The sequence below is a fragment of the Anabrus simplex genome, chromosome X (genome assembly GCF_040414725.1).
Source record: "Anabrus simplex isolate iqAnaSimp1 chromosome X, ASM4041472v1, whole genome shotgun sequence".
Lineage (NCBI taxonomy): Eukaryota > Metazoa > Arthropoda > Insecta > Orthoptera > Tettigoniidae > Anabrus > Anabrus simplex.
The window spans coordinates 128809643-129098000 of record NC_090279.1 but is presented as its reverse complement, the minus strand read 5'-3'; positions in this window follow the sequence as shown (position 1 = coordinate 129098000).

Here is a 288358-nt window from a genome sequence, read left to right as displayed (position 1 = left end):
TACCTGGCTCGGCGTTTACGGTATAGGTTTAATAGTGTTCAGTGTAGATGTAATTTCATTTACGTCCGTGTGTTGGTTAGTATATTGTTTGTCTGTGTACTGTACCTGAGTATAGTTCATCAAAGACAAGTGAGAAGAATGTGACTCCGCAAAAATTGGCACCATGGTCTCAATCAGCCAAAACATCCTTCCTATGCCAGTCGTTAGCTGCAAATAATTTATTTCTTTTATTTGTAATAATAATGTACGTATTCTTATTTTAGTGTGGGATATTGTTAGGAAGTGCATACTATGTTAGTGATAGTGAAGTAGATACTCTTTTCAAGCTGTTACAGTTTGGGATTTTTTTGCCTCTGTTTTTCCATTCCACATATTTGTCAACATTAGGTAGGTTATCTATATCACGTTCAGTGACTTTCAAATTTTCAAGCCATCTTATAGCACAGTATTTCAAAGGAAGTACGTTTGAACCTGAATAATGTCTTGCAGGAACGTATGAAAACAAGAAGTGAAGTGCACTAAGAAACTCAGCAATAATCTACTGGGTTCCTTTTACTGGCATTTTATATGAATTGTGCACAGTATGCAAGCCACAAGGTCCAATGTTCACTATAATAGGAGCATCTGGATCATCATTTAATAAATCACCGATATCCTGAAGGAACTTTTTATTAACATTTGGACCACCCATTGAAATTTGTTAGAGTTCTTTAAATGAGTCCTCGCAGTGCTTGCAAAAAACATGTAACAAATTCTCGGAGGTAGAGTGACCAAGAAACATGGAATCAAAATAAGAAGTGCATACCTCATTAGTATTAGAATTGAAACAGCAAACTACAAGATCCATTTGGCCCATCTAAGAAACTTTATTCAGTTACTCGTCAAAACCAATAGTGAAACGTATGCACTTACTACACATCTCAAGAACTTGTTTATGAAAATAGGGAGCCAAACCATGAGTGATTGTATATGCAACTTTCGTTCTGTGCAGTTGAACTTTCGAAGCAATTTCAGAGTCTGGAAACATTACAGGGAACATACGTACACTAGCTTCACTGGCTCGTAAATAATGGTGTTGCATGACACTTTTCATGCCCCATATAATGTCAGCTTTGGTTACTTGCTCTCTTGAAAGGTAGTTCTGTAGACATCTCTCCTCTGGTGAACCTCTGTAATTGAAGTAGAAGAAGAAGAACTGGAGTCATAAGTGATAGAGTTCATTTTGGTAGCTGTAGTAGGCAGAGGACAATTTGTGTTTGCAGCCAGGGTATTATGGCCACTTTGTTGCTGAAAGAATTACAAGAACAGAAGCTCAACAGTCTTTGGTGTCTATAGACAAAGGAATTTGTTCGCTGCAGCAGTAATGGTAATCAGTTCTTTTAAAATCTTAAATTGAATTTAATTACAATAAATTCAACTTCCAAGTTTCTAAATTTAATTTGCACATTAATTGCTCATTCATTTTTTGGATGTTAAGCTTTAAAAATGTATTTTAATATTGCTGTCATAGCTGGAAACTCCCTTTATAATTTTATTTTATGTTTTTGTGTGTCAGGGAAAAACTGGTTTTTATGTCTGGAAAACAGGGAAATGTCAGGGAATTTCAAAATCTGATTTTTATTCTTTAGGCATGAGATCACGGGTGATGATGCCCATGCAATTAGTAAGACAAGATGTAAATCTTAATTATAAGAACGCTTTGTGTACTGAATAGGTGGATCTCCAATAAACTTTTGTACCATTGTTGAATTAATGTGAGATAATTCGCAAACAATATGCAGCTACTCTCTATACCTTGTTTAATCTTACAACTTTTATTATGAATAGATTACCATGCATGACTGTAAGAAGCATTAGTGGCATTTTTGAATTGGGTGATTAATTTGAACATTACATTTTCATTTTGGGATAGTCCAGGGATCTTCATTCAACCATCCAGGACCATGGCAACAAACTGTATTGTTGATGATTATGTTCATTTGTAGTTGTCTTGTCACTAAGTCAGCGTGTTTCCCCTATCCTTTTTACTTGTTTCAATTTTTATGTGATAGGTAGCGTTCTTCAGTGCGCTTCATTTAAATGCACGGGGTTGAGGTGTACCTCCCGGTACAATTATCATTATCAGTGTGTATGTGTTTTGGCACTTAATAGTTTAATTGCCTAGCTGAGTAGCTCAGGCGGTTAAAGTGCTGGCCTTATATTTCTTATTGTGCATGAATGTTGAGTATTCAGTACGTCAGCAGCTTGGTTCTTGAAACTTATTATTTCAAACTTTTCAAACGTTCGAGTGTAGTTATTAAGACGTAAAGCGAATTTTGTTGTTGTCGACCACCCCGTGAAAGGAAGTCGAACTTGATGTGTTTCAATTAAACACACAAGCTTTTAATGTACAGTCATTTAGTTAGCATGCTCGTTTCATGCACGTGTGAAGAAGCCACTGGTGCAATTCCTAGTCTGGTCGGTGATTTTTTAATCTGTTCTGGCTCGAAGGTTTATTTGTTTATTATTTTTATTTATTGTCTTGTTTTATATGGCGGAAATCAGGCTATGAAGCCTGCTATCCTGTCCGACCATACATACACCTATATGAAGAGTTAAATATCCACTAAATTATCTACAGTTTAATATCTTAAGGTATCAATTACATGTTTTAATTAATCTAATACTTAGCTATGATCTAATCCTACTATGTTATAAGAAATTATTATTATTAATTACCAGGTTTGACAGAGTTTCTTCAAGTGGAGGTGGTTTGACACGCTCCTAATTTCAGCAGGTAGGGAATTCCAAATTCGGCTGGCGGCGACTATAAATGATCTGCTGTAGCCAGTTGAGCGGTGAATGGGAGTGCGTAGTACTGCTGTTGATGATGATCTGGTAGGAATACTAGAAGGTGATGCTAGGTAATGGAATTGTGTGCCAAGCCTATCAAATGCGGGAGAAATATGGCTAAACCTTGGTATATCTGAAATAAATCGAACGCATGCGTTATGTACCTTTTGGAACTTGATGGAAAGCGAGGCGTTCAGGTTACTGTATACTACGTCACAGTAGTCGAATATTGGCATTACTTTGGATAAGCAGTTTTCATACATTTTGGGGGAGTAAATCTCTGAGGTTTTTAAGGGAATGTGAGGAATAAAACACTCGCTGACATATACCTGTTATATGATCGTTCCAACTGAGGTTTTTATCCATTGTCATCCCTAAGTTTTTAACTGTGTCTTTGAATTGTAACTGAGTGCCTCTTAATGTTACTGAGTGGGTATGGATGTCTGTAAGTCGTGCATGGATTTTTGGGTAGCTAAAAGAATACACTGCGATTTTTGGGCATTGACTTTAGTGCATGGTCATCGGTCCACCTACATATTCTTCCTAGGTCGTGTATTGCAGTCACGATGATGTGCATGTGTATATATCTGTATGTCGTCTGCGTACTGTAACCTGTCCTGGCATCGTAGCCCTAATTCTTATCAAGTTCCACATTGGACCGACAACAATATATGTATAACCATCGCGCTGTACTTCCTCTCAATTTGCTTCATGTTGTAATACTAATTTAATATGTTGTTGTCTGTGCTATCTTTCCTCTTAAATGCTACTAATTAACTATATGAAATCGGGGACGAATATACAGATCAAGCGCGGTGGTTGCATGTCAATATTTAGTCAGCATCTCAGGGTAAAACATCCATATATATCCGATAATACTATCTACCTTCGTAAGTTCCGTTGAAGAGGGTGAATTTGTTCAATAAGTTACTCATTTTCCCCCAAAATCCTATCGTAAAATCAATATGAGCCTCTAAATATATCGTAACTCCGAAATACCAAGTAGAGGGGGAGGGATTGCTATATACATTAAAGAACCCTATAAAGCTAAAGTATTATTTTCGATTAACACTCCTGGTACTCCGTACAATTTTTTATTGGTTAAAGTCAGCGGTCTGGAGAAGGATATTCTTATTTTGGGATGTTATAATCCCCATTTGAAATTTTCCAAATAGTTTCTTAATGTACTTGAGGATATATGGAATAAATATAGTAATTATATGTGTTTTACTGTAGGAGATTTCAATATTGACAAACTTCAACCGAGTCTACTAGCGTCTGAACTTAAGAGGCTATGTGAATGCTATAACCAAAATCCATGTAACAGCAGATTTCCCACCAGGATTACTAACAGTACAGCTAGTCTGTTAGATCATGTTTATGTCAGTAAGCTGTTCAGGTGCAAACTGTATAATATAATTAATGATTATAGTGATCATAATTTATTAGTCTGCGATATAAATTTGTTATCGAAAGTGAGAACAGAAATTTCATACATGAAACCAAAAACATGTAATGTGAAGAACATGAATGCTTATATGTCTACCAATCCTCTGATCATCAGTGAAGGTGATAGTTGTGATGTGATAGTAAATAAACTTAACAATTATCTGCAGGAAGCCAATAGTAGCAGTAGGCCTATAAATCAGAAGTATAAAGCAAATAATAAGACATTCAAAGGTAGGCAATATTGCCCATGGATGAATGATACACTTTCCAGCCTCATTGATCAAAAGAATAAACTTTACGGTAAAATAAAAAGACATCAACTTAGAGTAAAAATGGGCTGTGATTATGCATCACAGCAATTAATAAATGACTATAAACTATTATGTAATCAGGTAACTAAGCTTAAAAGACAGCTGGAAAATGCATATTTCATAAATAGATTAAGTAATGCCAAAAACAATCCTTGGAAAATTGTCAATGAAATCTTAACATCAAATTTTAACAAAAACAGGAATTTCCAACTCAAAGTTCAAGATAATATTGTGACTTGTCCAGTAGAAATATCAAAATTATTTAATGACCACTTTATTAATATAGGAAAAAAGTTAGCTACCAATACTCATGCCCACAAATCACCTAATATTGGAAATGGGCCAAGTAATTCATTGTTTTTGAAACCTACTAATGACCTTGAAGTTGCGGAAATAATAAGAAAATTAAAAAATAGCAGCTGTAGTGATGTGTATGGTATTAGTAATAACCTACTTAAGAGTCTAGCTGTGCATTTAATTCCATGCATTACAAAGTTAATCAACAAATCGTTAAGTGAAGGTATTGTTCCACGTGAATTAAAAATTGCCAAGGTCATTCCTGTGTATAAAGGGTCTGATAAATTCGATCTTAATAACTACAGACCTATATCAGTCCTTGCCATTGTGTCAAAAATCCTAGAGATAGTGGTCAAAGATAGGCTATTAAAATACCTACCATGTAATGACTATTTTTATCCATACCAGTACGGATTTTTGCCTAACTCTAGTACCTACAATGCTGTGGAAGACGTTATTATTAAGTTACAGGAGTCCTTAGACTCATGTATGGTAGCATCAGGCCTTTTTATAGATCTTCAGAAAGCATTTGACACAGTTGACCATAACATTTTGTTACTGAAGTTGGAAGCAGCAGGGGTTAGAGGTTTAGCACTTAACTGGTTTACAGATTATCTCAGAGACAGGGTACAGTTCGTTAGTTGTATGGGAGCAGAAAGCACGTTGGAGACTATAACAACTGGTGTGCCTCAAGGTTCTGTTCTAGCACCAATATTATTTCTTGTATTTGTCAATGATATTGGTAACTTGCCGCTGTTCGGCAAATTGTCATTATTTGCTGATGACACAAATATTTTCTACACAGGGAATTGTATATATAATCTTGAAGAAAAGATGCAACATGACATATCTTTAATTGAGACCTGGCTTACTACCAACCGACTAAGAATTAATCATAATAAAACTAACTATATCATTTTTCACAAACCATTATGTGCATTTCCACTGGACATCAATTTAAGTTTCTATGACCAAGTGGTACCTCGTGTTCAATCAACCAAATTTCTAGGACTTAGCATAGATGAGTCGCTAACTTGGGAGAATCACATCACAATGCTGTGTGATAGAATAACTCCTGCTATTTTTCTTTTGCTAGGGGCTTTACGTCGCACCGACACAGATAGGTCTTATGGCGACGATGGGATGGGAAAGGCCTAGGAGTTGGAAGGAAGCGGCCGTGGCCTTGGTTAAGGTACAGCCCCAGCATTTGCCTGGTGTGAAAATGGGAAACCACGGAAAACCATCTTCAGGGCTGCCGATAGTGGGATTCGAACCTACTATCTCCCGGATGCAAGCTCACAGCCGCGCGCCTCTACGTTCACGGCCAACTCGCCCGGTACTCCTGCTATTGGTGTACTCAGCCGATTAAAATACAAAGTTTCTTGTGGACTGTTGAAGAGTATTTATCATGCATTAATTGAAAGCCACCTGAATTATATGATTCATATCTGGGCATGTTGCAGTAAAGAGCAATTTGAAAAGATCAGTATCTTACAGAAAAGAGCACTGAAAATACTCTTCAACTTACCCACCTTAACACCAACCATACAGGTCTACCAGTATTGTTATGTGCTGTCACTAGATGGTCTTCGCAAAAAAGCTTCAGCTATTATGTTGTATAAATTGAAAAATGGACAAACTCATTCGAACGCATTTTGCAACTTGAATTCTGACATACATTCATACAGTACAAGAGGATCTACTAAAATTCACTGTAAATTATCAAAGCCTACTAAGTATGGCACTAATTCTTTATGGCATTTCTCTGTAAAGTTTTTCAATAGCCTTCCTGAGCATATTCGAGAAGCTGCTAACTTACCCATCTTTAAAACCAAGCTTGTTAATTTTCTAAAAGTAAAAATGCCAAGCCTATAGAGTACTGATTTAGTATACTATATCACTGCTGTTCATATTTTGTTTCTATCACTAGGATACCTTAATATTATTATTATTCTTCATTGTACAGTATATTATACTTTTGTCCTAGAAGCTGATGTTCTAAAATCTCATCTTTGTTGCCAAATGTAATTAATATTATAATTTTTCATTGTACAGTATGTTATATTTTTTGTCCTAGAAGCTGATGTTCTCAAATCTCATCTTTGTTGCCAAATGTAATTATTTGTACTGCACCATTATGAGCCTTGGCTCAGGTGCCTCTTTTGAAATAAATAAATAATAATAATAATAATAATAATAATAATAATAATAATAATATATTATCTTATAACTAATCTTCCTATCTCTACCTTGGATCATAAACGCTTAAATAATCTTAAAACTAATTTATTAGCATGCTAATACTACAAATAATAAAATAATATCAATCTCTGGTAATAGAGGAAAATAAACTCAAATGTAACACATTATCATTCTTGACAAATCAAATTCTTGAATTAATACAAATAAAATTGGGTGGGTTTCATTAATTCATTTGGGCATTAATTATTATTTTGTTGTGTGACCACATTTCATGATTTTATTTCATCATGGGGATAAATAAGGTTTATTCTTTATTAAAGGAGGGAGTGGTCTTTCTTTCCTTTAGGTCTCTTTGCAGTCTTCTTTAGGATTGGTTTGGAAATACGTATTGACTTGTTTGTGGCATGAGATAAGTAACTTCTTTCCAACTATGGCTTCAAAATGCCATCTTCAGTAATTAAAAGAAATTAATCCAAACCATATTAATATCAATTCCAACATCCTTATATTTTAAAAAATATGTGTCAAAATAAAATCAAAAATTTTCATTTACGAGTGCCATATCCATGTTCATCAATCATCATAACCTGCTAGAGTCGTACAGATCAATTAAATACTATGTGCATATTAAATTAAAATGAATCCTTTTACTGCCTACCGATGTGCCATGTTTAGGTTAAAACGTACTCCAATATTATATATTCACTATGTGAGACAAATATATTGCTAGGCGACTATATCTCTTTCCCATATGTGCTTCAAAACACATGTAAATTACGATCAACCTATCTCAATATTTTATTTAAGTTCAACCAATCGACCATCTAACCTCTATGCTATACTTAATATTCACGTATCTAGGCCTTAATTCCATTGCTTGCCTCATTTTCAATCATAACATAACCGTAGCTAGGCCATAAATTCGCGCCTATGTCATTCAATCATTCTTTACACAATAACTATTCAACATTTCAAAAACACCAACAACATACTATTATTCACGCATCTAATTACTACGTCGCAGTAAAACACTTCTTTTACCTTATTATCTATTCATAACACTGCAAGCTGCTACTTTATTCCAATTCTTCGGAAATATGAACGATATTGGCATTGTTAGTCGATCTGGTCGTTGGGTAACCTAGGCTTCTTACTATACACTTCACTTTCTTATCTTAGCCTCGCCTAGTTTGATATACGACGTTCTCTTAAGCATATAGGTTCAAAAACATCATCATTCACTTCCCGATACTGCTCACATTAACCTAAGATCAACTTATGAGCACGGCAGTATATTACTATACATGCATAACACATATCTGTGGTTATTTTCTCCGGCATATGCCTTAGAATTCACATATTGGCACAAACAAGTTATATTTTGGCACTTTAGCACTTCTACAATTATACTACACTAAATGAAGTAATTTGATAGTTAAATTTCTTGAAAATGTTACTTATCTCAAGCCATTTTTATGTCCGATGTTGGTTTCTTCTTCCTCCTCATGGCATCTCAGAACATCTAGCCTCGTGCTGGATTACGCCATACTGGATCTCTCTAAGTCGCCGGGCCTGAGCTTACGATGATCTGGTCAGCCTTCCTCCATCGATTTACTCTAGCTCCATTTCGAGTCCAAATTCCATGTAACGAAAAGACATTGTTAATTTCACAGAATACATCTTAGTTTTTCGTATACAAAGCTCTACCAAGTACATTGACTAATTGTATTCATGCTTCTTATTCTTTAAGTATAATGCTCAGAGTTAATTATATCTTTATAAATTGGTTCTTTCTTGGTGAAATAAATTGCCTAAACAATGTTATTTGAATCTTGTAGATGGATTATTCGTATCGTTTGAGAAAATCTGGCCGCTTATTAAGTTACTATTGGCCTTATTTATGAATGCCTTAATCCGACACCTCTTCTTCAGCACAGTACTTGGAGTGTATTATACGTGCTTCCCTGCCGTTTTTTTAGTAGTTTTCAATAGTTTGTTATTGGATTCTTCCCGCGTACGGATTCTAGTACGGTTCTCTCGATTATAATAGTTGTCCTTCTGATTAGGTGATCAGAATTTTATAGCTCGTTTCTGGTGTAATCTTTCTGTTTTCTTGCCAAAGTAGATAAGAATAGGACGTTTTCAATTTTTTTTACGTACAATTGTTCATTTTTCATAGAGTTTCCTTCCCTTCTCGCCGGGCAATGCCCCTTAATTGCGATCAACTTGTCATAAAAGGTTACTCCGTGCATTCTTGACGCTTGAAGCTGACCTGCGCCATTTTTCATCCGATCTATCTTCATGTCAATTGACGTCAATTGTAACGTAATGGTACAGTACACATATTATTGACAATGTTTAATTACTTGTGTTATTCCTGAAGGTTGTGGGTTTTGATTCCTTTAGCTGTTATGTTAGTTTGTTTCCCAGGCGGCCTGGTGATTTTTTTTATTTGCTCGCTTCTCTAATGTTAGTTACCAAGTGATGTAAACCAGCAGGCAATTGCACGTCTCCAGGGTTCAAATCTGTAGCCTAGAGCTCAATGCGCGAACAATAAACTTTGTACTCCCTGTCTTACTAAATAAGTTACTTCGGAGTCTAGTCAACTTGCTCGTACCGCCAATGTTCTTTTGCTGAGATGTGCATACTAGGCTAATTGCAAAAACAATGAATTTTGTATTTCATATCACAGCAAATATTTCGAAGTCTAATCAGAATGTTCTTGGAATCAATCTTTTTTTTTTTTTTTTTTTTTTTTTTTTTTGCTAAGACGCACATATGTCACGACCTCACTTAGTACAGAATTTGTTGCATTCTCTTTCCACATTCAATTGACATAGTTTGTGCTAATCGTTCACACCTAGTCTTTAGTGAAAGAAAAGCCCGTCATCGATTCTGGGTCGGGTTGAGAACTTTTAACATTTTTTTTCTTCTTGTGAACTTAAGACTTTAAGTTCTGATTCGAAGTTAGCTCCAGGTTTGAGAACCCATTTCAGCGATTGTTTTCTTTGTTCAGAATTAAAAGTTTTAATTTTTGGTGTTAGATATTTGAATAGCACTTCAGCTTTGGGTCCAAGCGAACTCCATGTTCAAATCCTAGTTCTGTAGGTGGTTTTTTCCTCTGAATCTTGTAAGGCTAAAGCTAGGTGTTTTAGTGAAACACATAAGCTGTTAATGTACAGTCATTTAGTTAGCACGCTTGTTTCTTTCCCAAGTAAATGATTCCCGGGTTCGAATCCTAGTCGGGTCAGCGAATTTTTCATTCCTTGTAGCTGAAAGGTTCGGTGTTTTAGATTCAACACACAATCATTTAGTTACTATGGTGGTCAGCAATCCAAGGGAAAGACTGCCGAGTTATATCCCCAGTCGGTGTGGGGATTTTTAATTTCTCTCAGCTCAAACGTTAGGTGTTTTGAATTAAATGGACACTTTCAGTGTGCAGTCATTTACTTAGCAGGATACTCAGCAGTCCAAAGGGATGAGCTCTGTGTTCAGTTCCCGGTCACATATAGTGCGAACATATTTTTCCAGTTCTGAACACTTAAATTTTAATCCCTTGAGTGATATCAACAGTATTATAAGCTACTATAAGCCTCCAGAATTCAAATCTCTGAGCTCGGAATTGTTACAATAAGAAAATTGGGGTTCCAAGCACTAAATACCAACAGCACATTACGCATCAGCCTACATGCTAGCATATTTGACTCTGCAGTCGCTCAGTTTAAGGAGCTTGAGGTAGCTATATAAAGGTATGTCCCTAAGAATAATGCATATGCATTAAACCTTTTACCATCTCCGTAGTCCCGTACCACCATCTTGTTCCACGTTCAGCTCTTGAGCCCTAGACCGTAGCTCATTCCCTTTCGCCCTTTAGTTTTAGCCCTATTGCCATTTTGTTCTTTAGCCATTTAACACTTTTGCACATTTGTCCTTTGCCATGTTGATCTGTATCATTTTTGCGCTTTTGGCCTTTTGCAGTCACTCAGTTCCATGATCTGATGTCACCTTTGAGCGTTATGCCCCTATGAATATAGCACACCTATTAAGCTTTACACCATCTCCCTTGTCCTATTAAAATAATGTGAATGGCCGCCATCCATTTCCAACCTCAGCTCCTAACATCCATGGACCATATCTCATCTTGTCTAGCTAGGTTAAGCCTGGGATCGAATCTTAAACTCGAGTCTATAACGCCCTTGCAAGGTTAAACCGGGCAACAAATCCATGCCTGATAGATTCAGCCAGTACTCTTGGACATTAAACTTGTCTGTAAAGCTAATGACCTTGTAAGGTTAAGCCTAGGGTTGAATCCAGGGCCTGCGATGTTAGGCCCCGAGTCGAACCCGTGCTCGTTAGGTTAAGCTTGCACTCTTGGCCAAGTCCTACTTTCAAATCCCCCCCAATTTATGGTCATGTGAGGTTAATCATTTTATTTAGACATAATTTTGACATTACGTATCTTCATCATTTATTGAAAACTTTAACTTCATGAACATTCGAGAAATTATGTCACGATCACTTTAGGGCAGAGCGAAGATTTGTTAATCTATCTTCACTGATTATAGAAGACAGACTAATAATGGTTTAAAATTTGCATTAATTAGATACTTTTTTAATTAGACAAGCTTGGGGTTGTTGAGTGAGCACAGAGAGTGATTATTATTTTAAACTGCGGTTGTCGATTCACGTGCTCTGCAATATACTCTCCATAATGCAATATTCGTTGCTACTTCCTCACAGAGCTCGATAGCTGCAGTCGCTGAAGTGCGACCAGTATCCAGTATTCGGGAGATAGTTGGTTCGAATCCCACTGTCGGCAGCCCTGATAATAGTTTTCCCTGGTTTCCCATTTTCACATCCGGCAAATTCTGGGGCTGTACCTCAATTAAGGCCACGGCCGCTTCCTTCCCACTCCTAGCCCTTTCCTGTCCCATCGTCGCCATAAGACCTATCTGTGTCGGTGCGACGTAAGGTAACTAGCAAAAAAAAAAAGTAATAAAAGCTATTTCCTCAGTGATCATAAATATGTACTATGGTACCATTCTGTCACTTGACAAGGCTAGGCTATTTGCATTTAGCACTATCTGCCTTCATAAATAGAGCATCCAATGTCATTAAGGCCTATTATTAACACTCAATCATTTACATCCACTTTCATTACTTTCAACATAACTTATTTTTATATCATACGTTTAGTCCTTAATATACATGAATAACATTTAGGTGACAATTTATACTTCATTGATGAAATTATGTAAGATGAGTTGTCATATTCTATAAACATTCGGAAATAAAAACATCATATCCATCCCAATTCGTCTTTTAGGTTCTAAGTTTAACAAATTGGTCTATGATTTTTAACACTTGATTGCTAGTGCAGTACACTGTTAATGAAATTCAAATAATTGAAGACTTACAATATCAACGCATTTTATCTGATAGAACTACATTCATGTTCATAAAAAACAGAACACCATGAAAGACTAGAACAGGAAGTTCTTATTCACAAGACGTGTTCATTAGTATGTTCTGCTGAAACGAGTAGCGTTTCAGTCACCCAGAGTGGGCATGTGTCCCGTTGCCTAGTAGGCACTGGGTCCTCCAAGGGCACTGATAATTTATTCCATGTGTGATGAGATCGACATGTATAAGGCGCGAATGGCGTCCTGGGGTATAGCCATCCATGCTTTATTCACCTCGTTCCACAGTTCATCTTTGGTGGCTGGCATTGTGTCACAGCGAAGCACCCGTCCTTTCACCATACCCCACACATTTTCAATTGGCGACAAGTCCAATGATCAGGTGGGCCAGGGCAACAATCTGACCTTCTGTGACAAGAAGAAAGCACGTGTTCGTGCAGCGATATGTGGTGTCTGGGGCGTCGTGCAGAAAGGGTATGTCATTCACGTAGGTCAAACTGGTAACAGTGACCTGGACACGCACCAACTGTTATTTGTAGTTGTACCCAATAGCACCCCACACATAATGCCTTGAGTTGGCACTGTATGTCTTGTGTGAATGCAGTCAGTGTGATGTCTCTCCACCAGTCTGCGGCGAACGAAATTGCGGCCAACGTTTTCAAACAGACAGAACCTGGATTCGTCTGAAAATACTGTCTGCTGCCATTCCCGTCCCCAGAGACGTCACTCCATACACCATTGCAGTCTGGCATGTTTATGCACATTAGTCAAAGGTAGGGGGAGGAGTGGACAATGCGCCGTTAACCCAGATCGTAATAAACTTGGACGGACTCTCACTCCTGAAAGTACAATATGTTACACTGTTCCACTGTTTCGCCAGAACCGAGGAGGATGAATATCTGTGATCTGTGCTGCAGTGCTATTCCGATTAGGTTTCGATCTTCTTGGGGTTGGGGGAGGGTTGTGGGCGGTGCGACCAGACCCATCTGGTCGTGTTCTATAGCCTTCTGTGAACGTTCTGTACACACCCTTTGCACAGCCGACGCACTTTTTGGTACGCGAGCTACAATTTCCCAGATAGATGTATATCACATTCTCTCATGCTTCTTTCAAAATCACTCATCTGACAGTACTTTTCTTGCATACGTCTGCGAGGCATCCTGCACATTTGCTCAAGTCACACTGATCCAGTACCTTCGGTTTACAGCGACAATGAGATCCGCAGGTACAGTTTACCAGCCAATGGTGGTGCACAGATGTATCGATGACTACCTTACCTGATATTCGACATGGTTCAAATGCTAATCATTTCTTCAGAACATACTAGTCCACATGTCCTGTGAATATGAACTTCCTATCTCTTAGTGTTTCAAGCTGTTCTGTATTTTAAGGACATGAGTGTATTTCAGTCACTCACAAAATTTACCAACACCAATAAGTAGATGAGAAGCGGTAAGTATCTGTAACAACACAAAATGATCCATAATATTATTACAAGAATGAAGTCCTTCTGAAAAGGAAATTAATATTTAAAAAAGGTATTTAAATTTTTATGATGGAAGTTGATTCAGTTGGTTCTTGTTTGTGGGTTACTGTAGTCACGTCCTAGTTCGTGAACCATGGGCAACGGCTGAGTGGCCTAGTAAGTGGTCCTGAGAGTCGGGATACCAGTTGCTATGGAATGGGAGTGGGCATCTCGGACATATTCTGAGTCGTGGCCCTCCTTGTGCTCAGGCGGCTAGGACTATACAATTCACCGGTGGTCCATAACCCGTTAGAGGAGAGATCATCACTTGGACTATGTGCAAGTAGGGCAGCATCCTGCTTCATGAATTTACCGAGCTCTGAACACTTTAAGCAAGCCTCGGACCTATGGGAGTAATGGAGTCCCACTCCCATTTGACAGGCGAGGGACTCCTTGGAAACAACTTGGCGAACGAAATGGAATTCGATGGGGAGCTATCAATATTAATGGGGCTTATGGAAGAAAGAAGGTAGAACTGGCTGAGTTAGCAAAGAGGATGCATCTGGATGTGCCAGGAGTAAGTGATATTCGGGTAAGGGGAGATAAGGAGGAAGAGATAGGAGATTATAAAGTGTACTTGACGGGTGTTAGAAAGGGAAGGGCAGAGTCTGGGGTAGGGTTCTTTATCAGGAATACCATTGCACGCAACATAGTTTCGGTTAGACACGTAAATGAGCGAATGATGTGGGTAGATTTGTCAGTGGGAGGAATTAGGACAAGAATTGTGTCCTTGTATTCACCATGTGAGGGTGCAGATGAGAATGAAGTTGACAAGTTTTATGAAGCATTGTGACGTTGGTGACGAGTATTAGCTCTCCCCAACCATATTTCGAAAACTGCATTTGTGTTTCTTTAAAATTGTGTCATACAGAATTATTTCTGTCTTGTATTCTACAAGTACCTTCTACGTGGCCGTGCCCACTTTATTTAATTGATACCATCTTCGTCATTGTCACCGCGAGATTATGTTGCTGTAATGTTTCTCTTGCAAGCCTTAATTTTGGTCTGGTAAAATTACGCGCCCTAAGTTGGTGGGCGAGTCTATGACTTTCGCTTTCCGTTCTGTGGGGCCATGCTCATTATCGGGGTGGTCCGCCATGAGTCTTGCCTTGAGTATGATGGAGGAAGGACGTGTGTTTACTCCGCTCCGGCATTTGGTTTCTGAAAACGACATGAAGCCTGGATAGATGGCTTGGTATTGAGGGCTTGCCCTCAAAAATCTTCTCAACTACCTTTCTACTGAACGTCCTCTGAGCTATTTAGTTTTCTAATAATGTGTAATGTACTTGAACCTCTATGTAAGTAACGTGTTTCTGCAGCCTCAACCAACATGTAAGTTTCTTCATAAATTCTTTTCCTTTGGCCTCTGGATTCTATCGAAGGTGGTGTACAAACTGTGTGTCTCAAGATTCCTGGTGTGTGAAGCTTTCTTCTTTGATTTTAGTTAGGGCATTCTTTAATTTGGGTTCCCTATTGTATTTTGGTAATATCGCCTATCTGTTTCTGAAAGGCGTGGGTAGTGAAATTTAAGGTTACTTCCAAAAAAGAATTATGTTTTCGTATTTCTTCTAATTTGTAAAGGCAAATTGGTTTATATTTATCTAACGTTTTCGGAAGGTTATGTGTAATTGGAAAGGGTAACTACGCTGTTTATAAACTATAGAGCACGAGAGGTTTCACCTGAATTTCAGTGAAATGTTTTTCTGCCACATTCTATTCTGGTTAATTTTATTTATTCTCCTGGCTTCTTTTTAATTATGTTTTTGGGGTTTCTTTCCCTCCTGTATTTGTACCATTGTTGCTCTTGTTTGTTTTTGTGGTTGCTATGGACGCATTGGATGTTTACGTTTCCATAGTAACCGGTTGGGTTGTTCTCTGCTGCTGTTTTATTATTATTTTCATGGGTGGGTTTCTGTCCTTACGTCGTTTTCTAATTACATGTCTTGGGTTGACTCTACATCCTGGTGGGGTATTTTCTTGTTTTACTTGCCTTTTCCTTCTTTATTTCCCTTCTTATTTTTCTCTGGGAATTGTTTTATTCTATGCTCTCCCTGGGTGGTATGATTTATTACCTTTTCTGGCAGTGAGATATGTACTGAATTCTGGTGGAATCTCTGGATTGTAGTTGGTACTGTTCAAATTGATAATAATTATAATAATGAAAGAAAATTAAATTATTGGAAACTATTAAGAGTATAATTTAGGCACAGAAATGGTCTCTGTTGAAGTGTAAACAGGTTACTAAGTCCTCAATTTCTGGGAGGTTTTTATGGAATATTGAAGGTATATTATTTTCTTTTCGTTCGGCCGAACATTTTATATTTTAACTTCACCCTTGCGTTTTATGTAGATTATCGTTTCTTTTCGAGGGCGTTCATCTATTTATTTTATACTAATTATGACTACTTTTACCCTTATTTATTAAATAAAATATTTGGTATCTTGTTCTCAAAGAACATCTTGTTTTCTTTAGTAGTGTTGAAACAACTTATTGCCATACCAAGGGTAATTTCAGGTTCATGGTCTCTGGGTAACTGTTGGGTAAACCTATGTGACGGTAAGTGTTTAACTTAATGATTTTGGTGTCTATTGACTTAATTTTCTTGTCTATGTTAAACTTGGACAAGAAAATAAAATCAAAGACCCAAAATCATTAATGTTAAACACTTACCGTTACATAGGTTTACCCAACAGTTACCCAGAGACCAAGAACCGAAAATTACCCTTGGTATGGCAATAAGTTGTTTCAACACTACTAAAGAAAACAAGATGTTCTTTGAGAACAAGATACCAAAAATTTTATTTAATAAATAAGGGTAAAAGTAGTCATAATTAGTATAAAATGAATAGATGAACGCCCTCGAAAAGAAACTATAATCTACATAAAACGTAAGGGTGAAGTTAAAATATAAAATGTTCGGCCGAACGAAAAGAAAATAATATACTTTCAATATTCCATAAAAACCTCCCAGAAATTGAGGACTTAGTAACCAGTTCACACTTCAACAGAGACCATTTCTTTGCCTAAATTTTCCTCTTAATAGTTTCCAATAATTTAATTTTCTTTCATTATTATAATTATTATCAATTTGAACAGCACCAACTACAATCCAGAGATTCCACCAGAATTCAGTACACATCTCACTGCCAGAAAAGGTAATAAATCATACCACCCAGGGAGAGCGTAGAATAAAACAATTCCCAGAGAAAAAAAATAAGAAGGGAAATAAAAAAGGAAAAGGCAAGTAAAACAAGATAATACCCCACCAGGATGTAGAGTCAACCCAAGACATATAATTAGAAAACGACGTAAGGACAGAAACCCACCCATGAAAATAATAATAAAACAGCAGCAGAGAACAACCCAACCGGTTACTATGGAAACGTAAACATCCCATGCGTCCATAGCAACCACAAAAACAAACAAGAGCAACAATGGTACAAATACAGGAGGGAAAGAAACCCCAAAAACATAATTAAAAAGAAGCCAGGAGAATAAATAAAATTAACCAGAATAGAATGTGGCAGAAAAACATTTCACTGAAATTCAGGTGAAACCTCTCGTGCTCTATAGTTTATAAACAGCGTAGTTACCTTTCCAATTACACATAACTTTCCGAAAACGTTAGATAAATATAAATCAATTTGCCTTTACAAATTAGAAGAAATATGAAAACATAATTCTTTTGGAAGTAACCTTAAATTTCACTACCCACGCCTTTCAGAAACAGATAGGCGATATAACCAAAATACAATAGGGAACCCGAATTAAAGAATGCCCTAACTAAAATCAAAGAAGATGAGGATGGACGGTTTTAGAAGTTTCACACGCCAGAAATCTTGAGACACACAGTTTGTACACCACCTTCGATAGAATCCAGAGGCCAAAGGAAAAGAATTTATGAAGAGACTTACATGTTGGTTGAAGCTGCAGAAACACGTTACTTACATAGAGGTTCAAGTACATTACACATTATTAGAAAACTAAATAGTTCAGAGGACGTTCAGTAGAAAAGTAGTTGAGAAGATTTTTGAGGGCAAGCCCTCAATACCAAGCCATCTATCCAGGCTTCATGTCGTTTTCAGAAACCAAATGCCGGAGCGGAGTAAACACACGTCCTTCCTCCATCATACTCAAGGCAAGACTCATGGCGGACCACCCCGATAATGAGCATGGCCCCACAGAACGGAAAGCGAAGGTCATAGACTCGCCCACCAACTTAGGGCGCGTAATTTTACCAGACCAAAATTAAGGCTTGCAAGAGAAAACATTACAGCAACATAATCTCGCGGTGACAATGACGAAGATGGTATCAATTAAATAAAGTGGGCACGGCCACGTAGAAGGTACTTGTAGAATACAAGACAGAAATAATTCTGTATGACACAATTTTAAAGAAACACAAATGCAGTTTTCGAAATATGGTTGGGGAGAGCTAATACTCGTCACCAACGTCACAGCCTCCCCCCCAAAAACCACACATAATGCTCTTACCATACAGTGATCAAACGAACAAGAAATTTTTTGTAGTACCAAACACACAAGAGAAAGATCACTGAACCAATTTTTTTGTACCACACTTGCAACATGCATAATATACCACCATTCTCATATTACTTAGACAGTTTACAATGTAAAATAAGGTCAAATGTTCAGCATACTTGTAGCCAAAATATAAATTCATAATTTATATTAGCCCTCCTTTTTTTTTTTTTACTTTTCACCATCAATATCTTTTTTCTTTTGAACAGAGTTCCTTTAAGAAAGTTCTTCAATACACATCCTTGTAGTTCCAGATATTTGTTATACCAAATGAAAGTTAATTTTCATATTAAAGTTCAGTAGATTTGAATTACTTAATTACACTAAATTGTTAACCATAGGCAACCAAAAGAGTATAATCACCAGTTAGGCATTCAAAAGTTCTCACATTTTGTTAGAAGGATCACGCCTCTTTAATTTAGCATCACACGGGTCCAGCACGTACCATGAAAATCATTACCAATAGTTTATATCTTCATTCCTTTATCATAAAGTTCCTATCCACATGCGTCCATCTTTAGGCTTCAAGATTATCATCATAATATTAATCCTATCTATCGGGTTTCCATGGTAAAAGAGCGCAATATCTCGTTTCATGGCAGAACAATTAGGATTTAAAAAGATAAAGGAAACGCAAAGGCGCAAGGGAGGGCAAAGGAGACGCAATTGGTGAATGAAAACTACAGAATAACCAAATTCAAAATTTAGATGAACACAGATTATTACACTTGATTGAGTCAGGGCCCAAGTGTACCACTCAAAACACAGAGATCACCAGAAAGCCCACTTCAGGGGGAAATCAATAGCGTAAGTACAAGTAGCACAAGGGGTACCCATAATACAGCAGTGGAACAAGCAACGTTACATATCATCAATTCAAACGGGGCTCATTAATTCATCACTCGGTTCGGTAGCAACCCAATACCCAGGTTTATAATCACCACTAAACAATAACTCGTAATCAAGAGCATCAATCACAACTTAAGTTACCACAAACACAGTACCAAAATGACAACATCCCACGGTAGGCCTAACCAGATACTCAGAATGCAACGACCAAGATTATAGGCACCATAAAAACAGTACAGCATTTTACAACAACAGGATAAACGTAAGTTAATATGACATAGATCAAGGGAAATATTTCCCGGAGAAGAAGTAATTACACAGCTAAAATCCAAGGAAGCAGGGTCAAATTCAAAGCTTAGAACTTAGCAGATACCGGATTATGATACGGAGAGGAAACAATCGTTAACAATTTCCAAAATACACTTGCAAGAGGATCAAGAAAATTTTTCACGAACACAGGTTCAACTTCCCACATCAGAATACATCACCTAGTTGAATAAGAATAAGGACAAGCTACCAATACGCAATTAATAAATTATACTTCAAGGTACCAGGGATAGGGTATTAAATATGAAAAATCCAAGGCTTAAAAGATAAACAAATTCATAGCAAGGGAAGAGTAGGCACAATCGGTTGGAGACCACTAGTACTATTAGGTGTAGGGGGCGCAATCAGGTTAGTCATCAACAACAGATACACCAACTAACACCAAGCGAACAGACACATCATTAGACACTAATAAGCAACATGGAATTAACAGGACAGAAATAGGGACAGAAGAATCACAGGAGGGGACACAATCTGGAATCAGGTAACTAACCTACTGCATGGAAACATAATCACAATTCATTCCAAAAAGGGACACCCAATCAAATTAAAAGGAAATTTAAAACCTCAGATCAGAAGACCCCAAAAGGAAAATAACGAGCACTGACCAACACAGCGTACACTACCGGTTACCCAATAGGGTCTCAGCATTACCTGGTCTATAAATACGTGACTTTCCGATCACACTGTCGCTCTACAGCCAACAGGTGCCTCCCCCTATCTCCCAGGGGAGCAGGCAAATAAAACATAAGTGGCGGAATACGAGGCAAGTCCATGGAAAATGCTCACAGAAGCATGAAGAAGGCAGTTCTCAACTAATAGACCCCATAATCTATTAGCAGGAAAAATCCAGTACCGACTAAGGGAACACTACTCCGTCCCATACCAGAGTAGCAAACCCAGAGCACGGTAAGATGACAAACACCAATGTCAACAGACAGTAAGAGATCCACTGAGAAAAATAAAACACCATAGAGTGGCAGGTAAAATTAAAATGAGCTTTACCGTAGAAGAAATTACAGACACGGTGACATCAGATCAACAGGCAATACATGGAGACAGAAAAGAAAAACCCGAGCATACCAAACAGACACATTACTGAAAATCCACAAGCTAATTCCGAGAGTAGTAGTTTCGTGTATGAAGAAATGGCCATATCCACAAAACACGGAGGTAAATCAAAGACAGACACGAACACTGCCCATACCAAGGTGCCAACATCACCAAATGATACAACACCAAAGAATAACCCAACCATGACAAACCACACCGGTCATGCGTCAGCTCCACAAAGGGATTAAAGGAACACAAACATCCTCAACAACATGCCGTGAAGTTCTCATGCCACCCCAGAATAATTCCCCAAAAATAATCCACGGTACCGTCACAACACAACCACCTTACATATGTCCAAAGCCATCCCAATGAAGGTTCAAAGGGGCATATACCACCCCTCAGGCAGAGGATCAACAACAACACAACACAAGACCCGACAAGTAGATATGGTAAGGAATACTTGAACCCACAACTCAAAGGAATTAGATAAATACCAATAGGTTAACAAAATTTTGACAACACATATTCTAGGCCTATAATTACCACGGTAGTGCACGATACCAAAATGGAGTGAATAATCGGGCATAAGAAACACTAAACCACCAAGTAATGTTTACAGCAGGATGAAATCCAAAGCGGTAGTTCAGAAAAGGTCAGTCAGATTAATTAATACACAGCAAGACAAGTTACGAGTAAGAAACTAGAAGTGGCCATGACACCAGACAAATGTACTTCAACTAGTTGATAGGTTACACGAGGAAGATGGTTCACGACACACCAGAAATAGCTAAACACGTCCGACCAATAACCAGGAAGGGAAAAACCAGTTAAAACTATAATAGCTCAGGCACAAGGCCATCCAGTTATCCCAACCTAATACCGGCCAACATGGCCCAACCATAACTGATGACTGCCTCACGAGCAGTTGACAAAAAGGATAACTCCAATCACAAACCAAGATCAAGCATACATACATATTCACGGATGGGATGATGAAATGAAGACACTCATACCGACAACACACAGCACTCAGCCAAAGCACAAACACACCAAAGCTCGGTAATGATTGAGGCACATCATATAGGCAGATTCCAATATATCAAATTCCACACAAGGATGGGAACATGTCTCTAAGAACAGGTCAAATAAACCAGACATGATCTCACAAGGGTGCATATTTAACGGCACACTAAAAGCCAACTACACTTCAGATAACAGAAACTTAAACCAAATATAAAGAAATAATAAAAGGACAAGTGAGGATAATAAATTTCCAAATTAAAAGCCAACCAAAGAGAACAGAAACATTACAGGCTTGATAAGTTTCAAAATACCATGATGTTGCCCACTAGATTATCAGATACTAACAGCCAAGAACGGTTACTGGCATGGAAACAACAGAGGTTAGCCATAAGTTAGTAGGGGCAAATAACTTTACCCACACAGCCCCAATTAAATGAAAAGCACATACAACCATCAATGCCATAACACCAGGTCACATTTCAAAACCATGAAAGGGCATAACACATCACCGTACACTACAGCACATAACCGTTTACACATATAAGTAGGCATATTTGGACATGCTTAGTGGCCAGGTCAAATTATAATCAGAATCACACACCAGAGTTAACGCAGTAAGAAGGTATTAAATTTAGAAGACCAATAAACGGTTAGCATGTACACCACCGAGGTACCATACAGGAAATATACTAGAAATGATAGTAACATCATTAAGTCTCGGAGCCCAAAGCAAGGTCAGAACAGATAACGCAATAAAATGATCCCAGGACACCCTATGTCACTCTCCAAAAGCAACCGAGCAACCTTCACATAACATAATGATCAGAAAAGCTCTCCACGATTAAACCAGATTAATTCCCACCGAGATCGCAACCACAGTATGCAGGTAGGCAGCAAAAATACAAGGTTGACAGCCAGTACACATATTACAGGACATGTACTAAGCGGTAGTACACCAGTAGCCCTAAGTCAACCAAGTCATACTCCATTACAAGTTGTTCAATTATTACAACTTCCACCAACCCAGAATAAATAATTAAATGCAATCACTCACCAAATCCGCCGAAAATAAGGAAGAAAATTTACAGGTCACCTCAAAACATCCAAGCAGAGAGGCTGCGAGCACCACACAGTTACCAGAAGGGTTTCAAAATCATAATCAGCACATTGGATAATCATACAGCTCCGTAAAAATACAGATGAAGTGAAACAGGGGACACCAAATGGCAGATACATGAAACAAACAAATAAGATATTAGACAAGATCACTGCACTCTTTTTTACAATTTTATATCACAATATTTGTTTTGTTTTGCCTCAGATAGTCTTTCAACAACTTAATACCGTACCATTAAAATAAAACCCAGGAAGGGTGCAATCAACCTACAATAGATAAGAGCAGTCGGCACTCAAAATAATAAACTATCAGCACAGACACTAGGAGCTGTTTGGGGGTAACAGACCAGATAACAAAGGTGAGGATGCAACAAACCTACATTAATCCCACAACACCAAAGTAAAGTAACCACAGAGCTGCTACCAATTAACTCTACCGCCTTACTGACTATCAGCAGTAGAAGTTAAACATAGACAAGAAAATTAAGTCAATAGACACCAAAATCATTAAGTTAAACACTTACCGTCACATAGGTTTACCCAACAGTTACCCAGAGACCATGAACCTGAAATTACCCTTGGTATGGCAATAAGTTGTTTCAACACTACTAAAGAAAACAAGATGTTCTTTGAGAACAAGATACCAAATATTTTATTTAATAAATAAGGGTAAAAGTAGTCATAATTAGTATAAAATAAATAGATGAACGCCCTCGAAAAGAAACGATAATCTACATAAAACGCAAGGGTGAAGTTAAAATATAAAATGTTCGGCCGAACGAAAAGAAAATAATATACCTTCAATATTCCATAAAAACCTCCCAGAAATTGAGGACTTAGTAACCTGTTTACACTTCAACAGAGACCATTTCTGTGCCTAAATTATACTCTTAATAGTTTCCAATAATTTAATTTTCTTTCATTATTATAATTATTATCAATTTGAACAGTACCAACTACAATCCAGAGATTCCACCAGAATTCAGTACATATCTCACTGCCAGAAAAGGTAATAAATCATACCACCCAGGGAGAGCATAGAATAAAACAATTCCCAGAGAAAAATAAGAAGGGAAATAAAGAAGGAAAAGGCAAGTAAAACAAGAAAATACCCCACCAGGATGTAGAGTCAACCCAAGACATGTAATTAGAAAACGACGTAAGGACAGAAACCCACCCATGAAAATAATAATAAAACAGCAGCAGAGAACAACCCAACCGGTTACTATGGAAACGTAAACATCCAATGCGTCCATAGCAACCACAAAAACAAACAAGAGCAACAATGGTACAAATACAGGAGGGAAAGAAACCCCAAAAACATAATTAAAAAGAAGCCAGGAGAATAAATAAAATTAACCAGAATAGAATGTGGCAGAAAAACATTTCACTGAAATTCAGGTGAAACCTCTCGTGCTCTATAGTTTATAAACAGCGTAGTTACCCTTTCCAATTACACATAACCTTCCGAAAACGTTAGATAAATATAAACCAATTTGCCTTTACAAATTAGAAGAAATACGAAAACATAATTCTTTTTTGGAAGTAACCTTAAATTTCACTACCCACGCCTTTCAGAAACAGATAGGCGATATTACCAAAATACAATAGGGAACCCAAATTAAAGAATGCCCTAACTAAAATCAAAGAAGAAAGCTTCACACACCAGGAATCTTGAGACACACAGTTTGTACACCACCTTCGATAGAATCCAGAGGCCAAAGGAAAAGAATTTATGAAGAAACTTACATGTTGGTTGAGGCTGCAGAAACACGTTACTTACATAGAGGTTCAAGTACATTACACATTATTAGAAAACTAAATAGCTCAGAGGACGTTCAGTAGAAAAGTAGTTGAGAAGATTTTTGAGGGCAAGCCCTCAATACCAAGCCATCTATCCAGGCTTCATGTCGTTTTCAGAAACCAAATGCCGGAGCGGAGTAAACACACGTCCTTCCTCCATCATACTCAAGGCAAGACTGATGGCGGACCACCCCGATAATGAGCATGGCCCCACAGAACGGAAAGCGAAGGTCATAGACTCGCCCACCAACTTAGGGCGCGTAATTTTACCAGACCAAAATTAAGGCTTGCAAGAGAAACATTACAGCAACATAATCTCGCGGTGACAATGACGAAGATGGTATCAATTAAATAAAGTGGGCACGGCCACGTAGAAGGTACTTGTAGAATACAAGACAGAAATAATTCTGTATGACACAATTTTAAAGAAACACAAATGCAGTTTTCGAAATATGGTTGGGGAGAGCTAATACTCGTCACCAACGTCACAGCATTGAGTGACATCGTGGTCAGGGTCAACAGCAAGGATAGAATATTGCTAATGGGCGATTTCAATGCGAGAGTTGGGAATAGAACTGAAGGATACGAAAGGGTGATTGGTAAATGTGGGGAACATATGAAAGTTAATGGGAATGGGAAGCGTTTGCTGGACTTCTGTGCTAGTATGGGTTTAGCTGTAACGAATACATTCTTCAAGCATAAGGCTATTCACCGCTACACATGGGAGGCTAGGGGTACCAGATCTATAATGGACTATATCTTAACAGACTTCAAATTCAGGAAATCTTTTAGAAATCTACGAGTTTTTCGGGGATTTTTCGATTATACAGACCACTATCTCATCTGTAGTGAACTAAGTATCTCTAGGCCTAGGGTAGAGAAAGTGAAATCTGTCTGCGAACGAATAAGGGTAGAAAATCTCCACGACGAGGAAATTAGACAGAAGTACATGGATATGATTAGTGAGATGCTGTAGTAGAAACAGCAAGGGAATGCCTAGGAACAACTGTGTGTAAAGAAGGGAAAAGGCGAACATCTTGGTGGAATGATGAAGTGAGAGCAGCCTGTAAACGTAAAAAGAAGGCTTATCAGAAATGGCTCCAAACAAGGGCCGAGGCAGACAGGGATGGGTACGTAGATGAAAGAAACAGAGCAAAACAAATAGTTGTTGAATCCAAAAAGAAGTCATGGGAAGATTTTGGTAATAACCTGGAAAGGCTAGGTCAAGCAGCAGAGAAACCTTTCTGGACAGTAATAAAGAATCTTAGGAAGGGAGGGAAAAAGGAAATGAACAGTGTTTTGGGTAATTCAGGTGAACTCATAATAGATCCCAGGGAATCACTGGAGAGGTGGAGGGAATATTTTGAACATCTTCTCAATGTAAAAGGAAATCATCATGGTGGTGTTGCAAACAGCCAAGCTCATGGGGAGGAGGAAAATGGTGTTGGTGAAATTATGCTTGAGGAAGTGGAAAGGATAGTAAATAAACTCCATTGTCATAAGGCAGCAGGAATAGATGAAATTAGACCTGAAATGGTGAAGTATAGTGGGAAGGCAGGGATGAAATGGCTTCATAGAGTAGTAAAATTAGCGTGGAGTGTTAGTAAGGTACCTTCACATTGGACAAAAGCAGTAATTGCACCTACCTATAAGCAAGGGAACAGGAAGGATTGCAATATCTATCGAGGTATCTCATTGATTAGTATACCAGGCAAAGTATTCACTGGCATCTTGGAAGGGAGGGTGCGATCAGTCGTTGAGAGGAAGTTGGATGAAAACCAGTGTGGTTTAAGACCACAGAGAGGCTGTCAGGATCAGATTTTCAGTATGCGCCAGGTAATTGAAAAATGCTACGAGAGGAATAGGCAGTTGTGTTTATGTTTCGTAGATCTAGTGAAAACATATGACATGGTACCGAGGGAAAAGATGTTCGCTATACTGGGGGACTATGGAATTAAAGGTAGATTATTAAAATCAATCAAAGGCATTTATGTTGACAATATTGGGCTTCAGTGAGAATTGATGGTAGAATGAGTTCTTGGATCAGGGCACTTACAGGAGTTAGACAAGGCTGTAATCTTTCACCTTTGCTGTTTGTAGTTTACATGGATCATATGCGGAAAGGTATAAAATGGCAGGGAGGGATTCAGTTAGGTTTGGCCTATGCTGACGACTTGGTCTTCATGGCAGACTGTGCCGAAAGCCTGCAGTCTAACATCTTGGAACTTGAAAATAGGTGCAATGAATATGGTATGAAGATTAGCCTCTCGAAAACTAAATTGATGTCAGTAGGTAAGAAATTCAACTGAATTGAATGTCAGATTGGTGATACAAAGCTAGAACAGGTCGATAATTTCTAGGTTGTGTGTTTTCCCAGGATGGTAATATAGTACGTGAGATTGAATCAAGGTGTAGTAAAGCTAATGCAGTGAGTTCGCAGTTGCAATCAGCAGTATTCTGTAAGAAGGAAGTCAGCTCCTAGACGAAACTATCTTTACATCGGTCTGTTTTCAGACCAACTTTGCTTTACGGGAGCGAAAGCTGGGTGGAATCAGGATATCTTATTCATAAGTTAGAACTAACAGACATGAAAGTAGCAAGAGTGATTGCTGGTACAAACAGGTGGGAACAATCGCAGGAGGGAACTCGGAATGAGGAGATAAAGGCTAATTTAGGAATGAACTCGATGGATGAAGCTGTACGCATAAACCGGCTTCAGTGGTGGGGTCATGTGAGGCGAATGGAGGAGGATAGGTTACCTAGGGGAATAATGGACTCTGTTATGGAGGGTAAGAGAAGTAGAGCGAGACCAAGACGACAATGGTTAGACTCTGTTTCTAACGATTTAAATATAAGAGGTATAGAACTAAATAAGGCCACAGCACTAGTTGCAAATCGAGGATTGTGGCGACGTTTAGTAAATTCTTAGAGGCTTGCAGACTGAAGGCTGAAAGGCATAACAGTCTATAATGATAATGTATGTAATGTATATATGTTGATTCAGTCCTTGCTGGCAACGTCTCATGATTGGTCCCTTACCACCCTTTAGGTTGTGGTGGCATCACCCCTTTTAGTAGCACATTCTGGAAGGAATATCCTTTGCAAGGTGCACCGTGATGGATGTAGAGATTTCTGTTGCAAACAACACGATGATTCCCCTTGTTCTTTGCCTTGCAGGCTTCCTTTTAGGCTTGCTCTCTCTCTCTCTCTCTCTCTCTCTCTCTCTCTCTCTCTCTCTCTCACACACACACTGAAACTAAAACAGCACATTAATATGTGCTCCAACCCTGCCTATTTAAATGTCAGTCGACACTAAACTTGCGGGTTCAGATGATTTATGCATACCACACGTGTTCTGGAATTAATATTGTAGTGGTTATGTCTTGCAGAAGACGCAATAAAGTGTTCTCTTTGCAAGACATAACAGCTAATAAACGTCTATTGGCGTAGAATAACTTGTAGGATTGTAGTGGGAAAGCGAAGCGAAGTTGTGCTCTAAAGTAGAGCTGTATGAAAGCAGTAGAGTAAGAGCTGAGTAAGTTGAGGGTCGATTACACACTGCCTTTATCAGTTCTCAACCTAGAACGTGTGATGAGTTGGAAAACAATCATTAAATTTCTTCACGTCTTCTTTAAAAATCATGGTTCGAAACTGGTCTTCTGAAGAGTTCTGAAAACTTGCTGGGCAGTGCTAGCCTTGAAAATGTTAGCTATTCATATCTGTCGCATGCAAAGCTCCTGACCAGTACGAGAAAAGGAACGGATCGCCACGCGGTCATGCAGCTATGAGCTTAAAGGCAACTTGCTCTAAGGTTTTTGCGGCAGTCTCAATGTTAACTGTAATTATGCCATATTCGGATACAATATGTTGTAGACGAAGAATTCCTTTCCACAGTATATACTACTGTATAAATTATATAGAAGTATTAAAAGTGTATTATTTTGATATTTTGATGCGTTGATATTTTGTTGAAATCCTATGTGTGATGTGATAATTGCATTTTTGGAATCAATTGTTGTGTAGAACTTTAAAGTGAAACTATCTGTAGATTTGTACAGTGCTTACTCAGTGTCATTCTACATTATTAACAGTTTTCTAACATGCCCAGCGATCTTTTAGCTGTTAATTTTAATACTGCAACTGGTTTTACAGTAAAATAGTGATAATCATTTCATTTACTATTTGTTAATTGATAATTTACCCAAGTGTCGTTGAAATGTTTTTGATCCAATCCAATCTCTTCCCTTTGGAGATAAATTGACCCATGACCGTTTCTCTGTGCCTAGATACCTTTGAACCATGATTCCCGTTTACAGCATATACCCTGCAGTTTACTAGTGTTTTCTTACACTTCTCTCAGTGTTAGCTTCCAAATATTCCATGGAATAATTACGACGGTTTATCTTCAAACAAGTGCATACATTGTTTCTTAATATGGATAGATCTGTGGTGATTTAGGACAGTCAAAGTTCATAGAACTATTGTGATAAACCTATTTCTTGATTGTTGTCACTTTTTTCTGTACATCGGAGGGGGAATTTGTTTGTTGTATCGTGTGGTACTGAATGTTCACATTGTCAACCAATGTTAGTTGAAGTGAATTGTTTTTGAGTGTTTCACTCTAACTGAAGTTCTGTTAGGTTCAACTTGCGTTAGTTTGATCACGTCAAGAATAATGTCTTCGCAGTTTTTCTGAGTAGAGTTCTTTCGTGCAGTTTTCTTCGGACTGTGCTGCAAGAATATAAGCATAAACTTGGAAGCATGGTCTATCGTAATTACGATGCCGATATGCTTGATAAGTCTCGTAAAGGGGTTCTTGGTGAATGGCATACAGAGAAGCTGCGAAGTAAGAAGTAAGGGCTACCTCGATCCTAGAAACGAAGAACATAGGTAGCCAGCCCATCTTGACTTCAAGGGAGGAAAGCATGCTCTGTATAGAATTTTGAAAGATGTGCATTTGGGGTTCTACTTTACTCTTTAGTTTTCCAAAGTAACCCCATGTATCGTAAAATTTTGGACATGTATATGAAAACTTATGTCCAAATGTGCATGTAAATATGGGGAACTGCAAACACCGATTTTTTAAAAATAGACTTACTTTTAACATATTGTCTGAAACTACATATAAAGATACTCTCACAATAAGTATTGGAAGAGAAGGAATTCAAGCACTAAGCAAATGGCCATTTAGCTATCGGCCTGAATTTGGGAGATGCTGGGTTCGAACCCACTGTCGACAGCCCTGAAGTGCATGTTTTCCATGGTTTCACATTTTACAGCAAAGAAATGGTGCGACTGTACTTTAATTAAGGCCACAGTTGCTTCCTTCCCACTCCTAACCATTTTTAGCTCATCATCGCCATACGACCTATCTGTGTCGGTGTGAAAGGGAAATGGTAGAAACCATCAAATAACAATATGCCGTAGGTTATGTTCAATTAACTTTCATTAATGAGGCTTAAATTTATGATAATAACTGGCCACTGTTCTTTGACTGATAATTACATTCAAACTTTTCACCTTTTGTCTCTTTCATAAACCAAGGAAGCTAAATGTTATGAACGTAGTCAATGAAAAGTTATATTCTCATAAGTTCCATAGATTCAGAGTTTAGGAATATTTGTTGCTTCAGTTAAACTATTGTAATCAGGATACATCTAAATGTGGTTTAGAATTATTGTACAATATTTATTTTATTAGTAAATATCATTCTTCCTTTACTATTACTAAATTTTTCATTGTAGGGGAGATTTCTCCTTAGAAGTTTAGTTATCACTAGAATTCTATTGTTCCTGTTATATTCGTGTGTATCTCTGTGTTCGTAACCCTTTCGATACTCTAGCATTTAACAAATGGCAGGTTTCACTTCTGTTAGAGCACAGAAAGGTAAGGTAGTACTAATTTAATAATAATCTGTCTAGGCGTTTGACTTTGTTTGTAATCCTTGAGTAGTTCTTGCGAATTTTAAACTTCAGGCTTAATTGCAATTTTCATTTCTGTTTGTGCTTAGTAATAACCTATTGTAATTAGGATACGTCTGAACGTAGTTTAAAATGATTGTAGTGTATTGCAGTAACTTATTAGAAATTATATTGCTTATTCTATTATTTTGCGAATTTCAAACTTTAATTGTAACTTCCATTTCTGTTTGTGCTTAGTAATAACCTGTTGTCATTAGGATACGTCTGAACATATTTTAAAATTATTGCAGTGTATTGTAGTGTCTGAACGTAGTCTGAAATTTGTTTAAAATTATTGTAGTGTATTATAGTATCTTATTAGATATTAGTGTGTTTATTTTATTACTGTGAAATACGAGTATTTGTGTAGTATAGTGTCTGCAGTATCTGTGATAACTCTCTTACCAGAATTCTGTGGTAGTCATTATGGTAGACTTAACTGCAGTTTATAATTGTGTAATTCTTGTGTATTATTTTCTGTTTTCAATAATTAACAGCGATTTTCATCCTGTTAGGGTGTTGTAGGAAAACAAAATCGTACAACTAAATAGTGTTGTAGTGTAGTAGTAGCCTATATTCACTACCTTATAGTCGTGTGATCTTTGTGAACTATCCTAGACAATATTTCCTTCCTTTCATTTTTATCTTGCTCAGAATAAGTCATCTTACTTTTCCTTTTCTTTTCATTATTCAGTAAAGAATGGCTAAGGAGTGCAAGTGTAGGAACTGAAGATGTGGCCAGGCATTAAGGAGTATGAGAGAGGAGTTGGAGAGTTTGAGGGAGATAATTACGATTCTCTCAGAGGACAGGAATGAAAGTAGGCCTCCTTCAAACAATGTACAGGATACAGTAGGTGTAAATGAGGGAATGGAAGGGAAAGAAAAGGGGGAACTATAGAAGACAGGTGGTTTAATGTTTTAAGTGGAAGGAGATTGCAGGCTAAGGACTCCATTCAGGATCAGAATTCAGGACAGGTGTCTGTGAGAAATCGGTATGAGTCACTGCAGGTAGAATAACCGAGGGAAGATGAACAGGGAACTGTTGCTGAGAAGTGTGGAAGTAGGAGGAAGGGAAAATGTAAGAAAGGGAAATGTGGAGTAGTGGATAGGAAAAGACAGGTGGAACAGGGTCATGGGATGGATAAAAGGGCGGAGAAAGTAGCTTCTGCAGCTGTTAGGGTTGGTAGGCCTGACCATGAGGAGCGGAGATAGTTATCAGTGGAATACTGTGTAGGAGGGACACTGACTAGAAGGTGATTGGGGATTTAAATGAGACTATGGAGTGGGTATGTGGGAAACTGGGAGTGAGATTTCTAGATCTTAATGGTTGGGTAGGAGATATGGATGTGCGCTCAGATGGCTTCCACTTAAACCGCAGTGGTACATATATGTTAGGAATTTTTTTAGGAGGGTTATAGGGAGGTAAATTCAGGGAAATGGGGAGCGGTGATAAGGGAACAGGGTACTGGAAGTCAAGTAGGGGTGACATAAAATTGTTAGTGCTGAACTGTAGAAGTATTGTAAAGAAATGAATTGAATTAAGTAATTTAATATATATACTGACTTAGCAAATGTCATGGGATAGTCACGTAATAGCGTATGGAGCCTCCTGTGCCCCTGCGAACTGCAATGAGACGCCGTGGAAGTGAGTGGACAAGTCCCTGGTAGTCCTCTCGTCGCAACTGACACCAAATCGTTTGCAGAGCGGCCGCCAAAACTGGTCTGTTCGTGGGTGCAGGATCCATGGCACGGAGCCTGCGTTCCACGACATCCCAGATATGCTCGACAGGGTTCATATCGGGCCTCCTGGGTGGCCATGGTAGTCGTTGGACCTCCGCTGCATGTTCCTGGAACCATTCCCGGGCGACGTGGGAGCGATGGGGTGGCGCGTTATCATCTTGAAACACCGTAGAACCGTCTTGGCGCTGAAAGGTCAAGAATGGTTGGAGATGGTCTCCGAGCAGCTCAACATGTCGCGTACCATTCAAAGTCTCTTCCAGAACAACTAGGAGGCCCATTCCATACCAGCAAGTTGCACCCCACACCATAACAGAGACACCAGCGCCCTGGACCACACCTTATTGGCAGGCGCAATCCATCGCTTCATGTGTTCTGCGCCATACACGATGCCTTCCATCGGCATAGTGCAGTTGAAATCGTGATTCGTTCGACAATATCACGTTACGCCATTATTCCAGTATCCATCCCTGGTGACTGGCGACAAATGCGCGTCGTTGTGCCCAATGACGTTGGATTGACAGTGGCACCCGTGTGCGGCGCCGGCTCCCATACCCCATAGAACCCATGTTCCTACGGATTGTCCAGTGGGAGACATGTCTAGCATGGCTTGTGTAGAATTGAGCCGTGATAAGTTTCACGTTTGCCCTTCTGTCACAACTGACAATCCGTCTCAGATGCTGCCGGTCACGGTCATCGAAAGTGGCTGGACGGCCGGTCGTTCGTCTGTTGTGGACGGTGTCACCCGCATTCAACCATTCACGGTACACCCTGGACACGGTTTTTCGTGTGAAGCCGAATTCCCGCACCACTTCCGAAATCGCACTTCCCATCCGTCGTGCACCGACCACCATACCCCCTTCGAACGGTGGCATCTCACGACGACGTTCCATGTTACACCTTTCACATGCACAGCCACTGCTCACAAGGTCTCCTGTACAACTGCCGCTGGTACAGGGAGCTTGTGGTGCGCATACATCACACCTGCGCATCAGTGCTCCGCTATCCCATGAAATTTGCTCAGTCAGTGTATACTCACCAGATATTGTAATAGGAGTTGAATCATGGCTGAGAAACGAAATGAATGATGCAGATGTTTTCCCACGGAACTGGAGTGTGAATCGTGGAGACAGGATAGGAATGGTAGGAGGGGGGAGTATTCATCCTGGTGAAAGAAGAATTTGTAAGCTACAAAAAAGTCAAAGACGAGAAACATGAAATTCTAGGTGTAAGGCTCATCTCTAAAGATAATAGGCAACTTGATGTCTTTGGAGTGTACAGACCAGGAATATAGCGCAGATGTTGATTCAGAATAATTTGATAAGATAATCAGCTATGTGGGAGACGATAAGGAAAGGAGCGTGATTGTAGTGGGTGATCTCAATTTACCAAATGTCAATTGGGAAGGTAATGCGAACGACCGGAAGCGTGACCAGCAAATGGCAAATAAGTTAACATGGGAAGGGCATCTGATTCAGAAAGTGATTTAACCAACTAGAGGGAAGAATATTCTGGATGTGGTGCTGGTAACACCAGATGAGCTCTATATAGAAACCGAAGTAATAGATCGTATTAGTGATCACGAAGCTGTTTTTGTGGTAGTTAAACATGAATGCGAAAGAAAGGAAGGTACTAAAATTAGGACTATTAGGCAGTACCATATGGCTGATAAAACAGGCATGAGGGAGTTTTTGAAAAGTAACTATGATAGGTGGAAGACGGTAAATAAAAATGAAAACAGACTGTGGGATGGGTTTAAAGTGATTGTTGAGGAATGTGATTATAGGTTTGTACCTTAAAAGTTTTAAGGAATGGTAAAGATCCACTATATTATAACAGAGAAGGAAAGAGACTAAGAAGGCAGTACAGGTTGAAAAGAAATAGAGTTAGAAATGGCTGTGGAAGTAAGAAGAAATTGAAGGAACTTACATAAAATTGAATCTAGCAAAGAAGGCAGCTAGGGATAACAATATGGCAAGCATAATTGGTGGTCGTACAAATTTTAGTGAAAAATGGAAAACTATGTATAGGTACTTTAAGGCAGAAGCAGTTTCCAAAGAGGACATTCCTGGAATCATTAATGAAAAGGGGAGTGTGTATGCGAGGATCTTCAAAAGGCAGAAATATTCAGTCAACAGTATGTAAAGATTGTTGGTTACAAGGATGTCCAGATAGAGGAGGTGACTAATACTAAAGAAGTATTAAAATTTACCTATGACAACAATGTCATTTACAGTAAGATACAAAAGTTGAAAACTAGAAAAGCAGCAGGAATTGATAAGGTTTCGGGGGATATACTAAAGACAATGGGTTGGGATATAGTGCCATATCTGAAGTACTTATTTGATTGTTGTTTGCATGAAGGAGCTCTACCAGATGAATGGAGAGTTGCTATAGTAGCCCCTGTGTATAAAGGAAAGAGTGATAGACATAAAGCTGAAAATTACAGGCCAGTCAGTTTGACATGCATTGCATGTAAACTTTGGTAAAGCATTGTTTCTGTTTTTATTAGACATGTTAGTGAAATTAATAACTGGTTTGATAGAAGGCAGTTTGGGTTTAGGAAAGTTTATTCCACTGAAGCTCAACTTGTAGGTTTCCAGGATCATTGTAAGTATCTGGGTGTTATTATAAGTAAAGATCTTCATTGGGGTAATCACATAAATGGGATTGTAAATAAAGGATACAGATCTCTGCACATGGTCATGACGGTGTTTACGGGTTGTAGTAAGGGTCTAAAGGAGAGGGCATATACATCTCTGGTAATACCACAACTGGAATATGGTTCCAGTATATAGAACCCTCACCAATATTACTTGATTCAAGAACTGGAAAAAATCCAAAGAAAAGCAGCTCGATTTGTTCTGGGTGATTTCCGACAAAAGAGTAGCGTAACAAAAATATTGCAAAGTTTGGGCTGGGAAAACTTGGTAGAAACGAGACGAGTTGCTCGACTAAGTGGTATGTGCCGAGCTGTCAGTGTAGAGATGGCGTGGAATGACATCGGCAGACGAATAAGTTTGGATGGTGTCTTTAAGAGTAGGAAAGATCACAATATGAAGATAAAGTTGGAAATCAAGAGGACAGATTGGGGCAAATATTCGTTTATAGGAATTGGATTTAGGGAGTGGAATAACTTATCAAGGGAGATGTTCGATTAATTTCTAATTTCTTTGGAATCATATAAGAGAAGGCTAGGAAAAAAACAGATACGGAATCCGCCACCTGCGCGACAGCCCTAAATGCAGATCAGTAGTTATTGAGAGTTGTTTGATGACAGCCCGTGTTCCACACCGTGTGATCTGGTCTGCACTCATGACCATGGTGTACCAGAAATGTTTATAATTTAGATCAGGATGCTATACACGAATACCAGAGGTTGTGTATGTTGCGCTGTCAACGTCTCGGAGAGCTTCTCATTGAAAGTTTGTGTGTACACCAATCTTCCACTCTGTCCCCATTGCTCTTTGTCCTCAGCATGGACACCACCACATGGGACTTGCAAAGGGGTGTTTGTAGGACTCTGTTATATGCAGATGATGTTGCACTTGCTGATAGACCCGGAATGGGACTGCGGCATCAAGGTGAAGATTGAATACCTGTTTTTCACAATACAAACTTAGTATGAACAAAAGGACGAGTGAATACCTGGAGTCATCCGAACCATCTAATGGCTCCATCCAAGTTGATTCAGGTACCTAGGATATTGCCTACAGACTGTTAGTGGGGTAGATGTTGAAGTGCGGTTTATGATGCAGGCAGCGTGGATGAGATGAAGGGAATTCACAGGCACACACTGTGACTGAAGTATAACACTACGTCTGAAGTTCAGAATATAATGCATGTCAGTAAGTCTTGTTGCTGTGTACGGTGTTGAATGTCGACGTACTGAGAAAGGTATGGAGTAGCAATTACACAACATGGAAATGTGTATACCCCATTAGTAGATGGGCATTGCAGTCCTGCATCACGTAAGAAAAGAAAGACACCGTTCACCAGCAAATGAGCATAGAATATGTCACCAATGGTTTGGTCGGCGTCCTTTTGCTGTACCTGACGCAGTTGGCAATTTCATCCAATCTTTTGAAATTACTTTGCAATGTCCACATGGACCTACTATAAAAAGACATTGACAATATTATACAAAAATTTAAAACTAGAAATGCTGCTGGGATTGGTAACATTTCTGGGCATATACGAAAGTCAATTCTTTGAGATATTGATTAGTGTATGTGTGAATCAGCTATACAAGATGAATTAATAATTAGTGTAGTAGCACCCTGTGTATAAAGAACATGTGCTAAACATAAAGCCAGTAATTACACACTAGTCAACTTGACTGGTGTTGCATGCAAGCGCTTGGAATGCATTCTTTCTAATCATATTATACACATTCACGAAATTACAAACTGGTTCGATGGATGGTAGTTCAGGTTTCAGAAATATTATTCCACTGAAGCTCATCTTGTAGATTCCAGCAAGATATAGCAGATATATTAGATTCATGTGGTCTAATGTATCACGATTGACATATCTATAAGGATTTTCATACGGTAGATCTTGGGAAATTACTGACAAAAATTAGTGTGGTTGGGATAGATAAAATTGTGGCTAAATGGGTGACTATAAAGACGAGGCCAAATTATTAAACATTAAAAATTGAGAATTGAAAACATAAGATGTTACCAATTTTTAAGATGATGACTTTAGTACTTGGTAAGCACCCACTTAGCTTTCGTGTGTGACTTGATTAGTCTGAGCATACCCTCAAACAGTATTTTACACTGACTCTTTAAATCGTCATCATGACACCAGATCTGGACGAGCTTCTCAATGAAGCCAATTTCTGTCGTTATATTCGCTTTTCGTACTTTTCTTTGCTATCGCCTAAGGATGTTCTATGGGGTTCATGTCTGGACTGTTTCTAGACTTTGTGGCAAGGAGGCCCATCTTGCATAAAAATAAATTCACTTTGGCCAAACCACTCTTGCATCTGAGGTACCAAACGGGTTCTTAATTCTATATAGTTCACGCCCCATAGTTCCTTCTACAATATATAATTGTCCACAGCCGTACAAAGAATACACACTCCAGACCATCACTGAAGTTGGATGTTTCACTCTCTGCTTCACTCAATCTGGATGGAATGCTTCACCTTTTCTTCTGACACATGGACTTATCTCTTATTCTACAGGAAATACCGATTCGCCGCTAAAACAAACCTGAAATAAATGAAACAAATAAGCCTAGCATTAAATGCAATAAGCTGTACGGTTTGGAAGAAAAATTTCACACAGTTACTGTACTGTACAGTTACATCACTTAGATTGGGTTAAAATTGAATAATGAATGATAATTAAGGAATTACAGTAATTGTCATGGACTTGCCTGTTTCCAATCTTCACATAACCAATTCTGAAGAGTCGTGGCCCACTGAAACATATTTTCAGCCATAGCAGGAGTAATCTTCGCTTTTCTCAGAGGTCGTCTTGCTCTCAATCTAGCATTAAACAGCTCTCGTCTCAAAGTCCTGGCTGGTACCAATGACCCGTACTCTTATAATTTCATACGTAAATCCAAACTAGTAACTTTGCGGTTGTTTACTGACAAATTAAACAGTTTTGCTTCCTCCTTGCTGTTAGTTTCTTCTTTCGCCCACAGTTTCCAACACGTTGTTGACATTTTACCTTCCCCTTATCTTCACATTTTAAAATTCTACTTACAGATTGCTGTAATATTTGCAATCTAGAATCTTCCGCTTGCTGTGAATAACGTTTCTCAACAAGTAGCTCTCTGACAATGCCTTTCTTGGCGAAAGGTCATTTTGTCTCCCCATAACCTCAAAATTTGACAGTTCTCTAGTACCACTCTTAAGACATATCAACTGAACTCGTGAATAGTATCAATAACGCACGTAATTTACAGAATGCACAGTATTAACAATAGGTCGCATTATTTACTTCCATACAGCAACAGTATGCAGATATAGACGATAAACAACAGAATATGTTCACTAACAAAATATGACACAAAACCATGTGAATAATGAAATTACATTGCGGTTCTCACTGTAGCCACTATATGAAAAAATACAATAATGTGGGCAGGGATATCCCAAGTGGTAACTTTACCACCAAACAATGTTCAAGGATTAAACTATAAAGGTCGATAAATTACATAAAGATAGAAATATACCATTTACCATGAAAATTTGGCCACGTCTGGTGTATTTGTAGAAAATAGAACTCAGAGTATTAGAGTAGTTGAAGCTTTATTTGATCCTGTAACAATTATGTGATTGGGTCCCACAGGGCAGTACTGTGGGACCTCTATTTTCTGATATATATATATAAACAATATGAATAATGAACTGAAAAACTGATGAAGCTCTTTGTAATAACTAAGGATTAAGGCCACGGCCGCTTCCTTCCCACTCCTAGCCCTTTCCTGTCCCATCGTCGCCGTAAGACATATCTGTGTCGGTGCGACGTAAAGCCAATAGCAAAAAAAAAATAATTTCCCGTGAGAGTTTTTTCATAAATTTCCACAATCTTTTTCTACATAAACAACCAACATCCCTAAATGCTGTTGTTTGATTGTTTCATTGATTGATTTATTCATTGATTGGGACATTGACTGATTTATGTATTCTGGTCTTAATGTGTTGTACAGAGAGGGACGATGGATATTTCTATGCTTGTGATATAAACATTGTCCTCTTGCTGGAAAAGTGGTGGGAATAATGTGGGATTATTTGATATTACAGTGAAGTGTTTCAGAAAGAATATATATAGGAACATGGAAATGAACGAAGAAGTAATAAGTCAAGTCATGTATAGAAAAATGGGAACAGTGGAATGTGAATATAAGACAATGAAGATAATAGCTAGTCATTGTGGTATTAGGATCAATAGAAAGAGAAACATAAGCAAGGAATGGTATTGGGTTATGATTTGGAGAGTGTTTTTTATTATTATTTATTTTCCTTAAATTGTACATGTACACATACACAGAAGTGCCTCCATCCATACATGTACTGTATGTGTACATATACTCTGCTGATTATTCACAAATATGTAGATAATTTTAAATTTACATATTTACAAATGTTCCTCCTGTTTTGTGCTACCATGTCTACTGCTATCCAAACAGTGTTTTCTTTTTCATGTTCTTATCTATCTTATCAGTTGTTTGAAAAGCAGTGGCGAAAGGGCTCGGGTTAAAACGCAGCAGGTCATTATGCAAGTTAGGTCCCCAAAACAGTAAAAATAAAATAAATAAATGCAATGTAAATTTTAATCTAATAGAAATTGTATACTATTATTTGAAGTAGCTGCACAAGTTGTATATGTGTTGATTATGTTTGTAACACAGAAGATATTATGAGTAAAATTTTGTAAATTATATACATTTATTAAGGACGAGCTGTGTGCTTAATAGAAAAAATAGCATATATTGTAAAATATTGTATTTACAAAATTGTTTTCTTCTCTGTTCTTTCAAAATTTAGTGCTTGATAATAATGTATTTTTGTGTACCATTTGCCAACAAGGTAGACACCTCACTTGCATTTAAAGTGATTTTGATTTGATTGTTCCTTTCAATTATATAATTTTTAAATGGGATGTAAATTAATTATACTCTTATTGTGCCACTATGAAATTTATTATCTCAGCTGTTTCTTGTTTAGGACTATATATTTTTCCCTTCTTTATTCTATTTCTCTTATTTCTTACTTATAGCCTTCTGAATATACTAAGGAGGAAATATTCATAGAAGAACATACTGATGATCAGCTCTTGCCGTACATCAAAGAAGAAACAAAGTATGTACACTACAAATTCTATACAATATGGAATATGTTGTACCTATTCACAGCTGTGCTCAGTAGTGGTTGGTTTATCTCCAAAAACTGGCCGTTTTCATCAGTTTAATCCTTTCTTTACAAGATTACATTTAAACACTAATATCTTCAAATTCCACCTGTTAAAATTATCTAAAATATTCAGGTTATTTAAGATCATAATTAATGTTCCGTCATGTAGATTTATTGAATTTATATCTATAAAAAAATCCTTGGTAAAGCTTGATATTTTTGAAGTGTATTTGTTTACAATACCTTTAAACAACCACGAAAAATGTGTTCTTTTTTCACTTTCTCTGCATCATTTGTTCATCACATTCTTATCATCTGAAATGCCTTCTGAAACTATTGCTTCCAGATATTCTGTGTAAGGTTTTTTTTTACGTTCATACCAACAGTGACATACAGAAAAAGCGATGTTTGTAGATTATAAATTACATCTACAAATTCAAAATTGTTAAGTTTTATGTACATTTTAAACAACAATTACTTCAAACTAACATAATCAGTTTCATTAATCAATATAATTATGGCTGAGTTCAATAATGTGGTCACTCAGAGAATGTCATTTTAAAATTATTTGGTTAGATTCCTTTTTTCTGGTAATTTCTGTTCTCTTGTGTGTTAAGTCAGATTCCTCCATTTGTGGACGCCAAAACAGATAATGTGTTGTAGATATGAAATGTTGAGATCATTAATGCTACATCTTTGATATCATAGTTTGCAAATAAAACTTATGCATTGTTGCAAGTGTAAAAAAATTGTGGTATTGAATTCATGTTCATTCCAGTGATGTGGTCACACTTGCTGATTCATTTTAGTGTTCATTGTCAGTCAGGTGGTTCTAGTGTGTTGATTGTAAAACAATGCCTACACAATGAGTATAATCTAATAAAATAGACTGGTACAAGTGGAGTTTTAAATTTGTGCAGGTTGCTTAAAAAATTCAGAATTCTTTAAGTAAGTGAATTTATTATTTTGTAAAAGTAGATAAATAGGGGGTACATTATTGCTTCACGTCCGTAGGTTTAACCTCCAAGTGCCCTACACGTGACTCCCCGGGTGGTGCTAAGAAAGCAATAACTGTGGCTGCTGGACCTATCTTTTAAATATCTCCCAGCAATGACTAAAGTATTTCATGGAAATAGCTGTTCTCAGAGCTACCAGACAAGAAGGATTGGACCTTTCACCCGTGTCTTCCAGCTTAACATAGATGTGACTACCTATCCAAAGTTATCCTGGATAATAATATAGATGTTGTGTCTATACAGGAAGCCCATACAGCCAATGAAGAAGAGTTTCGGAAAAGGGGCCGCATTAATGGTTACGCAGCTCTTGGTGCAACATATCACAGTGCATATGTTACAGCTACTTATGTTCATAATAATATCCAAGATGCCTCACTGCTCTTTCAAAACGAAGACATCCATTGTGTTGCTGTGCGAGTGGCAGATGTTATTATTTTTAACATTTATAAACCCCCAAACGCAAAGTGGCCAAGTACCGTTCTACCTACTGCTCAACACCCTGCACTTTATATAGGCGACTTCAACAGCCATCACGAACTATGGAAGTAGTCGAATAACAGTGAATGTGGAACGAAACTCGTAGAATGGACAGAAATGAACGTTCTCCATCTGATTTTTGACACAAAAGATCTTGTTAGTTTCCAATCAGCTGCATGGAATAGGGATTCCAACCTTGACCTGTGTTTTGTTAGCTGCAATGAGGGAGAACAGTCCTTACACACCAGTCGTAAAGTGGTAATACATTTTCCCCACAGTCAACATCGCCCCATTATAGCGGACATTGGCATCAACATTCCTGTTGTACGGTCAATACCACGTGCTCGGAGGAACTTCAGAAAAGCAAATTTGTCAACATTCACCACTGAACTGGATAAATGTGTTCGGTGGATTGCTCCCAAGCACAATTACAAGCGTTTAGTAGATGCAGTTATGATGGCGGCTAAGAAGAGTATGCCATAGAAAAGAATACATCCCTGGTTGGAATGTAGAGACTGATGCACTCTATAACGAATATCGGCATACTGGTGATGAAGACATAGCTGATGAACTTCTTTCCAGCATGGATACTACCCGGAGAGAACAGTGGATTGAGACAGTGGAGAATATTGACCTAACTCATTCCAGTAGAAGATCTTGGGGGCACCGCAGAAAACTTGGAGGGAGGACACCTTTGGTGAAGCAACAGCCTGGAGTTACTCCGGATGAAGTAGCATCTCACATCGTCACAACTTCCCAAACTCCATCAGATAAGAAACATACCAAATACATACGGCGCCAGCTCCAAACTCTGGAATCAAGAACACCACGCACGTCAAGGTATTCACAACCGCTTACGGTGCAAGACATCAATGCTGCTCTCAAAGACGTTAAACCAAGTACAGCTCCAGATTTTGACGACATTCATCCAGAATTTCGCATTCATTTAGGGAAGAATGCAAGAAGTTGGCTGTTAAGGTTTTTTACCGACCTTCTACAGAACAGACAACTCCCGGCAGAATTCAAACGAACGAAAGTGATTTCCATCTTGAAACCAGGTAAGCCTGCCAATGACCCAAGCAGTTATAGATCAGTTGCCCTTCTTTTTGAGAGGCTATTCCACAACAGAATCAGCGCAACTATTTTTCAGCGTATTACAGTTGAGCAAGCTGGATTCAGGCCAAATCGCAGCTGCTGCGATCAAGTGCTTTCACTGACATTCAACATGGAAGCAGGTTTCCAGAAACAACTCAAAACCTCAGCTGTATTCATTGATCGTACAGCAGCATTTGACGCAGTCTGGAGGGAAGGATTATTTTACAAGCTTCTCCGAATTGCACCCCGTAGGACCATCGTGCAGGTTATAAGCAATATGCTCAATGACAGAAGATTTCGAGTGTGTATGGGAAATAGTATGAGTATATGAGTAGAGAAAGGAAGCTCAAAAATGGATTACCTCAAGGATCGGTACTGTCTCCCCTACTGTTCAATTTGTGAATCTCCGATCTCCCAGAAACATCATCGCAAACATTTTGTTATGCTGATATCATAACACTATCACTATCACTATCAGCCATATTCAATCGTTTTTACGATGTGGCCTCTTTATGTCCGAAGCAAGGTAGGTTTTCATGAGGTCTCTCCATCTGGGACGGTCTTTAGCGATGTTCTGCCAATTGATCCCAGTAGTCTTCCGGATGTCTTTATCCCATCTGTCCGGTGGTCTTCCCCTTGGTCTGAGATGATCTTTCGGACACCACTCAAGCACAAGCTTTGTCCACCTACCATCAGTTCTCCGAGCAACATGGCCTGCCCACTGCCATTTTAGGGTAAATACCCTTTCTAAAATGTCGCTGACCTTTGTGACTGACCTGATGTAATCTGCTCTCTTCCTGTCTTTCTTCGTCAAGCCTAGCATGAACCGTTCCATAGCTCTTTGGGTTGTTCTGAGTTTTTGCTTAACAAACTCACTCAATGTCCAGGTTTCACAACCGTAAGTCAGTACGGGGAGAACACTCTGGTCAAAGACTATCTGAAAATCGATACCTTAGTGTGACAGAAGAAGTGCTACAAAGAGACCTGATTTCACTTGAAACGTACTTCAAGAAATGGCAACTGTGTCCTAACTCTAACAAAACAGAAGTGTCATGTTTTCACCTGAATAATTGCCCCAAGCTGGCATTAAACTTCACATACGTTTTTGTCACCAAGAACTTCGGCATAGAAGCTATCCCAAATATTTGTGGATTACACTTGATCGCACACTATCTTACAAACAACATCTTATGAATCTGTCAAAAAAGCTCAAAACACGTAATATTATCCTTCAGAAATTGTATGGTTCAAGTTGGGGTTCATCAGCAAAGATTTTATGATCTGCTTTGGGACTGGTATTCTCGTGTGGTGAGTACTGTGCACCAGTTTGGCTGGATAGCCCATATACAAGAATAATTGGTACTCAACTGAATGTTAGCTTGCGGTTAATATCTGGTACTGACCAGTCCACATCCCTTTATTGGCTCCCAATTCTGTCAGGTATAATGCCACCTGTTTTAGAAAGATAAAATGCTCCCATCCGAGAGTTCAAGAAGATAGAAATGAAGCCTCAACTGCCTGTTTTGGATGGTATTCCTGTTCTCAAGGTAACGAGGTTGGAGTCACGGCATCCATCTTTGCATGATGCTGTCGCATTGGCTGATGGGAATTTTCACCCTTTAGAAGAATGGGGAAGTCGCTGGAAAGTTGCCACAGGCAGTTCCTTACACAACATCTTCCTGGTGAACATCATCTACCGCGTAAGATTTGGACCATTCTGAATTGGGTGAGAACAAATAATGGACGACGCAGGGATGCCCTTTATAAGTGGAAATATATCTCATCACCAGAGTGCGACTGTGGTGCATCTCGACAGATGATCCCCATATTGTAAGTGAATGTGCACGACGTTCCTACACAGGTAGCCCGAGTGACTTTTTGGAACCAACAGAGGAAGCCATACAGAGGCTCACTCAACTGGACATTCTGCTATAAAACATGTTTCTTGTCTGTGTATATTTGTAAATACTATATATTTGTATATATACTTGTTGCCCTATGCTAATAATAATAATAATAATAATAATAATAATAATAATAATAATAATAATAATAATAATAATAGGTAAATAACGTAGTGATATAATATTCTTTCAAAATTGTAATTATTGTCACTGACCTTACAAAGTACCGCAAGTGTATGCCCTGTTTTAAAACATTTAATGCAGTAGCGTTTTTGAACTGTAATTGTGACATTGCTAATTAATTTTTTGCTGTCACACCTTTGTTGGTTACTGTGTGAAATGATCTTTGATAATCCGTGGGAAATGATTGTATAGTCTCGGATTGGTGCTCTTAACCAAGCCCTTGTATCAGCAGGTCATGCGATGGCTAGTCATAGCCTAAGGTTTAACTTCAAACCAGATTTGTGATGGAAACTATGAATTCTGAATGGTTTATTTGATTTTGTGAGTGGTTAGAGTCTTCTCGGCTCTTATGTGATGCACTGACTTGTTCCTACTGTACTTTCACAACTAGTGGCAAGAAATATCCATGTCGGTCCTCAGAACTACCAAGTACCAGCTCACACTCTCTGTTTCTTTGTAATTCATGTGTAACGGGACACAATAGGCTACGTTAGAGAACAATCTTGTATTATGATCACCAGTAAAAATGTTGATTATGAATCCTTTTCACACACAAAATCATATTTCTATTTTTGATGGAGTCTAAATTAGCTTTCTACTTTCTAAACATATTTGGTGCAGAGACCAGCAAAGCGACATGCATTTTATGTGTCTTCTTTTTTCTTGGCATATATGTCAGAGGACAGTCCATTGTCTACATAGCTTAGTCCATTTTACATCATATATTTTAGATGCTTCTGAAGGATTCAGTCGACCGGATCTTATCTGCTACTTCCCACTTTGTTTTATATCTCACCTCAGGCGCTATTGTTTCCTCACTCTCATTTCAGCAGTCTACAAATATCATGCCGCAACTTAAATGACTTCCTTTAAAATGTCTAAAGTATTTGCCATGTCAGTTGGGTATTGAATTACGTAAGAAAAGATTTTAAGATTCATAAAATTTCCTAATTGCTGACTTATGGAAATAGACGTATTTCTGAGATTACCAATTAGTGATGAGATTACCTTCCATTTGTGGAGAGACACATCGTCCTGAGCTAAATAGTGATGAGGCTTACTTCCGTTTGTGTAGGACACATGGTCCTGAACTAACCATTTAGTTATGTGGCTTCCTTCCAGCTTTAGAGCGTTGAGTGTCACATGGCCCTGAGCTGACCACTTTGTGCCACTCCTCCATGGTCTTCATATTTATAGGCGTGTTCGGAGTGAAAATAACAAACTGATTAATATGATCGTCTGCTGTCTATGACGTATGTAAGCAGAAATATGAATTGCAAAATTCTATTCAGGCTAGAATACACTGACGGACTCCCCTCTTGCAGGTACTCGTAGAATTTCACCGGATATCTATCTTACAAACAACATCTTATGAATCTGTCAAAAAAGCTCAAAACACGTAATATTATCCTTCAGAAATTGTATGGCTCAAGTTGGGGTTCATCAGCAAAGCTTTTATTATCTGCTTTGGGACTGGTATTCTCGTGTGTTCTTTGTTCTTTGTAGAGCAATTATACCCTCTCAGCAAGGTGCTCTGGAATGCCATGTACTTGTAGGGCTGACTGATTAGGTCATGAAGTACCCGATAGAAGGGCTTCTAAGGGTCCAGAAATTTGTGATGAAGCCTCTTATTCTTTTCACAGTGTTTCTCAAATAATAGTCCGGCAGCATGGGTTTCCCCTATTGCGCCACAATTTTACACAAATCCAGCTTGGCTTGTTGTATGTTTATCTAAATCGCTAATCCTTTTGTCGAAGATTTGTTCTAAGTCTCTCATTGCGAGGCTCAGAAGTATGTTCGGGCCGTGATTAGAAAAATTGGCAGGGCTTCCCCTATTTCTGAATTGATAATCCGTCGCTAGTCTGTTTGTTTTTGACCTTCTTTGATGATATGGTTGAAAAGCTTGCTTTAGCCACACTGCTGCATCCCCCCATTGAGAGAAACAAAACTCTGCTGGAAGATAATCGGGACAGATGGCTTTCCCTTGTTTCATTTCCTTCAGCATAGTCTGGGCTTTAGTGACGTCATTTTCCTACGTTGGACCTTCAACAGCGGAGGTGATTAGGATTGGTAGATACGGAAATTCCATGATTGAAATGTTGTCAAAATAGTTCCACCAGTGTACTCGCGCTTCCCGCCTGTCCAGTAGCAAATCGTCTGTTTCCTCATTGATGCCGTAAAAACGTTGGACTTCGGACGTTTTGCGATGGCTCGATTGGACTAGCCGTTAAAAATTCCGCCCGAATTCGCGCATGTCATGTTTCACATATAGACCTGCCTACCGGTTTGATTTTGTTACGGCAAATACCTCCTTCATTTTACGAGTGGCTGCCTTGTAGGCATTCCAACGAGCAAGAAACTCGTGGTACAGCTGCTTCTTCAAGCGTACTTCATATTTAACATCTTCATTCCTTGGCCATATATCATGTTTAATCCTTCGTTGTCGTCGCCCTGACTTAATTGTTCCAGGAATAGAGCGAATGGCGTCTTTCAGTTTAGTCCGGCTCACTTCAACTATGGTGATTTGTGACTCTGTAACTTTTGCAACGACGATAGTCTCCTTCTTCAGGGGCAACCATTTGATCCCAATTTGTCAATTTCCTGTGAAGTATTGGGCTCTTGGTGACTTTATCCACAGCTTAGAAGACTGGTCGTTGTTGCATCGCAAGGATTTAATAAGGGACAACTGTTATCTCTAGAACATCTTCGAGATTACACCCTCTCACAAGGGTGTAGTCAATGCGAATTGGATGGGAGCCACTGTAGTACAGAGTAGATGAATATCCTCTTTTTGAACCGTGTGTTTGCGGTGATCAGTTTCTGCATAATCGCGAATTTGTTGGGCATCGTCGTTCTTTTCTCCATATCCATGAACGGCATGGACTGTTTGTTCTTCTTTCCTCGGTCTGACACGTCCATTCAGATCACCGGCAGCGATAAGATAGTCAGCGGTCTTCTTGTCAGGCAGTGCCCAGAACGCATGTTTGGTTTCCATGCGCACGTCAGTTTGTGGAGCGTTGCGCTGAATAATTGGAATTTCCTTCTCTCCCCAATGCGGACGAGTTACATCAAGCGATTGTCAAACTTTTGCACCTCGGAAACTGAACCGTCAAATTTAGCTGATATGACAATGTCAACACCATGAGCTGTTCTTCGGTTTCTGTTGTACACCAGTTAGTAACCACACCTCTTTTCACATGACTTTTCTCCATTCCATCTTTTCTTCCGCACCTCTCAGATGCCTACAAGCCTTCTCTCAGGTGCAGTGGCGTATTCGCTACTTCACCCAGGCATAATTCAATGATGGGATACAAAGTGGGGGTACTAGCATGGTTAGCCGTCACAGCCCGTGCGACGGTAACCCTAGCATAGTTTTCATGCTGACTGGGCACTGGCAATGCGCGTCCCTTCCAGGGGCTGCACTAACCTTAGCTCCGATACCATGAGACATATTTCTGTAATGATGTAACGGCATTATTTTACGGCCGGCATGTCTTGAAGCATTTACGTGCTCATGACGGAAGGTAGTAACGCAGCTGCAGACATGGAGAACAGATGCCTTTTGCAGCCACTCCTCTAGAGAAGAAACGCTACCCTCTTTTCTGCATTAACTTCCAGAAATTTAGTGTACCTCTTCCGCCATCTGGTCCCTAGTGAACGTCTCCATCTCCGCCAAAGTTGCCATTAAAGACTTTGTACATGTTTGGTACGCGAGAGCTTTTATATTTTGCTCAAGTTCATCGGCAGGCCAGCGGGGAACCCGTATCCGTCACCTGGGAAGCGCCACGTGTTACAGCAATATGGCTGGTTGGTGTAGAATATTTATCAATGCAAAATGAAACATTATTTTACTGAAAACTAATTGTGAACCTGATAAATTACTTGTCACAGGAATCAGGTATTCACCTTTGCTTGGTGTGATATGCCACAGAACGCATGACATACCATCCAGTGTCGTATTTTCTGCCCCCTGTTGTCTAGTGGTGTCAACATCAATATCTTGTTTGATGATCAAGAGGTTTAGTCTGTCATATCTGGAATCAATGTCCCCCATTCATTTGTCCACTTATTTTCTCCAAAGAGTGCAGTAACAATACATGGTCGAGCCTCCCATTACTTTGCTTGTGAGCCAGTCATGCATTCGACTGGGCCATGTGAATTCAGTTCATACAGCATGAATTGGAAAGTACCAGTCCTTGTTACGATATATTTTAGCCTGCGTGATCGATTTTCCCATGTCGCAGTTGTAAGCGGATCTCACCTTTAACCAAGAAATTTGCATTTCCCGCCCTTCTTCCGTAGAATATGTAGAACTACTCTGTGGTGGGGAGACAGGCTCAGAATTGGATGCTATCCAACTATGTTATGAATCCACTAAAAATAATCACGTTGCCCGTGATCTTTTGAAATAAATAGAATAATATTCCTTCTTTTACACAGCAGCAATATCCACTACGGTGCAATTCAACGTCTTGTCATATCGAATTTTGGCTCAAGCCTTGATTTTCATGCTCCTTCTATCCGTATTGTTAAAGTAATACTTGTAAGAATATTCAGGGGCATGATAGGTTGCGTTTGGTTTCAAATTTAGGATATTAGGACATTGTAATAAAACGCTACCACCAATGCCATATTCTGTGTTGCCTTCATAATGTCTTTAACAGCAGTGTCTTGAGGAGAAAAGACAGTATCAATGCTAGCGAGAGAGCCGTCGTATACTTGTTATATTTCAGCTTTGCCAGGATTCCATCAGGATTAGTGGCTACCGTGTTAAATACAGGAATTAAGACGTAGACTGATGTAGTACATGGTAGTAAGTATGAACGTCCTTGTATAAACCTGCCGTCCTATATATAGGTTGGGTATGTTTGATTCCACATCAAAGATACATATTTCGGATAAGCGACACAGTGACATAATAAAATGCTATAGTGATATAATAATGTACAAATACAAAATGTGTATTTGTGTGATAAAATAACATTCATAAAAGATTAGCCGTGGTTCAACAGATCTTGCTGAATGTCGGCAAACGTTCTCAACTTTATTAATATCTACAGCACAGACATTCTCTCAAACAACCTCAAGAACAAGGTCCTTTACAAAAATTATTACTTCCCTGCAACAAAGCGCAGAGTGCTTCAACAAGATCAAAACTCCAAAGCATATGCCGTCCTTTATGTAGGAGAACAGACTACGGATTTCGATAGAATAATATGTGCTGGATTAAAGAGCTTGTATGAGTATTTACCTTTTTTGGCTGGACCACTTCTCATCCTTTCTTCAAATGAGGTTGTCTATTAACTCGTACATTTCTAAACCGTGACAAGTTTCTTGCGCCTGATATCGTGATTAAGAAAAGAAGCAACATATTCTCGTAACAAGTGAGAGGTTTTGAAATTTAACCTCAGATGATGTTTACTCTCAGGAATGTAATGTTTATGAGTAACGAGCTCTCTGCACTGGATATCAGTGATTGGAATGTCCAGTAGCAAATCCCCTGTGTGAGAGTTGTAGTGGATTTGGCTGTTCAACTATTGGTCACATGGTTTTAATTTGTCACTGTAGATCGAGACCCGAGGTGAGCTATAGAGATCATCAACCTCCGGACGGCGGATCATCTAGTTTTAGGTGTAGTGTGTGCAGTGAAGTCCTGGCTAGGAAGTTGGACCTCTTGCAACATCTGAAGAGACACAAGGAAGATCGACCCTTCAATTGCGATCACTGCGGAAATGTGTTATGTAGCCGAAGCAGCTTGTCGGAACACCTCAGGATCCACCCGCTCCAAGTGTGCGGCTTTTCGGATAATTGCTTTACAAAGAGGAAAATGCTGACTGGGGACACGCGATTGCATAAAGGTGGAATTATAAACGAAGGCTCAGTATCTCATAAAAATTTCAGGAAAAGGCCGGACGTTATGTGGTCTCACACGGGCGAGAACCGATACTGTTGCAACGTTTGTGGAAAATCCTACAGCTCGAAAAAACTAGCAGGTCACATGGGAATTCATACAGGCAACAAGCCTCACTTTTGCACTGCATGTTGCAAATCATTTGTGAAGAAAAGCAATTTATCTTATCACAAGCTGACTCAAACAGGAGAGAAGCCAAACAGGTGCAATGTCTGTGGCAAATCATTCATACAGAGAGGTAAACTAACCGAACACATGCGGACCCATACAGGAGAGAAGCCTTACAGTTGCAATATCTGTGGCAAATCATTCGCAATGAAAGGCAGTCTGACCGGTCATATGCGTACCCATACAGGCGTGAAGCCTTAGAGGCTTAGAGGTGCAATATCTGTAGCAAATCATTCATAAAGAAAGGCAATCTGACGGATCATGTGCGGTCCCATACGGGCGAGAAGCCTTACAGCTGCAATGTCTGTGGCAAATCATTCAAAACGAAAGGCAGTCTGAACGTTCATATGTTTACCCATACAGGCGAGAAGGTATACAGCTGCAATGTCTGTGGGAAATCATTCATACGGAGAAGTAAATTTACCGAACATATGCGGACCCATACAGGCGAGAAACCTTACAGCTGCAATGTCTGTGGCAAATTATTCGCAACGAAACACAGTCTGACCGGTCATATGCCTACCCATAGAGACGTAAAGCCTTACAGTTGCATTGTCTGTGAGAAATCATTCATACAGAAAGGCACACTCAGCGATCATATGCGGACCCATACAGGCGAAAAGCCTTACAACTGCAATGTCTGTTACAAATCATTCGCAACGAAACGCACTCTGACCGATCATATGCGTACCCATACAGGCGTGAAGCCATACAGGTGCAATGTCTGTGACAAATCATTCGCTTTGTATGGCAGTCTGACCGATCATATTCGACCCATACAGGGGAGAAGCCTTACAGGTGCGATGTCTGTGACAAATCATTCGCAACGGGAGGCAATCTGACCGTTCATATACGGACTCATACAGGCGAGAGGCCATACAGTTGCAATGTCTGTGGCAAATCATTCACACAGAGAGGCAAACTAAGCGAACATATGCCGACACATACAGGCGAGAAGCCATACAGGTGCAATGTCTGTGGCAAATCATTCGTAAAGAGAGGCAAACTAACCGAACATTTGCGGACCCATACAGAGGAGAAGCCTTGAAGCTGCAATGTCTGTAGCAAATCTTTCACAACGAAACACAGTCTGACCGATCGATTACGTACCCATACAGGCGAGAAGCCATACTGCGACAATGTCTGTGTCAAATCATTTATAAAGAGAGGTAAACTAACCGAACATATGCGGAGCCATATAGGCGAGAAGTCTTACAATTGCAATGTCTGTGGCAAATCATTCACAATGAAAGGCAGTCCGACCTAACTGTTCATATGTGGACACACACAGACGAGAAGCCATACTATTACAAAGTTTATTCCACTGAAGCACAACTTGTAGGATTCCAGCAAGATATAGCAGATATCCTGGATTCAGGAGGTCAATTGGGCTGTATCGCGACTGACCTGTCTAAGGCATTTGATAGGGTAGATCATGGGAGACTACTGGCAAAAATGAGTGCAATAGGACTAGATAAAAGAGTGACTGAATGGGTGGCTCTGTTTTTAGAAAATAGTACTCAGAGAATTATAGTAGGTGAAGCTTTATCTGGCCCTGTAAAATTAAGAGGGGAATTCCTCAAGGCAGTATTATTGGACTTTTATGTTTTCTTATATATATCAATGATATGTGTAAAGAAGTGGAATCAGAGATAAGGCTTTTCGCAGATATTATTCTGTACAGAGTAATAAATAAGTTACAAGATTGTGAGCAACTGCAAAATGATCTCGATAATGTTGTCGGGTTTTGCCTTTTCAGATTAAAGCTCGCAAATGAGCTGTTTTCATTCAGTAATGGCTACTATACCCCACCCATATCCAATCCCTCCTTCAACGATAACGTCCCTTCCTCCCCAACATCAATAAGCGAACCACCGCCGTCTCGATATATATATGTAGGACTGAGACGGCAGTGAACCGTACTGCCGAACCTTACCCCCACAACTACCACGTGAAATGGTTTGACAGCGGCATAGGTCCTACCCTTCCTAGGGCCCGGCTCAGACTGAATACTTTTGCCCTACACTCGGGTGGGCGCGCTGTTGTACATCACGTCACTCACCCTAAGCCCACGTGACGAATACGGCAGCTCCTATTGGTAGAAACATCTCCCCATTGCTATACGTCGATTTGAGTTTGACAACTTGGACCACGTTGGACGACCACGTTTTTGACGTTTGTGACATTTTGCTTTACTTTGATTTCTATGCGTATATCTGTTATCTTCTTTTGCGTGTTTGAAGAAAATGTACAAGAGTGACTGAATGGGTGGCTCTGTTTTTAGAAAATAGTACTCAGAGAATTATAGTAGGTGAAGCTTTATCTGGCCCTGTAAAATTAAGAGGGGAATTCCTCAAGGCAGTATTATTGGTAAGCATTCTTAATGGTCTTGTTTTACTAATCTCCTGAGGCCAGAACATGAAAACACCACACCAAGGCAAATGAATTTCGGATAATTTGAAACATAAGTGCGGCCAGTATCCAGTATTCGGAAGATAGGTTCGAACCCCACTATCGGCAGCCCGGAAAATGGTTTTCTGTGGTTTCCCATTTTCTCACCAGGCAAATGCTGGGGCTGTGCTTTAATTAAGGCCACGGCTGCTTCCTTCTCGTTCCTAGGCCTTTCCTGTCCCATCATCGTCATAAGACCTATCTGTATCGGTGCAACGTAAAGCAACTAGCCTTATCATAGTTGTTCCCCTGTGGGTAGGGGCAGTAGAATAACAGCCATAGCATCCTCTGCCTGCTGTAAGAGACGACTAAAAGGGGTCCCATGTTGGCTCTGTACTTGGGAGCTTGGGTAGGCGATCACGGAGCCTTTAATTGAATATTGGCACTGCTTCCGCTTACTTGTGCCAGGCTCCCCACTTTCATCTATCCTGTCTGATCTACCTCGATCACGACCTGTTCTTTTCTGCCCCCGATTGTATTATGTATGGAGGCCTAGGGAGTCTTATTTTCCTCAAAGGGCATGGTCCTTCTTAGCTGATACCATCATTTTTCCTAGTGTCAGCCCCCTTCCATTTCTTCTCTCTGATTACTAATATATATAGTGGATGGTTGCCTAGTTGTACTTTCTCTTAAAACAATGAACTAGATTTTAGGCCCTTTTAAGCAACAGGCATTATCATCTTAAGCAAGGAGATTTGTGGTGAGGGCAAGATTTTTGGTGGCCATGACATATACTAGGAACTGTCCCATCATTCGCCTTACTGCAGGCGAAAGGAAAAACCAATCTCAGGACAGCCGGTGGTAGCGGAACAGCCCGTTGCTGTGTCCCAAATGCAGAGATGTGGAAACACGGTGGAACCATAGCCACCCCTCCTCTGCTTGGTTGGCGAGTTGGAGTGCATGCTGTCAGACCTCAGATCAGCCTACTATGCAACCACCAACATAGATTTCTGCCTTCGATATACAGTAGGTACAAATGGCACTGTCTGAAGTGAGTTTCCACTGTCTTCAACTGGCATTTCATCTAGGTCACAGCAAAGTCCCTTGCACACCGTAATGTTGTGGAAGTAGCAGCATATTGTTCATAATACTGTACTAAATTAGCAAGCAATTCCTTGGACATAGCTCTTAATAGGTGGAGCTAAGTTGTGACTTGGCATGGGAATGTTTTGTGCTGGATCAGCTGCCATATTAGTGTATGTAGATCCTGATGCTACATATTTCTGTAAATTTATTTGAACTCCTCTCCTGCGGATGGACTGAAAGGAAGCATTATTTGTACCTCCTGCATGTTGTAAGAGCGAGCAATCACAGAATCTGTAAGCTCTCTCTTGTCTTTTAAACCCTCAAATATATTCATGATTCCATCCTTTTCCGTGTAGCAGAAAGTTTTTGATATATCCTACTGTCACATAAAATAGAACATTTTTTATTGTAAATAGTGTAGATCAATGAATACAAGGGATGCATACAATTTTGTAGCTTGACATTGTTTATCATCTAAATGCAGATGACTGATTGAATGATATGTTGTGTTTTGGTGCAGTATGTAGGAACAGAGTATGTGCTATCATGTCTTGGTTTCTTCAAACACTACTCTGCCAGAGATTTGCCATCCTCTAGTAGATGCAAAAGAAGTACAAATCTCAATATTTTTCAGTGTGTGGCCCAAGGTGTCTCTTTTGACAGACTGAAAGATGTATCATATAGTAAGTTCCTTGGGAAAATACAAATGGTGTTGCTGAAACCTTTTGCAATGTCAGTGCAACGTTAAACTGCAATAAGAGAGAAAAGTATTATGTTGTACCTTGTCAGTTCCAGTCTTTCTTTCATAAATGAATGATCTTGTATTTGTGTTGTATTGAATAGTTTTCTGGCTGATGAATATTAATTGATGATTAACAATGCTGAATATAATTTCTACACAATTTTATACCTGTAACACTGTGGATAGTAGGTAGAATATAGCTCCATAAATCAAAAGATCATGTTTCATTACAATTTACCTTTGAATCCTACAAACTCCCTCCTTAGCATATGAGTTTCCTTTCATCATTTTGGTTCCTCTATATGGTTTTCTTTCTTACATTGTATTTATATTTTATTTCGTGCACAAGTGCCATATCTTGATACTATTGACTGTTACAGTTGCCTTAAGTAGTGTTAAAGAGGACTGATGTACGAGGGGATGTTAGTGTCTATTTCTGTCATAGGTCTTAATCTGAGATAAGGATTGCCAATCCCACTCACCTTCAGGTCACTTCCTTCCTGCCTTTGTGAGTTAGCTTCCTTTTTCCTCAGCAGAAACAAACAAAAGCAGCACAGGCAAGCCCAGTCACTCCGATCCTTCAAGGCTTTGTGAATTAATAAAAATAAAATATAGCTCCATAATTGAAATAATTATAATAAGCAGCACAAGCTGGTAAGATTCTTTTCTCCAGCAAAAATTTATTAATAATAATAATAAAGCACAGCCCAACCTCCAGGTGTATTGTTGTTCAGAATGCAGTATTTCAGAAAAAGGTAACAGAAAGAAGGAAAGAAAAGGAAATGAATGAGAAATAGAAGAGAAAGAAAAAATGAAAACATATATTTAATATAATATTTAAGAGTGGAGGGGGACGAGAACCTGTGAACCCTCCGCGCGCTAAACGATTTAAATCACCTGCCCGGTAATTTTTGTTCAGCCCTGTTTACACTAGAGGCGCTGGTGTGTAATTCCTGGCGATCTTTGCGCAGCCGTTGCGTTCAGAAGTGAAAAATAACGTTGAGAGTCATCTCTTACTCATTCTCTTTGTCCACGTATAAAGCCCACTAGAGCAGGACTGTATTGATAGTTGATAGAAATATAACGGGACATTGCACCCAGAGCTGTTTTCAAGAAGTGTCGTGTACTCTGGAGTTCTCACTGGTAATTCATCCTTTCCTAAATTCAGCCCGTTCTACTGACTGATACAAATCAAATCCGTTCTTTAAGTGTTTGTTTTAAGTGATTACACTGAATTAAAATATCAGGTTTTGTCTCTAGGTGTGAGGTATGTGATACATAAGACGCGTATTAGACATTTGTACAGCCTATTCCGTTAATTTATTGTGCTACAGATTTTCTTCATTGAGAAATTGTGATTTCTATCATTTACACTGTGTCCACAATCGCTATTGTCGGTAATTTTCAAGTTCTATAATTTACTTTTGCGAAAATTATAGATCTCAATTGGGAAGAGTAAGAAGTTAATACTAATCTTTCTCAGTTTCAGCATTCTACATATTTTTAACATTTAATATTTTTAATTTTCTTAAATTTTATTTCTACTTAAGCATTAAAACTGTATACACATATAACTGGCATTCTTTTTGAAAACTCCTGGCCTTTGTGTCACAAGTGCCGACAAATCTGTTCCTCGTGTGTTGTAGCAATATAACGTAACTTACCTTACCTATCAACATTTTTTGGAGTGAAGTATTTTTCTGAAGGGCTACGCAGGTGAAGAATTGCGGATATTAGTTTCAGAAAGAAATTACAATATGTAGTGCATAATTTTAATGATTGTGTTGCTGTGTTATTTACCTATGTTTGCAATTTAATAGTGACGCTGTGAATGTTGAGTTGTTCTTTACATTGTAGGCTGCGACATATGGTAGTAGGGTTCGAAATTTTCAGAAGTTTCCGTTTAGGATATCATATGTAGAATTCTTGTTTTGGTTATCAGTGTTGTTATGGAGATTGTTTTGCATAGTATCAGTCATAGAAAACTTGAGGTCCAATAGGTATGATCACAATATTAACAGTCATGTAAAATTTTGAGTCTTTTTGGCATGTTCATAATATTGACGGTCATGTAAAATTTCAAGCATAATGCTTAATCTGTTGACAGATAACCTAAGTAGCAATGACTGCAATAAGGTAATATATTTCTCTGGGCTATGTTTCAGTGTAAAATCATTGGAAGTAATCAAGAACTCCACTACCTTCTAACTACTTCAGTTGCAGTGTGAACTGGACCTGCAAGTAAAAATCAAAGAGGAACCAGCCTGGCTTGAAAGAATTTTTTTTTTTTTTTGCTAGGGGCTTTACGTCGCACCGACACAGATAGGTCTTATGGCAACGATGGGATAGGAAAGGCCTAGGAGTTGGAAGGAAGCGGCCGTGGCCTTAATTAAGGTACAGCCCCAGCATTTGCCTGGTGTGAAAATGGGAAACCACGGAAAACCATCTTCAGGGCTGCCGATAGTGGGATTCGAACCTACTATCTCCCGGATGCAAGCTCACAGCCGCGCGCCTCTACGCGCACGGCCAACTCGCCCGGTGGCTTGAAAGAATAACAAATGCTTCACTTGTGAGTCTCATGGCAAATAACTTTGTAGAGATCAGAATTTAACCCTTAGTAGCTGAATAAGTTTGGCAGGGGTATAATTTACTATGTGCTTCCCCAATATTAACCCCAGCAGTCGCCATTTGCTATATGGCCATCTAGGAAAAGTATGTCTCTCTTTTGTTTCTTTGTCTGGGAGTATGTGATAATGTGCTACGCATGGCAGCCAACTCTTAGGAAGTACAAACAACAGTATTTATATACAACTATAGGTCCAACTAGTGACAGAAACTTTGTTCATGGGGCAAGGAAAGGGGTTCTGGTGGCACATGCCCCCAGATTATGGTCGCCAAGTGGACAATTGGCCTCTAGCATTTACTAGGGAGATGGCAGTGCATGCTATGTTTGATAGTGGCAAAAAGCTGAATTAAAGTTGTGGACTTGATAGTGAAGGAACCTTGGTTAGGTCCAGCTACCAATGAAGTTGTGACAGGCAGCGTTTCAAGATCGAGGCATCAGGACATTTCATGAGCTAAGTACACATCAAATGACTGTTTATTGTTTATTGATTACCTCTGGCATTTATTGAAAAGGATTTCTGTAGGTTGTATGGTTATGTTTTTATTCTCCATGCTTTGGTACTGGTATCGTTGTGGGATTGACATCATCTCCTATCATACATTATCCAATTTTAGTGCTAGTAGCTGCTGAACTGAAGGACAATTGTGGGTGCTGGATTTAATTCGGTTACGGCCAGTAGGTCTTTGAATCTCATAGTGAACATGTTTTTCCTCCAAAAGAGTTTCCAGGTAAGATTTGCATCATTTAAACTTCCGTAGAATTTTACTAAGGTTGGGTGATCTCATAGTAAAACACTGCCTTGGCGGAGAAGCTGTGAAATAATTTTGGAGAAGAAGCGACTTATTGTCATCATCTTTCCTTGCTCTGTCTGTTGCTACTGTAAACACAGTAAATTGTAATCTTCTGAATGTGTGGCTTACAGTTCAGTCTCTCTTCATCTGATAGCTTACGTGGTGATGTGATAACATTCTACTTTCATGTTGGCGAGTGTAATTTGGGTCCATTCTACAGGTATTTGATGAAGATGAATATCCCAGCACACGTCTGTAGTTATACTGGCATAAAAGTGAATTCCTGCACATCATTCTTGCACCTCAGAGTCTTGGAAAACCTTGAGAGTTGGAAGAGGGATATTCAATGAATAATTGTGACTCGACAGCAAAAATCTACTCCCAAAACTGTTTACTGCTAATTTATAGATGTGATATTGTCCAGGAGTTGCTTAAAAGTGAAATTCTGCAGCTTATGCACACTGTTCTCTGAATAAATGTGTGCTGGTTGAGTTCTAAATTACAGACACTACAGAAGAGAATGGTGCCTGAACATATCTGAGATGCGAGTGCACTACTATTCAAGATCTATACTCTTGACACTTCTTGTTATGTTCTATTCTTCAGTATATAAAAAACAATAGCTGTCATCAACAACAACGGAATTCAAGAACTACAATGTGACCCTACAAATAAATTTCAAAACAAAATAAAACAAGCTATCCAGCAAACAGACTTCATTCTCACAGAACAAGAAAAAGAAAGCCTCACCATGAAAAAACTCGAACTCCCCACAGTAAGAGCCATCCCCAAAATACACAAAAGCTCATGTCCCATTAGACCAATAGTAAATTATGATGTGCCAAGTTACAATTTAAGCTAACAACTGAAAAAATCCTAAAAGAGAAAGTCTCACATAAAGAAGACAGATAAATTAAAACCAGCCTAGAACTAATCAACCCCTTCCCACCCGAAAGCGCCCGACTGTTCACTTTGCCTTACGGTCCTTATTGCCCGAAAACACCCAGTTGCATTATCTGCATACGTGTGCAATCTATGCAATAGTTTTGTATTTTTTGGTGGTGAATTGTTTATTAGGCATTGATGAACATGCAGTACAATATACTAGCCTTAGGAAATAAAAGAAGAGTGAGAATTTGTCTTGAAGTTGTCTAGGCAACTGTCTTGAACTTCCGCGAGTGTTGGTCAGCTGTTTAGTTCGTAAACATGACGGCATAAGAAATGACACAGAATCGTTGAGCAGGGGTGGAGGTAAATTTTTAGTGAGTAAATAACATATCAACAAAGATAATTTTACTGATAACTGTAATATAAGTGAAAACGGATATCTAGAAATCGGACCTGATGATTTTGCGACTGCAATTCAGATAACACAAACATTTTGTTTCATTATTCAATGATTATACGGATGATGTTGAACCTATCAATAATTTCAAAAGAGTATTATGAGAAATAGGTTATATTTTTACATATGTTAGGCGGAGACAATCTATTCATTGACATTACCGATTGCGTATATATTAATGCAGCAATCAAACAGGCGCATTTCAGTGAAATAGAAACAGAATGGGAAGACACTTGCTAGAGGAAATGAAAGTTGATATACAAGGTCACCATTACACTTCCAGAATCTCATCTTTATTGGCTTAGGGGGATTTAGACAACATGAGAATGTGACAAATACAGCCTACCTCAGTGTTGAGTATCTCCAGCACGGGTGGGGGTTTGAACCGACAAACTTATGACTCAATGAATAGAGAAATGGACATGATGGTATGTTAAATGTTGTAAATGATTGCATACTTTCTAATATTATTGAAAATGTGAATACATTGTGATCAATAATGTTTATAATATTTAACCTTTTCTGAAACGGTGTGCTCTGTTTGAATGTTTCCTAATTAATAGGTTGAAACCTGGGGATAGGCGGAGAAAAAATGTGGGTGGTAAAGGGTTAAAGATACCCTTTGACATCACTAACATGTACACCAACGTAACAACAGATGAATCCATTAAAATTATCGAAAATCTTCATAAAGAAAATACTTCACTGCAGGAAACCAAAGAAATAATTAGCCTTATTAGAACAATGCTACACCAAAATAGCTTTGCATTCACTGACAAGATGTTTTGCCACAAAGAAGGGTTAGCCATGGGCTCACCATTATAAGGTATAATAGCAAACATTATTTTGAATAACTTTGAAAACATCTTCTGAACGTATCAGCATTCAAAAGGAATATTATACTGGAGCAGGTATGTATTTGATATCATGTGCATATGATAATGACTTCACTAATGCATACCAGTTATTAAACACACTAAATTATTTATAAAATTCCACCAGCTTCACAATGGAGCAAGAATATAATAAGAAAATAACACCACAATCAGCAGGAATAATGGCAACCTGTCTTACAAAGTGTACAGCAAGCCCACTCAGGTGTTGCATGCTATTGACGAGTCGAACCATGCATACACACTAAAATAGCAGGATTAAATACAATGATACACAGAGCTGTTTCCATACCAATGAGCACAATGGATTTCAATGAAGAGGCACAAATTGTTAAATAAATCATGAAAGAAGACAACCACCCTCCAGGCACAGTAGATAAAATATTAAACAAACAAAAGAAAAGTCCCTGCAAAACCACCACACTTGGTTCTCAACTACATTAATAATAACACATAAAAAGTAGGTTATATCTTTAGGAAACAGGGTTTTAGTTAACCTTTAGGATGAACAACACACTGCAGAGACACATCAACAAGTGCACCTAAACAAAAAAGACCCTATCTCGAAGTCACGATTCTATGAACTCAAGTGCCAAGAACTTAACTGCAATGCCACCTATATAGGTCAGACAAAACAAAATTTCCACACAAGATTCAAAGAACACAATAAACGATCAGATATAATCAGCATTCAGCCTTTGGGGAGCACATGTACGACAGTTCACACTATTTCACAGATATCAACACAGATCTAAAAATTTTACACATTGAAAATAAAATCAAATCTTCGAATATGAGGGAAGCAATCGAGATCTACACCGCAAAAAGTGTTAACGTAACCAATTTAAATGACCATACACACTTAAAAAATTCCCCGCACATCACTCTACTCACATAATATCTGGACCATACTTATTCGTTAAATTGGCATTTATCACAATAATATCCTATAGATATTCTCTATTTCAATTCCATACATTATTCATCTAAAATCATTCAGTTGCATTCATCCATCTTACATAAAAGTACATTATAACATGAAGTAGGTTAATAACCTTCTCTCCCTTCTCCAGTGTGGAAAGAGTATTCCACAGTGCTCCACTCATTCCATCCTACTTCCCCCTCTCCTCTCTATGGTACAGTGTACTAGATTTTAACCTCCAGTAGGAGGGATCCACAATGTTCGGCACTCCCCTCTCATGCTTCCCTTCCCCTCTCCGAAAGTTTTGTGCTATACTCAAAACTTTCCATTTACCTCTCCATGACCACAGTCCTGAAATAGTATTTGGTGACAACAAAGTTGATATTGGCAGTCTAGATAAGCTCGGGAGTTTTCTCGATATATTAATACTTGTAAATTTTTTATTTGTCAGTACTGGCTCATATTATCACTGAACTCTCTATCGTTGACAAGTTTATGCAACGTAAACAATGCTGTACATATATGCATATTTTGTGTGATTTCATAGAATCTGAGGATGTTCTTGTAGAATGAAACATGTCATTCTTTGTATAATAGAGTGTTTATTTTTTACGGGTATGTTTATAGTGTAATAATATATGTTAAAATTGTATGTTTGACAAACTAGAAAGTTCTTTTTTTACATTTAACCAAGTCTACAATGGAAAGTATGGCTCATCTTTAACAAACTCTCCATTTTGTGCGTCATTTTTTCTTCCTTTCCTTAGTTCAGCTACTGTTCGATTTATTCTGTATTAAATGGGATAAGTGAGTATATTCTGGAATTTTATAACTTAATTCGCTTTTATTAGTAAATTAACTTGGAATAGAATGTAAGCTTTTAATCACAGTCCCTCCTGCATCCCTGTAGTGTCAAAATGTTTCATGAATCCAAGTGAAAAATTTAAAGGTCTCGTAGTATGAGGGCCATCCCATAAATAGGTTTCCCTATTTTATAAAAAATACAAGCAGGCTATTTACACTTGTGCTGGCCCTGCAGTGTGGGGGTAGCATGCCTGCCTCTTACCCAGAGGCCCCGGGTTCAATTCCTGGCCAGGTCAGGGATTTTTACCTGCATCTGAGGGCTGGTTGGAGGTCTACTCAGCCTATGTGATTAAAATTGAGGAGCTATCTGACAGTGAGATGGTGGCCCTGGTCTAGGAAGTCTAGAATAACGACGGAGAGGATTGTTCGTGCTCACCACATGACACCTCGTAATCTGTAGGCCTTTGGGCTGAGCAGTGGTCACTTGGTAAGCCATGGCCCTACGGGGGCTGTTGCCCCATGGTGCTTGGTTTTATTTACCTTTGAGAAATATTTAATTTTCATTCTACAACTCGTACACTACTTTTCCACATAGTCACTATTTCAGTCCAAACATTTTGTTATCTTGGCAGCAGTTTCTTGATGCCTTCATCATACCGGGTCGGGTCCCATTTCTGTAGACAGTGGTGCACTTCCTCTTCCACCTCTTCATCAGTTGCAAACCGCTTACCTACAAGGTGCAACTTGAGTTGTGGACAGAGATGGAAATCACTCGGGCCAGTTCCGCAGAATAAGGTGGATAGGGAAAAAGGTCCCTTTTGAAGTTCTGCAGCAAATCCTGCGTCCTTTGAGCTGAATGGGCAATATTTTCTGAGACAAGACCAGAACGTTTTCGTTGGATTTCAACTCTGAGCTTCGTGAGGACCGTGCAGGACCTCTCATGTGTGACCACAGTGCATTGGGGCAGCCAGTCAACCAATACAACATCATTACTGTCGCATAAGGCAGTAGCCAAAACTATGCCTACAGATGCTGAGGTCTAACCGAGCAAGTTGGCCATGCGGTTAAGGTCGCGCAGCTGTGAGCTTGCATCTGGGAGATAGTGCATTCGAACCCCACTGTCGGCAGCCCTGAATATGATTTTCCGTGGTTTCCCATTTTCATACCAGGTAAGTATTGGGGATGTACCTTAATTAACGCCACAGCTGCTTCCTTCCCACTCCTAGGCTCTTCCTCTCCAATTGTCAACATAAGACGTATTTGTGTCGGTGCGATGTAAAGTAAATAGTAAAAAAGAGTCTGAGGTCTTGGCCCTTTTTTATGAGCATGTTCGCCAAGTTTCTTCCATAGCATGCTTTGTGGTTTTGTTTCTAGAGTTGAATAATGCACCCTGCTTTCATCTCCAGTAACAATGCGGGAAAACATTTGATCTCCCTCTCTTTGAAGCATTTGCAGGAAAGCTCAGGCTACCTCGTTCTGTTATTGCTTGTGAGCATCAGTAAGAAAACTTGGGACCCACCTTGCACAGACTTTTCAATACTGCAAGACATTCAACAATATCATTGCAATAAAGGACTGCCCAGTTTCCGTGCCAGGAGGCAGTAGATTCATTATCTCATCAGTGCTGACGCATTATTCTTTGTCCACCACATTCTGACCAACAGTGGCTGTAATGGGCCTGGCGCTGCGCTTGTCATCATGTACATCTTGCTGCCATTCCAGGAACCATAAATGCCAGAATGCATCTTTCACTACAAACTCACACCAAATGGCAATGGATATTGGTAGCCATTTCATTTTTTGCCGTGGAAAAGCGAATAACAGAACAGAGTTCACAAGTGGAAATGCTTTCAAGTGGTAGCTCCATGGCAGGTAACGCCGTTCTGGTGAACACAGAGCAAGCACGTGCGGTTGAAGATCACCTTACCCCAGCCATATGCCAGTGGAAGTTCCTACAGTACCAACTTAATTCTAAAACATGTGGTTTGCAGAGAAAAAATAAGGAAACTTATTTATTGGATGACCTTCGTAGATCATGAAAGACCTTCTGTAACTGCAGATGTACACTCCAACACTGATGGTGTTCTCATCCCCACAGTTCTTGACAGAACACTGCATAACATCCTTGTAGTAGTAAAACATTTCATTTGTAGTTGCTTTATGTTTGACCTGCATCACATCTTTCCCTGGTCTATGACTGTGATAAGCCTGCTTCTTTCATGTTCGTTTTTTATTTTTACACTTGGATGAACAGAACTGTCTCAATGCAGTGTTTATCCCCTGTGAGCTTGGCAAAACCAGATTATAGAAAGTGATTAAAATGTTTCAAGGGATTTTGATCTGTCTGTCTAAACAAAATGTATGTTAAGAGCATAGTATTAATATTTCTCACTCTATGGCAAAAGATTTAGGACAGTTTTAATACTTGGATGTGATTCAAACAACCTCAATGATTTGATAGACGTAATTGGATACATAAAATCAATTAATATAGTTTAGTGTTTATGTCTGTGGCAGATTCCTTCCAAAATTTTGTGCGAGATGGTCCCAATTCCATCTCTGGTAGGATATCTTCTGATATGGCTAGAAAATGCTTCTCACTTTATATTTGGTTCTCAGTCTCATGCTTTCTCTGACATTAGGTTTGAGCAAGGATGATAACACCATTCTCAGTGCAGCCTTTGGTTTTGAAATCCTCTCCTGGTAGAAATCTCTCTTAAACAGTAGTAAAATTTTGAAAGTAACTGTAATACTTGGAAGTAGTAAATTATCATGCTCATTTGTTGGTGACAGTATTTGAAAATGTGTGTTACGTGCATAAATTATGTATCATATTTTCCACAGGAAAATATTGAAAATGTATCAAGAATTATACCACTGAAAAAAGAAGCCAAATCAGAGTTAACAGAGCCAAGGCCAATGCAGGAAAACTCACTTGAGGTAATGTACATAATTTGATAAGCCATTGTTAGGTACTGAAAATAGAAAATTTCTGAACAGATATCAGTGGTTAACCCTTCATTTCAATACATATGATTGGTACACTTTTTTATGAGATTGACTGTTTACTTACCTAATTTTCACGTTTCCTTCATGTTCCTTAAGATCTTGCATTATGTATCACGCAGCAGTTGGGATAGATCCAAAGAGCTCTACTGTATATCATTTGGGAGGTGGTATCATTGCTACTAATATTTTTGACGTAGTGAATATTTTCAAACACGGAGTTGCTATAAGGAGCACTTTTTTGTTACTGTTCCTGGGTATTATACTAGCTGTTCCAAATGAAACACCGTTGTAATCTTGTTGATTATATTGACTTGTAGATAATACAATTATTTGTAGATACAAGTTGCAGGTGATTGCTTGCTTACTGTCAGAATTCACTTACAAGTAGAAAACATTCTTATCCTTCCTAATGTGGTCTGTGATGATACTAGTCTATGGTGACTTATAATATTACTTAAACTTTCAATGAATAAATGAGCCCCCCAAGAGTGATCTTGCCTTTCTGTTTCATGTGTGGTAAAGGACAGGCTTTGTATGTTCCCCATTACTCACCTGAACATTAGGATCACTGCCATTGTCCACTGTGTTGTTATGGGCTATTTATTGGGATATTTAATTGACAATCTCTTTCAGGAATTCTGGGTTGGCTGCTCAATATACAGCCATCTGGATAATGAGAGAGGAAGTATAATCATGATCAGGGAGTGTAGTATTTTTCTCTCCTACAAAGGAAATTGGATGTAGTTAGGTAAGAAGTGTCAAAAGGGTCGTCATTTAACTTTAGTGAGGAGATGTGAGTATGTGTTGTAAGAGTGGTCCATTCTTTGTTGGTCAAGAAATAAGAATTCATTACTCTTCTAAGGTGATATATCAGACTGTTGTCAGCTGCTTCTCGTTTTCTATCAAAGTGTAGTGCTGCAGGAGGGATGGAATGCTGTATCAGTCCCATGCCTGCAGTTGCAGGGAAGAGCTGGTTTTTCTCAGGATTGTTTTTCAGAAAGGCCTTGATTTTCTTAGCTGCTCTGAAGAAGTTTGTGCCATTATCACTGTAAATGTTCAGGGGGTGACCTCTGTGAAAATAAGTGAACAAAGAGAGGCGAGCAATGTAGTTGTTGTGAGATCAGGTATCATGTCTATGTAGAGAGGCTTGGTAGCTAGGCAGTCTGGTCTTGTTCCATCTCACGCCAATGTTTATGAGAATTGAGCCAGCATAGCCTATTCTAGTGTTAAGAAATGGGTACACGCACACTTTGTGTATTTCGCGTTAATTGTTCAGAAGTATCTGCATTCAACTTACGACCCTTGAGACGTGCATAAATGGTGCTTCTTTACCGCCCCCCTTGCTGATGGGATCCGAAACTTGCCTCTCAGAGATGTGATTAAGGGTTGAGTGCCATGAAGAAGTAGTCGAAGTTGTTCCGCAATGATAATTAGATTAGTGAGATGATGATATATATACAGAATGATCTAATATTTCCTCCCCACTAGAATTAAGGTATTGTGCAGTCTTCTGCCAACAAGGAGATGGCTTCTTTATCTATGATTATGGTTATAATCAATATGATTTAATATTTTCTACAGAACATTAATGCAACATTTGAGTGGAAGGTTCAACTCCGATATGAACAGTGGACATGAATTTCACTCTTGTTTATAACAATCTGAGATAAATCAAAAAGAATATGCAGCTACTCTCCGTACCTTTTTTAATCTTGAAACTTTTAATCTTGAGTTTTTGAACTGGGAGATTAATTCGAACATCACGTTTTCATTTATTCCTACTCATAGGATCTTGATTCATCCATCCAGAACTATGCCAACAAACTGTATTCTTGACAATTGTTTTCATTTGTGGTCGTCTGGACACTAAGTCAGCGGTTTTCTCTTTGGACGGCACATGGTGCCACTCATTTGTATCTTTAGCTACTTCAAACTGGGAGCCTTTAAAGTTTTCTTTGAATAGTCAAGAGAAAGGCTCCGCAAATCTCAGACTTTGAAGGGAGAGTTATGAAAAACAATTTTTTTAAAGCTTTGCTGCCTTGCATTTTACACAGAGCAACATTTTATTGCTAAACAATCTGTCATACACACGTAAATGCTATTTGTTGAGCCCGCAGTCAGATTATTATGGAGAAGAGATGTTATTGAGTGGATGACCCTTAATGGTGTATGTAGTTGAGACTAATGCCATTGTCAGTCTTGACTGAAGCGTTGATATTAACAAGTGTTTTTGCTGTTTTACTTGAATGATTTATGACAGAGTAATGTGGAATTTAATAGTGTTTTCTTCCTGCATGTTTTCACATTCCTCTCATGTTATCAAGTGATTTGAATTCTAACATGAATTTAATATATTCCTGGCAAAACTTCTTATTTTTCAGACGTTTCTTTCCATTGACAGGACATGCTTAATTTCCATTTGTTTAGATCAACCAAGTTTTAAAGCATTTCTTCACAGGGAGTTATACAGTGTATCTAACTGACGTGTCTGTCATCATGTGTTGCTGGAAGTTTGCTTCATGCTGTTTTTCCATTGGTGTTGTTCTCTTATGTTATCCAAAATAGTGAATTTTGTTTTGTAGGTTGCATACGAGTAGAGATTGATGAGGCATAGGTTTTATCTTGTCAACTCACCTCTGCCGCATTCGTCATTTATCACTGCTTTCTTCCTGGCATTTGACATGTGCACACTGCTGCAGTCAGCCGATTACCTGCATCAAACATGGATGGCATCATCGGTTTTAGATTGTACACTCTACACTCTTCATGGATGTTTTCGGCGTTTCTAGTGCCATGTGTCATGACTTTTCCTCTACCTCCCCTCTTCATGTCGTCTTTACCTGTTACCTTGATGCACTCTTTGGCTGTTGGACAGAGGGCAAAATCTTAGTCTTATGCTGGTGTAAATTTTCACACTGGTATGGGACTTATTCTTGACCATAAGGTATTGTAAACTGCGCTTGATTCTCGAGTGAGCCGATGACCGTAGATGTTAGGCCCCTTTAAACAACAAGCATCGTCATCATCATCATCATCATCATCATCATCATCAAGACTCTTGAGTGGTAATAATTGATTATTTATTTATTTATTTATTTATTTATTTATTTATTTATTTATTTATTTATTTATTTATTGTGAACATAACAGGTCATTAGTCCCATATCCATAAATGTGCAGCTGCATGTGTAATTCCTTTGTTTGGAATGCTTTTGGAATGTATGTGAAAATGAACTTTCTGTGTGTCAATTCTCTCAAAAATCCTGGAATTAAAAATTTGTTTACATTCCTGAACTGCATAATAGTCTTATCTTGAACTTGCTTTGCTCATATTTTCTAGTCATTTCAATTCTTACTGTATGCCCAGATTTTGTAATTGAAAATGCTGATCTTTTATTCAGTCACCTGTTCTTATATTTTTTCTATAGAGACACTAAGTCAGCGGGTTTCTCTTTGGACGGCACGTGGCAATATATCTGAAGTAGCCAGTTCTTGTTCATGCACTAGTGTCCTTGTATTTTCCTGACTGCTTGTGCATTATTTATATCTTACCCCTGTGTACAATCCATAGTATAACCTTTCTTGGCCAACACGTGCATATGTCTCTTTGATGTTCACCTTTTATCTTTCGTAAGTAATTGTACTAACCTGTCCATCAGAGATTCATCTCAATTTTGAGTTTTGGAGAACTGGTTAGTTTTTATGAGTTTGCTGATACATTATTAAATGGTGTATGAAAATTTGAGTTCTTATGAATAGGTCCATTTGAGGAGTATGCAAAATGGGATCAGCAAGTGTTAAGTCTCTAGGAATGTTCCAGTAGGAAATTGGCATTGTTGAAATTGTGGTTCTTTTTCAGAAGCTCACTAGCCAGGGTAAAGTCGGTGATTAAATTGTCTGTAGTGACGTTTCTCCCTGTTCCCTCAATATCTTTGACAAGTCTCAATACCACATTCCTTCCATTGTTCACTTCTCTCTCTGTTTACTGATGTAGCATTGTCAACTGCAGAGGCGCACACATAAACCGTGTCCAAATCCGAGAGGAGGCATAATTTTGTTCCATATTTTCCTCTTGGTTTGGTAGATAAATACTGCTTAAAGGGGCATTTTCCCTAAAGGAAGCCAGATGTTCATCCACAGTATTATTTTCAACTGGAACAAACACTTTAGGTAGTTGTGAAACGAACATGTCATGAACATCTCTTCTTGCTGTTAACTTGCCATTACATCTATGGGCTGGTCTCTCTTCCTTATTATCGAAGCTCAAAACTGGGTTATCATTTGGGACCATTGAAGAGATGTTGTAGCTCGAAGGATAGGGTGACCGTCTGCTTCATTCCATACTTCTCGAAGTGATTTGCCCACTGATTTGTAGACTCCAGCAAAATCATGCCTGCAAATATAGATAACTGCATGTTATTGTTGATTGTGATTATTACCAGTTAACAAAAGACAGAAACTGCTATTGTTTCCAAATTGTGTAAACCGTACATATCTAGAAATGTTTCAAACTCTATCAAAGAAATGGGCTTGTAGCTTTCCTTTTATCTGCAAAAACCCTCTTCATTTCAAAATTTTTTTCCCATAAAGTGGTTTCCAGCATTTTATAAATGATGAATAACTTCATTGCCAACATCTGGGATCACCTGTCCTCTGAAGAGCATATCTCGTGGGTCCAGGTGAAATTCTCATTATGTTACTCAATTTGGAATACGCATAATTGAAATTTACGTTTCTCTGAAGTATTATTAATATAAACAACTAAAATATTGAAGAGCATATAGGCCTATAGTTATAGGTCCATGATGTAAATGAAGCAATAGCATTGTTCATATTACAGTGCAACCCCAGTTTTGTGTGACGTCGATTTAGCACCATATTCAATTTTACATAAATCAAAATTCAAAATACTGTAGGGCAAAACTCGCATTTAGCGTTAAGGAAATGTTAAAATTTTCCTATATTTTGGTTATGGGACATTAAGAACCACTGCAAAAGACGTCGTAAGCTTGCTAAGGATGATTCAAGGCAGAAGAGGAATTTGGAGCATGGGCACTTAGAGCTAAAGTGAGATGTCTGACTCTGATTGACATCTGTTCGCGGCCGATGTAGTAGAACAGAACCCCCGTTTTAAGGACAATGTTATTATAATGTATGAAAATTCCTGTATTAATCTGTGCAATATCCTTTAGTTACAATACAATGAGAATCTTTTTACCGTTTCATCCATTATCACAGGCAAATTCAGGCATGTTAGTTTTCATCCATTACCAGTATTCATACACTCTACTCCAGGGTTTATATTGAATGTGATCAATTGTCTTCTGTGTTGATTCATTGCTACGCATGAGTGAATTGATCTTGAGTGAGTCTGAGGTCTTCTCACAACACAGACTGGTGTATTAAACATCGGGATGACATATTTTTGCAATAAGTGCAATGACAGTACTTGTTAACTCTTAGAAATAAAAGCTGAAGTAAAAGATTCCTTAATTTACTATGTTCTGAAATTAAATAAGAATGTGATACTTCTCAATATACAGTGGTGTGCATAACTAATTTCAGAGGTTAGGTTATGTACTTGCGCATCTTGTTAAATTTCAGAATGGCTGTTCCCTTGTATGTTTATAGTAAAATTTTTATTATTCTACAGGGAGCTTGAAATTTATTTTTATAAAATGTGCACGGTAAACCTATGTTACAAAGAAACAATAACAGTAAAAATGTCCACCTATTTGATGTGTATATTTGCATTAAGCAAATCAATTAATCATACACAGTACATGTTTCATTCCATTTTGGAACATCTTCAGCTGTATTACATTGCTTAGGTGAAAACACTAAGTTTATCTTTTGAAGAATGTCTCAAACAGGTACCTTGTTTTTCTTAAAATCTACGTAAATTTAAAATTTGCAATAAATTAAAATGAATGTGGATGGTTGAATGGGGTCGAAGGCTGCATTAGCTGTGCTCCTCCAAGGACATAGTAGATTTTAGCAACAAGACTATTGGGAAGCTCTTTTATTAATAGTAAAACAGCAATCAGCTTCAGGGATTCTGAACTAACCAAATTCAATAGATATTTTTGTAAATTTAAAACAAATAGCAATCACCTTTGAAGGAGCAAACGAAGAGAACACCTTGTAATATTCAGGGCGGTGACAAAGGAAAGTTATATTTTCAAAAAAACTTTTTATTAGAAGACAAACAGAATATTTTGGTGATAAAAGTGCTGGAAACATTTTTTCCAACATCTGTTCAAGTGAATGGGTTTTTAAAATAGGCTAACCATAAGCAGATCCATTTCCCTCTCATTTCACCACCCCATTCAACCATCCACATTGATTTTAATTTATTTCAAATTTTAAATTTATGTAGATTTTAAGAAAAACAAGGTACTTGTTTGAGATGTTCTTAAACTGATAAATACTTAATGTTTTCACCTAAGCAATGTAATACAGCTCAAGATGTTCCAAAATGGAATGAAACATGTACTGTGTGTGATTAATTGATTTGCTTAATGCAAATATAAGTATCAAATAGGTGGACACTTTTACTGTTACTGTTTCTTTGTAGATAGGATTTGATACGGGAAATGAAGCTGATTTCTTGCAATTGAAACCTAGGTTAGGTGATGCCGCTTGAAATAGGAAACTGGCAATGTTTGCAACAATCCTCTGGACTGATGCTATTGCAGTTCTTAAGAAGGAAATGTAATATGGGTGTTCAGTCTATTGGAATTAGAAAATACATGCTAATGAGTCGGCTGCTGCTTGGAAAACGTCCGCAATAATGTTTAAACAAACTGATTGCTGTTCTGTAGTAATTTTAATGGGTTTGTGTGAGTTCAGTATCTTTCCTGCCTTTTATGAAAAATCATGCATAACCTTATAAGAAAAAACCTTAAACTGAAGAGATTTGCATTCACCAACAGAAAATTGTCAAAATGAAGCACAAACTGTAACTTCAGTACAGTGTATAATGTAGATATCTCCATCTTTTATTGCTGTCATTGTGTAAATAACATATGATGGCACAATATATGTTAACCCCCATTTAACAATAAAAATTCAGGTCCCTGTAAAAACGTTAAATAGGGTTCTGCTGAATGTGGAACGTACCTTACACCTGATTGTCAATATGGTTGTTTTCTCCATTCTGCCCCATTTCGAGATATGTACACTTCTTTTTGTACAGAGTCAGTCTCATCTTGTAGTTTATAACCAGATACTTGGAGCTCGTCATTTCCTTCTCCCTCCAGAGAAACGTGATCGTCATCAGTTTTTTGGAAAACACAAATTCAGGATCAGCCAATGCATCATCAGCTTCCTCTTCATGTATACTCTCACTAATTTCGTAAAATATATTTCATATAGATTTCTCATTAACCGCTGATGACCAGCCATATTTGATCACAGAAACAATGCAGCACTCCCTAGTCGTGGAGGTAGTCCAACATTGTTTGTGTAGTGACCAGCAGGTAGGGCAGCATTGATATTAATGGATATGTCCATTTGATCCATTCATCATATATGTAATTTTTTGAACTGGTAGAGTAGTCAGCAACTGAAAAATATTTTTAAATTATGTCAATACCTACTAAAGGAGATGAACAAATACACAAGTTTTTTGGCATATACAGTTCATATTTTGTCAGTTACAAGCAATTGAATATTAAATCTGGGTCGATGCAACCCATTCAGATTAGAAGGATTAAATGGGGTAGAGACGAGCCTTAATGAACATGTCAGGATGCTGATAATAATGTCTAACTTCATTATAATGCTACAAGTGGGCTAGAGCTTATTTATACATTCAAAGATGTGCTTCGCATACTCCAATGCAATCAGCTTAGGGCAGTGATAGTGGTTATGAATCAAGTTCTACAGTATGGTTATATTTGGTTCAATCATGGCAATGTTTTTCTAGGGTTTTCTTTGTCTAAACTTTCAGGGACAAGGTGATATTTTGAAACTTTTGATTCCAGTTAGGCCTTAATTTCTAGTGATCTTATCTCAAAAATTGCCCTTGAAGTATAGTCACAACATTATGTCTCTGTCTAAACTTGGTAATTTTTTTTTGGAAGGCAGACCTTTGTCTGTCTGACCAATTCTCTTGATTTAAATAAATCTTTGCTTCAGTTTCATTATTATTAGCTACTGGTTTTAGGGAGGTTATCATTTTTGATTCCAGTAAGTCGTAAAAGACTTTGAAATCTTTTTCATATATGTCATGTCCATGTCAGTGAAACACCCCCTCTTTTAGAGAATGGTAATATAGTTGTACTTAAATAGTGATTTTCTTGATACTGAAACGTTATTCGGGGTATATTCCAAGGAGCTCCCGCAAGGAAGGGTGGAATATTACGATCAATTTTCCAAGAATTAGTTTACCCCAAAATAATAATAATAACGTCCACGACACAGGGTAGGAAAATATGCCAACAGGGAGACAAAAATGCCAAAATTAAATAAAAGAAAAACAGGCTAAACAACTCACAATACTAAATTCATAACAGGGAAATCAATTCATTTCCACCAGCATCCAACAACAATCAGCATCACCATCAATTAACATAATATTCCCATGGCAACGAAAACACGCTAGGTAGTTAAGGAAAATGGCCAATCATAGGCCACCAAACAATAGGCATGTACATATTAAGAGACAAAAGAAAAACAGGACGTCGAAAAATCACGAAAATACCAAACAAATTAATTTAATAATATAACCCAGAAGTAGGAAAATTAAGATGGAAAACGAACGTTTGTTCCACATCCTTGCAGCAACTCGCTTGGTTAATAACCCTGCCAAAACATTGCATTAACCCCTACTTATTAGGGCTAGAAAGCCGCTACCAAACATTGAGTATTAAATTTACAATTTCCAAGAATGAGAATTAATATTAATTCACAGCAGGTGCAAGTCCCTGGTAAACAAAAGTAGTTTACATATAAGTTTTTTGACTCGAATAATGTTCAAACACCGCAGGGCTAAAACGTAGAGTTAAGTTGATGCAAAGTTACATCCTGTCGTGGTACGCACTTCACATTTTGAAATATTCAGTTCACCAGTTGGAACATATTAAAGATGAGTTGAAAAAACACTTACAGTGTATCTTGCCATAGTCGTGAGTTCGCTTCAGCGTCATATCCTTACTTACGTATGGTAAAGGTAATCCTTAGAGTGCACTCCAAAATTCCAAGCGAGGTACATTAAATGGTAATAAAATTTAAAATTAACTTTCACAGTTCAAGAGTGCATAAGCCGTATCAAGCGAACGTCACCCTGGGTCCATGATAATCGCTCTATCCATCCCGCCAAGCGGAGAAGCACGCCGTCCTTCCATCACAGCGCACTAGCAAATCCTTAATGGCGACTGGCCAGAAGCCTACATGTCAGACCACAGTCGCAATGTTTTCGTGCGCATACTCGCTCGGTGGAGGGGGAGAGTGGCGAGATGGTTCATACCGACGACACTAGAATGCAGGAGAATACTGGAAAAGTCACTGTCTGGCCATACACCACAGATGGGCACATTAATAACTTTAAAGCCGGTGTAAGTTAATGTTTATAAATATTGAAAACCATGATATCTGTGACCATGAATCACTTGATGAATAACGCAGCGGCAAACCACATTAAGGACACGAATTTCAATGGCCATGCAGCCAGCACTAAAGTATTCACAGAGAGGTATAAATTCTTAATCCGGTAATAGTCTCCCTCCCCGAAGCTCCACATATACAACATATAATGACTTTCATAAGGTAGTGGTCTGGATACAAGCTGAGTTTTTGATGGAATAGTCCGAATAAGAAAATGACCACCGATCACATGTCCCAGTTTATGCACCACCAGCAAGATGAATCCAATAGTCAATTAGGAACCAAAACATATATGAATTGAGTAAATAACAATTGAGTGCATTTAAATGACACTAGCTGTCCAGTTACTTTCAATCATTAAGAAGTCCCATGCATTAAAGGGGTGCTACACGCAAGTCGCAGGTAAATCTGTTAATGTTCTAGGTAAATGGGGACACTCATGCTCCAGATCATTTGCTAAGTATAATTCCAATAAACAAGTCTCGCAAGTTCATATGTATCAACTGTTCAAAGATTTCGTTACTTTGTAGTACACACACACACAACTGAACAATTTCCTAAATGTTCACTGGTAGAATAATAAACCTTCTTAGATTTAAATGCACGCGATTATACACCCAAATTGAGATTATCACATGTTAGACATTCATTTTAGTATTGTTTATCGGACTTGCGTAAGTTAAGAAACGCCTTCATTTGGTTTCAATTTTATTATTATTAAAATACTTGTGTGTAGTACCATAATGTGTGGAACACCGTGAGTCTACGCTATTTTTGATTAGCACAGCAAGATGACAAGTACTATGATTCTACTTTACTAGCCATAAGTGTACTTAATAGGGGTCGTTGACCAGATTATTAAACCCCTTTAGACAACAAGCATCCTCGATTCAGAATTGTACTTTAGAAGCAGTCCCTTGGTCAGTAATATTATCGTCTATAATAGTTTCTGGGTCGGATCCACCGATTGATTTAAATGCATATCCACCCATTTATTCTTCATCATCACGCTTTTTATTCTGGTCAGTGGATGATTTTGAACTTTTGAATTGTCATTACATTTCGTCTAATTTCATAACATTAGGGACTGATGACCTAGATATTAAGCCGCTTAAAACAAAAAGCATCATCAGGTTTATTATACCTGCACCAATCCGACTACAGACAAGGGAAGTATCTTTCATTACAGTACGATATGTTCTTACTTACATGTATAATTGAAGAACTGAAGATCCATATACAGGTATAAATGGTAATTTGGGAGAGAGTAAGCCCATGCGGTATTGCGCGTCACAAGAAACTGAGTGAATTGGCTCTGCAGTTCGAACACATTGATGTGAGATTGCTTTCGGCGGGTGGTTGATTCGAAACCCTCAGTCGGTAGATCTGAAGTTCTTTTTGTTTCTCTGTGGTTCCCCCGCTATCACTATTGGCAAATTCTGTGGCTGTACCTTTATTAAGGCAAAGACCGCTTTCTTTCATTTAAGTCCCAGCCCTCTTTCCTATGCCATTCTTGCCTTACAACCTGTCTTCAATCAGTGTGATTTAAGCCAATATATATAAAAATCTGGTAATTGTGATTGACTCATTAGTGCCCCTGTAGATTTTCTGGGCTTCCCTAATGTGGAAAACTTGAGATACACCAACTTGCAAGCTAAAAATATGTTTAAAATGATCCCCCGTCCCCTACTGCTTATTGAAGAAAGAAGAAGACTAAAGTAGCATCCAAGCAAACGGAAGGACAGATAAGTCCTACGTGGTATGCCCTTGAACTTACGGAAATTGCAATAAAATATACAAACTAGATCTCTCTCTCTTTCCCCTTCCTCCGCCCTCCTTTGAGAATACGGTTACACCAAAATAAAGGCATTTAAATTTAATTTAAGCTGGTGAAGGAGAGAATGTATGACTAGCTCGGGTTGGCGGGTTCGAGTCCGGCGGTTTTTGAGGGTGCTCAAATACGCCAGTCTCATGTCCGCAGACCTACCGGTACGTAAAAGAATTCTTGCGGGACGAAATTCTCGCTCCTCAGCGATTATGGAAGCCATAGAAGTAGTTAGTATAAATAATAACATTATTATTCTCAATTCAGCAGTGAGCTTGAAAGCGACCTCATTTCTGTTCACATAGCTGAGCACATTAGTTCTCCTCTATGTTTCCTGCATAAGCTTGAAGTTATAACCAGATATAATCAAACTGATAATATGTTCAATAATCTCTCTCCTTTACTTGTATTTGAAGGGAGAAAGAAACTGAAAATGTCGAAAGAAAAGCAGCTTGAATTGTTCTTCGTGATATCCGGCAAAAAAATAGCGTTACAAAAATGTTGCAAAGTTTGGGCTGGGAAGACTTGGGATAAAGGAGACGAGCTGCTCGACTAAGTGGTATGTTCCGAGCTGTCAGTGGGGAGATGGCGTGGAGTGACATCAATAGACAAATAAGTTTGAGTGGTGTCTCTAAAAGTAGGAAAGATTAAAATATGGAGATAAGGCTGGAATTCAAGAGGACAAATTGTAGTAAATTTTCGCTTATAGATAGGGGAGTCAGGGATTGGAATAACTTACCAAGGGAGATGTTCAATATATTTCCAATTGCTTAATAATCATTTAAGAAAAGCAAGGAGAACAACAGGTAGGGAATTTGCCACCTGGGCGACTGCCTTAACGCAGATCAGTAGTGATTGATTGATTGATTGATTGATTGATTGATTGATTGATTGATTAATTGATTGATTGATTGATTGATTGATTGATTGATTGATTGATTGATTGATTGATTGATTGATTGATTGATTGATTGATTGATTGATTGATTGATTGATTGACGTACGCGCAAAAGAAAGCAAAGATACTGAGTAATTTCTGGAACTTTCGAAAATCACACTGCAAAGACTTATTAAATCGTTTAAGACACCCCTCTTTTCAAGGATATGGTTATTGTAATGCATGTCTCAAATTAAAGGCAGAAATATGTAACATTAATTTGAGTGAGAAAGTGGGTTTATTTTCTTAATTCCTCATCGAGCATGGGAACGGGGTTAATTATTAATATCTTGATTTATTTCATCATAAATTGTATCATTTACTGCTGTAAGAGAACGTTCATTATGGATGTATATATTGAGGAGAGTTTGATATTGTTATGTCCGGTGATTTTAATATGTAACTAGTCATGTTGGCAGGAACGATGCGCCTTAAGAAAAGAGAACAGGGTTGTGATATATACCTTTTAGTGTAGGGCCTATATTGGCGATTACTATAACTAGTGTGCTTCGCTGCGTCCTCACCCATATCTGCATCTGAAGGCTCATTACCTGAGGGTACTACGTCACATAACCAAGAAGGAAGACCATCTTCGGCCTCAAAGGTACCTCCTATACTCCAGGCTTCGTGCCCTTCCTCAAAATTGAGATATCGCACTGGTCACGGCTCTTTTAGATTCAGGAAGTATTGTGTCCACCACTTCGGTAGAATGGTATTACAACCTGAAGTACTGATGTAAATATCCTGAATATGTTTCTTCTTCTATAAAATGTGTTTCGGCTAACTCTATGTCAGTCATTTCCCGGCGTGTTTTCGGAAAATCTAGGTGTGACTGACTTAACTGAATACAAAATTGAGGTTACGGATTCGAACCCCGTAATATTTCCCCCCCTACAGGTTATCTCCGCCGAGAATGAAGGCCCTCAATGACATCATCGACCGAATGCTGAGGGATGGTATCATTCGAGCCTCGAAGTCGGCGTATTCTTAACCCTTTTTTCTGGTGTCGAAACCTCAAGATGGCTTCAGGTCGGTAATTGATTCTCTCTTTCTCTCTTTCTTAGCATTAATCCCGACTTGCAGGGTCTGCTGCTTTGCTACATCTCCTCCATTTCTGTCTGTCGTTGACATCTTCTGGTGTTAAGCCAACACTGTGCATGTCTGCCCTGATGTTGTCAGTCCATCTCTTTGCCGGTCTTCCTCGTGGTCTTGTTCCCTCTGGGTTGATGTGGTGCGCTCTTTTGGCAACTGAGTCGTCCTGTTTTCTCATGACGTGGCCGTACCAGCGGAGATGGGCTTCCCTCACTTTGTCTATGATGGGCGCGACACCAAACCTTTGCCGGACGTCCGTGTTCCTTATGTGGTCACATCGGGTCAGCCCCATGGACCATCGAAGCATCTTCATCTCCATGGTTGTCAAAATTTGCTCCTGTTGCTTCGTCATGGGGCGACATTCAGTCCCATAGATCGCTGCTGGCCGTACCACACTCCTATAAACTTTTGCCTTTAGATATTGAGGCAGCTTTTTATCACAGAGGACTCCAGTGACCTGTCTCCACTTGAGCCAAGCTGCATTTACCCTCATCCGAGTATCAGGAGTGGTGTCACAGTTTGAGGTGACGACGGATCCTAAGTACTTAAATTGCATGGTCTTCTGCAGGTCTTCTTCACTGATACTTATGGTACCTCTGGTTTGGGGGCCACATTCCAGGTATTCTGTCTTCTGGATATTGAGATGCAGTCCATTTTCAGCCAGTCTGTCCTTCCACGTTTGAACCTGATGCTGGAGTTCAGGACGGGTTTCTTGTGCAAGTACCACATCATCGGCATAAAGAAGGGTCCAGGGATGTGAAGTCTGTATGTCAGCTGTTGCCGTATCCATGCAGAGGATGAATAGCAATGGTGAAAGAGAAGAACATTGATAAACACCCACAGTGATATCGAAAGGCGGAGAGATTCCAGCAGGATTATTGGGCGTTAAATCGTAAGATTATTCTACAACCAGTACCCCTTCCCGACTTGCATTCATGTTTCTCTTAGTTTCGGGAGTCTTTCTTCACCATCTTGGACCTCAACCAAGTCTGTAATGAGATACGTCTGGTGGAAGAATCAAAACATCGGACTACCTTGGCTACAGAATGGAATCTGTATGAATACAACCGCGTGCCTTTCGGCCTCGCCACGGGCACGGCTTTTCTTACTAGGCTGCTATATTAAATTTTAATATCTGTACCATTATCTAGATGATGTTGTTAATTTTATTGAAACCTTTGAAGAACACTTTGCTCATCTAGATGAAGCTCTAAAACGCCTTCGTAAAACTGGATTGACGGTCAAGTTGTAAAAGGTATCTTTTGATTAACCATCTATGTCCTACTTTGGCATATAGTTTCACCTGATGGAGTTTCAGTCGATCATTCCAGAACGCATGCAATCCGTAACTTCAGGCCTGGCAAGGATGCTAAGGGGGTTGCTAGATTTCTTTAGGAATAGCTCTGTGAAACGCCCCGGTCTTGGCTATGCCAGATTTCTCCAAGGAGTTAACTGTACACACAGACGCCTCTCCATCCGCGGTCACTGCGGTTCTTCTTCAGTAATCTGAACTGGAATTGCGGCCAATCGCCCATGTGTCCAGAACCTTGTCACCCCAAGATGCCAAGCGCTCTACGTACGATTTAGAAGAACTGGCCGTCCCATCCCCTTAGAAATATTCCGTCTTCACCTTGAGAATGTTCAACTTCAAAATGAGACTGACAATCATTCTCTGAGGTGGGTTCTTGCTAGGCCGCATCTTACCGGGAGAATCGGATATGAGAGTTTCAGTTTGACGTGCGAGACATTCGGTGATCTGAAGATATTGTCTCAGATGGATTAAGCCGAATGTTTCCCGGCGATTCTGATGTTGTTGACTCGAAGAAAAGCCCTTTGCGTTCTATTTCAACACCTCCTATTATAGGTGCCATTCTAACTGACACCCCTTTGATATTTCATGATATAGCGAAATACCAACCTGAAGACCAGTGCTGGCTCCTATTACGGAAACTCTTCTTTCTGGGGAAAATGTTGTCTATTATGTTTTGATGAATGGGGTTCTGTGTTGCCCTTCAAGGCAAGATCAGAAGATGCAAATTGTTGTTCCAGCTGTTCTAGTGCCTATGATTTTCAAGTATTACCATGAGGCCCCATTAGATGGACATCTAGGCGTCTTCAAAATTAGAGAAAAGATAAGGGATATGTTTATCTGGAGGAGTATGGATGGCGAGATTAGGGAACTGGTTAAAGGATGTAAGTCTTGTTTAATTGGCGATTGTACATCGATTACATCGGACCCTTCCGTCAGTCTAAAGGGAATGAGAATAAATTAATTCTTGTGTGCGTAGATGGTTTCAGAGGATTCTCATTGCTGTTTGCGACTAGGATTGACACTGATCAGTCCACTGTTCCTTGTCTAAACACTATTTTTCCATCTTTTGGACCCTGTCAATATATTGTTTCTGATAACGCTAATGAGTTCCCCTCAAATTTATTTCGTAAGTTCTGTTTCGATCTTTCTATTCACATGTCACGACGTCTGCGTAGCACCCACAGCCATCTCTAGTTCAGCGGGTTATTCATAATCCCCGAACTGTCGTTACTGATTTCCACCACGAATACCATTCTCGTTAGGACACTTCCTTACACTGGTTATCATAAGCCATTAACTGGGCCGTTCATGAGTCCCACGAGTTTTCTCCACTTTCTCTTATGTCAAGTTTGCCCCAAATATGCCTTTGTCAAATATTTAGTCCATCAATGAGCTATTACCAAAGTCAATAGATCCAGAGAATATCCGGGATTTATTGAGAAAAGCTAGAAATAACCTTAAGGCCTCTCATAAGAGAGTAAAAATTGGATATGACCGTGGACAAAGACCAACCAATTTAGAAAATTGGAGATCAGGTTATGGTTAAAAATGTAGATCCAGCGGTCAAACTCGCCCCAAGATTTCATGGAACTTGCATTATACTTGGTTTTCCTTACTCCTGTCACCCTTTTGGTGAGTAACTCGAGAAACAAAAGAATTGTAGGGGTCCACCTGTCTCAAGTAAAACCTGTGTGAAGGCCTTCGCTTTCTCATTAGAGTATATGCCTCCAAGTGATGATGTTACTGATTTAATTATATTTCTTCCCTTAGTATTAGTTTAAGTTTTATACAAACAAGTTAGAATTAGGAGGCCTTCTGCCCCTGAGGGTTGTAAAATAATCTATGTATTTAAGTTATATCCTAAGTTAACTTTTATTATGTTTAGTTTAAATACTTTTTTGAAAATCTTCCCTTCAATATTATTTCATTACCATTCTGCCCTTAAGGACCGTGCCTCCAAACGTGTGTCAGAAAATTCGTACACTCGTCGTCCAAAGTCGCCAACCTTACCTGCGCAACACCTTACAATGTCTGTGAGTTACTGTTGCCCCAAAGTTCAGTTTTACTGTGCCCAACAGTAGTATAATTGGATGGTTCTGCGGCCTCCTCCTCCTCCGGCTCTCGGGAGAGGCCTCCTCCTCCCGCGGGAAATTTGAATTTTGGCGGGAAATTTGAATTTTGGCGCGAGATTTGAATTTGTAAACAAAGCCACGTGCTTTTTGACAGCTGTCATCGACAACAACGCATCGCTAACCTCAGTACTGCCATCTTGACGGGCCTAAACCTCACTAGTGCCAACTTAACCTAACTAGCATGAGGTAAACAAACCCACGTGTTTTTTGACAGCCACGTGCTTTTTGACAGACAACAACGCATCGCTAACCTCAGTACTGCCATCTTGACGGGCCTAAACCTCACTAGTGCCAACTTAACCTAACTAGCATGAGGTAAACAAACCCACGTGTTTTTTGACAGCCACGTGCTTTTTGACAGACAACAACGCATCGCTAACCTCAGTACTGCCATCTTGACGGACCTAAACCTCAGTAGTGCCAACTTAACCTCACTAGCATGAGGTAAACAAAGCCACGTGTTTTTTGACAGCCACGTGCTTTTGACAGATTTGTAAACAAAGCCACGTGCTTTTTGACAGACAACAACGCATCGCAAACCTCAGTACTGCCATCTTGACGGGAATAAACCTTAGTGGTACCAACTTAACCTAACTAGCGAGAGGTAAACAAAGCCACGTGCTTTTTGACAGCCACATGCTTTTTGACAGCTGCCATCCGCCATCTTTGAGCACCGTGCTGCCCTCTTTCGTCACCTGTCATCGGCAGTGCTGCCATCTTGACTGGTCTAAACCTTAGTGCTACCAACTTAACCTAACTAGCGCGAGGTAAACAAAGCCACGTGTTTTTTGACAGCCGTCATCCGCCATCTTTAATCCATAGAGCACAGTGCTGCCCTCTTTAGCTACTTACCTTTGAAATGTGGTGGCGGATAATTTGAAAAATGCTTTTTGACAGCAGCTATATTGCATCGCAAACCTCAGTGCTGCCCTCTTTAGCTAGATACCTGTGGTAGCAGACAATTCCACGTGACAGCAGCCATCTTTGAGCACCGTGCTGCCCTCTATGTGGTGGCGGCAAATTCCACGTGCTCTTGTTTGGAAACAAACTCACGTGCTTTTTTGACAGCTACCATCCACCATCTTTAATCAACAGAGCACAGTGCTGTACTCTTTAGCTAGATACCTTTGAAATGTGGTGGCGACAATTTGAAAAATTCTATGTGCTCTTGTTGGGAAACAAAGCTACGTGCTTTTTTTTTTGACAGCTGTCATCCGCCATCTTTAATCAATAGAGCACTGTGCTGCGGGCAATTTCGTTAGCTGTCATCCGCCATCTTTAATCCAGAGAGAACAGTGCTGCACTCTATGTGGTGGCGGCAAATTGAAAAATTCCACGTGCTCTTGTTTGAAAACATACTCACGTGCTTTTTTGACAGCTGTCATCCGCCATCTTTAATCCAGAGAGAACAGTGCTGCACTCTATGTGGTGGCGGTAAATTCCATGTGCTTTACAAACCTATGTGCTTTTCTGTCATCCACCATCTTTAATCTAGAGAGAACAGTGCTGCACGCTATGTGGTGGCGGCAAATTCTACGTGCTCTTATTTGGAAACAAATTCTACTCGCTCTTCAGCTGTCATCTACCATCTTTAATCAAGAGAGCACCGTGCTGCCCTCTTTGTGGTGGCGGCAAATTGAAAAATTCCACGTGCTCTTGTTTGAAAACATACTCACGTGCTTTTTTGACAGCTGTCATCCGCCATCTTTAATCCAGAGAGAACAGTGCTGCCCTCTATGTGGTGACGGCAAATTCCACGTGGAAACAAAGCTATGCGCTTTTTTTTTGTCAGCTGTCATCCGCCATCTTTAATCACCGTGCTGCCCTGTGACGGCAAATTCCACGTAGAAACAAAGCCATGTGCTTTTTTTGACAGCTGTCATCCGCCATCTTTAATCACCGTGCTGCCCTGTGACGGCAAATTCCACGTAGAAACAAAGCCATGTGCTTTTTTGACAGCTGTCATCCGCCATCTTTAATCACCGTGCTACACTCTATGTGGTGGCGACAAATTCTAAATGCTTTACAAACCCATGTGCTTTTCTGACAGAGCTGTCATCCACCATCTTTAATCACCGTGCTGCCCCGGTGACGGCAAATTCCACGTGCTCTTGTTTGGAAACAAAGCTTTTAATCCAGAGAGAACAGTGCTACCCTGGTGGCGGTAAATTCCACATGCTCTTGTTTGGAAACAAAGCTTTTAATCCAGAGAGAACAGTGCTACCCTGGTGGCGGTAAATTCTACGTGCTCTTGTTAGTTCGTGATTTAAAATCTAAGCTAGCTGTAAATCCCCGATTCTCGACAGATTCTTAATCCGAGTTGTCAGGAAAGGCAACCAAGAGCTTAGATACTACTAGTTTTGCATCAGGGAGGGCGACTAGCCTTAAAACAAATTCTTGCGATTTAAAATCTTAGTCAGGAAGGGCATCCGGCCGTAAAACAATAGTTCGTGATTTAAAATCTAAGAATTGCATCTAGCTGTAAATCCCCGATTCCCCGTGTTAGACGTTGTAAAACAGATTCTTAATCTGAGTTGTCAGGAAGGGCAACCGGTCGTAAAACTATGGTGTATGAGGTTAGATACTTCTAGTTTTGCATCAGGAAGGACAACTCAACACATTCATGTGATTTAAACACATTTTTATCCCCAGGAGAATCGAACCCGAGACTACCGGGTGAGAGGCATGCATACTGTAGGCTATAGATTTGTCCTACAGTCCTCGAAGTATCGGCACAGTCATTCTGAGCGAGTTGTGTGGAATGCATGTGTTAGCTGAAATTGTATACGTATCTTCCGGCTCGACCTTGAACGAAGACACTGATAAGCGGCTTGTAACTCGCGAAGGTCTTCTTAGCTGAGTCACATGTAAGCTCTTAAAACACAGTACCAATTAAGGTTGTAAAATATTCTGAAATAGCCCTCCTCTGTAGTGTAGTAGTTAGCTGCTACCCTCGGGGGTCCGAGTTCGATTCCCGGCTCTGCCATAGAATGTGTAGCATTTAGCCTATGTAAGTTCCTAACGTAAACTATCATGATTGTACGGAGAGGTTAAAACACACACAGTGCCTACTCCTATCGAAAGAACCTGCACGGTACCGGCATGTAGGCTTCTCCTGGTGAAGGAGCTTGCACATGGTTTAACGCCTCCTATCAACAGCCCTTACTTAATGCTGGCTTTTTTTCGCACACCCCGCCTCACACCATACGACCGGCTGCCCTTCCTGACTAGGATTTTAAATCGCAGTATACGTGATAAATTTGTTGTAGCGGGTTTTATAACTAGATATCCCGGTACCGATACATAGCCTACTCGACTGAAGAAGCCTGCACAAGGCTTATTGCCTCCATCCGACAAATGAATCAGCATCAACACTCTTGTACTCAAAAAAATCATTTTCGAAGGAGTCTGCACAAGGTTTAACGTCCCCATCAACAGCCCTTACTTATTGCTAGCTTTTTTGCACACCCCGCCTCACACCATAGTTTTATACGACCGGCTGCCCTTCCTGACTAGGATTTTAAATCGCAGTATACGTGATAAATTTGTTGTAGCGGGTTTTATAACTAGATATCCCGGTACCGATACATAGCCTACTCGACTGAAGAAGCCTGCACAAGGCTTATTGCCTCCATCCGACAAATGAATCAGCATCAACACTCTTGTACTCAAAAAAATCATTTTCGAAGGAGTCTGCACAAGGTTTAACGTCCCCATCAACAGCCCTTACTTATTGCTAGCTTTTTTTGCACACCCCGCCTCACACCATAGTTTTATACGACCGGCTGCCCTTCCCGACTAGGATTTTAAATCGATATCCCGACATAGCCTACTCCTACCGAAGAAGGCAGCTTAACGCCTCCATCCAACAAATGAATCACACTCAAACACTCTTCAATCATTCTCGCTACTTCGGAAGATAGCGGGTTCGAACTGGAAGCCGTAAATGCTAGGCGAGGGGCCTGCGCGATCGTCATTACATGATCTAGCTTTAGCTCAATACCTACAGGTAAGGAATACCGCGTATGTACCCTCGAGAAGTCGAGGATCACACGCTAACTTTCCAAGGATCGAACTCTTAAATTCTGACACCTCGGTATCAACAGGAGGTTTGAATACGTCAGCCTGCAGGTAGGAGCTCTTGTTTGCATTCGTTCCGACTGTACCGCAGTTGTCAGCTCAGCGATTATCATATCCGCTTGGTAACAAGCAGAATATTTAGCCGCAGCAGTCTGCGCGAAGTGCTCACAGTTCTCTGTATGCGTTTATTACATGCACACATCTCCCGTCTGCAGTGAATATTATTCTTCAGCCTTTATCTTAAGGTAAGGTAGAACTGTTAATTACCTTTTTTTATTTGCAAAGCAACTTCTACGCTAGACATCTACATTCATATATGTTTGTTCTTTTTTTAGGTACCGTTCGAAAGTACGCAACAATTTTATTCATCCCAGTAACAGCCTGCAGCACGTGCATTTTTTTTAAAGGTATGTTTTCGAACTTTGAGTTGTAAAGATAATTAGGTTAGATGATGTACCCTACACTACATTCATATATGTTTCTTCTTTTTTTAGGTACGACCAGAATATTATCATTCGAGTTTCAGGCTTGAACGCACGCATTTTATACATCCGAGTAACAGTTTGCAGCGCGAAGATTTTAAGGTATGTCTGACCTCTATTCGTTGAAACTTGGTTTCTTCTAAAACATCGTAACTTTAGTCTATTGATAAATAGTTGTTCTCTTTAATCCTCACGCTATAGACGAGGTGCGTACATAGCTATGTCTGCCCTCAACAGGCTGAAACTTGGTTTCTTCCGTAACTTTAAGCTAATCATAAATAGTTGTTCTCTTTAATCAACATACTATAGACGTGGTATAATTTCAAACACGTACACATAGCTATGTCTGCCCTCAACGGGCTGAAACTTGGTTTCTTCCGAACATCGTAACTTTAGTCTATTGATAAATAGTTGTTCTCTTTAATCTACATACTATAGACGAGGTGCGTACATAGCTATGTCCGTCCTCAACAGGCTTAAACTTGGTTTCTTCCGAACATCGTAACTTTAAGCTAATCATAAATAGTTGTTCTCTTTAATCCTCACGCTATAGACGTGGTATAATTTCAAACACGCACACATAGCTATGTCTGACCTCAACGGGTTGAAACTTGGTTTCTTCCGAACATCGTAACTTTAGTCTATTGACAAATAGTTAATTTCTTTAATCTGCATGTCATAGAAGAGGTTAATCTTATAATTTCAAACACGCACGCATAGCTATGTCTGACCTCAGCAGGCTGAAACTTGCTTTCTTCCGAACATCGTAACTTTAAGCTAATCATAAATAGTTGTTCTCTTTAATCAACATACTATAGACGTGGTATAATTTCAAACACGTACACATAGCTATGTCTGCCCTCAACGGGTTGAAACTTGGTTTCTTCCGAACATCGTAACTTTAGTCTATTGATAAATAGTTGTTCTCTTTAATCTACATACTATAGACGAGGTGCGTACATAGCTATGTCCATCCTCAACAGGCTTAAACTTGGTTTCTTCCGAACATCGTAACTTTAGTCTATTAATAAATAGTTGTTCTCTTTAATCTACATACTATAGACGTAGTATAATTTCAAACACGCACACATAGCTATGTCTGCCCTCAACAGGTTGAAAGTTGGTTTCTTCCGAACATCGTAACTTTAAGCTAATCATAAATAGTTGTTCTCTTTAATCAACATACTATAGACGTGGTATAATGTCAAACACGCACACGTAGCTATGTCTGTCCTCAACAGGTTGAAACTTGGTTTCTTCCGAACATCGTAACTTTAGTCGTTCTCTTCAATCCTCATGCTATAGGCCTAACTCACAGCCATGTCCAGCCTCTATAGGTTGAACATCGCAACTTTAGGCTAATCTCTATTGGTTGTTCTCTTTTCAGAACTTGTTGCATACGCTGTTCACCTAAACACTTTATTCGAAGAAAGAGAAGACACTATGTTCCCATGCGAGCTGTGTAAGGCAATGTTCACAAGACGTGACAACCTTGCACGCCATGTAAAAACAAAACATCATCAGCTATCTGCTTGCGACTATAACCCAACTATGTTCCCCTGCGAACAGTGTAAGGCAACGTTCGTAAGACAGGATAACCTCGCACGTCATATAAAAGCAAAACACCCTAGCATAACATCTGCTTTATGTGATGTTTGCGGGCTGTACTTCGCTAATGTAGAGCAATACCAGGCTCACTTAGCAGAGGTACATCAAATATCTACTTGCCCTCAGGTAGTAGTAGGGAAAAAGCGTGCAGCTACTGATGTAGCTGTAGAAAGTACTAGTAGTAAAAAACCTAGGAAAAATGAACTTCAAACTATTCACTGCGAGCACTGTAACACTGATGTACCATCTTCGCATTTTCAGGGACACTTACGGAGTAATGCGCATAAAAATAATGCGTGTAGAAGTGGTAGTAACGCAAACATCGAGGAAATTAATACAGCATTTAAAAGTAGGATTGCTAGTTACCGAATTCGCACCAGTCAAAAGTTTCAGAGCACTTCAAACTTTTTAAATTGCGTTCAACCGGATGTACAACAGCTTCTTGCTAAATCTTTGCCCAATCATAGTTTATTTAAAGTTAATTTTGAACTTTTCGCCTTGTACATTAAAAGCACGGATGAATCCGAAATAACGGACATTAAATCATTTAATACGAAGAATTTTGTCATAAGTGAGTCGACTAATTTTGGTGATGTACTTAGGGATGTCTCTAACATTATTTCAACTAAGAGCGAGGAATTTCAGGAAAAGGAATCAGGGTGGGCTTTAGTTGAGATAATGTATCTAGAAGTTAACATCAATAAGTACAATCCCATGCGAGGTTCATCGTACATCGAGCTGCCGACATGGATTCAGCAAAGAAAAGCTGTTGTAAACATCCAAAACAATGACGAAGCATGTTTCGCATGGGCGGTGATGTCGGCTTTAAATCCTGCGAAATCAGACGTAGCTAAGAGAACATCATCCTATCCACACTATTCAACGCAGCTAAATTTCGATAGTATAGAATTTCCTATGCAGATAAAGGATATTAAGCGCTTTGAGGAACTAAATAACATTAGTATCAATGTGTATGGTGTAGAGAAAAAGTCTGTAGTAGGTCCTCTGTATTATACATGTCATAAGAAGAGTACTCACGTTAATTTACTCTATATTGAAAACAGTGAGAATAGCCACTTTTGCTGGATTAAAAATCTGAGTAGACTTGTTGGCAGTCAGTTGTCAAACAGGTGTAACAAAAAGTGGCTATGTGATGGATGCTTGCAGTATTTCAGAAATGAAGATCAGTTAACGAAGCATTCCAAGAATGACTGCAATCATGTACGTACAGAGATACCTACTACAGGTAATAATGTTTTAAAATTTACAAATTTTCACAAGCAGATGTGGGTACCGTTCGTGATTTATGCAGACTTTGAAGCCATCCTCACGCCATGCAACACATGCTCACCTAATCCTGACAACTCTTTCACTAATACTACGCACATGCATGTCCCGTATAGCTTCGCGTATTACATCAAGTGTAGTTACGATAGTACGCTTAACAAGTTAGAGCTGTATCGAGGACATGATGCTGCTAAAGTATTTTTAGAAAGACTTGAAAGTGATGCAGTTCGTCTCGGTCGTATTCTGAATAGTAATATTCCTATGAAGCCACTCACCGACATTCAGTTAAATGATCATGAACGTGCTACAAAGTGTAGCATTTGTGATGGGGAATTTTCCGAAAATGACCCTAAAGTTTTTGATCATGATCATTTAACTGGTTTCTACAGATGTGCCGCTCATTATAGCTGTAATCTTAAGTATAGAGTTCCTAAATTCATCCCTGTAATTTTTCATAACTTATCTGGTTACGACTCTCATTTCATCATTTCACAATTTGGAGCTTCGGATGAAAAAGTAGATATAATCCCTCAGAATAAAGAGCGGTACATTGCGTTTGCAAAGTCTGTAAAATTAGATGCTGAGCATTCTATAAAACTGAGATTCCTTGACTCGTTTCGCTTTATGGCGAGTAGCCTCGATAAACTTTCTAGTCATTTACAGCCTGACCAATTTACGGAAATTCGACGCGTTTTCCCCGAAGAAGCGCAGTTTAATTTACTTCGGCGTAAGGGTGTTTTTTGTGACGAATATCTCGACTGCTTAGACCGCCTCGAAGAACGTGCCTTACCATCGAAACAATCCTTTTACAGCTCGCTGAATTGAGCAGATATTAGTGATGATGACTATTTACATGCACAACATATCTGGGAGCAGTTCCACATTCAAACGCTGGGTGAATACTCCGATTTATATTTAAAGACAGATGTACTTTTGTTAGCTGATGTTTTTGAAAATTTTCGCTGTGTTTGCATGAACACCTACAGCCTTGACCCATGTCAGTATTTTACTGCACCTGGGTTAAGTTGGGACGCGATGTTAAAATACACGCGTGTGAATTTGGAGCTGCTAACGGATATCGATATGGTGCACTTTATAAAAGCATCCATTCGAGGCGGTCTGAGTCAGTGTAGCGGCCGGTATTCGAGTGCTAATAATAAGTACATGCCGAGTTTCGATACCAGTCAGGAATCTCAGTATATCGTTTATCTGGATGCTAATAATCAGTATGGGTGGGCGATGAGTCAGCATCTACCGGTGAGTGGTTTCCGCTGGCTGACGCAGTGCGAAATTGATGCTTTACAGCTACACGCCCTAGGCGATGAAGCTGATAAAGGTTATTTCCTCGAAGTTGACTTACAGTATCCTAAAGAGTTACACACTTCTCATAATGACCTACCGTTCTGCCCTGAAAATATGAAGTCCCCGTACATTGCATCAACGACGAAAATGCTCATTGCTAATTTATGCGATAAATCTAAGTATATCATTCATTACCGAAATTTAAAACAGTGTTTGCAGCATGGTTTGAAGTTATCCAAAATTCATCGCGTACTAGAATTTAATCAGTCACCGTGGCTAAAGCCATATATCGATCTGAACAATAATTTAAGAACGAATGCGGTTAACGAGTTTGAAAAAGATTTCTACAAGCTCATGAATAATAGTGTGTTTGGTAAGACTATGGAGAATGTTGACAAACGCGTTGATGTAAAATTGATTACAAACTGGGATAATATTAAGAAAAGGTATGGTGCTAACTATTTAATAAGTAAACCAAATTTCCACAGCTGCACCATCATACACGAGAATTTAGTTGTTATACAGATGAATCGTGTCAAGGTTAAGTATGACAAACCTACCTACGTCGGCTTCACAGTACTTGAATTGGCTAAAACACTCATGTATGAATTCCATTACGATTATATGATGAAGAAGTACGCGCATAATGCGCAATTGCTCTACACAGATACCGATTCGTTTATTTATCAAATCAAAACTGATGACTATTACAATGATATAAAGCCTGACTTGGGTAGGTTTGATACGAGTAACTATCCTGCAGATAATCAATATCATCTACCGCTAGTGAACAAAAAGGTTCTAGGTAAAATGAAAGATGAATGTGCTGGGAATATTATCGATTCATTTGTAGGTACTAAATCCAAGTCATATTGCATAAAACTCTTAAATGAATTACAAATAAAGAGATTGAAGGGGGTTAAAAAGAATGTCGTTCAGAATCAGCTAAGTTTTGAAAACTATAACAATTGCATTAAAAGTAATCCACCTGCTTTGCATAAGCAAATGTCTGTCATTAGAAGCAAGAAGCACCAGTTGTACACTCATTTAATTAGTAAGGTAGCCCTTAATAGCGATGATTGTAAACGGTTTGTCATTCCAAATGCTACCAACACGCTAGCCTGGGGGCATAGTAGTATTGATAAGTACTACTTTACATAAACATTATGCTAGAGGTGTGTGTACTTACGTTACGCTGTCTTACATCACAATTCGGGGAGGAACGCTGGTACGGCAAGTCTAAACTTGTACATTCAAGAATTGCATCGAGAAGTACGCTAGGGTGAAATGATTCGAGATAAAACTTGTACATACAAGATGTAAATAAATAATGTAGAATTGGCATATTCTTTTATTTTAGGTTAGGTATCACCTTCCTCCCGCTCCTTATTTGCAGGATAGAGTTTTTTGTTTATTACTCATAGAAGAAAGAAGGTGATGAGCAGTTTCGTGAGTATAGTTCGGTAAGTATCTCGAGAGCAGAATTTTTTTTGTCAAAAAAGCACATAGCTTTGTAAAGCACGTAGAATTTGCCACCACCGGGGGCAGCACTGTTCTCTCTGGATTAAAAGCTTTGTTTCCAAACAAGAGCACGTGGAATTTGCCGTCACCGGGGCAGCACGGTGATTAAAGATGGTGGATGACAGCTCTGTCAGAAAAGCACATGGGTTTGTAAAGCATTTAGAATTTGTCGCCACCACATAGAGTGTAGCACGGTGATTAAAGATGGTGGATGACAGCTGTCAAAAAAGCACATGGCTTTGTTTCTACGTGGAATTTGCCGTCACAGGGCAGCACGGTGATTAAAGATGGCGGATGACAGCTGTCAAAAAAAGCACATGCCTTTGTTTCTACGTGGAATTTGCCGTCACAGGGCAGCACGGTGATTAAAGATGGCGGATGACAGCTGACAAAAAAAAAGCGCATAGCTTTGTTTCCACGTGGAATTTGCCGTCACCACATAGAGGGCAGCACTGTTCTCTCTGGATTAAAGATGGCGGATGACAGCTGTCAAAAAAGCACGTGAGTATGTTTTCAAACAAGAGCACGTGGAATTTTTCAATTTGCCGCCACCACATAGAGGGCAGCACTGTTCTCTCTAGATTAAAGATGGCGGATGACAGCTGTCAGAAAAGCACATAGGTTTGTAAAGCACATGGAATTTACCGCCACCACATAGAGTGCAGCACTGTTCTCTCTGGATTAAAGATGGCGGATGACAGCTGTCAAAAAGCACGTGAGTATGTTTTCAAACAAGAGCACGTGGAATTTTTCAATTTGCCGCCACCACATAGAGTGCAGCACTGTTCTCTCTGGATTAAAGATGGCGGATGACAGCTAACGAAATTGCCCGCTGCACAGTGCTCTATTGATTAAAGATGGCGGATGACAGCTGTCAAAAAAAAAAGCACGTAGCTTTGTTTCCCAACAAGAGCACATAGAATTTTTCAAATTGCCGCCACCACATTTCAAAGGTATCTAGCTAAAGAGTACAGCACTGTGCTCTGTTGATTAAAGATGGTGGATGGTAGCTGTCAAAAAAGCACGTGAGTTTGTTTCCAAACAAGAGCACGTGGAATTTGCCGCCACCACATAGAGGGCAGCACGGTGCTCAAAGATGGCTGCTGTCACGTGGAATTGTCTGCTACCACAGGTATCTAGCTAAAGAGGGCAGCACTGAGGTTTGCGATGCAATATAGCTGCTGTCAAAAAGCATTTTTCAAATTATCCGCCACCACATTTCAAAGGTAAGTAGCTAAAGAGGGCAGCACTGTGCTCTATGGATTAAAGATGGCGGATGACGGCTGTCAAAAAACACGTGGCTTTGTTTACCTCGCGCTAGTTAGGTTAAGTTGGTAGCACTAAGGTTTAGACCCGTCAAGATGGCAGCACTGCCGATGACAGGTGACGAAAGAGGGCAGCACGGTGCTCAAAGATGGCGGATGGCAGCTGTCAAAAAGCATGTGGCTGTCAAAAAGCACGTGGCTTTGTTTACCTCTCGCTAGTTAGGTTAAGTTGGTAACACTAAGGTTTATTCCCGTCAAGATGGCAGTACTGAGGTTTGCGATGCGTTGTTGTCTGTCAAAAAGCACGTGGCTTTGTTTACAAATCTGTCAAAAGCACGTGGCTGTCAAAAAACACGTGGCTTTGTTTACCTCATGCTAGTGAGGTTAAGTTGGCACTACTGAGGTTTAGGTCCGTCAAGATGGCAGTACTGAGGTTAGCGATGCGTTGTTGTCTGTCAAAAAGCACGTGGCTGTCAAAAAACACGTGGGTTTGTTTACCTCATGCTAGTTAGGTTAAGTTGGCACTAGTGAGGTTTAGGCCCGTCAAGATGGCAGTACTGAGGTTAGCGATGCGTTGTTGTCTGTCAAAAAGCACGTGGCTGTCAAAAAACACGTGGGTTTGTTTACCTCATGCTAGTTAGGTTAAGTTGGCACTAGTGAGGTTTAGGCCCGTCAAGATGGCAGTACTGAGGTTAGCGATGCGTTGTTGTCGATGACAGCTGTCAAAAAGCACGTGGCTTTGTTTACAAATTCAAATCTCGCGCCAAAATTCAAATTTCCCGCCAAAATTCAAATTTCCCGCGGGAGGAGGAGGAGGCCTGTCACAGGGCAGCACGGTGATTAAAGATGGCGGATGACAGCTGACAAAAAAAAGCGCATAGCTTTGTTTCCACGTGGAATTTGCCGTCACCACATAGAGGGCAGCACTGTTCTCTCTGGATTAAAGATGGCGGATGACAGCTGTCAAAAAAGCACGTGAGTATGTTTTCAAACAAGAGCACGTGGAATTTTTCAATTTGCCGCCACCACAAAGAGGGTAGCACGGTGCTCTCTTGATTAAAGATGGTAGATGACAGCTGAAGAGCGAGTAGAATTTGTTTCCAAATAAGAGCACGTAGAATTTGCCGCCACCACATAGAGTGCAGCACTGTTCTCTCTAGATTAAAGATGGTGGATGACAGAAAAGCACATAGGTTTGTAAAGCACATGGAATTTACCGCCACCACATAGAGTGCAGCACTGTTCTCTCTGGATTAAAGATGGCGGATGACAGCTGTCAAAAAGCACGTGAGTATGTTTTCAAACAAGAGCACGTGGAGTTTTTCAATTTGCCGCCACCACATAGAGTGCAGCACTGTTCTCTCTGGATTAAAGATGGCGGATGACAGCTAACGAAATTGCCCGCAGCACAGTGCTCTATTGATTAAAGATGGCGGATGACAGCTGTCAAAAAAAAAAGCACGTAGCTTTGTTTCCCAACAAGAGCACATAGAATTTTTCAAATTGCCGCCACCACATTTCAAAGGTATCTAGCTAAAGAGTACAGCACTGTGCTCTGTTAATTAAAGATGGTGGATGGTAGCTGTCAAAAAAGCACGTGAGTTTGTTTCCAAACAAGAGCACGTGGAATTTGCCGCCACCACATAGAGGGCAGCACGGTGCTCAAAGATGGCTGCTGTCACGTGGAATTGTCTGCTACCACAGGTATCTAGCTAAAGAGGGCAGCACTGAGGTTTGCGATGCAATATAGCTGCTGTCAAAAAGCATTTTTCAAATTATCCGCCACCACATTTCAAAGGTAAGTAGCTAAAGAGGGCAGCACTGTGCTCTATGGATTAAAGATGGCGGATGACGGCTGTCAAAAAACACGTGGCTTTGTTTACCTCGCGCTAGTTAGGTTAAGTTGGTAGCACTAAGGTTTAGACCCGTCAAGATGGCAGCACTGCCGATGACAGGTGACGAAAGAGGGCAGCACGGTGCTCAAAGATGGCGGATGGCAGCTGTCAAAAAGCATGTGGCTGTCAAAAAGCACGTGGCTTTGTTTACCTCTCGCTAGTTAGGTTAAGTTGGTACCACTAAGGTTTATTCCCGTCAAGATGGCAGTACTGAGGTTTGCGATGCGTTGTTGTCTGTCAAAAAGCACGTGGCTTTGTTTACAAATCTGTCAAAAGCACGTGGCTGTCAAAAAACACGTGGCTTTGTTTACCTCATGCTAGTGAGGTTAAGTTGGCACTACTGAGGTTTAGGTCCGTCAAGATGGCAGTACTGAGGTTAGCGATGCGTTGTTGTCTGTCAAAAAGCACGTGGCTGTCAAAAAACACGTGGGTTTGTTTACCTCATGCTAGTTAGGTTAAGTTGGCACTAGTGAGGTTTAGGCCCGTCAAGATGGCAGTACTGAGGTTAGCGATGCGTTGTTGTCTGTCAAAAAGCACGTGGCTGTCAAAAAACACGTGGGTTTGTTTACCTCATGCTAGTTAGGTTAAGTTGGCACTAGTGAGGTTTAGGCCCGTCAAGATGGCAGTACTGAGGTTAGCGATGCGTTGTTGTCGATGACAGCTGTCAAAAAGCACGTGGCTTTGTTTACAAATTCAAATCTCGCGCCAAAATTCAAATTTCCCGCCAAAATTCAAATTTCCCGCGGGAGGAGGAGGAGGCCTGTCACAGGGCAGCACGGTGATTAAAGATGGCGGATGACAGCTGACAAAAAAAAGCGCATAGCTTTGTTTCCACGTGGAATTTGCCGTCACCACATAGAGGGCAGCACTGTTCTCTCTGGATTAAAGATGGCGGATGACAGCTGTCAAAAAAGCACGTGAGTATGTTTTCAAACAAGAGCACGTGGAATTTTTCAATTTGCCGCCACCACAAAGAGGGTAGCACGGTGCTCTCTTGATTAAAGATGGTAGATGACAGCTGAAGAGCGAGTAGAATTTGTTTCCAAATAAGAGCACGTAGAATTTGCCGCCACCACATAGAGTGCAGCACTGTTCTCTCTAGATTAAAGATGGTGGATGACAGAAAAGCACATAGGTTTGTAAAGCACATGGAATTTACCGCCACCACATAGAGTGCAGCACTGTTCTCTCTGGATTAAAGATGGCGGATGACAGCTGTCAAAAAGCACGTGAGTATGTTTTCAAACAAGAGCACGTGGAATTTTTCAATTTGCCGCCACCACATAGAGTGCAGCACTGTTCTCTCTGGATTAAAGATGGCGGATGACAGCTAACGAAATTGCCCGCAGCACAGTGCTCTATTGATTAAAGATGGCGGATGACAGCTGTCAAAAAAAAGCACGTAGCTTTGTTTCCCAACAAGTGCACATAGAATTTTTCAAATTGCCGCCACCACATTTCAAAGGTATCTAGCTAAAGAGTACAGCACTGTGCTCTGTTAATTAAAGATGGTGGATGGTAGCTGTCAAAAAAGCACGTGAGTTTGTTTCCAAACAAGAGCACGTGGAATTTGCCGCCACCACATAGAGGGCAGCACGGTGCTCAAAGATGGCTGCTGTCACGTGGAATTGTCTGCTACCACAGGTATCTAGCTAAAGAGGGCAGCACTGAGGTTTGCGATGCAATATAGCTGCTGTCAAAAAGCATTTTTCAAATTATCCGCCACCACATTTCAAAGGTAAGTAGCTAAAGAGGGCAGCACTGTGCTCTATGGATTAAAGATGGCGGATGACGGCTGTCAAAAAACACGTGGCTTTGTTTACCTCGCGCTAGTTAGGTTAAGTTGGTAGCACTAAGGTTTAGATCCGTCAAGATGGCAGCACTGCCGATGACAGGTGACGAAAGAGGGCAGCACGGTGCTCAAAGATGGCGGATGGCAGCTGTCAAAAAGCATGTGGCTGTCAAAAAGCACGTGGCTTTGTTTACCTCTCGCTAGTTAGGTTAAGTTGGTACCACTAAGGTTTATTCCCGTCAAGATGGCAGTACTGAGGTTTGCGATGCGTTGTTGTCTGTCAAAAAGCACGTGGCTTTGTTTACAAATCTGTCAAAAGCACGTGGCTGTCAAAAAACACGTGGCTTTGTTTACCTCATGCTAGTGAGGTTAAGTTGGCACTACTGATGTTTAGGTCCGTCAAGATGGCAGTACTGAGGTTAGCGATGCGTTGTTGTCTGTCAAAAAGCACGTGGCTGTCAAAAAACACGTGGGTTTGTTTACCTCATGCTAGTTAGGTTAAGTTGGCACTAGTGAGGTTTAGGCCCGTCAAGATGGCAGTACTGAGGTTAGCGATGCGTTGTTGTCTGTCAAAAAGCACGTGGCTGTCAAAAAACACGTGGGTTTGTTTACCTCATGCTAGTTAGGTTAAGTTGGCACTAGTGAGGTTTAGGCCCGTCAAGATGGCAGTACTGAGGTTAGCGATGCGTTGTTGTCGATGACAGCTGTCAAAAAGCACGTGGCTTTGTTTACAAATTCAAATCTCGCGCCAAAATTCAAATTTCCCGCCAAAATTCAAATTTCCCGCGGGAGGAGGAGGCCTCTCCCGAGAGCCGGAGGAGGAGGAGGCCGCAGAACCATCCAATTATACTACTCCCAACATTCACCTGAGGCCACATTGTGTCAACCTGCGAGAGATGCCGGCGCGGGGTATGGGCCCACCTTGTTCCGAGACCCCCGTCTAAACTGCCTTCTTTGGGACTATCATCCTTGGGAAATCTTTTTAAGCTGGATTCCAAAAGCCCACTCTATCCTTGGTCCCAACAATGCTATTTGGTACTTTGTGACCATCGCCTTGGTTGATCTCCACGGTATACGGGAAAATGTTACCTCAAGATACCTTGGGAGTCCGGGCGTCCCCATCCAGTCATCGTCAGTGGCAGCCGCTCTTGCCATAGACTCTGGGCGCAACAGTCCGAAGTTCTATTACCTCGCAAACACTATCTGAACTACCCTACTTAAACAAACATCCAAGAAAGGACTCTCTATCAAGTGATTTTTCTAAAAAATTATGCATGGCAAGATTCAAGATTTCAGGGCTGCTCATACCGTGGTAAGAGCTTAGGGGGTGGCGGTCTGTACTGAGGGTGCACCTCCCCCGTCCGGTCGAACAGGGTGCCTTCTATAAGGCCGTCTATGAAATTGTACTTGACATAATATTATGCAAGGCACTAGGATTTTCAACCGTCAGATGCCTCTACCATCGGCCAAATTTCCCCCTCTGGCGGGATTAAGGACAATTAATTCTTAAGAGAAAGCTAGATTTTAGAGGTGGCTTATTTTAGTTTTGAAAATTATTTTGTTCTTGTGGCAAGGTTGTCAACACATCTGCCTCCCCCCTCAATCTCTTGCATCTATCAAACAATTCGAAGTTTTGTGAATATTTTCTCCAGCCAAATAACATTTGCCGTGTGTACAAGCATCCAGCCTATCTGTAAAGAGTTCACTAACTTCCGCTTGGGATACTATAAAGGCTGGTATTGTCATTGTCATTGCTCCAGTTTATTGTGTGCGGCGCAAACTAAAGTGGCAGAGATCGCAGAAGGCCCAGCAACTCAAGGTAATGACACATATTTCTTAACATGTGATAGCTCTCGGAGATAGCATGAGGGGAATATTTCAAAACTCTTATTTCGTGTTCATTTCTAAACCCCGTGGTTTAAATGTAAAATTTTCTCCAGTCCAAGGGCTCTGTTTTATTCCCTATTCGGAAATATGTAATGTAAGGGGACAAGAATGATTACCCTCTGTTGACTACCATTCTACTCGGTACGGGATGACTAAAGTTTCTTAGCCTCCAAAATTATCAACAGTTTTTGGTATTTAATGTTTATCATTTAGTCGCTCTAGCGTGGAATACCTCAGCCTCTGTACCTTGGAGCCATGAGCCCACTTAATGTTTTAAGAGTTTTCTAGGTGTGCAGGATTTTCGCCTACCTGCGTTTGTTTTTAGCCGATGATTATCAAACTTTTCCATTTTACATTATGGCCATTTAATACGGGCACTCATTACCCCTCTTTATGTTTCAGGAAAGTAATATGAAAATAACTGACAAGAAGTGACTGTAAAATCCTCATTTTGAAGATTAGCATTTTATAACCTTCTGCGCTATAAGAAATTTATGACTCTGAGGAACTGGACTCTATTAAGTTTGGAGTTCAGACACCTAGGCTATGGAAGTTAATGGACCAAACCTGCTCTTATAAAATAGTATACTTGTTTCAGACCTAAAAATACTCATCCCTCGTATATTATCATGCTGATAACTCTCTCTACTTTTTACCTGATTTCGGACTTTATGTCGTTGTTGTTGGAGCTAACAAGCTCATTATTATATTGTTATTGTTTATTCTATTTACCAAATTTTTAATAAGAGAAACAAGGAGGAAGGAATATTATTTCAAAATTTAGTGCTCTTGTCAAATTTTTGTCCATCCATTCAGCCCAGCACCTTCTTACACCTCTGGGATACACGATATTTCCGGAATAATAATAATAATAATAATAATAATAATAATAATAATAATAATAATAATTGATGGTTCATGGTGTGTGTTAGTGTAGTCACGTTCTAGTTCGTGACCATGGGCAACGGCTGAGTGGCCTAGTAAGTGGTCCTGAGAGTCGGGATACCAATTGCTATGGAACGGGATTGGGTTCTCGGACATAATCTGTGCAATGACCCTTCTTGTGCTCAGGAGGCTAGGACTAAAATTCCACCGGTTGTCCCTAACCCGTTAAAGAAGAGATCCTCACTGTGACTATGTGTAAGTAGGATAGCATCCTGCTTCATGAATTTACCGAGTTCATAATGTTTTAAGGAAAGCTCGGACCTATGGGAGTAATGGAGTCCCACTCTCATTTGACAGGGGAAGGACTCCTTTGAAACAACTGTCGAACGAAATGGAATTCGATCGGGAACTATCAGTATTAATGGGGCTACTGGAAGAAAGAATGTAAAACTGGCTGATTCAGCAATCGAGACGAATCCGGATGTACTGGAGGTACCGTAAGTGGTATTCGGGTAAGAAGAGATAACGGCGAAGGGACAGGAGATGATAAAAGGTACTTGATGGGTGTTAGAAAGGGAAGGGCAGAGTATGTGGAATGACTCTTTATGTGGAAAACTACTGTACGCAGCATAGCTTCTTTTAGGCACGTACAAGAGTGAACGCAGTGGGTATATATGGCAGTTGGAGGAATTACGACGAAAATGGTCTATATATTCACCATGTGAGGGTTGCAGATGAGGATGAAGTTGACAAGTTTTATGAAACATCGAGTGACACCGTAGTCAGCGTCAACAGCAAGGATGAGGAGGGTGCTAATAGGCGATATCAATGCGAGAGTTGGAAATAGAACTGAAGTGATTGGTAAATGTGGGGTATACATGTAAGCTAAGGGGAATGGGACAAGTTTGTTGGACTTCTGTGCTAGTTTGTGTTTCGCAGTTACGAATACGTTCTATTCACATGGGGGGCTAGGGGTACCAGATCCATAAAATAGACTATGACTTAACCGACTTTAAATTCAGGAAGTCTGGTAGGAATGTATGAGTTTTTCGGGGATTTTTTCGGAGATCCAAACCACTATCTTATCTGTAGTGAACAAAGTATCTCTAGGACTAGGATAAGGAAAGTGAAATATGTCTGAAAACGAATAAGAGTAGAAAATATCCAGGACGATGAAATTAGACAGAAGTACATGGATCTGATTAGTGAGAAGTTTTGACAGTGGGCAGTAAGCAGGTTCAGGATATAGAAAGAGAATAGGTGGCATACAGGGATGCTGTAGTAGAAACAGCAAGAGAATGCCTAGGAACAGCTACGGTATGTGTAAAGGTGGGGAAAAGCGAACATCTTGGTGGAATGATTAAGTGGCAGCAGCTTGTTAACGTAAAAAGAAGGCTTATCAGAAATGGCTCTAAACGAGGGCCGATGCAGACAGGGAATTTTACGTAGTTGATGGAACAAACCATGGGAAGATTTTGGTAATAACCTAGAAAGGCTATGTCAAACAGCAGCCAAAACCTTTACGGAGAGTAAAAAAGAATCTTAGGAAGTAAAGGAAAAAGGAAATGGGCTGTCTTTAGGATATTTCAGGTGAACTCATAATAGATCCAAGGGTATCACTGGAGAGGTGCAGGGAATATTTTGAAAACCTTCTCACCGTAAAAGGAAATCTTCCTGGTGGTGTCGCGCACAACCAAGCTAATGGACAGGCAGAAAGTGATGTTGGTGAAATTACGCTGGAGGAAGTTGAAAGGATGGTAAATAAAGTCTATTGAAATAAAGCAGCAGGAATAGATGAAATTAGACCCGAAGTGGTGAAGTATAGTGGGAAGGCAGGGATGAAATGGCTTCATAGAGTATAGTAAGATTACAATGGCGTGTTGGTAATGCCCCTATTTTTCCCGAGCTAAGCCCAGCCATCGAGCGAGAGATCCCAAGGTGGAGCGTTCGATCGTTGGCTATCACTTTCTAGAGGCATTTAAGGGATGTTAAGGATTGATGACCAAGCAGGATAAAAAGAAATGTTAAAACAACACTCTGACATTTATTCACATAAGCAAACAACAAATAAAATACTCTTGCTGATGTGTTTTACAAAAATAGAACTTCCATAATATTGCATTTCTTCATTTATGGTAGCACGTGCTCTTAATCTCCAGCCTTACTGTGCTGTAATGAAAACCAAAGAAAAATTAGGCCTCTTGCCTTTCCAAATCAAAATATTTGATTGAAAGAATTAAATAAGTTAACATAGAAATCCATAAAATCATAAACAACTGTCTTGCTAACGAGGGTTTTACAATAAATGTGTTCAAAGCTTTACCAACTCAAAGTAGTCTCAACACGTGGTTTTAAGATGTACTCAACTGAATTTATCATTTACAGCATTTAACATTAGTCAATGACACCAACATGAACTTCAGTAGAAAATGAAAATTGATTTCAAAATTTTCAAAATTAATTAATTATTATTCTGATTATTATTATTATTATTATTATTATTATTATTATTATTATTATTATTAATCTCTCATCATTTAATTAACCTATGTTTCCTTGTCACACGATCGTGTTCTCATTAAATTTCCACTGCATCATTTACCTAATGATCGTCATTAGCATTTCAGAATAATTATTTTCATTTAATTATTAATGACTTGGTTTCACCATAACTCCAAGTAATCATGCGGCTAACGACTTCTACTTATGATCTTTGTATTTCATTTCCATTCAAATTAATCTTAAAGTATTTCAAAGTTCAACTATAAATGAGTCAGAAATGTACATTACCAACGTGTGAGATAGTTGAATTAATTTTATTTACAAATCGAGTGCCTTCATAAAATAACGAGATGATCTTTCCTTTTAAATCTCGACAACGAAAAAAATAAATACTTTTTCTAGTCTTCCTCGACTTAAGTTAACCAAACTTTCCCTTAAGGGCATGAAAATTACTTCTTAAGGCAACACACAACGATGAGTGCAATCTGCGTCGCAGCAAGTGCACGACCAGATCAAATTAAATGGGACCAACATGATACAAGAGAAATATACATATTCACATATACACACACATTCACACTAGGAAACACGTCTTTTATGTACATTATTTACATCGAATCCTGTTTTGGCAAATTTATTTATGATTTTTAGAGTTGGACAGGTCGCGTAATATCTAGTAGAAATAATCTGTGTACTGAAATTATCCTTCATTTATAGTGGCTAGTGATCGAAGTCATGGGTATCACTTGGTAGAAACACATTTCACATACCAACGTAAGTTCATCTAACTCATGAAATTATAATGGAAGATTCTAGTAAAATCCATAAGCACTACCATCGTTTGGGCTACAGGTTGAAACTATCGCGAGCGTGAGCCTCAATCATCTTATTTTTATTCCCTACTTGTGAAATACACTCGCAACACGTGCTCCAATAATTATAATCTATCTTGCGCTCCCAATACACAAGAATAAGTCAAATATCACCATTAATTCATCAATTGCACAATTATACAACAAGTATCCCTCAGGATTGGTCATATTCCAGACCCTTCATGAACAGAGCACATTCAATCTCACATATAAGGACTCTACAGTAATTTTATGGCTCACGAGCGTTTAATTCTGTTTTACCCGATCTTTAGTCAATATTATTATTATTTAAGTGATTATTACATCTACTGATCCTCGTGGAATATCGTAAAATTAGATGACTTCATCATAAATACAACAAATGATCTTGAAAGACACTAGGTTCGACCCTATTCACTCAAAATGTACACGTAAATTTCAATCCAGTAACTTTCAACATTACAAGGAAAGTAAATTTATCGCGTGGTCAGTGATTATTAAGTATAAAGCTCCTAAGCATGGGAAATCATTCAAAGACAACCTACATGTCTACTCTAATAGATTCCAAAATTTCATTCACACGTACCTAGTCTACCACGACACCTTAAGAAGTGGAAAAATGAAATATTTCTAACTACAACAAACTAATAGATCTACGACTTAAAGAAGAAAGACCTCTAGTTGTACAAAAGGTAAGACAGATAAATTAAATTAAAAAGGTACTCAAGTTTTGATGGAGTTCGATTCCCGTCGACAGTCAATTATTTCAGCATTTTCCTCCGGTCAGTCCCCTTCCAATTACCAGATACGCCTCACATTTTACAGCTCCATGGAGGCTCTGTAGCAGGTGTCCCTCGACGAAATCATGTAGTCGGTGGGTGCGGAATTGTCCATCTTGAGGTGTTCAACTTCGAAGACGACTTCGGTAGAACGCTGGTCACAAGCTGTAACTGAGATGACAAAATTAAGTATATTGCACAAGCGCACGTCGAATATAGTTAGCCCGTCTACACAGTCACACTTAACTTGGTTCTTAAAGAGTTTTTATTCCATAGGAATTCACTAATGGTTTCTCTAAACTCTAGCAGAACGGCGTCGACTTGAACTGAAATTACTCCTCCACGTGGTCCGATAACGTGGTGCAGCACAACACGACGAAAGATATTCAGAGTAAGAGCTTCAGAGTAAGAGTTTCAAGAGAGCGATTTACTCGAAACAAGGCCTTTTTATATTATCAGCCTGGGAGGTGTGATCTTCAACGAGAACGGTAATTGGCTGATGGTCTCATTTAATTGGCGCAGACTATTCCAGAAACAGACTGAGTTGCGCGCGTGCGGTAGTCACGTGATTTGCTCTGACCTTGGCACAGTCTTAGCCGGTGTGTCACCCCTCTGAACGACGAAAAAAACTCGTTCTTAGCTCGCCACTACTCCCCAGATGATATGCTGCAGTTCCAAGCAGACAATAACATTTTTACTTTCCACTCGTTAACAATATTCATAATATCGCCAATTTTAACGGGGACATCTCTCCCTTGGTTGGAGTATAATTTCGTTAGCAGATGAAATTATAACATAACAGTGTCCATTTTTATTGTTCCGGAAAATTGGCTGATAAATCACATGGTAGTAACGTAGTAGATCTCGCGACAGGTGTCCGTCCTCCTCGAGACTCAGAGTTCTTCGTTCCGCTCCTAGCATCCAGTAGCCTAGTCTCTCCATACAGGGTGTTCCACAAGTATAGTTTCCATCTTCAATAACTAATTTTCCCTTTTCATAGATGGTTACACGGTGTCAGTTAATGGTGTAGGTGTTCGGTAGAGTCTTAAATTAGCGGCATTGTGGACAGCTTCGTAAGATTTATCCAGACTTTGTATTTTATAAGAATTATTGCCAAATACTTTAATAATCTTATAGGGTCCCACAAACAAGGGTGCAAATTTTGCATAGAATTTGCTCGTAGGCTCGGACACAGCAGGTCTCCTCAATAATACATATTCGTTTAATCGGAGAGGCCGGTGAAATTTTCTCCCTTGAACCCTTCGGTTACGCCCCTCAGCGTGGCGTCTCAATGATTCCGTTGCCTTTTCAATGTTTTCCTGGGGAGTAGGTCTTACGGTTCCAGGACATTGAATGATGTGGTCCCAAGATCTCACAGGATAATTATTAAAATGAAGCACTGATGGAATTTGGGAGGTTGCTTCATGAACAGTGCCATTAGAACACTCCATAATAATTGGAAGTACATCTACCCATTTCCAGTGAGCATTCCCACAAAATATTCTACAGAACTTGGCCAGCTCTTGCATTACACGTTCCGCTGGATTACTGGACGGATGTCTCACGGAATTTAGGACATGTTTGATGCCTAGTTTGGTCATGGCTTGCTTGAATTCGGCCGAGGTGAATTGCGGTCCGTGATCTGTTAGTATGGCCTGAGGCTTTCCCATGTGAGGAATTATATTCCGGGTGATTCTCCACAGAACGGCTTTAGTAGTGGCCTTCTAGATTGGATACAACGTCACGTACTTGGAAAATACATCGATGGTTACAACCACATGACGATTTCCTCTTAGAAGTTGGAATTTGACCGAACAAGTCCATTGCGTAGAGTTCTTTCGGAGCAGATGGCAAAATAGGAATGGGACTTTGCTGTAATAAATGAGAGCTTGGTTTGACTCTCTGACAAGTGTCACACGTCCTGATGACATCATTTACAAAAGTTCTCAATCCTTCCCATGTGAATGATTCCAATATCGTGGCGACAGTCTTATCCACTCCACCATGACCTGTAATCCTAAGGACGTGCCAAGTAAGAAGTTCCTGTAGCTTCGGTGGAATAACAGCTCGTAATTTCGTCTTGGCGGGGTCGATAAACGTATACAGGATTCCATTGATATAGCGGAAATTTTTAGCTTGCCTCCTTATTTTCCTAAATCCTGGCTCGTCTGGAGTAAGTTTGTCTTCAAGACAGTCAATGATAGGTCGTAACTTAAGGTCCCGTTTCTGTGCCTGTCGAAGGTAACCAAGTTTGCGTAGGAACTCGTGGTCTTCCTGTATTAATGTTATCTGATGTATCTTTGCGACTTAAGCAGTCGGCTAACAAGTTGTTTTTCCCAGAGCAATGTTCTAACTGGAGATTAAATTGTTGTACGAAGAGTGTCCATCTGAAGACTCGTTCGGAAGCCATAGTTGTTTTTAACATGAAGGTTAATGCACGATGGTCAGTCCTGACAACGATGGGAAATACATAAATTAATTTCTGCCAATATTTAAGAGCGTAGACTATGGATAACATTTCCAGTTCAGTTGCGGAGTAATGTTTTTCGTGCTTTCTTATCTTTCTGCTGACGAAAGCCAAGTATGTCCTATTTTCAGGGTTCTCCTTATCTTGTTGGAAAAGAACAGCTCCTATCCCAATGTTTGAGGCATCTGTTTGTAGAATGAAGGGCCTAGTAAAATCAGGGTATCCCAATTTAACATTGTTTACGAGCATTTCTTTCGTTTTAGCGAAGGCTTGGTCACATTCGGCGCTCCACTTCCAACTGTTGCCCTTTTTTAAGAGATCCTGCAACGGAGCAACTGTCTGAGTGTAGTTTGGACAGTGGTTCGAAAAGAACTGGGCCATTCCCAAGAACTGTCTGACTTGTTTCACTCTCACAGGTTTAGGAAAATTGCTAATGGCTTCGATCTTGACTGGGTTGGGTTTCACGCCATCGCCGTCTATGTCATGTCCCAAAAATAAGATCTCGGACTTGCAAAAGTGGGATTTCTTCAGGTTCACGTGGAAGCCAGCGTCGGATAAATTCTTGAGGTGTTTCTCCAGTTTAACGAAGTGTTCCTCTAAGGTCTCGGTCGCTAGGAGGAGATCATCAATATACCTCGTTGTAAAGGCTTTTACCTCGTCGGTTAGGCATCTGTCGAGTGCTCGGATAAGCGCGGAGCCAGCGTTACGGATTCCGAATGGAAGCCTGCAGAAAACGTAGGTTTGTTGGTCGTATATGAACCCTGTCAATAGCCTGGATTTTTCTTCAAGCAGAATATGGAAGTAGGATGACGTAAAGTCAACAGAAGAGAAGTATCTCATGCCCCTAAATTTTCTAATGATGTCTTTAATCGTCGGAGGCTGATCATTCTCCGGGATTAGCTTTTCGTTCACAGAACGAGCGTCCAAACACACGCGCAGTGATCCGTCTGGCTTAGAAACGACTACTAAAGGGTTAATAAATGGACTGCTAGCTTTCATGACGATTCCACCCCTCTCCATCTCTTCAATAATCTTGCGGACTCTGGAATAAAATTTTTCCGGTATCGGATACGGCTTCTTCTTGAAGGGTAGCCAGTTTGTCACAAGAAGTGAGAATTGAAAGTTAGGAATAAGACCTGGTTTGGAATCGAACAAGTTCTTATATTTCAGTAGTAAATTCCGAAGCTGGATCTGTTCCTCTTCCGTACCCATGGCTTGCCTTGACTTCTCAGAGATAAGATCGAATGGGTGTACGCCGTTATCGCCTTCTTCTAATACTTTATCCATGGCCATTAAAATTTCCTCAGAAGCCTCATGGTCTTCGGTTTCCCTCGGAGATAAGGCGTTTGTCTCCCCGCAATAAGCATACGGATCGTTTACATTTGAAGGGTTTAACATAGCAGTCTCGGAAAAATCTGCCTTCCTGAATTGAATGGAGTTTGACTGCATGTCAATCATGGCTTGGTAAGACATTAAGAAGTCTGCACCTAGAATAATATTAAATTTAATATTGGACATGGCTAGGAATACTTGAGGAAATGTCGTCCGTCCAATCTCGACATCCAACAATGTCTGTTGTTTACACATGACAGACTTGTCCGGTATTATGCCCTTAATTTTCACATGAGATACCGGTATGACAGGTATATCATTTCTGTCCCTGAGATCTCTTAAAAATGCCGTCGAAATGACGCTAATCGTCGACCCAGTATCTATAAGACATTTGACGTGAACATTGCAGATCCGTGCTGAAATGATAGGTAAAGTTGATGGTATTTCGCTGTTACGCTGACCAACTTCGTCCAATAAATCTTCGGGCTTTGTAGTCCATGAGTCGACCTGTACCACGATCCATTCTTGATGTTTAGTGACCTTGCCTTCAGGATTCAGGCTATCTCCTTTCACTGGAGATGGAGTTTTTTTTATCGGCACCTTGGCTGTGCTCCTGACTCGAGTTATTCTGTTGGCTTCCCCGAGCCTTGGCCTCTTGATATTGAAGGCTTTCCGCCCCCACCATATCAGGATTAGTATCCTGGGTTTGGATTGCTCTTCGCCATCGTTCGCTTTCCTGTGTCGTGTTCTGCAGGTCCTTGAGGTACTTTTCCTTTTCTTCCTCTCGCCAGTCTCTCCTTCCTCTTGATGGGCGGAAGTCCTGGTTTCGTTTTCAGCTCTTTCGGTAGTCCGAGTATGGTCGCTTCCTCTCGTTACGTCTGGAATATTCCCAGTTTCTGGTGGGTCTATTTCTGCGTACGGGCGATCGATCACGAGGTGAATCTTGCCCTCCAGGGTTACGTTTCCACGTTCTCCCTTGGTTGACTGGTTTCGATTCCTCCTCCTTATTCGTTGTCACCTGATGGATCTGAGGTTCCGGGTTTCGTCCCTGACGAACTGGCTCCTTGGACGTCATGTCTAATTGTCTTAATAACGCCTCAGCCTGGATTGCAGATTGTGTATTCGAGGCTATCATGATCCTCTGCACATCTGGTGGTAACTGACGTGTGATCAATTTGACCTACTCAGGTTCTGATGGTGGTGAGTCTAGCTCTCTTAATTTCCTAATTGACTGGAAAGAAAATCCGCATATCTCGTGGGCGTAGAAGATGCATATTTCCTGGCATATAACTCCGTCCTAAGGTTGTATTGGACGTCGCTATTCCAGTACTTCTCCAGGAATGCTTTCTTGAAACTTTCGAAATCGTCAAACGAAAATCGAAATGCAACGAACCAGGTATGTACTGAATCTTCCAGGAACTTTTCGGTGACTCTTAACTGCCTTTCTGGTGGAATTTTCGCATCGCGAAAGTAATCTTGCAGTTCCCGAATGAAGCCTTTCGGAGTCACGTTTCCTCTGACGTTGTTAAATTTCTTTGGCTGGTCTTCGTGGAGACGAATTATATTGACTATCTGCGTCTGGCCGGTTGTATTCACTTGAGGCGCATTTACTGTCGGCTCTGAAGAAATGTCAATTGTATTCGCAGCGCATGTTCCTATAGCTGCAAGTGGAGTTGACGTCTGACCCGTGCCGGTTACACGTTGCTCCAGTAACGCCTGCTTTTCTAGCAATGTGTTAGTGACCTTGCTAGTGTTTTCATTCTGGACCTTCAGGAGGTGCATTTCATGTACAAGCTCCTTGATTCCATCCGTGTACTCCTTTCGAATCCCTTCTGTTTCAGTTTTTGACTCGGTCGTGACCTTGTGTATGGCATTCATCAGGGTGGTCTTGATTGTTTTTATTTCGCCCCAACTATCCTCAAGTGACTCGTGGATATAATCCATCCGCTCTGAGTTATCGACTTGGGATATCTCGATTTTGTCGAGGATGCCCTTTTCGACTTGTTGTAACTTTTCGTTTAATCCAAGGAATTTCTTTGCCCAAGCCGTTTTGGTAACCTTAAGGTCCTCTGCATTTGTGTCAATCTTTTCCTCAATATTCAGGAATGATTGTTCGACTTCGCCCTTATATTTGTCAATTCCAGTTAAGATGTCCTGCTGAACGTTCGCTAATCGTTCACTGACTTCATTGGACATGCCCGCCATAGACTTGGCAATATTTTCGTTTACTTCCTTCTTCATGGGAGCGAAATCATTTTTAACTATTACGAGCTCGCTCTGCATTGAGGCTAGCTTGCCGTTAAAAAGTTTAATGTCAGAACATATCTTCCCTAAACCTTCTTCAGTTTGATTTTAAATGTCCGTCAATTTTTCTTCAATGGCTTCCCCGAGAGATTTTTCGAGGTTTATTTGTGCGTCACTGAGATCACTGAGTCCTTTCTCTAAGTGTACCTGAGTGTCACTAAGTTTTCTCTCTAAGTTTTTCTCTAAGTTCACCTGACTATTGTTGAGTTCAAAGAGTCCTTTCTCTAAGTTCACCTGGCTATTGTTGAGTTCAAAGAGTCCTTTCTCTAAGTTTTTTTCTAAGTTCACCTGACTTTCACTCAGTCTTTCCTCTAAGTGTAACTGATTTTCACTAAGATCATTAAGTTTTTCTCTAAGTTTTTCTCTAGGTTAGTTTGACTAATATTCAAGTTGGCATTGATCCTCTCCCCCATAGCTAACAACATCTGCCTTAAGTCCTCCATAGTTACAATTATTCATTAAATGGCTATTCGGGTACCGGAAGGATTCTGATCGGAATACTGGAATGTTAGGGATCGAACTCCATCAAATTTACGAAGGCAACGATTTGTCGATATTATGAAAGTTCCGAATTTTCACCAATATCGGTCACAGTTATTAATTTAATTCTAATTAATTATCATCGCAGCAAATTCGAATTTCTAATTACCAGCAAGAATTTTTATCGTAAACAAGATTTATATAAGTTGCATTTAACATGTGCTTATGTTGGCCACAAGAATTTGGGCGAATAAATGTGTCAGAGTCAGCCTAATTTTAATTGGTTATCTGATCTTGTCAATGTCATAAACACTGGACAGCACAAGATCATTTTCGAGCTTGGATAAGCCAATTTCGAGCCCCACGCTTGGGTTAAGCCATCTTAAATGCCCCCATTTTTCCCGAGCTAAGCCCAGCCATCGAGCGAGAGATCCCAAGGTGGACCGTTCGATCGTTGGCTATCACTTTCTAGAGGCATTTAAGGGATGTTAAGGATTGATGACCAAGCAGGATAAAAAGAAATGTTAAAACAACACTCTGACATTTATTCACATAAGCAAACAACAAATAAAATACTCTTGCTGATGTGTTTTACAAAAATAGAACTTCCATAATATTGCCTTTCTTCATTTATGGTAACACGTGCTCTTAATCTCCAGCCTTACTGTGCTGTAATGAAAACCAAAGAAAAATTAGGCCTCTTGCCTTTCCAAATCAAAATATTTGATTGAAAGAATTAAATAAGTTAACATAGAAGTCCATAAAATCATAAACAACTGTCTTGCTAACGAGGGTTTTACAATAAATGTGTTCAAAGCTTTACCAACTCAAAGTAGTCTCAACACGTGGTTTTAAGATGTACTCAACTGAATTTATCATTTACAGCATTTAACATTAGTCAATGACACCAACATGAACTTCAGTAGAAAATGAAAATTGATTTCAAAATTTTCAAAATTAATTAATTATTATTCTGATTATTATTATTATTATTATTATTATTATTAATCTCTCATCATTTAATTAACCTATGTTTCATTGTCACACGATCGTGTTCTCATTAAATTTCCACTGCATCATTTACCTAATGATCGTCATTAGCATTTCAGAATAATTATTTTCATTTAATTATTAATGACTTGGTTTCACCATAACTCCAAGTAATCATGCGGCTAACGACTTCTACTTCTGATCTTGGTATTTCATTTCCATTCAAATTAATCTTAAAGTATTTCAAAGTTCAACTATAAATGAGTCAGAAATGTACATTACCAACGTGTGAGATAGTTGAATTAATTTTATTTACAAATCGAGTGCCTTCATAAAATAACGAGATGATCTTTCCTTTTAAATCTCGACAACGAAAAAAAAAGTACTTTTTCTAGTCTTCCTCGACTTAAGTTAACCAAACTTTCCCTTAAGGGCATGAAAATTACTTCTTAAGGCAACACACAACGATGAGTGCAATCTGCGTTGCAGCAAGTGCACGACCAGATCAAATTAAATGGGACCAACGTGATACAAGAGAAATATACATATTCACATATACACACACATTCACACTAGGAAACACGTCTTTTATGTACATTATTTACATCGAATCCTGTTTTGGCAAATTTATTTATGATTTTTAGAGTTGGACAGGTCGCGTAATATCTAGTAGAAATAATCTGTGTACTGAAATTATCCTTCATTTATAGTGGCTAGTGATCGAAGTCATGGGTATCACTTGGTAGAAACACATTTCACATACCAACGTAAGTTCATCTAACTCATGAAATTATAATGGAAGATTCTAGTAAAATCCATAAGCACTACCATCGTTTGGGCCACAGGTTGAAACTATCGCGAGCGTGAGCCTCAATCGTCTTATTTTTATTCCCTACTTGTGAAATACACTCGCAACACGTGCTCCAATAATTATAATCTATCTTGCGCTCCCAATACACAAGAATAAGTCAAATATCACCATTAATTCATCAATTGCACAATTATACAACAAGTATCCCTCAGGATTGGTCATATTCCAGACCCTTCATGAACAGAGCACATTCAATCTCACATATAAGTACTCTACAGTAATTTTATGGCTCACGAGCGTTTAATTCTGTTTTACCCGATCTTTAGTCAATATTATTATTATTTAAGTGATTATTACATCTACTGATCCTCGTGGAATATCGTAAAATTAGATGACTTCATCATAAATACAACAAGTGATCTTGAAAGACACTAGGTTGACCCTATTCACTCAAAATGTACACGTAAATTTCAATCCAGTAACTTTCAACATTACAAGGAAAGTAAATTTATCGCGTGGTCAGTGATTATTAAGTATAAAGCTCCTAAGCATGGGAAATCATTCAAAGACAACCTACATGTCTACTCTAATAGATTCCAAAATTTCATTCACACGTACCTAGTCTACCACGACACCTTAAGAAGTGGAAAAATGAAATATTTCTAACTACAACAAACTAATAGATCTACGACTTAAAGAAGAAAGACCTCTAGTTGTACAAAAGGTAAGACAGATAAATTAAATTAAAAAGGTACTCAAGTTTTGATGGAGTTCGATTCCCGTCGACAGTCAATTATTTCAGCATTTTCCTCCGGTCAGTCCCCTTCCAATTACCAGATACGCCTCACATTTTACAGCTCCATGGAGGTTCTGTAGCAGGTGTCCCTCGACGAAATCATGTAGTCGGTGGTTGCGGAATTGTCCATCTTGAGGTGTTCAACTTCGAAGACGACTCCGGTAGAACGCTGGTCACAAGCTGTAACTGAGATGACAAAATTAAGTATATTCCACAAGCGCACGTCGAATATAGTTAGCCCGTCTACACAGTCACACTTAACTTGGTTCTTAAAGAGTTTTTATTCCATAGGAATTCACTAATGGTTTCTCTAAACTCTAGCAGAACGGCGTCGACTTGAACTGAAATTACTCCTCCACGTGGTCCGATAACGTGGTGCAGCACAACACGACGAAAGATATTCAGAGTAAGAGCTTCAGAGTAAGAGTTTCAAGAGAGCGATTTACTCGAAACAAGGCCTTTTTATATTATCAGCCTTGGAGGTGTGATCTTCAACGAGAACGGTAATTGGCTGATGGTCTCATTTAATTGGCGCAGACTATTCCAGAAACAGACTGAGTTGCGCGCGTGCGGTAGTCACGTGATTTGCTCTGACCTTGGCACAGTCTTAGCCGGTGTGTCACCCCTCTGAACGACGAAAAAAACTCGTTCTTAGCTCGCCACTACTCCCCAGATGATATGCTGCAGTTCCAAGCAGACAATAACATTTTTACTTTCCACTTGTTAACAATATTCATAATATCGCCAATTTTAACGGGGACAGTAAGGTACCTTCAGAGTGAACAAAAGCAGTAATTGCACCTATCTATAAGCAAGGGAACAGGAAGGATTGCAACAACTATCGAGGTATCTCATTCACTAGCATAGCAAGCAAAATATTCACTGGCATCTTGGAAGGGAGGGTGCGATCAGTGGTTGAGAGGAAGTTGGGAAGTTAGATGAAAAACAGTGTGAATACAGAGCCCGGAGGGGCTGTCAAGATCCGATGTTCAGTACGCACCAGGTAAATATAAAATGCTACGATATGAATAGATAGTTGTGTTTATGTTTCGTAGATCTAGAGAAAGCATATGAGAGAGTACCGAGGGAAGTGATGTTCACCATACTGGGTTAGATTATTAAAATCAATCAAAGGCATTCATGATGACAATTTGGCTGCAGTGAGAATTGATGGTAGAATTAGTTCTTGGTTCAGGATACTTAAAATGGATTAGACAAGGCTGTAATCTTTCACCTATGCTCTTCGTCGTTTACGTGGATCATCTGATGAAAGGTATAATTTGGCAGGGAGTGATTCAGTGAGGTGCAAATGTAGTAAGCAGTCTGGCCTCTGCTGACGACTTCATCTTAATGGCAGATTGTGCCGAAAGCATGCAGTCTAATGTCTTGGAACTTGAAAATAGGTGCAATGAGTATGGAATAACAATTAGCCTATCCAAGATTAAATTGATGTCAGTATTTAAGAAAGTGAACAGAATTGAATGACAGATTAATGATACAAAGCTAGAACAGGTAGATAAGTTTAAGTATTTTTGTTATGTGTTCTCCCAGGATTACATGTCAATGTATATCAACAAAGACAAGACTTATTGTATTGATTAGGTGGTCAAATTAATAAATTAACTTATTGTTATTATTATTTCCCCAGGATGGTAATATAGTAAGTGAGATTGAATCAAGCAGTAGTCAAATACAGCAGAGGCAATATTCGACACTTCCGGATTTAGCCTTGTTTAAATGGGAGACTAGTAGCAAGTGGCGCTCCTAGTGGCGTGACCTGAAAATTCGCGCTAAATTCAAATATCAATGGAAATGTATATACGGAAATGGACAAACAAATTACGTCCTGAAAGAAAGTGTTACTAAGATATTAACTTCAAAGTTGCTAAAGCAATTCTGGATAAATGAATGAAGAATTATTTAATAAGTTATTATTCAAAGACTGAAATTAGACATATAAACAAGATGTGAAATGGACTGCTATGAAAGGGCTTGATCTTTCATTTATGCATTACTTTTTTAGCTTTAGCATTCTTGCCTGAAGGTTCACGGCTAGATTTGTCTTTTTTTCTCATTTAAAAGCATAGTATGTTCACATTAAAACGCTTGTCAACAAAAATATCGGCACATTCCTTACACATGATTCATTGAATTTACATTTCAGAGCTGGACAATTTTCCTTTTCACTTGAAGCCTTCTAACAGAAAGAAAATCTATAAATTTAGCCTCAAAACTTTCAAATTTTCCCTATAAGCAATACTTGGCACAATGCCATTTCATTAAGGTAAAGCAAATTCGCGTCATCATATTGTTTCAACAAAATATGTACATTTCTTAAATCACCCATATTTTCTTCAGTGCTTGACAACGCATTACGGCATCCAAATGGGGTAACTTGGAACACAACTAGCCACACACATAAGCATATATATTTTCCTGAATTAAATCAAACCCACAGATCACACCTACAACAACACATCGGTGTTGAAGGTTAACTGCTACACTATACAATTAAATAAGCTTATTATATTTTTTTTGCCAGTTCAAATGTGGGTCGCGCAGGTCACAAGTTTAGGAAGTACTATAAAAATATCTTTGTAACTGGAAGAATATATATATCCAAACACAATATTTATTACATTTTCTTGTTACGAGGGAAACGGAAGAAAGGCCGCGAATCCTTCTGCACTTCATAGTTATTGCAGCAAAACACTGCAGATACTGTATCTTTCCACTCATATTGAGAGGAGATATAAAGGAATGACACACGCTACTATTTACGTATCCCATATATGCCCACGGCCCCATTTTTGGGGCAGCTAGAATTTTATTTTTATATTTCAAGGAATTTCTTCTTGAGGTAAGTTTGATGTTATATTTCAAGAGGGTTGGCATTGGTGGATAAGACCTGGGTCCCTGCCAACACACAACTGCTTCAACAGAACAGTTATTCGTTGTTGACTATGGCTCATTGTGAACATGCAATATGACCTCTCAGAGCAAGTAAGTATTTTAATTATAATTGATAATTATTAATATGTTTGTGTGATTCCTTATGGTATATAACCTGCATAATGTTGCTGTAATAGAATATCGCTGGTTATTTGTAATTTGAGTACTGTTTTTAGACATTTCTTTCAATGCCCCAAAAATGGGGCAATGGCCATGGGCGGGTACACCATATTTTATGATACAATCTTTACGGCAGCATATGTTCTACTGACTAAAATACCTTGTGGTATGATATGTAGATATACACGAGTTACAGATTCCCTATCCTACGCCTTAACTGGTTATAAAACACAATGCATCGAGTAATCCAGCAAAAATGTTGTAAAAATAACGGAACAAATGATTGTAGGCTACCATCTGCATTATATCAGTATTGTTACCTACTGTAGATATATCGTTAAAATATTTTCACGTGTTTCTTCTAATATTTTAGGTCGACCATCGATGAAGTCTTGGTGATTTTTGAGAGTGACGACCAAAAATTTGCAAGTGCTACAAGACACTCTTGTCCCCCGTAAAATCATCTTCATAGTGATGAAGAAAGTGGTGACGAAGATGGAAACATCAATAATCTATCTGGGAACAAACTTTGAGCTGAGGGAAAGCTGCGGGCTACTCTCGTTACTGAAAATGGATTTGAAGAAGTGGTATTGGGAGTACCTGAGGTTCGGGATGATACAACTAGCCGTGCTGACCATGTAGCATCATCAGGTAGTCACAATGAACAGACTGCATCCTGAGCTATTTCTAGTGATAACTACATGTTATCACCTCCCCGAAAAAAGAAAACATTGCCACCAACACGTAGGTGGGAACATGTTGATATACCCACTAAACCTGAACACTAGAAACCTAGGAAAATACACCAATCGTCCTGCAATTGGTAGACCTCTGAAACCTGTGAAACGGCGCGTGCAGGATGAAGTGCGGTTGGATGGTGTTGGACATATAATAATATCAAACCCAACCCAGAATGCCATAAGAACACTACTAAGAAATGTAGAAAATGTGATGTGGGCTGCCATGTTAATTGCTTTGAGAAGTTCCATTGTAAAGTGACATAAAGCAAGTGACATCTATCAAACGTTCTTGTGTGTCTACGTTTATAATGGTGACAAATGGAAATAATTTAACAATCTCTCTAACTTGGAACACTATTGTTTGTTTATTTGACGAGTTTTATATTTTGTATTTGTATTTCTTGTGATATAATTGAATGTGTGAACGTAGTAAACTTCTAGTCGAAAGGGAAAGTAATTTGCTTTACATGTACCCTCCCATGTCCACCGCCCCATTTACGGGGCGGCACTTTCCTCACGACTGGAATAGGAAAAACTTATTTTTCATTTTTTACAACATCATTGCATCCATTTGACCATTTGATGTGAAGATGGAAGATATTCAAAACGGAAAAGAAAAAGGTGGGCATATATGGGTTGTCAACTTAATGCAAACGCATAAATAACGCCAAAAAACTTCGGAAACATATACACGTGCTCTAATGACAGAATCAGTAACGCCCAGGTCACCCTGGTAGAGGAAGCTCAAATCGCTATCCCTCGATATCTCGCAGAGTGTTGCGTATCGTCTCCACTGTATTTTGTGTATTAATGCTAATGCAGTGAGCTGGCAGTAGCGATAAAGAGTGTTCTGGAAGAAGGAAGTCAGCTCCCGGACGAAACTGCCTTTACATCGGTGTGTTTCCAGACCATATTTTCTTCACGAGAGCGGGAGCCGGGTGGACTCAGGATATCTTATTCATGAGTTAGAAGTAACAGACATGAAAATAGCGAGAAATGTTGCTTTTACAAATAGGTGGGAACAATGGCAGGAGAGTACTCGGAACAAGCAGATAAAGTCTAAGTTAAGAATGAACTCGATGGATGAAGCTGTACGCGTAAACCATCTTCGGTGGTGGGTACATACCGTATGCGACGAATGGAGGAGGATAGGTTACCTAGGAGAATAATAGTCTATATTATGGAGGGTAAGAGCAGTAGAAGGAGACCAAGATGACAGTGGGTTGACTGAGTTTCTAATGATTTAAAGATAAGAGGTATAGAACTAAATGAGGCCACGGCACTAGTTGCAAATAGAGGATTGTCGCGACGGGCCGTTTTGGTAAACTCACAGAGGCTTGCAGATTGAACGCTGAAAGGCATAGCGGACTATAATGATAATGCATATATATATGTATAAAAACCGTAAGGTTTTATTTCCGTTAGTGTACGAAGAATTGGATCGTAAAGTTCAAACAGTTGACCCCTCCTTCCATGGCTGTCCACGGTACGTTAAGACTTATGGACTTGCTTTCGAGTTTTTTTTCACCCGTGGAGACTCCTCTCTTATAGATCCTCTTCGAGCCAGACATAGCGTAACATTGCACCTAGTGTTGCCAGTGCTCTTTCCAGTAAGTGTCCCATCCTACAGTTGTAGACATTAGGGAATGTTAAACTGCAACTCTCCCCACAGTTGTGTATTCTAGTGTATATGCTTGTTACAGTGTGATTTATTACAATTATTGGAACTGGGTGATATAACAAGCCCATTCACATTTCAATAGAAGAAGTGTCGCATACTGTGCAGTTATCACTAGTAATACATCCTTTCCTAAATTCAGCCTGTTTTAATGACTGTTACAAATCAAATTTGTTCTTCAAGAGTCTGTTTTAAGTGATTAAACAACATTCAAATACCTGGTTTTGTTTCGAAGTGGCTGGTATGTCGTTATATAAGGCACGTATTAGCCAATTCTACAGCTTATTAAGTGAGTTACGGATTTTCTTCATTGAGGAATTGTGATTTCTATCATTTTACACTGTGTCCACAACCTCTAACATATACTGTCGGTAATGTTCAAATTCAGTAATTCAATTTTGCTAAATGTATAGATTTCAATTGGGAAAATTAGAAGTTAATACTAATCTTTCTCAGTTTCAGCATTCTACATATTTTAAATATTTAATGTTATCAATTTTCTTTAATTTTATTTCTAATTAAGTATGAAAAATGAATACGCATATAACTAGCTTGCTTTTTAGAAAACTCCCAGCCTTTGCGTTGCAAGTGCCTGCAAGTTGTGTGTAGGCTATTAGCCAGGGTGCGAAACCCCGGGGGGGGGGGGGGGGGGGGGTAGGATGTCTCCCCCACCGATGATTTTATCTTAGAGGTTCACCCCCCCCAGTAAAATTGTCCGGGGGTTCCTTTCATTATAAAATAAACAGGCAAATGTAGAACTGATAATTTATTACCAGTACTGAAATTAATGATTTTCACTGGGTATATATTCATGAAAACATCAGAAATAATTCAAATGACTGCCAGACCTTGAGCAATTATACAACGCAGCAGTGACAACTCCGCACCTGCAGCCTATTGTTGATGTTTCACGCTGGCAAGTCCATCCTCCCTTGTCATTGCTATAAGTAGCTCGAGTTTTCACCACTCCTGTACTTCTTGGATTGGGTGTGTTTCCTATAGGTATCAATAGGCCAATATTCACTTGAGCAGGGTACAAACTGACAAACTTGTTCAGTCAACACATAGCCCTGGTAGAGGAAAGTTCCATTAAAAAAGCAATAAACCATGGAAACTCGCACCTCGTCTGGCCTTTCCTAAGATAGCGACAGTCTCTCTTAAACTTCTCAGCTGATTGGAATAACGTTCTAATGTTTATCATTCCCGTTATAACAGCAAAATTCAAACAAAAAGATATCAAATTTACATTTTTCTGGGTGGAGAGGGTAATTTAAATACAGGTGAATTGTAACCCCCCTCCCCACCAGGTACTGCCTGAAAAAATTAGTAGTTAAGCCCTATGTTCCTTCTCCCCCCACACCACTTCTTTCAGATTTCGCACTCTGGTAGTGGCAATATATCGTACATCTAAATTTTGTGGAATGAGGAATTTTTTCTGGAGAGCAACGCAGATGAAGAAATGCAGATGGTAATTTCAGAAAGAAATTGCGATATGTAGGGTGTAATTTTAATTATTATTTTGCTCTGTTATTTACCTTTGTGTGCAATTTTATTGTGATGCTATGAATGTTGAGTTGTTCTTTACTTTGTATGTCACAACATATGGTGGTGGGGTTCAAAATCTTGAAAGGTTTCCATGTAGGTTATCTGTATCTTGTTATATCAGTGTTGTTATGGAGATTCTTCTGTATCACATCGTTACCCCACAGCAGCTGTATCCGGTATTTATTCGTGATGATTTAGGTAACAGTTGGCTTCCTCTCTGATTTATTGGTGTGCAAAGGATTTTCAGGGGTGAGTGACGGTGAGTTTGCATGGGGTCGAGTCCTAGGATCGGCAGTCGTGAAATACGTTTCCGTGGTTTCCCCATTTTATCATTAATTAACCTTAATTAACACTGCTGTATACCTAATCTTATCCCTTTCCCTTGGAGTTGTTAGTGCAACATGAGACTGCTAGCAGGAATGGAAGAACAATCTTCAGGAATAAATTCTGGCTGTGGAAACTGTAAAAGGTAGTTGCTTGAAAGTAAATTCAGTAACATATTATTAGAATAACCTGTGATGGCCAGAACAAGTAAACATGGCACTCTTCAGTATTGTCCCCTCCGGTGAAATATACAAAATACAATTGATCATAGTTTTGTGAATAGATATGTGTTTACATAGAAATCTGTTCCCTGGCAAAGCATAAGAATCAACTCAATTAGCTACAGGAACAAAGCTTGTATTACCTGTAGGAGAAATTTTAGTACTGTATTCATTGTTAGCGCAGTATGTTTACATTTACAGTAAAATATAACAAAGTGACTAGCGAACACTGCTATAGGCACTACTCGAGGTATTCAACATAGATAATTTTTGTGCCACCTGGGGAACAATAAAAACTGCTAAACATTTAAACCACTCATTTGACATGGAACTCCCTACAAGGGGCACTCTGGTAAACATCACTCGGTTGTGTCATTAGACAAGACATGCATAGAAAAATATAGAAAAGGCACATAAGTAAAGGTCGGTGGCATTGTTCAATGAAATGAGCTGGTAGCAGTATTGTATACATTTTTGTCTTTATTTCAAGATAATTTTCTTTGTTTTCCATTTCCAGTCTTCTGGGTAGAAATGTGAATCAAGAACCTCCTCAGTTTTACTCTCTCCACCACTCCTTTCCTTCCTCAATTTTTTTTTTTTTTTTTTTTTCTACCTTTACTCCACTCTTCTCTGTACTCTCCTTACTGTAGCCATTCACCCCTTTCTGGGCATTCCCCGATGTCTTTCTCCTATGACTTTCTCTGTAAATACTTACTGTGGAACTCTATCCTCTTCCATTCTCATCATTTGTCCATACCATTTCAGCTTATGTGTCTCTATCTTGCCTTTCAGTTCAGGGAATCAAATTCACTCCCTCATTTCTATGTTTCTGACTTTATCCCTTTATGCCCTCCCTATTATTTCTCTAAGGAATTTCATCTTGGCCTCTTGCATTCTGTGTTCATCATGCTTTTTTGTTGTCCATGTGCCTGGTTCATATGTCAAAATTGGTGTGTAATACATTGGTTGCAAAATTTTCTTGCATTCCGTTGGACATCCCTGTTACAGACTATACATCTCACACATTGTTAAAACTCATTGGCTTGTTCAAATCTCTATCCAATTTCTTATTTTATTTACCCATCTTCTTCAATTATTCTCCCCAAATACTTGAAGCTTTCCACAACTTCTAATGGTCTTCCATTTACTTCAATATTCCCACTTCCTTCTCTATTACCTATTGTCACCACTATTATCGTACCCTTTTCCACACGTATTTTCATTCCATGTTCCTCCATCTCCTGATTCCTTGCATTATCTTGTTCTTCTGCTTCCATTTCATCTTCTCCACATATTACTGTCTTATCTGCAAAGAGTGAGGCCTTTGCCTCCTTGGTTCCCATTTTTGTAGTATACTCTTATGGATTTCATCCACGATTGTAATGAAGATTGGAGGGGATAAAACACATCCTTTTTGAAGTCCTGTTTCTACTTTGAACCAGTTTGTTTGTCCTTTCATAGTATTCATACTACTTACTCACTATTCGTTCATGGCTTTTATAATTGGTTCTTCACCTCTCCCTGCCTTCTTTTTTATCAATGCATCTGAGACCACTTGCCATGGTACACTGACATATGCCTTCTCAATATCGATAAATATCATCACTGAATCCAGCTTAAATTCCCATCTGTTCTCCATCATGTTCTTTGGGTTCAACAGATTGAAAACTTTTAAAATTATTTACACTGAGTAAGGAGTATGACACCGTATGGAAGTGAAACACAGATAATAACTGGTGCCAAGAGAAACAGAGTTGAAGCTTTTGAAATGCCGTGTTATCAAAAGTTCTTGAAGATCAGATTGATAGAAAATGTCTTAAATAAAGAGATAGTGAATAAGCTTAATGAGAGAAGAATGATTTGAGAGAATTTGATCCTGGGAAGGAAAATTTTGATAGAACATATCTCAAAGAACTGTGAACTTGTTCAGTTAGTTTTGAAGCTGATTGCAAAGGATAAAAGTGGTAGGAAGATTCCGGTATATGGAACCGGGTGATCAGAGTGATATGCAAACCGTACAGTCACTGAAGTTTCAAGAAAAGTCATCTTGTGGTTTCAGTTCCATATAAAACTGTATAGCTAATAATATGGGATAAGGTGTCATGTAATACTAGGGGTCCTATGACTATGATCTTGATATCGACAGATAAGTTAAATTATATTATGGAAGTGATCACTGTTTTAGAAATCATGCAAAACTGTAGGTCCTTCGCTTTGATCGAATTATTAGTCATAGAAAACTTGATACCGGGCGAGTTGGCCGTGCGCGTAGAGGCGCGCGGCTGTGAGCTTGCATCCGGGAGATAGTAGGTTCGAATCCCACTATCGGCAGCCCTGAAGATGGTTTTCCGTGGTTTCCCATTTTCACACCAGGCAAATGCTGGGGCTGTACCTTAATTAAGGCCACGGCCGCTTCCTTCCAACTCCTAGGGCTTTCCTATCCCATCGTCGCCATAAGACCTATGAGTATCGGTGCGACGTAAAGCCCCTAGCAAAAAAAGAAAACTTGAGGTCCTATAGGTATGATCACAATATCAACAGTCGTGTAAAATTTTGGGTGTTTTGGTATTATCATAATATTGATGGTCATGTAAAATTACAAGCTTGTTGCTTAGTCTGTTAACAAAACCCATAAGTATCAATGACATAGGTAATATATTTTTCTGGCTTATGTTTCAGTGTAAGGTCATTGGAAGTAATCAACCTTCCCAGTACCTTCTAACTACTTCAGTTTGCAGTGCAAAATGGACCTAGAAGCAAAGATCAAAGAGGAACCAGCCTGGCTTGAAGGAAAAACAACTGCATCACTTGTAAGTCTCATTCCAGATAACTTTATAGAGGTCAGGAATTAACCCTTAATAGCTGAATAAGTTTGGCAGGGGCATAATTTTCTATGTGCTTCCTCAGTATTAACACCAGCAGTCACCAATTGCTGAATGAGCATCTATGCGTAGTACAGCTCTGTTTTGTTTATTTGTCTGGGAATACACCACTACACGCTACACAAAGCTGCCAACTCTTAGGAACTTAAGGTTATGCTTGGATTAGTCTGTACTTTTTGCTGTCAGTATTGTAATTACTTTGGTTTAGGTGTTGCACCTTCCTTATTTTTCCCCTTTGATTAGAATAGATGATGGTTGGCTGATCTTACCTTTTAAAAAACTTATATCCCCCTACTACTGCACCATCATTAGCACCACATGTTGAAAATTATTACTCCTACCATAATTAGTGTAGAAGTTAAAACACAAATTTTCATTACTGTTTTTGAGCCTGGATACACCAGTCTGCTAAACGAAATGTTAACACCGGTGTGTTTATTCTGGTTTACCCTCACATCCACAATGTGCTGGAAGATATTATGTGTTTTAAGGAATGAGCAGATTTGCCTATGACATACGAGGGATGAAATAGCTCAAAATCTGAATGTACGTTCTCCCAAAATGAGTAATATGCTCAGATGTTGAATTATTCTAGAAAGACAGAATAGTGATTAGCTCATTTTATTCCTCAAATACAGGTCAGATTCTATGATATATACAGTAGAGAACCATGTCTAAGGGCTCTAGAATGTATGAATTCTGAGAATAATTTCTTTTCTGTGCCCCTTCTTAGTGGGCTCTGACACTTTAAGGACTTAAGGCACATTAAACAGAATTTTTTCTTTCCTCTTACACATTAATTCCTTGTCCTTTTTGTGCATCCTTTTCATCCATTCCTTAGTTCAGCTACTGTTCTCTTCTGTATTGAATGTAAGAAGTTTGTATGTTCTAGAACTTGATACTTTAATTCACTTTTATTAGTTACTTAACTTACATTAGAATATAAGCTTTTAATCACAGTCCCTCCCCCCTTTAATGCTGACAAGGTTTTATGAATCCAAGAGTGAAATTTAAATGTCTCGTAGTAGATCATAAAAGATCTTCTGAAACTGCAGATATACACTCCAACACTGCTGATTCTCCACTGACGGTGTCCTCATCCCCTCAGCTCCTCACAGAACACTACATAACATGCTTATAGTAGTAAAATATTTCATTTCTAGCTGCTTTGACCTTTGGCTACATCACATCTTTCACTGTTATATGACTGTGATAAGTCTGCTTTCATGTATATGTTTTTTATTTTACACTTGGAAGCATTGAAATATGCTGTTTGAAACAGAACTGTATTAATGTTTTATGTAGCCCCTGTGATCTCAGCAAAACCATAGTAGAGAATGTGATTCCATTATTTCAAGTAATTTTGATCTGTCTATAAACAAACTCTATGCCGAGAACAAAAAATCATTTAGAAATGTAACGCTTCTAATTGGTTCAGACAACTTTTATGATTTGATTGATATGATTGAACATATGAAAACAGTTCATACAACTTAGTGTTTATGCCTATGTCTGCTTCCTTCGAAAATTCTGTGTGAGATAGCCCCAATTCCATCTCTGGTATTATATCTTCTGGTATGGCTAGATAATGTTTCGCATTTTATATTTTGTTCTCAGTCTCATCCTTCCTCTGACATAAGGAGTGAACAAGAATAGTAACACCATTCTCAGTACAGCCTTTGGTTATAACAGTCCTCTGCTGGTAGAAATCTTCCTTAAACATTAGTGAAATTCTGAAAGTAACTGTAATACTGGAAATTAATGAATTAACATGCTCATTTGTTAGTGACTGTATTTGTAGATGTGTGTTATGAGCATACCTAATATATCTTATTTTCCACAGGAAAATTTTGAACATGTATCAGAAGTGATAGCTCTGAAAGAAGAAGTTAAATCAGAGTTAACCGAGCGAGAGTCATCGCAGGAAAACTCTCTTGAGGTAATGTACATAATTTGATAAGCCATCATCTGATAATGGAAATGGGTAGAAAATGGCTCAACAGATACCGGGGTTTGATCCATCTTTTTAGTGCACATGATTGATAGTCCTACTGATAATATACTTTTTTATGAGATGACTGTTTACATACCTAGTTTTCACTTTTCTTTCAAGTTTTTCCACTATCTTGCATTATGAATTGTGCAGCAGTTAGGATTATTCCAAAGACCTCTACTCTATGTCATTTGGGACTCGGTATCTTTCCTACTAATACTTTTCAATTCGTTAATTAGTTTTGAACAAAAATAGCTGAAAGATACATTCTTTTGTTACTGTTACAGGATATTTTACTAGTTGTTTCCAAATGAAACACCTTTGTTATGTTATTGATTATATTAATTATTGTTTTCTAAATAATACAGTACTTTATTGATACAAGTTGCAGGTGACATGCTTGTTTACTGTGATTGTTCACTTGTATACTACACACATTGTAGCCATCTCTTGGCAAGTGAAAAATATTCCTTTTCTCCCTAATGTGGTCTGTGGTGGTACTAGTCCATTGTGACTTATAATATTTGTACTGGGAGGTGCACCTCAACCCGCGCATTGAAAAGAAGCGCCTTAGGGAACACTATCTGTCGAACAAAACTTGAAACAGCTAATGCATAAAGTTGGGACATTGATCAGAAGATGTCACTACTGAATAACTGAGTATGTTATTTTAACATTTCCTAAACTGACTGGATTTGTTTGTTTTGTTTTGGTGTACATCAAAAAGTTTGAATTTTTCTCCATAGATGTCCCCACAAAAAGCTACGGTCATGTATTCTGGCGCAAGGTGGAATAATTACTGATTTAAAGAAGTTTTGGGTTTATAAGTTTCCTCAACTAAATTTACTTTCATTTATTTTGATACTTCAATGTTTTGCAACACTTCCTTCTCATCTCGCCAGCTTTGAAGTCTGGCCAATCACAAATTTTCTGTATTTATTTTTCAGCCAATCATAAGCTTCTTGTAACTTTTTGAGTATCAAATAAAATGATAGGGTGTGGTCAGATTTTGCCCAGAGCCTTCTCGAACCCTCCCCTCGGGTATAAAAGCCGCGACTTTTTCTAGTTACCTTGTCTTATTCTCGTCAAATTTCTGAGTGTGTGTTAAGACTGGAGGCCTAATTCTTTGGCAGGCAGAATGTCAGCCCAGGTAATGGCCACCAGTTTTCTATATCTGTAACTATCTCCTTAAACTCACAGGAGAGGAAGCTTCTAATGTTTAACTATGTAATCATCTGTTTTCAAAAATGTAAGCTTTCATTCTGCTAATGTAAAATTTCATACAGACTTAAACTGTAAATTGGGGATAGAGAGTGTGTTACCCACTCGAATTCCCCTTCAGTTTATCTTGAGGTGACTACGATTTTGTAACCTTTTTCTTCTGTAAATCACTCATTAACTTCTCTTTCGAGTCACCTCAGTTGTGTAGAATTAGTCTCTGCATCATCGGGCCACAAGCCCAAGTAGGGTTTCAGAAGTTGGTTTTCAAGGAGTCCAAGTTTACGACTGCATACATTTTGAGTTTGGACCAGTAATATAACCTGTTGTTCTCTTCCATGAAGGTCCAGAAGTATGGGTACTAGATACCGCTGTGTAAAGGAATTGTAGGTTGTGCCTAGAGATGCCAGAAATTGTATTGTTTTGTGTAATGTTTCCTTGAGTAGGCTGTAATGAATTGGGAGCACAGCATCCTTGGTTGAATTTAAAGAGCATGTAAACTCTTGTCTGATATTGGTGCAATTTTCAGTCGGGCCTTTGGAAGGCCGTATGTGTAACGTTTCGAGCAAGGTGCTCTGGAACTGTGTCTTGGGAGATATCTCTCATTATCTAACCAAACGCAACATTAGTGACGTTGTAAACTTGTAAATTGGAGCTGGAAGCTCAAAACTTGTAATTTCCAACCTTGGATTTCTATTCTTGTTTGCTATTTTGTACCTGATATTTTGTTCCTTGACCTAGTGAAGAATTTTGTTAAATTTGAGATCTGAAAAGAAATATAACCTTTGTTTTAAAGTTTATCTTTGATATCGTAGATAGACCCATTAATGCTGACACCTTCTTTCACCTCTCTGCGTTCCACAGATAATCTCGGAACAATGTGACTTAAACATGCAATGAATAAATAAGCCATTGAAGAGTTATCTTGCCTTTCTGTTTCATACTTCGTAAGGGATAGTGTTTGTGAATAGACCTTGTAAGTTCACCATTACTCACCTGAACATTCGTTACATGAATAATTCATCATTACCAGGTTGCACATTTGATAACTGTCATCGTCCACTTCATAGCATGCGTGTCATCTTCTTTTACTATGACTATGTTGCTATGGGGTATTTCATTGCCCATTTATTAAGATATTCATTTCACCATCTCATCCAGGAGTTCTGGGTTAGCTGCTGAAAATATAGCCATGTGGGCAAGGTTGTGATGAGAGAGGAAGAATAATCATGACCAGAGAGTGTAGTAATTGGCTCTTCTATAAGGAAATGGGTTGTAGTTAGGTAAGAAGTGTCAAAAGGTTCATCATTTAGCTTTGGTGAGAGGATGTATGTGTTTCAAGAATGGTACATTCTTTGTTGATGAAGTGATAAGAATCCATCACTTGTCTGGGGCGTTAAATCAGACTCATGACAGCTACTTTCTAGATTCCACCAAAGTGTGGTGTTGCAGGAGGGATGAAATGCCACATCAGTCCCATGTCTGCAGTTGTGCAAAGAGTTGGTTTTCTGAGGGTTATTTTGCAGGAAGGCCTTGATTTCTGTAGCTGCTCCGTTGAAGTTTGTGCCATTATTGCTGTAAATGTTTAGGGGTTGACCTCTATGAGAACTAAGTTGATAAAGTGCGGAGAGAAATGTTGTTGTGGTGAGATCGGGTATCATGTCTAAGTAGAGAGCCTTATTAGCTAGCAGTCTGGTCTTGTTCGATTTCACACAATTTTTTTTTTAGATTTGGGCCAGCATAGTCTGTTCTAGTTTTAAGGAATGGGTGCGAACGATGTGACCTTGCCGCGGTGGGGAGGCTTGCGTGTCCCAATGAAGCAGATAGCCGAGCCGCAGGTGCAACCATATTGGATGGGTATCTGTTGAGAGACCAGACTAACGAATGGTTCATCGAAAGGGGGGTAGCAGCCTTTCGGTAGTTGCAAGGGCGGCAGTCTAGATGATTGACTGAAACGGCCTTGTAATAATACTCAACATGGCTTAGCTGTGTTGATACTGCTACACGGCTGAAAGCAACAGGAAACTACAGCCGTAACTACCTCCCGAGGACATGCAGCTCCCTCTGCATGAATGATGTACTAATGATGGCTTCCTCCCGGGTAAAATATTCCGGAGGTAAATTAGTCCCCCATTCGGATCTCCGGGTGGGGACTACACGAGAGGGGGCGATCATCAGGAAGATGGATACTGACATTCTGCGAGTCGGAGCGTGGAATCTTAGAAGTTTGAATCGTTGTGGTAGGTTAGAGAATCTGAAAAAGGAGATGGATAGGCTAAAGTTAGATGTAGTTGGTATAAGTGAAGTACGTTGGCAGGAAGAACAGGATTTTTGGTCAGGCGACTACCGAATTATCAACACGAAATCAAACAGGGGAAATGCAGGAGTTGGTTTAATAATGAATAAGGAAATAGGGCAGCAGATAAGCTACTACGACCAGCATAGTGAAAGAGTTATTGTCATCACGATAGACACCAAACCAATGCCAACCACAATAGTGCAGGTCTATATGCCTACTAGTTCAGCGGATGATGAAGAAATTGAAAGAATATATGAGGAGATAGAAGATTTAATACAATATGTAAAAGGTGACGAGAATCTAATTGTGATGGGAGACTGGAATTCAGTGGTAGGCCAAGGAAGAGAAGGTAGTACAGTAGGAGAATTTGGATTGGGACAAAGGAACGAAAGAGGAAGTCGGCTGGTTGAATTCTGCACTGATCATAATTTAGTCCTTGCCAATACTTGGTTCAAACACCACAAACGACGGCTGTATACGTGGACGAGACCTGGAGACACTGGAAGGTATCAAATAGACTTCATTATGATTAGGCAGAGATTCAGAAACCAGGTGTCGGATTGCAAAACATTCCAAGGAGCAGACGTGGACTCTGACCACAACTTGTTGGTCATGAAATGCCATCTGAAGTTGAAGAAATTGAAGAAAGGAAAGAATGCAAAAAGATGGGATCTAGACAAGTTGAAAGAAAAGAGTGTGAGGGATTGTTTCAAGGAACATGTTGCACAAGGACTAAATGAAAAGGTTGAAGGAAACACAATAGAGGAAGAGTGGAGAGTCATGAAAAATGAAGTCAGTAGGGCTGCTGAAGAAATATTAGGAAGGAAGAAAAGATCAACTAAGAATCAGTGGATAACTCAGGAGATACTTGACCTGATTGATGAACGATGAAAATACAAGAATGCTAGAAATGAAGAGGGCAGAAAAGAATACAGGCGATTAAAGAATGAAGTGGATAGAAAGTGCAAGGTAGCTAAGGAAGAATGGCTGAAGGAGAAGTGCAAGGATGTCGAAGGATGTATGGTCCTGGGAAAGGTAGATGCTGCATACAGGAAAATCAAGGAAACCTTTGGAGAAAGGAAATCTAGGTGCATGAATATTAAGAGCTCAGATGGAAAGCCACTTCTAGGAAAAGAAGACAAAGCAGAAAGATGGCAGGAGCATATCCAACAGTTGTATCAAGGTAACGATGTACATAATTTGGTTCTGGATCATGAAGAGGCTGTTGATGTTGATGAAATGGGAGACCCAATTTTGAGGTCAGAGTTTGACAGAGCTGTGAGTGATCTAAATAGGAACAAGGCACCTGGAATTGATGACATTCCCTCTGAATTACTGACTGCCTTAGGAGAAACCAGCATGGTAAGGTTATTTCATTTAGTGTGCAGGATGTATGAGACAGGAGAAGTCCCATCCGATTTTCGGCATAATGTTGTTATACCTATTCCCAAGAAAGCCGGTGCTGACAGGTGTGAAAACTACCGCACCATTAGTTTAGTATCTCATGCCTGCAAAATTTTAACACGTATTATTTACAGAAGAATGGAAAACAAGTTGAAGCTGAGTTGGGAGAAGATCAATTTGGCTTCAGAAGAAATGTAGGAACACGTGAAGCAATCCTGACTTTACGCCTGATCTTAGAGGATCGAATCAAGAAGGACAAGCCCACGTACATGGCATTCGTAGATCTAGAAAAGGCATTCGATAATGTTGATTGGAACAAGCTATTTATGATTCTGAAGATGATAGGGATCAGATACCAAGAACGAAGAATTATCTACAACCTGTATAAAAATCAGTCTGCAGTGATAAGAATCGAGGGCTTTGAAAAAGAAGCAGCAATCCAGAAAGGAGTGAGGCAAGGCTGCAGTTTGTCCCCTCTCCTTTTCATTGTTTACATAGAACAGGCAGTAAAGGAAATCAAAGAGAAATTTGGAAAGGGAATCACAGTCCAAGGAGAGGAAATCAAAACCTTGAGATTTGCCGATGATATTGTTATTTTATCTGAGACTGCAGAAGATCTCGATAAGTTGCTGAATGGTATGGATGAAGTCTTGGGTAAGGAGTACATGATGAAAATAAATAAGTCCAAAACAAAAGTAATGGAGTGCAGTCGAACGAAGGCAGGTGATGTCGGAAATATTAGATTAGGAAACGAAGTCTTAAAGGAAGTAGATGAATATTGTTACTTGGGTAGTAAAATAACTAACGATGGCAGAAGTAAGGAGGACATAAAATGCAGACTAGCACAAGCAAGGAAGAACTTTCTTAAGAAAAGAAATTTGCTCACTTCAAACATTGATATCGGAATTAGAAAGATGTTTTTGAAGACTTTCGTGTGGAGCGTGGCATTGTATGGAAGTGAAACGTGGACAATAACTAGCTCAGAAAGAAATAGAATAGAAGCTTTTGAAATGTGGTGTTACAGAAGAATGCTGAAGGTGAGATGGATAGTTCGAATCACGAATGAAGAGATACTGAATCGAATTGGTGAGAGGAGATCGATTTGGCTAAATTTGACGAGAAGAAGAGATAAAATGATAGGACACATCTTAAGACACCCAGGACTTGTTCAGTTGGTTTTTGAAGGAAGTGTAGGTGGTGAGAACGGTAGGGGTAGACGAAGGTATTGCCCCCATTTTTCCCGAGCTAAGCCCAGCCATCGAGCGAGGAATCCCAAGGTGGACCGTTCGATCGTTGGCTATCACTTTCTAGAGGCATTTAAGGGTTGTTAAGGATTGATGACCAAGCAGGATAAAAAGAAATATTAAAACAACACTCTGACATTTATTCACATAAGCAGACAAATAACAAAATATTCTTGATGATATTTTTCTTTAACATAACAGAGCTTTCATAATATCGGATTTCTTCCTCGATTTAGAGTGACACGTGTTCATATCTCCAGTTCTACTGTGCTGTAAATGAAACCAAAGAAGTAATTAGGCCACTTGCCTTTTTAAACCAAACATTTGACTGAAAGAATTAAATAAACATGTGTTCAAAGTTTCACCAATTTAAAGTAAACTCAACACGTGGTTTTTCTTACGACGTACACAACTGAATTAGTCATTTACAGTATTTAATGTTGATCAATGACACTAACATGAACTTCAGTAGCAAAGAAAAACTGTTTCCAAAATTCTCAAAACTAATTAATTATTATCTTGATTATTATTATTATTTTATCATTCAATTAACCTGTTTCATCGTCACACGATCGTGTTCTTATTAATTCTCCACCGCATCATTTACCTAATGTTCATCATTAGCATTTCAGAGTAATGATTTTTAATTAATTATTAATGACTTATTTTCACAATGTTTCAAAGCAATCATGCGGCTAACAAATTTCTACCTTTGATCTCTGCATTTCATTTCTATTCAAATTAATCTTAAAGTATTTCAGATTTTTAGAAATTTACATTACCAACGTGTGAGCTAGTTAAATAAATTCTGTTTACAAATCGAGTGCCTTCACAAAGTAACGAGATGATCTTTCCTTTTAAATCTCGCTAATTAAAAAAAAATTAAATTCCTTCCTAGTCTTCCTTGACTTAATTTAATTAAACTTTCCCTTAAGGGCATGAAATTATTTCTTAAGGCAACACACAACGATGAATGTGATCCGCGTCACAGCGAGTGCGCGACCAGATCAAAATTAAATGAAATTAACATGGCACAAGAGAAATATACACATTTACACACACACATTCACACTTAGGGAAACACGTTTTTATGTACACTATTTACATCGAATCCTGATTTGGCAATTTTATTTATGATTTTTATCGATGGTCGGGACGCGTAATGTCTCGCAGAAATAATTCGTGTACAGAAATTCTCTTACATTAATGGTGGCTAGTGATCGAAGTCATGAGTATCACTTGATAGAAATACATTTCACATATCAGCGCAAGTTCATCTAATTCATGAGATTATAATGGAAGATTCTAGTAAAATCCATAAGCACTACCATCATGTGGGCTACAGGTTGAATTTACCGCAAGCGTGAGCCTTACTCGCATTATTTTTACTTCCTACCTGTGAAATACACTCGCAAACACGTGCTCCACAAATTATAATCTATCTTGCGCTCCAGATACACAAGAATAAATCAATATCACCACTAATTCATCATTTACTCAATTATGCAACAAATATCCCTCAGGATAGGCCATATTCCAGACCCTTCATGAACAGAGCACATTCCATCTCACATTTAGGAACTCTACAGTAGTTTTATGGCTCACTAGCGTTTACATCTGTTTTACCCGATCTTTAATCAATATTATTATTATTTAAGTGATTATTACATCTACTGATTCTCCAGGAATATCGTAAAATTAGATGACTTCAACATAAAAACAACAAGTGATTTTAAAAGACACTAGGTTCGACCCTATTCACTCAAAATGTACACGCAAATTTTCCGTCCGGTAACTTTCAATATTACAAAGAAAGTAGATTTATCGTGTGGTCAGTGATTATTAAATTTAAGCTCCTTAAGCATGGGAAGTCATTCAAAGACAACCTACATGTCTACTCTAATAGATTCCAAAATTTCATTCACACGTACCTAGTCTACCACGACACCTTAAGAAGTAGGAAAATGAAACATTTCTAACTACAGCAAACTGATAGATCTACGACTTAAGAAGAAAGACCTCTAGTTGTACAAAAGATAAGACAGATAAATTAAATTAAAAGGGTACTCAAGTTTTTGTAGAGTTCGATTCCCGTCGACAGTCAGTTATTTCAGCATACTCCGGCCAGTCTCCTTCCCATTACCAGAGACGCCTTACATTTTTACAGCTCCATGGAGGCTCTGCGATGGATGTCCCTCGATGAAATGATGTTGGTAATTGCGGAATTCTTCATCTTGAGATGCTCAATTCCAAGACGTCTTCCGTTGATTGCTGGTCACAAGCTGTAACTGAGATGACAAAATTAAGTATTTTGCACAAGCACACGCAGAATATAAACAGCTCGTCTACACTGTCACACTTAACTTGGCTCCTAGGCGTTTTTATTCCACAGAATTCACTAATTATCAGACTAAATTCTGGTAGAACGGACGTCGACTTGACTTGAAAATTTTCTCTCCACGTGGTCCGGTAATGTGATGTCTCACGCAGCGAACAAGCATTAAGAAGAGCATAAAGAGCATTAAGCATTAAGAGAGCGATTCACCCGAAGCAAAGCCTTTTATCTAATTAGCCCAGGGAGGCGTGTTCTTCAGCGAGAACGGTAATTGGCTGATGATCTCCTTTAATTTGCGCAGACTATTCCAGAAACAAGCTGGGTCGCGCGTGCGAAGGCAGTCACGTGGTTTGCTATAACCTTGGCACAGTCTCGCCGATGACGTATCGCACCCCTCTGAACGACAAAAAAAAACTCGTTCTCGGCTCGCCACGACTTCCCAAGTGATGTGTTGCGGCTTCGAGCAGACAATAAAATTTTTGCTTTCCACTTGTTAAAATATTCGTAAGATCGCCAATTTTCACGGGGACATCTCTCCCTTGGTTGGAATATAATTTCGTTTGTAGATGAAATTATAACATAACAGTGTCCATTACTATTGTTCCGGAAAATTGGCTGATGAATCACCTAGTAGTAACTTAGTTGAGCTTGCGACAGGTGTGAAACTCGGAGTTCTTCGTTCCGCTCCTGGCATCCAGTAGCCTAGTCTCTCCATACAGGGTGTTCCACAAGTTTTATTTCCATCTTCAGTAACTTATTTTTCCCTTTTAACAAATGGTTACACGGTGTCAGCTAGTGGTGTAGGTGTTCGGTAGAGTCTTAAATTAGCGGCATTGTGGACAGCTTCGTAAGATTTATCCAGACTTTGTATTTTATAGGAGTTGTTGCCAAAGACTTTAATGATCTTGTAGGGTCCCACAAACAAGGGTGCAAATTTAGCATAAAATTTGCTCGTAAGCTCGGACACGGCTGGTCTCCTCAATAATACGTATTCGTTTAATCGGAGAGGTCGGTGAAATCTTCTCCCTTGAACCCTTCGGTTACGTCTCTCAGCGTGGCGTCTCAGTGATTCCGTTGCCTTATCAATGTTTTCCTGGGGAGTAGGTCTTATGGTTCCAGGGCACTGAATGATGTGATCCCAAGATCTCACAGGGTAATTATTAAAATGAAGCACTGATGGAATTTGGGAGGTTGCTTCATGAACAGTGCCATTAGAACATTCCATAATAATTGGAAGTACATCTACCCATTTCCAATGAGCATTCCCGCAGAATATTCTACAGAACATGGCCAGCTCTTGCATTACACGTTCCGCTGGATTACTAGACGGATGTCTCACGGAATTTAGTACATGTTTGATGCCCAGTTGGGTCATGGCTTGCTTGAATTCGGCCGAGGTGAATTGCGGTCCGTGGTCTGTTAGAATGGCCTTAGGCTTTCCCATGTGAGGAATTATATTCCGGGTGATTCTCCACAGAACGGCTTTAGTAGTGGCCTTCTGGATTGGATATAACGTCACGTACTTGGAAAACACATCGATGGTCACAACCACATGACGGTTCCCTCGCTTAGAAGTTGGAATCTGACCGAACAAGTCCATTGCGTAGAGTTCTTTCGGAGCAGATGGCAAAATAGGAATGGGACTTTGCTGTAATAAATGAGAACTTGGTTTGACTCTCTGACAAGTGTCACATGTCCTGATGACATCATTTACAAAGGTTCTCAATCCTTCCCATGTGAATGATTCTAATATCGTGGCAACAGTCTTATCTACTCCACCATGACCTGTAATTCTATGGACGTGCCAAGTAAGAAGTTCCCGTAGCTTCGGCGGTATAACAGCTCGTAGTTTCGTCCTAGCAGAGTCAATGAACTTATACAGGATTCCATTGATATAGCGGAAATTTCTAGCTTGTCTCCTTATTTTCCGAAATCCTGGCTCGTTTGGGGTAAGCTTGTCTTCGAGACAGTCAATGATGGGCCGTAGCTTAGGGTCCCGCTTCTGTGCCTGTCGGAGGTAACCCAGTTTACGTAGGAACTCGTGGTCTTCCTGTATTAACGTTATCTGATGTATCTCTGCGACTTCAGAATTAGGGTTTCGACTCAGGCAGTCGGCTAACAGGTTGTTCTTCCCGGAGCAATGTTCTAACTGGAGGTTAAATTGTTGTACAAAGAGTGTCCATCTGAAGACTCGTTCGGAAGCCATAGTTGTTTTTAACATGAAAGTTAATGCACGATGATCAGTCCTGACAATGATGGGAAATCCGTAAATTAATTTCTGCCAGTATTTGAGAGCGTAGACTATGGATAACATTTCCAGTTCAGTTACGGAGTAATGTTTTTCGCGCTTCCTTATCTTCCTGCTGACGAAAGCCAAGTATGTCCTGTTTCCAGGGTTCTCCTTATCTTCTTGGAAAAGAACGGCTCCTATCCCAATGTTTGAGGCATCAGTTTGTAGAATAAAGGGCCTAGTAAAGTCAGGGTATCCCAGCTTAACGTTGTTTACGAGCATTTCTTTCGTCTTAGCGAAGGCTTTGTCACATTCGGCGCTCCACTTCCATCTATTGCCCTTCTTTAGGAGATCCTGCAACGGAGCAACTGTCTGAGTGTAATTAGGACAGTGGTTCGAAAAGAACTGGGCCATTCCCAAGAATTGCCGGACCTGTTTCACTCTCACAGGCTTAGGAAAATTACTAATGGCTTCGATCTTGACTGGGTTTGGTTTCACGCCATCGCCGTCTATGATGTGTCCCAGAAATAGGATCTCGGACTTGCAAAAGTGAGACTTCTTCAGGTTCACGTGGAAGCCAGCGTCGGATAAATTCTTAAGGAGTTTCTCCAATTTAACGAGGTGTTCCTCTAAAGTCTCACTCGCTAGGAGGAGATCATCAATATACCTCGTTGTAAAGGCTTTAACCTCGTCGGTTAGACATCTTTCGAGTGCTCGGATAAGCGCGCAGCCAGCGTTGCGGATTCCGAAGGGTAGCCTGCAGAAAACATAGGTTTGTTGGTCATATATGAAACCTGTCAATAGCCTGGATTTTTCTTCAAGTAGAATATGGAAGTAGGATGACGTAAAATCGACAGAAGAGAAGTATCTCATACCCCTGAATTTTCTAATGACGTCTTTGATCGTCGGAGGCTGATCATTCTCCGGAATTAGCTTTTCGTTCACAGATCGAGCGTCTAAACACACGCGCAGCGATCCGTCTGGCTTAGACACGACTACTAAAGGGTTAATGAATGGACTGCTAGCTTTCATGACGATTCCATCCCTCTCCATTTCTTCAATAATCTTGCCGACTCTGGAGTAAAATTTTTCCGGTATCGGATACGGCTTCTTCTTGAAGGGTAACCAGTCTGTCACAAGAAGTGAGTATTGAAAGTTGGGAATAAGACCTGGTTTGGAATCGAACAAGTTCTTATATTTCAGTAGCAAATTCTGCAGCTGAATCTGTTCTTTTTCCGTACCCATGGCTTGCCTTGACTTCTCAGAAATGAGATCGAAGGGGTGTATGTCGCTATCGCCTTCTTCTAATACTTTATCCATGGCCATTAAAATTTCCTCAGAGGCCTCATGGTCTTCGGTTTCCCTCGGAGATAAGGCGTCCGTTTCCCCGCAATAAGCAGATGGATCGTTTACATCTGAAGGGTTTAGCATGGCAGTCTCGGAAAAATCCGCCTTCCTGAATTGAATGGAGTTTGACTGCATGTCAATCATGGCTTGGTAAGACATTAGGAAGTCTGCACCCAAAATAATATTAAATTTAATGTTGGACATGGCTAAGAATACTTGAGGAAATATCGTCCGTCCAATCTCGACATCCAACAATGTCTGTTGTTTGCACATGACAGACTTGTCCGGTATTATGCCCTTAATTTTTACGTGAGATACCGGTATGACAGGTATATCATTTCTGTCCCTCAGGTCTCTCAAAAATGCCGTCGAAATGACGCTAATCGTCGATCCAGTGTCTATGAGACATTTTACGTGAACATTGCAGATCCGTGCTGAAATGATGGGTAACGTCGATGGTATTTCGCTGTTACGCTGACCAGCTTCGTCTAACAAGTCTTCGGGCTTGGTAGTCCATGAGTCGACCTGTACCACAATCCATTCTTGAAGTTTAGTGATCTTGCCTTCAGGATTCAGGCTATCTCCTCTTACTGGAGATGGAGTTTTTTTTTTTTGTCGGCACCTTGGCTGTGCTCCTGACTCGAGTTGTTATGTTGGCTTCCCCGAGCCTTGGCCTCTTGGTATTGAAGGCTTTCCGCCCCCACGATATCAGGGTTGGTATCCTGGGTTTGGATTGCTCTTCGCCATCGTTCGTTTTCCTGTGTTGAGTTCTGCAGGTCCTTTAGATATTTTTCCTTTTCTTCTTCTCGCCAGTCTCTCCTTCCTCTTGAGTGGCGGAAGTCCTGGTTTCGTTTCCAGCTCCTTCGGTAATCTAAGTATGGACGCTTCCTCTCGTTATGTCTGGAATATTCCCAGTTTCTAATGGGTCTATTTCTGCGTACGGGCGATCGATCACGAGGTGAATCTTGCCCTCCAGGGTTACGTTTCCACGTTCTCCCTTGGTTAACTGATTTCGATTCTTCCTCCTTATTCGTTGTTACCTGATGGATCTGAGGTTCCGAGTTTCGTCCCTGACGAACTGGTTCCTTGGACGTCATGTCTAATTGTCTTAATAACGCCTCAGCCTGGATTGCAGATTGCGTATTTGAGGCTATCATGATCCTCTGCACATCTGGTGGTAACTGTCGTGTGATCAACTTAACCAACTCAGGTTCTGATGGTGGTGAGTCTAGTTCCCTTAATTTTCTTAATTGACTGGATAGGAAGTCCGCATATCTCGTGGGCGTAGATGATGCATATTTCCTGGCGTATAACTCCGTCCTAAGGTTGTATTGGACGTCGCTATTCCAGTACTTCTCCAGGAATGCTTTCTTGAAACTTTCGAAATCGTCAAACGAAAATCGAAATGCGACAAACCAGGTATGAACTGAGTCTTCCAGGAATTTTTCGGTGACTCTTAGCTGCCTTTCTGGTGGAATTTTCGCATCGCGAAAGTAATCCTGCAGTTCCCGAATGAAGCCTTTCGGAGTCACGTTTCCTCTAACGTTATTGAATTTCTTGGGCTGGTCTTCGTGAAGACGAATTATATTTACTATTTGCGTCTGGCCGGTTGTATTCATTTGAGACGCATTTACTGTCGGCTCTGAAGAAATGTCAATTGTATTCGCAGCGCCTGTCCCTGCAGTTGCAAGTGGAGTTGACGTCTGACCCGTGCCGGTTACACGTTGCTCCAGTAACGCCTGCTTCTCTAGCAATGAGTTGGTGACCTTGCTAGTGTTCTCGTTCTGGATTTTCAGGAGATGCATTTCGTGTACAAGCTCCTTAATTCCATCCGTGTACTCCTTTCGAATCCCTTCGGTTTCAGTTTTTGACTCGGTCGTGACCTTATGTATGGCATTCATCAGGGTGGTTTTGATCGTTTTTATTTCGCCCCAACTATCCTCAAGCGACTCGTGGATATAATCCATCCGTTCTGAGCTATCGACTTGGGATGTCTCGATTTTGTCGAGAATGCCCTTTTCGACTTGTTGTAGCTTTTCGTTTAATCCAATGAATTTCTTCGCCCAAGCCGTTTTCGTAACCTTAAGGTCCTCTGAATTTGTGTCAATCTTTTCCTCAATATTCAGGAATGATTGTTCAACTTCGCCCTTGTATTTGTCGATTCCAGTTAATATGTCCTGCTGAACGTTCGCCAGTCGTTCACTGAATTCATTGGACATGCCCGCCATAGACTTGGCAATGTTTTCGTTTACCTCTTTTTTCATGGTAGCGAAATTATTTTTGACTATTACGAGCTCGCTCTGCATTGAGGCTAGCTTGCCGTTAAAAAGTTTAATGTCTGAACATATTTTTCCTAAACCTTCTTCAGTTTGGTTTTTAATGTCCGTCAACTTTTCTTCAATAGCTTCCCCGAGAGATTTTTCGAGGTTTATTTGTGCGTCACTGAGATCACTGAGTCCTTTTTCTAAGTGTACCTGAGTGTCACTAAGTTTCCTCTCCAAGTTTTTCTCTAAGTTCACCTGACTATTGTTGAGTTCAAAGAGTCCTTTCTCTAAGTTCACCTGGTTTTCACTAAGTTTTTTCTCTAAGTTTTTCTCTAAGTTTGCCTGATTTCCACTAAGTTTTTCCTCTAAGTGAGCCTGATTTTCACTAAGATCATTAAGTTTCTTCTCTAAGTTAGCTTGACTAACATTCAAGTTGGCATTAATCCTCTCCTCCATAGCCAACAACATCTGCCTTAAGTCCTCCATAGTTACAATTGTTCATTAAATGGCTATTCTGGTACTGGAAGGATTCTGATCGGAATACTGAAATATTGGGAATCGAACTCCATCAAATTTATGAAGGCACCGATTTGTTGATATCATGAAAGTTCCAAATTTTCACCAATATCGGTCGCAATTATGAATCTAACTTTAATTAATTATCATCGCAGCAAATTCAAATATCTAATTACCAGCAAGAATTCGTTTTTAACAATATTCATACAAGTTACATTTAACATGTGCTTATGTTAGCCACAAGAATTTGGGCGAATAAATGTGTCAGAGTCAGCCTAATTTACTTGGTCATCTGATCTTGTCAATGTCATAAACACTGGACAGCACAAGATCATTTTCGAGCTTGGATAAGCCAATCTCGAGCCCCACGCTTGGATTAAGCCATCTTAAATGCCCCCATTTTTCCCGAGCTAAGCCCAGCCATCGAGCGAGGAATCCCAAGGTGGACCGTTCGATCGTTGGCTATCACTTTCTAGAGGCATTTAAGGGTTGTTAAGGATTGATGACCAAGCAGGATAAAAAGAAATATTAAAACAACACACTGACATTTATTCACATAAGCAGACAAATAACAAAATATTCTTGATGATATTTTTCTTTAACATAACAGAGCTTTCATAATATCGGATTTCTTCCTCGATTTAGAGTGACACGTGTTCATATCTCCAGTTCTACTGTGCTGTAAATGAAACCAAAGAAGTAATTAGGCCACTTGCCTTTTTAAACCAAACATTTGACTGAAAGAATTAAATAAACATGTGTTCAAAGTTTCACCAATTTAAAGTAAACTCAACACGTGGTTTTTCTTACGACGTACACAACTGAATTAGTCATTTACAGTATTTAATGTTGATCAATGACACTAACATGAACTTCAGTAGCAAAGAAAAACTGTTTCCAAAATTCTCAAAACTAATTAATTATTATCTTGATTATTATTATTATTTTATCATTCAATTAACCTGTTTCATCGTCACACGATCGTGTTCTTATTAATTCTCCACCGCATCATTTACCTAATGTTCATCATTAGCATTTCAGAGTAATGATTTTTAATTAATTATTAATGACTTATTTTCACAATGTTTCAAAGCAATCATGCGGCTAACAAATTTCTACCTTTGATCTCTGCATTTCATTTCTATTCAAATTAATCTTAAAGTATTTCAGATTTTTAGAAATTTACATTACCAACGTGTGAGCTAGTTAAATAAATTCTGTTTACAAATCGAGTGCCTTCACAAAGTAACGAGATGATCTTTCCTTTTAAATCTCGCTAATTAAAAAAAAATTAAATTCCTTCCTAGTCTTCCTTGACTTAATTTAATTAAACTTTCCCTTAAGGGCATGAAATTATTTCTTAAGGCAACACACAACGATGAATGTGATCCGCGTCACAGCGAGTGCGCGACCAGATCAAAATTAAATGAAATTAACATGGCACAAGAGAAATATACACATTTACACACACACATTCACACTTAGGGAAACACGTTTTTATGTACACTATTTACATCGAATCCTGATTTGGCAATTTTATTTATGATTTTTATCGATGGTCGGGACGCGTAATGTCTCGCAGAAATAATTCGTGTACAGAAATTCTCTTACATTAATGGTGGCTAGTGATCGAAGTCATGAGTATCACTTGATAGAAATACATTTCACATATCAGCGCAAGTTCATCTAATTCATGAGATTATAATGGAAGATTCTAGTAAAATCCATAAGCACTACCATCATGTGGGCTACAGGTTGAATTTACCGCAAGCGTGAGCCTTACTCGCATTATTTTTACTTCCTACCTGTGAAATACACTCGCAAACACGTGCTCCACAAATTATAATCTATCTTGCGCTCCAGATACACAAGAATAAATCAATATCACCACTAATTCATCATTTACTCAATTATGCAACAAATATCCCTCAGGATAGGCCATATTCCAGACCCTTCATGAACAGAGCACATTCCATCTCACATTTAGGAACTCTACAGTAGTTTTATGGCTCACTAGCGTTTACATCTGTTTTACCCGATCTTTAATCAATATTATTATTATTTAAGTGATTATTACATCTACTGATTCTCCAGGAATATCGTAAAATTAGATGACTTCAACATAAAAACAACAAGTGATTTTAAAAGACACTAGGTTCGACCCTATTCACTCAAAATGTACACGCAAATTTTCCGTCCGGTAACTTTCAATATTACAAAGAAAGTAGATTTATCGTGTGGTCAGTGATTATTAAATTTAAGCTCCTTAAGCATGGGAAGTCATTCAAAGACAACCTACATGTCTACTCTAATAGATTCCAAAATTTCATTCACACGTACCTAGTCTACCACGACACCTTAAGAAGTAGGAAAATGAAACATTTCTAACTACAGCAAACTGATAGATCTACGACTTAAGAAGAAAGACCTCTAGTTGTACAAAAGATAAGACAGATAAATTAAATTAAAAGGGTACTCAAGTTTTTGTAGAGTTCGATTCCCGTCGACAGTCAGTTATTTCAGCATACTCCGGCCAGTCTCCTTCCCATTACCAGAGACGCCTTACATTTTTACAGCTCCATGGAGGCTCTGCGATGGATGTCCCTCGATGAAATGATGTTGGTAATTGCGGAATTCTTCATCTTGAGATGCTCAATTCCAAGACGTCTTCCGTTGATTGCTGGTCACAAGCTGTAACTGAGATGACAAAATTAAGTATTTTGCACAAGCACACGCAGAATATAAACAGCTCGTCTACACTGTCACACTTAACTTGGCTCCTAGGCGTTTTTATTCCACAGAATTCACTAATTATCAGACTAAATTCTGGTAGAACGGACGTCGACTTGACTTGAAAATTTTCTCTCCACGTGGTCCGGTAATGTGATGTCTCACGCAGCGAACAAGCATTAAGAAGAGCATAAAGAGCATTAAGCATTAAGAGAGCGATTCACCCGAAGCAAAGCCTTTTATCTAATTAGCCCAGGGAGGCGTGTTCTTCAGCGAGAACGGTAATTGGCTGATGATCTCCTTTAATTTGCGCAGACTATTCCAGAAACAAGCTGGGTCGCGCGTGCGAAGGCAGTCACGTGGTTTGCTATAACCTTGGCACAGTCTCGCCGATGACGTATCGCACCCCTCTGAACGACAAAAAAAACTCGTTCTCGGCTCGCCACGACTTCCCAAGTGATGTGTTGCGGCTTCGAGCAGACAATAAAATTTTTGCTTTCCACTTGTTAAAATATTCGTAAGATCGCCAATTTTCACGGGGACATCATGAATATGACAAACAGATTAGAGCAGATGTAGGATGCAATAGTTACGTAGAAATGAAAAGGTTAGCACAGGATAGGGTGGCATGGAAAGCTGCATCAAACCAGTCTATGGACTAATGACTCAAACAACAACATGTCAGGGTTAAAGGCACCATTTGTGTATTTCTCATTAATTATTCCTCTATGTAACACTTTGCATAGAGTAATCAGGATCCTGTTTTTTATTCCCCCAGGCGTGAGATCACGGCTGATGATGCATATGCAATGGGCGAAACATAAATTAGTATAACACGATGTAACACCTGAGATGTGTGAGTCTGGCTTCTTTCTGTTCCCCTTTCTGAAGAGATCCTAAACTTGTATCTCAGAGTGTTGAGTGCCAGGATGAAGTGGTCCAAGGTGTTCTGCCATCATAATTATATTTGTGAGGTGATACAGAATTTCTAATGTTTCCAGTCCGCTAGTATTGGAGTATTGTGCAGTCATCCACTGACAAGAAGGTGGCCTCTTGATCTATGCATGGATTAATAGTCTTTATATGAGTTGTTAGTTTCCTGCACAACATTAATATAATATTTGTGTAAAGGGTTCAACTCCGATACAAACAGTGAACTTTAATTTCACTCCGTGGGTTGTTTACAACAATCTCAGATAATTATATGTTACAAATCTCATGACTGGTCCATATTGAAATGTACATTAATTCAACGAGGTTACAAAAGTTTATTGAAATCCTCGTATTCAATACACATTGGGTTCTTAAAATTAAGAAATTCATCTTGTCATACTAATTTAAGGGGACATGTTTCGCCCATTGCATGTGCATCATCAGCCGTGATCTCATGCCTAAGGGATTAATATCATGATCCTGATTACTCTAGTCAAAGTGTTACATAGAGGACCGTGTGTTATAAAAAGGGGGAAACTTAGTCCCATGCCTGCAGTTGTGTGAAGAGTTGGTTTTCTGGAGGTTGTTTTACTGAATGGTCTTGATTTCTTTAGCTACTCTGAAGAAGTTTATGCCATTATCGCTGTAAATATTCAGCCTACAGCCAACAGCGCATAAGCTCAATGCTCTGCCCATCTCCTCTCCTCCGCCACACCCCCTTCCCTCAATACCACACAGATACAATACAAGAAGTGCAAGTGTCATTTGTTCTGACGCTACAAAGGCAACTAGTTCATACCAGAAAGGTTGACGGTGTAGGTAAATGTATACACAGTGTTTTTCACAAAATTTAACCCTTTTTTCTCTGATCTTAAATATCGTTCTACCCTCCTCTCGTTACTGATTCTTCATTACACATCCCTCAGTAGTCGATTTCAACATTGAAGCTGTTGCCAACTTCAAGCATGAGCGTCTCCACTTGACTAATTCGACAAAAGGAGGTTACCACATCAACTAGTAAAAACATACACAGCAACACACGGTCATGAACCTTTTTTCACTTCAACGAAAATAAAAAGTGAGTGGCCTCCCCATACAAATATGGGTATGATGCTGCTTGTTGTTTTAAGGGGCCTAACATCGAAGGCCATCGGCCGAAATAAGGGTTTAACAGGGTGTCCACCTGCATGGAAAACCGCAAATCAGGGAATGTCAGAGAATTCGATTAATAGCGGGAAAACCAGGAAATGTCAGGGAATTCAGAAAAATCTGGAAATTCATTCTTTGGCCAGATAAAATGGACATACCTTATTTATCCCTTAATAGAAGCACATTTTTTAATTTTTATAACACTAATCTTGGGTAGGTTTATGTCTTTTATGCCAGGAATAAATTGTAAAGGAAACTGAATTAACATTCAAACAAAACCAAGTGTGATATTGAATGTGAAGTAACCAATAGCTTCAGTAGCTATATGGGTAGCCTATAGCGCTCTGATCGGTTGATCCAATTTTCAATGTTTTGATTTGCTTACTATTGTATATTCTGTGTTGTTGCTGAATGGAGAGGCCTATATTGCGTTTTCAGCTTTCTAATAGCTTAAATGTATGGCTTCCAAAGCAAAATATGCACATAGACAACAGATGACTCTGTTTGTTTACTATGTAATGACGTGTTCGATAGTCACTCCCTCGTAAAATGTAAAAAGAGACAAAAAACACTGACTGAATGCAGGTAAGTGTGAAAATCACTTGAACTTAATACTCATTCAAGTGCTTATTGCTATTGCGATTATTATTATTATTATTATTATTATTATTATTATTATTATTATTATTATTATTAAATGTGCTGATGTAGGTAAACCTTGTGTAAATGCGTAATGCATCGTGACACCATTCGGGCCGCGCCATGTTGAGTTTCTAACCTATCTGATGAAATGGTTCGTCATGGACGTGGGTGAGTGAGGCTCCTCAGTAATCAAGTGATTTGAAGGTGTTATACAGCAGTGGAAGTGATAAAAACTTGCGGCAGTGTTACGTTTGTATTTATGAATCGTACCAACACATTTTGTCGGTATTGTTCTTTTTCTTCCAAATTTGCATTGTAAACAAAATGGGCCGCCAAAACAACAGACTTAGAAGCCCAGCCACTACCAATGATGCCAACATAGACCACCTCATGAAGTGCACGCTGGACGACTTTATTAACTCGGACAGCTTCCTTAAAAAAATTGTGCAGGCCATTTTGACCTGCATAACTGAAATGGTTATAAGAGAACTTGAAAAAAGTTTAATATTTAATGTCGAAGCATTTTTAGAGTTAACTGAAAATCTTGATAAAAAGGAGGTGGAAATCCACAAAATGAAGGAGGATATGGACTCCAAATGTTATTCATTGGAGCAATACAGCAGGAGGAATAATGTAAGATTTTCGGCATCCCCGAATGTTTGAACGAAAACTGAGATGAACTAGTGCTCAGCGTGTGCAAAGCAGTAGGTGCATATGTTACACTGAATGATGTTGATAGGTGTCACAGACTAGGTCCTTGATCACCATGGAAAACAAGACCTATCCTATTCAAATTTGTGTCATATCACTCATGGCAGAATGTCTTCACTAGGAAAAGGAAACTGAAAGGCTCACCCACAACAATCTGTGAAGATCTTACAGCTACCAGAATGTCTATCATGACGACAGCAATCCAGTGTTTTGGTTTTAAAAACACTTGGACTGACTCAGGAGACATCATAATCAAGAAGGCTGACGGGATGAAATTAAAAGTGTGCCAGTTAAAGGAACTTTCTATGGCATAAGCTTCTCTTGCAGTGCTATTTGATCACTTGACTATGTGAGTCCAAACCCATCGTTTACCGTAAGTCACAGCTGAGGAGCTAGCTTTTTTATTTTTTCAAGTAAATTTGTCTATATATCTATCTATCTATTCATTTACTGTATTTATCTATCTGTCTAAATATCTATTCACTTAATCTGTCTTCTTATCCTACCACCTGTCGATCTACATACTCTTTAATAAAATTTTCCTAACTCGTTCTCTTTTAAGTCAGGCCTCCATATTACGTGTACATAGCTCTAACGTCAACACTACATAGAAAAAGCTCCTACTTGAGTATTCTGTATGCCTAATCTGCTGTTGCACATTATCACTATTATTATTACTGACAATTTAATTACCTAAAATATGTTAATTGCTGACCATTAATAGGATGTAGTCACATGCTGTGTTTTAGTTTCATTTCAGCAATTGGCAATGCATACCACAAACAGCCATAATCCCTCTGATCATAGCAATATTTTCCCTTACCAAACTTCCCCTTCCCCAGCTATCCCATCAACCTGTCTACCTGCTAGTCCATTCACCCTAATCTCCCCCTCCTTGAAGTTACAACTCACATTGTCCAGTCAGCCCTAAATAGACATAAAAACACACTTCACTTATGTCACCTTAGTGCCAAGAGTTTAGTTTCTCAACTCATATAGATGAACTAAATATGTCATAGAAAGAAAGAGATCCACCTAATCAATACTAATTTATTAAAATTTTCTTCTTAATAACAGGACCTGTTTCGACTATTCACAAGTCATCCTCAGCTGTTGTGTACATTCACATTAGAATACATTTTTTTAATAGTTGTACCTTGCCCATAAACATTTCATATTTGACTGTCATTAGGTAATATATTTCAGAGTGAATAATACTGTGTTTTATGTCTAAGTTTAGAAAACTATTATATATTAAAAAGATACCACTTTTTGAACACATTAAAAGGATCAAAACGTATGATAAAACTTTGCTATGTACATATGACCTTGAATTATATCATTAACGTTCAAGTTCTACGAGTAAAACAAGTTCCTAGAATGACTTTGTCATATTGCGTTGTTTTTAGTCTTAAGGTCTATATTACTTAATTTGACAAGGTATAAGCCTAATATAAAGTATATTATAAAAGCATACACAGCTACATTTTAGCACATTTTATAGACCTTAAGACTAAAAACACACCAGGCACAATTTACCAGTCGGTGTTGCGCAGAGATATCGATGTGGACCTTTCTTCAGAACATACTAATGCACATGTCCTATGAATATAGATTTCCTATCTCTAGTCTTTCAAGGTGTTCTGGATTTTATGGACATGAGTGTATTTCAATCATTCACAAAATTTACCAACATCAATAAGTAGATCAGAAGCGATAAGAATCTGCAACAGCAGAAAGTAATAGAAAATATTATTTCAAGAATGAAGTCCCTCTGGAAATGAAATTAATATTAAAAAAATTACCTAAAAGTTGATTTATTCCTGGCTGGCAACGTCTCACGATTGGTCCCTTTACCACCCTTTAGGGTTTGGTGGGATCTCCCCTTTAAGTTAGACATTCCAGAAGGAATATCCCTGGCAAGGTGCACCATGATGAAGGTAAAGATTCCTCTTGCAAGCAGCGTGATGATTCCCCTTGTTCCTTGTCTTGCAGGCTTCTCGTAAGAGTAGGCTTCCTGTCTCTCTCTCTCTCTCTCTGAAGCGGCACATTGATATGTGTTCCAACCATGCCTATTTGAATGTCAGTCGACACTTAACTGGCGGGTTCAGATGATTTATGCATACCACACGTGTTCTGGAATTAATATAGTCGTGGTTATGTCTTGTAGAAGACGAAATAAAGTGTTCCCTTTATGAGACATCATGACTAATAAACGTCTCTTGGTGAAGAATATCTTGTAGAATTGTAGTGGGAAAGCGAAGTGAAGTTGTGCTCTAAAGTAGAGCAGTATGAAATCAGTAGTGTAAGAGCTGAGTAAGTTGAGCGTCGATTACACACTGCTTTTATCAGTTCTCGGCCTATAAAGTGTGATTAGTTGGAAACCAATCATAATTTTTTTCACGTCTTCTTAAAGTATCATGGTTCAAAACTGTTCTTGTGAAGAGTTCTGAAAACTTGCCGGGTGGTGTTAGCCTTGAAAATGTTAACTGTTCCTATCTGTCGCATTCTAACCTCCTAACCAATAAGAGAAAAGGAGTGGGTCGCCACGCGGCCATGCAGCAGTGAGCCTAAAGGCGAATTTCTCCAATGTTATCAGATCCTGGCCTTCACCACAGCTGTTGTAAATGACCCACTGACCGAATTAAATTAGGCTTTTGCGGCAATCTCAATTTTAACTCCAGTTATGCCATTTTCGGTTACAATATGTTGTAGGTGAAAGATTTCTTTCCACAGTATACACTGCTGCATAAATGATGCAGAAGTATTAAAAGTGTATTATTTCGATATATTGATGCGGAATTAGTAAAATTGGTTTGTAGAAATCCTGTGTGTGGTGTGAAAACTGCATTTGCACTATAAAGTGTTGTGTAGAACTTTAAGGTGAAACTATCTGTAGACTTGTACAGTGCTTATGTAGTGTCATTCTACATTGTTAACGGTTAACTTCTCTGAGAGGCCCAGCTATCTTTTAGCTGTTAATGTTAATACTATAATTGGTTTTACAGTAAAATAATGATAATCATTACAATTACTATTTCTTAATTGATATTTCACCCAAGTGTCATTGAAATGTGTTTGATCAACCCTGTCTCCTCACTTTTGGAGATAAATTGACCTGTGAGTATTTCTCTATGCCCAGATACCTTTGATCTATGTTTCCCGTTTACAGCATATACCCTGCAATTTATTAATATTTTCGTAGACTTCTCTTCCAAATATTCCATGTGATAATTCTGGACGTCGGTTTATCTTCACATATACGTGTACTTTGTTTCTTAATATGGATAGATCTGTGTTGATGTAGGACAGTCAAAGATCATAGAACTATTGTGATAAACCTTTTTCTTGATTGTTATCACTTTTTCTTTGTCCCTCAGTGAGAGACGTTGCTTGTTGTATCATGTGGTACCAAATGTTCACATTGTCAAGAAATGTTAGTTGAAGTGAATTGTTTTACTCTAACTGAAGTGCTGTTAGGTTCAACTTGCATTAGCTTGATCACCTCAAGAATCATGTCTTTGGCTGTTCTTCTGAGTAAGGTTCTTTCATGGGGTTACTTCCGAATGTGTTGCAAGAATATAAGCATAAATTTGGAAGCATTGTCTAACGTAATTACAATGCCGATAAGCTTGATAAGTCTCTTAAAGGGATTCTTGGTGAAGGGCATACAGAGAAGCTGCGAAGAAGTAAGGGCCACCTCGATCCTAAATCCGAAGAGCATACGTAGGCAGTCCATCTTGACTTCAAGGGAGGAAGGCATGCTCTGCATAGAATTTTGGGAATCTACTTTACTCTTTACTTTTCCAAAGTACCACATGTATCGTAAAATTTTGGACATGTATATGAAAACTTATGTCCAAATGTGCATGTACATCTGGGGAACTGTGAAAGCTGAATTTCTAAAATAAAAACTTACTTTTTAACGTATTGTTTGAAATTACATATTAATATACTCTCACAGTAAGTATTGGAAGAGAAGGAATTCAAGCAATTGCTTCCTTGTTGTACTGAATAACTGGCCATGTAGCTCTTGGCCTGCATTTATAAGATCCTGGGCTCGAACCCACTGTCGACAGCCCTGAAGAGCATGTTTCACATTTTCACAGCAAACAAATGGTGCGAATGTACCTTAATTAAGGCCACAATTGCTTCCTTCTCATTCCTAGCCATTTTTAGCTCATCATCGGCATATGACCTATCTGTGTCGGTGTGAAAGAGAAATGGTAGAAACCATCAAATAAACAATATGCCGTAGGTTATGTTCAATTAACTTCCATTAATATGGCTTAAATTTATGATTATAACTGGCCACTGTTCTTTGACTGAAAATTACATTCAAACTATTCACCTTTTTGTCTCTTTGATGAATCAAGGAAACTAAATTTTATGTACATAGTCAATGAATATTTACATTCTCATAAGTACCATAAATTCATACTTTAGGAATATTTGTTGCTTCAGTTAAACTATTGTAGGTAGGATACATCTAAATGTGGCTTAGAATTATTGTAGAATAATTATTTTATTAGTAAATATCATTCTTGCTTTATTATTACTTAATCTTTTCATTCTATTGTTCCTGTTAACCTGTTGCAATTTGGATAATGTAAGTCCGGTTTAGAATTGAAGTGTAGCTATATAATTAGATTTTAATTTGCTCGCTTTGGAAAGGCCAGAAATCTCATGACATCAAAGATGTCTGTGAACTTATCTGCCAGGTTACATCCAGCAGGAATGGTGTTGATTTCATTGTGTGCGCAAGCATGCAAGATTGAGTTGCTGAGGTTCAGTGCTATTCCGACAGCCTTATGTGAATTACATTCAATGTTGCATCCTCTCGAACTTGTGTTTTCTATGTCACAATCTGGCTGTGATGACCTGGATAATGAAGAGCATTGGCAGGAACTACGAGGTCATGTTGCAGCGTATCCTGAAGATGAGTTTCCACTTCTCTGTGATGACCTTAATGCGCATGATGGTCACTAAGAATTTTTGTAGCTGCCATGGTGGTAATACTTTCGGTACCTGATATGATGATGGAGCTCATATTTGAGGTTTCACTTGTGGTGACTGCAGCAAGCAAATTGACCTGATTGTCGTTCAGCACCTTGATCTACGACGAAGAAAGGATGTGAATGTCATATCATCTGACTGTATTCCACCTCTGCATAAAGTAGGCATAGCGAATTTAAGGACCTCTATGCCCCTGAGAACATCAAGTGGTGGAAGGTTAAAGACTAGAAGGAGACCCTAGCAACAACATAAATTTTCCTCTTGTTGATCTTAATGCATTTGACAACATGTAGACACATTCTACAGATTTTTCACTGCAACCGTCACAGTAAACTTGGGTATGATATAACCGAGTTCCTCTTGTGTTGAATATCTAACGTTCCTATGGATGATTGCAGTCCAAGAAGAGTTGTAGGATAAGATGAAGGCATACTGTATATAAATTGGCTTTCAAAAAAGACTCCAGAACACAGGGAAAGAATTGTCTTTGAGGAACCTGTGGCTAAGAAATCTGTCGCTCAATCGAGACGCACTCACTGTAATGACCTGTGTACAAGGTGTATCAGAACTATACTGACAGAGAAATCAGGGATGCTCTTCGTGTAATGTTGAGAATGATGGTGCAGTCAGATTCTCGGGGAAATGTTTCCTTTTGAGGAAATTAAAGTGACCTTGTTACTTCCGGTCATGCAGTTCAGATTGATGAACATGCTCTATTTGCTATGTAAGAGAGTCAGCCGCAGTGCGTCAGAAAAGAGAAGGGAGGGGAAGTGAAATTTGGAGAAATAGGTAATTCTCGATGCGAATGCACAAGTTTCTCGTTCTTTTCGCATAGTCGCTTCCACACTCCGGTAGGCACTGTACAGTTTGTTCTACATGAATTGACTACTATGTGAACCCTATAGAAAGAGAAGACATCTTGTAACAAGAATACAGGCAGCTTTCCAAGCCGTTCGCCACACACTACACATCCTGGACATAGTCCATAGTCACTCACTACTATGCCATAGTGAACTATACACCAAAGTAGGAGGGGGCCTTATTGAACATACACTGTAATCAAATAACTCGGCGTGTTGATTCCTTCATTCAGTATTTCATTGAGTTTACAATATTATGAGGGAAGGAATACACAATCTTCGAGCATGTTAATTAATATAGAATATTACTGCGACAAACAGACGAGAGGAGAAACAATCTGGAGCTTTCCTTGACTAACACGTGTGTCTTAAATACAGTGTGTTCTTTAACTGTGTGTGCAGTTACAGCTATTAGATAAATGGACTGTGGATATTGCCTGTTAGAGATAATCCTTTCGAAGTTGTATGAGGAAGCATTATCTCTGTCTGCTCATACACTCCACAACACCTCCCTAACCCTGTCTTCCCTGAAAGGCGGCAGCAGCTCTTCAATTTCAATTGCGCACCAGGAAGTAACAATGTAACCTCATTTTCTCAAAAATATAATTTTTCCCGCCAGTCTGATTGAACCATTATTCTTAACATAATACGCAGAGCATTCTTGAATTTTTGTCGGTGTAATTCTGATAAACACTGTACACCACTGAGCTCAAGTGAGGAAGAAGAGAACTGTTTTCCATCTGACGAAAATTGACACAAGTATTGAGCACACTGTCTGCATTAGAGACAAAGATGACCAGTGATTAGAGGACAAACAAGAAATCCTCAATCATTGGCAACAACATTTGTAGATATTTCCTGCATTGAATTACCACATCACCCTATTCCTGATGGTAAGTCCCATCTTATGCATCACATGAAAGGAAGTGGAGAGTGCCAGTAGGAGTATGAAGGACCAAAAAGCGCCAGGACCGGATGACCATCCAGCAAACTTCTGGAAGATGAGGCAGTTTAAAGAACTCATTATCAACTGGCTGACAAGCTTATTCAGTGCCAGAGTTGACTCTGGCTCTGTTCCCAGTCATTGGGCTGTAAACATCCTTGTGCCTATTTTTGAGCAAAATGACGATTCAGCAGAATGTGCAAATTACCATCCAAATTGCACCCAATTGTACATGAGAAGATCTTTTAGAGTAGCCTTCATTATTGACTGGGTGAAATCGCCGACATTATTGCTATACAATGCATCTTCATTAAGGGTGTTGGAACAACTCGTGCACTTTTCACTGCCAGAATGCTAATTGAAAAGCACTGAGAGCATCAGCCGGCAGTGTACATTGTCTTCCTTGATACTGGAATTACTTTCAGCCGTGTTACTACGGCTTGTTGCTGTGTACGGTGTTGAATGTTGACAGATTTAGAAAGGTATGAAGTAGCAATTACACAGCATGTGAATGTGTATACTTCATTAGTCGATGGGCATCGCAGCCGTCACTCGTGATGCATAGGATATGTCACCAATGGTATGATCATGTCCTTTTGCAGTACCTGACGCAGTTGACAATTTCACCTAATCCTTTGAAATTACTTTACATATCCACTATAAGGAACATTGAAGGTAATATACAAAAATTTTAAACTAGAAATGCTGCTGAGATGGATAAAATTTCTGGGCATATACGAAAGTCAGTTCTTAGAGATATTGATTAGAGTATGTATGAAACAGCTATACCAGATGAATGAATTCTTAGTGTAGTAGCACTCTGTGTATAGAGAAAATGTGCTAAACTTAAAGCTAGTAATTACACAATAGTCGTCTTGACTTGTGTTGCATGCAAGCGCTTGGAATGCATTCTTTCTGATTATGTTATACACATTTAAGAAATTACCAACTGGCTCGATAGATGGTAGTTCAGGTTTAGGAAATATTACTCCTCTGAAGCTCATCTTTTGGATTCCAGCAGGATATAGCAGATATATTAGATTCAGGAAGTCAAATGTATCACGATTGACATATCTAAGGATTTTCTTAGGGTAGATCTCGGGAAACTACTGACAAAAAATTAGTGCGTTTGGGATAGATAAAACAATGGCTAAATGGGTGACTATAAAGATATGGCCAAATTATTAAACATTAAAAATTTGAGAATTGAACACATGAGATGGTACCAGTTTTTAAGTTCATGACATTAGTACTTGGTATGCACCCCCTTAGCTTTCATGAGCGACTTGATTAGACTGGGCATACCCTCAAACAGTATTTTACACTGACTCTTTAAATCGTCATCATGACACCACATCTGACCGAGCTTCTCAATCAAGCCAATTTTTGTCGTTATTTTTCTTTGGACTTTTCTTTGCTATCGGATAAGGATATTCTATGAGGTTCATGTCTGGACTGTTTCTTGGCTTTGTGAAATAAATGCACTTTGGCCAAACTACTCTTGCACCTGAGCTACCAAGGGGTTCTTAATACTATACTGTTCACGTCTGATAGTTCCTTCTACAATATATAATCGTCCACGGCCATACCAAGAAAACACACTCCAGACCATCACTGAAGTTGGATGCCTCACTCAATCTGGATGGAATGCTTCTGCTTATCTTTTGACATATTGACTTGTCTCTTCTTCGACAGGAAATACCAATTAGTCACTAAAGCAAACCTGAAATAAATAAAACAAATAAGCCTAGCATTAAATGCAATAAGCTGTAAGGTTTAAAAGAAGAATTTCATACATTTACTGTGCTGTACGGTTACATCACTTAGATTGGGTTATAATGGAATAATGAATGATAATTTAGGAATTACAGTAATTGTCATGGACTTGCCTGTTTCCATTCATCAGATGACCAATTCTGGAGAGTCTTGGCACACTGGAACCTCTTTGCAGCCATAGCAGGAGTAAACTTCGCTTTGCCTTGAGGTCATCTTGCTTTCATTCCAGCATTAAACAGCTCTCGCCTCAGAGTCCTGGCTAATACAAATGACCCATACTCTTCTAATTTCTTACGTAAATCCAAACTAGTAACCTTGCGGTTGTTTACTGACAAATTAATCAGTTTTGCTTCCTCCTTGGGGTTGGTTTCTTCTTTTGCCCACAGTTTCCAACACGTTGACATTTTGTCTTGGGCCGATGACCTTCGATGTTAGGCCCCTTAAAACAACAATCATCATCATCATCATCATCACATTTTGTCTTCCCGTTATCTTCACATTTTAAAACTCTACTTACAGATTGCTGTGGTATTTGCAATCTAGAATCTATTTCTTGTTGTGAATGACGTTTCTCACGAAGTAGCTCTCTGACAGTGCCTTTCTTGGCGAAAGGTCTCTTCGTCTTCCCATAACCTCAAAATTTGACAGTTCTCTAGGACCACTCTTAAGAAATACAACTGAACTCCTGAATAGTATCAATAATATATGTAATTTACAGAATGCACAGTCTTAACAATAGGTCACATTATTTACTTCCAAACAGCAACAATATGTAGATATAAAGATATACAACAGAACATGCTCACTAACAAAAATGACACAAAACCATGTGAATAATGAAATTACATTGTGGTTCTCACTGTAGCCACTGTATCAAAAAATACAATAGTGAGGACCAGGATATCCCAAGTGGAAACTTTGCCTCCAAACAAGTTCAAGGATTAGGCTATAAAGGTCGATAGTTTACATAAAGGTAGAAATATACCTTTTACCAATAAAATTTGGCCACGTCTGGTGTATTTCTACAAAATAGAACTCAGAGCATAAGATCCTGTAACAATTATGGGATTGGGTCCCACAGGGCAGTATTATGAGACCTTTATTTTCTGATATATATAAACAATATGAATAATGAACTGAAATAAGTGATGAGGCTCTTAGTAATAAATAAGTTTCAGGATTATGAGTAATTGAAAAAGACCTTGGTGAAAAGTCAGTTTCTTTGTTTCACAAATAGAAAGAGTCCTCTCCGGTTTTATTATTATATTGATGGGTGAAATGTCTTTATGGGGATCTCTGTAAGTACCTAGCTATTCATAATAAGGATATAGCTTCATTATGGTAATCATTTAAACATATTGAAAATAAAATTTACAGATCTCTTAATATGATTATGAGTTTTTTTAGGGGTTGTAAAGGAGAGGGCATATAAATCTCCAGCAAAGCCACAATGAGAGTGTGAGACCATCACCAGTATTACTTGAGTAGAGAACAGGAAATGATCCACAGAAATAGCTCCATTTGTTGCGGGTGATTTCTAACAAAAGAGTTGTGTTACAGAGATGTTGCAAAGTTTCAGCTGGGGAGACTTGGAGAAAGGAGACAAGTTGTTTGATTAAGCAGTATATTCTGAGATGTCATTGGAGAGATGGCTTGGAATGACTTTAGTTGATGAATACATTTAAATCATGTTCTTTAAGTCTAGGAAAGGTCGCAACATGAAGATAAGTTTGAAATGAAGGGGACAAATTTTGGCAAATGTTCATGTATAGGAAGATGATTTAGTGATTGAAATAATTTGTTTCATATATTTCCACAATTCTTTTCTATTTAAACAACCAACAGCCCTAATTGCTGTTGTTTGATTGATTAATTGATTGATTCATTCATTGATTGGGACATAACTGATTTATGCTTTTGGTCTTAATGTGATGTACATAGGGGGATGATGGATATTTCTATGCTTATGATATAAGCATTGTCCACTTGTTGGGAAAGTGGTGGGAGTACTGTGGGATTATGTGATATTACAGTGAAGTGTTTTTGGAAAGAAAGTATATAGGAACATGGAAATGAACAAAGGGGTGACAAGTCAAGTCATATGTAGGAAGATGGGAACAGGGGAATATGAATATAAGAGGATGAAGAAAATGGCTAGTCATTGTGGAATTAGGGATCAACAGAAAGAGAAACAGAAGCAAGGAATGGTATTGGGCAATGATTTGGAGATACTGATTACTATATTTTTATTTCCTAAAATTGTACATGTTCACATACATGTATGTGTACATATGCTCTGCTGAATATTCAAAAATATGTAGGTGATTTTAAATTTACAAATTTGCAATGTTCCTCCCTTTCTATACTACTGTGTCTACTGCTGTCCAACAGTGTGTTCCTTTTCATGTTCTTATATCTCATCAATTGTTTGAAAAGCAGTGGCAAAAGGGACTCAGGTTAAAATACAGCAGGTCATTGTGCAAGTTAGGTTCCAAAAAGGGTAAAAAATAAAATAAATAAGTATATGCAATGTAAATTTTAACCTAATAGAATTTGTATAGTATTATTTGGAGTAGTTGCACAAGTGGTATGTGTGTTGATTATGTTTGTAAAACAGAAAATATTATGAGTAAGAGTTTGTAAATTCTTTACATTTATTAAGGATGAGCTGTGTGCTTAATAGAAAAAAATGTGTATAATACTGTTTTAGGAAATTGTCTTCTTCTCTGTTCTTTTAAAATTTAGTGCTTGATAATAATGTATTTTTGTGTGCCATTTGCCACCAAGGTAGACACCTCTCTTGCATACAATGGGATTTTCATTTGATTGTTCCTTTCCATTATATATTTTTTAAATGGGAGATAAATTAATTATAGTCTTCTTGTGCCACTATGAAATTTATTTTCTCAGCTGTTTCTATTTTAGGCCTATATATTTTTGTTTCCTTACTTCTTTATTCTACTTTTCTTATTTCTTACTGACAGCCTTCCGAAGATACTAAGGAGGAAATATTCATAGAGGAACAAACTGATGATCAGCTGTTGCCATACATCAAAGAAGAAACAAAGTACGTATACTACAAGTCCTATACAATATGGAATATGTTGTACCTATTCACAGTTGTGTTCAGTTGTGGTTGGTTTATCTGCAAAAGTGGCCATTTTCATCAGTTCAATCCTGTCTCTACAAGGTTACATTTAAACACTAATATGTGAAAATTCTAATGGTTAAAATTATCTAAAATATTCAGGAACTTCAAGATAATTTTTAATGTTCCATCATGTACTCGTAGTTTTATTCAATATATATCTACAAAAAGAATCTATGGTAAAGCTAGATATTTTTGAAGTGTATTTGTTTACAATACCTTTAAGTAACTATGAAAAAGTGTTCTTTCTTTCACTTTCTCTGCATCATTTGTTCATCACATTCGTATCATCTGAAATGCTATCTGAAGCTATTGCTTCCAGATATTCTGAGTAATATTTTTATAAGTTCATGCCAACAGTGACACACAGAAAAAGCGATATTTGTAGATTAAAAATTAAATCTACAAATTCGAAATTGTTAAGTTTTATGTACATAGTAAACAATAAATATTTAAAACTAACATAATCACTTTCATTAATCAATATAATGATGTCTGAGTTCAATAATGTGATGACTCAAAGAATGTCATTTTGAAATTATTTGGTTAGATTCCTTTTTTCTGATCATTTCTGTTCTCTTGTGTGTTAAGTCAGATTCCTCCATTTGTGGACGCCAAAGCAGATAATGTGTTGTAGAAATGAAACTTTGAGGTCAGTTATGCTACATCTTCGGTATCATAGTTTTCAAATAAAACTTGTGCATTGTTGTAAGCTTAAAAAAATTGTGCTATTGAATTTATGTTCATTCCAGTGATGTGGTCACACTTTCTGATTGATTTTAGTGTTCATTGACAGTCAGGTGCTTCTAGTGTGTTGATTGCAAACATACTTACACAATTAGTATTAACTAATAAAATGGAAAGGTACAAGTGGAGTTTTAAATTTGTGCAGGTTGCCTAAAAAAATTCAGAATTCTTCAAGTAAGTGAATTTATTATCTCATAAAAGTAGATAAATAGGCGGTACATTATTGCTTCACGTATGTAGGTTTACCCTCAGAGTGCCCTACACGTGACCCCCGGGTGGTGATAAGAAAGCAATAACTGTAGCTGCTGGACCTATATTTTTAAAGATCCTGCAGCAATGGCAGATGTATTTCATGGAAATGGCTCTTCTCAGAGCTACCAGACAAGAAACATCGGACCTTTCATCCATGTTTTCGAGCTTAATGTAGAAAGCATCAGCAGAGCAAAATGTGACTACCTATCCAAAGTTATCCTGAATAATAATATAGATGTGGGTATACTGAAATCCATACAGCCAATGAAGAAGAGTTTCGGAAAAGGTGCCTCATTAATGCTTTCACAGCTCTTGGTTCAACATATCACAGTGCACATGGTATAGCTACTTATGTTCGTAATAATATCCAAGATGCCTCAATACTCTTTCAAAACGAAGACGAAGACATCCATTGTGTTGCTGTGCGTGTGGCACATATTACTATTTTTAACATTTATAAATCCCCAAATGCACAGTGGTCAGGTACCGTACTCCCGCTGCTCAACACCCTGCAGTTTATATAGGCGACTTCAACAGCCATCACGAACTATGGAAGTACTCGAATGACAATGAATGTGTAAAGGAACTCGTAGAATAGACAGAAATGAACAATCTCCATCTGATTTTTGACCCAAAAGATCTTGGTACTTTCCAGTCAGCTGCATGAAATAGGGATTTCAATCCTGACTTGTGATTTGTTAGCTGCAATGATGCAGGACAGCCCTTACATACCAGGCGTAAAGTGTTAAGACATTTTCCCCACAGTCAACATGGCCTCATTGTAGTGGACATTGGCACCAAAATTCCTGTTGTACGGTCAATACCACATGCTCAGAGGAACTTCAGAAAAGCAAATTGGTCAACATTCACCACTGAACTGGATAAATGTGTTCGGTGGATTGCTCCCAAGCACAATTACAAGCGTTTCGTAGATGCAGTTATGATGGCGGGTAAGAAGAGTATGCCATAGAAAAGAATACATCCCTGGTTGGAATGTAGAGACTGATGCACTCTATAACTAATATCTGCATACTGGTGATGAGGACATAGCTGATGAACTTCTTTCCAGCATGGATACTACCTGGAGAGAACGGTGGATTGAGACAGTGGAGAATATCGACCTAACTCATTCCAGTAGAAGATCTTGGGGGCACCGCAGAAAACTTGGAGGAAGGACACCTTTGGTGAAGCAACAGCCTGGAGTCACTTCGGATGAAGTAGCATCTAACATCGTCACAACTTCCCAAACTCCATCAGATAAGAAACGTACCAAATACATACGGCGCCAGCTCCAAACTCTGGAATCATGAACACCACGCACATCAAGGTATTCACAACCGCTTACGGTGCAAGACATCAATGCTGCTCTCAAAGACGTTAAACCAAGTACAGCTCCAGATTTTGACGACATTCATCCAGAGTTTCGCATTCATTTAGGGAAGAATGCAAGAAGTTGGCTGTTAAGGTTTTTTACCGACCTTCTACAGAACAGACAACTCCCGGCAGAATTCAAACGAACGAAAGTGATTTCCATCTTGAAACCAGGTAAGCCTGCCAATGACCCAAGCAGTTATAGACCAGTTGCCCTTCGTTTTGAGAGGCTATTCCACAACAGAATCAGCGCAACTATTTTTCAGCATATTACAGTTGATCAAGCTGGATTCAGGCCAAATCGCAGCTGCTGCGATCAAGTGCTTTCACTGACATTCCACATGGAAGCAGGTTTCCAGAAACAACTCAAGACCTCAGCTGTATTCATTGATCTTACAGCAGCATTTGACGCAGTCTGGAGAGAAGGATTAATTTACAAGCTTCTCCGAATTGCACCCCGTAGGACCATCGTGCAGGTTATAAGCAATATGCTCAATGACAGAAGGTTTCGAGTGTGTATGGGAAATAGTATGAGTAGAGAAAGGAAGCTCATAAATGGATTACCTCAAGGATCGGTACTGTCTCCCCTACTGTTCAATTTGTATATCTCCGATCTCCCAGAAACATCTACGCAAACATTTTGTTATGCTGATATCATAACACTAGCCACTCAAAATCGATACCTTAGTGTGACAGAAGAAGTGCTACAAAGAGACCTGATTTCACTTGAAACGTACTTAAAGAAATGGCAACTGTGTCCTAAATCTAACAAAACAGAAGTGTCATGTTTTCACCTGAATAATCGCCAAGCTGGCATTTAACTTCACATACGTTTTTGTCACCAAGAACTTCGGCATAGCAGCTATCCCAAATATTTGTGGATTACACTTGATCGCACACTATTGCCCCCGTTTTGCCGGGCAGCTCAGCCGGTAAGCAAAAGTCCCAGAGGCGGAACGCTCGCTTACAGGCAACGCTAAATTATTGAGGATAGGGACAACCTAAGGACTGACTACAAATGAAAACACTTAAAAAATGGGTTTTAACATTTATGAAATAAAATATTAGCACTTTCCAAATTCCATTAATATTTTCAAAATCTTGAATAAAAATATTTAGCTCTTCCCTGCTGGAATTCACCCACAGTTCTTCATTAAATTGCATTCTGCAAAGATACGAAACTGAGTCTTAATAAATCGTATTAGGAAATTAATTAACTTATTATTTAAGAAAATCCTATCTCAAAATATCAAAAATCTGATTTTCAAATTATTATTTAAATTAACAATACTCTGCGATTTATTTAGCCGTCAGTCAAATTTTTACCTCACATGGAAAATAAAAAAATCATTTCTATTAATCAAATATTATTCTAATTAATTACTTATGCTTCAAATTATTCACTTAAATTATTTTAAGTCCAATATTCAACTCATTCGATTTTTACTCTTGTGTCAATTGACCTAGTGTTGTGCACAACTCACAATAATGACTTAAATTCTCGCATTGTAAAGTTAAACATTTTACATTTTGTGAGCTTAGTTCATTGACGCGATCCTTGCTTAAGTATTTTCCCTCGAAGCAAAGATCCTAATCTATCTTATTCCGTCGTAAAATTGCTTAAAGATTTATAATTGAGCCAAATATGCTCGCCACAAAACAACAAGAAATTCGAAACTTTACGCACACAGCGTACGCACATCATGACGAAATATCACCATGAAAATCACATTTACAAAATATCCATCTCACATTCAAGCTTTGGTCCACGGTAATATTATCAAATAGATTTATCGAAACCTATCTCTTGATTTTTAATTTTTAATTTTATTTGAAATATGAGAGTTTCTCCTGATGACGATATCAGACAAGGGCTACCATTACGATCGTTTGGTGTGTGATTGTAGCGGGATTATCACTTTTCCAATGAAATAGATTCCACGACGATGTTCCAGGATAATTTTATAGTAGAATTCATCACTAAAATTCCATAGAATTGCCTACAGTCATAGATAAATAAGCATTCGCGCATACGGTCTATGAGTCACGACTACGTTATTTTTAATCTCGTATTATCTGAAATTATCGATCAATATGTGCTGCATAAGAAGAAATTATGTTCAAAGACACACTCTCTTCCTTAACTGACTCATGTAATGGACACACAAATAAAATCCTATCTTAAGATCCATTTACAAGTCTCAAAAATACTAATAACAGTAAATGCAAAATTTGTGGACATTCAAGCCACGACCAATATTCCAGGCCTACATCTACTTCAATATAGCACACATTAATCACTTATAAGCACAGTAATAATTACACTCATGACCTTTAAACATTCTATTAGACCGTAATAATGTCAATTATTATTATTATTATTATTATTATTATTATTATTATTATTATTATTATTATTATTATTATTATTATTATTATTATTATTATACGCGCGCGGTCGCGTCATCGTAGGCTATGGTTTGATGAAATCATAGATGACTCTATCCTATCTCGAATCTATGGTAAACCACAAAACATCAAGGAAAAATCCTAAGTTCACAGAACACGTCGATATTCTGTCCCAAATAATTCAAAAATTATTCCATCATTAATTTATAAATTAATAAACGTTATCGCGTGGGTCAAATATTTTTAACACTTTCCTCGACTTATCATGGGACAGTGAGAACATTTCACGAAGCACTCATTCGAATAGAACAAATTATAGGTCCCAAATACACTCTCACACACATCAAATCTACCAACACCAGTGAAAGAAGAGTGAAATTCCTAACTACAAAGACTATTAGAAATGATCTCAAATATTCAAGCAAGGACTACGTCTACTTAATTATTGCAACAGAAAATAGAGAAAAGTATAATTTAAAATCTTAGCTGTAGTAGACTTGGCTTCTGGACTCGGTTGATGATCAGTGAATATTTAACCAAACTCCATCTCCGATATTATTCTCCCCTGGGCTGAATTATGCCTCACATTTTAGTTACACATGGCTGCAGCAGACGAGGACTTAGGACAGTTACAAACTACGTCGTAATGTTGAAGTTCCATTCTTCCGAAATAGTTCAGGACTGCTAGTAATCTTCCGTCTTCTGGTGAAAGCTGAAACTAAAAAGTTTGTTTTAGTAATAGTTCCCAACACACACTCGATTCTCCAAGCTGGCACAGTTTTACGTACTTTAAAATTTCCTCAGATTTATGAAATTAAGGAAATCTGAACGGCTGCGTTTCCAATATTTCCGTATCTCAAAATTTCCTCAGAAGCAGAAAAAAATATCATCTTTCATCAAATGAATGCTTGTAATGTTCAACGTCGTATATGCCGTCTCCAATTACGCATGTGCTCTTACAACACGATGACTTGTACTTGTACGAAGCAATTATTCACGTAGACAACTGAAGACAGAAAAAAGCAAAAGAGCAAAAGAGAGCGATTCCCCCAGATACATGGGTATTTATTTCTTCAAGACGTAGGTGTGTTTGTTAGTTGAATTTTATTGGCTGAGATTTAGCGATCGGGCTAACCTTGCGATCCAATTGGTTAAATATCATGACGTCAAAATCTCAAAGTATTGATCGCTTTTGGTCTCGTAGAGTTCGTGTCCACGTGCTACTCATCTGGTGTCTTCAACAAGGTACAAAAAAAACCAGATTCGCTTACACGGCGGGGGAAAAAACCTGTTCCGCTGTGTGCTAGCAGAGGCAGTCAGAGTTGAAATCTCCTTCCTGGATGATAATTTTATGCATTGTTCCACCCCAGTAATAAAATATTGTTTCCATACAAACCAATAACCAATTTTCAAGGGTGCACTATCTTACAAACAACATCTTATGAATCTGTCAAAAAAGCTCAAAACATGTAATATTATCCTTCAGAAATTGTATGGCTCAAGTTGGGGTTCATCAACAAAGACTTTATGATCTGTTTTGGGACTGGTATTCTCGTGTGGTGAGTACTGTGCACCAGTTTGGCTGGATAGCCCATATAGAAGACTAATTGATACTGAACTGAATGTTAGCTTGCGGTTAATATCTGGTAATATCCAGTCCACATCCCTTTATTGGCTCCCAATTCTGTCAGGTATAATGCCACCTGTTTTTAAAAGATAAAATATGCTCCCATCCGAGAGTTCAAGAAGATAGAAATGAACCCGCAACTGCCTGTTTTGGATGATATTCCTGTTCTCGAGGTAACGAGGTTGGAGTCACGACATCCATCTTTGCATGATGCTGTCGCATTGGCTGATGGGAATTTTCACCCTTTAGAAGAATAGAGATGTCGCTGGAAAGTTGCCACAGACAGTTCCTTACACAACATCTTTTCTGGTGAACGTCATCTTCCACGTAAGATTTGGACAACTCTGAATTGGGTGAGAACAAATCATGGACGATGCAGGGATGCCCTTTATAAGTGGAAATATATCTCATCACCAGAGTGCGACTGTGGTGCATCTCGACAGATGATCCCCATATTGTAAGTGAATGTACACGATATTCCTACACTGGTAGCCCGAGTGACTTTTTTGGAACCAACAGAGGAAGCTATACAGTGGATCACTCAACTGGACATTCTGCTATAAAACATGTTTCTTGTCTGTGTATATTTGTAAATACTATATATTTGTATATATACTTGTTGCCCTATGCTAATAATAATAATAATAATAATAATAATAATAATAATAATAATAATAATAATAATAATAGGTAAATAACGTAGTGATATAATATTCTTTCAAAATTGTAATTATTGTCACTGACCTTACAAAGTACCACAAGTGTATGTCCTGTTTTAAAACATTTAATGCAGTAGTGTTTTTGAACTGTAGTTGTGACATTGCAAATTAATTTTTTGCTGTCACACCTTTGTTGGTTACTGTGTGAAGTGATCTTTGATAATCTGTGTGAAATGATTGTATAGTCTCGGATTGGTGCTCTTAACCAAGTCCTTGTATCAGCAGGTCATGCGATGGCTACTCATAGCCTAAGGTTTGACTTCAAACCAGATTTGTGATGGAAACTATGAATTCTGAATGGTTTATTTGATTTTGTGAGTGGTTAGAGTCTTCTCGGCTCTTATGTGATGCACTGACTTGTTCCTACTGTACTTTCACAACTAGTGGCAAGAAATATTCATGTCGGTCCTCAGAACTACCAAGTACCAGCTAACACTCTCTGTTTCTTTGTAATTCATGTGTAACAGGACACAATAGGCTACGTTAGAGAACAGTCTTGTATTATGACCACCAGTCAAAATGTTGCTTATGAATCCTTTTCACACACAATCATATTTCTATTTTTGATGGAGTCTAAATTAGCTTTCTACTTTCTAAACATATTTTGTGCAGAGACCTGCAAAGCGACATGCATTTTATGTGTCTTCTTTTTTCTTGGCGTATATGTCAGAGGACAGTCCATTGTCTACGTAGCTTAGTCCATTTTACATCATAGATTTTAGATGCTTCTGAAGGATTCAGCCGACCGGATCTTATCTGCTACTTCCCACTGTGTTTTATATCTCACCTCAGGCGCTATTGTTTCCTCACTCTCATTTCAGCAGTCTACAAATATCATGCCGCAACTTAAATGACTTCCTTTAAAATGTCTAAACTATTTGCCATGCCAGTTGGGTATTGAATTACATAAGAAAAGATTTTAAGATTCATAAAATTTCCTAATTGCTGACTTGTGGAAATACACGTATTTCTGAGGTTACCAATTAGTGATGAGATTACCTTCCATTTGTGGAGAGACACATCGTCCTGAGCTAAATAGTGATGAGGCTTACTTCCGTTTGTGTAGAGACACATGGTCCTCAACTAACCACTTAGTTATGTGGCTTCCTTCCAGCCTTAGAGCGTTGAGTGTCACGTGGCCCTGAGCTGACCACTTTGTGCCACTCCTCCATGGTCTTCATATTTATAGGCGTGATCGGAGTGAAAATAACAAACTGATTAATATGATCGTCTGCTGTCTGTGACGTATGTAAGCAGACATATGAATTGCAAAATTCTATTCAGGCTAGAATACACTGACGGACTCCCCTCTTGTAGGTACTCATAGAATTTCACCGGATATTCTAACTGCCCTTCCCATTTAACACAGATATACCCAATTTTTTTATTTTTTGAGTTATAAGTTTTTCTTCACAATGCATTTATAGGAGTCACTTAAACACGAAATCCAGAAGCGTTCAGACATTCAAACACTATTTTTTGAAAAATAGTTTTTATAGATATCGGACATAGGCATTAGGGGAGAAAATTTGAACATACAATGAACTAATTTGAATGTTAGGATGTGTAAAATATCCATTGCATTTCATTTTTGTAACAATATTCATCAGTCTGCATCTGGTGGCAGGGTCCGGTGTTGTGGTTCATTGACTCCAGTTAGATCGGTCTCGGGCCATGTCTGCATGTAGTCTTCCAACTTTCAGGCCGTTGTGCACTTTATCAGTCTATGCTGTCTGGTTCGTCCCTAGCGCCTCTTTTCACCGACTTTCTGTGTAATAGTGTGACTTTCCCAATATATCGTCCTCTACACGCAACACATGCCCAAACCAGCCCACACGCCTTTCCCCAATTTTCTTCTGGATCGGTGCAATGCCAAAACGTTTTCTAATAATATCATTTGAAATGTGATCTAGTCTAATTATGCCAGCCTTCCACCTAAGCAACTTCGTATCCACCGGGCGGGTTGGCCGTGCGCGTAGAGGCGCGCGGCTGTGAGCTCGCATCCGGGAGATAGTAGGTTCGAATCCCACTATCGGCAGCCTTGAAGATGGTTTTCCGTGGTTTCCCATTTTCACACCAGGCAAATGCTGGGGCTGTACCTTAATTAAGGCCACGGCCGCTTCCTTCCAACTCCTAGGCCTTTCCTATCCCATCGTCGCCATAAGACCTATCTGTGTCGGTGCGACGTAAAGCCCCTAGCAAAAAAAACTAAAAAACTTCGTATCCATGATGCTTAGTTGGCGTTCTGCCTCTAGAGCTGGTCAGCATTCGTTGCCGTAGAAAACGACAGGATGGATATTGATAGGACAGATATCAGTTCGGTAGAACTTAGTTTAGAGATGGCCCTTCGTCCAAAGTTCGGAAGGGCGCCTGTTGTCATTCTCCACTTCAGTCAGGCTTTGTATATCCTTAAGTTGACTTCATCAGTAAGTCGGCCATAATCATAGATTGTGGAGCAAATATTCTTAAATATCTCTACTCGTGCTATATCTTCAACGTCAACATGCATGGTTCCAACTTCTCGACGATGTAATGCAATGTATTCTGTCTTGTTCTTGTTGAGGCGTGGGGCTTATTGCGCTAGTCGATTGTTCCAGTCTTCTGTTTGACGCCGGGGCCTTGACGGACTCCTACAGTTATGCGGAAGTCATCAGACGCTCCTGCGGCAGCTTGAACACAACTCATTTGGTCCTTGTAGAGCAATTATACCCTCTCAGCAAGGTGCTCTGGAATGCCATGTACTTGTAGGGCTGACTGATTAGGTCATGAAGTACCCGATGGAAGGGCTTCTAAGGGTCCAGAAATTTGTGATGAAGCCTCTTATTCTTTTCACAGTGTTTCTCAAGTAACAGTCCGGCAGCATGGGTTTCTCCTATTGCGCCACAATTTTACACAAATCCAGCTTGGCTTGTTGTTTGTTTGTCTAAATCGCTAATCCTTTTGTCGAAGATTTGTTCTAAGTCTCTCATTGTGAGGTTCAGAAGTATGTTCGGGCCGTGATTAGAAAAATCGGCAGGGCTTCCCTTATTTCTGAATTGATACTCCATCGCTAGTCTGTTTGTTTTTGACCTTCTTTGATGATATGGTTGAAAAGCTTGCTTTAGCCACACTGCTGCATCCCCCCATTGAGAGAAACAAAACTCTGCTGGAAGATAATCGGGACATATAGCTTTCCCTGGTTTCATTTCCTTCAGCATAGTCTGGACTTCAGTGACGTAATTTTCCTACGTTGGACCTTCAACAGCGGAGGTGATTAGGATTGGTAGATACGGAAATTCCATGATTGAGATGTTGTCAAAATAGTTCCACCAGTGTACTCGCGCTTCCCGCCTGTCCAGTAGCAAGTCGTCTGTTTCCTCATTGATGCAGTAAAAACGTTTGACTTCTGACGTTTTGCGATGGCTCGATTGGACTAGCCTTTAAAAATTCCGCTCGAATTCGCGCATGTCATGTTTCACATATAGACCTGCCTACCGGTTTGATTTTGTTACGCAAATACCTCTTTCATTTTACGAGTGGCTGCCTTGTAGGCATTCCAACGAGCAAGAAACTCGTGGTACAGCTGCTTCTTCAACCGTACTGCATATTTAACATCTTCATTCCTTGGCCATATGTCATGTTTAATCCTTCGTTGTCGTCGCCCTGACTTAATTGTTCCAGGAATAGAGCGAAAGGCGTCTTTCAGTTTAGTCCGCCTCACTTCAACTATGGTGATTTGTGACTCAGTAACTTTTGCAACGACGTTAGTCTCCTTCTTCAGGGGCAACCATTTGATCCCAATTTGTCTATTTCCTGTGAAGTATTGGGCTCTTGGTGACTTTATCCACAGCTTAGAAGACTGGTCGTTGTTGCATCGCAAGGATTTAATAAGGGGCAACTGTTATCTCTAGAACATCTTCGAGATTTCACCCTCTCACAAGGATGTAGGCAATGCCAATTGGATGGGGGCCACTGTAGTACAAAGTAGATGAATATCACTCTTTTTGAACCGTGTGTTTGCGATGATCAGTTTCTACATAATCGCGAATTTGTTGGGCATCGTCGTTCTTTTCTCCATATCCATGAACGCCATGGACTGTTTGTTCTGCTTTCCTCGGTCCGACACATCCATTCAGATCAGCGGCAGCGATAAGGTAGTCAGCGGTCTTTTTGTCAGGCGGTGCCCAGAACGCATCTTTGGTTTCCATGCGCACGTCAGTTTGTGGAGCGTTGCGCTGAAACATTGGAATTTCCTTCTCTCCCCAATGCGGACGAGTTACATCAAGCGATTGTCAAACATTTGCACCTCGGAGACTGAACCGTCAAATTTAGCTGATATGACAATGTCAACACCATGAGCTGTTCTTCGGTTTCTGTTGTACACCAGTTAGTAACCATATATCGTTTCACATGACTTTTCCCTATTCCATCTTTTTTTCCGCACCTCTCAGATGCCTACAAGCCTTCTCTCAAGTGCAGTGGCTTATTCGCTACTTCATCCTGGCATAATTCAATGATGGGATACAAAATGGGGGTACTAGCATGGTTAGCCGTCACAGCCCGTGCGACGGTAACCCTAGCATAGTTTTCATGCTGACTGGGCACTGCCAATGTGCGTCCCTTCCAGGGGCTGCACTAACCTTGGCTCCGTTACCATGAGACACATTTCTGTAATGATGTAGCGGTATTATTTTACGGCCGGCTTGTCTTGAAGCATTTAAGGGCTCATGACGGAATTTAGTAACGCACTTGCGGACTTGGAAACAGATGCCTTTTGCAGCCACTCCTCTAGAGAAGAAACGCTACCCTCTTTTCTGCATTAACTTCCAGATATTTAGTGTACCTCTTCCGCCATCTGGTCCCTAGTGAACGTCTCCATCTCCGCCAAAGTTGCCATTAAAGACTTTGTACATGTTTGGTACGCGATAGCTTTTATATTTTGCTCATATTCATCGGCAGGCCAGCGGGGAACCCGTATCCGTCACCTGGGACGCGCCACGTGTTACAGCAATATAGCTGGTTCGTGTAGAATATTTATCAATGCAAATGAAACATTATTTTACTGAAAACTAATTGTGAACCTGATAAATTACTTGTCAGAGGAATCACGTATTCACGTAAAAAAGAAGGGTTACAGGCTTTTGCACGTTTGCTTGCTGTGATATGCCACAGAACGCATGACATACAATCCAGTGTCGTATTTTCTGTCCCCTGTTGTCTAGTGGTGTCAACATCAATATCTTGTTTGATGATCAAGAGATTTAGTCTGTCATATCTGGAATCAATGCCCCCCTTTCATTTGTCCACTTATTTTCTCCAAAGAGTGCAGTAACAATGCATGGTCGAGCCTCCCATTACTTTGCTTGTGAGCCAGTCATGCATTCGACTGGGCCATGTGAATTCAGTTCATACAGCATGAATTGGAAAGTACCAGTTCATGTTACGATATATTTTAGCCTGCGTGATCGATTTTCCCATGTGGCAGTTGTAAGCGGATCTCACCTTTAACCAAGAAATTTGCATTTCCTGCCCTTCTTCCGTAGAATATGTAGAACTACTCTGTGGTGGGGAGACAGGCTCAGTATGGATGCTATCCAACAATGTTATGAATCCACTAAAAATAATCACGTTGCCCGTGATCTTTTGAAATAAATAGAATAATATTCCTTCTTATACATGGCACCAATATCCACTATGGTGCAATTCAACGTCTTGTCATCTCGAATTTTGGCTCAAGCCTTGATTTTCATGCTCCTTCTATCCGTATTGTTAAAGTAATACGTGTAAGAATATTCAAGGGCATGATAGGTTGCGTTTGGTTTCAAAATCAGGATATTAGAACATTGTAATAAAACGCTACCACCAATGCCATATTCTGTGTTGCCTTCATAATGTCTTTAACAGCAGTGTCTTGAGGAGAAAAGACAGTATCAATGCTAGCGAGAGAGCCGTCGTATACTTGTTATATTTCAGCTTTTCCAGGATTTCATCAGGATTAGTGGCTTCCGTGTTAAATACAGGAATTAAGACGTAGACTGATGTAGTACATGGTAGGAAGTATGAACGTCCTTGTATAAACCTACCGTCCTATATGTAGGTTGGCTATGTTTGATTGCACATCAAAGATACATATTTCGGAAAAGCGACACAGCGACATAATAAAATGGTATAGTGATATGATAACAATTTACAAACACAATATGTATATTTGTGTGACAAAATAACATTCATAAATGATTAGCTATGTTTCAACAGATCTTGCTGAATGTCGACAAAAGTTCTCAACTTTATTAATATCTACAACACAGACATTCTCTCAAACAACCTCAAGAACAAGGTCCATTACAAAAATTATTACTTGCCTGCAACAAAGCGCAGAGTGCTTCAACAAGATCAAAACTCGAAAGCATATGCCGTTCTTTATGTAGGAGAACAGACTACGGATTTCGATAGAATTATATGTGCTGGATTAAAGAGCTTGTACGAGTATTTACCATTTTAGGCTGGACCACTTCTCATGCTTTCTTCAAAATTAACTCGTACATTTCTAAACCGTGACAAGTTTCTTGCGCGTGATATCGTGATTGAGAAAAGACGCAATATCTTCTCGTAACAAGTGAGAGCTTTTGAAATTTAACCTCAGATGATGTTTACTCTCAGGAATGTAATGTTTATGAGTAACGAGCTCTCTGCACTGGATATCAGTGATTGGAATGTCCAGTAGCAAATCCCCTGTGTGAGATTTGTAGTGGATATGTCTGTTGAACTATTGGTCACATGGTTTTAATTTTTTCACTGTAGATCGAGACCCGAGGTGAGCTATAGAGATCATCAACCTCCGGACGGCGGATCATCTAGTTTTAGGTGTAGTGTGTGCAGTGAAGTCCTGGCTAGGAAGTTGGACCTCTTGCGACATCTGAAGAGACACAAGGAAGATCGACCCGGCAGGTTGTCAAAATACCTCAGGATCCACCCGCTCCAAGTGTGCGGATTTTCTGATAAATGCTTTACAAAGAGGAAAATGCTGACAGGGGACACGCGATTGCATAAAGGTGGTATTAAAAACGAATGCTCAGTATCCCATAAAATTTTTAGGAAAAGGCCGGGCGTTAGGCGGTCTCACACGAGCGAGAACCGATACTGGTGCAACGTCTGTAGCAAGTCATTCATACAGAAAGGCAGTCTGACCGATCACATGCGGGCCTGTGCAGGCGAGAAGCCAAACAGATGTAATGTGTGTGGCAAATCGTTCACAAGCAAAGTCAGGGTGACCTATCATATGCGGACCCACACAGGCCAGAAGCCTAATAAGTGTAACGTCTGTGACAAATCATTCGCAATGAAGGGCAATCTGACCAATCATATGCGGACCCATACAGGCGAGAAGCCTCACAGGTGCAATGTCTGTGGCAAATCATTCACAATCAAAGGCAGTCTGACCGTTCATATGCGGACCCATACAGGGGAGAAGCCACACAGTTGCGTTCTCTGTCGCAAATCATTCACAATCAAAGGCAGTCTGACCGTTCATATGCGGACCCATACATGCGAGAAGTCTTTCAGGTACAATGTCTGTGGCAAATCATTCATACAAAGAGGTAAACTAACCCAACATATGCGGACCCATACAGGCGAGAAGCCGTACAGGTGCAATGTTTGTAGCAAATCATTCATACAGAAAGGGATTTTATCCGGTCATATGCGGACCCATACAGGCGAGAAGCCATACACCTGCAATGACTGTGGCAAATCATTCACAAGCAAAGGCAATCTGACCGTTCATATACGGACCCATACAGGCGAGAAGTCTTACAAGTGCAATGTCTGTGGCAAATCATTCATACAAAGAGATAAACTAACCGAACATATGCGGACCCATACAGGCGAGAAGCCGTTCAAGTGCAATGTCTGTGGCAATTCATTCATACAAAGAGGTAAACTAACCGAACATATGCGGACCCATACAGGCGAGAAGCCGTACAGTGCAATGTTTGTAACAAGTCATTCATACAGAAAGGGATTTTAACCGGTCATATGCGGACCCATACAGGCGAGAAGCCATACACTTGCAATGACTGTGGCAAATCATTCATACAGAAAGGTAAGCTAACCGATCATATGCGGACCCATACAGGCGAGAAGCCTTACAACTGCAATGTCTGCGGCAAATCATTCATAAAGAGAGGCAAACTTACCGAACATATGCGGAGACATACAGGCGAGTCATAAAAAGCGGCAAACTAAGCAAACATATGCGGACCCATACAGGCGAGAAGCCTTACAGCTGCAATGTCTGTGGCAAATCATTCACAAGGAAAGGCAGTCTGACCGATCATATGCGGGCCCATAGAGGCCTGACGCCAAAGAGCTGCAATGTCTGTGGCAAATCATTCACAAATAAAGGCAGTCTGACCTAACTGTTGATATGCGGACACAACCAGAAGAGAAGCCATACTGTTGCAATTTTTTATACCACTGAAGCACAACTTGTAGGATTCCAGCAAGGTATAGCAGATATCCTGGATTCAGGAGGTCAATTGGTCTGTATCGCGACTGACCTGCCTAAGGCATTTGATAGGGTAGATCATGGGAGACTAGTGGCAAAAATGAGTGCAATTGGACTAGATAAAACAGTGACTGAATGGGTGGCTCTGTTTTTAGAAAATAGAACTCAGAGAATTAGAGTAGGTGAAGCTTTATCCTGCCCTGTAAAAATTAAGATGGGAATTCCTCAAGGCAGTGTTATTGAACCTTTATGTTTTCTTATATAAGTAGTGATAAAAGACCGCTTCTGGCCCAGGGTCTAATGGGCAAGATGGCCGCTATACATGGGCTCTTATGGAACTAACCCACCGAGAGCTGGACCAGGAGGGAATGGGCAAGATGGCGGCTATATATAGGCTCTTATGGAGAAAGCTGGCCTAGGGTAGGATAGACGGTATACATAGGACTTACGGAGATGGCCTAGGGGACTAATGCACAAGATGGCGGCCGTGTGCAACATCCTAATGCTAGAGCTCCAGAGGCAAGACAGCCGCCTGGGGAGGTATGCTGGTGTTGAAAAGGTGTACGTGTTACGTAGTGTACTTCAAGCCAATCAGGAAGCTAAAAGGTAGAAAACTGCCATTAACACCACTGCGAGGGTTGTAGCCCCGTCTGACCGAAGTGTAGCAAGTTCTCTACACCCTCTGTGAGGGCTCTAGCATCGACCGATCAAAGCCTGGAGAGGTATGCTGGTGTTGAAAAGGTGTACGTGTTACGTAGTGTACTTCAAGCCAATCAGGACGCTAAAAGGTAGAAAACTGCCATTAACACCACTGCGAGGGTTGTAGCCCCGTCTGACCGAAGTGTAGCAAGTTCTCTACACCCTCTGTGGGGGCTCTAGCATCGACCGATCAAAGCCTGAGGAGGTATGCTGGTGTTGAAAAGGTGTACGTGTTACGTAGTGTACTTCAAGCCAATCAGGTCGCTAAAAGGTAGAAAACTGCCATTAACACCACTGCGAGGGTTGTAGCCCCGTCTGACCGAAGTGTAGCAAGTTCTCTACACCCTCTGTGAGGGCTCTAGCATCGACCGATCAAAGCCTGTGGAGGTATGCTGGTGTTAAAAAGGTGTATGGGTTACATAGTGTACTTCAAACCAATCAGGACGCAAGAAGGTAGAAACAGCTATTAACACAGCAGCGGGTTTTTTAAGCCCGTCTTACAAAAGTGTAGCCAGTACTCTGCTCCCTCTGCGAGGGCTCTAACATCGACCGATCAAAGCTTGAGTATACCATGAATCTAAAACTCTAAGTATAAATGCTAAATGCTTTGTGGATGCCTCTCCTCCTTTATCCGGGCTTGAGACCGGCACTAGGGCTTACCCTAAGGCGGAGTTAACACCCTTAGAGAAAGAAGAAGTGAAGGAGTCTGCAACATTATAGCTACTCGGTCCACCATATGTTACAGAAAGTAAGGGTTTGAGGTTGGTTAGGTATTAGACATAGGATTTAGGGTGTTATGCTGCACTGTAGAGGGAGACGACTTTTTCTTTGCTAATATAGATAGGTTTGTTGAAGACTAGTTTCCGCTTCGCCATATGAATAGCCGCCAGGTTTGGTCCGAAGATCGTTCTGTCGATGAAGGTAGGTTTTGCTACGAGTTTTTCTACTACCTTGCTATCTGTTACAAGACGTATGTCTATCCGTTTGCGAATGTTTTCTATGGTTTTTCCGAACATTGCATTATTAAAAAGTTTATAGAGGTCCTTCTCGAAGTCGTTCTTAGCTTGTTTCCTGAGATCGTTATTAAATTCTACGTAACATTTTAGCCAGCGTGACTGTCGAAATTTCAGCGCTCGATGTACCTTCTTTAGTTGCAGGCCATGGTTCAAAGCTTGTTGGAGGGTCATGTAATGTACCACGTAATGTTCTCGTTTTCCAAGATGAGTTATTAATTTTTTCGTTACAGACGATTCAGTCGGTTTCGTACTTTCTGGAAGGAACGGTAAGTCATTATGAAGCGCATGTAGTTTAGGAGGATACTCAACGTCTCCTTCTAAAAAGCAGCCGTACGGATCGTCTTCTTTCAGCGTATTTAGATTAATAGTGTCTGGGGAGACCCACTGAAATTCTCCGTAAGGAAGGGGATGGCACATAGCCCAACCATACTGATTGTTAGAATCTTCATATGTAATAAACTGGGATGGTTTCTCAGGATCGAAATCCGACATATACTTATTATTAGCCTCTCCATAGCGATGTGATATTTGGTTGTTTCAGGAAACAACGTTAGATTTTTACTAGTGTATCCAAGCTGCTATCAGACGGACAAAAGGATGAAAGGACTCTTCTTACTCCTCCTCACCGAACCGTCCTCCTCCTCCTAGGGCTAAACGGCTAATGGGCTAAAGTGTTAATGGGCTAAAGGGCTAAAGCGCTAATGGGCTAATTGGCTAAAGTGCAAAATGTCAGAAGGGCTAAAGGGCGGGCTGAAGTTCTAATGGGCTAAAGGGCTAAAGTGCTAATGGGCTAATGGGCTAAAGTGCAAAATGTCAGAAGGGCTAAAGGGCAAAAAGTGCTCACACTGTTTGTAGTGTTTAAGGTGCCTCTCTTCCCTTTATACGGGATTGAGACCCGGCTCTACAGCTAGTCGGTGTTTCATCCTCCTAATCGGATACCCTTCCAAACATCAGTCTAGCGCAGGGGGATCTTGCGTATACATAGGCTCTTATGGGACTAACACTGGGGGACAAAGCTGCACTAGCGATCTCGAGGATGGATAGTCGCTCAAAGCTAAACGCATAATTAGAATGATGAGATGTAGACAAACATATAGAACATTGTTATAACCTAACTTTGTAATCTGTTAGAAGTGATAAAGTTCATTCAGTGTAGGATTACAAAATCATGATCTGAAAAAAATTTGTGCTACATGCATGATAGGGAAGAGAACCCAAGGGTCACATCTTATCAGACGGGCAAAAGGATGAAAGGACTCTTCTTCCTCGTCCTCACCGAGACTTCCTCCTCCTCCTAGGGCTAAACGGCTAATGGGCTAAAGGGCTCAAGGGCTAAAGGGCTAAAGTGCAAAATGTCTTAAGGGCTAAAGGGCAAAAAGGGCTCACAATTTTTTGTAATATTTAAGGTGCTTCTCCTCTCTTTATCCGGGCTTGAGACCGGCTCTACAGCTAGAGGCGGAGTTAACACCCTGAGGATATAGGGAAGGAAATTTTTAAAAGTGACTGCAACATTATAGCTACTCGATCCACTATATGCTACAGAAGGATGGGTATGGTGGGAAGCAGCTGTGAGGGATATATTCGATGTAGGAAGGTGTTTAGGGTGCTATGATGTACTGTAGACGGAGAGACACATTTTTATTCTGCGTTAATAACATGATAATAGCGCGGCAGTAATTTCATTTTATGCAGTTTAATGAAGAGACCACATAGTTACCATGAGCGTAAGTGGATATCTGATCAGATGCGATTACTCTTTTATCGTCGTGAGGTGACAGGGCTATCTTATTAATTTTAACTGATGATACATTGTGTTTTCGAGATATAATAATGTTTATAGGCTTTCTTGCAAGCGTGTTTGTTTTCAGACATTCTACATAGGTAGGGATAAAGGGCTAATGGGCTAAAGGGCTAATTGGCTAATGGGCTAAAGGGCTAATAGGCTAAAGAGCAAAAGAGCTTACATTTTTGTAGCATTTAGGGTGCCTCTCCTCTCTTTATCCGGGCTTGAGACCGGCTCTACAGCTAGAGGCGGAGTTAACACCCTGAGGATGTAGGGAAGGAAGTTTTTAAAAGTTTCTGCAACGTTATAGCTACTCAGTCCACTATATGCTACAGAAGGATGGGTATGGTGGGAAGCAGCTGTGGGAATGTATTCGATGTAGGAAGGTGTTTAGGGTGCTATGATGTGCTGTAGAGGGACGGGTGTTTAGTAACAGAACTTGTAGGCCTAGACAACGAGTGAGAATTAAAAATATCTCGCAGAGGTGTACTTTTTAAATATTAATCAGTACTTGCTTGAATTCGGTTGAGCTCTTTCCTAAGGAAGGGAGAACTTTCGAAAAGAGTCTGTACTAGTATAGCTACTCGATCTACTATATGCTTCAGCAGGATGACTTAGGTAAGGGTGAAGGCTGGAAATGTAGGAAGTTGTCTAGGCTGATGTACTGTCGAGAGAGTGCTTACAGGTAAGGTATTTACTTTGAAGAGCTATTACTCAATAATACCTGCACGACGCAATTCTTGCTCTATTTTAAAAATATCTGCTTTATACTCTGTGCAACCTGCATCTTGGTAGGCTATTAGCAGTTGCAAACGTTCTACGAGTAGGTTGGGGTCTTTACAGTATCTTACGTCTACATGGGGTAACAGAGGCTTGTTGTGCACTTTGTGCCTGCATGCAGACCGTTCATGTTTAGGGACTTGTTTTGATGTAATACGTGATTTTGCAGTAGCGTTTCCAGGTACAAACCTTACTTGTGTTGGTAGCAAAGCGTTGATATCTTCTTCTACTTCATTTTGCATCCCTTCTTGAGATGTTTGCACGGCTAGAGAACGTGTTGCAGGCTTAGAAAGTGAAGTAAAATCATAAAGCTCTAATGGCAAAGAAACATTGAGATCTTCGTTTTTTCTTCTTCTCCTTCGTTTCCTTTATTATCACTATTATCATCAGCATCCTTATCCGCCTCCTCCTCGTCATCTTCATTCTCATCATCATTATCTTGCTTCTCTTTATCTCGAAATGTGTGTTTACTAACAGAACTTGTAGTAGGCCTAGACGAGTGAGAATTAAAAATCCCTCGCAGAGGTGTACTTTTTAAACATAACCCAGTATTTGCTTGAATACGGTTGAGCCCTTTATATTTTCGTCTCGATGAAGCTACATTACACGCGGCTTCGTGACGTTGGGCGTTGTAAGCGTTCTTAAACTCTCTTCTACAATGTTTGCATTGAAAAATTGTTCTACAAGATATCTCATGGCGTCTCTTATGATAGCCTCGGTGAAATATTTTTCCACACTCCTTGCACGTATAGCTCGGAATAGTTTGCTCCATGATAGACTTCTTCTTCTGCTAATAGATCACACCTGAGAAAAAGAGAGAAGCAGAGTAATGTGTGCCTGCCCCTCAACAGTTTATTACAAACTAAAATATTGCTCACTTCTTCTGCTGGTATATACTTTCATTTATAAAGAACGATGTTATCACGTCAACAGTCCGTGGTGAACTGAACATCTTACGCTAATCTTCTGACTTATATAGGATGCAGTACTTCAAATTATTTTCATGAAGTGTGGCTAACCTAATGCCTTCACATTACTGGAAAAATTACTCAAGTTCAAATTTATATCGTTACAGTAACATTTGAAGGTATGTGTTTGAAAGCCAATCAGGATGATTGAAGGTAGAAAAACTGCCATTAACACCACTGCGAGGGTTGTAGCCCCGTCTGACCGAAGTGTAGCAAGTTTCTCTACGCCCCTCTGTGAGGGTTCTAACATCGACCGATCAAAGCTCACATACTTTACACAAAATGTACGTGGAAGACAAGCTCAACTAAAATTAACTACAATGCTGTACGTAAACTCTCATCGTTGACATACCAACGAGGTTTGCAAGCTCGGATGACAAGTATGTCTCAGAGGTCTACTCTCCCTTCGTAAAGGGCACCGCGCAATATAGTTAAGTTTAGACGAGCAAGCATCTTTTTTGTGTAAAAATATGACTGAGTTGATTAAAAAAATTATATCGTAACAGTAACATTTTGAAAGTATATGTTTTTAAGCCAATCAGGACGTTAGAAGGTAGAAAAACTGCCATTAACACCACTGCGAGGGTTGTAGCCCCGTCTGACCGAAGTGTAGCAAGTTTCTCTACGCCCCTCTGTGAGGGTTCTAACATCGACCGATCAAAGCTCACATACTTTACACAAAATGTACGTGGAAGACAAGCTCAACTAAAATTAACTACAATGCTGTACGTAAACTCTCATCGTTGACATACCAACGAGGTTTGCAAGCTCGGATGACAAGTATGTCTCAGAGGTCTACTCTCCCTTCGTAATGGGCACCGCGCAATATAGTTAAGTTTAGAGGAGCAAGCATATAATTTCTTATGTATAACTTTTCCAAATGGTATGATATCAGAAAAAAATCTCTTTCTAAGCTCACTAGTTCAAATAATTAATAACATATTTATACATACCTGCAAATGTGAGAGGGATACTGCTGTAGTCAATGGAGCATCTACGTAGAGAATGTACTCACACAGCTACTAAATTACCTGTAGAAAGGAAAACAATACTATTTGAAAAATTAATCTGGTACATAACTAAATATATCAGGTACAAGTGTTAATAATAATAATAATAATAATAATAATAATAATAATAATAAACAAAAACCTAAACTAATGGAATGAGGGTGGATTAGTCTATATCATCTGTTAAAGGATTATTTTTAGTGATTTTTAAGCTAAACATTAATTTTCTAGCACCAACCGTTTAGGAGATATTACATTTTTATGTTAAGGGTTGTTTTCACCCCTAACTTGTTTTGACTCTAAAAGTCATCTAGAGTATACTCCAGTACAAAATTTTAATATTTTAAGCTCTTTTCGCCCCAAAACCTAAAATAATTGTTGGAGGGTGGATTAGCCTATATCATCCGTTAAAAGATTATTTTTAGTGATTTTTAAGCTAAACATTAATTTTCTAGAACCAGTGGTTTGGGAGATATCGAATTTTCAAGTTAAGGGTTGTTTTCATCCCCCAACTTGCTTTTGAATCTAAATGTCGTCTCGAGTATACTGCGACACAAAATATTAACATTTTAAGCTATTTTTGCCCAAAAACCTTAAATAATGGTTAGGGGGTGGGTTGGTGTATATCATCTGTTAAAGGATTACTTTTGTGATGATTTTTAAGGTAAACATTCATTTTCTACGACCAGCTGTTTAGGAGATATTAAATTTTCAAGTTAAGGGTTGTTTTCCCCCAAACAGTCTTTTAACTATAAAAGTTGTTTAAAGTATTTTCAGGTACATATTTTTAACATTGTAGGCTATTTTGCCTAAAAATCTAAAATAACAGTTAGAGGGTGAGTTAGTGAGGCTGATAGCCTTGACGTTTATGAGAAAATGGTTAACCTGTTTCAATAGAATAATAATAATAATAATAATAATATAGGCTTTACGTTCTACTAACTACTTTTACGGTTATCGGAGACGCCGAGGTGCTGAAATTTTGTCCTGCAAGAGTCCTTTTACGTGCCAGTAAATCGACCGGCACGAGGCTGACGTATTTGAGAACCTTTAAATACCACGGGGACTGATCCAGGATCGAACCGGGGGGTCTCAGAGGGCCAGCGCCTCAACCGTCTGAGCCACTCAGCTCGACTTCAATAGAATAGCTATTGTGCAGGTCGCTATTTCGGTACTTACACACTCCTCTGCTGAATTCAGAATACGTTACTGATTCAAGCGATCTTACAAAAACAAAAACAAAAAAAAAAGGGAACTACAGTATATATCGAACTTCGTACAGAAAGCATGCAAGAGATATCTGGAATAGAGCGTTAGTACTTACGCGTTGCTGCTTCTTCCCCGATGTTATTCAGGACACGGTCACTGGGAAACTGATTATTATTTGCAATACACCGCTCTGATATAGACATCACCGCGAACAAGCTTTGACCTTCACGAGTACATACGACCGGTGACGTCACTACCAACAAGCTTTGACCTGCATAACAGCACATGTCACCGCCAGCAAACTGAGATTTGAAGTGTTAGAGACGAATGCTGGGATGGTTCCTAACTTAAGACCACGGTCACCTCTCACCCAATCTTAACCCCCTTACTACAAATACACGCACTACTAGAGACTGCAATGACACAGGTTATCAGAGAAATTCTACATACATACAAGTACACGAGGCTGATGTCCGCGACATATTCAAACTTATACATAAAGCAACAACAACGACTTTATAAAACTACTGTTATTGAGAGAGCGTGAAGTGAACAATTAATAATAATAATAACAATAACAACTCATGTCTAATTCAGTTACTCTATACTTCTTAAGACACACCGCCAAGCCAAGATTGGATGAGTAAAGGAATGAAATGAAATGAATACTTACAGAAGGCTGATTTCAGATGTCACGCCCAGGATGTCGTTTCTTCTCAAGGTCAGCACGTTATTAGTACGAAATTAAGCCGCCTCGCGATTACCCCTGCTTATAAACGGCATTGAGCGCTGGAATGTTAAAGGTGCGAAGTAGTTGTATCACAGTACACCAAAGCCATTATAGTTTAATTTTCAGTTAAAACAGAATTTTGATCTCCTCGTATATTAAGAAGACACTAAAAGGATACTGTATCAATACTGAATTAGTTGAATTGCAAACATTAGAAGCATTATTATCAAATTAGGCTAGACATGGCTAGTAGTTAAATGACCTTGGTCTACTTGCTATAAGAAATCAAGTTAATCCTGCTTAGCATATGCATGATAATAATAATAATAATAATAATAATAATAATAATAATAATAATAATGACTTGGCAGTTATTGGATAATTATACTAGCACAATCCTGTCCAGAATACTTAAATACTGATAATGCCGCCTGGAATTGAACCCATGACCTTCTGATCCGAAGACTCAAACGCTGACCTATCAGCGAAGGAGTCTGATTATAAATACAAGACACTCATGCTGTCTAGAATAGCTAAATACGGATAATACCAGGAGCAGTCGGTTAAAAACTGCTGGTTGTCTGCTCCTTACCTATACCAACGTATTATTATTATTATTATTATTATTATTATTATTATTATTATTATTATTATTATTATTATTATTATTATTATTATTATTGTCCGACTCGTTGGCTGAATGGTCAGCGTACTGGCCTTCGGTTCAGAGGGTCACCGGGTTCGATTCCCGGCCGGGTCGGGGATTTTAACCTTCATTGCTTAATTCCAATGGCTCGGGGCTGGGTGTGCGTGGCGTATTCAACATTAGAAATCATCCTAGGTAGGGCCCTCATCTTCACAGACAGGCAGGTCGCCTAATAGACCGTCTACTAGAAAAAGACCTGCATCAGGCCTCTCCGGAGGCCATACGCCATTAAATTTATTATTATTATTATTATTATTATTATTATTATTGATGGCGAAGCACAAGGAGAATGTTTGTTAATTAAATCCTGTGCCGTAGTCTTAGTCATAGTCTGTAGATTATGGGTGACACTTGGTCAGCCCATCAACTCCATCAGTCGCATAACTCAGCTTTTTTGACCGGGATCGCAACCTCTTATATCAGACCACAACGCCGTTATTCACACAAGGCTGAGTCAGTTCAGATCAGGTTGAAAATCCCCGACTGAGTCTGGAATCGACCCGGTCGGTAATCGAACCCCGGGGCCCTCTGAACCGAAGGCCAGTACGCTGACCATTCAGCCAACGAGTCGGACAATCTTTTCTTCTTCTTTTCCTGCCGCTTTTCCCACACCTGTGGGGTCGCGGGTGCGAACTGCGTCGCACATGTGGATTTGGCCCTGTTTTACGGCCGGATGCCCTTCCTGACGCCAACCCTCTATGGAGGGATGTAAGCACTATTGCGTGTTTCTATGGTGGTTGGTAGTGTAGTGTGTTGTCTGAATATGATGAGGAGAGTGTTGGGACGGACATATACACCCAGTCCCCGAGCCAGAAGAATTAATCAGAAGCGATTAAAATCCCCGACCCGGCTGGGAATCGAACCAGGGACCCTCTGAACCGAAGGCCAGTACGCTGATCATTCAGCCAACGAGTCGGACAATAATAATAATAATAATAATAATAATAATAATAATAATAATAATAAGTTGGTATAGGTAAGGAGCAGACAACCAGCAGTTTTTAACCGGCTGCTCCTGGTATTATCCGTATTTAGCTATTCTAGACAGCATGAGTGTCTTGTATTTATAATCAGACTCCTTCGCTGATAGGTCAGCGTTTGAGTCTTCGGATCAGAAGGTCATGGGTTCAATTCCAGGCGGCATTATCAGTATTTACGTATTCTGGACAGGATTGTGCTAGTATAATTATCCAATAACTGCCAAGTTATTATTATTATTATTATTATTATTATTATTATTATTATTATTATTATTATTATTATCATGCATATGCTAAGCAGGATTAACTTGTTTTTCTTATAGCACTGCATAGCAAGTAGACCAAGGTCATTTAACTACTAGCCATGTCTAGCCTAATTTGATAATAATGCTTCTAATGTTTGCAATTCAACTAATTCAGTATTGATACAGTATCCTTTTAGTGTCTTCTTAATACACGAGGAGATCAAAATTCTGTTTTAACTGAATATTAAACTATAATGGCTTTGGTGTACTGTGATACAACTACTTCGCACCTTTAACATTCCAGCGCTCAATGCCGTTTATAAGCAGGGGTAATCGCGAGGCGGCTTAATTTCGTACTAATAACGTGCTGACCTTGAGAAGAAACGACATCCTGGGCGTGACATCTGAAATCAGCCTTCTGTAAGTATTCATTTCATTTCATTCCTTTACTCATCCAATCTTGGCTTGGCGGTGTGTCTTAAGAAGTATAGAGTAACTGAATTAGACATGAGTTGTTATTGTTATTATTATTATTAATTGTTCACTTCACGCTCTCTCAATAACAGTAGTTTTATAAAGTCGTTGTTGTTGCTTTATGTATAAGTTTGAATATGTCGCGGACATCAGCCTCGTGTACTTGTATGTATGTAGAATTTCTCTGATAACCTGTGTCATTGCAGTCTCTAGTAGTGCGTGTATTTGTAGTAAGGGGGTTAAGATTGGGTGAGAGGTGACCGTGGTCTTAAGTTAGGAACCATCCCAGCATTCGTCTCTAACACTTCAAATCTCAGTTTGCTGGCGGTGACATGTGCTGTTATGCAGGTCAAAGCTTGTTGGTAGTGACGTCACCGGTCGTATGTACTCGTGAAGGTCAAAGCTTGTTCGCGGTGATGTCTATATCAGAGCGGTGTATTGCAAATAATAATCAGTTTCCCAGTGACCGTGTCCTGAATAACATCGGGGAAGAAGCAGCAACGCGTAAGTACTAACGCTCTATTCCAGATATCTCTTGCATGCTTTCTGTACGAAGTTCGATATATACTGTGGTCCCTTTTTTTTGTTTTTGTTTTTGTAAGATCGCTTGAATCAGTAACGTATTCTGAATTCAGCAGAGGAGTGTGTAAGTACCGAAATAGCGACCTGCACAATAGCTATTCTATTGAAGTCGAGCTGAGTGGCTCAGACGGTTGAGGCGCTGGCCCTCTGAGACCCCCCGGTTCGATCCTGGATCAGTCCCCGTGGTATTTAAAGGTTCTCAAATACGTCAGCCTCGTGCCGGTCGATTTACTGGCACGTAAAACGACTCTTGCAGGACAAAATTTCAGCACCTCGGCGTCTCCGATAACCGTAAAAGTAGTTAGTAGAACGTAAAGCCTATATTATTATTATTATTATTATTATTCTATTGAAACAGGTTAACCATTTTCTCATAAACGTCAAGGCTATCAGCCTCACTAACTCACCCTCTAACTGTTATTTTAGATTTTTAGGCAAAATAGCCTACAATGTTAAAAATATGTACCTGAAAATACTTTAAACAACTTTTATAGTTAAAAGACTGTTTGGGGGAAAACAACCCTTAACTTGAAAATTTAATATCTCCTAAACAGCTGGTCGTAGAAAATGAATGTTTACCTTAAAAATCATCACAAAAGTAATCCTTTAACAGATGATATACACCAACCCACCCCCTAACCATTATTTAAGGTTTTTGGGCAAAAATAGCTTAAAATGTTAATATTTTGTGTCGCAGTATACTCGAGACGACTTTTAGATTCAAAAGCAAGTTGGGGGATGAAAACAACCCTTAACTTGAAAATTCGATATCTCCCAAACCACTGGTTCTAGAAAATTAATGTTTAGCTTAAAAATCACTAAAAATAATCTTTTAACGGATGATATAGGCTAATCCACCCTCCAACAATTATTTTAGGTTTTGGGGCGAAAAGAGCTTAAAATATTAAAATTTTGTACTGGAGTATACTCTAGATGACTTTTAGAGTCAAAACAAGTTAGGGGTGAAAACAACCCTTAACATAAAAATGTAATATCTCCTAAACGGTTGGTGCTAGAAAATTAATGTTTAGCTTAAAAATCACTAAAAAATAATCCTTTAACAGATGATATAGACTAATCCACCCTCATTCCATTAGTTTAGGATTTTGTTTATTATTATTATTATTATTATTATTATTATTAACACTTGTACCTGATATATTTAGTTATGTACCAGATTAATTTTTCAAATAGTATTGTTTTCCTTTCTACAGGTAATTTAGTAGCTGTGTGAGTACATTCTCTACGTAGATGCTCCATTGACTACAGCAGTATCCCTCTCACATTTGCAGGTATGTATAAATATGTTATTAATTATTTGAACTAGTGAGCTTAGAAAGAGATTTTTTTCTGATATCATACCATTTGGAAAAGTTATACATAAGAAATTATATGCTTGCTCCTCTAAACTTAACTATATTGCGCGGTGCCCTTTACGAAGGGAGAGTAGACCTCTGAGACATACTTGTCATCCGAGCTTGCAAACCTCGTTGGTATGTCAACGATGAGAGTTTACGTACAGCATTGTAGTTAATTTTAGTTGAGCTTGTCTTCCACGTACATTTTGTGTAAAGTATGTGAGCTTTGATCGGTCGATGTTAGAACCCTCACAGAGGGGCGTAGAGAAACTTGCTACACTTCGGTCAGACGGGGCTACAACCCTCGCAGTGGTGTTAATGGCAGTTTTTCTACCTTCTAACGTCCTGATTGGCTTACAAACATATACTTTCAAAATGTTACTGTTACGATATAATTTTTTTAAGTCAACTCAGTCATATTTTTACACAAAAAAGATGCTTGCTCGTCTAAACTTAACTATATTGCGCGGTGCCCTTTACGAAGGGAGAGTAGACCTCTGAGACATACTTGTCATCCGAGCTTGCAAACCTCGTTGGTATGTCAACGATGAGAGTTTACGTACAGCATTGTAGTTAATTTTAGTTGAGCTTGTCTTCCACGTACATTTTGTGTAAAGTATGTGAGCTTTGATCGGTCGATGTTAGAACCCTCACAGAGGGGCGTAGAGAAACTTGCTACACTTCGGTCAGACGGGGCTACAACCCTCGCAGTGGTGTTAATGGCAGTTTTTCTACCTTCAATCATCCTGATTGGCTTTCAAACACATACCTTCAAATGTTACTGTAACGATATAAATTTGAACTTGAGTAATTTTTCCAGTAATGTGAAGGCATTAGGTTAGCCACACTTCATGAAAATAATTTGAAGTACTGCATCCTATATATGTCAGAAGATTAGCGTAAGATGTTCAGTTCACCACGGACTGTTGACGTGATAACATCGTTCTTTATAAATGAAAGTATATACCAGCAGAAGAAGTGAGCAATATTTTAGTTTGTAATAAACTGTTGAGGGGCGGGCATACATTACTCTGCTTCTCTCTTTTTCTCAGGTGTGATCTATTAGCAGAAGAAAAAGTCTATCATGGAGCAAACTATTCCGAGCTATACGTGCAAGGAGTGTGGAAAAATATTTCACCGAGGCTATCATAAGAGACGCCATGAGATATCTTGTAGAACAATTTTTCAATGCAAACATTGTAGAAGAGAGTTTAAGAACGCTTACAACGCCCAACGTCACGAAGCCGCGTGTAATGTAGCTTCATCGAGACGAAAATATAAAGGGCTCAACCGTATTCAAGCAAATACTGGGTTATGTTTAAAAAGTACACCTCTGCGAGGGATTTTTAATTCTCACTCGTCTAGGCCTACTACAAGTTCTGTTAGTAAACACACATTTCGAGATAAAGAGAAGCAAGATAATGATGATGAGAATGAAGATGACGAGGAGGAGGCGGATAAGGATGCTGATGATAATAGTGATAATAAAGGAAACGAAGGAGAAGAAGAAAAAAACGAAGATCTCAATGTTTCTTTGCCATTAGAGCTTTATGATTTTACTTCACTTTCTAAGCCTGCAACACGTTCTCTAGCCGTGCAAACATCTCAAGAAGGGATGCAAAATGAAGTAGAAGAAGATATCAACGCTTTGCTACCAACACAAGTAAGGTTTGTACCTGGAAACGCTACTGCAAAATCACGTATTACATCAAAACAAGTCCCTACACATGAACGGTCTGCATGCAGGCACAAAGTGCACAACAAGCCTCTGTTACCCCATGTAGACCTAAGATACTGTAAAGACCCCAACCTACTCGTAGAACGTTTGCAACTGCTAATAGCCTACCAAGATGCAGGTTGCACAGAGTATAAAGCAGATATTTTTAAAATAGAGCAAGAATTGCGTCGTGCAGGTATTATTGAGTAATAGCTCTTCAAAGTAAATACCTTACCTGTAAGCACTCTCTCGACAGTACATCAGCCTAGACAACTTCCTACATTTCCAGCCTTCACCCTTACCTAAGTCATCCTGCTGAAGCATATAGTAGATCGAGTAGCTATACTAGTACAGACTCTTTTCGAAAGTTCTCCCTTCCTTAGGAAAGAGCTCAACCGAATTCAAGCAAGTACTGATTAATATTTAAAAAGTACACCTCTGCGAGATATTTTTAATTCTCACTCGTTGTCTAGGCCTACAAGTTCTGTTACTAAACACCCGTCCCTCTACAGCACATCATAGCACCCTAAACACCTTCCTACATCGAATACATTCCCACAGCTGCTTCCCACCATACCCATCCTTCTGTAGCATATAGTGGACTGAGTAGCTATAACGTTGCAGAAACTTTTAAAAACTTCCTTCCCTACATCCTCAGGGTGTTAACTCCGCCTCTAGCTGTAGAGCCGGTCTCAAGCCCGGATAAAGAGAGGAGAGGCACCCTAAATGCTACAAAAATGTAAGCTCTTTTGCTCTTTAGCCTATTAGCCCTTTAGCCCATTAGCCAATTAGCCCTTTAGCCCATTAGCCCTTTATCCCTACCTATGTAGAATGTCTGAAAACAAACACGCTTGCAAGAAAGCCTATAAACATTATTATATCTCGAAAACACAATGTATCATCAGTTAAAATTAATAAGATAGCCCTGTCACCTCACGACGATAAAAGAGTAATCGCATCTGATCAGATATCCACTTACGCTCATGGTAACTATGTGGTCTCTTCATTAAACTGCATAAAATGAAATTACTGCCGCGCTATTATCATGTTATTAACGCAGAATAAAAATGTGTCTCTCCGTCTACAGTACATCATAGCACCCCAAACACCTTCCTACATCGAATATATCCCTCACAGCTGCTTCCCACCATACCCATCCTTCTGTAGCATATAGTGGATCGAGTAGCTATAATGTTGCAGTCACTTTTAAAAATTTCCTTCCCTATATCCTCAGGGTGTTAACTCCGCCTCTAGCTGTAGAGCCGGTCTCAAGCCCGGATAAAGAGAGGAGAAGCACCTTAAATATTACAAAAAATTGTGAGCCCTTTTTGCCCTTTAGCCCTTAAGACATTTTGCACTTTAGCCCTTTAGCCCTTGAGCCCTTTAGCCCATTAGCCGTTTAGCCCTAGGAGGAGGAGGAAGTCTCGGTGAGGACGAGGAAGAAGAGTCCTTTCATCCTTTTGCCCGTCTGATAAGATGTGACCCTTGGGTTCTCTTCCCTATCATGCATGTAGCACAAATTTTTTTCAGATCATGATTTTGTAATCCTACACTGAATGAACTTTATCACTTCTAACAGATTACAAAGTTAGGTTATAACAATGTTCTATATGTTTGTCTACATCTCATCATTCTAATTATGCGTTTAGCTTTGAGCGACTATCCATCCTCGAGATCGCTAGTGCAGCTTTGTCCCCCAGTGTTAGTCCCATAAGAGCCTATGTATACGCAAGATCCCCCTGCGCTAGACTGATGTTTGGAAGGGTATCCGATTAGGAGGATGAAACACCGACTAGCTGTAGAGCCGGGTCTCAATCCCGTATAAAGGGAAGAGAGGCACCTTAAACACTACAAACAGTGTGAGCACTTTTTGCCCTTTAGCCCTTCTGACATTTTGCACTTTAGCCCATTAGCCCATTAGCACTTTAGCCCTTTAGCCCATTAGAACTTCAGCCCGCCCTTTAGCCCTTCTGACATTTTGCACTTTAGCCAATTAGCCCATTAGCGCTTTAGCCCTTTAGCCCATTAACACTTTAGCCCATTAGCCGTTTAGCCCTAGGAGGAGGAGGACGGTTCGGTGAGGAGGAGTAAGAAGAGTCCTTTCATCCTTTTGTCCGTCTGATAGCAGCTTGGATACACTAGTAAAAATCTAACGTTGTTTCCTGAAACAACCAAATATCACATCGCTATGGAGAGGCTAATAATAAGTATATGTCGGATTTCGATCCTGAGAAACCATCCCAGTTTATTACATATGAAGATTCTAACAATCAGTATGGTTGGGCTATGTGCCATCCCCTTCCTTACGGAGAATTTCAGTGGGTCTCCCCAGACACTATTAATCTAAATACGCTGAAAGAAGACGATCCGTACGGCTGCTTTTTAGAAGGAGACGTTGAGTATCCTCCTAAACTACATGCGCTTCATAATGACTTACCGTTCCTTCCAGAAAGTACGAAACCGACTGAATCGTCTGTAACGAAAAAATTAATAACTCATCTTGGAAAACGAGAACATTACGTGGTACATTACATGACCCTCCAACAAGCTTTGAACCATGGCCTGCAACTAAAGAAGGTACATCGAGCGCTGAAATTTCGACAGTCACGCTGGCTAAAATGTTACGTAGAATTTAATAACGATCTCAGGAAACAAGCTAAGAACGACTTCGAGAAGGACCTCTATAAACTTTTTAATAATGCAATGTTCGGAAAAACCATAGAAAACATTCGCAAACGGATAGACATACGTCTTGTAACAGATAGCAAGGTAGTAGAAAAACTCGTAGCAAAACCTACCTTCATCGACAGAACGATCTTCGGACCCAACCTGGCGGCTATTCATATGGCGAAGCGGAAACTAGTCTTCAACAAACCTATCTATATTAGCAAAGAAAAAGTCGTCTCTCTCTACAGTGCAGCATAACACCCTAAATCCTATGTCTAATACCTAACCAACCTCAAACCCTTACTTTCTGTAACATATGGTGGACCGAGTAGCTATAATGTTGCAGACTCCTTCACTTCTTCTTTCTCTAAGGGTGTTAACTCCGCCTTAGGGTAAGCCCTAGTGCCGGTCTCAAGCCCGGATAAAGGAGGAGAGGCATCCACAAAGCATTTAGCATTTATACTTAGAGTTTTAGATTCATGGTATACTCAAGCTTTGATCGGTCGATGTTAGAGCCCTCGCAGAGGGAGCAGAGTACTGGCTACACTTTTGTAAGACGGGCTAAAAAAACCCGCTACTGTGCTAATAGCGGTTTCTACCTTCTTGCGTCCTGATTGGTTTGAAGTACACTATGTAACCCATACACCTTTTTAACACCAGCATACCTCCACAGGCTTTGATCGGTCGATGCTAGAGCCCTCACAGAGGGTGTAGAGAACTTGCTACACTTCGGTCAGACGGGGCTACAACCCTCGCAGTGGTGTTAATGGCAGTTTTCTACCTTTTAGCGACCTGATTGGCTTGAAGTACACTACGTAACACGTACACCTTTTCAACACCAGCATACCTCCCCAGGCGGCTGTCTTGCCTCTGGAGCTCTAGCATTAGGATGTTGCACACGGCCGCCATCTTGTGCATTAGTCCCCTAGGCCATCTCCGTAAGTCCTATGTATACCGTCTATCCTACCCTAGGCCAGCTTTCTCCATAAGAGCCTATATATAGCCGCCATCTTGCCCATTCCCTCCTGGTCCAGCTCTCGGTGGGTTAGTCCCATAAGAGCCCATGTATAGCGGCCATCTTGCCCATTAGACCCTGGGCCAGAAGCGGTCTTTTATCGCTACTTATATATATCGATGATATGTGTAAAGAAGTGGAATCAGAGATACGGCTTTTCGCAGATGATGTTATTCTGTACAGAGTAATAAATACGTTACAAGATTGTGAGCAACTGCAAAATGATCTCGATAATGTTGTCGTGTTGTTGCATTTTCAGATTAAAGCTCGCAAATGAGCTGTTTTCATTCAGTAATGGCTACTATACCCCACCCATATCCAATCCCTCCTTCAACGATAACGCCCCTTCCTCCCCAACATCAATAGCCGAACCATCGCCGTCTCAATCTATATATGTAGGATTGAGACGGCAGTGAACCGAACTGCCGAACCTTACCCCCACCACTACCACGTGCAAGGGTTTGCCAGCTGCATAGGTCCTACCCTTCCGAGGGCCCGGCTCAGACTGAATACTTTTGCCCTCCACTCACGTGGGCGCGCTGTTGTACATCACGTCACTCACCCTAAGCCCACGTGACGAATACGGCAGCTCCTATTGGTAGAAACATATCCCGATTGCTATTGGTCGATTTGAGTTTGACAACTTGGTCCACGTGGGACGACCACGTTTTTGACGTTTGTGATATTTTGCTTTACTTTGATTTGTATGCGTATATCTGTTATATTCGTTTGCGTGTTTGAAGAAAAAGTACAAGATATTTGAGGTAAGCATCCTTACTGTTCTTGTTTTACTAATCTCCTGAGGCCAGAACATGAAAACATACCACAGCAAGGCAAATGAATTTCGGATAATTTGAAACACAAGTGCAGCCAGTATCCAGTATTCGGGAGATAGTAGGTTCGAACCCCACTATCGGCAGCCCTGAAAATGGTTTTCTGTGGTTTCCCATTTTCACACCAGGCAAATGCTGGGGCTGTACCTTAATTAAGTCCACGGCTGCTTCCTTCCCATTCCTAGGCCTTTCCTGTCCCATCATCGCCATTAGACCTATCTGTGTCGGTCCAACGTAAAGCAACTAGCCTTATCATAGTTGTCCCGCTGTGGGTAGGGCCAGTAGAATAACAGCCACTGCATCCTCTGCCTGCTGTAAGAGACGACTAAAAGGGGTCCCATGTGGGCTCTGCACTTGGGAGCTTGGGTAGGCGACCACGGAGCCCTTAATTGAATTTTGGCACTGCCTCCGCTTACTTGTGCCAGGCTCCCCACTTTCATCTATCCTATCTGATCTACCTCGATCACGACCTGTTCTTTTCTGCCCCCGATTGTATTATGTATGTAGGCCTAGGGAGTCTTATTTTCCCTCCATGGCCCTGGTCCTCCTTAGCTGATACCATAATTTTTCCTAGTGTCAGCCCCCTTCCATTTCTTATCTCCGATTACTAATATATATAGGGGATGGTTGCCTGGTTGTACCTACTCTTAAAACAATGAACTATATTTTAGGCCCTTTTAATCAACAAGCATCATCACCTTAAGCAAGGAGATTTGTGGTGAGGGCAAGATATTTGGTGGCCATGACATATACTAGGAACTGTCCCATCATTCGCCTTACTGCAGGCGAAAAACAAAAACCAATCTCAGGACAGCCAGTGGTAGGGAACAGCCCGCTTCTGTGTCCCAAATGCAGAGGTGTAGAAACACGGTGGAACCATAGCCACCCCTCCTCTCCTTGGTTGGCCGGTTGGAGTGCATGCTGTCAGACCACAGATCAGCCTACTCTGCAACCAGCAACATAGATTTCTGCCTTCGATATACATTAGGTACAAATGGCACTGTCTGAAGTGAGTTTCCACTGTCTTCAACTGGCATTTCGTCTAGGTCACAGCAAAGTCCCTTGCACACCGTAATGTTGTGGAAGTAGCAGCATATTGTTCATAATACAGTACTAAATTAGCAAGCAATTCCTTGGACATAGCTCTTAATAGGTGGAGCTATGTTGTGAATCGGCATGGGAATGTTTTGTGCTGGATCAGCTGCCATATTATTGTATGTAGATCCTGATGCTACATATTTCTATAAATTTATTAGAACTCCTCTCCTGTGGATGGACTGAAAGGAAGCATTATTTGTACCTCCTGCATGTTGTAAGAGGGAGCAATCACAGAATCTGTAAGCTCTCTCTTGTCTTTTAAACCATCAAATATATTAATGATTCCGTCCTTTTCCATCTAGCAGAAAAATTTTGATATACTGTATCCTACTGTCACATAAAATAGAACTTTTTAATTGTAAATAGTGTAGGTTAATGAATACAAGGGATGCATACAATTTTGTAGCTTGACATTGTTTATCATCTAAATGCAGATGACTGATTGAATGATATGTTGTGTTTTGGTGCAGTATGTAGGAACAGAGTATGTGCTATCATGTCTTGGGTTCTTCAAACACTACTCTGCCAGAGATTTGCCATCCTCTAGTAGATGCAAAAGAAGTACAAATCTCAATATTTTTCAGTGTGTGGCCCTAGGTGCCTCATTTGACAGACTGAAAGATATATCATATAGTAAGTTCCTTGGGAAAATACAAATGGTGCTGCTGAAAACTTTTGCAATGTCAGTGCTACGTTAAACTGCAATAAGAGAGAAAAGTATTATGTTATACCTTGTCAGTTCCAGTCTTTCTTTCATAAATGAATGATCTTGTATTTGTGTTGTATTGAATAGTTTTCTGGCTGATGAATATTAATTGATGATTAACACTGCTGAATATAATGTCATGAGATTATGATATACTATGATCACTAAAACTTTTGTTCAAATTTCTACACAATTTTATACCTGTAACACTGTGGATAGTAGGTAGAATATAGCTCCATAAATCGAAAGATCATGTTTCATTTCAATTTACCTTTGAATCCTACAAACTCCCTCCTTAGCATATGAGTTTCCTTTCATCATTTTGGTTCCTGTGTATGGTTTTCTTTCTTACATTGTATTTATATTTTATTTCCTGCATAAGTGGCATATCTTGATACTATTGACTGTTACAGTTGGCTTAAGTAGTGTTAAAGAGGACTGATATACAAGGGGATGTTAGTGCCTATTTCTGTCATAGGTCTTAATCTGAGATAAGTATTGCCAATCCCACTCACCTTCAGGTCACTTCCTTCCTCCCTTTGTGAGTTAGCTTCCTTTTTCCTCAGCAGAAACAAACAAAAGCAGCACAGGCAAGGCCAGTCACTCTGATCCTTCAAGGCTTTGTGAATTAGTAAAAATAAAATATAGCTCCATATTTGAAATAATTATAATAAGCAGCACAAGTTGTAAGCTTCTTTTCTCTAGCAAAAAAATATTAATAATAATAATAATAAAGCACAGGCCAACCTCCAGGTGTATTGTAGTTCAGAATGCAGTATTTCAGAAAAAGGTAACAGAAAGAAGGAAAGAAAGGAAAGGAAATGAAAGAAAAATATAAGAGAAAAAAAAAAGAAAATATATTTAATATAATATTTAATCGTGGAGGGGGGACGAGAACCTGGGTACCCTCCGCGCGCTAAACGATTTAAATCACCTGCTCGGTAATTTTAGTTCAGCCCTGTTTACACTAGAGGCGCTGGTGTGCAATTCCTGGCGATCTTTGCGCAGCCGTTGCGTACTGAAGTGAAAAATAACGTTGAGAGTCATCTCTTACTCATTCTCTTTGACCACGTGTAAAGCCCACTAGAGCAGGACTGTATTGATAGTTGATAGTTAGAAATATAACGGGACATTGCACCCAGTGCTGTTTTCAAGAAGTGTCGTGTACTCTGGAGTTATCACTGGTAATTCATCCTTTCCTAAATTCAGCCCGTTCTACTGACTGATACAAATCAAATCCGTTCTTTAAGTGTTTGTTTTAAGTGATTACACTGAATCCAAATATCAGGTTTTGTCTCTAGGTGTGAGGTATGTGTTACATAAGACGCGTATTAGCCATTTGTACAGCCTATTCCGTTAATTTATTGTGCTACAGATTTTCTTCATTGAGAAATTGTGATTTCTATCATTTTGCACTGTGTCCACAATCTCTATTGTCGGTAAGGTTCAAGTTCTATAATTTACTTTTGCGAAAATTAAACATCTCAATTGGGAACAGTAAGAAATTAATACTAATCTTTCTCAGTTTCAGCATTCTACATATTTTTAACATTTAATATTTTTAATTTTCTTAAATTTTATTTCTACTTAAGCATTAAAACTGTATACGCATATTACTGGCATTCTTTTTGAAAACTCCTGGCCTTTGTGTCACAAGTGCCAGCAAATCTGTTCCTCGTGTGTTGTAGCAATATAACGTAACTTACCTTACCTATCAAAATTTTTTGGAGTGAAGAATATTTCTGAAGGGCTACGCAGGTGAAGAATCGCGGATATTAGTTTCAGAAAGAAATTACAATATGTAGTGCATAATTTTAATTATTGTGTTGCTGTGTTATTTACCTATGTTTGCAATTGAATAGTGACGCTGTGAATGTTGAGTTGTTCTTTACATTGTAGGCTGCGACATATGGTAGTAGGGTTCGAAATTTTGAGAAGTTTCCGTTTAGGATATCATATGTAGAATTCTTGTTATGGTTATCAGTGTTGTTATGGAGATTCTTCTGCATAGTATCAGTCATAGAAAACTTGAGGTCCAATAGGTATGATCACAATATTAACAGTCATGTCAAATGTTGAGTCTTTTTGGTATGTTCATAATATTAACGGTCATGTAAAATTTCAAGCATAATGTTTAGTCTGTTGACAGATAACCTAAGTAGCAATGACAGCAGTAAGGTAATATATTTCTTTGGCCTATGTTTTAGTGTAAAATCATTGGAAGTAATCAAGAACCCCAGTACCTTCTAACTACTTCAGTTGCGGTGTGAAATAGACCTGCAAGTAAAAATCAAAGAGGAACCAGCCTGGCTTGAAAGAACAACAAATGCATCACTTGTGAGTCTCATGGCAAATAACTTTATAGAGGTCAGAATTTAACCCTTAGTAGCTGAATAAGTTTTGCAGGGGCATAATTTACTATGTGCTTCCCCAATATTAACCCCAGCAGTCGCCATTTGCTACATGGGCATCTAGGAAAAGTATGTCTCTCTTTTGTTTCTTTGTCTGGGAGTATGTGATAATGTGCTACGCAAGGCAGCCAACTCTTAGGAAGTACAAACAACAGTATTTATATACATCTATAGGTCCAACTAGTGACAGAAACTTTGTTCATTGGGGTAAGGAAAGGGCTTCTGGTGGTACATGCCCCCAGATTATGGTCGCCAAGTGGACACTTGGCCTCTAGCATTTACTAGGGAGATGGCAGTGCATGCTATGTTTGATAGTGGCAAAAGCTGAATTAAAGTTGTGGACTTGATAGTGAAGGAACCTTGGTTAGGTCCAGCTACCAATGAAGTTGTGACAGGCAGCGTTTCAAGATCGAGGCATCAGGACATTTCATGAGCTAAGTACCCATCAAATGACTGTTTATTGTGTATTGATTACCTCAGGCGTTTATTGAAATGGATTTCTGTAGGTTGTATGGTTATGTTTTTATTCTCCATGGTTTGGTAATGGTATCGTTGTGGGATTTACATCATCTCCTATCATACATTATCCCATTTTAGTGCTAGTAGCTGCTGAACTGAAGGACAATTGTGGGTGCTGGATTTAATTTGGTTATGGCCAGTAGGTATTTGAATCTCATAGTGAACATATTTTTCCTCCAAAAGAAATTCCAGGTAAGATTTGCATCATTTAAACTTCTTTACAATGTTACTAATGTTGGGTGATCTCATAGTAAAACTCTGCCTTGGCGGAGAAGCTGTGAAATAATTTTGGAGAAGAAGCGACTTATTGTCATCATCTTTCCTTGCTCTGTCTGTTGCTACTGTAAACAGTCCATTGTAATCTTCTGAATGTGTGGCTTACAGTTCAGTCTCTCTTCATCTGATAGCTTACATGGTGATGTGATAACATTCTACTTTCATGTTGGGGAGTGTAATTTGGGTCCATTCTAGAGGTATTTGATGAAGCTGAATATCCCAGCACACGTCTGTAGTTATACTGGCATAAAAGTGATTTCCTGCACCTCATTCTTGCACCTCAGAGTCTTTGAAAACCTTGAGAGTTGGAAGAGGGATATTCAATGAATAATTGTGACTCGGCAGCAAAAATCTACTCCCAACACTGTGAACTGCTAATTTATAAATGTGATATTGTCCAGGAGTTGCTTAAAGGTGAAATTCTGCTGCTTATGCACACTGTTCTCTGAATAAATGTTTGCTGGTTGAGTTCTAAATTATAGACACTACAGAAGAGAACGGTGTCTGAATATATCTGAGATGCGAGTGCACTGCTATTCAAGATCTATACTCTTGACACTTCTTGTTATGTTCTATTCTTGGGTTTATACAACAAAACAATAGCTGTCATCAACAACAACGGAATTCAAGAACTACAATGTGACCCTACAAATAAATTGCAAAACAAAATAAAACAAGCTATCCAGCAAACAGACTTTATTCTCACAGAACAAGAAAAGGAAAGCCTCACTATCAAAAAATCCCAAACTCCCCACAGTAAGAGCCATCCCCAAAATACACAAAAGCTCATGTCCCATTAGACCAATAGTAAATTATGATGTGCCAATTTACAATTTAAGCTAACAATTGGAAAAATCCTAAAAGAGAAAATCTCAATTAAAGAAGACAGATAAATTAAAACCAGCCTAGAACTAATCAACCCCTTCCCGCCCGAAAGCGCCCGACTGTTCACTTTGCCTTACGGTCCATATTGCCCGAAAACACCCAGCTGCATTATCTGCATACGTGTGCAATCTATGCAATAGTTTTGTATTTTTTGGTAGTGAATTGTTTATTAGGCTTTGTTGAACATGCAGTACAATGTACAAGGCTTAGGAAATAAAAGAAGAGTGAGAATTTGTCTTGAAGTTGTCTAGGCAACGGACTTGAACTTCCGCGAGTGCTGGTCTGCTGTTTAGTTCGTAAACATGACGGGATTGAATATTGCGGATATTGAGACTGAGCTGAATAACGGCATAAGAAATGACACAGAATTGTTGAGCAGGGGTGGAGGTAAATTTTTAGTGAGTAAATAACATATAAACAAAGATAATTTTACTGATAACTGTGATATAAGTAAAAACGGATATCTAGAAATCGGACCTGATGATGATGTGGCTGCAATTCAGGTAACACGAATATTTTGTTTCTTTACTCAATGATTATATGGATGATGTTGAACCTATCAATAATTTCAAAAGAGTATTATGAGAAATACGTTATATTTTTACATATGTTAGACGGGGACAATCTATTCAGTGACATTACCGATTGCGTATATATCAATGCAGCAATCAAACAGGCGCATTTCAGTAAAATAGAAACAGAATGGGAAGACACTTGCTAGAGGAAATGAAAGTTGATATACAAGGTCACCATTACACTTCCAGAATCTCATCTTTATTGGCTTGGGGGGATTTAGACAACATGAGAATATGACTAATACAGCCTACCTCAGTGTTGAGTATCTCCAGCACGGGTGGGGGTTTGAACCGACAAACTTATGACTCAATGAATAGAGAAATGGACATGATGGTATGTTAAATGTTGTAAATGATGGCATGTTTTCTAATATTATTGAAAATGAAACGGTGTGCTCTGCTTGAATGTTTCCTAATTAATAGGTTGAAACCTGGGGATAAGCGGAGCAAAAATGTGGGTGGTAAAGGGTTAAAGATACCCTTTGACATCACCAACATGTACACCAACGTAACAATAGATGAATCCATTAAAATTATCGAAAAGTTTCATAAAGAAAATACTTCACTGCAGGAAACCAAAGAAATAATTAGCCTTATTAGAACAATGCTACACCAAAATTGCTTTGCATTCACTGACAAGATCTATTGCCACAAAGAAGGGTTAGCCATGGGCTCACCATTATAAGGTATAATAGCAAACATTTTTTGAATAACTTCGAAAACATCTTCTGAATGTATCAGCATTCAAAAGGAATATTATACTGGAGCAGGTATGTTGGCAACATCATGTGCTTATGATAATGACTTCACTAATGCACACCAGTTATTAAACACACTAAATTATTTACAAAATTCCACCAGCTTCACAATGGAGCAAGAATCTAATAAGAAAATAACACCACAATCAGCAGGAATAATGGCAAGCTGTCTTACAAAGTGTACAGCAAGCCCACTCAGGTGTTGCATGCTATTGACGAGTCTAACCAGGCATACACGCTAAAAATAGCTGGATTGAATACAATGATACACAGAGCTGTTTCCATACCAATGAGCACAATGAAGTTCAGTGAAGAGGCACAAATTGTCAAACAAATCATGAAAGAAGACAACCACCCTCCAGGCACAGTAGATAAGACATTAAACAAACAAAAGAAAAGTCCCTGCAAAACCACCACACTTGGTTCTCAACTACATTAATAATAACACATAAAAAGTAGGTTATATCTTTAGGAAACAGGGTTTTAATTAACCTTTAGGATGAACAACACACTGCAGAGACACATCAATAAGTGCACCTAAACAAAAAAGACCCTTTCTTAAAATCACAAGTCTATGAACTCATGTGCCAAGAACGTAACTGCAATGCCACCTATATAGGTCAGATAAAACAAAATTTCCACACAAGATTCAAAGAACACAATAAACGATCAGATATAATCAGCATTCAGCCTTTGGGGAGCACATATACGACAGTTCACACTATTTCACAGACATCAACACAGATCTAAAAATTTTACATATTGAAAATAAAATAAAATCTTCGAAGATTAGGGAAGCAATCGAGATCTACATCGCAAAAAGTGCTAACGTAACCAACTTAAATAACCATACACACTTAAAAAATTCCCCGCACATCGCTCTATTCACATAATATCTGGGCCATACTTACTCATTAAATTGGCATTTATCACAATAATATCCTATAGATATTCTCTGTTTCAATTCCATATATTATTCATCTCAAATCATTCAGTTGCATTCATCCATCTTACATAAAAGTACATTATAACATGAAGTAGGTTAATAACCTTCTCTCCCCTCTCCAGTGTGGAAAGAGTATTCCACAGTGCTCCACTCGTTCCATCCTACTTCCCCCTCTCCTCTCCATGGTACAATGTACTAGATTTTAACACCAGTAGGAGGGATCCACAATGTTTGGCACTCCCCTCTCATGCTTCCCTTCCCCTCTCCGTAATGTTTGTGCTATACTCAAAACTTTCCATTTACCTCTCCATGACCACAGTCCTGAAATAGTATTTAGTGACAACAAAGTTGGCATTGGCAGTCTAGATAAGTTCAGGAGTTTTCTCGATATATTAATACTTGTAAATTTCTAATTTGTCAGTACTGGCTCATATTATCACTGAACTCTCTATCATTGACAAGTTTATGCAACGTAAACAATGCTGTACATATATGCATATTTTGTGTGATTTCATAGAGTCTGAGGATGTTCTTGTAGAATGAAACATGTCATTCTTTGTATAGGGCACGGGTATGTTTATAGTGTAATAATTTATGTTAAAATTGTATGTTTGACAAACTAGAAAGTTTTTTTGTTACATTTAACTAAGTCTACAATGGAAAGTATGGCTTCATCTTTAACAAACTCTCCATTTTGTGCGTCATTTTATCTTCCTTTCCTTAGTTCAGCTACTGTTCGATTTCTTCTGTATTAAATGGGATAAGTGAGTATATTCTGGACTTTTATACTTTAATTCGCTTTTACTAGTAAACTAACTTGTAATAGAATGTAAGCTTTAGATCACAGTCCCTCCTGCACCCCTGTAGTGTCAAAATGTTTCATGAATCCAAGTGAAAAATTTAATGGTCTTTTAGTACGAGGGCCATCCGATAAATAGGTTTCCCTATTTTACAAAAAATACAAGCAGGCTATTTACACTTGTGCTGGCCCTGCAGTGTGGGGGTAGCATGCCTGCCTCTTACCCAGAGGCCCTGGGTTCAATTCCTGGCCAGGTCAGGGATTTTTACCTGCATCTGAGGGCTGGTTGGAGGTCTACTCAGCCTATGTGATTAAAATTGAGGAGCTCTCTGAAAGTGAGATGGTGGCCCTGGTCTAGGAAGTCTAGAATAACGACGGAGAGGATTGTTCGTGCTCACCACATGACACCTCGTAATCTGTAGGCCTTTGGGCTGAGCAGTGGTCACTTGGTAAGCCATGGCCCTACGGGGGCTGTTGCCCCATGGTGCTTGGTTTTATTTACCTTTGAGAAATACTTAATTTTCATTCTACAACTCGTACACTACTTTTCCACATAGTCACTATTTCAGTCCAAACATTTTGTTATCTTGGCAGCAGTTTCTTGATACCTTCATCATACCGGGTCGGGTCCCATCTCTGTAGACAGCGGTGCACTTCCTCTTCCACCTCTTCATCAGTTGCAAACCGCTTACCTCCAAGGTGCAACTTGAGTTGTGGATAGAGATGGAAATCACTCGGGGCAAGTTCCGCAGAATGAGGTGGATGGGGGAAAAAGGTCCCTTTTGAAGTTCTGCAGCAAATCCTGCATCCTTTGAGCTGAATGGGCAATATTTTCTGAGACAAGACCAGAACGTTTTCGTTGGATTTTAACTCTGAGCTTCGTGAGGACCTCTCATGTGTGACCACAGTGCATTGGGGCAGTCAGTCAACCAATACAACATCATTACAGTCCCAAAAGGCAGTAGCCAAAACTATGCCTACAGAGGCTGAGGTCTAACCGGGCAAGTTGGCCATGCGGTTAAGGCCGCGCAGCTGTGAGCTTGCATCTGGGAGATAGTGCGTTCGAACCCACTGTCGGCAGCCCTGAAGATGGTTTTCCGTGGTTTCCCATTTTCATACCAGGTAAGTATTGAGGTACAGCTGCTTCCTTCTCACTCCCAGGCTCTTCCTCTCCAATTGTCTACATAAGACCTATTTGTGTCGGTGCGATGTAAAGTAAAGTGTAAAAAAGAGTCTGAGGTCTTGGCCCTTTTTTATGAGCACGTTCGCCAAGTTTCTTCCATAGCATGCTTTGTGGTTTTGTTTTTAGAGTTGAATAATGCACCCTGCTTTCATCTCCAGTAACGATGCAGGAAAACATTTGATCTCCCTCTCTTTGAAGCATTTGCAGGAAAGCTGAGGCTACCTCGTTCTGTTATTGCTTGTGAGCATCAGTAAGAAAACTTGGGACCCATCTTGCACAGACTTTTCAATACTGCAAGACATTCAACAATATCATTGCAATAAAGGACTGCCAGTTTCCATGCAAGGAGGCAGTAGATTCATTATCTCATCAGTACTGACGCATTAATCTTTGTCCACCACATTCTGACCAACAGTGGCTGTAATGGGCCTGGCGCTGCGCTGTCATCATGTACATCTTGCTGCCATTCCAGGAACCATGAATGCCAGCATGCATCTTTCACTATAAAGTCACACCAAATGGCAATGAATATTGGTAGCCATTTCATTTTTTGCCGTGGAAAAGCGAATAACGGGACAGATTTCACAAGTGGAAATGCTTTCAAGTGGTAGCTCCATGGCAGCTAGCGCCGTACTGGTGAACACAGAACAAGCATGTGTGGTTGAAGATCACCTTACCCCAGCCATACGCCAGTGGAAGTTCCTACAGTACCAACTTAATTGTAAAACATGTGGTTTGCAGAGAAAAATAAGGAAACTTATTTATTGGATGACCTTCGTAGATCATGAAAGACCTTCTGTAACTGCAGATGTACACTCCAACACTGATGGTGTTCTCATCCCCACAGTTCTTGACATAACACTGCTTAACATCCTTGTAGGAGTAAAACATTTCATTTGTAGTTGCTTTATGTTTGACCTGCATCACATCCTTCCCTGGTCTATGACTGTGATAAGCCTGCTTCTTTCATGTTCGTTTTTTATTTTTACACTTGGATGAACAGAACTGTCTCAATGCAGTGTTTATCCCCTGTGAGCTTGGCAAAACCAGATTATAGAAAGTGATTAAAATGTTTCAAGGGATTTTGATCTGTCTGTCTAAACAAAATGTATGTTAAGAGCATAGTATTAATATTTCTCACTGTATGGCAAAAGATTTAGGGCAGTTTTAATACTTGGATGTGATTCAAACAACCTGAATGATTTGATAGACGTAATTGGATACATAAAATCAATTAATATAATTTAGTGTTTATGTCTGTGGCAGATTCCTTCCAAAATTTTGTGCGAGATGGCCCCAATTCCATCTCTGGTGGGATATCTTCTGATATGGCTAGAAAATGCTTCTCACTTTATATTTGGTTCTCAGTCTCATGCTTTCTCTGACATTAGGTTTGAGCAATGATGATAACACCATTCTCAGTGCAGCCTTTGGTTTTGAAATCCTCTGCTGGTAGAAATCTCTCTTAAACAGCAGTAAAATTTTGAAAGTAACTGTAATACTTGGAAGTAGTAAATTATCATGCTCATTTGTTGGTGACAGTATTTGTAAATGTGTGTTACGTGCATAACTTATGTATCTCATTTTCCACAGGAAAATATTGAAAATGTATCAGAAGTGATACCACTGAAAAAAGAAGCCAAATCAGAGTTAACAGAGCCAGGGCCAATGCAGCAAAACTAACTTGAGGTAATGTACATAATTTGATAAGCCATTGTTAGGTACTGAAAATAGAAAATTGCTGAACTGATATCAGTGGTTGACCCTTCATTTCAATACATATGATTGATACACTTTTTTATGAGATTGACTGTTTACTTACCTAATGTTCACGTTTCCTTCATGTTCTTTAAGATCTTGCATTATGTATCACGCAGCAGTTGGGATAGATCCAAAGACCTCTACTGTATATCATTTGGGAGGTGGTATCATTGCTACTAATATTTTTGATTTAGTGAATATTTTCAAACACGGAGTTGCTATAAGGAGCACTTTTTTGTTACTGTTCCTGGGTATTTTACTAGTTGTTCCAAATGAAACACCATTGTAATCTTGGTGATTATATTAATTATTGACTTCTAGATAATACAATTATTTGTAGATACAAGTTGCAGGTGATTGCTTGCTTACTGTCAGAATTCGCTTACGTACACACATTGTAGTCATCTTGTGGCAAGTAGAAAACATTCTTATCCTTCCTAATGTGGTCTGTGATGATACTAGTCTATGGTGACTTATAATATTACTTAAACTTTCAATGAATAAATGAGGCTTTCAAGAGTGATCTTGCCTTTCTGTTTCATATATGGTAAAGGACAGGCTTTGTATGTTCACCATTACTCACCTGAACATTTGTTACATGAATTAGGATCACTGCCATCGTCCACTGCATAGCATGTGACTATGTTGTTATGGGCTATTTATTGGGATATTTAATTGACAATCTCTTTCAGGAATTCTGGGTTGGCTGCTCAATATACAGCCGTCTGGATAATGAGAGAGGAAGTATAATCATGATCAGGGAGTGTAGTATTTTTCTCTCCTGCAAGGAAATTGGATGTAGTTAGGTAAGAAGTGTCAAAAGGGTTGTCATTTAACTTTAGTGAAAAGATGTGAGTATGTGTTGTAAGAGTGGTCCATTCTTTGTTGGTCAAGAAACAAGAATTCATCACTCTTCTAAGGTGATATATCAGACTGTTGACAGCTGCTTCTCGTTTTCTATCAAAGTGTAATGCTGCAGGAGGGATGGAATGCTGTATCAGTCCCATGCCTGCAGTTGCAGGGAAGAGCTGGTTTTTCTCAGGATTGTTTTTCAGAAAGGCCTTGATTTCCTTAGCTGCTCTGAAGAAGTTTGTGCCATTATCACTGTAAATGTTCAGGGGGTGACCTCTGTGAAAATAAGTGAACAAAGAGAGGCGAGCAATGTAGTTGTTGTGAGATCAGGTATCATGTCTATGTAGAGAGACTTGGTAGCTAGGCAGTCTGGTCTTGTTCCATCTCACGCCAATGTTTATGAGAATTGAGCCAGCATAGTCTATTCTAGTGTTAAGAAATGGGTACACGCACACTTTGTGTATTTCGCGTTAATTGTTCAGAAGTATCTGCATTCAACTTACGACCCTTGAGACGTGCATAAATGTTGCTTCTTTACCGCCCGCCTTGCTGATGGGATCTGAAACTTGCCTCTCAGAGATGTGATTAAGGGTTGAGTGCCATGATGTAGTCGCAGTTTTTTCGCAATGATAATTAGATTAGTGAGATGATGATATATATACAGAATGATCTAATATTTCCTCCCCACTAGAATTTTGATATTGTGCAGTCTTCTGCCGACAAGGAGATGGCTTCTTGATCTATGATTATGGTTATAATCAATATGATTTAATATTTTCTACAGAATATTAATGCAACATTTGAGTGGAGGGTTCAACTCCGATATGAACAGTGGACTTGAATTTCACTCTTGTTTATAACAATCTGAGATAAATCAAAAACAATATGCAGCTACTCCCTCTACCTTTTTTAATCTTGAAACTTTGGTTATGAATAAGTCATCATCAAGTCTCTAAGAGCATTTATGGCATTTTTTGAACTGGGAGATTAATTCGAACATCACGTTTTCATTTATTCCTACTCAAAGGATCTTGATTCAACCATCCAGAACTATGCCAACAAACTGTATTGTTGACAATTGTGTCCATTTGTGGTCGTCTGGACACTAAGTCAGCGGGTTTCTCTTTGGACGGCACATGGTGCCACTCACTTGCATCTTTAGCAACTTCAAACTGGGAGCCTTTAATGTTTTCTTTGAGTAGTCTTGTCAAGAGGAAGTCTCCGCAAATCTCAGACTTTGAATGGAGAGTTATGAAAAACCAATTTTTTTTAAGCTTTGCTGCCTTGCATTTTACACAGAGCAACATTTTATTGCTAAACAATCTGACATACACACGTAAATGCTATTTGTTGAGCCCGCAGTCAGATGATTATAGAGATGAGATGTTCTTGAGTGGATGACCCTTCATGGTGTATGTAGTTGAGACTAATGCCATTGTCAGTCTTGACTGAAGCGTTGATATTAACAAGTGTTTTTGCTGTTTTACTTGAATGATTTATGACAGGGTAATGTGGAATTTAATAGTGTTTTTCTTCCTGCAGGTTTTCACATTCCTCTCATGTTATCAAGTGATTTGAATTCTAACATGAATTTAGTATATTCCTGGCAAAACTTGTTATTTTTCAGACTTTTTTTCCAGGGACAGGACATGCTTCAATTCCATTTGTTTAGATCAACTAAGTTTTAAATCATTTCTTCACACGGAGTTATACAGTGTATCTAACTGACGTGTCTGTCATCATGTGTTGCTGGAAGTTTGCTTCATGCTGTTTTTCCATTGGTGTTGTTCTCTTATATTATCCAAACTAGTGAATTTTGTTTTGTAGGTTGCATACGAGTAGAGATTGATGAGGCATAGGTTTTATCTTGTCAACTCACCTCTGCCACATTCGTCATTTACCACTGCTTTCTTCCTGGCATTCGACATGTGCACACTGCTGCAGTTACGGGACTGCAGTCAGCCGATTACCTGCATCAAACATGGATGGCATCATCGGTTTTAGATTGTACACTCTATACTCTTCATGGATGTTTTCGGCGTTTCTAGTGCCATGTGTCATGACGTTTCCTCTACCTTCCCTCTTCATGTCGTCTTTACCTGTTACCTTGATGCACTCTTTGGCTGTTGGACAGAGGGCAAAATCTTTGTGTTATGCTGGTGTAAATTTTCACACTGGTATGGGACTTATTCTTGACCATAAGGTATTGTAAACTGCGCTTGATTCTCGAGTGAGCCGATGACCGTAGATGTTAGGCCCCTTTAAACAACAAGCATCGTCATCATCATCCTCACCATCATCATCATCAAGACTCTTGAGTGGTAATATTTGATTAAGTATCCATAAATGTGCAGCTGCATATGTAATTCCCTTATTTGGAATGCTTTAGGAATTTATGTGAAAATGAACTTTCTGTGTGTCAATTCTCTAAAAAATCCTGGAATTAAAAATTTGTTTTTATTCCTGAACTGCATAATAGTCTTATCTTGAACTTGCTTTGCTCATATTTTCTAGTCATTTCAATTCTTACTGTATGCCCAGATTTTGTAATTGAAAATGCTGATCTTTTATTCAGTCACCTGTTCTTATATTTTTTCTATAGAGACACTAAGTCATCGGGTTTCTCTTTGGACGGCACATGGTGCCACCCGTTTGTATCTTTAGCAACTTCACACTGGGAGCCTTTAATGTTTTCTTTGAATAGTCTTGTCAAGAGAAAGGCTGTTGGTTAGGAAATGTCTGTTCTGTTTAATGAAACTAATTGTAAATGTTAGTGACACTCTCACTGATCTTTGTAATATTTCCTTTGTGTTTGGTTGTTCATGCACTAGTGTCCTTGTATTTTCCTGACTGCTTGTCCATTATTTATATCTTTCTTGGCCAGCACGTGCATATGTCTCCTTGATGTTCACCTTTTATCTTTCGTAAGTAATTGTACTAACCTGTCCATCAGAGATTCATCTCAATTTTGTGTTTTGGAGAACTGGTTAGTTTTTATGAGTTTGCTGATACATTATTAAATGGTGCATGAAAATTTGAGTTCTTGGGAATAGGTCCATTTGAGGAGTATGCAAAATGGGATCAGCAAGTGTTAAGTCTCTAGGAATGTTCCAGTAGGAGATTATCATTGTGGAAATTGTGGTTCTTTTTCAGGAGCTCACTAGCCAGGGTAAAGTCAGTGATGAAATTGTCTGTAGTGAAGTTTCTCCCTGTTCCCTCAATATCTTTGACAAGTCTCAATACCACATTCCTTCCATTGTTCACTTCTCTCTCTCTCTGTTTACTGGTGTAGCGTTGTCAACTGTAGAGGCGCACGCATAAACCGTGCCCAAATCCGAGAGGAGCCATAACATTGTTCCATATTTTCCTCTTGGTTCGGTAGATAAATACTGCTTAAAGAGGCATTTTCCCTAAAGGAAGCCAGCTGTTCATCCACAGTATTATTTTCATATGGAACAAACACTTTAGGTTGTTGTGAAACGAACATGTCATGAACTTCTCTTTTTGCTGTTAACTTGCCATTACATCTATGGGCTGGTCTCTCTTCCTTATTATCGAAGCTCAAAACTGGGTTATCATTTAGGACAGTTGAAGAGATATTGTAGCTCGAAGGATAGGGTGACCGTCTGCTTCATTCCATACTTCTCGAAGTGATTTGCCCACTGATTTGTAGACTCCAGCAAAATCAAGCCTGCAAATACAGATAACTGCATGTTATTGTTCATTGTGATTATTAGCAGCTAACAAAAAACAGAAACTGCTATTGTTTCCAAATTGTGTAAATCGTACATATCTAGAAATGCTTCAAACTCTATCAAAGAAATGGGCTTGTAGCTTACCCTTTATCTGCAAAAACCCTCTTCATTTCAAAATTTGTTTCCCATAAAGTGGTTTTCAGCATTTTATCAATGACGAATAACTTCATTGCCAACATCTGGGATCACCTGTCCTCTGAAGAGCATATCTCGTGGGTCCAGGTGCAATTCTTATTATGTTACTCATTCTGGAATATGCATAATTGAAGTTCACGTTTCTCTGAAGTATTATTAATATAAACAACTAAAATATTGAAGAGCATATAGGCCTATAGATATAGGTCCATGATGTAAATGAAGCAATAGCATTGTTCGTATTACAGTGCAACCCCAGTTTTGTGTGACCTCGATTTAGCATAAACCCGCATTTAATGGAAGAAATTTCAGGTCCTGAAAATTATTCCATAAGAGCAATGCAATTTTATATTCAATTTTACATAATTCAAAATACTGTAGGGCAAAACACACATTTAGCATTAAGGAAATGTTAAAATTTTCCTATATTTCTATTCATTTTGGTTACGGGACGTTAAGAACCACTGCAAAAGATGTCATAAGCTTGCTAAGAATGATTCAAGGCAGAAGAGGAATTTGGAGCAGGGGCACTTAGAGCTAAAATGAGATGTCTGACTCTGATTGACATCTGTTCGCGGCCGATGTAGTAGAACAGAACCCCCGTTTTAATGACAATATTATTATAATCCATGAAAATTCCTATATTAATCTGTGCAATATCCTTTAGTTACAATACAATGAGAATCCTTTTACTGTTTCATTCATTATCACAGGCAAATTCAGGCATGTTAGTTTTCATCCATTACCAATATTCATACACTCTACTCCAGGGTTTATATTGAATGTGATCAATCGTCTTCTGTGTTGATTCATTGCTACGCATGAGTGAATTGATCTTGAGTGAGTCTGAGGTCTTCTCACAACACAGACTAGTGTATTAAACATCGGGATAACATATTTTTGCAATAAGTGCTATGACAGGACTTGTTAACTCTTAGAAATAAAAGCTGAAGTAAAAGATTGCTTAATTTACTATGTTCTGAAATAAAATAAGAATGTGATACTTCTCAAGATACAGTGGTGTGCATAATTAATTTCAGATGTTAGGTTATGTACTTTTGCATCTTGTTAAATTTCAGAATGGCTGTTCCCATGTACATTTATAGTAAAATTGTTATTATTCTACAGGGAGCTTGAAATTTATTTTTATAAAATATGCTACAAAGAAACAAAAACAGTAAAAATTTCCACCTATTTGATATTTATATTTGCATTAAGCAAATCAATTAATCATACACAGTACCTGTTCCATTCCATTTTGGAACATCTTCAGCTGTATTACATTGCTTAGGTGAAAACACTAAGTATTTATCTTTTTAAGAATATCTCAAACAGGTACCTTGTTTTTCTTAAAATCTACGTAAATTTAAAATTTGCAATAAATTAAAATGAATGTGGATGGTTGAATGGGGCGAAGGCTGCATTAGCTGCGCTCCTCCAAGGACATAGTAGATTTTAGCAACAAGATTACGGGGAAGCTCTTTATAGTAAAACAGCAATCAGCTTCAGGGATCCTGAACTAACCAAATTCAAGAGATATTTTTGTAAATTTAAAACAAATAGCAATCACCTTTGAAGGAGCAAACGAAGAGAACACCTTGTAATATTCAGGACGGTGAAAAAGGAAAGTTATATTTTCAAAAAACTTTTTATTAGAAGACAAGCAGAATATTTTGGTGATAAAAGTGCTGGAATTTTTTTTACAACATCTGTTCAAGTGAATAGATTTTTTTTAAATAGGCTAACCATAAGCAGATCCATTTCCCTCTCATTTCACCACCCCATTCAACCATCCACATTGATTTTAATTTATTTCAAATTTTAAATTTATGTAGATTTTAAGAAAAACCTGTTTGAGATGTTCTTAAAAAGATAAATACTTAATGAGTTCACCCAAGCTATGTAATACAGCTGAAGATGTTTCAAAATGGAATGAAACATGTACTGTGTGTGATTAATTGATTTGCTCAATGCAAATATAAGTATCAAATAGGTGGACATGTTTACTGTTACTGTTTCTTTGTAAATAGGATTTGATACGGGAAATGAAGCTGATTTCTTGCAATTGATACCTAGGTTAGGTGATGCCGCTTGGAATAGGAAACTGGCAATGTTTGCAACAATCCTCTGGACTGATGCTATTGCAGTTCTTAAAAAGGAAATGTAATATGGGTGTTCAGTCTATTGGAATTAGAAAATACGTGCTAATGAGTCGGCTGCTGCTTGGAAAACATCCGCAATAATGTTTAAACAAACTGATTGCTGTTCTGTAGTAATTTTAATGGGTTTGTGTGAGTTCGGTATCTTTCCTGCCTTTTATGAAAAATTATGCATAACCTTATAAGAAAAACCTTAAACTGAAGAGATTTACATTCACCAACAAAAAATTGCCAAAATGAAGCACAAACTGTAACTACAGTACAGTGTATAATGTAGATATCTCCTTCCTTTATTGCTGTTATTGTGTAAATAACGTATGATGGCACAATTTATGTTAACCCCCATTTAACAATAAAAATTCAGGTTCCTGTAAAAACGTTAAATAGGGGTTCTGCTGAATGTGGAACGTACCTTACACCTGATTGTCAATATGGTTGTTTTCTCCATTCCGTCCCATTTCGAGATATGTACACTTCTTCTTGTACAGAGTCAATCTCATCTTGTAGTTTATAACCAGATACTTGGAGCTCGTCATTTTCTTCTCCCTCCAGAGAAACGTGATCGTCATCAGTTTTTTGGAAAAAACAAATTCAGGATCAGCAAATGCATCATGAGCTTCCTCTTCATGTTTACTCTCACTAATTTGATATAATATATTTCATATAGATTTCTCATTAACCACTGATGACCATCCATATTTGATCACAGAAACAATGCAGCACTCCCTAGTCGTGGGGGTAGTCGAACATTGTTTGTGTAGTGACCAGCAGGTAGGGCAGCATTGATATTAATGGATATGTCCATTTGATCCATTCATCATATATGTAATTTTTTGAACTGGTAGAGTAGTCAGCAACTGAAAAATAGTTTTAAATCATGTCAATACCTACTAAAGGAGATGAACAAATACACAAGTTTTTTGGCATATACAGTTCATATTTTGTCAGTTACAAGCAATTGAATATTAAATCTGGTTCGATGCAACCCATTCAGATTAGAAGGATTAAATGGGGTAGAGACGAGCCTTAATGAACAAGGCGAGATGCTGATAATAATGTCTAACTTCATTATAATGCTACAAGTGGGGCAGAGCTTATTTGTACATTCAAGGATGTGCTTCGCATACTCCAATGCAATCAGCTTAGGGCAGTGGTAGTGGTTATGAATTAAGTTCTACAGTATGGTTATATTTGGTTCAATCATGGCAATGTTTTACTAGGTTTTCTTTGTCTAAACTTTCAGGGACAAGGTGATATTTTGAAACTTTTGATTCCAGTTAGGCCTTAATTTCTAGTGATCTTATTTAAAAAATTGCCCTTGAAGTATAGTCACAACATTATTTCTCTGTCGAAAGTTGGTAATTTTAATTTTTGGAAGGCGGACCTTTGTCTGTTTGACCAATTCTCTTGATTTAAATAAATATTTGCTTCAGTTTCATTATAATTAGCTACTGGTTTTAGGGAGGTTATCATTTTTGATTCCAGTAAGTCTTAAAAGACTTTGAAATCTTTTTCATATGTGTCATGTCCATGTCAGTGAAACACTCCCTCTTTTAGAGAATGGTTATATAGTTGTACTAAAATAGTGATTTTCTTGATACTGAAACGTTATTTGGGGTATATTCCAAGGAGCTCCCACAATTAAGGGTGGAATATTACGATCAATTTTCCAAGAATTAGTTTACCCCAAAATAATAATAATAATAAGGTCCGCGACACATATGCGACGAAAATATGCCAGCAGGGAGAGAAAAATGCCAAAATTAATTAAAAGAAAAACAGGCCAACAACCCACAATACTAAATTCATAACAGGGAAATCAATTCATTTCCACCAACATCCACCAACATTCGACATCACCATCAATCAACATAATATTCTCATGGCAACGAAAATACGCTAGGCAGTTAAGGAAAATGGCCAATCCTAGGCCACCAATCAACAATAGGCATGTACATATTAAGAGACAAAAGAAAAACAGGACGTCGAAAAATCACGAAAATACCAAACAAATTAATTTAATAATATAACCCAGAAGTAGGAAAATTAAGATGGAAAACGAACGTTTGTTCCACATCCTTGCAGCAACCCGCTTGGTTAATAACCCTGCCAAAACATTGCATTAACCCCTACTTATTAGGGCTAGAAAGCCGCTACAAATCATTGAGTATTAAATTTACAATTTCCAAGAATAAGAATTAATATAAATTCACAGCAGGTGCAAGTCCCTGGTAAACAAAAGTAGTTTTTATATACGTTTTTGACTCGAAAAGTGTTCAAACACCGCAGGGCTAAAATGTAGAGTTTAGTTGATGCAAAGTTACATCCTGTTGCGGTACGCACTTCACATTTTGAAATATTCAGTTCACCAGTTGGAAAAAGTTAAGGATGAGTTGGAAAAACACTTACAGTGTAGTATCTTGCCATAGTCGTGAATTCGCTTCAGCGTCATATCCTTATTTACGTATTACACCTTTCCTACCATCTTCTCTCCTGTCATCGGCACCTATCTACTCATATAACTCTCGTTGGGCGATCATAATGTCATGCCTCGGCTGCAAATGACCCAAAACTAAGATAACCATCATGTACGCGGGGGTCTCTCGCATGTATAAGTACGATGGTCGGAGGTATACATTTGGTTCTCAGCGTAAAACATCTCATTAAACTCTCAAATTATACAAAACAGTCGTAGGTTCCGTTGAAGAGTAGTCATGATTCTAATCAATCATTCAATTCCCCCGTAAGTAGGTGAAAACCTGATATGATGTTCATTACTCAGCATATCTAACCTTAAATAGCTCTAATACTATCCTATTTCTACGTATTATAAGTTACTTTGGGAAAAGAAACAGATAAATAAGCCTAGATCTAATTTATTAGCATGCTAATGTTTTATAATTAAAATAGGAATTAAATTATTAGCAATAGAGAAAAGAAATTGGATTCATATTATAATATCATTCTTGAGCTCGTAATCTTCATGGTAAACCTAATTGAATTCATCATATTATATTCATTAAACTGAATATCATCCGGTCATATAACCATTTTCATTATTTTAATATGTTTCATTGGGTAACAGAGGGATAATTCTTTATTTATCATGGAGGGAGTGGTATATCTTCCTGTTAGTATTATTTGGGCTAGCTTTGGGACATCCACTGGATTCTCATTTGAAATTTTTGGTTTGGATTTTCATTATAACTTCTTCACGACATGAGATAAGTAATATGTTTCTTAATTACGGTTTTAAAAATATATCAATGCAACTATAAATGTACCTGTCGATACCGATATCAAGCTTATTATAATTATATACATTCATATGTGCAAGATTAATTCAAGTATTCTTACTATAGAGTGCCACCATTACGATGATCAATCAGTTGTAAACGCGTAAGTTGTGCCAAATGTTTTCATACATACGTGCCATTGCATATAAAGCCAACTCTGAAGTTATTCACCGCTGTGCCAAAATTAGGTTAAAAACCTACTCTACCGATATACATTCACATAATAAGACATATTTTTAGTTATGCGATGTTCCTTCATCTGTACGTATATTCAGATTATATTGCATGTAATACACAAATAACCTAGCGATATGTCTGGCATCAGTGCTATTTATCGACCATATAACGCTTGGACTGTAACATACATTCACATAAACATGACCTAATTCCATCTCTTGCATTGTTAACCTCTATATTAAAAACCGTAACCGACACAGAAACTCGCAATAACCTCATCTAGGCTTTGCTTACGCCGAGAACAATTCACATTTCCTCAGGCTAACAACATTATGCAATTCTCATATTTCAATTCTTCCCGATACCTTCATATAAAAACAATACAAATTCAACTTCATTTCAATAACCTCTGTGTTACGGTGAAAACAGTCCAATAGCCTGAGTTTCCATTCATAAACTGCAACTCCCTAATATTTCATCATTTCCTTTCAATACAATAATCGTACTGGCCATGTCTGCCGATCAAGTGCTCGTAAAAACTAGGTTACGTTACGTACATCGCATACATTCCTCTTAACCACAAATAGTTCGATATTAATTGGTCTTCTCAAGTAGATTAGCATATAAAACATGGATATGCTCATATTGATCTTGTTTATAACAACCTACAAATATCTCACGAGCACAGGGTTTGTATTACTTAAAATAGCACATGTCAGCGGTTAATTATTTAAATCCAGACCATAGTATTCACGCATTGGCACTTTATATATATCTGTAGGCACTTCTGCACTCAAATAAATATATCCTAGCGAATAACTAAATTTTATAATGCAAAGTTCGAAACCATATTACTTATCTCGTGTCGACTTTCCCGTTGCTGGCTCCTTCATCGACTAGGACATCTCGGAGTAGTCAATCATGTCCCAGGATCACGTCACGGCTGGATTCGGCTGGGCATCTTGGCTTGAGCTGAGTTCATCTTGCGCAATCTTCCTCCATTCGTTTAGGCGAGATTCATTACGTCACCAGGGATCATGTAACGAAAAGACAGCAAATATTTTGTAGAATACATATTTCTCTGATGAATTGCAGGTTTTCCAATACGTGTACTTGAGTTTATATATTTTATAACTGATAGAAATATTTCTCTTAAATTATATATTTCCTCAATTTTGGTCTGCTCTTCGTCAATTATGTCGCTTAAACAGGTACTGCTTATAACTTGAAATGGCTGCAGTCACACTTTACTTCCATCTCTAAGCGTTTTTCTTTGATTCCTTAAGTATCCTGCAGATATTGGAGGTTTATTCCTTCGATCTATTATATATAAATTACTTTAGTATTTATAATTCGTTGATTTTCTTTCGCTATCTCGTAGTAAAACGTACAGTTCTTCCTTCACGCAGTTTTTCTTCTCAAGGTATGCAAGAATCGAGTCAATTCAATTATTTCATGGTCCATAGTTGTTCAATCTTGGAAACTCTTTACTCTTTTGCTGGTCAATATCGACCTCCGCCTACTGATCAAGATCGATTTGCAGTAAGATTATATTCCGTTCGCATTTACGCCGCCTGAAGCTGCTCCGCGCCATATTTGTCCACTGTATTTCCATAATAGTTACTGCCTCAAATGTAACGTAATGGTACAGTATGGTAAAGGTAATACTTAGAGTGCACTCCAAAATTCCAGGCGAGGTACATTAAATGGTAATAAAACTTAAAATTAACTTTCACAGTTCTAGAGTGCATAAGCCGTATCAAGCGAACGTCACCCTGGGTCCATGATAATCGCTCTATCCATTCCGGCAAGTGGAGAAGCACGCCGTCCTTCCATCACAGCTCACTAGCAAAACCTTAATGGCGACTGGCCAGAAGCCTACATGTCAGACCGCAGTCGCTATGTTTACGTGCGCATACTCGCTCGGTGGAGGGGGAGAGTGGCGAGATGGTTCATACCGACGACACTAGAATGCATGAGAATACTGGAAAAGGCACTGTCTGGCCATACACCACAGATGGGCACGTTAATAACTTTAAAGCCGGCGGAAGTTAATGTTTATAAATATTGAAAACCATGGTATCTGTGACCATGTATCACTTGATGAATAACGCAGCGGCAAACCACGTTAAAGACACGAATTCCAATGGCCATGCAGCCAGCACTAATGTATTCACAGAGGTATAAATTCTTCATCCGGTAATAATCTCCCTCCGCGAAGCTCCACATATACAACATATAATGACTTTCATAAGGTGGTGGTCTGGATACAAGCTGAGTTTTTAATGGAATAGTCCAAATAAGAAAATGACCACCGATCACATGTCCCAGTTTATGCACCACCAGCAAGATGAATCCAATAGTCAATTAAGAACCAAAACATATATGAATTGAGCAAAAAACAATTGAGTGCATTTCAATGACACTAGCTGTCCTGTTACTTTCAATCATTAAGAAGTCTCATGCATTAAAGTGGCGCTACACGCAAGTCGCAGGTAAATCTGTTAATGCTCTAGATAAATGGTGACACTCATGCTCCAGATCATTTGCTAAGTTTTAATTCCAATAAACAAGTCTCGCAAGTTCATATGTATCAACTGTTCAAAGATTTCGTTACTTTGTGGTACACACACACAACTGAATAACTTCCTAAATGTTCACTGGTAGAATAATAAAGCTTCTTAGATTTAAATGCACGCGATTATAAACCCAAATTGAGATTATCACATGTTAGACATTCATTTTAGTATTGTTTATCGGACTTGCGTAAGTTAAGAAACGCCTTCATTTGGTTTCCATTTTTATTATTATTGGCATCGTGGCATAAACCAATTTAACAAATTAAAAACGCCCAGAAGGGCAAGGAAAAGAAATGGACAAATATAGGAAAACAAAATTGGTGAGCATGTAAGAAGATCACAAGATCCAACAGGTAAATCCTTTACATAATCTTAAACTGGATTAACTTGACTTAAGACTACAGTATGGCATTGGATAAAACTACTAGTAAAAGCAAAAGGAGAACAGGATTACAATAGAATACAATAATTACCTAAACGGCCCTTGACCAGGTACTAGGAAATATATAACCATAAATATATCATGCTAAAATTAAATATATCGGCAGAAATTTGATGCACAACATATAAGGAAAATAAATAACTTGAAAATTAAGGATAGTCATCTCCTCAAATTAGTTTTCTGTGCACGTCAGCAACCCTATCGGAATGCCACATAATAAAGGCACCACCAGCAACAATGAAAACGAGAAGCTACCGTTGCATAGACATACAACCTCAAACATACACAATACACGGAAATAAGTTAAGCATAGGAAAGAAAATACTGACAGAATACAACAAACCACAAACAGGGTAAGTTCAATAAGTCCAGACATCAATCAAGTAAGAACACGCTACAGATCACAATACCTGATCCAGCAATGCATGATAACAGCACAGCAAGAAACACATCAAATTATCGAACACAGCCACACCGACAGTACTCTTCATATAGATGACCTACCCAGAGATGTCAAATCATTTCCAGAATTGAAATACTAAGAGAACAGCAATCCACTCATAATTTCAAAATAACCAGACGTTGACCAAGGGAGAACATGTTGCGAAGCAATAACACATTACACAGTAATCCAAGTTAATTAAAATTACAATTAATTTTTTAAATCAGTAGAGTAGAATCACTAATCAGTGAGCCAATAAACAAATTTTAAAACCCATTAACCCTCACACACACGCGTATGGGGTACAAATAACATTCCTGTGCTCACCCCGCTCTTGTACCTTTCTGGCTGGATCCCCGCAGAGAGAGTCATTCTTACATAATCTATCTTAAAATATCAAATTAATACAGTAATTCATATTTTGTAATACAATGATATGTGGGGTGGAAAGCACCCCCACGCGTGTGTCTGCGTCCTAAGATCTGGCGCGTGTGCTTGAGGGTTAAATACACGACCAAAATCTAGAAATTATATTTTGCAATTAATCAATTGTAATGCTACGTATACACTCCATGCATAACCCGTCTATAGAAGAGATAAGATCAGATATAGTTATACTCACAAATAAGAGAAACACTGAGAAACTGGATATGAGAAAAAGATCAATATCCATGGGTTACGGTAAATAATTACTCAAGGCAAGATGAATATAGTTAGCTGCAGTTCGAGACTACAAGATCTTTCAGATGGTGGATACGCGTATCAGCAACGAGCTATCAGCAACACCAAGTCAAGAATAGTATTAGGATATAGTTACTCATAATAACACAATCATTAACACCATGGTGGAGCAGGACAGAAAATGGCAGAAAGAAATTCAGAAGTGTCACCCAATCTTGAATTATATTCCTTACAACTTCACCGAATTTTCAAACATATACATCAACAATGGAATACTCATTTAAATAAATGGTTTAGAAATACCCCTCAATTAAGTGGCCAATTTGGAAATGAGAGCAGAGACCTGACACGATTCCCTACCGGTTATCTACAAGTGATCTCGGACAAATCCGGAATAGTAACAAGTGATATCCGTAGACTCACACTGTAGCCACACAGCCACAGGTACCGTGCGAAATATATATGAAAAAAGGTAAATAAAATTTAAATGGTAGATCATGAACTAGGACGACGGAAAACGCTCAATAGAACGGTGAAGAAAGAGAAAACACCACGAAAAGACCCGATCATCCAATAGTGGGAGGCTTCAATACCACCTATGAAGCACTAGTTAATCCCACACTCAACTGGCGCCCCGCAGAACGGCAAGATGACCAAAAATTAATAGCAACGGATACTAACACTCCGGAGAGAAAAGGACCAATAGACTGGCAGGTTAATCCAAAATGAACTTTATAGTACAGGATAAATACATGATGACGTCAGATTACCTGGGTATGCAGAGAATTAAAACAAAACAAGAATAGACCAGGTCATACAGGAATCACAAATTACATGCAAGCAGACCAGGTTTTTCTAAGAAGAGTCGTAAACCCATGCCGGGATTTATTTCCCAATCTACGGGCACACAGGGGTAAATTAAATGCAATACCGACCATACCGAAGTGTTATAACAATTTAATTATACAACACAATAACAATACAACCTTAATGAATCTCAACGGACATGCGTTAGCAAAAAAGGGGGAAGGGAGCACTAACTATCCTCAACTACATGCCGTGAAGCCATCATGCCACCTCACAATGCAAACTTAAAACAAAATCACGTACCGTTACAACATAACTAACTCAGGACCAAAACCATTACCTACTAGGTTCGAATGGAGAGGATCCATTGGTGCAATTTGTGAAAAATAACACCACCATAACAAGTAGACGAGGTAGGACGACATGGACGTTACAACTCAATAGATTAACACACTTCATGAATAATACACCAATTTAGAGACAGAAACCAGGCAAGTAAGGTCTGTAGAAGAATGCAGAATTAATACCACATGCACCCCAAAAATACAACAAATAACAATGTAGCTAACCACCATTACCAGAATGGAAAACCCAGATGCCTAATTTTGAGAAGGTAGATAGGGTAAAATTTTACTCACCAGAAAATCAAAAGGACAGGAATGACTAGAAATAGATCACTCAGTTAACGGGTAATTCACAACTGATTACAGAAATGATTAAAAGTTGGGCATGAGACCAATCGGAAATTAGGAAATCGTACCACCAAAAGTTGGAGACCGAAAGCAGTGAAGACAGTTAAGTCCATGCCGTAAAGGCAAACAGCCAACCACCACCAAGTCCGATCGACAGAGTTCCGCAATAACCAATATCCACAGGCAAATCCAAAACTCAACAAATAGGATCTAACACCGGGTACTATCCAGTTCCTAGTCAAACCCCCAAATAAAGAAACTAACCTAACAGATTACTCGGTTCGTTTAATGCACACCTAACAATACCACAACCGGAATAGACAGTTATATCACCAAATTAAAGTCGGATAACAAGACATAGGCAATAGAATACTAGAACAGTTAAAGATAAATACAGGTTAGGACACCTTAACAGTTTTCATACCAGTGAACAACAATGCACAGACCTAATATTATATACAATTTTCCAAAATTTGCTACAAGACAAAGGCTACTACATAATACATAATTAATGATGAAAATTTAGTAATCTTCAATGATCAGGATAGAATCAATTTATGATGGACAGAGCAGGCATGCACCCAAACCAAAGGAGCAATGAGATATTAACGATTAAATAAATAGGTGCCAATAGCGCAAATGAAAGGATCCACACGCCACGAACCACAATCACATTTTAAAATACAATGGTAACAAGTACACTGTAGTAAGCTACTACACAGTGATATTAAGATTCACATGAGACATGAATGCAGAAGATTTGGTGCAGAAAATCATAACACGTTGTAATTAATTCGCACACTACTAAACAACAATTTCTGGAGAGAAGAAGGTCATACGGTCAGGAAGCAATACTCAAAACAAAAATACTATACATGGAAAAGTTACTAAATAAAATTCACACACAACCAGAATAGTTACAAAATAATCTAAAGATAATTAAACAAATTTTCTCACTGAAATGTAGCCCTCATCCGCAGGTCCGAACTACATACCATACGTATTATCAAGAAGCCCTTAAGAGAGAAGAGGGATCACACATAACCTGATTTTAACTGGGAAAATTGAACTCGCCTAATCCTCTTGGTGATGGGGTCACTCCCCAGTACCGATACTGGAGACAAAATATGTAAAATAGTACAGGGACTTTGATTCCTAGGAGCAAGCTTAGCATAAAATTTGTTAATTTCTGTACTAATGGTATAGGACCTGACAAAAACTTGATTACCAACTTTCAACCTAGTTGACTTTCTACATTCGTTTTACTTATCTCTGCCTGTCTTACAGGATACCGACAATTTCTTCTTCTGAACATAGTTGGGTTTAGACAGGTCGGGAATATTATCAATACCAAGTTCGCTGGACATAGAAGAATACGGGGTGTAACAGAACATAAGGAACATGGGAGTTTTACTATGAGATTCGATGTGGCAGAATTGAAGTCATGGGCTAACCAGTGTTGGCAAGAATCCCACTTGGATTGGTTATTGTGATGATATGCAATCAGGGAAGATTTCAGGTTCCTGTTCATTCTCTCGGCGTAAGATGGGTTTGGATAGTTTGGAGTTGTAGTAACATGGGAAATGCTCAACTCGAATAGGTACTTCTTAAACAAGTGGCTAGTGAATGCACTGGCATTAATCAGATCAAAAATTAGATGGATGGCTTTTCCGGCGTTTGCTCTATTAACCAGCGTTTCGTCTTAGGTCTGACACTAGACTCTTCAGAGTGGGATGTGTCAGACCCTACCCACTGACGCTGGGGTGTATGCAGGTGAACTTATCAGAAGCTTATTTATGAAGCACAGTCTGATAACTGCATACGGGAGATAAAACTCCACAATGGAATTAATGCCCGCCTAGCAATTCCAAATGGAAATTCTAAGTTCCCATGGAGGGAATTAGATTCTTTTCCACCAATAGAGCATATCAAAAATCAGATCAAAAATTAGATGGATGGCTTTTCCGGCGTTTGCTCTATTAACCAGCGTTTCGTCTTAGGTCTGACACTAGACTCTTCAGAGTGGGATGTGTCAGACCCTACCCACTGACGCTGGGGTGTATGCAGGTGAACTTATCAGAAGCTTATTTATGAAGCACAGTCTGATAACTGCATACGGGAGATAAAACTCCACAATGGAATTAATGCCCGCCTAGCAATTCCAAATGGAAATTCTAAGTTCCCATGGAGGGAATTAGATTCTTTTCCACCAATAGAGCATATCAAAAATCAGATCAAAAATTAGATGGATGGCTTTTCCGGCGTTTCGTCTTAGGTCTGACACTAGACTCTTCAGAGTGGGATGTGTCAGACCCTACCCACTGACGCTGGGGTGTATGCAGGTGAACTTATCAGAAGCTTATTTATGAAGCACAGTCTGATAACTAAGACGAAACGCTGGTTAATAGAGCAAACGCCGGAAAAGCCATCCATCTAATTTTTGATCTGATTTTTGATATGCTCTATTGGTGGAAAAGAATCTAATTCCCTCCATGGGAACTTAGAATTTCCATTTGGAATTGCTAGGCGGGCATTAATTCCATTGTGGAGTTTTATCTCCCGTATGCAGTTATCAGACTGTGCTTCATAAATAAGCTTCTGATAAGTTCACCTGCATACACCCCAGCGTCAGTGGGTAGGGTCTGACACATCCCACTCTGAAGAGTCTAGTGTCAGACCTAAGACGAAACGCTGGTTAATAGAGCAAACGCCGGAAAAGCCATCCATCTAATTTTTGCTCTGATTTTTGATATGCTCTATTGGTGGAAAAGAATCTAATTCCCTCCATGGGAACTTAGAATTTCCATTTGCACTGGCATTGTCATAAACCAGAAACTTGGGAGGACCAAAGGATGCGAAGATAGAATTAAGGCAACTTAATAGACGTACGAGAATTCATAAATCTAGTGGGAATAATCCCGGAAAACCGAGTACGCATCAATACACACAAAGATATGAATGTTTCCCAAAGTAGAGCGAGGGAGCGGACCTACAAAATCGATGAATGATCTTTCCATCTGCCGAGAGGCTTCTGAAGATGAAAATAAACCAACACGGTTCTTCAGGTTGGGTTTACTGATAGCACAAGTTTTACAGGACTTAACCATTTTCCAAATGAACAATTTTCTAATTTTCTGCCTAGTTTTAAATGTGCTTAAGTGACCACCAATGCGTCAACAGTGATAATATTTGAAGATGATTGGCACTAGGACCTTGGGAAGAACAATAATGAAATTAGCATCAATTCGACCTTTTCAACATAGAACACCCTTCACCAGAGAATAAGGTTTTACTAGCATTCCGTCACTAATCTTGTCGGTGATTTCATTCAACTCAGGATCAGCTTTTTGATCGCCAAACTCATGGTATAACAAAGGTAGATCCGGAAGAATGGCGCCCTCACTAACAATATTACATCTACTTAAGCTGTTAGCGGTGACATTCTCCGAACCTCTGATACGCTTAACCTGAAAACTAAAAGCGGGTATCCTAAGTGCCCATCTAGTGATTCTGCCCGTTCTTTTGGGTCGGTTCAAGGTCGAAATTTACATGTTCAAAAAAGGGTCTGAATTTCTCAAGTGCAAACAGCACGCCCAAACATTCCAACTCATAGATTGAGTACTTACTCTCCAGATTATTGAGTATCCTAAACACATAGGCAACGAGTCTACGACCGTCCTCATGGTCCTGAAAGAGTGCACCAGCAACAGCTTCTCCAGAGGCATCAGTTTGTGCAACGAAATGTTTATTAAAGTCGGGTATGGCCAACAAGGAGCATTCGATAAGGCAAGTTTCAGAGTTTCAAAGGCTTCTTGCTGGGAGGGACCCAGGTGAACTTGACATCCTTACGCCTCTGATAGTTAAGGGGTGAGGTACCACAGCAAAATTCGGGATAAACTTGGGGAAGAAATTTACCGTATCCACAAAGCGTGCAACACCTTTTACGTCCTTAGGTGGTTAGAATTCCCTGATAGCCTGGGTCCTAGATTGATCAACGGAGACTCCGTCGGGCGACACGACATGGCCAGGAAAGGATATATATAGCTTGGCAAAGGTTACCTTGGATAGTTTCACAGTAAGACCAGCCTATTTCAAACGCTCAACGACTTCCGTGACATGATCCACATGTTCTTAAAAGGTATTCGAGAAGATCACAAGTCATCAAGGTAATTGAAAACAAACTTAAACTTGATATCCCCTTGAATAGAATTCAGAAATCTAGTTAAAACAGCTGTTCTGCAAGATAGTCCGAACGTCAACCTGAGGTACTCATATATATTCCAGTCCGTGATGAGGGCGGTTCAGGGAAATATAAGTTTTAGAGAGCGGAATCTGATAATAGGATTGATTTAGATCTAACACGGTAAAGAACATGGGCGGAGAACCACCCAAAACATGTAAATCTGGCAAAGGAATAGATTGCAGGATGATTGTGCGCTTAAGGAATCTGTAATCGATAACGGCACGGTATCCTCCAGAGGGTTTAGGTACCAGGTAAACCAGAGATGCATAAGGAGAAATGGACGGTCTGATGACACCATTGGCAAGCATTTGGTCGATAATCCTTTAGAGTTCTAGCATGCGAGGAGGTGAAAGAGGTAAGGAGGAGTTCTAACAAGTTGGTTGTCAGACAGTTCAGTATCGTACTCCAATACATCCGTCAGTCCTAATTTGTTGGTAAATACCTCAGGAAATTGATGGCACAAGTTACGGACTTTATTAGCTTGTTGATAATCCAAATGATCAAGATCCAACTGATCGATTTCATTGTTCTTCCCTGGTAGCGACCTACCTACACAAGAAATTCTGAAGGTACCCAAAGGAGCATCAATAATATCGACGTTACAATTTGAGGGAAATTTAAAGTAAAATTGTCTGGCCTGGAGGTCTAAAACGAATCCGGTCCTTGACAAGAAGTCAGTGCCTAAAATAATACTACAAGCTAGCTTCGGAGATACCAAGCAATGAACCTTCCAAGTAAAATTACCAATACGCAATATCACGTCAACAGATCCAAAAATTTCCATATTATCCTTATTAGCCTTGACACATGCAATTTTGACTTTCTGCAACTCTAGGCAGTTTACAAGAGGACCTTATTTCATCATACCAACCGGCATCAATTAATGTGGGCCGTTGACCTTCGATGTGAGGAGGTGAAAGACGGTAAGCACCGAGCTCGATAGCTGCAGTCGCTTAAGTGCGGCCAGTATCCAGTAATCGGGAGATAGTGGGTTCGAGCCCCACTGTCGCCAGCCCTGAAGATGGTTTTCCGTGGTTTCCCATGTTCACACCAGGCAAATGCTGGAGCTGTACCATAATTATGGCCACTTCCACTTCCTAGACCTTTCCTAGCCCGTAGTCGCCATAAGACATATCTCTGTCGGTGCGACGTTAAGCAAATAGAAAAAAAACAACAAGCGTCATCATATATTAAAGTGACAACGTTACCCGAGTCATTTAAAGCAACAATCGGTTCATTATTCAGCTCTGCCTTCGCGAAGGTACTTTTAGACTCAACCAAATCGGAGATTTTATTACATTCCCGCCGACAAATAACTCCCTCTGAATCCACAGAAAATTCAGGGGCAAGATTCACAAGTATTACTATTAACCTTTAGTCATTGATTGCGTTTTTTGAAAGAGGTTGGGCAATTATTCTTAATGCGCTGCCTCGACCCACACAAATAAGAACAAGGACCAGTACTACACTTTATTGACGGGCGAGCATTCCGAAAGTGGTCACGTAATCCACAATTATACCATTTTTAAGATTTTTAAGATAAATAAAATAGCTAGTGATTGTTGAAATAGACATCAGCAGAAAGGAAAAAGGAAGCAAGGAATAGTGTTGGGTAATATTTTGGAGATAGTATTTATTATTAATACTAATATTTATTTATTTTCCTAAAATTGTACATGTACAAATACACGGGTGCCTCCATTTCCGTATGTATGTGTGCATATTCTCTGCTGAATATTCACAAATACATAGGTACTTTTAAATTTACATATTTACAAATGTTCCGCTTTTTCTACGCTAAGTTGTCTACTGCTATCCTACAGTGTGTCCCTTTTCACATTCCTATCTCTTATCAGTTGTCTAAAAAGCAGTGGCGAATGGACTTGGGTTAAGACGCAGCCGGTCGCTATGCAAGTTAGGTTCCAAAAAGTATAAGAAAATAAAATATATAAATGCAACGTAAATTTTAATCTAATAGCAGTTGTATATTATTGTTTGAAATAACTCCACATGTTGTATATGATTTGATAATGTTTTTAAATACAGAGGATATTATGAGTAAAATTTCCACGAACCTACTACGCTTGCGTAGCAGGGGGAGAATTGATACTCCCACGTGGCGCGTCCCAGGTGGCGGATAGGGGGTCCTAAGGGGCTTGCTGGCGGACTTGAGGGAAATAAAATACCTCTCGCGGACCAAACACACAACTCCCCTGTGGGTTGGGGGACGCAGACCAAGAATACGTTATTCCCTGCCTGTCGTAAGGGGCGACCAAGGAACCACGAAACTACTTGTGATTAGTACCACCATGCGGAGAACATCATGGTTCGCTTTTACTTGCGCGTAGTACCACTATATTAGGTACCAAATAGGTTTGTGATTAGTATCATAGGAGCACCGTGCGATCGGCTTCTGCTGTACCTGTGATTAGTTACACCATATGAGCGGGACCATGAGATGATAGCTACCATGGTCCTGCCTTGTCTGTGATTAGTACCCACTCTATGAGGAACACCGCAGGATAGTGCAGGTCCCTGTGGCTAGTACTCTTATGTGATGAACACCATAGGTTTGCGTTGCCAGTAAATGGCGCTGCAAGGTGAGAAAACCCATAGGTCTATATTGCATGTCGAATTTCATAACCTGTGTGTAGTACCATAATGTGTGGAATACCGTGAGTCTCTGCTACTTTTGATTAGTACCGCAACATGACAAATACCATATTCTACCTTCCTAGAGGTAAGTAGCGTTATGCGGGGCCGATAACTTGGATTTTCGACCACCTTTAGACTGCAAGCATCATCCATTCAGTGTTACGCTATAGCAACAGTCCCTTGGTCAGTAATCCTATTGTTTTACGTCAGTTTCTGTGAATGAAAGGCATTGCGGGTCGCATCCACTGATTGCTTTAAATTCATGTCCATTCATTCATTCTTCGTCCTCACGTATTGAGTTCTGGTCAGTGGAGAATTTTGGACTTTTAATTTGTCATACCATTTCGTACCATTAGGGGCCGATGACCTCGATGTTAGGCCCCATTAAACAACAAGCATCATCATCTTCATGAGTTAAATTTTGTAAATATTGTAAATGTATTAATGATGAGCTGTGTGTTTAAAAGAAAACAGTTAGTGTAAATTGTATAATACTGTATTTTAGGAAATTGTCTTCCTGTCTGTTCATTGACAATTTAATGCTTGATAGTAAGGTATTTTTGTGTGCCATTTCCCACCAAGGTAGACACCTCCATTGCATTTGAAGTGATTTTGATTTGATTGTTCATTTCCGCTCTTATATTTTTTAAATGGGAGATAAATTAATTATACTCTCCTTGTGCCACTGTGAAATTTATTTTCTCAGCTGTTTCTTGTTTAGGCCTATATATTTTATTCCATTACTTCTTTATTGTACTTTTCTTATTTCTTACTTACAGCCTTCTGAAGATATTAAGGAGGAAATATTCAGAGAAGAACATACTTACGATCAGCTGTTGCCGTACATCAAAGAAGAAACAAAGTACGTACACTACGAATCCTATATGGAATATATTGTACCTATTCACAGTTGTGTTCAGTAGTGGTTGGTTTATGTCCAAAAGCTGGCCATTTTCATCAGTTTAATCGTTTCTTTACAAAGTTTTATTTAAACGCTAATATCTTAAAATTCTGTTGGTTATATTTATCTAAAATATTCAGGAAATGTAAGATCATATTTTTGTTCCGTCATGTAGTTATACTGAATATATATTAATATATATTAAATGATGATATATATATATATATATATATACTAAAATAATCTCTGGGAATGCTAGATATTTTTGTAGTGTATTTCTTTACAACACCTTTAAGCAACCATGTAAAATGTGTTCTTACCTTCACTGTCAATGCATCATTTGTTCATCACATTCTTATTATCTGAAATGCCGTCTGCAACTATTACATCCAGATAGTCTCAGTAATTTTGTACGTTCGTACTGTACCAGGAACCTTGTGTGGCCTGGAACATAATTTTATTTATTGGAAGTCAGCGCAGCGGGGGTACCCTATCATGCGATGTAGCGCAACAGAACGGTTCGAGCATGCATACAGCAAGCAAGATACGTCACGCAGAGCGGGATGCAGCCATCACGTGAACACCTCCTGATATTGTCGAACATACTACAAGAAATTGTACTAACTTTGGAACCCACTGATATATCAATTAATGAGATACGCCATCGTATAGCCCATTATTCATAGGCAAACATACTGCAATTTCATTAATGTCGTCCTACGGACTTAAAGAGTAATTCAGGTATAAAGAAACTTGATTTTTCCACGAGAGGAGGAAGCTGAGCTCGGCAGATTGGTATAAAAGAACGGGGTTTTGCTAGGTCAAGTCAGTTCAATTCTCAAATCGCTGCCGTCGTGTAGTCATGCCGTCTCACATGAACGGGTTCGCGAGGTTCGAACTTAAAACATCACATCGTACGAACTCTACGGTAAAGTTTTCGCCAAGACTTATAAAACAATAACTCGTGTTGGAACTTAGAAACTTTTCTAGTGATATGATACTAACATAATAATTTCAAAGTGTTGTCAAAGATTGATGATATTTAATCACTGTACAGACTTAGTACTTTCCACTGCAAATCGAAGAAATTTAATTGATTTAAACTTCTATTCATATTCAAATGAAACTGACTTTAAAAATTCAGGAGAAATAAGCGTATGAATATTAAGACGATTTTCAAGTGAAATAATTAAACATTTAATCTGTCAAACTAATCTATTTCATAAAGTTACCTTAAGTACGTGTGTAATAATTACTGGTTGAAGTTTTAATACGGTTACACCTTCATCACAAGTGAACAGTATTTGACATTGTATGACATTGCCGTCATAGGAACTTGTAAATATCCGCGAATTAAGTATTTCGTTATGGTGGATAAGACTGATTTTCGTGTGTAAATATGTTATAACTGTGCTTCAACATAAACAGTGAATGCAATCTAATGAGCAATAACAATCATCTACCAGTGATTAAATATTAGGGGATATTCACGTAGTAAAATACAGTGCCAATTTTACGACTTACAAGCATGGAACACTCACAAGTTAATCTTGTCAGTTGAACGTTTTCATGTTTATAAATTTTATAAGTGACATCTGAAACCCTGACTTCGCCTATTTTGTCATATAAAGCTGCTGAAATTTTGACTACGTGGGAGTTGGAACGTGGTGACTTCATAGAATTTAAACGTGGTTACTACGCGGGACATGGAACGCGGTTTGAGGTTCGATTCGGAACGTGGTTACTACGCGGGAATCAGACGTGGTACCGTGGGGATAGCATCACAACACCAGCTGTCGAGGACTTCATATGATGTTCGTTGAACCGCATTTCTCTACATTTTCAGTTTTATATTTTTGTTTGTTTCTGGTGATATGAGTGCCAATGTAAACAAACTTGAGATTTAAACAGACTATATTACAAGTTGAACTGTAGAATCAGTGATTTCATTTCATAATTCAACCAACTATTTCGCTCATTGGATTTCACATTAAATTTTATAAATGTTGAGTGACAGTTATAAAATAGACTATAGCACCGAGCTTTAGAAGAAGATAAAATTTGCCAAATTTTGAAGTGTTAAAATATTGAAAGTGGTGTGGGGAAATTCATTTTACACGTGTAAGGGTGTTACATTCATTTTCAGTTTTTGTCATTTGAACCAATACTTGAAGAACTTTATGAAATATATCAGGAAAGAACTTATTGATTTTCAACGAAAGATAATCGTTTCATGTTAAAAGATGGACAATCATAAATATTTATTTTGTTTCAATTAGCCAGGCGACATGAACTTGCTCAGACAATATTTTAATTTGGTTTAATGCTACGAGTCAGAAATAATAGGGAACTTATTCATCAAATTCTCCAGGTGAATAAATTAAGTTTTAAAATATATCCATTATTTCGCTCTGCATCTAAATCTCTCTGTATCTGCTCCCTAAGGACCGTTCTCCCCTTCACAAGGTTCTCATGCCCATATCCTTAATATTTCCTGGTACAGTAGTAACAGTGACACACAGAAATAGCCATTTTTGTAGATTATAAACTAAATATACAAATTTGAAGCTGTTAAGTTTTATGTACATTGTAAACAGTACAATAATTTTAAACCAACTTAATTAGGTTCATTAATCAATATAATGATGCCTGACTTCATTAGTGTGATAACTCAAAAATGCCATTTTCATGTATTTATTTGGATAGATTCCTTTCTAATGATCTTTTCTGTTCTCTTGTGTGTTAATTAAGATTCCTCCATTTGTAGATCCCAAACAGTCAAGTTGTAGTAGAAATGAAACTTTGAGGTCAGTTGTGCTACATCTTAGGTATCATAGTTTTCAAATAAAACGTCTACATTTTTGTAAGCAAAGGAAATTTGTGGCATTTAATTTATGTTTTTTCCAGTGTTGTGGTCACACTAGCTGATTGTTGCCAATTCCCACTTTTCATTTTAGTGCTTATTGTCAGTCAATTGCTTGTAGCTTGTTGATTGCAAACACATTTACACAATTAGTATAAACTAATAAAATGGCCAGCTACAAGTTAACTATAAATTTGTGCAGGTTGCCAAAAAAATTTAGAATACTTCAAGCAAGTGAATTTATTATCTCCTAAAAGTAGGTAAATAATAATGCAATGATGTCATATTATTTCAAAATTGTTATTTTTATCACTGAGGTTAAAAAGTAGCACAAGTGTACATCCTGTTTTCAAACATTTAATGCAGTAGTTTGTTTGAACTGTAGGTGTGCCTTTGGACTATATGCTAATTAATTTTGTGCTGTCGCACCTTTGTTCGTTACTGTGCGCAAGGATCTTTGAGAATACCTGGGAGATGATGGTATAATCTCGGATTGGTAATCTTAACTGAGCCCCTGTATCGGCAGGTCATGCAATGGCTTGTCATAGCCTATGATTTGACTTCAAACCAGATTAGTGATGGAAACTATGAATTCTGAAAGGTTTATTTTATTTTGTGGGTGGTTAGAGTCTTCTTGACTGTTATATGACGCATTGATTTCTTCTTACTGTACATTTGCAACCAGTAGCAAAAAATATTCATTTCAGTCCTCAGAACTACCCAGTACCAGCTTACATGCTTTCATTAGTCAGAGTAGAACCATGCACACAACTGAAGATCGCCGAAATACAACTCTTTGAGGAGGAAATTCTGATGTTTCTTTGTAATTTTTATGTGACTGGACACAATAGGCTGTTAGAGAACAATCATATATTATGGCCACCAATAAAAATGTTCCTTATGAATACTTTTCACATGCAAAATGCACATTTCTGTTTTTGGATGGAGTTTAAATAGCTTTCTTCTTCCTAAACATATCTTGTGCAGATGCAGTCTCGAACAAGCAAAGCGACAAGAATTTTGTGTGTATGCTTTTTCCTTGGTATATAAGGCTCTGAATGATTCAGTTGACCGGATCTTATGTACTGCATACCACTTTGTTTTATATCTCACCTCATGTGCTATGTTATCCTGACGCATTTCAGCATTCTACAAATATCAGGCAGCAACTTTAATGACTTCTTGCCTTGTCAGTTTGGTACTGAATTACATATGAACAGGTTTTAAGGTTCATAAAATTTCCTAATTCCTGACATGTGGAAAGGCACATGTTTATGAGCTTACCAATTACTGATGAGATTTCCTTCCATTTTAGGAACAACACATCACCCTGAAATACATAATTAGTGATGAGGCTAACTTAAGTTTGTGTAGACACATAGTCCTGAACTAAACATGTAGTGATGCGGTGTCCTTTCACTTGTAGATGTCGAGTGTCACAAGGCCCTGAGCCGACCTCTTTTTGTCACTCCTCCATAGTCTTCATATTTATAGACGTGATTACGGTGAAATTAAATTATTATGATTGTCTGCTATCTATGACGGATGTCAGCAGAAATATGAATTGCAAAATTCCAATCAGGCTAGAATACACTGAAGGTCTCCCCTACTGTTGTTACTTGTACAATTTCACCGGATATTCAAACTGTCACTCCCAATAAAAACAGATACTCCTGATTTTTTTTTTTGTTGAGTTATATATTATTCTTTATAATGCGTTTATAGGAGTAATTTAAACACGTAATCCAGAGGTGTTCTGCCATTCAAACACTGTTTTGTGGAAATAAGGCATAGATATTAGACATAGGCTTTAAGGGAGAAAATTTGAACATAGTAAGTTAAATGTTAGGATGTGCAAAATATCCATTGTATCCCATTTCTATAACAGATTATTCATCAACCTGCTTCTTGTTATTCTGCTCTTTTAATATTAGTCCTGCCTGGTGTTGTGATTCATTGTTTCCAGTTAGTTCGGTCACGGGCCATGTTTCTATGTAGTCTCACAGCTTTCAGGTCATTTGTTCCATGCTGTCTTGTTTGTCCCCGGTATTCATGTTCGTTTCATTACAAAATCCATAATTTTACACAAAAATTTTAAAATTGTGTTAGTAGTTAACAGGAAGGTAAATGAAGACTGTTATACTATAGGATTGCCCACTTTATCATTTAAGGGCTGTCCAAGAATTTTTGTTAGCAAAAATGGCACCTTTTGAGACTATCTAGCAACCACAAAAATGCATTTATTTTAATGTTTCTTTCGCCGAACTATCATCGTTAGTGTACTTGATGTCTCCTACTAAATGTATTAGTTTATCACCATTTTACAAAGAATTATAACACCTTATTTCAAAAATTCAAAATTTCTAAAATAATTTTTCATTTCTTCGTTCTCAGTTTTTGAACGGGGATGTATTTTTTTCTCAGTTCTAGTACAAGATATTCCTATATTAATTATTATCAATGTGAGACCTTTTCGAGGTAGATATCCGATTTAGAACTCGACTCATTGTTGTTCGAACCTGAAAAGAAAACATAGTTTTTAGTTTGGAGTAAATTTAAAGGGTTGTATTATAATTAGACCTCTTTCTTTTTACCTGAAAGTATTAGAATTCTCTCGCTGCATAGGTGCGACCTTCCCCTTCAAGTTTCTTGTCCTATTTCAGTTTTCTTCTTCCCCTGAGGTACCTTCTTCGCTGTCTTTGTTCAGAAGTGCTCTGAGGCTGACTTATGCGTACACATGCCTCATCAGCTTGTGACACTCCTGATGCTGAGTACATATCAGGCACAACCTTAATTCTTCCTAAAACCTCTATTTGAACCTTGTTTCCACAACTAAAGTGTAAAACTGCATCCATGACACCCAGTTTGAGAGTGGATAGCCCCACTTATTTATCTTTTCTACACCTCTTCCATACCGTACCGTTGCATGACTCATTGGTATTTTGAGTCAAACCATGAAAACATTTGAATAACATTTTTGGATTACAGATCCTTTCATACACAGGCTTCATTGCATGTGCCAACGGCCGTAGCCGTTTTGAAGCACCGGATCCTGTGAGATTTCCGAAGTTATGCAACATTGGGCGTGGTCAGGAGTTGGATGGGGTGTCACACGCTGTTGGTGGGGTAAGAAAATGGAGGAGCAGAAAGGAACTGGCCACCCTTCTGCATGTAAACTCCAGCTCAGGAACACCTCTGCGGAGGTTCGAACCTGCTTTTAGGCAGAATAACCCTTACCTTACCATTGCATTAGGACTTCCAGTGGTATTCCTGCTTTATGCTTATAATTTTCAAGTAGTTTGCCAGCCGTGGCTCGTTGGTATAAACACCAGCTGTCTGTTCCTATAGGGCACCTGTGGTGGGGAGGCACTTTATGGGCAGTCAAATGATACAATGTTGCCCATAGAGCATATGAAACTGTAGTTGGAACGCAAAGCAATTCCAAAATAATTCTGACACTTGTCTCTCAGTGTTCCAGTTGATTTGCCTCTACCACCCATGGTTTGTTATGTTGTACAATTTTTCTAAGAGCTGTTCCTAAATGCTTTTTATTGTGGCCAACACATTCCAGTTTATTGACTTCTTTACCATTGTATGGATTGGAATCACACACTACCTTGTAACTTTTGGAATCCCCCTCCCCATAGAAATCTACATACTCCAGACCTCTACTCTCACCCAAGCGAGAAAATATTTTTACTGTTCCATATTAGGCGAAGACTCACTGTAATTTTTGGCAAAGACTGTAGCATGATCCAGCTTTCCAACCTAAATAGAATGGGGAATGCATATAATCATTTGAATGCTTCTTACATTCAATGCAGTTTCTGGACATTATCTCAACAACGAATATACATCCAAAGGCACACAGGCAAACAGGCAACATGACAATATTTTCACTAAAAACACGCAGTTATGGAAACCATGGAAGCTCTCAATACCAAATAGTATTACTGCTGCATACGAAGAATACGCATGTGGAGCCATCTATGGAAAGCTATTCTGTAACAAGGAGCGCCAAACTTGAATTAAATCGAAAGGAACCATGAAATTCTCCGTGCAGCGAAGCCACGCCCATCTTAGACCGAGACACAGGTGCACTGTTCCCCTTATATCAATTTTCTGAGCATATTTATGCACGAAAGATATACATATACTATACATTTTCTTAAAGTACAAGAATAAATCTTTCACCAGGAAACAAAAGTGAAAAAGTGAAAATTCTGTCTAAATACGCCATTTCAAACGTTTATGAATACCTTAAACACGTAATCCAGAGGTGCTCTGTCATTCAAACACTATTTAATGGAAATAAGAACATAGGTATTAGACATAGGCTTTAAGGGAGAAAATTTGAACATATTAAGTTAAATGTTAGGATGTGCAAAATATCCATTGTATCCCATTTCTATAACAGATCATTCATCAAACTGCTTCTTGTTATTCTGCTCTTTTAAAATTAGTCCTGCCTGGTGTGAGTCTCCAGTTAGTTCGGTCACGGGCCATGTTTCTATGTAGTCTCACAGCTTTCAGGTCATTCGTCTTATGCTGTCTTGTTTGTCCCTTGCGCCTCTTTTCACCTACTTTCTGTGTATACGCAAAATTTCTCAATATATCGTCCTCTGCACGCAAATATACCCAAACCAGCGCACACGCCTTTCCTAAATTTTCTTCTTTATCGGTGCAATGCTGGAACGTTTTCTAATAACATCATTTGAAATGTGATCTAGTCTAGTTATGTCAGCCGTTCACCTAAGCGTCTTCGTATCCATGATGCTTAGTTGGCGTTTACCTCCTCTTTAGCTGGCCAGCAATCGTTGCCATAGAAAACGACAGGACGGATAACAGTTCAGTAGATATTAGATTTCAGGTGGTCCTACATCCGACGGTCGCAAGGGCGCCCGTTGTCATTCTCAACTTCAGCCAGGGTTTGCTTATCCCTAAGTTGACTTCATCAGTAAGTCGGCCATCATCAGAGATTTTGGAACCAAGATACTTAAATTTCTCTTCTCGTACTATATTTTCACCGTCATCATGGATGCTTCCAACTTCTCGGCGATGTAATGTCATGTATTCTATATCCTTTTTGTTGAGGCGCGGGACGTATTGTGCTAGTGGATTGTTCCAATCTTCCGTTTGGCGCTTATTCTCTGCACCATTTGCATACACATGTGTCCATGGTAGTGGAATGTGCAGGTCTTATGTAATGGTGTCCGTCAAAAGAATGAACAGCAGTGGTGATACGGAAGGGCCTTGGTGGAATTGTACAGTTTCGCGGATGTCACCAGACGCTCTTGCGACAGCTTCAGCATAACTCCTCGGTCCTACATAGATCAATTATTCCCTCTCAACAAGGTGCTCTGTAATTCCATGCTCTTGTAGCGCTGACTGATTAGGTTATTATGTACCGGATGGAAGTCCAGAAAGTCATGATGAAGCCTCTTATTCTTTTCGAAATACCTCTCACGTAACAGCCTTGCAGCGTGTGTTGCTCCTGTTGCGCCACAATTTTACACAAAACCAGCTTGGCTTGTTGTGTGTTCGTTTAAATCGCTAATTCTTTTGTCGATGATTTGTTCGAAATGTGTCACTGCGTGGCTGAGAAGTATGATCGGATGGTAATTAGAAAAATCGGTAGGACTTCTCTTATTTTTGAATGGATACTCCGTCGTCAGTTTGTTGGTTCCTGACCTTCTTTGATGATCTGGTTGAAAAGCTTGTTTTAGCCACACTGCTGCATCCCCCCATTGAGAGAAACAAAACTCTGCCGGAAGATAATCAGGACAGACGGCTTTCCCTGGTGTCATTTCTTTCAACATAGCCTGGACTTGGGTGACGTCAATTTCCTATATTGGACCTTCAACAGCGGCGGTGTTTGGGATTGGTAGGTACGGAAATTCCAAGATTGAAATTTTGTCAAGGTAGTTAAGCCAGTATACTCGCGCTTCCCGCCAGTCGAGTAGAAAACCGTCTGTTTCCTAATTGATGATGTGGAACGTTCCGTGTTTCGATGCCCCGATTTGACTAGCCGTTAAATATTCCGCTCGTTTTAGCGCATGTAAGTTTCATATATAGACCTGCTTACCGCTTTGCTTTTGTTACAGCGACAACCTCCTTCACTTTACTACTGGCTGCTTTGTAGGCATTCCAACGAGCAAGAAACTCGTTTTACAGCTGTTTCTTCAACCGTATTGCATACATAACATCGTCATTCCGAAACCACGTGTCATTGGTAATCCTTCATTTTCATCGCCCTGACTTAGTTGTTCCAGGAATGGAGCGTACGCCGCCTTTCAGTTTAGTCCAGCTCGCTTCTAATATGGTGACTTGTGGCACTGTAACGTTTGCAACAATGTTGGCCTCCTTCTTCAGGCGTCACCGTTTGATCCAATTTTGTCCATTTCCTGCGAATTATTGAGCTCTTGGTGACTATCCGCATCTTACAGATGACTGGTCGATGTTGCATCGCAACGGTTTCGTAAGGAACAACTGTTGTCTCTAGAACATCTTTGAGATTACTTCGTCTGACAAGGATGTAGTCAATGTGCGTTGGATGGTAGCGATTGTAGTACGTGACTAGGTGAATATCACGCTCTTTGAACCGTGTGTTCGCGATGATCAGTTTGTGCATAATCGGGAAATTGTTGGCAGTCATCTTTCTTCTGAACATATCCATGAAGGCCATGGACTGTGTGTGCTTCTTTTCTCCATCCGACACGTCCATTCAGAGAAATCGGCCACGATAAGATGGTAAGCAGTGTTCTAGTCAGATAGTGCTCAGAAGGGAGTTTTGGTTTCCTTGCCAACACCATTAGTTGTTCTTCGGCTTCCATTGTACTGTGCCGTTTTCATATGTGACATATGCTACAGCGCGAACAAAACCAACTAACACGAGGTCAGGAAACATGGCGCCGGAGCAGTTTAGGCGAGGACTGGTTTATAAATGTTGAATACGCAATGAAGTGATTGTGAAGAAAGGACTTTTCTTTCATCTCTAAGCGGAGAAAAACGTGTATATATGTGTAAATATTGTTCGAATTAAATCAAATGTAAAATGTAGAATGCATGAAAACAAGACGAAACCAAAGATTGAACTCATAGGGTAATGTTACGGAGTATAAAATATCGATATTTGTTAATAAGAATGGTAGCGACATCTAGGTGTTAGTAGATGTAAGTAAATACATAAGATAGATTTTCACATCTAGTATCTAATTTTATTATTCTATGCCTTGTGTAATACGTTAAAATATTATTTTTAAAAATCTTCTTATTCATTGTTAATGTCAATGTGATGGTGGTATGGAAATGATACGCAAAAATTAAAAATTGTATGCAAAAGGAAGTTATTAAGGGATATGTATATGCAGTTAAACGAATGCAAATTGCCTGAAATAACGGTGATATGCTTGTGATTGTATAAAGGCCAAGGCATTATAGAAGGAGCAGCACGATATATAATAGAGATTGTCCGTGTCGTAAATAACTTAATATGATCAGAAGTGTATGCGTAATTGACTTACTAGTGGCTCTGTGTGTTGTTAATGAACTAATATTAACCTTTCTCAGGTGTGATCTGCATGAGTCTAAAATGATGTTGTCACAAATGTATTCAAGAAGTACTAATTCACAGGAGAATATGGAGTGCTAAATCGTGTACGAGCAAGTCCAGCTGAGATGATGGAGTGGTTACCGGAATGGATAACTTAGGCCAGTGATTCCCATAACCCTAGCCATTCAAGTCAGTAACTGCTTTCCATTATAATGATGTCTTTTTATTGTGTGCATTAGATTTGATGCAACATATATCTGTATTTTATTTTAGTTACTAGTTTCTTTAATGTAGGTAGTAATGTATATGTAGAACATGTCCTGAAGTAGTTCGCCAAGACGTAATAGTAATTACACGTCGAGCGGCGAGACATTATGTTGTTTGGTATATAGGAATTCATATATGCGTTTGGCGACTCAGCATTCGAAATGCTACGATACCATGCGAGTGAATGAATGGTTATGTTAGTGGATGACTTCGACATCGCTTATATTATGTTGTAGTGCCGTGATTACTGGAAGACACAAGCCTAGGTATACATATGTAACATACATTAATATAGAATCAGCATATTTATCGCGAAGCTAACATTGATAATGCAGGTAAGTGATACAAATGTAGTAATGTTATGAGTAATCATACTAGTGTGAATCAATTTGAGATAATAATAATAATGATAATGATGATGGTGTGTGTGTCAAATATGTTAAGTACCTGCGATGATGGTGGTCATAGTGTTGATGAATAATTCAAGTGTATTAAGTGCTTGTGGTGGTAATAGTTATCGTGATGATGAATAATAAAACATGGGGATGACATCGCGATATGCCAGTGATGTGTGGGTTAGCTTACATAAAATTTAGTAGTTGAAATAATGAAAAGTGCTGTGCTGTGAGGATTATTTAATAAGATGGGAGGTGACAATGAAAATTATCTTGATGTCGCTACATAGAACGTATTATTTAATTGCGTTATGCTAGTGTGAAGTTAGATAAAGCAAATGGAGGTGTGATACTCGTATATAAGCTAATGCTGAAATTGTAATGCTCAAGTATAAGATGATGTTAGGGTTATAATACTCTTACATGATTGAATGGTGGGATCGTAATGTTGATATGTAAGTGTAGGCTAAGATATAAGGCAGAAAATTATTAATTGCGAAGAGATGTCGGCCACAATTGTCCTATAGGTTGTCGTTACGTTTCGGATGTCATATTCAAAATTTATGTCAACCATTAGGGTTTTTAACCGGTATGATGGCGACGTGTCTGAGGCGTGCATAAGGCTTACCACGCGTACAGCTTCGATGATATATGACATGATATTAATAAGTTAGATGTTTACTTCATGGACATGGTAGTTTAGTAGACGTAGTAGAGATATCATATGTGGTTTTATTGACATTTGAGTGTATATATTCTTGTCGTTATGTATATTATTTTTTGATTATTTATTCTATGCAGTAGCATTAAAGCAACATGATTCTCGAAGGTATGCGTGAGGATGGACGTGTAATTATTGTCGCGTTAAGGCGAACCTCATCAGGACGTATGAGTTAGTTAATGTGGTGATGACCATTTATTTCAATTAGGTTAGGTATCACATATAAAAAAACATTATTATCAGCTGAATTTGACATGAACGAGATTCTCCTATTGTAAATCAGATATCAAATCAAAACTGAAGGAATAAGAGTACCCAAAACTTGTGGAATAAAAGAAAGAGTACGGTCATAATGGTAATTTTCCAGGTTTAAGTACGTTAATGAATAAATATAGACTTAGGTTCGGAATTTCATATAGCTCTTATAAAATGAGGATTGATCAAGTTGAAATCACTGCATTATGTTGAATCGGGTATAAATTAATTAAATTGCGACAGCGGTTTTATGTCATTACCAATTTGTGTTACAACAATATTTAAAATCTGGGTTGTACTTTAGTTTCGTCTTAGCCAGTAGGATCATTTAAATAAATAAATATAATCCGATCCAGAATATCTCCATCTTTTAATTATAAATTAGATATACATGGCCATATTTATGAAATTAATTCAAATTTCAAGATCATATTTGGTATAATCAATTTTAATTCAATTTAAGGTCTCGGTTGTTACAAGCACGTCATAAATTATGAAAACAGATGAAGCAAACATAACAGCGATTGACTTAAAAACCTTAATATAGAAGTTTGATAATAAGCCTCCCGATAGGATTCCGAATCCAATTTTCCACCATAGATGCGATTTTTATTCGCCGGAATATATTAGCTAGCTGAGGCACATACAAAGTCCTGCGACCCTATGAAATAGCCCCACAACAATAAGAAGAACTCGTCAAGACCCTGGGTGTAGAGTGCTCCCAATGACAATCTACGGGGAATGCGGCGAATTGGGTGGCGCAATATTTGGCGCCCAACGTGTCGGCTCGATTGTTGAGAGGGATCGCTTGCTCAGTTGCTGAGAAACATCGTACACTGGATGACTAAGATAATGGCCACGATCACCAAAAGAGAATGGGTCGCAAACTTCATCAAGCTGACATGATCAGTGAGCATATGTTTGAGAAAGAAGACGCAATGGCTTGGTCGAAAAAGGTATATAATAACACCTTGTCCCAAAGGTCAACAAATACAAAAAATGTCTATGAACACGAAAGGAAAGTCGTCGAGGGATCGAAAGTCAGTCGCGAGATATTAATAATAAAACATAAGAAAAATTAAATGACAGAATTGTAAACACATTATACCAAAATCACCGGAGAATATTCTGGAGAGGCGTAGAGTAGGGAACAACGTAAGGCAGTGATGTTATAAATGGTTAGGAATGATTAGTTATAAATACAACAAAACGAACACCGTACTTAAGTTCAATTTCGTTCCTGTCAGGTCCAGCAATCCTCCTTGTAGCCATTAAGTTGTCTCAATTGGACTTGCTTTCTTTTATGATAAATAACTCATTGTTTGAAGGATCATTAGAAGTTAAGCGTATACTTGTGGAGGTAGATAAATCAGAATTAGCAAAGATGAGTTCGTTAAAAGAGGTGAAGGCACTCTTCGAGGTGTTGAGAGAGGAGTTAGGCAAGGACATTAGTTCTATTAGAGGGGAAATTGCCGAAAGTAGAAAAGAGAATGCAGAAGCTCAGGAGATAATGCGTAAGGAGATTCACGAGAGCAGGAAGAAAATGGTTGATGCGCAGGAAAATTCACGAAAAGAAAACGCAGAATCTGAGCAGACGATGCGCAGGGAGATGATCGAGGCACAGGAAAATAGACACAAGGGAAACATGGAAGTTCAGGAAGCCATGCGGAGAGAAAACTTTGAAGCTCAGGATATGTTACCAAAGGAGCTGGCAAGCGCACAGCAAAGGTCAGAGAAAAACCTAAAAGAAGCCGCGCAAACAATCAAACAAGAAATCAGATCCATAAGCGAAGAGGTCAATACGATTGGATTGAATCTGTCCCAAGTACAAGAGGACATGAAGACACTGAGAACGGAAGTGAACGATTCAATAGTAGCCAACCAACAAGAAATGTAGAAGCGACTCATGATCGTCAAAAACGAAATAGTACAGAGCATGACGGAACTGCAAAGGAAAGTTGACCAATATATTGACGGAATAAGAAGCGAGGTCACGCAGTTGAGGAACAGCTCAACCAGGACCAGGAACAACGGCAGAAACAAATGCAAAGCTTGACTGACGAGATAACGTCAATGGACCTATTGACGAGACTTGAGCTCACGAACACCAAAGATCAGCTAGGAAACAAGCTAATTATCCTAACACATAAACAGCAGGAGCACAGGGAGCACGTGAATAAACGCGTAGGAGACCTACCAGAAAACATAAGGCAACTGGAAGAAGAGGTTCGGAAACTGAAATTGACGGAAGATAGAGCAAAACCCAACATTCCGGTGGAAGCGAATGGAACGCAAGACATAGAGGCACCAATGTCCAGGGATTATCCGAACTGGCTAAGTTCAATTCCCGAAAATACAGAAACCGCGGAGACTATCACACGGTCGTGACGAACAACCAACACATCATTCACATCGTGAGAACACACGAGGACAGGCCCAAGAAATTTAACCTGGGAAATGGTTTGACGCCGAAATCAATCTTGCGTGACGTAGAGGACTACTTCAAAGAGGTAAAGATAACACCCGAACGACAGCTCAGAACGGTGGAGAATTCCTCTAAGGTCATCCCCTAATCTGGTTTAAGGCGTTCAGATACACGTTCGCAGACAACGAGGAATTCCGTAGGGCGTTCCTAGCCAAATTTTGGAGCTTAGAAACTCAACAAAACTTACGCTCGGAAATGTATTCTAAAAAGATACTCAGGTGCAGGCCCAAGTCGATATGCGTAATATTTCACGTATCAATTTCACAAATTGCGTGAACTAGATACACTACCTCCGGAATCCGAACTGATACGTGCCATAGAGAAACAGTTTCCACCCGAGGTGCAAGGGTTGCTAACAGCAGCAAACGTACAAACAGCAGTACATGCTGAGGAAGTATTGAGACAGACAGTACGTCGGTACAGACCAGTACTTGTAAACCGAGAGTAACTTAGAATGCGATAAACAGTATCGGACCAGTTTATACTCCCGGAGTAGGAGGTGAGCATCAACCGCGGGGAAGAAGGTTACAAAGATTCGAAAACTGGAATGACCGAAAAATGTACGATTCTAATAGAGGGAGGAGAGTACGTTTTCAAGAACGACAGGTCGAGAGAAACGACTCGAGATACTTTCCGAGAGAAAGAGGTCGACCATACTACAGACGTGAATCCAGAGACGCGCGATACGCGAGAGACCAATCTTACAGAGACCGAAGAGATTTGCCTGACCGAGAGCTGGACAAACGCAAATACGCCGAAGAATTGCGACGGAACACGGAAGAGCGCAGCAAATGGGAACGCGCATTCAAGAACAGGACGCAGATCCGAAATGCACAGCAGCAGAAAGCTTGGAATACCAGGAGTACCGCCGCGAACAAGAGGAGAAAAGGAGACTGAACCCGAAAGCCTCAGCTTACGAGCCGAATGAGAGGCTAATAAAAAACTCCGACACAATAACGACAGACGAGATTGGTGAATGGACGACGATGTTGAGTTCAAATGGTTGATTACTAACATCGAATCATGGGACATGCATCCAGAGGAACTCTTAGAAGAAGCCACCAGAGTGGGAAGTAACGTCACACACAGGCTACCCATTATCGTGGTTAAGTTCATGGATCTACGGGTACGTTGTTTATTGGACACAGGAGCGACCGTATAGGTCATATCAAAAGCTCTATTTCAAGAGATACAAAGGAAGGGAGAAATACCAGTCATCCCGGTATCCAACGTCAATGTCAGAGGAATCATTCCACATCGTAGCATGGTATGCAAGATTCAAACCTACCTGGACATAACAATAAATGACGTCGATTACCCGCACATATTTTTGGTAATGAACAACATACAGTATAACTTAATCTTGGGGGCGGATTTCATGAGAATGTACGGAGGTATCATCGATATGAGCAGAGAAGAAGTTCGATTTCGCTGTGGAGACGAGAACACGGAAATAATAGGGAAGATGGTCGACGCGTCGTTCAATAATGATAAACACACAGAGATATGCAGTTACAGTAATGAATTCAACGAAACGTCGAAATGTATAGCGCAGAGGGAAGGTAAAGAATTTGTGGGGAGAAAAACTTATGGTACCCAGGAGAGAAAATGAAAGACGATAAAAATGAAAACGATATCTCCAATGATAACATTTTGAAAAAGGTAGAGGAAACAATTTGCTCTCGAGAAGAGAAGGAACAGTTATGGAAACTGTTATGTTATTACCACAGTGTGTTTGATACAAAACCAGGACGAATACCAAGCTACGAGTATAAGTTGAAGTTGACTGACTGGTGTCCATTTAAGAAGAAACCGTATCCGATCCCAAACAAATATTTCAGCGAAGTAGCCAAAATCATCGAGGAGATGGAAGAGAACCAGATAATATCAAAGTTACCTAATCCATTCGTAAACCCACTGGTGGTAGTAAGGAAGCCGAATGGATCCTTAAGGATATGCATGGATGCAAGAGCCATAAACGATATTATAGTGCCCGAGAACGACCAAGCCCCGAACATCAAGGAGATCACTCGATCATTTCAAGGTAATCGATATTTCACGAGTATGGACTTCATGCCTTCGTACCATCACGTTACACTAGAATACAAGTCAATACTGCTCACTGGCTTCATGTTTAACAACCACACGTACGTAAACAGCGACTGCCCTTTGGAATTAAGACCGCTGTTTCCGCATTGATCAGAGCTTTAGACGAAAATCTGACTTCAGAAGTGAAAGGATTCTGCATCCGCTATGTAGATGACCTCATATTGGCCATAAACGGTTTTGAAGAACATGTAATCACACTGGAAACGTTGTTAGACAACCTATCCACTGCTGGTTTCTAAATCAATCTTGACAAGTCCAGATTTTGCCAATCTGAGATACTCTTCGTCGATGGCGAAGGAGTGAGACCGAATCCAACGAAGATTCAAGCGATTAGCAATTTCCCAAGGCCCACTAAAATAAAGCACGTGCGCCAATTCATTAGCATATGTCATTTCTTCGCAGATCATTGTCCGGGATACGCAAAAGTCATGGCACCGTTATACGACTTGCTTAAAAAGAATAACAAGTGGAAATGGGACGACGAATGCGAAGCAGCTTTCATGGACGTCAAGGAGCTCTTGAACAACTCGATCAAACTGGGATACCCAAACTTCCAACTTGACTTCATAATCCAGACGGATGCTTCGTTTGCGGGCATTGGAGCAATCCTATATCAAGAGAAGGACGCTGAGAATAATAAAAGAGACTACCTGTCATTCTACAGCAGAAAACTGCGACCACACGTAGTGAACTACACCATCACCGAGCTAGAAATGCTGTCGGTAGTACAAGCACTACAGCAGTGGCGTAAAACCATTTACGGATACCCAATCATAATCCGAACCGATCACAAGGCGTTGACATTCATGCTCAAATCTACTCTATCCAGCGAGAGGATATCGCGGTGGATACTCTTTGTGCAACAATTCAATATCAATATTGAACACTGCGGTGGAAAGTCGAACATCCTAGCCGACATATTGAGTCGAAATCCATGTGACGAGGAGGTCGAGATCTACAGTCTGGAAACCGATCCTAAAGACAAGGACATTATGGATAAACTCAAAGAATTGAGCATAGCACAAAGAGGAGATCCTTACCTTGGGGAGATTTTCAATCGACTGGAGCGAAGCTCGGGAGATGAATGTCTACGGAATCCTATGCTGAGCAAAGTACTAGATCGATACACGATGGAAAAAGGATACCTAGCTCGATACATCGATCAAGAACACACCAAAGCAAGGATAGTACTGTCAAAGGAATATCATAAGGATATGGTGTGGTTAACACATCGGCATGTCGGACATGCAGGAGTTGCAAAGGTGCATGCGACCATGATCGAAACCTTTACATGGGACAAAATGAAGGACGACATATGGAAGATTTTAAGAACCTGCGACACATGCCAAAAAGCAAAGCATAATTCATTCACGATGGAACAGACACCTATCCCAATACTACCAAGAGGACCGTTAGAGTTAATGGCAGTTGATCTGTACGGACCTCTGCCAAAATCCACCAAAGGAAACAAATATATCACCGTAGCCATGGACGTATTCTCCAAATTCATTGACTTGTGTCCCGTTGGGAAAGCAAACACCAAATCCATCATCCGAGGCCTGGTGAGGCACATCATCGTTAACATAGGAAAACCAAAATTCCTGCTAACTGATCACGGTCCGCAGTTCACGGCCGCAGAATTCCAGAAAGCATTAGACGACATGGGGATACGACACGTATTCATTTCAATGAGACATCCACAAGCGAACCCAGCTGAAAGACTAATGCGAGAGATTCCAAAGTTTTGTCGCATCTATTGTCCAAGACATAATTGGCTCTGGGCGAAAGTGATCCCCATCATTCTCAGCAGCGTAAATCATACAGTGCACGAATCCACAGGCGCTATTCCTACTGTGATACATTGCAACAGACACCCAAGTCGACCATGGGACTGTGTCACCCACACGACGACCAGCTAACGACCAATGAGCGCATACGTCAAGTCGGCGAAAACTTAAAAAAGCAAGCAGAGAGACGAGCAAGGAGAGTACGGCATCGTCAATTCCACTTACCATTGCAAGAAGGAGAACTGGTGTTAGTGAGAAAACCCAAAAGCTCAAACGTAGCCGTCGTATTCTACGCGAGATTTGCACCACTATTGGATGGTCCGTACTTTATTACCAGAACATACAACAACGCCTGCAGAATAAGAAGATTGGATGGTGCCAACGAAGCTACGTATAATGCAAGTAACCTCAAACGATACTTCACTTGGAAGGAAGAGGAGAACCGAACTGGCGAACCATGCGAGGAAACACCGAAAATAGAATTTGATGCAGATTTGTCGGACAGCAGTGAGACCAAGGAAGAAGGTGAAGTCTAGCTAGGGGATCGCACGACGATTGATACGATAAGCCAAAAGGAGACGGGCAGAAGAACTCGGAAACGACACATCAGGAAGATACCCAACAAATGTAAAAAAAATTACTCACATAATTTTTATTCGGTGGCCGCGGGGGTCGGTGTGCCGTTTTCATATGTAACATATGCTACAGCGCGAACAAAACCAACTAACACGAGGTCCGGAAACATGGCGCCGGAGCAGTTTAGGCGAGGACTGGTTTATAAAAGTTGAATACGCAATGAAGTGATTGTGAAGAAAGGACTTTACTTTCATCTCTAAGCGGAGAAAAACGTGTATATATGTGTAAATATTGTTCGAATTAAATCAAATGTAAAATGTAGAATGCATGAAAACAAGACGAAACCAAAGATTGAACACATAGGGTAATGTTACGGAGTATAAAATATCGATATTTGTTAATAAGAATGGTAGTGACATCTAGGTGTTAGTAGATGTAAGTAAATACATAAGATAGATTTCCACATCTAGTATCTAATTTTATTATTCTATGCCTTGTGTAATACGTTAAGATATTATTTTAAAAAATCTTCTTATTCATTGTTAATGTCAATGTGATGGTGGTATGGAAATGATACGTAAAAATTAGAAACTGTATGCAAAAGGAAGTTATTAAGGGATATGTATATGCAGTTAAACGAAAGCAAATAGCCTGAAATAACGGTGATATGCTTATGATTGTATAAAGGCCAAGCCATTATAGAAGCAGCAGCACGATATGTAATGGAGATTGTCCGTGTCGTAAATAACATAATATGATCAGAGGTGTATGCGTAATTGACTTACTAGTGGCTCTGTGTGTTGTCAATGAACTAATATTAACATTTTTCAGGTGTGATCTGCATGAGTCTAAAATGATGTTGTCAGAAATGTATTCAAGAAGTACTAATTCACAGGAGAATATGGAGTGCTAAATCGTGTACGAGCAGGTCCAGCTGAGATGATGGAGTGGTTACCGGAATGGATAACTTAGGCCAGTGATTCCCATAACCCTAGCCATTGAAGTCAGTAACTGCTTTCCATTATAATGATGTCTTTTTATTGTGTGCATTTGATTTGATGCAACATATATCTGTATTTTATTTTAGTTACTAGTTTCTTTAATGTAGGTAGTAATGTATATGTAGAACATGTCCTGAAGTAGTTCGCCAAGACGTAACAGTAATTAAACGTCGAGCGGCGAGACATTATATTGTTTGGTATATAGGAATTCATATATGCGTTTGGCGACTCGGCATTCGAAATGCTACGATACCATGCGAGTGAATGAATGGTTATGTTAGTGGATGACTTCGACATCGCTTATATTATGTTGTAGTGCCGTAATTATTGGAAGACACAAGCCTACGTATACATATGTAACATACATTAATATAGAATCAGCATATTTATCGCGAAGCTAACATTGATAATGCAGGTAAGTGATACAAATGTAGTAATGTTATGAGTAATTATACTAGTGTGAATCAATGTGAGATGATAATAATAATGATAATGATGATGGTGTGAGTGTCAAATATGTTAAGTACCTGCGATGATGGTGGTCATAGTGTTGATGAATAATTCAAGTGTATTAAGTGCTTGTGGTGGTAATAGTTATCGTGATGATGAATAATAAAACATGGGGATGACATCGCGATATGCCAGTGATGTGTGGGTTAGCTTACATAAAATTTAGTAGTTGAAATAATGGAAAGTGCTGTGCTGTGAGGATTATTTAATAAGATGGGAGGTGACAATGAAAATTATCTTGATGTCGCTACATAGAACGTATTATTTAATTGCGTTATGCTAGTGTGAAGTTAGATGAAGCAAATGGAGGTGTGATACTCGTATATAAGCTAATGCTGAAATTGTAATGCACAAGTATAAGATGATGTTAAGGTTATAATACTCTTACATGATTGAATGGTGGGATCGTAATGTTGATATGTAAGTGTAGGCTAAGATGATAAGGCAGAAAATTATTAATTGCGATGAGATGTCGGCCACAATTGTCCTATCGATTATCGTTACGTTTCGGATGTCATATTCAAAATTTATATCAATCATTAGGGTTTTTAACCGGTATGATGGCGACGTGTCTGGGGCGTGCATAAGGCTTACCACGCGTGCAGCTTCGAGGATATATGACATGATATTAATAAGTTAGATGTTTACTTCATGGACATGGTAGTTTAGTAGACGTAGTAGAGATATCATATGTGGATTTATTGACATTTGAGTGTATATATTCTTGTCCTTACGTATATTATTTTTTGATTATTTATTCTATGCAGTAGCATTAAATAACATGATTCTAGAAGGTATGCGTGAGGATAGGCGTGTAATTATTGTCGCGTTAAGGCGAACCTCATCAGGACGTATGAGTTAGTTAATGTGGTGATGACCATTTATTTCAATTAGGTTAGGTATCACATATAAAAAGACATTATTATCAGCTGAATTTGACATGAACGAGATTCTCCTATTGTAAATCAGATATCAAATCAAAACTGAAGGGATAAGAGTACCCAAAACTTGTGGAATAAGAGAAAGAGTACGGTCATAATGGTAATTTTCCAGGTTTACGTACGTTAATGAATAAATATAGACTTAGGTTCGGAATTTCATATAGCTCGTATAAAATGAGGATTGATCAAGTTGAAATCACTGCATTATGTTGAATCGGGTATAAATTAATTAAATTGCGACAGCCGTTTTATGTCATTACAAATTTGTGTCACAACAATATTTAAAATCTGGGTTATACTTTAGTTTCGTCTTAGTCAGTAGGATCATTTAAATTAATAAATATAATCCGATCCAGAATATCTCCATCTTTTAATTATAAAACAGATATACACGGCGATATTTATGAAATTAATTCGAATTTCAAGAACATATTTGGTATAATCAATTTTAATTGAAGACAAGGTCTCGGTTGTTACAAGCACGTCATAAATTATGAAAACAGATGAAGCAAACATAACAGCGATTGACTTGAAACCTTAAAATATGAGTTTGACAATAAGCCTCCCGATAGGGTTCCGAATCCAATTTTCCACCATAGATGCGATTTTTATTCGCCGGAATATATTAGCTAGCTGAGGCACATACAAAGTCCTGCGACCCTATGAAATATCCCCACAACAATAAGAAGAACCCGTCAAGACCCTGGGTGTAGGGTGCTCCCAAAGACAATCAACGGGGTAATGCCGCGGAAGGGGCGGGCGCAGTACATCAGCTAGTAATCGCACCCCGATTCGCATGACTTTTCTCCCCTCAATCTTTTTTTTGCACTTCACAGATGCCTATATGCCTTATCTCATGTGCTGTGGCTAATTTGCTAATTCATCGAGACATAGTTCAGTGATGGGTTACAGAATGGTGGTACTCGCTTGCCTAGCCGTCACTGTCCGCGCGACGTTAACCCTTGCATACGTTTCATGCTGACTGGGCCCTGCCAAAGCGCGTCCCTTCCAGAGGACGCCCGAACCTTGGTTCCGATTCCATGAGACATATTTTTGTAAACATATGACAGTATTATTTTACGGCCGGCGTGTCTTGAAGCATTTTAGAACTCATGACAGCAGGTAGTTACTCCGTTCCGGACATGGGGAACAGACACCCTGTGTAGCCCCTCCTCTAGAGTTGAAACGCTATGCTCTTTCTGCAATAACTTCCAGAAAGGTAGAGTAATTCTTCTGCCAACTGCACCGTACCGAACGTCTCCATCTCATGGGGAAAAGACACCCTGTGCAGCCCCTCCTCTAGAGTTGAAACGCTATGCTCCTTTCTGCAATAACTTCCAGAAAGGTAGAGTAACTCTTCTGCCAACTGCACCGTACCGAACGTCTCCATCTCCTCCAAAACCGCCATTAGAGACTTTGTGCGTGTTTCGTCCGCGAGAGCTACCATATTTTGCTCAATTCTGCCGGCAGGCAAGTAGGCAACCCGTGTCAATCTCCTGGGAAGTGCCACATGTTCCAGCAATATAGCTGATTCGTGGAGAATATTTATCAATGCAAAATGAAATATCATTTTACTGAAAAACTAATTGTTAACCTGATATATCTCTTGTCACAAAAATGCATTATCACGTAAAGAAGAATGGCCAGTCTTTCGCATCTTTTACTTGGCGTGATATGCCACTGAACGTATGACATAAAATCCGGTGTCATATTGTTTGTGCCTTGTTGCCTAGTGGTATCAACATCAATATTCTGTGTGATAATCATGAGGTCTAGCATGTCGTATCTGGAATCAATGTCCCCCTTTTATTTGTCCACTTATTTTCTCCTAAGAGTGTAGTAACAACACGTGGTCGAGCACCCCGTTACTTTGCTTGTGACGAAGTTATGCATTCAACTCGGCCATGAGAATTCAGTGCATCCACCATGAGTTGAGAAGAACCAGTTCTTTTTACGATATGCTTTGGCATGCGTAATCGACTTTTCCCATGTGCATGTTGTAAACGGATCTGATCTTTAACCAAGAAAATTTTATTTCTCGCTCTTCTTTCATAGAATATGCGGTGGGAAGACAAGCTTAGACTTAGATGCTATCCAACTATATCATCAAGACACTAAAATATTCACGTTGTCCGCGATCTTTTGAAATAAAAAGAATCCCATTCCTTCCTTTACATAGGAGCAATATCAACTATGGTGCAATTCAACGTCTTGTCTTCACGAGTTTTGGCTCAAGCCTTGATTTTCATGTTCCTTCTAGCCGTAGTGTTAAAGGAACTCTTGTAAGAATATTCAGACATGATAGCTTGAATTTGGTTTCAAATTCAGGATATCAGAACATAGTAATGAAACACTACCAAAGCCATATTCATTGTTGATTGCATAATGTTTATGACAACAGTATCTTGAGGAGAAAAGAAAGCGTCACTGTTAGGGAAAGAGCTGTCATGTGCTTGTTATATTTCATCTTTCACAGTATTTCATCAGGATGAGTGGTTTCCATTTTGTATATTGCCTCTGTTAAAGACATGGTAGTAAGTATGAACTTCCTTGTATAAACCTACCGTCCTATATGCGGATTGGCTCTGTTTGATTGCACATCAGTGCTACGTAATTAGAAATGACCTGACTCTGACTATAGACTGCTACATTGATGTGATAACAATGTACAAATTCAATAAGTATGTTTTGCGTGACAGTAAGTGACATTCATAGCAGATTAGCCGTGCTTCAGCAGATCTTGCTGACTGTTGGCAAAAAATGTTCTCAAGTTTATTAATATCTACAACAGAGAGATTCTCCCAAACACCCTCAACAACAAGGGCTTTTACAAAAATTATTACTTGACTGCCACAAAGTGCACAGCACTTGAACAACATCAAAACTCCTAAGCTAATGCCGTCATTATGTAGGAGAACAGACATACACGGATTTCAGTATATGAATGTGTGTCGGATTAAAGAGCTTGTTATCCTCCTTTTAGACTATACCTCTTCTTATCATTGATTTTTTTAAGTGAGATGGTCTATGAATTTGTACATTCCCACATCGTCACAAGTTTTTTGCGCGTGATATCGTAATTCGAGAGAAAAGACGCAACATATCTTCGTAACAAGTGAGACCTTTTTAAATTTAACTCTACACCCTGAATATGATCTCAGTTTATGTTTAGCCTAGAAATAAGATGTTCACGTGTAGTTAAATTCCCTGCGTGGGATACTAGTGAGTGGCATGTACAGTAGCATTTCCTTTCTTTGAGAGTTTTGGTTGAGTTGGCTGTTAAACTATTCGTCACATGGTTTTAATTTGTCTATATAGATCAAGAGCCGAGATGAGCTATGCAGATCATCAACCTCCGGACGGCGGAGCAACCTGTTTTAGAAGGAAATTGTGACGCAAGACATTCATCAATAGATGTCACCTTTCACGACATATTCAGACTCATACGGCCCAAAGGCCACATGGGTGCATTGTATGTGGTAAGTCGTTCATCACGAAATCCTAAGTAGCCTCTCACATGCAAACACACATAGGCGCGAAGCCCATCTGTTGCGATATAAGCTACAAGTCATTCGGTAGGAAATCCCACTTAGCGCTTCACCTACAGTCTCATATGGACGACAAACTACACCGTTGCCATCTATGTAGTAAATCCTTCATCCGAAGAGAAAACGTAGTCGCTCACATGTGAACTCACATGGGTGCCGGGCCATAACGGTATGATGTCTGTTACAAACCCTTCAGCAGTTAATCACGCCTAGGTTATCATGTTCGGATTCTCACCGGTGAGAAGCTACACTGTTGCACTACGTGTGAGAAACAATTCAACCATAAAAGTGGACTTGCGGTATATATGCGGACTCATACTGGCGAGAGGCTATATTCTGTAATGTTTTTGGCAAGTCTTTTACCCAGAAAGTTGGGCTAACAAATCACTTCAGACTCATGCGGGAGACAAGACACTGCAAAGCAATGCGTGTGTCAAGTTATTCAGTACAAAAAGCCATTTAGCACGTCACATCAAAACACACACAGCCCACAGGCCGCACGACAGCAATGTGTGTGGACAATCCTTCATACTAAAAGTACAGCTAACACGTCACATGGGTAGTCATACGGGTGAAAGCCACAATGTTGTAAAATCTGCGACAAATCCTACAGCACGAAATCGTACGTTCGTCGTCACATTCGGATTCACACCGGCGATAAGCCATACTGTTGCAATATCTGTGCGAAGCTCTTCACCGTAACGAGGTATACTCGCAACATCCTTCAGCGTGCAAGTCGTTCTAACATATCATCTGTAGGCTCACATGGGCAATAAGTTATTCACCACGAAATCCCGAGTAACAGGCCACACGAAAGCAGTATCTGTAGTTAGCACTTCCAAAACGCTTACTGACGAGAAGCCATACCATGAAATATCTGACGCATTTCTTGAACAAGAAAGTCAATCTAACAGTTCAGGTCCGAACACACACTGGTGTAAAAGCACACGTGTTCTCAGTAATATGATAAAATGTTTAGAGATTCATGTAACTTAACGCTGCACATCTGAACTACACTCGAGAGATGCCGATCTGTGCCGTGTTTTTTGGCAGCACAACGTCCGGCCGGGATGAAGCCGCACGTGATTTAATACTGTGGTTTTGTTTCAAGTCACACTAACTACTGAACGAATAGGACCATCTCAAATTCTGGAGATGTGGCCAGGCACATGCGGTCGCACACAGTAGAGAAGTAATAAGTTCTTCATCCACAACGCCACCTTCTCGACACACCTCATGGTGTATACCGGAGAGCTTTGTCCCATGTACTTTAATCTGGAATGCTGATTTCTCGAAGTCCTTTTCTTGTCGATAATCCAATTATTCTTGCATTTTAGCGAGTTTAAGTTTGTCATTCATCAACCATTCTTTGAATATGGTCATCAAATTTCAATCGCCTTTTTCCAATTGTGTCCGATATTTTCTCAATATGTTGGTATAATTCCAAAGACCATCCACAACCGTACTATGCATACCTCGCCAAAGATGTCACTCAAGACATTTCCTTTTAGTTTTTCGATAATTTTAGATAGTGATCTTTCTCCAGTCTGATCAATGTTTCTGACATGTTGGATGCTTCAGACCTAATTACATGTTATTGTATATTAATTTAGCGTTCCAGGATATTAATTTTTGTACCTTTTTCATGTGATACTATGACCTACTTGTACTATAGAAAACTTTTCCTGTTTTCTTCATGGTTTAATGTGGATTGCTGGAGAATTTCCCCAAGTATTTGAAATTATTTACACGAGGAATTTTGCCTAACTGAGTTACACGGTTTTGTTTGTACGAGTAGATACTTCCGTGTATCGGGTTTTCTATTATGAGATTTGGATTCATTTTAGATGCAGTTTCATGAAGTTTTTCTAGGGACTAAATTTATTGCCTATTGTTGGATAAATCAACTAGATAATATGTGATGGCCAAATATTTGATGTGAATTTTATCATAAACCAGCTTGCCAGGAAATGCCTTGAGGCAACTCCTAATGCTAAATACCATAGTTATACTGCTGAGATAGATTAAAATCTAACTCTCCCCAGTCTTCAACTTACTAGCGTGATGGAATCAATTATTGTTGTTATTAGTATGAAATCATTATTGTAAATATTAATTGATTTTAGTTATGTAGCCATACGCCAAATAAATAAATAAATAAATAAATTAATTAATAAATAATAAATAATAATTTTTTATAATTTTATAATTTTTATTACCCTTATTGACGTTTATAAATTACAAGTTGACCAAAACTTTTCCATTTGTATACACAACTGATTGTACGTCTGTGCTCATGAAATCTCGCAAATTAACTTACTTAAAATTCCTCTAAATTTCACTGCTCTAATGCAAACACGTGCTTCATTACGCCTGAAAGAATTCGATGAGAAATGCACTAACTTTAACGTCCCATGCCGAACAATAATTTGACGAAATTTTCTAACGCACGCAAACATCGTACTTTTCGCCTCGTGTCCTCTCAACACAGAAGTTAATAAAATGTCAAAATGTTCCATATTGAACTGTATCACAAATTAAATTGAAAAAAGAAATTAAGTGATTCAACCTATTCAATGCAAGTAAATAAGAAATGTAGTGTTACATACTTATTTGGTTAAGAACAGTGCCGGACATTGCGTGTGTTGTGCCACTCTTCAGGGACTTGCGCCTTGACACAAATAAGTGGCTGTTCTTCGAGTTCATCTGGATTTTATCATTTAAAATCGGGCAGTCCTAACCCCTATTGTCTTATAATGCTTCATGAACTGCTTTTGTGAAAGACATATCCTTTAATTTTTTGCTTCCCTGTGCATTGTTTTTATATTTTTAATTGGCTGATGATGACCCAGATTGATGGTCGAAACCAGTACCTCTTTTAACCAAATAAGAATGTAACTCTACATTTCTTATTTACTTGCATTGAATAGGTTGAACCACTTAATTTCTTGCTTCAATTTCATTTCAGAAATTAATAGTTGAAACTGTGATAAACTTCTCCTAAAATAATACAAGGTCATGTCAGCCCTACACATAGCAAAGTGCACCGGACGACATTGTAGCAGTTACTGGAATAAACCGACCGTATTTAACTTTTGTCACCGCTCAATTTCTGCTCTTCGTCGTCCTCTGTATGTATGGATATACTGGTTTATTTTACGAACTTTTGCATAATAATATTTTGTATTTTCATTATTTTATTTCTATTAGTGACTGAATTCCAAGTATCTGAAAAAGAACACAAAATATATACCCTCGCAATTTTCTCCGTAACGCTAATAATATGCATTCAAGAAACTCACCGAGACTAGAATCTTCGCCGTTCAAAAATCAAGGGCATGCGTTTAGTGGTTGAAGATCCTCAGTGCTATCCAACATCCAGATCCTCCCCCGTAATGACATTGAAACTCCCACAGTAGACCTCAATTAATAAGCCATCAGATACTGTGTTTAGATTTGTGGAGCCTTCCGGCATCAATATGAGAATTTTGTGTTTGGTGATTTCAACAGTCAGAATACAATATGGGGCTACCCAGGTACCTACAAAAGAGAAGAGGCTGGCGTAGAATGGGCAGATTCGTGCGATCTAATTATACTGAATAACAAACTTCCAGCATCATTCAACAGTGCGAGATGGAACATGGATATAATCCAGATATTAACTTACAGTATCCGCGTAAGCAAACAAATCTCAGTTATCAGGGAAATAAGTGGGGCAAAAATCCCTCCTCGTCCTTCATTACAGACTGTTATGCCCTCCAGCGTTCAACCGTCGACCCTCTGTGAATTTACTAGACGCCTCCATAATCCTCTATTTGCAACCAGTTCTGTGGCTTCGTCTTAGATTCATACGTCTTACCTTTAAATCTTTAGAATCTGAGTTCCTCTTCGAAGAAGATATCATTTTATGAAGGCTGATTAGGAGAAATGTACCATTTTACTGGACGAGAACGTTCTGAACATAGAGCTTTTTACTGAATCATATAATTATTTTGCAAATATCGTGAAGCATTGTTCTCGTATCTCAATTCCCTGAGGCTGCACACTATATACAGAAACTAGGGGAATATTGTGAAACTATCGTGATCTCTTTGACAACGATCCTTTGAGCTCCGAAACCGTCCAAGCTGGGGAAGTTCCCTTAAAAGCGATATCTAATAACAGGAGGGATGGAGGAGACTGATATAAGGAAGAGCAGCCACAATGCCTGGAGGTTTCTTAAGCATCTGAGTTGTAAACCTAACAGCTAGAGAGGGTCATGCGAATGTAACATCTAAAAATATTGTCCGCCACCTCGTTGAGAATGGTAAACCTCACCATCACACTTCAAAATTTTACAGTTAGGAGAATTAGAGTTTAGTCACCTTATGCGGCTTTTCACCGAGCTCGATAGCTGCAGTCGCTTAAGTGCGGTCAGTATCCAGTATTCGGGAGATAGTAGGTTCGGGCCCCACTGTCGGCAGCCCTAAAAATTGTTTTCCGTGTTTTCCCAATTTCACACCAGGCAAATGCTGGGGCTAATACCTTCATTAAGGTCACGGCCGCTTCCTTCTCACTCCTGGCCCTTTCCTGTCCCATTGTCGCCATAAGACCTATCTGTGTCGGTGCAACGTAAAGCAACTAGCAATAAAATATATGCGACTTTTCTAGCGGTGAGCCGGGAGGGATAGACGATATCAGATTAAAGCAGATTAACCTCGAACATACTACGCTGTCGTGATAACTCCAACATGGTGCGTCCCAGGTGGCAGATAGGGGGAGTCCTACCCGATTTTCAGGCCGACTTGAGCGAAATAAAATTTATCTCGCGTACCAAACACTCAAACCTCTGTGGGTGGGGGACGAGTCCAAGGGATGCTGAATTTTCAACCAAATTACCTGTGTTTATTTCCATCATCCTTGTGATTAGACCCACTATGAAGGAAACCTATGGGAATGCGTTCCGAGAAATAACACGGGTCTAGGTTTTAGTTATCATTAGTACCCACTATTAGAGGAACACAACGGGATAGTACGGGTCTCTGAGATATGTAGAACTATGTGACGAACACCATGGATTTGCGGTCTGGGGAACACCACGGGTCTGGTTTATTTATTTATTTATTTACTCGTGTCAGAATCATACTTAATCATACAGTAAAAGTAAAATAATTTCAAACTACAAAAATTCCAAAAATTAACAAACATAGGAAATTGACCAAATTTACTGTACATCTAGATGCTGTTTTCCAAAACTGAGCCACACCTAGGGCATTGTAATCAGCAAGCATTAAATCAAGCCCTGAGCATGAAAATGGGCTGAAAGGACATTGATACATATGGTTCACTGTTTTATTTTCTTCACCGCAGTCGCACTTGCTGTCCTCTGATGTAAAGCCCCATAACTTAAGTGATTACTTCGCCCTGCTGACACCAGTTCTTAATCGGTTAAAGGACCTCCAAACACTCCAGTCTTCATTACACCCAGCCGGAAGATATTCACGTGGCCTCATCCATTATTGCTGCTTAGATTTCCATAAGGAATGTCTTACCTTTTCTGGTGGTCCTTTCAAGGGATTTGATGTCTGGAGGGAACTTTTCCTGGATTTCAGCCTAGATTGAGATTGTTGATGACCAAACACCGGGTGAGCTTCAACATTCTCAATCTTTAGTCGTTCTTGATCAGCAACGATTTCTCTACGGTTACTTGGAGGTGCAACGCCAGCAAGTCAGTGTATCTTCTCAACAGGGGTAGGTTTCAGGCATCCTGTGATTAATCTACAAGCTTCATTCAGGGCAGGTCCACAGTCTTAGCGTGTGTTGATCTATACCACACAGCGGATGCGTATTACGCAGCAGTGTAACACAGAACCAATGCAGTGGTTCTAAGAACTTGTGGCTTTGCATCCCAGTTTGTACCTCTCAGCCTCCTCAGGATGTTGTTTCTGGCATTGACTTTGTGATTGATGTTGAAACGGTGCTTTCTGAAAGTAAGTGAGCGGTCCAGCGTTACGCCTAGGTACTTTGGGGTGAAAGAATGTTCCAGGAGGGTTCCATTCCAAGAGACGTGTAATTTCCTTGATGCCTCTCTGTTCTTGAGGTGGAAAGCACAAAGCAGAGATTTTGACGGATTCGGCTTTAGGTGGTTAGCCTTGTATTATGTGAATAATTCCTTCCGAGCGCTGTCAAGAGTTATTTCTACCTCTTCAAAAGTTGCACACTGGCAGGCTAGTAAAGGTCGTCTGCATATATTAAACTTCTTGTTTTGTTAGGGAGTGGTTGGTCATTGGTATAACTAATAAATAGCAATGGAGCCAGTACACTTCCTTGGGGAAATCCATTTTTCTGTGATCTCCATCTGATTCTTTGTCCTTGAAAATAAAAAACTGCGGTTCTGCAACTAGGTTGACATCAATCTGGTAAATTTTGAATATTTAGTGAGTGTAAAGATCTTCTGCAGCAGTATACGGTGGTTCACTCTTATCATATGCAACACTGAGGTCAATAAAAGCTACCCCTGTAATTTGTCGATTTTCAAAACCGTCCTCAATGTACTGCATGAGGTTTGAACTTGTGCAACAGCATTCATGCCTGGTATAAAACCTTCCTGTTGTGGAATGAGGTTTTTGTTGATAGTCTGGATGAGTCTGTTGAGTATCATTCTTTCGAAAATCTTATATCGGTGGCACAGAGGAGATATTGGTCTGTAGTTCCTGGGGTCTCTGTTGTCCTTTCCAGGCTTTAGACCAGCAATTACACGTGCTTTGCTCCACAATATTGGACATCTGTAAGCAGTTATTATAAAATCGTAGCAACAATTCTTTCGTGTTTCTTCCAAAATTCTTTATTTTCTGAACTCGCATACCATCAAAACCCGCAGCTTTACCTGATTTGCACTTGATAACTGCATATTCCAACTCAGTGAAATTGAAATGTTGCATGAGCTCAGATATTTCTTCATCGCTACCCGCAGATACCTTCAACATAGCTCTCCGGGTTTTGGCTACTTGTTTTATTTTGCCATTCATGAGAAGTTGGTGGGCAATCTGATTGGCTGTAAAAAAGAATGTGTGTTACTCAAGGTTGGATTTCTGGTCAACTTCATTAGGAGTCTCCAGGCCTTTTGGCTGCTCAGCGTCATAACCACCAACTCTCTCTTTTCGATGAGGCTATCAGAGAAGGTAGGGCGTGTGTTGCTGTAATAGTTTCCTCACCTATTAGTTTCTGTTTGAATAGCTTGCAGTAGTCATTTAGTTGCGAGACTGCATCCAGATTAAGACCTTCGATGTAACTAGTGCTACATCCACGGGGAATAGATTTACGAGAACTTTCCTTAACTGCCTAAGTGACCTGTTCATATGATTCAGGAATTGGTTTGATGTTTTGGACCGTATCATCCAGTAAAGCAGGGAATTTTGACCAATCTCCCTTTTTTGAAGTTGTATCTACGACGAAAGGGAACATACAGAGATCGGATAGCGGAGTAAACTGACAGGATTGGTCTGTGTTGAGACTTAGGTACTGGGTTGCATACTCCCTTGCTGCATAGTTCTCCTAAGTTATTAGTGACGAAAATCAAATCTGGATGATATCCTCTTCTCCAATGGCCACTGTTAAAGAAAGTGGCTGTTTGCCATCATGAATAAGAGAGAGTTCCGTAGCATCTGCCCATTGTTGTATTAGCTCGCCGTTGTCATAACTGTGTTCATATCCCCATTCGGAACTGTGACAGAATCTACGGGTCTGGTGTTTACCTGTGATTAGTACTCACTATGTTAGGAACACCACGGGATAGTACGGGTCCCTGTGATTAGTGCCTACTATGTTAGGAACGCCATTCTTGCATTGCGTATGATTAGTGCCCTTATGTGACGAACACCATAAGTCTGCATTACCTGTGCGCAGTGAAGAACACCGTGAGTATACTTTAGTACCGCTATATGATAAAGAACATGGTTCTGCTCTACTAGGGATACATACCATTATGAGGGGCCGTTGGCTTGTATTTTCACCAAAATATCATCTATTCAGGGATGTGCTTTGGGAACAGCACCTTGGTCAGAACATACCATTGTTTTAAGTTCATAATCATTGTTCGTCGTCGTGTTTCTTTAATTGTAGTCGGAGTATTGATTTGAAATTATTTGTAAATTTGAATACTGTGAGCTGCTGATAATTTTACCTTCGAATTCATCCATTATTCATAATCAAGAATTGAATTGTGGTCGCTGGATGAATTTTTGGACTTGAAAATTTTTATTACATTTCGTACCATTAGGGGCCGATAACCTAGATTCTAGGCCACTATAAACAATAATAATAATAACCATCACTTCACGAAGAGATGGAATATACTTGACTAATTGTTACACAAGTTCTAGGTCCATCATGAGGAAAGTAATCTATACAGCTCAGGAGATTTCTGGGCGTGGCTGTTGTATGACGAGTGCCGTTTGAAGGATCTACACTTGGCCAAGTTGTCAACAGTCCCACCCCTGTTACTCTGTTATACAATAAACGACAGGCGAGGTAAGCTGAGCCCAGCTTGTAGGAACACGTCCGTTCCACACGTCGGCCTCAAGCGTTGCCAGATCCTCACTTTCATGGCAGTTTCCATCTGCTACGTCTTCGGAGCTACACCAACAATGTGTTTTCTGTTTCTTTTCACATACATTTCTTGCCACTTCGGGTTACTCTTCCATTTACTGGATGCCACACCTTGTGTACACTACTGACGTTCATACAGAGCAGATTCCTGAGATTTGCTGCGCTCAGTTTCCGGCGAAACATTGGCAGCTACTAACGCAATTCGAGCGCAGCATACAGTGAAGACACTGGCCGCGAAAGACTATACCGACAATCTCAAAGGGTTCCGGAAGCTCTCGAGCATTAGGAGCGGGCACTAGTGAAGTGATGACCCATATCACCAATGACATCTTAAAATATCTTCCTTGCAACACATTTACCCAAACTCTATATTCTCTTGGTCTCTTGCCTGTAGCTCCACATATCTTTTGCTAGTGTTCTCTGTCACTGGACCACCCAAATGGTGCCTTAAATGATGAGATCCAAGTTCAATACAAAGTACAGGCCCATTTCGACCAAGACAGGTTTAAGGTTATTGCTGACCTAAGATCAGGCAGCATGATTGCCTAGTATCATTGCCGCTGAGCTGGCTGTGGGTAGAGTTCCGGCCAAGGAATGTGGGAGTCATTAAATTAAGAAGACATCCTTCTGGTTCGGATTCCACATTAAACTAGAAACCCATGGTCATGATCAAGGTATCTATGTTCAGGAAAGACAGCATGTTTCCTTTCAAAAGAGACTGATTCGTCTTGGTGTTGCTTTATTTCCAGTTGTCTAGATACTTTTTAGTTACCTCTTAAATTGACTAAACTATATGATATTAGTCTGGATGAAAAAGACACACGAACCGTTGCCAACCTGTATTAAAAACAGTCCTCATCTGTTAATGTTGATAACACCAACAACCATGCTATTGAAATAAAGCAAGGGATGAGGCAAGGCTCTGTTATAACTCAACTCCTCTTCAATATCTACTGTGAAAGGGAGTTTTTCTTAAGCACTGCAAGGAAACAGGATATCAGCATTGTTAATGGAATCGTAATAAATAATCTGCATAATGCATATGATACTTTTCTGTTTGCAATAAGTGCTGATGATCCACAGATATTAGCAAACTGATTGGTCAAACAAAGTTCTGCGTTTAAACACAAAAAATACTAACTTAGTGATCGTAAGAAAATATGTCATTCAACCTATAAAAGTGACAGTACCTGGCACACCACTGGAGCATGTACAGTACTGTAGGTACTGCACTGCTCAGGACAAACTGATCCATTACCTTAGGTTTATAGCGACAACGAGAGCCGCAGGCACAATTTACCAGTCGGTGGTGGTGCGCAGGGATATCAATGTGGGCCTTGAAACTGAGGGTCGAGGCCAGCCATTTCTTCAGAACATACTATTGCACATGTCCTGTGAGTATGAATTCCTATCTCTAGTCTTTCAAGGTGATCTTGATTTTATGGATATGGGTGTGTTTAAATCATTCACAAAACTTACCAGCACCAATAAGTAGATGAGAAGCGATAAGAATCTGTCACAACACAAAGCAGTAGAAAATGTAATTTCAATAAATAAGTCATTCTGAAAAGGAAATTAACCCCTCAGCGTCGCAGCCGTTTAAAGAGCTTCCTATCCCGCGGCCGGATGAGATTTCAACTACGCGCGACTGAAATGCATCGATTCACTTAAAGCGTTACTACTAGTATAAGAGTGGCCCGATATTCACGAAATTTGGAATTCCTTATGGCAGAACTATGTACATGAAGATAATTACATAATTGTTTCACATTTCCTTAGTAATTTAGTTCCGTGTGATAGAGTTCGAAGCACTCTTCGAGACAGAGACCCAAGGCACACTCCTGGCAGCAGTACACCGATGTCTTCTTTTCACCGTGTTTTGAACACGCGATACAACGTCTCTGAGGTTTGGATTTCTCACTCTTGGGTGCTAATTTCCTGATAAAACGTATTTCCTGCAACCTTGGAACTGTATTATCTGATACGCGCCGGCCTTGAATATTTCGTTTCCCGCCCGAGAAGCGTATTTTGTACTACGTAAACAAACCTTCCATCAGCTGAAACTGATAAGATAACTGCTCAATGTTTATCCCTGTAACTTGACTAAATATTATTGGAGAATCTAGGAATCATAATTCACTGTTGAAAGCTTCCCTTTGACCTGTATGCGTATCTATAGCCTCCTACACGAAATTTCCAAGTACTGGTTCCTCCTCATCGTCACTCTCATCATTTACCACTGCTACATCATCTATTTCATTATCACTACTGCTAATACTGCCACTACTACTTCCGACTAAACTTTCATTTGAATTATACAATATTTCAAGCACGCTACACTCAGCAGGAGCTAGCCATTGAGCGCGGTGCGTCACACAAGCTGATGAAGCTGCAGCGGGACCGAAAGCGGCAGGACGAAATTGAATGAGGGGAATAACATTTATGACGAATCAAAACAACTCGATACATATTTCAGATTAAAAGGTCGATACATCGTCTTTCAAACGAGATATACACCATGCACAACTGCTTCTCGTGTCGTATGACAGAAAGCAGCACTAACTGATGCCTATACAGAGTACTCGTAGAGAGTTACGAAAAGACTACAAGCTGAGAAATAAAGACAAATATAATAAATAAACCGCACTCTTAATACAAAATTAGAGCAAAGAACATCACACGAAAAGACAAACTTCTCAAATCATCATTTCTTTATTTTATTCTGTGGGAAAGAATGAAGCAAACGGACTATTAAAAAAGCAGGGATTGGTGCTCAGACATAATTGACATATATTTATCCTGGCAAAAGCAGCTACACTTTAACGATTTTCAATACTTATTTAGAACACTGATAAACCCGAAAATGTCTTCTTGGAAACAAAACAATGTGCATATCCATAACACCAAAACTCTTCGCGCTATAGCCGTAAATGCGAAACCATGTATGGGTCTATACCACGTATAGAGGTCGGCGGCTACGGAAGAAAAGGGGGTCTATACCACGTATAGAGGTCGGCGCTGAGGGGTTAATATTTAAAAAGGGTACTTAAATGTTTATGATGGAAGTTGATTAGGTCCTGACTTGCAATGTCTCACGATTGGTCCATTTAGCACCCTTTAGGGTGTGGTGGAATCTCCCCTTTTATTTCCACATTCCGGAAAGGAATAGCCCTCGCAAGGTGCATCATGATGAAATTAGAGATTCTTCTTGCAAACTGCACAATGATTCCTTTATTCCTTGTCTTGCAGGCTTCTCGTAATAGTAAGCTTTCTGACACGCGCACAGACATCCACCTACACACACAGACACACACATTGAAACTAAAATGGCATATTAATATGTGCTCCAACCATGCCTATTTAAATGTCAGTTGACACTTAACTTGCGGGTTCAGATGATTTATGCATACCACACGTGTTCTGGAATTAATATTATAGTGGTTATGTCTTGGAGAAGACGAAATAAAGTGTTCCCTTTGTAAGACATCATGACTAATAAACGTCGCTTGGCATAGAATATCTTGTAGAATTGTAGTGGGAAAGCGAAGTGAAGTTGTGCTCTAAAGTAGAGCAGTACGAAAGCAGTAGAGTAAGAGCTGAGTAAGTTGAGCGTCGATTACACACTGCCTTTATCAGTTCTCGGCCTAGATGGTGTGAATAGTTGGAAACCAAACATAAATTTTCTTCATTTCTTCTTAAATGATTATAGTTCGAAACTGGTCTTGTGAAGAGTTCTGAAAACTTTCCGGGCGGTGTTAGCCTTGAAAATGTTAACTGTAGGAAAATACGCGCCATCATTGGTGTCCACTTCACATTTGGCCGTTGGGACGCCTGTTTTGTGTCATTATGATATGCTGTAATGATCAGTTAAGAAAAGAATGATAGTAAAACCAAAAGTTACTTCCGAAACATTCGTCAGTATAGTAATGCACTTGAATTTGCTTACGTTCAAGTCGATATCATAAATGTAAAGAAAGATTATATTAAGTGGTAAGTACGACTGTCGAATATTGTACTGATTTGTGTATTCCTTAGTTCACAGCGGCTACTCCACTGCAAACTTTTATAAACATGCGAGATTTCGCGTATGAGTCCCCTAGTTATACATTATTAACAATTAACTTTTCTGAGATGCTCAGCTATCTTTTAGCTGTTAATTTTAATATTGTAATTGGTTTTACAGTAAAATAACGATAATCATTAAATTTACTATTTGTTAATTTATAATTCTCGCAAGTGTCATTGAAATGTGTTTGATCCAACCTAATCACTTCCCTTTCGAGATAAATTGACCCATGAGCGTTTCTCTATGCCCAGATACCTGTGATCCATGATTCCCCTTTACAGCGTATACCCTGCAATTTACTAGTGTTATCTTACACTTCTCTGAATATTAGCTTCCAAATATTCCATTGGATGATTCTGGATGTCGGTTTATCTTGAAACTAGTGTATACCTTGTTTCTTAATATGGATAGATCTGTGTTGATATAGGACAGTCGAAGTTCATAGAAGTATTTCGATAAAACTTTTTCTGGATTGCTGTCTCTCTCTATCTCTCAGTGAGAGAATTTGTTTCTTGTATGGTGTGGTACTGAATGTTCACTTTGTCAACAAATGTTAGTTGAAGTGACTTGTTTTCGAGTGTTTTACTGTAACTTAAGTTCTGTTAGGATCAACTTGCGTAAGCTTGATCACCTCAAGAATCATGTCTTTCGCAGTTTTTCTGAGTAGGGTTCATTCGCGGGGTTACTACGGACTGTGCTGCAAGAATATAAGTATAAACTTGGAGGCAAGGTCTATCGTAATTACAATGCCGAGAAGCTTGATAAGTCTCTTAAATGGATTCTTGGTGAAAGACATGCGGAGAAGCTGCGAAGAAGTAACGGCTACCTCGATCCCAGAACCGAAGGGCATAGGTAGGCAGCCCACCTTGACTTTAAGGGAGGAAAGCATGCTCTGCGTAGAATTTTGAAAGATGGTGCATTGGCGATTCTATTTTACTCTTTACGTTTCCAAAGTAACCCCATGTATCGTCAAATTTCGGACCTGTATATGAAAACTTATGTCCAAAGGTGCATGTAAATCTGGGGAACTGTGAACACCAAGTTTTTAAAATAAAAACTTACGTTTTAACGTAATGTTTGAAATTACATAATAAGATACTCTCACAACAATTACTGGAAGAGAAGGAATTCAAGCAATTGCTTCTTTGTGGTACTTAACAACTGGCCGTGTACGTATCGGCCTGCATTTGGGAGATGCTGGGCTCGAACCCATTGTCGACAGCCCTGAAGTGCATGTTTTCCATTTTTTGTTATTTGTTTTACGTCGCACCGACACAGATAGGTCTTATGGCAACGATGAGGCAGGAAGGGGCTAGGAGTGGTACGGAAGCGGCCGTGGCCTTAATTAAGGTACAGCCCCAGCATGTGCCTGGTGTGAAAATGGGAAACCACGGAAAACCATCTTCAGGGCGGCAAATGGTGCGGCTGTACCTTAATTAAGGCAACAGTTGCTTCCCACTCCTGGCCATTTTCAAGCTCATCATAGCCATACGACCTATCTGTGTGGTTTGAAAGAGAAATGCCAGATATCGTAAAATCATAAAATCATCTTAAAAACAATATGACGTATGTTATGTTTAATTAACTTTCGTTAGTAGGGCTTAAATTTATGATTTCAACTGACCACTGCTCTTTGACTGATAACTTCATTCAAACTTTTCACCTTATATTCTCTTTCAAAAACCAAGGGAACTTAATGTTATGTACGTAGTCAATGAAAGTTTACAGGCTCATAAGTTCCATAGATTCATAGTTTACGAATATTTGTTGTGTCAGTTAAACTATTGTAATTAGGATACAACTAAATGTACCTGAGAATTATTGTAATGTGGTTATTTTATTAATAAATATCATTCTTGCTTCATTATTACGTTATGTTTTCATTGTAGGGGAAGTATGTCCCTAGAAATTGAGTTCCCACTTGAATTCGACTGTTTCAGATAGCCTGTTGTAATTAGGATAATGTAAGTACAGTTTAGAATTGAAGAGTAGCTATGTTAATTAGATAATAAGTTGCTTGCTTTGGAAAGGCCAGAAATCTCATGACGTTAGAGATGTCTATAAACTTATCTACCAGGTTACATCCAGCAGGAATGGTATTGACTTCATTGTGTGCGCAAGCCCACAATATTGAGTTGCTGAGGTTCAGTGCTATCCAGACAGCCTTATGTCAATTACAATCGACGTTGCATTCGCTCGAGCTTGTGTTTTTTCAGTCACAATCCGGCTGTGATGACCTACATAAGGAACAGAATTGGCAAGAGCTACGAGATCAAGTTTCAGCGTGTCCAGAATATGAGTTCCCACTTATCTGTGGTGATCTTAATGCGCATGTTGGTCACACAAATTATGGTTATAACTGCGATGATGTAATACCTGCGGTATCTGAAATTATGATGGAACTCATATATTGGTTTTCAGAAGCAAATGTCTTGTTTTTAGTGGTAATACGTTCTTCAAAAGTGCATCAATCATCTCATTATCTATACTTGTGGTGACTGCAGCAACCAAATTCACCTTATCTTTGATCGGCACCGTGATCTCCGACTAAGAAGGGATGTGAATATCATGTAGTCTGTGTACCACCTCAGCATAGGCTGGTCACAGAGAATTTAATGCATTGTACAGGTGGAAGGATAAATACCCCCCAGAAGGTCAAGTGGTGGAAGCTAAACTTGGGTACGAAATAACCTAGTTCCTACTGCATTGAAATCCAAACCTTCTTATGGATGATTAAAGTCCAAGAAGAGCTGTAGAAAAAGACAGAGAGATACTGTATATAAACTGGGTTTCAAATAGACTCCAGAACACAGGGAAAGAATTGTTTTTGCCGAACGTGTGGCTAAGAAATCTGTCGCACTCACTGTAATTACATGTGTACGAAGTGTATCAGAACTATACTGACAAAGGAATCAGGCATGCTCTTCGTGTGATATTGAGAGTGATGATGCAGTTGGATTGCTAAGGATATGTGCCTTTTTGAGGAAATAAAGTGACCTTGTTACTTCCGGCCGTGCATTTCAAATTGACGAGTTTGCTGTATGTGCTATGACAGAGAGTCAGCCGCTGTGCGTGGGAAGAGGGAAGGGGAGGGGAAGTGAAAAGTGGGAGGCAGAGGTAATGCTCGGTGCGAATGCACAAGTTTCTCGTTCATTTCGCATAGTCCCGAGCTCCGGTAGGCAGTGTACAGTTTGTTCTACACAAATTGACTACTATGTGAACCCCATAGAAAGAGAAGACATACTTGCACCAAGAATACAGGCAGCTTTCCAAGCCGTTCGCCACACACTACACATCCTGTACAGAGACCAAAGACACTTACAACTACACCATTGTAAACTATGCACCAAAGTAGGAGGGGGCCATATTGAACATCTACTGTAATCAAAACATTGGGCGTGTTGATTTCTTCGATCAGTATTTAATGAATTCACAATGTTGTGAGTGAAAGAATACAGATCGCGACGCGGCAGCTTTACATCTTCTAGCATGTTAATTAATATAGAATATTACTGCGACAAACAGGTGAGAGGAGAAAAAATCTGGTGCTTGCTTTTCCTCCCGTGAAACACGGCAGCAGCTCGTCAATTCGAATCGCGCACCGGGCAGTAAAAATTTAACCTACTTTTCTCAAAAATAATAATTTTCCCCGCCAGCCTGATTGAACCATTATTCTTAACATAACACGCAGAGCATCCTTGAATGTTTTCGGTATAGCTCTGATAAACACTGTACATCACTGAACTCAAACGAAGGAGAAATGAACTATTTTCCAGCTGACCAAACTTGACACAAGTATTGAGCACTCTGTGTGCATTAGAGGCAAAAATGGCCAGTGATTACAGGACAAACAAGAAATCTTCAAAAGTCAAAAACATTTGTAGGGATTTCCTGCTTTGAATTCCCACATCACCGTATTGCAGATGCTAAGACCCATCTTATCCATCACACCAAAAATGTCGACAGTCCCATTAAGAGTATAAAGAACGAAAAAGCGCTAGAACCAGTTGATCTTCCAGAAACCTCTGGAATTTTTAGCCATTTTATGAGCTCATTATCAACTGGCTGACAAGCGTGTTCAGTGCCAGAGTTGACTCTGGATCTGTTCGCAGTCATTGGGCTACAAACATCCTTGTGCCTTTTTAAGCAAAATAACGATCCAGCAGAATGTGCACATTACCGTCCAATTTGCCCCCAATTGCACATGAGAAGATCTTTGAGAGTATCCTTCATTATTGACTGCGTGAAATCGTCGGCATTATTGCTAACCAGTGCATCTTCATTAAGGGTGCTGGAACAACTCATGCAATTCTCACTGCCAGAATGCTAATTGAAAATCACTTAGAACATCCGCAGGCATTGTACTTTGTCTTCCTTGATCTTGAAATGACTTTCGACCGTGTTCCACACCGTGTGATCTAGTCTGCACTCGTGACCATGGTGTTCCAGAAATGCTTATAATTTGGATCAAGATGCTATACACGAACACGAGAAGTTGTGTATGTTGCGTTGCCAAACGTCTCGGAGAGCTTCTCAGTGAATGTTGATGTGTACGCCAATGTTCCACTCTGTCCCCATTGTCCTTTGTCCTCAGCATGGACACCACCACATGGGACCTGCAAAGGAGTGTTCCTACAACTCTAATTTATGCAGATGATGTTTCACTTTCTGATAAACCCAGAAACGGACTGCAGGATCATTGTGAAGATTAGTATACTTGTTTCTAAAAAACTTAGAATGAAAAAAGTAAGAGTGAATACCTGGAATCATCCGAACCGTCCAATGGCTCCATTCAAGTTGATTCAGGTATCTAGAATTTTGCCTACACTCTGTTAGTGGGGTAGTTGTTGAAGTGCGAATTATGAAAAAGACAGCATGGATGAGATGACGCGAAGTCAGAGGCATACTCTATGACTGAAGGATGCCACTACATCTGAAGTCCGGAATATACTGCATGGTACTACGTCCTGTTGCTGTGTACCATGTTGAATGTCGACAGACTGAGAAAGGTATGGAGTAGCAATTATATAACATGGAAATGTGTATACTCCATTAGTCGATGGGCATCGCAGTCCTGCGTCACGTAAAAAAGACACCGTTCACCAGCAAATGAGCATCGCACCCGTTACTCGTGAGACATAGGATATGTTACTAACGGTATGGTCATGTCCTTTTGCAGTACCTGAGGCAGTTGACAGTTTCACCTAATCCTTTGAAATTACTTTGCAGTGTTCACATGGACCTTCGATAAAAGAAGATATTGAAAATAAGAAACAAATATTTAAAATTAGAAATGCTGCTGCGATTGGTAACATTTCTGGGCATATACGAAAGTCAATTCGTTGAGATATAGAACCAAATCTGTAGTGTTTAATTGGTTAGTGTATGTATTAAGCAGCTATACCAGATGAAAGAGGGATTAACGTAGCAGCCAATAATTACTCACTAGTCGTCTTGAGTGGTGTTGTATGCAAGGTCTTGGAATGCAATATTTCTGAATATATCATACACATTTACGAAATTACCAACTGGTTCGTTAGGTTTCAGAAACATTATTCCACTGAAGCTTCTCTTGTACACTCCAGCAAGATATATTAGATTCAGGAGGTCAAAAGTATCACGATTGACATATCTTAGGATGTTGTTGGGGTAGAGCTTGAAAAAAATTAGTGCAGGTGGGCAAGATGAAATAGTGGCTAAATGGGTGACTATAAAGACGTGGCCACATTATTAGAGTAGACATTAAAAAATTGAAAATTGAACACATATGATGTTACCATTTTTAAGTTGATGACTTTAGTACTTGGTGTGCATCCCTTTAGCTTTCGTGAGTGACTTAAATCGACTGGGCGTTCCCTCAATCATTATTCTACACTGACTCCTTAAATCGTCATCATGAAATCAGATCTGAACGAGCTTCTCAATCAGGCCATTTTTGGTTTTATTTGTTTTTCGGATTTTTCTTTGCTATCGCCCAAATATTTTCTATGGGGTTCATGTCTGGTCTGTTTCTAGGCCTATCGAGCACATTCGTGTTGTTTTCCATTAAAAATCAAATTAATTCCTTCGCTTTATGGCAACGAGACCCATCATGATTAAAAATATATCACTTTGGCCAAACCACTCTTGAACCTGAGGTAGCGAACGGGTTCTTAATACTATACTGTTCACGTCTCATAGTTCCTTCTACAATATATATTCGTCCACCTCCGTACCAAGAAAGCGCACTCCAGACCATCGCTGAAGTTGGATGCTTCACTCTCTGCTTCACACAGTGTAGATGGAATTCTTCTCCTCCTTTCCTTCTAACATGTTGACTTGTCCCTTCTTCGACCTGAATTCCGATTCGTCAATAAAACAAACCGGAAATAAATAAAATCAATAAGCGTAGCATTAAATGCAATAAACTGTACAGTTTCAAATACAAATTTCATACTTGTACTGTACTGTACGGTTACATCAGTCAGATTGGGTAAACATGGAATAATCAATTATATTTACGAATTACAGGAATTGTCATGGACTTGCCTGTTTCCAGTCATCAGATGCCCAATTCAGGAACCTCTTTCCAGCCATAGCAAGGGTAATCCTCGGTTTTTATTGAGGTCGTCTTGCTCTCCTTCCAGCATAAAACAGCTCTCGCCTCAGAGTCCTGGCTGGTACCAATGATCCATACTCTTCTAATTTTTTACGTAAATCCGAACTAGTACCATTCGATAATTGCTCCACTTCCGTACAATCGATTGTTTGCGTGGGTCGAAGCACGCTCGGTCTTGGTCGAAGGCAAATCCACGATAGTCGATAACACATTCTTTGATATGATCGGTATTTTTAACTATGTGATGTTTGTGTCGTTAATGGAATTGAATTTAAAGCCAGGATAATAGATCTTCCGAGTGAATCGTAGGTGTCGACGGACTCTGCTCTGCAAATTCTTTGTTCCGCTCCATTCGCTTGTTGTGATTTAACCTATATTCTTTGACCACGTGATTGTTGTTGTTTGTTGGCCTTTTAAGGTTATGATATATTTTAATGAAGTGTTCGAGTTTTTTTGTAATAACTTAGTGCCTCGCAGTTCACTGTATTCGTTGGACTAATTATACTCGTTCCATTGACTGGGTATATCGCTATTCGCGCAGCCCATTAAATTATAAAAATGAAGAAGAGTAATTACATTCGTTCCACGTGTGTATGTCCTTACCATGTGCATATTCTTCGTTCACGAAAGTTGGGGTCGTGTTCATTTAATGGTTTAAGACTTTGTGTGATTTGCCATGTTTTAATGAAGTGTTTGCCTACCTTGAGTGTTTATGTTATAATTTTATGTGACGTTCAGTGACCCAGGTTCCTTTCGATGTTTCAATGGATATAGAGACATTTTTCTCGAACATTTTCATACACTATATTCCATTTGTAGATTATCATGTATAAATCCAACAAGATACAGTATTTCCAGACATTTAAAAAATCATAATATGTTGCTTTCCGTGCTTACTAAAATCAAGAAAGGGAGAAAAATTTGCCTTTGCACTGTATGTGGGTGTGATATTAATATTGCACACAGTGGAAGAAATGATTTAGGTGATCGTGTGAAGTGCGGTAAACACCTATGTTACGTTAAATTGAAGGAAGATAACAAGAAAATCAACAACATTTTTGCCAAGTCTGGAAACGTTGACAGTGACGTAATTAGCGCCGAGTTTCTGTTTACTTCCGTTTTTGGTGGAATGCAATGTGCCTTTAAGTGCGGCTGATCATGCTGGTGCTTTATTTAAGATGTTTCCCACATCAGAAGTTGCAAAGAAATACATTTGTGGTCGCACGAATACGACATGCTTTTTAAATAAAATGGCAAAAATGCATCATCTGAAGTTAAGTGCCTTCAGAACGGACCATTTTCTTTGACAACGGATGGAAGATAGTATACGAATGCCAAGTTGAATCCTATTGTTGTTACATTCTCCGATAATCCTCAGGGAAAAGTAGTGAGCATTGTGCTATCCATACCAGCGACTCAACAGGGCGAAACATAAGTAAGCTGATGTAAACACAGCTGAACTCTCATAACATACCAACTGAAAACTGTGTGGCTTTCTGCTCCGACAATGCTCCTGTTATGATAGAACACAAAAAATGGGGTAAGGGGGAAGGTACACTTTTACAAGTATAATAATCTACAACATTTAACCTTTTATTTCTCTGTAACACTATGTTCTGTTGAAATGAAATTTAACACACTCATAGTACTGTCCTTCTTCTTTAGTATTCCGTTTGAACATTTGTAATTGTCCCATGTTAATAAAAATTAATTTTCAAAATTTTGGACTAATTTCTACATTCATTATGCTTTTCCTTGATAATTTCTACAAATTTTCATATTACTGGAATATGATTGTTTTAGAATATTTACAATGCTTGTGTTAACATTGTGAACTAAGATCCTTAGGTTATCCTTTGAAATAATATTTATTCTCCCTTTTTGATTGGAATAGTTTAATTTTTTGGCATTCTCTTGAAGTATTTTCTCCCCCAAAAATACCAAAAACAAAAGTTAGAGCAATGGTTCTAGTTCATTTGTTAAGAAGCAAAAACTACATATTCTGCCCGTTTAAGCCACGACTAACACATTAGAAACATAAGACACCCTCAGGGGTGCTCAGTAAGGGATTGACATGTTCCACAAAAAGATGGTGTGGATCAAGGAAATGGACAGATATCAGTAAATAATGAACCGTCGAAATACACATTAATGGTGGATGATTTATTACAAAATAATTCCGTCCTTCTAAGAATTATGATTGTGTGAGATGATCACTAAAAGTTTTAATTTTACGTTAACTCTTGCTGTACATCCAAAAATTAAAGCAAATGAGATGGTACATGTTAATGAATTCTTATTAATTCTGATGCACATTGTTTTCATAAAAGTCATATTTTATCGAATATTATTTGACTGTTAAATTTGATTTTGTTAGAGAATTATGCTCGTACGCATTTCAAATCATGCCGGAAATTCTGGAACAAGATTTTAAATGCTTAAGTTACATGACTGGTCAAAAAGATGAAATACAAAAAATTAATAATTAAAAAATTAATTTCACTTGCTAATTATTTCTCCAATTTAAAGCGACCTTTCAGTGATTATCTCTTCAGTGTAACCTCAGAATATACGTGACTTTACGTGATAAAAGTAAGCAAGAAAGAGGAAAGAAATGAATTAAATTTTAACCATGTGTCATGATCTTAACACAACGCCGAAACTCAGAACAACGGTGGTAACACACACATCAAAAATTCATAACAAAAATAAGATCACTCAACCTGTGGAAATAACAAAATAAAATGCACGTAATAAGTCTCCCCTTACCCTCATCCACCAAGGAAAGAATTGGAACCAACTACAACTAAGGGTACTATTTTACAAATACACACACAAGTCCACACGTTATACGTCCATTTTATGGAAATGGAAGACTCCCGTAAATAATGGCTTGCACATAGAAATAATCCATCAGGTACAAATAGTCTGGGTAATGGTGACTGATAATATCGTCAATATCTACATCGAACTCAGGACGTTACCAAAATTTATCAAATGTCGAGGCATTGAGTAATATTACACAGCCACGATATTGATATTATTGCGATGACGCTCATGCAGTATGACAAATGGCTCTAACAATCTCATACGCTCAATTTTATTTTGTAGGAAGACATGTGGTTTACCTCGTGGTTCAATAATATTTTATGAAGACGCTATTGCCTATGGTTCTCTCACGAAAACAACTACTCGCAAATACATCAAAAATGACGATAAATTATTCCTAAATATCCATTCATCGTTGCACACAACATCACAGAAAATAGATTGCATGTGCTTCTGATCATAGAGACGCGAAGATTCGCCCCCAAATAGCACATAAAATCACCATAATCCATGCAACATTTCTCCACGTGGCACAACGTGAGAGGTACAATATCGAAAATAATTCGCCACATCCGTCAAAAATATCACGGGAAAATTCTCATAAATGACTGGAACCTCACATAAATATAACAATCAGACAATATCCTCCCTTGAAAGTATGAAATCGGATCCAAAAGAAAGCAATCTGTATCGTTAGCGTAGCATTAATATGTCAGATGAGCCTGCTCCCTCATAAAAAACGTGGCAACCACTTTCGGTAAAATATAGGAGAAATAAGTTCCGAAGAATAAAAATATCACGCGTACACAATCCTCAATATTATAGTAATTGAATGGAAACGTAAAATTCCTTAAAGGTTAGCTGATGGCTGATATTTAAATCAGATACTTGTCCGATGACATGACTTATTGAAACCCACGTGGTCGATGATGTTGACATACCGTCATCACGCACTTTAAAATCGAATAGTAGGATAAAATACAAATTCAACGTCGTATAACACAAGAAAATGACATGGTAAAGATACTAGAAATCTACTCAAACTACTGTTCAATCAATAATTCCTTCAAGAAGAAAGTTAACTACTTATTACAGCTACATAGAACAGATAATACCCAGTATGAATGTAATGTCGACTTAACTTGGATGTCTTGTTGACCCTGGTCTCCTTCTAGGCTGGATTCATGGCATTAGGACGCTGTCGGCATTGGTCCCGTCTTTTGGTACTGCATCCTGATGTGGGCGGTGTCTCCGGGGCACACGAATTTCTTACTGTAGGTCTTCATTGCCTTGACCGGTATCGAACTGGTACTGCTTGATGTTCACTGAAACTATCACAAAAATGTTAGTACAAATTCCCCACTCGTGGTTTCACAGTTGACATGTAATGATACGAACTTTCTTCCCAGACACTATTGACGTCTCTTATGATTGTAGATGGTCTGTTAAACTGCCAAGAAATGACACTGTTCTCCTCGTGGTGCAAGTAACAGCTGTCCAGGTCTATAAAAGACCTCCCTGCGTAGTGAGCTTTCGAGAAACACGCGTAGCCAGCAGATAAGCAAGAGTAAGAAAATCCTAGTTCGGTTCGCCACCTATATTCTGAGCTCTGACGTCATACCTCGTGATTCGATTGACGTCCTGAATTCCTCGACGTTGTAATTAACATGTCCCCTAATATCTTGTTAACCTATTTGATCCAATTGTTCCCAAATCGGAACATGATTTCTTATTCTTGTCAGGAAACAATAAGCTAAGTTAAGGCTGTTCTATTATTACTCGCGCCTAGAGTTGAATTCCGTTTGAGAGTTCCAACTCTGTTCCAGGTTTTATACAGTACCGACATCAGTCATTTTGTTGTTGTATATTCATGCTGCAGCCGAATGTCTTCAGACTTCGTTCTTACTTACGTTTGAAGTAAGTTATAATATTTGTTAAAAAAATCAGTGACAAATATGTTTTTTATCTCTGGAGTTTACAATGTACCAAAGTAAATATTAAGAACACGATACATGGGGGGATGGTAAAGGATTCATTTTTGTTGTTGCCAAATGGGAACTATGGGACCTTGCATATGGTGTATTTCCTGTATGACACAGTAACATTTCCACTGACAACGTAAACATTTATCAAATTTGAATATCTGTATTAGTAAGATTAGTGAGAAATTCAAACGCATTATCAATGCTCATTTTCTCCGGATTTAATCAGTAAAACTTCTATGACTTTTTCGTACATATAACTGGTTCGACGTAACATCCGCTTCACTTCACGTTTTTCATATAAGTTCGTTTCTCTCTTATTTCAGATGTCTTTCAAGAAATTCCTGAAACTTGAAGAGATTTTAGAAGAATTAGAAAATGACGATCTACAGGGTGAAGTAGATATTGTTATAATGCCCCCTGAAGGAGGAGATGGGAACTTGACAGATGATGAAGCTGGTGACGATGACGTAACATGCACCGATGAGCAAGATCTGCCTGCAGAAGTGTGTGGAGAGGTGGAACTACACCATGCTACTGAAGATGATACTGATGATGGCGGTGAATCGCATTCTAAGAGGGCTAGGTCTGAAAAAGATCCACGCATTTCCAGTAAAACGGCAAGTAGTAAAGGCAAGAGAGAGAGAATTACACCGCAATGGAAGAAGTCGGAAAAATATATAGCCAATCTACAAGAAACTCCTATTGACAGTTTGGAACAAAGTCATCCTCACCTTGTAGGACTTGAGCCGTTTTCCCTATTCCGTTATTTTTTCAATAATCGTATTTTGGACATGTTTGTAAGGGAAATGAAAAGATACGCATATAAAATATGACTAATTTTTACTGTGATAAACAGATGTGCAAAAAAATTTTGGAATAATATTTATGTCCGGATATCATTCTTTATCACGAGAAAAATTGTATTGGTCAAAGGCAGAAGATGTTTCTGTTCCATTTGTTTCAAGGCAAATGAGTCGTAACAAATTTCAGGCGATGGAAAGAAACATTCATGTTGCCAACAATGAAGACCTGACCCCTGGAGACAAAATGGTAAAAGTGAGACCTCTCATTCAGGCAGTGAATGATTCTTTACAACAGTTCGGGATTTTTGAAAGAGAATTGAGTGTGGATGAACAAATGGTACCTTACTATGGGCGCCATAGTTGCAAAATGTTCCTGCGTGGTAAACCGATCAGATTCGGATTCAAACTTTGGATGTTATGTTCATCTCCTAGATATCCATTCAATATTGATCCATATTGTGGTAGAGACATCAATAATCAGAAATCTGGTATTCCTTTGGGTACTAAAGTGGTGAAAAATATGTTGAGCTGTGTACTCAACCCGTCATGTCATATTGTGTTCATGGATAACTTTTTCACGTCATATGATCTCTTGGCTGAATTACGTCTTCTTGGATTCAGGGCTACGGGAACAGTGCGCGAGGTGAGACTGAAGAACTGCCATCTCCAGAATATTACCTCAACAGACAAGTCCATTCGAGGAACATACGACTTTAGAACTGATGGAAGGGTCCTCGCAGCAAAGTGGAAAGACAATAAAGTTGTTTGTGTTGCAACAAATTTTGATAAAGTGCATCCTACCCAGCAGGTGAAACGGTATAACCAAAGTCAGAAAAAGCATATACAAGTTACCCAGCCTCTTTTAATAAAACCTTTCAACAAGTATATGGGTGGAGTGGATTTACTTGACCGTTTTACTTCGCAGTATAGGCCGGTAATAACGTCAAAAATGGTACTGGCCTATACTCATGAATTACATCAGTATGCTGAGAATTGCTGCTTGGCGGATCCACACACTGCTCTCTCCAGAGTCAAAGCTGGACCACCTTGTTTTCACCAGAATGCTAGTCAGGGGTATGTTTACATCCACTCCACCATCTCCTAGAACTGGACCTTCAGGATCACTTTCTTTTGTACAGAGAACCGGTGGAGCACACCATCTCGTACCAGCAAAGAAACAAGGAAGATGCCGATTACGCAAAAAGAACGCCCGTGTGATGTGTTCGACTTGTAGTGCTCAGATTCCAGTCCTGTTGCACCTTCACTGCTCACCATTGTTCCACAGTGCAAGATAAGAAGACTGGACTCAATAGTGAAATAACTGAATATAGCTATTGTGTGGGACCATTGTTCCCAAATGGGAACATCCATTTTTGAAGATATTAGTATATGTAATTTTATTTTAAATGTGTTTTGCAGTCTAAAATGATGTCAATAATTAAATAAATAAAGATAAACTGTGAAAACAAATTTTTAATGGGGTTGGGTCCAAAAGGGTTAATTAATTAGTTAATTAATTCCACAATTAATTTAATTTCCAAATATTATTATTTATGCCTTCCTGAAATGTGATATCAAAGCTTGTTGGAGAATGTTTATTAACACGTCGAATCTGAAGTTGTGATATTACGAAATATTTTGAATGTAGTACTTCTCGTGGATACAGAGTCCCCGTCTTCTCTTGCGGTGACAACATTGTCTTTCACCCCACAACAGGTTATACAAAAAGAAAACAGAAGTCATCCCTTTAGGTTCCTCCGCCGACACCCTGCGCGGAACACATGGCGTACAGTCCGGTCACATAAAATTCACTGCCAATTACAATAGACCTAAAATGTCACAATACGCATACACATTTTCATCAGGATAACTAAAAAAATGTTTTAGTTATGCAGGAAAATAAAAGTAAATTTAAAGTTTCTGAGAATGATGTTTAAACTTACCAATGAGAGGAAAAGGCATCCAAACTCTCCTGCTGCATAAAGTGCTTAAGTGCCACCTTTCAAAGATGGCTGTGTTCTGCCTTGTCCGTGGGAAGACATTTTGGGATACTCGGAGCGTTTTACAAATGGAGTGAAATACTCCTGGTTAAGTATGGGGCGACTAAGGCTACGCCTTTGTGTCTTTTTTCTTATATATCTGTGAGCTCCAACCTAAAGTTTGATTTATTTGTGTAAATAGAAAGTATTGTGAGTGTCGACCGTTACAAAATGTAAGTACTGGAAAATCATAATTATTACGGCAGATCTTTTAAGACCGCGGATGATTAGAAGTAAGAAATCTTACCGTGAATTTGGCCTATAATTTTATTGATCCTATCGACAACATTTCTTTATTTAACTGAACTGTGTTCTTTTTGGCAACGTCGGTTGTGAACTTTGGTAAACGAAATGTTCTTTTATCGGTTATGTACTAAATTTCTAAATGTAAATATAATTAAATTATGTTGGAATTTGGAATCGCTAGTGATGCGTCTATGAGGTTGTGATTTGTGTGAGTTGTTTAAATTTATTGTCTTATCGTTCGTGCTTGATTGTCATTGATTCACTCTTCGTGATTATTATTTTTTTAATTTTGATGTGTGTTTTCCTACCTAATTTTCTTGCTTGTTTGAATTTGCCTTCTAACTGTGTTGCTATTGCGTTTGCTGCCTGACGATTTGTCTCGGATCGTTTTTTGCGTTGTTCTCGACTTTAATTGAAACACCTACGTATGCATCTGGCATTATCCAAAGCCCCCTCCATTCAAAATTATCTAAGCTTTTGGCGAACTGTTTAAAAGTTAAAAGTAATTTCGTACTATCATCCAAAACTGTAATTATAATTATTCTTACTATGCTTTTAATAACATCGAGTCTGCAAAAAATTTAAATTTGCTGGTCGACATTTAAGCTAATATATGCCGTTCTGTTGACGTTTTCTTGTCACATACTATCCATTGTTTGGGGCCTTTGCCTTCGTTTATTATTACATAATGTGTCATATTATCTTATCTGATGGACACATTTTTAATTTTGGTGGCTTTGACGACTTTTACGGGATGATGGCTTGGCGTCGGTAACGACTAGCTTCTGTTGTTTGCTTCTGTGTTCTGTTGTTAAGTGTGGAACGTTTATTTTATTTTTCCCTTGTAATGCTTGACTTGGTTGGGAAAGCTTTCTGCTATATATTTATTGTCATTTAATTGTGTAATATTTATTCGCGGTTGGAGCCACAGTCGATTGTAGTATGTGTGTCCTTGTGTGTTAATCTGGGAAGTGTAGCAAATATCAATTCTAAGCAGTGTTAGTAGTTGCGGGCCCGTATACTAATTATCAAGTATTTATGGTTCAAGTATTTATACATGATATTGGGTGCAACCTATTTTTTTAAATATTCTAGCTCTTCAATATTTTAATTAAACATTGTTTACCAGATTATTTAAGGATAAAGATTTTAAGCCCCCCAAATATTTAATTCCTTAAAGAAGCCTATGCTGGTATCAGCTTCATTTATGTCTACTTAAAATTCATTATGTATTATTTCACAATTTAATTTTCTTTGCGTTATTGTTTTTCAAAAATATATTTAATTGTACATATATATACTATATAATGAAATTTAAAGCTTAATTTAACTTTAATCTCGCTTCTTATTTAGTAGTTAGTAATATTGACCTGGCAAACTTTCAAGCGTTAATTTTAAGATCCAGTCCTTTTAACCTTCATGTTTTGGCCTTTCACGCGTTATATTTTGTGCTACTGCCCTCATGGTGAGTAATTGTAATTTTTTTTCATTTTGCTATGTATATATTTTCTTTGTTAGGCCTCTTCTTCTTAATGGGGTTACAAAAACAACAGAAATTGTCATGCAGGCAGATAATGTTGATTGCATGGAAAACCTACCCCTCTCTGCCTCTTTATAACATCAACTTTATGACGCAAACACAACAGTCACCGTGACAGAATGAATAATCACGGATTCCAACACTGATCTCTCTCTGTTCAGGATTAGAATAAAAATCTCTAATATATGCATCACATGGATTTCGAACCCTGATCTCTCTGAATACTGCAAGAATAAAAACTACCACACTCCTTATTTCATGTGCTGTCTACATATGAATCAATATAACATTAATTTTATGACACAAACATATAACCACTATAAAAAGTCTCTATTACCCTGATGTATTCCTACACTGATCTCTCTCTTGAATGCCAGATTAAGAAAATGAAAATCTCTATCTAATGCAACAGAAAATTCTGCATTATGGATATAGATACGAACTCTGCTCTCTCTCTGATATTCTTACCGTAACCGTTGCTATACAACGTACTGTATTCTAAATTTATTAATTACTATACAATACATTTGGTGTATTAATATGCAACGTACTGCATTCTGCGATCATTATTTACTACAAATTACACTTTGTGCATTTACTATACAACGTATTCTATTCGGTATTCATTATTTACTATAGAATATACTTGGTTTATATACTATACAACGTAATATATTCTGAGATTACTGATTACTATAACTTACAATTGGTGTATTTTCTATACAACGTACTGTATTCGGTATTCATTATTTACTATACAATACACTTGGTGTATTTACTATACAACGTATTGTATTCTGAGCTCACTATTTACTACACACTTGGTGCATTTCCTATACAACGTACTGTAGTCTATGTTCATTATTTACTATACAATATACTTGGTTTATATGCTATACAACGTACTGTATTCTGATATCACTGTTATCTATACAATACATTTAGTGCATTTACTATACAACGTACTGTATTCTGCGATCACTATTTACTATACAATACACTTAGTGTATTTACTATACAACGTACTCTATTCAGTATTCATTATTTACTATCGAATATACTTGTTTTATATACTATACAACGTACTGTATTCTGAGATCACTATTTACTATACAATACACTTGGTGCATTTACTATACAACGTACTGCATTCTATGTTCATTATTTACTATATAATATGCTTGGTTTATTTACTATACAACGTACTGTATTCTGAGATCATTATTTACTATACAATACACTTGGTGTATTTACTATACAACGTACTGTATTATCAGATCACTATTTACTATACATTACACTTAGTTCATTTATTATACAACGTACTGTATTCGGTATTCATTATTTGCTATACAATATACTTGTTTTATATACTATACAACGTACTGTTTTGTGAGATCACTATTTACTATACAATACACTGTGCATTTACTATACAACGTAATGTAATCTCCGTTCATTATTTACTATACAATATTCTTGGTTTATATACTATACAACGTACTGTATTCTGAGATTATTATTTACTGTAGAGAACTCAATTTGCTGGGTTCAAACCCGGTTCAGTCCGGTCAGCCTCGTCTCGGTACATTTCCTGCCACGTAAACGAACACCTTCGGGACAAAATTTCGGCGGTTCAGCGTCTTCGAAGACCGTGAATGTTCAGTGAAGGGTCTTGACCTACGAATTAATTTATTTTCGTTTAGTTTAGTTCTGCTGTCGTCTGTGTGATCCCTCACGAGCCCTCACTGCACAGCACGTAGCCTATCAACAGGCTTAATAGCTAAACAAGAGGTAATCGTAAGGGAACTGATTTTAATGGTTCCCTGCTAAATGGTGTTTTAGAAAATAACAGAACTGTCAACTAACATCAAGGGAGTCCTCATCCTCATGTCATCTTAAATATGTCTGTCTATATCGGTCCCTCAATCCTGAGGATCGTGTTCTCTGAAGATATTTCTTTGTATCCGTCTCCATCCTCCACGGTCTTCTGCTGTATCGGTAGATTGTATGAACGATGTCTTTGTTGCATGTCCAGCGTATAGGTGCTCGCCCACGCTCCCTCTTTCCAGGCACGTTTCCCAAGATTATGTGCTTTTCAAGGCTTCCTTCTCCACGACGCATAATATGACCAAAGATTTGGAGAATCCTCTGTTGACATTTTGCCGATAACCTGGTATTGATGTTCAGCTTCCTGAGGATGTAGTCGTAGATTGGAAATGCTGTCCAAGGAATGCGAAGCATTCTTCTCCAGCACCACTTCTCGAAAAACTTGATCTTATTCAAATGTGAAGCTCGTAAGGTTCACGTTTCAGCACAATAGGGGAAGACAGAGAGTACCAGTGTCTGTACGAGTCTCATCTTCAGCTTTACAGAAATGTAGCGATCGTTCCAAATATGAGATAACTGGCAATCCTTCTCCTGATCTCTATTTCACAGCTGTTATTGCTAGTTATAATGACACCCAATTAAAACATTTCAGAAACCATTTCCATTTCGCTGAAGGCACTGAGTTTGTTCAGCTTGCCAGGCATACCAATTTTTTGTCTTTAGCATGTTGATATGCAAACTCAAACTGATGCTCTCAGTTCTGACCCGGTCTGAAAGCTCTGTCATTTCTGCCTCATCCATGGCAATCAATACAGTGTCATCTGCATACCGGAGATCCGATACCTTTTTGCCACCAATAGGAAAATATACAACCGTGGCGAACGCCCCTTTGTGCCTTGAAGATTTCAGATATCTTGCCATTTATCCTGACAACTGCTGTGTTAAATATAATTGGGAATAATTATTTCCCACACCTGACATGTCACTGACATCTATCTAATTACCCACATTATGTTAACCAACCCATACTTTGCACATTACAGGTCTCAATGCATTTGGTTTTGTTCCCTTTTGCAAACTGTAATCAGATCAGTACTTCAGATACCCAACTATATCCCGACCCTTTACCTTTTTTGTGTATTCCCTGGTTCCTTAACAATTTCAGCTTTAGTTCTTAGTATCTCTCATGTAACGATCTTTATTATTATACGCTAATTTCCGTCCTTCGCTAGTATTAGTCACCACCTGTACCAGGACACTACCCTTGATCATTCATGATCCCTGGAATATACTTCCAGGAACTTATTTCTCGCCTAATGTGTCAGTAAATACTTCAACACTTTCACTAACATTCTCATGACTTGCAAGTAACCAACCCATTATGCTTTCCTTAGATGACTCTTTTCGTAATTTAATTTTCCTAGAAAAATCCAGCAGTCTGTTCTTTCTTCACTCTAATTGATAAATAGATTTTCTGACCTGCACCTCTTTCCTAAACTGCTTTATTATCTGTTGTATTATAGTGGGCCATAGCAACTCTTCCTTTTCACCATGAAAGGCACATACCTGTTTTTAAACATCTCGAGAATCGCTTTAAATATATCTCATAGGCCGTTTACATGTTCATTTACCTTTTTCCACTGATCACAATTGCTTCATAAATACTTCATCGTGCCTCTCTTCTCTACCGTTCGATACTGCTTAGCAGTCTGGTCGGAGGACGACTTCAAATACAGAAGGCGCAGAAGTTCCCCTCGCCGAAGACCGGGATAGGCAATATGCATGTCATCGAACTGTTCGACTGAACTACTCTAGTGTTATGTACTGACCGGCTGTCCTCTCCTCCTCTCTCCCTCCACACCACTTATCAGCTCGGACGTACAGTCCACTATCCGTAACCTCGGCACTTGGTGGGGCAGAGTGGTTAGCTCTACGCCCGGCCGCCTTTACCCCAATGAATTAACCGGGTATAGACTGGGCGACCCCCAGGGCAATGAGCACTTCCGGAGAAGGAAATCTATTTCCTGAAATTAGTCGACTTCCTGACGAGGAATCGAACCGACGTTCTTCCTTGTGATCCGACCACACCCTGCCCCTATTGTTGAGCTGCTCACCAGTTAACATATTACCTATTTAATTTGTTTCTCGACTATTGAGAGGACTGTTAATGTAATAGTACTTAATACTCTCCAGCCGAAATGTGTACTGTATTGCTTTTAATGACTAAGAATATGGAACATGTGCTACCTCCAAACTAAGGAAGATATGTCCGTCCCTCTACGAAAGAGGAATCTAGTTCGTTTTTCCTGCTGAAATTGGCGTACATCAAGATTCAGCCATGGTCCCAACTCCAGTCTTCAGAGCAGCTGGTGTCAGAACTGCCATGAACAGGTTTCATCGGGATAATGGCATAGGAAATGACTAGGAACGAAAGGAAGCGACAGTGGTCTTAATGTTTTAATATTTATCAGTCTTACTAATAAACGGTGTATAACTTGTATACAAGGTTTATTCACCGTTGATATGCGATTTGTTACTAATAAACCGTGTATAAGCTTCCCGTGTATACGTCTGTTATAGTTATTCGCTGAATTACTTGTACAGACCAGGACCGAGTGACGAAAAAGAAACGAGTGATCAGTTTATCTGCAGTAATATAATCGTGGTGGAACATCCGACTCATCCATTGAGCAAACATTGAAAGAACGGAAAATAACGTTGATGATCTCCAAGATATTGTGAAGACATAGTAGAAGACAGAACATTTTGTCATTATGGAGGCTGGAAAATAAAACACTGTAGGAGGTGGAGTGAAACAAGATAACGGAAGTTTTAAAATTGAATGTAGATTTACGAAGGCGCATGCTCGAATTCTCCTTAACACAGCCAGAAATGATTTAATGAAATATCCTAGAGGCGGCTTCATATCTTGCGAAATTCAAGTTCTCACAGCACTGCGGACATGAGCGAGGAAAGAGGTTAGTAATTATTATCAGTGACAATTATTACTATGGAACGTTTCTTCTTATATTGAAGATCCATTATGCAGGCTTCTGCCTTTTTGCTATGAACTGAAAATCCCCACGCAAAAGCACGCACTCTCAAATTACACAAAACTTCACAACCACAATCCACTTGTCCTCAGAGTTCATTTCTCACTGATTTTTATTTCATCAGTATTGTACTGATAATAAATTGAACACTGGAGTGCATACGACTGTCTGGAGATTTAAATGCACACAGAATGTGAGATCCCTACTGGCACATCATGCGTGAAACCTAAACAAACGAGACGTTCTTCCTGTCACAAATTAAGAACTAAGCAAGATAAAAACTTGAGGTTTGTTTTAAAAGTAACTTCCGTATCCGGAGACCATTTGCCTTGCTTTCCCCCTCCCCTCAATGTAGAGTTAATAGTAAAGACATTGGCCAGCGACTGACGTTTTCGTGCTTGCGCACACTAATTTCTGAACATGACTGTAAGGAATGGCACGTACTGAGATTTTATCATTCAAATTTAAAATCCGAAATGTTTCTTTACCACCTGTGAAATAATTTAAAACTTAATGAAGAAGAAAT